The sequence below is a fragment of the Folsomia candida genome, unplaced genomic scaffold, assembly GCF_002217175.1.
Source record: "Folsomia candida strain VU population unplaced genomic scaffold, ASM221717v1 Fcan01_Sc008, whole genome shotgun sequence".
Lineage (NCBI taxonomy): Eukaryota > Metazoa > Arthropoda > Collembola > Entomobryomorpha > Isotomidae > Folsomia > Folsomia candida.
Window position 1 is genome coordinate 5315719 of NW_019091200.1, and position 221541 is coordinate 5537259.

General features: G+C 36.6%; 25 protein-coding genes and 4 long non-coding RNA genes across 44 annotated transcripts; 14 read left to right on the top strand and 15 right to left on the bottom strand.

The window, feature by feature from the left end:
- Window positions 1–11465: 11465 nt before the first annotated feature.
- LOC110853631 (ribosomal protein S6 kinase 2 beta) lies at window positions 11466–60150 on the bottom strand. Of its 3 annotated transcripts, none has more exons than XM_022101925.2 (21): window positions 59731–60150; window positions 56799–56934; window positions 56666–56709; window positions 56504–56539; window positions 41017–41229; window positions 40642–40723; window positions 32423–32508; window positions 32029–32103; window positions 26675–26781; window positions 21916–22024; window positions 21767–21835; window positions 19440–19605; window positions 19213–19368; window positions 18467–18696; window positions 14321–14391; window positions 14185–14233; window positions 13801–13890; window positions 13547–13705; window positions 13238–13476; window positions 12916–13171; window positions 11466–12848 (listed from the first exon to the last, which is right to left on the bottom strand). In XM_022101925.2, the coding sequence occupies exons 2-21, from the start codon at window positions 56818–56820 to the stop codon at window positions 12714–12716; spliced, it is 2394 nt and encodes a 797-aa protein (XP_021957617.1). In that variant the 5' UTR covers window positions 56821–56934; window positions 59731–60150; the 3' UTR covers window positions 11466–12713. The 3 variants fall into 3 exon arrangements, with proteins under 3 accessions (XP_021957617.1, XP_021957619.1, XP_021957618.1); XM_022101927.2 differs by lacking the exon at window positions 59731–60150 and adding an exon at window positions 57841–58999; XM_022101926.2 differs by lacking the exon at window positions 59731–60150 and adding an exon at window positions 57230–57464.
- LOC118436448 lies at window positions 14727–17283 on the bottom strand. Of its 3 annotated transcripts, none has more exons than XM_035854575.1 (4): window positions 16943–17283; window positions 16704–16878; window positions 16533–16642; window positions 14727–16441 (listed from the first exon to the last, which is right to left on the bottom strand). In XM_035854575.1, exons 2-4 carry the CDS (start codon window positions 16868–16870, stop codon window positions 15846–15848), a joined length of 873 nt encoding a protein of 290 aa, XP_035710468.1. In that variant the 5' UTR covers window positions 16871–16878; window positions 16943–17283; the 3' UTR covers window positions 14727–15845. The 3 variants fall into 3 exon arrangements, with proteins under 3 accessions (XP_035710468.1, XP_035710467.1, XP_035710466.1); XM_035854574.1 differs by having other exon boundaries at window positions 16704–17018; window positions 17150–17221; XM_035854573.1 differs by having other exon boundaries at window positions 16704–17283.
- Window positions 43273–44046, top strand: LOC118436449. Its single transcript, XR_004835457.1, has 2 exons — window positions 43273–43580; window positions 43657–44046. It is a non-coding gene; the product is annotated as an uncharacterized LOC118436449 (long non-coding RNA).
- A 475-nt stretch (window positions 60151–60625) lies between the features above and the next one.
- Window positions 60626–65413, top strand: LOC110853334. Of its 4 annotated transcripts, XM_035854570.1 has the most exons (12): window positions 60626–60841; window positions 60921–60955; window positions 61891–62393; window positions 62460–62608; window positions 62683–62917; window positions 63251–63334; window positions 63684–64007; window positions 64076–64263; window positions 64334–64389; window positions 64466–64614; window positions 64689–64890; window positions 64981–65413. In XM_035854570.1, exons 3-12 carry the CDS (start codon window positions 61912–61914, stop codon window positions 65116–65118), a joined length of 2007 nt encoding a protein of 668 aa, XP_035710463.1. In that variant the 5' UTR covers window positions 60626–60841; window positions 60921–60955; window positions 61891–61911; the 3' UTR covers window positions 65119–65413. The 4 variants fall into 4 exon arrangements, with proteins under 4 accessions (XP_035710463.1, XP_035710464.1, XP_035710465.1 ...); XM_035854571.1 differs by having other exon boundaries at window positions 60627–60955; window positions 63299–63334; XM_022101590.2 differs by lacking the exons at window positions 60626–60841; window positions 60921–60955 and adding an exon at window positions 61053–61527.
- A 6-nt stretch (window positions 65414–65419) lies between these two features.
- Window positions 65420–69722, bottom strand: LOC110853574. 3 transcript variants are annotated; one of them, XM_035854577.1, is made up of 8 exons: window positions 68574–69722; window positions 68452–68502; window positions 68226–68384; window positions 67912–68008; window positions 67759–67827; window positions 65915–67164; window positions 65662–65847; window positions 65420–65592 (listed from the first exon to the last, which is right to left on the bottom strand). In XM_035854577.1, the coding sequence occupies exons 1-6, from the start codon at window positions 68685–68687 to the stop codon at window positions 67106–67108; spliced, it is 549 nt and encodes a 182-aa protein (XP_035710470.1). In that variant the 5' UTR covers window positions 68688–69722; the 3' UTR covers window positions 65420–65592; window positions 65662–65847; window positions 65915–67105. The 3 variants fall into 3 exon arrangements, with proteins under 3 accessions (XP_035710470.1, XP_035710469.1, XP_021957552.1); XM_035854576.1 differs by having other exon boundaries at window positions 65695–65847; window positions 67750–67827; window positions 68574–69713; XM_022101860.2 differs by having other exon boundaries at window positions 67750–67827; window positions 68574–69713.
- Window positions 69723–70721: 999 nt separating this feature from the next.
- On the top strand, window positions 70722–71916 carry LOC110853513. Its single transcript, XM_022101788.2, has 3 exons — window positions 70722–71116; window positions 71195–71467; window positions 71528–71916. Exons 1-3 carry the CDS (start codon window positions 70973–70975, stop codon window positions 71702–71704), a joined length of 594 nt encoding a protein of 197 aa, XP_021957480.1. The 5' UTR covers window positions 70722–70972; the 3' UTR covers window positions 71705–71916.
- A 323-nt stretch (window positions 71917–72239) lies between these two features.
- Window positions 72240–77022, bottom strand: LOC110853113 (titin). Of its 2 annotated transcripts, none has more exons than XM_022101352.2 (9): window positions 76865–77022; window positions 76035–76727; window positions 75488–75960; window positions 75298–75403; window positions 73953–75227; window positions 73560–73866; window positions 73090–73474; window positions 72769–72994; window positions 72240–72697 (listed from the first exon to the last, which is right to left on the bottom strand). In XM_022101352.2, the coding sequence occupies exons 2-9, from the start codon at window positions 76645–76647 to the stop codon at window positions 72582–72584; spliced, it is 3501 nt and encodes a 1166-aa protein (XP_021957044.1). In that variant the 5' UTR covers window positions 76648–76727; window positions 76865–77022; the 3' UTR covers window positions 72240–72581. The 2 variants fall into 2 exon arrangements, with proteins under 2 accessions (XP_021957044.1, XP_021957043.1); XM_022101351.2 differs by having other exon boundaries at window positions 73953–75230.
- Window positions 77023–77159: 137 nt separating this feature from the next.
- LOC110852948 (U6 small nuclear RNA (adenine-(43)-N(6))-methyltransferase) lies at window positions 77160–80871 on the bottom strand. Its single transcript, XM_022101133.2, has 8 exons — window positions 80665–80871; window positions 80321–80573; window positions 80096–80236; window positions 79741–80020; window positions 77864–79616; window positions 77626–77769; window positions 77393–77479; window positions 77160–77310 (listed from the first exon to the last, which is right to left on the bottom strand). Exons 1-5 carry the CDS (start codon window positions 80749–80751, stop codon window positions 78950–78952), a joined length of 1428 nt encoding a protein of 475 aa, XP_021956825.1. The 5' UTR covers window positions 80752–80871; the 3' UTR covers window positions 77160–77310; window positions 77393–77479; window positions 77626–77769; window positions 77864–78949.
- Window positions 77242–77890, bottom strand: LOC110853453 (thioredoxin). The gene is made up of 4 exons (XM_022101722.2): window positions 77864–77890; window positions 77626–77769; window positions 77393–77479; window positions 77242–77310 (listed from the first exon to the last, which is right to left on the bottom strand). The coding sequence occupies exons 1-4, from the start codon at window positions 77888–77890 to the stop codon at window positions 77242–77244; spliced, it is 327 nt and encodes a 108-aa protein (XP_021957414.1).
- Window positions 80872–85705: 4834 nt separating the features above from the next.
- LOC110853021 (single-minded homolog 2) lies at window positions 85706–108978 on the top strand. 5 transcript variants are annotated; one of them, XM_035854289.1, is made up of 13 exons: window positions 85706–86187; window positions 92232–92490; window positions 99537–99643; window positions 102719–102808; window positions 105031–105058; window positions 105123–105200; window positions 105305–105390; window positions 106021–106229; window positions 106742–106819; window positions 106908–106936; window positions 107005–107152; window positions 107234–107955; window positions 108092–108978. In XM_035854289.1, exons 2-13 carry the CDS (start codon window positions 92316–92318, stop codon window positions 108475–108477), a joined length of 2136 nt encoding a protein of 711 aa, XP_035710182.1. In that variant the 5' UTR covers window positions 85706–86187; window positions 92232–92315; the 3' UTR covers window positions 108478–108978. The 5 variants fall into 5 exon arrangements, with proteins under 5 accessions (XP_035710182.1, XP_021956930.1, XP_035710183.1 ...); XM_022101238.2 differs by having other exon boundaries at window positions 99537–99613; XM_035854290.1 differs by lacking the exon at window positions 85706–86187 and adding an exon at window positions 92141–92156.
- A 1061-nt stretch (window positions 108979–110039) lies between these two features.
- Window positions 110040–113715, top strand: LOC110853279 (ATP-dependent RNA helicase vasa). Its single transcript, XM_022101531.1, has 13 exons — window positions 110040–110211; window positions 110381–110534; window positions 110615–110767; window positions 110884–110991; window positions 111076–111192; window positions 111276–111386; window positions 111458–111606; window positions 111690–111875; window positions 111965–112186; window positions 112275–112445; window positions 112522–112921; window positions 113012–113277; window positions 113381–113715. The coding sequence occupies exons 2-13, from the start codon at window positions 110408–110410 to the stop codon at window positions 113435–113437; spliced, it is 2067 nt and encodes a 688-aa protein (XP_021957223.1). The 5' UTR covers window positions 110040–110211; window positions 110381–110407; the 3' UTR covers window positions 113438–113715.
- Window positions 113716–114210: 495 nt separating this feature from the next.
- Window positions 114211–116355, bottom strand: LOC118436428. The gene is made up of 5 exons (XR_004835439.1): window positions 116255–116355; window positions 116045–116184; window positions 115642–115966; window positions 114416–115557; window positions 114211–114352 (listed from the first exon to the last, which is right to left on the bottom strand). It is a non-coding gene; the product is annotated as an uncharacterized LOC118436428 (long non-coding RNA).
- Window positions 116356–116827: 472 nt separating this feature from the next.
- Window positions 116828–119357, bottom strand: LOC110853623 (GDNF-inducible zinc finger protein 1). Of its 2 annotated transcripts, XM_022101911.2 has the most exons (5): window positions 117840–119357; window positions 117385–117444; window positions 117295–117314; window positions 117123–117226; window positions 116828–117060 (listed from the first exon to the last, which is right to left on the bottom strand). In XM_022101911.2, the coding sequence occupies exons 1-5, from the start codon at window positions 117880–117882 to the stop codon at window positions 116958–116960; spliced, it is 330 nt and encodes a 109-aa protein (XP_021957603.2). In that variant the 5' UTR covers window positions 117883–119357; the 3' UTR covers window positions 116828–116957. The 2 variants fall into 2 exon arrangements, with proteins under 2 accessions (XP_021957603.2, XP_035710598.1); XM_035854705.1 differs by lacking the exon at window positions 117385–117444 and having other exon boundaries at window positions 117840–119356.
- Window positions 119358–121136: 1779 nt separating this feature from the next.
- Window positions 121137–122352, top strand: LOC110853620. The gene is made up of 3 exons (XM_022101909.2): window positions 121137–121455; window positions 121528–121626; window positions 121693–122352. The coding sequence occupies exons 1-3, from the start codon at window positions 121266–121268 to the stop codon at window positions 121953–121955; spliced, it is 552 nt and encodes a 183-aa protein (XP_021957601.2). The 5' UTR covers window positions 121137–121265; the 3' UTR covers window positions 121956–122352.
- Window positions 122353–122495: 143 nt separating this feature from the next.
- LOC110852870 lies at window positions 122496–123520 on the top strand. Its single transcript, XM_022101013.2, has 4 exons — window positions 122496–122751; window positions 123028–123135; window positions 123233–123304; window positions 123368–123520. The coding sequence occupies exons 1-4, from the start codon at window positions 122545–122547 to the stop codon at window positions 123398–123400; spliced, it is 420 nt and encodes a 139-aa protein (XP_021956705.1). The 5' UTR covers window positions 122496–122544; the 3' UTR covers window positions 123401–123520.
- Window positions 123521–123749: 229 nt separating this feature from the next.
- LOC110852871 (DNA-directed RNA polymerase II subunit RPB1) lies at window positions 123750–124639 on the bottom strand. Its single transcript, XM_022101015.2, has 4 exons — window positions 124555–124639; window positions 124378–124483; window positions 124170–124297; window positions 123750–124085 (listed from the first exon to the last, which is right to left on the bottom strand). Exons 1-4 carry the CDS (start codon window positions 124561–124563, stop codon window positions 123903–123905), a joined length of 426 nt encoding a protein of 141 aa, XP_021956707.1. The 5' UTR covers window positions 124564–124639; the 3' UTR covers window positions 123750–123902.
- Window positions 124640–125294: 655 nt separating this feature from the next.
- LOC110853576 (polycystic kidney disease protein 1-like 3) lies at window positions 125295–128548 on the bottom strand. The gene is made up of 6 exons (XM_035854435.1): window positions 128196–128548; window positions 127102–128102; window positions 126865–127032; window positions 126614–126789; window positions 126245–126501; window positions 125295–126160 (listed from the first exon to the last, which is right to left on the bottom strand). The coding sequence occupies exons 1-4, from the start codon at window positions 128304–128306 to the stop codon at window positions 126645–126647; spliced, it is 1425 nt and encodes a 474-aa protein (XP_035710328.1). The 5' UTR covers window positions 128307–128548; the 3' UTR covers window positions 125295–126160; window positions 126245–126501; window positions 126614–126644.
- Window positions 128549–128955: 407 nt separating this feature from the next.
- On the top strand, window positions 128956–129656 carry LOC110852873 (probable ATP-dependent RNA helicase ddx17). The gene is made up of 2 exons (XM_022101016.2): window positions 128956–129079; window positions 129172–129656. The coding sequence occupies exons 1-2, from the start codon at window positions 129071–129073 to the stop codon at window positions 129565–129567; spliced, it is 405 nt and encodes a 134-aa protein (XP_021956708.1). The 5' UTR covers window positions 128956–129070; the 3' UTR covers window positions 129568–129656.
- Window positions 129657–129901: 245 nt separating this feature from the next.
- On the bottom strand, window positions 129902–131220 carry LOC110852874 (alpha-crystallin A chain). The gene is made up of 4 exons (XM_022101017.2): window positions 131062–131220; window positions 130749–130949; window positions 130570–130659; window positions 129902–130484 (listed from the first exon to the last, which is right to left on the bottom strand). Exons 2-4 carry the CDS (start codon window positions 130944–130946, stop codon window positions 130215–130217), a joined length of 558 nt encoding a protein of 185 aa, XP_021956709.1. The 5' UTR covers window positions 130947–130949; window positions 131062–131220; the 3' UTR covers window positions 129902–130214.
- A 9993-nt stretch (window positions 131221–141213) lies between these two features.
- LOC110852969 (glutenin, high molecular weight subunit DX5) lies at window positions 141214–154564 on the top strand. Its single transcript, XM_022101158.2, has 6 exons — window positions 141214–141529; window positions 148267–148468; window positions 148790–148811; window positions 151140–151726; window positions 152037–152444; window positions 152601–154564. Exons 1-6 carry the CDS (start codon window positions 141503–141505, stop codon window positions 154097–154099), a joined length of 2745 nt encoding a protein of 914 aa, XP_021956850.1. The 5' UTR covers window positions 141214–141502; the 3' UTR covers window positions 154100–154564.
- Window positions 144682–145909, bottom strand: LOC110852970 (H/ACA ribonucleoprotein complex subunit 2-like protein). The gene is made up of 3 exons (XM_022101159.2): window positions 145647–145909; window positions 145287–145359; window positions 144682–145210 (listed from the first exon to the last, which is right to left on the bottom strand). Exons 1-3 carry the CDS (start codon window positions 145774–145776, stop codon window positions 144967–144969), a joined length of 447 nt encoding a protein of 148 aa, XP_021956851.1. The 5' UTR covers window positions 145777–145909; the 3' UTR covers window positions 144682–144966.
- Window positions 154565–159956: 5392 nt separating the features above from the next.
- Window positions 159957–163750, top strand: LOC110853028 (esterase E4). The gene is made up of 14 exons (XM_035854466.1): window positions 159957–160212; window positions 160291–160385; window positions 160450–160607; window positions 160694–160837; window positions 160907–160973; window positions 161039–161120; window positions 161188–161330; window positions 161490–161546; window positions 161607–161789; window positions 161853–162008; window positions 162410–162745; window positions 163139–163268; window positions 163346–163504; window positions 163581–163750. The coding sequence occupies exons 1-13, from the start codon at window positions 160193–160195 to the stop codon at window positions 163494–163496; spliced, it is 1722 nt and encodes a 573-aa protein (XP_035710359.1). The 5' UTR covers window positions 159957–160192; the 3' UTR covers window positions 163497–163504; window positions 163581–163750.
- Window positions 163751–164287: 537 nt separating this feature from the next.
- On the top strand, window positions 164288–165234 carry LOC110853393. Its single transcript, XM_022101654.2, has 4 exons — window positions 164288–164458; window positions 164549–164625; window positions 164695–164815; window positions 164909–165234. The coding sequence occupies exons 1-4, from the start codon at window positions 164380–164382 to the stop codon at window positions 165133–165135; spliced, it is 504 nt and encodes a 167-aa protein (XP_021957346.1). The 5' UTR covers window positions 164288–164379; the 3' UTR covers window positions 165136–165234.
- Window positions 165235–169684: 4450 nt separating this feature from the next.
- On the top strand, window positions 169685–170853 carry LOC110853057. The gene is made up of 4 exons (XM_022101283.2): window positions 169685–169927; window positions 170022–170113; window positions 170207–170411; window positions 170476–170853. Exons 1-4 carry the CDS (start codon window positions 169892–169894, stop codon window positions 170614–170616), a joined length of 474 nt encoding a protein of 157 aa, XP_021956975.1. The 5' UTR covers window positions 169685–169891; the 3' UTR covers window positions 170617–170853.
- On the bottom strand, window positions 170745–174570 carry LOC110853056 (calpain-A). The gene is made up of 14 exons (XM_022101282.2): window positions 174338–174570; window positions 174136–174250; window positions 173491–173688; window positions 173327–173400; window positions 173133–173249; window positions 172928–173062; window positions 172384–172552; window positions 172062–172290; window positions 171933–171976; window positions 171702–171855; window positions 171394–171557; window positions 171141–171305; window positions 170991–171040; window positions 170745–170898 (listed from the first exon to the last, which is right to left on the bottom strand). The coding sequence occupies exons 1-14, from the start codon at window positions 174553–174555 to the stop codon at window positions 170889–170891; spliced, it is 1842 nt and encodes a 613-aa protein (XP_021956974.2). The 5' UTR covers window positions 174556–174570; the 3' UTR covers window positions 170745–170888.
- Window positions 174571–182684: 8114 nt separating this feature from the next.
- LOC118436439 lies at window positions 182685–184735 on the top strand. Its single transcript, XR_004835449.1, has 2 exons — window positions 182685–182837; window positions 184133–184735. It is a non-coding gene; the product is annotated as an uncharacterized LOC118436439 (long non-coding RNA).
- Window positions 184139–212463, bottom strand: LOC110853577 (suppressor of lurcher protein 1). The gene is made up of 15 exons (XM_035854554.1): window positions 210947–212463; window positions 205769–205967; window positions 197505–197749; window positions 195907–195985; window positions 195107–195175; window positions 194409–194468; window positions 191964–192060; window positions 191190–191325; window positions 189875–189919; window positions 187585–187915; window positions 185776–185969; window positions 185556–185607; window positions 185329–185484; window positions 184890–185248; window positions 184139–184394 (listed from the first exon to the last, which is right to left on the bottom strand). The coding sequence occupies exons 1-15, from the start codon at window positions 211050–211052 to the stop codon at window positions 184330–184332; spliced, it is 2193 nt and encodes a 730-aa protein (XP_035710447.1). The 5' UTR covers window positions 211053–212463; the 3' UTR covers window positions 184139–184329.
- An 837-nt stretch (window positions 212464–213300) lies between these two features.
- Window positions 213301–214574, top strand: LOC118436493. Its single transcript, XR_004835503.1, has 2 exons — window positions 213301–213366; window positions 213429–214574. It is a non-coding gene; the product is annotated as an uncharacterized LOC118436493 (long non-coding RNA).
- A 31-nt stretch (window positions 214575–214605) lies between these two features.
- On the bottom strand, window positions 214606–215844 carry LOC110853248 (trypsin-1). The gene is made up of 5 exons (XM_022101500.2): window positions 215600–215844; window positions 215411–215537; window positions 215163–215334; window positions 214938–215059; window positions 214606–214865 (listed from the first exon to the last, which is right to left on the bottom strand). Exons 1-5 carry the CDS (start codon window positions 215823–215825, stop codon window positions 214676–214678), a joined length of 837 nt encoding a protein of 278 aa, XP_021957192.1. The 5' UTR covers window positions 215826–215844; the 3' UTR covers window positions 214606–214675.
- Between the last annotated feature and the right edge of the window lie 5697 nt (window positions 215845–221541).

Sequence of the window (221541 nt, forward strand, 5' to 3'; positions counted from 1 at the left end):
TCATCAAAATCGGTTGAAAAATGACTGAGATATCGCAGATGGTCACTTTTTTGGGGTGGGTCAAATGCATACTTAGTAATTTTTTCGTTGTTAGGTATTTGCCTCACTAAGAATAATATAAAATAATCTGCCTGAAATCACCGTCTCATCTTGCCTCCTAGACTGCATCAGATCCTAGTCTCATCCTACCTCACTGAGCTTTCCCTTTTCCTGAGTCTCATCAGTTGCTCTGTCTCACTTTCCTCCATTAATTAGCTCAAATTTCTCGATCTTTCTCATTCTGCTCAAGACTCCGAGACTCTTTGCGGTGCTTCCGTACAGTGAATTATACGTAATATAACTGACATCTACTATCATTTATCTACTAATTTTCGTTCATACTCATAATTTGATAGATCAAAATACGCAACAACAACGATACAAAGATCACAATTTGCTTATTATTTAGAATATGACATAAAATTGGTATGCACAAACAAAGACCTCAATTGTTCAATTTCGAAATAATTCTGAAACCAATATTACTTCATTTTCATAAATAATTAATTTGAACACTATTGTATGAATTTGTGCTACTGCGACTGATGGCAGATCAGATCCATGATAAAAACGCAATTTGCGTACATATTGTCACGCACAGCACAGCTTTAAGTGAGTGTGTAAGGAGAGGGCGGACGAGGGTGAATCTGGAATATTTCAATATTAATGGTCAATGGGTATAAAATGTGACACTGATACACCCCACCATTCACGTGACAATTATTATTTCCGTGTCCAGAAAATGAATTAGGAATTGCATGCGTGCGTATAATACAAATTTGCAAAAAAAAATTCGTTTTTTAGAAAGCTTGAAATCTAAGGCACGCTTATGAAGTAAAGAACCATGAAGTTAGATTTTACTTTCTTTTTCACAATGCATACATACCTCATCCTCATCAATTATGTAATGGTTGGCGGCTGCATGAACCAAATCGGCTCATCCTCAGTTTGCTAAGCGTATTCATACAAAATTTTGCATACTGTCAACTGTGCTCACGGACACGATTAATCTATGCAACCCTTGTTATGCTATTATTTAGCAATCTATTTATCCGTCTATTTTCCCCGTACAAACACCTCATTTAAAAACAATCCCTTTGTGCACTTCTTGCACACTCCAGGAAAATATTGTCGTTAATTTATCCTCTATCCCGAACCAGACAGGCAAAAGTGATTGACAAGCACGAAATGCCAGGGTGGGAATGATAATCAGAATATTGCTTACAAATTGTACCTAACAAATAAAAAAGGAACCCCAAATGCTGGATGTTTTTTAACTGGCGACATTACAGAAAAACGCTATCTATTGAATCCTCTAACTGAACCCAGAACCAACGCCATGGTTCAAAATACGCGATTCAAATGATAGAAGCTCAAGCTTCGAGCACGATTGGATTTTAAATGCGTCGTTTATAATGTTAATAATGTTATACAAACAATTTATGTTTCCGAATATTTAATCAGTTGTAGTTTCATAATTGGAAATATTTCGGAGCAGTTGAACAATAAATTCATTACCTGCCTTGTCATGTGGCGATATTTTAATAATTTTTATGAATGCAAGTCAGGTTGCTACCTACAAACTGCCATGTTGATTGGTTTATTTTAGCTAATCTAAAAAACTTGCGCTATAATCTAAGGTTCTTTACATAAACATCTGCTCGTAACGTAACATCCCATACATTAAGAATTTTTTCAAAAACCAAGTATATTGAAGCATTTATTCAGCCTCAGGGTTCGGAAAACCCCGGGGTTTTTCTAGAAAAACCCAACCCCGCGGGTTTTTCCGGGGTTTTTGGGGTTTTTGTGGGTTTTTGGGTTTTTGTGGGTTTTTGTGGGTTTTTGTAGATTTTGGGGCAGGTTGAACCAAAATTCTTTAAATTATATATTAGATAAAAAGTAATTTAATATACGATTTTGACATGCAATTTTAAGCGTTATCATTGAGTTGGACTGTTAAATCGAAAATTCATATTTCGCATGCAAACTTGGAAATATGCAATAAAACTTGGAAATTCAAGTCGCACATGAAAATTCTCAAAATTTCATGATGAATCCGTCAATTTAATTAGCATTGATTTAAGTTGTAGTTTAAGGGATTTTGTTTCAATCTGTCCCAAAATCTTACAAAAACCCCGGAAAAACCCACAAAAACCCACAAAAACCCGCAAAAACCCCATTAAGCATTAGGGTTTTTCCGGAGATTTGATACCCCAAAAACCCACAAAAACCCCAAAAACCCCAACCCACAAAAACCCGGGGTAGCGAACCCTGGTTACAGGCAGATAGAGTTGGCAAATTATTCATTCGACGGTGTGGCATTTTATGGAGAAGGTACATTTGCAGGATAATCCTTCAGGCATGCTACGAATACATTTTCCCGAACTGCTGGATATTGGGTAGGGTACACTGGGTTTTGTTGACCTGGTTTTCCCAAAGTTTGATGTCTGTACTTGTAATCGACCGCTTCTTCGCAGCCCCTTTTCAGCCTTTCTTCTTTGCAACATTCTTCAGTTTCACACATTCGAGTTAAAATCATTTCACAGAAACGTAACCCGGAACAGTTCTTATTAGGTTTCACTGAACCCACTCCTCCCAACTCTGTGCAGATGTAGATAGCTTGAGGTTTACATGTATGATCATTGTTGACTGCTGCGATTTCGATTTCCTTGCCGCATATTTGCGCTGGCAATCCGTACTTCCACTCCTTCGGGCAGATGCAAGCCTTAAAGTAAATTACTGTAATTTTAAGAGGTCAAGGGACACGAGTAAATATAAGATATTTACCTGTAGTTTGGAAATATGGAGTATCCAGAAGAATAGAAACCACTTGGAATTAGATATAACCATTCTTATGCTTGTGTTTGGATAAATGTATTAGTAAAACGTGTGTGTGTAATGCTTGATTGTTCGACATTTGAATAGTCTGTGTCTGATGTAGTTTTATAAATCCTAATAGTTCGTGGCATATTCATACAATAATTAGTTCATTCAGTAATAAATATTGTTTATGTTCCTTTTTCATCCAATACTGTTATTTTTAGCCCGAACCAGGGCTTATGTAGCCCTGATGTCTGTCTGTCTGTCTGTCCGACGATAACTCTCTTTAAACTTATCCGATCGACTTGAAATTTTCCACACATCTAGACTATGCAAATACACAACTCGAGTTCGAGGATGGGTAACATCGGTCCAGCGGTTGACCGGTGGGGGTCATCGGAGTGGGTGGGGTATCATGCACCAAAATTTCAAAATTATAGTAGAAAGCTGAAATTTGGTACAGAGGATGCAAATGGGTCCTACTAGAAGAATATAAATTGAAATTGGAAGAATTTGTGTCTGGAGGGACCCTAAGGGGTGACCCCCACCGATTTTTGAAAATCGTCATAACGAGCAGAAATTTGGCATAGAGGATGTAAATGGATCCTAATAGAAGATTATGAATTAAAATTGGAAAAATTTTCATCTTGAGGGACCCAAGGGGGTGACCCATACTGATTTTTCAAAATCGTCACATCGAGCTGAAATTTGGGAGAGAGGTTGCTTATGGGGCTTAATTGAAGAATATGCATTGGAATTAGTAAAAATTTCATCTGGAAGAACCCTATTGGGGGACCCCCACCGATGTTCAGAAATTAACATAGAAAGCTGAAATTTGGACCAGAAATCCTTACTGATTTTTCACGAAATAATATGAAGTTAAATATGAACAAAAATTAACAGAGGGGTCATAAAGACGACCTCCACTGGGAAGTAGTCAAGACGAAGGGATAGTAAATATTTTAGAATTAGGAGTCTAGTAATACGAAGAATTGATGCAAGAATTAGTGCAAAATAGTAGCACATAATTTTATAGAGAACTAGTGACAAACATGGGTTTACTAATCACTCCTGGTTCGGGCTGAGCAAAGCTGTACTGATAGGTTTTATAGTTGAAGTAGATCTTCGTTTCTGTTATAAGGGGAGATCCATAAATTATGTCACGCAAAAATCGCGATTTTCTAGACACCCCTCCCCCCTTTAACATGCGTCACATAGGCAAGATATTGATAGAGCCTTAGACCCCCCCCTCCCCCCTCTCGCGTGACATCTAATTTATGGACCGTCCCTAATGTCCTCCTCTATGAGGTTAATTCAAGCCAAGAACTCTTGGTTTGCAAGACTTACAAATCGTTCTGATTTGTAAGTAATCAATTAAGACTGCTAAAAATTAAACATGTCAAATTTCCAAAACTGAATATTGGGAAGCATAATAACAGCTATTTTTATTGAAGTCTACTAGACAGTTATGACATTCAGATTTGAGCGAACTTTGGTAGTATGATGGACAAAAATTACTAAAAACATTTAATACGACGGTAAAGTTGTAGAGCAATTAGGAATGGGTTTATTGGCCTGTTTGACATTTTCTCAAACTACCGAAGGTACAAATTTTGTCAAAAACCCTATAGATAAATATGTACGTTTAACAATTCACATACGCATCAACATATTTTGCATCCACAAACCGAAATAAAATTGGAAAATTATCCCTTCCTTTCCTTCTCACTTTCGGCATTTGCAGCACGCTGCGAATACATTTTCGCGAACTGCAGGATATTGGGAAGGGTACACTGGGTTCTGTTGACCTGGTTTTCCCAAAGTTTGATGCCTGTACTTGTAGTCGACCGCCTCTTCACAGCCCCTTATCAGCCTTTCTTCTTTGCAACATTCTTCGGTTTTGCACATTCGAGTTAAAATCATTTCGCAGAATTTGTGTTTGGAACAGTCCTTTTCATTGGCAATTGTCCCCACTCGCCCCAACTGTGGGCAGTCGTAGATAGCTTGCGGTTTACATGTATGATCATTGTTGACTGCTGCGATTTCCTTGCCGCATATTTGCGCTGGAAATCCGTACTTCCATTCCTTCGGGCAGATGCAAGCCTTAAGGAAATTTAACTCAGAAATAATTTCTAGTCGTTAGGTGCTTCAAGGTGTATACAAGTACCTGAAGTATTTCAGTCTGTAGTACAAAGAAATATATAAACCAATTAGTTAACCCCATTTTCTCCCCAATGGATTCAACTATGCACAATTGAATATAAATGACTTGTATAATTCAAAAGTCATAGAGGTTGATACTACATATGTATGGCCATTCATTATTATTTACTGCCCTGTACGTCAGCATAATTTCCGACTTTTAATTACTTTACATATGTAACAATAATTTTTATAGATTTTATTGAATCCCGGTTCTTGCTACAACCAGTGCTGTCGCCATTCTATTCAAGCCATGAATTCAAAGACTTGCAAATCGTTCTCATTTTCAAGCAATCAATCAATGCTGCTTGCTGCTGCTATTCTAATAGCTATTATAATAGCAGCTACTATTACAATAGCTGCTATTATAATTTTAGAAGTTTGACATGTTTACATATGTGTAAACATGTCAAACTTCCAAAATTGAATATTGGGAAGCATAATAACAACTTTTCCAAAGTCTAGTTATTGCATTCAGATTTAAGCCAACAATATTTAATAATATTATACGTAATATGTACATACCAAAATTATTAATATGACAGTTAAAGAATGCCTACTGAAAGGACAAATTTTGTCAAAAACCCTATAAATAAATGTGTATGTATAAATACATACGTAAGCAGCAATTATTTTGCATTCACAAACTGAATAAAATTGGAAAATTATGCTTTCGTTTTGTACACTCTAAGGGCATTTTCAGGATAATCCTTCAGGCACGCTGCGAATACATTTTCGCGAACTGCTGGATATTGGGAAGGGCTGACTGGATTCTGTTGGCCTGGTTTTCCTAAAGTTCGATGCCTGTACTTATAATTGACGACGTCAATGCAGCCCCTTTCTCGTCTTTGGTCTTTGCAACATTCTTCAGTTCTACACATTCGACTGAAAATCATTTCGCAGAAGTAGTGATTGGAACAGTCCATTTCGGGGGGAATTGTCCCAACTCCTCCCAGTTCCGTGCAGTTGTAAACAGCTTGCGGTTTACATGTCTTGTCGCCGTTGATGGCGGTGATTTCTTTACCGCATATTTTTGCAGGCAATCCGTACTTCCATTCATTCGGACAAATGCAAGCCTTAAAGGAAATCAAAATAAATTCAAGTCGCTTAAGTAATTGATGACGTTTACTATTGATACAAGCCCTATTTGCAGTGGTACATGCTGCCGTTCGTAGATTCTCCCCACCTCTGCCCCTCTTTTGGGGGCTAGTGGTGAGATAACAGTCTCTTTCAGTTACTACCTCTAAAAATGCATGGGTAGCTCAGTTGTTTGACGATCCAGCCTTAAACCTTAGCTGCGTGGGTTCGATCCCCAGTCTACTCAATTTTATTTTTGATCATTTTTTTGAACTTTTTATTTCTATTATAGGTTATTATATATTGCTCAAGCAATTGCGAAAAACAAAAACAAGAAATCAAAAATTTTCAAATTTAAAAAGTGCAAAAAATGATCAAAAATAAAATTTAGTAGACTGGGGATCGAACCAACGCAGCTAAGGTTTAAGGCTGGATCGTCAAACAACTGAGCTATCCATGCATTTTTAGAGGTAGTAACTGAAAGAGACTGTTATCTCACCACTAGCCCCCAAAAGAGGGGCAGAGGTGGGGAGAATCTACGAACGGCAGCATGTACCACTGCAAATAGGGCTTGTATCAATAGTACCTGTATTGTGTCAATCTGTAGTATCCAGAAATACAGAAACCAATTAGTTAGTACCATTCTCGAGCTGGATAGATATCACATGAGGTCATTCGCAATTGAATTATATGACTCGCAAGTCGTAGAAGTTTATAGCATGTGCATATTGCCATTCATAAATAAATGTATTATTTATTGCCTTTTTGCACTTAACATACAACATGCTATCCGATTGATTTTGCTTTACGCGTCATATCATACATAATGTCCGACTGATTTTAATTACCTTCTGCAGCAATAAATCGTTTTGATAGGTATTATTGGATCTTGGTTCGTGTTGTAACCACCGCCAGCACTACTTTCATGACTATTCATTCAAGTCAAGAATTCAAAGATTTGCAAATCGTTTTAATTTTCAAGCAATCAATTAATGCTGTTTGCTGCTGCAACTAAATGTCAAATTTCCATAATTGAATATTAGGAAGCATAATAACAGCTTTTTTAAAGTCTAGTTATTGCATTCCAATTTGGGTCAACAACATTTAATAATATCATACGTGATATGTACATACAAAAATTATTAATATGCATGTATAAAGTTTTTGACCAGTTAAAGAACTTGTTTACTAGCCTACTGAAAGTAAGAATTTTGTCAAAAACCGTACAGAAAAATATCTGTACATATTTAAGAATTTATATACATATGTAGCGATTATTTTACAGTCACAAATCGAAATAAAATTGGAAAATTAATGTTTCGTTGCGTTTGAAGCATCACTTGGGACATTTTCAGGATAATCCTTCAGGCACGCTGCGAACACATTTTCCCGAACTGCTGGATATTGGGAAGGGCTGACTGGGTTAGGTTGACCTGGTTTTCCCAAAGTTTGATGCCTGTACTTATAATTGACGAGGTCAATGCAGCCCCTTTCTCGTCTTTGTTCTTTGCAACATTCTTCGCTTTCACACCCTCGATTCAATATCATTTCGCAGAAGTGGTGATTGGAACAGTCCATTTTCCAGGGAATTGTCCCCACTCCTCCCAGTTCTGCGCAGTTATAAACAGCTTGCGGTTTACATGTCTTGTCGCCGTTGATAGCAGTGATTTCTTTGCCGCATATTGTCGCTGGTATTCCGTACTTCCATTCATTCGGACAAGTGCAAGCCATAAAGGAAATCACAATTAGCTCAAGTCGCTTAAATTAATTAAAATTTCAATCAATCAATCAATCAATTAAACGCTTAATGACATTTACCTGTAGTATGTCAATCTGTAGTACCCAGAAATACAGAAACCAATTAGTTAATATCATTCCTCAGCTGGATAGGTATCACATATGTCGTTCACAATTGAATTATAGCTCGAAATTCGTCGAAGTTTAGGCCATGTGCATAATACAGTTCTTTAATAAGCATTATTGGTTGTCTTTTTTCTACACTTTAACATAACAGATATCTAATTGATTTTACGTACCTATTGTTCGCGTTATATTTAATATCCGACTGATTTTAATTATTTTCTGTAACAATCGATCATTTTATAGGTTTTATTGGATCCTCGTTCTTGCTGCAACCACCGGAATCGCAATTTTTATGACTGTTCATTCAAGCCAAGAATTCAAGGACAACCCAGTCGCTATACTCTTCAAGCCTTCCAGACTTCCAATTAAAAATGTCACATTTCCACAATTGACTATTGGGAAGCATAATAACATCCATGACCAATTTGTTAAACAATTATGGAGGTGACTTATTTTAATCGCAATATTTTTTTACTAAATCATAAATAAATCCATCTGCAAGCTCGCATTAGTAATTTTTGTATATTATGAAACTAGGCTTCAGAAAGAACGTCAAGATGCAATTGCAGTCATAAAGCTTAACGGGCTGGAATTGAATCAAGATCAAGCAACAAAGTCCCTAATTCTAATGAAAATGTTCTGCCAACCATGATTAAGAGGTTCCAACTGGCGTCCAACTGAAGATCCTCCTAACCCAAGCGACGGTCTCATGCTAAATTTTGACTTCGATAACATTAGATTACTGGATTTTGGCGAAGGCAATACTTTCGAGATGGGTTTAGCTGCAAAGATCATAGAGGTTTTCTTCAAATTCATGAAATGTATGTATATATGGTAGATAATTTAAGCATAATGTTATCAAATCCTGCCTTATAGGGGACCACCAAATGCACTGAAATGATGCTGGCTTGCACATTTAATTCAATTCAAGTGGATTGTTCTGAACTGTTTAAGGATATCTACACAGAATCTGGTCCTGCATGCAGCTTTAATTCCATGCCCTCCAACTTGTTGAGAAAGTATGCTTTCAATTTTACGCGAAAAATATTCAGCATTATTAATCATATTACTTCATTAGGCAACAAACATTCATTACCATGCTTGAGAAAATGCAACGGAACATTAGTGGAGCAGAAAACGACACATGGAAAGCCTGGAACGTGAAGAAAAATTTCCAAACCAATATTACTCGAGGAGGCAAGAAGATAGGGATTCCAGAATTTCAAGAGCAGGAAGGGGAGTGGTTTGGCTTTGAATTCGTCATAAAATATCCTAAACGTGGAAAATATTGTCGCCAGTCTGACTCCAGCAACTATCGGGTACCGAAAAAACTGTCGAAAGTATCTTTAGTACATAATCAGTTACTAATTTGTAATTTTTTAAGATGACGGTAAACTTCCCTCTTGATGAGCCCAACTTGCGAGATCATGGAAGGGACATCCCTCCAGGTTATAAGGTGATTAATGTCATTAAACCAAGGGTTATAATGGCAGAGGAGGATTCGCGACCTGCGCCACCAGTGAGTTATTTTTAGTCAACTGTCTCTTAAGTACATACATAAACACGTTCAATACTAATTTACCCTTTTCAAAACAGGAAAAGAGGGGCTGCTATTTCGCTACCGAAAGAAAGCTTGCATTCTACAATAGTTACACTGAAAGCAATTGTTGGAGGGAATGCACTGTCAATGCGACTTTAAAGAATTGTGGATGCAGCAGAGTGTACCATCCACGTGAATAAATTAAATACTTGTTTTTCTCATTCATACTAATTAATAACGTAATCATGAATTAATCTATTACATTATGACACTGTTTCAGGGAATTCTGATAACAGGATCTGTTCAACAAGAGATGATGAAATTTGTGCAAATGGCGTAGAATGTATGAATCTTAATTTTTATTTATAGTATAATGTAAAAAACAATTGTGATTGACTAATTAGTTTTTACTATTTCAGCCAACCGAAACGGCTCCAGAAATTGCAAATGCCTTCCAGGATACAACGAGATAACGTATGAAATGACCACGACACTAGTTCCATACCCAGAAAATGAGGTTCCTGAGCTGGTTCAAGACTTTCTTAAAGGGTAAAAACTTATGACCTGATTTTTGTTCCACTACAAAGTCCAATTCTAATTTTATGACTTTGACAGTGACGACGACACCCCAACATCAATTGTCATCACGTACATGGAAGCTGCCTCTGTTCTTGTAGTCACTTCAAAACATCGCTTCGACTGGTTTGAGCAACTTGGTAAGTAAAAAAAAATAAAAACTGTTTCTGCTTTCACTTCTTGCTTTCTCTCATAAAAATGTATCCACATCTTTCACCATTAAGGATTGCATGGGGGCAATTGGGGATTAACGAGTGGCCTGGGACTCTTGGACCTTGGAAGACTAATTTTCTCCGTGATTTATGTCTTTGTCATCACTGGCCTTGTTTCCTACGTGGCGAAATGTTGTTGGTGTTCACGGCCAGAAGAGAGTCATTCCAAAATGGCCGAGTTGTACATGACAGCAATGACACTCCCGATGGGTATCGCCATGCCTGACGCTGTTCGAGTAGGCCAACTAACCAACTATCCGAAAATGCCACAAATTGTCAAGGATTACATGGAAGACTTTGTAAAATCAAAGCAACCAGAACTGGAAGAAAGTGACGTTGATCACGAAAATGAGAATGGCATTGAAGTTATCACAGAGCAACCAACTTCATCCTCCCCCGAACGACCAAGCACTGCCCAAAGTGAGTCAAAATCACGAAAATTAGTTCGACCAAAATCAGCTCGAGCAATTGCAAAGTCAAAATTTCCATATTGGACGGTGGGGAATTTTTTGGAGTGGTTTCCCATTCGATATGGCATAAAAATTAAGCAGAGTCTGACAGATGATTTTGATGACGATAAAACTGGGCAATGCTGCTGCACTTCTTGCTTTCCTTGCTGTAATGCTAAAGATGAGGTGATTGTCCCCCTTGCTGAAGTTATTGTGGAGAAGGAAGCGGTGGAATTAGTCGATGAACCCGTCGCTGGGCCTAGTCGAGCTGTCGCCCCCGCGAACGCCAGCACTAATGGCACCGAACAGGAGGAAGCTTCTCAAAGCGACCCTGTCGTTCTGGAGGAAGAAGATTTTGAAGAAATGTGGCGACGGCTTTAAACTTATGCACGCTTATTTATCCAGCTTAAAGATGAGCCAATTCGCGAATTTATTTTGCATTTTTACGGTATTGATCTATGCTCTCTGCTAATATTACGCATTTTTAGTACAGCTCCAAGTGATACACGTGCGTTCAGATAAAAATTGACAATGCTTTGCTGCAACATTTAAAATTTAAATAATTTAACGCATGCCCAACTTGATCTCATTGTGAGATTTAGAATTTAACGGATGTAATTAATTTGCAGCGTAAAGCAAATATGCATATTATACAATCTAAAAAAATTACAAAATACGAAAACAAAATAAAAAAAATGCGTCTCTTTGCAATAAATTCTGTCCATAATATTTAGAGTAGTATGCAATTGCAGATAAGTAATGACTATCTAAATACCACTAAATATTCTATTTCCCCAGTTAGTTTACACTTAATTACCTAGAACTTACTTGCTAATTAAGTTATTAATAAGGAGAATTAGTGTCCTTTAATGAATTTAATTGCTGAAACGAAGATTGAATTAATTTCGCTAAGGAATTTTTCTTTTCTGGAATAGTTATACATCTTACTGAAATTACATATTATGTAATGAATCATGCAAATTGCCATCATGCTACATAATTAACTAATTGGCATCTCACACGAGTGAAAGAGGTAAATACATAGGTATATTTGGGGATTGTGTTTACATATTTATAATTTAATTTAAAATATAGTACGATATTTGTGCCACAAAAATATCACGGGATTTTTATTCCTATTTAAAAGAACTTAAAAAAATTAAAGTTTTCTCAAAATCGTACATAAAATAATTGCACAAGTACTTATGTAAGTCAGACATATATCCACCATTCATTTCTTTTACCATCATCACAATACATTCGTTTCCTTCTTCGCACTATTAGATATTTCATAAAATGTTTTCGGGAATGTTGGTTCCTTAATTATTGAGAGTAATCAATCTTATCTTAAGTACATAATTGATTGATTGACTTGACATCATGAAGAATTAGTATGCACATAGATAACAGCTACTCATTTACAGCCAATCTGTAATTTAGACTACCTACACACATTACTTTATTAAAAAGTGTAACGGCTACAAAAAAGAGGAATAAGACATCCTAATTATAAACGGCAGTCAATTAAAGCCTGAACTAAAAATTGGCAAGTACTTATTTAAGATAAGATATCAAGGTCCCAGATAACAAAGACTAATATCTAGATTGTTTCATTTCATGAATAATGGTAAGTACTTAAGTGTACATTATAGTTGAAGTTTCTGGATATAGTTTAGTTGTTAAAAGTGAGAAATTGAATTGATAAAATGACTATAACTACATAATATTATCTAAACTTAATTAGTGACATGAGAGGGACAATAATAATAGGAATGACAATGAGACAGACACAAAAATTTGCACTCCATCTGTAAAATACTCCCCACGAAATACTCATATGTACGTGACAACATTTGTGGAAATTGACGAGTCATCGACGTGTTATTGATTTACATATTTTTTATTTATATAGTTGTTTGACTATCGTTTACAGGATTACATTTCCGAGGAAGAGTGAGAATGAGGTCTTGAGCGTTGACGCCGTCTGGCCAACTCGGATTGAACGATGGGGCCCAACGGGGGGGCCTTCGGACTTTGCGACAGCGCAGAGTACGTGGCTTGGATGGCACTCTAAAATTTAAAAAACGAGAATTATTATGTATCTTTTTTGAAATTTTTGTAAAATATGCATATGTACCTTGAGTGACGAGGGATACTCGATCGGTAACGCTTGGGATGGCAGAGTACCACGATTCTTAAGCCAGAGGCAGTGAGCAATATCTTTCGCAAAGGGACGCTTCGCCGGGTCGACGTCCAACATTTTACGAACTATATTTTTCGCCGGGTCCGAAACATGATTCCAATTTGCAGACGTGATGTCTATCTCACCGTTACCAATGCGAGACAGGATCATGGCTGGGGGATCATTCGCTCCTGTGGCGAAGGGCGTTTTCCTACAAGAAAAAAAATATGTCATATTAAAACTATTTTCAACAAGTTATCTGCATATCGATTCATACCCTGACAACATTGTGTACAGAATGACACCCAGAGACCAAATATCACACGCCGCATCGTACCCCTGCTTCCGGAGGACTTCAGGCGCAACAAAGTTTGCCGTGTAGCATGGCGTCATCAACAAACCGTTCTCTGCGCGGAGTTGTTTCGCAAAACCAAAATCGCACACGCGAATCCCGTCAGGTTTTTGGGCCACGTCGGCATACACAATGTTTGCGGGTTGGAGGTCCCTGTGCACGACCTTGAGAAAAAAGTACAAACCCACAATTTAATAAATATTAAAATACTATTATATTTATGAGAATCATTACGCCATGTCGATGCAAGTATGCCACCGTGTCGACTAAAACTGCCATCACGTCGGCCGCTTCACGTTCCGAGAGTCTTTTGTGCGCCAAAATTTTATCGAGGAGTTCACCCCCTCGTAATAATTCAGTGACCAGATATACTTTGGTGGCATCTTCGTACACCTATTCATACGCGGATTCGAGAGAGAGAGAGAAATGTGAAATCAATATACACAATCTCGGGGAGGAATTTGATTAAATTTTCCTTCTTCACTTACGCTGTACAACGTGACGATATGGGGATGCTGACTATGACGGAGGAGAATATCGACTTCATCATGCCATTCGCGTGACCCTTTTGAGACGATCTGTATGCAACAGAATGGAATATTCAGAATGAGGAGAAAGTAGTTCAGTCAGAGCTTAAAATATAATGAACACAGCCGCCGCAAAACCAAACCACCACGAGGCATCATTTATTTATTCAAATTGGAATATGCCTTCCGTGGTAAGTACATATTCATACTTTTGGGACTAAAAAGTCCGCAACCAGACAGACGGATGCAGACTTGCAGTAGCAGAAGTAGATATGCGTACACTTTTTCAGACAAACTTTTGCAAAAATTGTTGCAAATTTAGTTTAGGTATTATTATGTACGTACCTTGACTGCATGTTCGACCCTAGAGCTCTTATGAACACAGCGGCGACAACTGCCCAAAGAAATATTGGGAATAAGAATAATTTTGATTTGAATGCGTAATCATGCAGAATTTCTGGAAAGATGTAACTTTACTCACGTTGCATAAGCACCTTTGGCAATTTCTTCCTTCATTTCGTAATCGTCTAGAATATTGCTGGTCCGTATAGCCTGGAAAAGGGTAAAAATAAGGCTCGTTTATCAAAACCAACGCCACAGTCAAGGTATCATATCCTGTCTGAAATATGTAGAATATGAAATCGCAACCAGAGAGAGAAAACTAAAACTAATCTGTCTGGCTTCCTTCTCCGAGTAAGAAAAGAACTCAATGTAAATACAAATCCTTTCCCATACATACATAAAAATGGCATGAATATAATAATTCATTCATTCATTTCATATCCCACATTGTGTGGCGAGACTGTCGGAAAAAGTAACTTTCATTCAACCCTCAGAAACATTTCAAAAGCGAAATTGAGAAGATTTCTTGACTGTGAAATTTTGAATTTTAATTGACACGCATGAAAATGAACCTCGTAAAATTATGCGTGTCATGAAATTTTGAATTTACAGGGAAGACGCATTGTCAGATTATGTCATGTGCCCTGACAAACAGTACAATTTCGAGATTGCTTGTCCCTAATAATTTACAAGGTTGCGAAAAAATGGGGCAATTTTCCATCTACGACAGAACAAGATTAGACTTTCAATTCCTTACGGATCTGAATATTTCTGGCGTGGGGGGGAACCCCACCATCTTAAACTCTCTTCTAGTACCTTCCCCGGGTCGTATTCTAAAAGTCAAGTATGAGTAAACTTGTGTCTAGGTATTCAAGTTCTTACAGTAGCATAGTTTTGAAATCGTAAAGCCCTTCAAGGGTACCTCCAGTTCAATTGAGGTATTTGGTTTCATCTTTGACTATTTTGAAGTGAAAAAAATCAGAGATATAACTGGCCAGTGGCTCTACAAGATTCTAAAACGACTTTTAATTGATCAACGTACGCTAAAAAAATCACCATATAAGTGAGATAAGTGGCCCACTCTGTACATATAATAATACCCTAATTATTATGACATGTAGTGACATACATATGTAAAACAATAGCCAATTTCCAGGGTTTGTTAGGTTCGACATTTTATTCAGTATTTTCATAGAAACAAATAGAGATGAATTTATTACACTAAATCATAATATCACAGTTCAATTTTTATCAATGTGATCAGCAACGATCCCAGGGTTTTTTTTGGTCCGTTTACTTGCGACTTATTGAGACTGCGCCTTTACAACCACCCCCACCCGGCTTCGGCCGGGTGGGGTTTTTTTTTGGTCCGTTTACTTGCGACTTATTGAGACTGCCCAAGTTTTTGCTAAATGGAAGACACAATAAAAGAGAATTAAATACAACATAAATCTAACGTTGCTCTTTGGAATATTTGGTGGCCCTTATAAGGGCCGTTGGGCCGGTTTTGGTAAGGTTATCTCCTTTCGTGAAATTGGACCAGTAAAGAGCTGGCCGTTTTTGGTAAGGTTATCTCCTTTCGTGAAATTGGACCAGTAAAGAGCTGGCCGTTTTTGGTAAGGTTATCTCCTTTCGTGACGGTTTGCTAGGACGTATTAAGTACTTCATGATATCCAAGCCAAATTCATGTAGCACCAATTGTGGTCCCCTTCCAGGTCAGGAAAGACGTCCTTCAGAATTCTGCCGAAGTATTTAATGTCCATTTCATGTTGTGGACAAGCTTGATACACCGTCTGCTTGAGTAACCTGTCCTTAACTTTCAGAGTATTTACAATCTTGATACTGTTTTTCATCCAGACACGAGCTTCAAGGACACGTTTCGTAGGTCTCACGCTTGCACCATCCTTGACTGTAGACCTTCCTGTAGACTTATTTGTGCGTTCCCAGGTTATCCACTCTTCTCTGGCTTCTTCCGACAAAGAATCCTGATCGATGTTCCAAGGGGTTGGTTGTTGCTGTCCATTATTGGAATCCCCCACATAATATTCGCTTTTAGATCCCCTGTAGTAAAGGTGATACCTTGCAATTGTCCCAACAAGGAATTTAGAGAAAGGGATTGCATTCTTGAATTCGTCCACAGATGGGAGTATAGGCTGTAGATGCACGTTAGTCCTTAATGCCTGCACTATATCCTCCGCGTAAGGTTTAAGTTTGATAAGGGAAGGCGCTGAACTCAATGAACACACGGAATCCAAAGCAGCTAAAAGTAAACCAACGTATCATAGGTAAATTGTCCGAACATTTTCAAACTTCGATTATACTGATGTTTATCATTGTGGATCAGTATTTACCTCTCAGTCCCATTCTAACAATTGTACCGCTGGCAACAGTGGACGACCTTAACGGCAAAACCTCGACATCAGAGGCCAGATAATCCATTTCACCAGATTGTAGAAAATATCTATGGAGAAGTAATACTTTATAGTCTTGACTGTTTACAACAATACAACTTCTGTGCTTACCTTATGGCGCAGTGATCATTAAGGTCGTCCTCAGATTTATACTCTCCGAGGTTTTCCGTCCTTACAAGTTGGGCACGATCTTCAGCCTTCACCGATGTAGTTGACATTCCAATAATGATATGGCCATTCAACCTCTTGCTCCTGTCACGAACAGGGGCCCAGTACATTTCGTGCCCTGGTAATAAAGTATGATGCATATTAAATTACTAATCCTTGTTCATTTATTTATTCTTAGTTACCAGCAACTTGTGCTTCTCCTTTAATATAAAAAAGTAATCCGTCCTCTTCGACTTTTAACTGCAACGGAAGATCAGACTGCAAAAAATAGTAAAATAAGGGTCATTGTGGATTATTTTAAATTTTATACCTAATTATTTAGCATATCAACAGTGAATATAAGCATAGGTCTATCAAGATTCGTAAGTTCTTTATCGGGGTTCACTTACTTCTATTTTCTTAAATTTGTTGATGCCGGTATCCGATCTCGCCCTCTTCTCGGATGTACTTGGTCGTGGGGAATTTTGTGACGACGACTGCGACGAGAACATCAATTCTCCCAACCCCCCTTGCAGTCCTTCCATTCTCAGCTGCTCATTCTGTCCCTCCGGTTCGGATGGGTTCAGTTTCCCGTTTCCCCGACCTGCTCCCCTTCCTCGAATCATATCTGCCCCCCTTCCCCGACTCGTTTCTGCCCCCCCTCCACGACTAATATCTGCCCCCCTCTCCCGAGTCACATATCGTGGGGTTTCGAAGTCGTCGTCCGAATCATTTGACTAAATATATAACAAATTGAACTTAACGATCTATACACACAATAATCATATTCTATAGTGTCATGATATGATAAACCGATTTTAGTGTGAATCGATTACTGGTGACACTCGATTAAAGACCAAACAAACAAACATATGTCCAAAAACCTTACCTGTTCCTCGTTTCCTGGTCTGAACTTGGACCCTCTTCCTAACCCCTCATGTTGCGAGTCCATTTTCCAAGTTCAACTTATAATGAAAGTTTAAATTTCACTTTACGCAACTAGTAAAAACGTCATATTAAAAAGTGATGTCTGCTCAGCTCGAGTTATGGTGGATGAGTGAGCATCAAGATGGGAATATCCTGCTCGCTCGCTCGGTCGTCAAGCGAGCGGGTTTTATCCACTCGCACAGTGCCCCACGTAATGGTGTGGAAATATTTATCAACACTGTAAACTTTAGTTTTTTATATGACAAGTTTTCCTTTCTTTGTGGACAAAATGATGGAAACCTACTAAGTTCCCAAATTATGCGAGCTACTGTTTAGCTTGAAAAAAGTATGCGAGAGCAGAATACATCAAAACATTTGTATTTGTTGCTTAAACACAGTTACAATTTATAGAAACATGCATATTCCCGTCGTTCAACAACAAATTGTGATGCTATTTCGAATTAGTTTGACAGACAGACGGCCAGGTGAAATACGAGCATTCCTAAAATTTGTTGACCTATTTACGTACTTGATTGCAATGACGGCCAATCTGCGTTGGCTATGCGAATATCTTAGACAGCAACATTAGCGCAAGCTAATAAAATTCGAATTGGTTCCCCCAAGGCTTTTACGTTGGAATACCTCAGACGATACTTGCCTTGATGATCCATTGAATTTATTTTATTTATGTATTTTTTTGTAAAAGTGTAGTTGTCAGAGGTATTATTTTGATGCATGATGAATTTGATCTCTTTCTACACACATACGCATTAAATTAATTACACAACTTGTTGGCGAACCTTCGAGTCCCAGCTCGGAATTTGGATTGGTACGCCGGTCTGGCGACACATTTCCGGCGTTGGTTTGTTATCCGCGACAGGATTGGAAGCTGGGAGACCGTCCGAATTGATGACGTTGGAATTCGGGAGCGGAGATGCATTCATATTGTCGTCTAGTAGGCACGAAGCGATGAAGCTGAAACCTCTGAATAATTCGTGTGCGTTTGCAGATGGTGGGACGCCAGGAGAATCTGTGTGAATCAAAGTGAGGATGAATTTATGTAGGTCGAATAATCTAATCAAACCGACGCGTCGGTCCTTCTTCATCTTTCATAATTAAATTGGGGATAATTAGTTTCCGGGCTTTGGGTTTGCTTATCGATCTATCATCTCATTACGGAGGAGATAAGTCGGTTAGCACCGTTTACTTGGTTTGTAAGGAATGGGAGGAAATGGGTTTCGGCCAATTTATGTTGCTGGATGGGAGATAGTGTGTGCAAAATCGTGTCACCTCGACACCGTTTTGCACAATTTGTGTTAACTTGGAATGTAAATTTAGTGAAGATCAAGTTTCCTTAAAGTGAAATCTGGGACTTTTGCATTGTTTATCGTCGGAAAAAAATATGTCGGAAAATTGCACTTTAATGTTTGCGAAAACAAAGTGCCCAGACCCACGCAAAAATTTGGCTCGTCCCAAAGTTTCACATTCCTTGCAATTTGTGCAGCCTCGCAAAAAAAACTTCTCCTGCATAATAAAGAAACCCTACCTTTCGGCGTTCTTGATGTAAACTCCGAGTCGAAATAGAACGCGTCATCGGCTCTCGAAACGGCCGGCTTGAATGGAGGGACCACTTCCTTCAAGACCAACTTTTCCCAGTCAATCCTCTCAAAGAAGCAGTGTGACTTGATTTCAGAAACGCCTCCTGCCAAATAAAGTGAAAGTTTGCAAGTTTGTTTTTCCTATAAATCGGTGCGTTTTATATTATTTTCTCACCCGCTCCCAGTCGGTTGGCTGGATTTCGTTTGAACAGGGCACGTAGGAGGGATTGCGCTTCGGGCGAGAGGAATTGTGGCATGCCTAGCTTAGCCTTTAAAATTTGCACCATCGTCTCCTTCCGGTTGGCTCCTTGGAAAGGCAGCGAACCCGTTAGCATTTCGTACTGGAAATATTTACAAGATGGTTAACTTATTAAAAGACTGGAAATATGTAACAAATTTTTTATGCGGTAGAAAAGTTCCACAATTTCGTGGTTTTTGATGCACTACGCCCCCACAAATCAGGGCACTCTACTGGTTGAAGTGTCCGTAAATAAGGGAACTTAATGTCCTCTCAGTAATGGTCTCTCCCACACAGGAAACATTAATCTGAGACGAGCAGGACAGGTTTAGACAAAGCGACGCAGTTAGAGACCTACGCATTGCTAAATTATATATTATTATCCAAGCCAGACAGACCACCCAACCTGCGAATTTGGTAAATATTAGCTTCTCCTAAGAAGCAGTCACATCCGCATCCTGGTTGACTCTAACTTTTCGTGTCTCCACTTTCTCCGCTACTTTCTCATTTCCGGTCGGGCGAGACTTTTAGATTCACTAAATCACGCCATGTTTTTCATAGTTTTGAGAAATTCATAAACTCAACGAAAAGAAGGTCATGTGGGATGAAAGGCTTTCACTTTCTTGGACAAAAACAAGCCTCCGTTTTTCTAAAGATTTTGCAACTAAAAGCATGTGTCGCTGGTTGGGAAATAATTAGTTTTTGCTTGAATTAAGCATTTATGATGTTTTAGCAAGTTTCTGGAAAGACTATGAACTTACTAAAACGCAGGTGAAAAAGGGATAAACTTTATTTAATTTGAGGCCCAGCAGTAGATTAAAGAACGTCCGGGAATGAATGGGAATGCGCGCTCTAGCGAGTATATTGACAAATCAATAAACCCGCGAACTATAATAATTTAAATTTCTGAAAGCCCACTTCATTAGGGTCAATTTGGTATATCACTCTTAAATTTCAAAAATGGATAAGGGTAGAAGAAGCTTGTTTGAAAGGGAGCTGTTAGCAAAACGAGTGATGGAGTTCTACAACACGACAGCCAACCGAGACTCCAAGGTGACCTGGAACTTTTTTAAGCAGGAAGGAATTCCAAGTTCAAATGTGTATTCCTACATAAAAAAGGTCAAGGATTCCGAAAATGTGCAATTCAAGAAGCCAGCTGGTCGTCCGGCGAAGCTAGCGACCACTCGAGTGAAAAATAGAATTGAAAAAATTTTCAAAACCAAGCCATCAACGTCAGTAGCTGTAGCTGCCAGGAAAGTCAAAATTTCCAAAAGCTACCTGGGGGAAATTAAGGTCCATAAATTAGGAATCAAAGCAAGGACCAAAAAACCTGCACCAAATTACAAGCCCGTACAAGAAAGTCGGATCAAGGATTGCTGTCAAAAATTGTTGAAGAAAATGCGTGGAAAAGTAGTGATCCTGGATGACGAAACGTATGTTCCGGTTGACCCTTCAAATCTTCCAGGGCGTCATTTTTTTCATAGCTCGGATCCCTCTGAAGTGGCTTATGAAGAAAAAGTACGAAAAAAGACAAATTTCCAAAGAAATATTGCATTTGGCAATGCATCTCCAGTCACGGACATGTATCAGACCCGGTAGTTCTCGAAGGGAATATCAATCAAGATATTTATCTGAAAAATTGCGTCAAGGCTGGATTGGAAGCATTTATTAATAGGTTTCACAAAAATGATAAAGTTTTGTTTTGGCCTGACCTCGCCACTTGTCACTATGCAAAGAAAGTGACCGAGTACCTCAGAAAGAAAAATATTGATTTCGTACCAAAAGATATCAACCCACCTAATGTACCCCAACTCCGCCCAATCGAAAAATTCTGGGCACGTTCTAAGTCAGTATACTCCCGGCTTCAAGATGTGCCTGACACCTTTCGAAAATTCAAAGGACGATGGAAGAAAATCACCTCGGAAGTGGCAAAAACTTCGGGAAAAAATTTAATGAAAAATCTTCGCAAGAAAATCGAACTAGTCGCCAACGGGGGTGTGGCGGCCTTAGCTATTAATTAAATTATGTAGGTACGTATTTGGTATTATACATATGCAAAAAGTTTAAAATTCCGATAACTCATTGTGATTTTATGACCACATTTTCAGACCATTCCCATTCATTCCCGGACGTTCTTTATTACGTAACGAGATATTAATCTTGTTAAGGGAGTGTTGCCTCCATTATTAATCCGACAAGAAAAGAAAAACAACAAAAACAGGCCAAAAATAGTCCTTTTTTAGCTGTGGTCTCGAAAAACTCACCATGAGCACCCCAAACGACCACCAGTCTGCTTGGTACGAGTGACCTTTACGGTTGACCACTTCGGGGGCCTGTAAATAACGCAATAAAAGACATTGTGTAACATTACATAGATCTAAATCGCATTTTTCGCCATTAATATTGTACGTACCATGTATTCCACCGTGCCGCAGAAGGAGTACGCCTTCTCGTCGTCGAGGGGTTGCTTGCTCAAGCCGAAATCGGTGAGAGATATATGTCCGTCCGAGTCCAGGAGGATGCTGTGAAAGAACGTAATAATTTTATTAGAAAATGCAGAATGAGAGTTCCAAAATCAGTGTAATAAATGAAGTTGGTTACAAAATTGTCACCGAGTATGGGTGACAATTTCCTAGCATCAGGCTCTACCGCTTTGGTAACTATTTGACATCAATTTGTGAAATTTTCTCGAACCTCTCTCTTGCGTTATTGTCGCGAAATTAATATTACCCTTTGGTAGCAGATCGTTACCAACTTATATAGTGTACATGATTATAAAAGTAGTGATAATTTCTCTACCAACTTCCATGAAATCACGAAAAGATGCAAGGAATAAGCAAAATGTTTCATATTTATAACCCAAATTAACTGCGAGAAAGTGGCAAAATAACGTCGCAGCATGATTTTATCCACCTTGGATCATATTGCGCTTATCGAGCCTAATTTGACGAAACACTGACGATGATGACGCATTAGAAATACTTCACTAACCCTTCCAACACATCAATTGAATTAATATCCATATCACAACAAGAAACAGGACACGAGTAACGATTACTTCTCATTTCCTAGAAAGTGAACATTAACTAATTATACGAGAGAAGAACAGTGAACGGATTTGTTGTTCCTACTGCTGGGAAAGGACAATTAAGTAAACGGAGGGATTTAGATAAAAGATGACATTTCTGGGTCGGATGGATTACTGCAGGGCTCAACCGACACAAAACCATAACTTTCTCCATGCACCGAAATACTTACTCGGTTTTATTTCCTAGTAATAAACTCCACTTCAAGGAATATGTTTTATTGTCCTTTAATTAGCCCCGTAATATTTTACGTACGTCTCCTTCAACTTAAGCCTCGACCATCTTTTCCTGAATGGCTCGGGTAATTAAACGAGTTGGAAATTAAGGGTGACAGTTTTGAAAAGTTTTCCGCAAGAGTTGGCATGAGTGGGGAGAATCTAAAATGTGGGTAGGATCATTAAGCGTGTGACAAATTTAGTACACATTTTGCACGGTTTTTGCAGTAATATAGGAGTAGACTTTTTTGGCGTGTTGAATAGCTAGTGATGTGCAAATTAGCAATTTTGAAAACTAAATTTAAAAGTATTTAAAACTATGTACTTAATATTTATGCTTGTAATTTTTATGAGTAAAATATTTTGTAATACTAAAACTCCATATATGTTATTTTTGTGATTATTGTTAACAAATCGTATTTTAGAAATGAATAACTATTTTTGATGATTTCATCGAGAATAGTTTTTCATATAAGAAAATTAAATTTGGATGGAAAAAGTTAACATTTTGCAAACTATAAAATAAGTTAAATTTAAAATTAATAAATGCTTAAATAAAATAAAAATTCTAATCTGAAATTTTTGGGAAAATCTTTTTGGTCAAGATAAATATGTATGTATATTACAATACATTTACATTTTTATACACTATTGAACAGCATCAGAAATTTGAAAACAACTTTGTCTCATAAAAATTCATTCATTTTCAAAATATACTTATTCGATTTCAGTAGTATTTTCAAGCTACGTCCAATCTTCCATTAATTTCAAAATAATCTTAACAACACAAATTTCCTATTTTAGGCTCCTAAATTGCGCAAAATGCCATAAATATCATCGCCCTCCACATCCACACACTCTTCAACTTCAAGTAGTCACCTTGAACTCCGCATTATTTTCGGTCATGCTTTTCTGCCCCGTCGTATTTTGATTCGACAACGGAACTCATCCTGACGTAAATTGCTCTGAATCGACTATATCCATCCATTTCCTTCCAGTTCAAAGGATAACAACTATGCCTGCCTGCGCGCTCGAGTTTCAACCCGAGGATAAATCTTTCCCTGTCAAACCACAATTGTGAAAGATCACAAGAGTTTCATCATGCAACTCAAAGTAACAGCATTTTGGGAAACTTCAAAAGATAAATATTCCCATATTTTGCATACCTATACAAAAGGCTTTGAATAATAGTAAATAATATCTAATAACCGACTCTGGAAACTATTTCCGCCATGAAGAACAAGAAGTTGAAAACAAACTGACATTAACATTAATATAATGCCCGCATTGCAGAAATAAATATATTATTTCAAAGTAGATGAAATGTAATAAAGTCAGAGTAACGCATACTTTATCGCATTAATTATACGGCCCGTTTATTGCAATTTTGCTGGCAAAATTTGAAGATATGTACGTTCGTTTCATGAATTCCTTTGTTGTTATATATGCGTGCTTGGCATTTGGCTGTGTAGCTGGTGGTGGTCGTTGTTATTGATGTTGCAAACTTTCCAGAGGATGAATCCCTACAGAGACATTTTAACAACTCACAGACTCAACTTTAAAGTCGTGACCGTGGACGTGGAGAAAGTATGTACTCGTACAGTTGTATGTGAGAGGATGGAATTTCGAGTTTTTGCATAAATTTATATCATCTCTTGCTCTCTAGTACTATCTACTCGAGAGTAAATATTGTGCACAATTTAGCCAGTTGCTTGAGAATAATGGAACAGCATTCTGATTCGGATTTCAAATACAGACAGGGTTTCGTTTTCCTCACTTTGTTGAAAGAAAAATGTGAAAAAGTGAACTTTCTCCATCTCCAGCAGAGTGGTTGTTCGTGAAGAAATGCGCTTGTTCCAATTTTCCTGTGTTTTCAGTTTTTGAAAATAATTGAACATTTTTATTGTATTCTGATCCTGATTACAAATAGAGTTTCGCTTTTCTCATTTTGTTGAACAAAAAAACGGGAAAAAGTGCACTTTCTTCATCTCCCACCGAGTAGTTGTTCGTGAAGAAATGCGCTTGTTCCAATTTTCCTGTGTTTTCAGTTTTTGAAAATAATTGAACATTTTTATAGTATTCTGATTCTGATTCTGATAGAGTTTCGTTTTTCTCACTCTGTTAAACAAACAAAAAACGACAAAAAGTGAACTTTCTCCATTTCCCACGGAGTAGTTCTTCTTCCTGGAAAAAGCATTTATTCCCGTTTTCCCCGTGCAATTCAGCTCTTATGCACTACCCGAAACCCTGCTTTCATTCATTCATTTTGAAGTGGATCAATTCCTGAATAAAAGAAAGGACCGTTGTCTTAAACATGACAATAAGAAGACGTGATCCTTTCGTTTGGATTGATGCTTGAGGATGTGTACTCAACTTTCAGGAAGGAAGGAAGTTGATACGACCAACAAGTCAGCATCACATGATTTTCCGCAGTTGAAAACTTTGTTTATTTATTCATGAAATGGAATATGCGGATGCGTGCTCTCTACTATTGTGCTGATTTCCAAGAGATTGTTTGGATTCCATGAAAGGATGGATATCTGATCGATTATTACCAAATTCAATTTATTTTTAGCATGATACAGCATCTTTTTTGTATAAAAATCTAGAAAATTTACAAATATATTGATCACATATTAGTCCGTGCAGTTTCCAGAATTTGGTAATGAGATGACTGGAAAAATTGGATTTGCAAACTTTCACATCAAACGAATTTGCGAAAGTATATTGCGAAAAAAAATGAAATTGTGGACATGAGAGAAACTCGTGGTGCCCTTCGTGTACGTAAATACACACGTAAAACATATATCATTATATGTATCGATTCTTAAAAAAAGAGGGAACGAAATTCGACACGCTCGAACAATCCAATGTTTGCCTTGCGAGAGAAGCTTTTACCACAAATTATCCGACAAGCGATGCGTTCAAAATCAGATTTCTCTCTGAAGTGCATCCCCCCCTCGAAATTAAGTGGAGAGTGAAATGAAATGTTCTTTTTTGTCAAGCTTTCAAAATAAATGGGATATTTCATCCGTTCAAATGAGCAAGGTTTGATGTGAGGTTGGACGACTTTGTATTTTTGATTGAAGTCAAGTCAATACGAGGTTCGTTCGTAAATAGCTCGTCATTAAGTGAAAGGGATCGTGTGCACTAATTGAATTTTGGAAGGAAGAAGGAAACCCGGCTAAATTTTGAATGTTATTACGAAACAACAAATATCTTTCTAAATTCGTTCCATAAGAGAGTTTATCAGGCCTTGGAAGTAATGAAGTTGGTCGGGTCGGGGTGTGTACTCGTATAATTAATGGCTTCCCTTTTAACACGACGATGACTCCGCGTCTGGTTGGCTTTATCGTTTTAACTGAAATTGACTCGTGATTTATTCCACAAAACGAAGCAAAATCCAAAAACCAGTGTTTCTTTCCAGCAGTTTTTTAGTGCTGGTGCATAAATCGGGCGAAATGTGGGGAGTAATATACCCAGACTCTGGGTCCCAGAGATGATTTCATTGTCTGATTGGGACGCCATGTAATCTTCTCCCAGACTAATTTTGTCCCAACAAAAACATTTAGGTAATTTTCATTCTTGCGGTTTCATCCTCCGTCGAAACACTGTCTCGTTCCCGATTCAGCCATACATTTCCCACCATTACTTATTAACCAACAACACGTATTACATAAATCATCAACCGCACGAAGAGTATGCTTTCCCCACCGCAAAAAGTAGATAATTAATACCACAGCGGGACACCAACCAGCACCACGGAAAAGTTGCGTAACGTAACGAAAGAAGCCAAACTAAACCAAACCAAACCACGAGACGAGGCGAGACGGGGTTACAAATCAAAATAATAATTTCGTTTTTCACTTACTTTTCCGGTTTGAGGTCACGGTAGATGATGCCGATGGAGTGGAGATGGTCTAGCGCGAGGGCGAGCTCTGCCAAGTAGAATTTGACATCCTCCTCGGTGAACATTATCTGCAAGAGACAAGCCGCAAACTCGTCATCATTTTCATTTCGACATCATTCATTATTCACTTTCACTCGGATACTTATTATCTTTCATCCTGTGGCATGCACGGCAATCTCGGGATGCACCGCAAAATTTGGCAAGGTTATTTGTCCCGATGAACTGAGAGGATGAGATGAAATGGGACCCAATAACCAACCACTTGCTTTCTCCGTCACATGTGAACATGATTAATTATATGGGATGAGTCCTTGCCTCGTGTTCGTGAGATGGGATTTGAGCTTGTCTACTATCTCGTGCGAACATGACCATGACGGAACGGAGGAGCGGAGCGTGGTATGGTGTGGTTTTAGTGAAATTATGGAACATAAGATAGCAAAATATGTATTGAGACCAGGGTTGCAAAATTAGTTTCACGTCTTTAGAAAATTTTGTAAAAAGATGGGGCTAAAATTCGAAATTTTATTTATGGAGGAATTTTATCTTCCTACTTGCGTATTTTTGTTACAAAACGTGTGTCATATTACGTGATTTTGAAGATTTTTGGCAACTAATATTTGTAATAAAGCTCACTAGAAAAAATAAAATTAATATCGTAAGAAATAAGTTGGAAGGCTGGTTTTGAATAATTAAAAAATGTAAGAGCTTGAGGACGCAAAATGTGTTAGCCAAAATAAATCGTATTAAATACAATAGGGGTTTACAATCGACTTATTTTGGTTTTCCCACAAATTATAAGTCATTTCTATAAATCAATTATAAGTGGGTTCTATTTGAATGCTCCACTTTTTGTTTAAATTTTATGTTGTATGCAATTCAGGCGACCGAATTGCATTAAACGTCAAAATCATTGCAAAAACAAACATAGTAGCTTTAAAAAGACCTAAAACTTCAACAATAGGTACAACCTTTGAATTCTTGCCTAATATATAAATTAGATGGTATTTATGAAGTGGAATGATTGAAAATTTAATCTTCACTCTCATTTGAACTCCCGATTTTAAATATTTCACTGCACTATCGTAATTAAACCAATTTCAATTATGCACCATTTGAAATAACTTGAATACGGATTAAAACTCGATTGAAAAATAATTTATTGAGCAGCAAGTGCCCTGCAGCAAATTTGAGTGATTGAAATTTCAACGGCAGCTGATGCTCAAAACAAGCGAAATAAGTGTCTTATTCCAGAAAAAAGTCAATCCAGGAGACTTATTTTCCGATCACTTATAAGTGAAATACCAGTTACTGCGCATGCTCGCGCAGTGTCACTTAAAAGTGGAAACGACTTATAAGTGGTCGGTACACTTATAAGTCAACATTTTGTAAACACCTAATATAAGATCATTTGCCCCCCAAAGGTCCCTCTACAAATATTTACGTCGACCCTGTCGTGACGCTATTTCGCCCACTTTCTCCAAAGAAAATCAATTCTTCACCAAAACAAAATCCATGAAATCCCACTTTCACCCATTTCACGGAAACCCTACGCAGTTTGTCCACTTTATTTTGCTGTGAGGATATAGAAGATACGGAAAGAGATGAATAATTATGAGTGGATGCTTCACTCTCTCCTCTTCAAGTTGACATTGACAATGAACGAGCAAATATTTAATTTGGTTTTAGTTTTCAGAGAGAATACTCTAAAACCGGTGGTGGTGGTAATTCTACACTCAGTCAGATGATGAAGGTCCAACTTTTCTATTCATCTCGCCTAATTCTATTTGCGCGTGGAGGGAAAGTCACAAAAATTAAACTCTCCCCGCAGCAGCCTGTCAGCCTTGAACTGGGGAAAGCTCTTTTCTATTTACTGGTCAAGGGGTGCGAAATATGAGCTTCACTGCAGAAAGAAAGTGAAATTATTCACGATTCAGATTAATTTCATCCCGGCGTGAAATATTCATTCTTTTCTGCACTCAGAAAGATTATTTGTACGTAATTCGACCCGGTTGTCAGTCACTTAGTAAATATTTCATCGAAAATTCAAGAAAACTCTGACAGGATTTAACTCGATGGATGCTTTTCCCTCCATTTTGTATTTTGACACTCGCTTCCCCTTGACTTTTATCAACCCGTATCAAAAATCTGGTTAGGTCGGGAAATCAAATAATCCTCGATGGATGGAGGAGAGGAAACCAGGCTCGATCAAGTGGTAGTCTCCGCTTGTGCAAATATCCGAATCCTATCATACTCACCAAACAACAGTTTTCAAGGCAGGGTTTCGAAGGATATGTTTACAAGGTTATTTTTTGGGAAAAGTAATTTTGAGGGGTTCAATTAACTAATTTTTATAAAATGCTAAAATTCTATTAGAAAAATGCATACACAAGTATTTCTTTCAAAATGCGTACTTTCTAATGTACGGAAATTAATTAAGTAAATAGCCAATTTGCAAGCCAAAGTGTTTTAATTTTTAAAAAATGTTGCACAATTCACCAAAACAAATGCAAAAATTTCAAGAATGGCGAAATTTCACCGACTTTCTCCCACTCTTCAACAGAAATTTGAAACAAAATTGTATAACCCCCAATTTTTCAGTTTCCCATATTTCCTTCAAACCCTGGTCTGTCATTCGAATTCCTGTCCTCATTGCGTCAAACCCTCGGAGAATTCAATCCTTCCCTGACGCAAACATAGTGCATGTACAAGGTGAAGGTGAAATCATCCCGGTACATCCAGCAGTCATAGCCGGAAACATGTCATCTTTCTCCTGCGTATGACACGGGCTGGCAGCAGAAGGGAGCGAATCCATTTAATTGAATCGAATTCCAATCCCAATCTTAGGCCGATCCTCCCAAAGTCAAGAAACTCATCAACTTGTCCAAATTGGAAAGTAAATTAAACTCGGAATTAATAACAACTTTCCTTGAATTAAGACACCATGATACCCAAACTAACTAACTAACTAACTCATCTCACGAATTTATGTAATGCCCAAAATAAATATGACGATGCGAATAACATTTCTAGGTGTGAAATTAAATTCGTAATAATTATCGACATCGCTGCTGACATCCTCGAGTACGTATGCTGTCTGAATTTCGTAGATAAATTAACGAGACAAGGCGTCACCGTCCTGTTGGTAAAGTGAAGTTGGAGGTGACCTTGTGGCCGCAGTGGCCGCGGAAGCGTGCAGGGGGCAGAGGGACAATGTCCCCACGGTTACTGCATGTCCGTATCATCTGCCCATGTTATATAAACCCGTCCCTCCCCTATCCTACAATGTTAATGTCCCCAGATGTCCCCTGATGTCGGCTTCCGCGACCACTGTTTGTGGGTAAAGATACCACTTGAGAGGGAGAGAGTCGAATCGTTATCATCAAGTTACATCGTATAAGTACGTACGTACAGGGTGAAAGTACAACGAGCAGAGTAAAACGTATATGTACATAAGTGCATATGTACACCCGTACGAGACAATTTTACTCAAACAAATGCAACCCGTTATCATCAATTTGCCCGGAAAGTGGCAAATATTGAGTTGCACAAGTATGTATGTGCAATCTTTTCCTGCCTTGTTGACAATAGAGAGACCGGCATGAAGGAAAGATAAAAAGGGTTAGTGTAGCATGAAATGGGAGAAAGTGGGATTTGTCTAAATTCTGTCTTTTAGTAGAAGAAAGTGGGACTTTGAGCTTTCAAATTTTGAAAAAAAGTTTCCCATTTATTTTTAAACCTTCCTTTCCCCAGAGAATCAACATGTGCACAACTTTGTCAAAGTAATTGGCATGATGGCCATGCTTCATCAGTTTGTAACGCATTTTGTTTGACGTTTTAAATACTTCTTCCAACTTGTATAACTTGCAAGAACAAAGAAACTGTCAAGTATCACTCGCCGTCTGTCAGGTTGACAATATTGGTTATAAATACGCATTGAACCACAAATTTGTCAGTGAAAGTTGACATTTGATTTTACTTATGTAAGAAGAAATCTTGAGAAATTGTTCACTAACTCGACAAACTTTGCCCAATTATGTAAGAAACGTTAATTGACAAGGTAATTATTTTTGTATTTACGATTACGTAATATGCAATCAGAGACTAGAGTTACTTACTTATTTTTGCGTGTGCCAGTTGCAAAAACCTTTGTGGCACTTGACGCTTTTTAGCCCGAACCAGGGTTTATGTAATTGTCATGTCCGTCTGTCTGTCTGTCTGTCTGTCTGTCCGTCTGTCTTTCGATAACTCTCGAACGAGTTGACCGATTGACTTGAAATTTTTACCATATGCATATTGGACAAAGTTAGGAAACGAGTTCGAAGATGGGTGACATTGGTCCAGTGGTTGACCGGTGGGGGTCATCGGAGTGGGTGGGGTATTATGCACCAAAATTTCAAAATCGTCATAGAGAGCTCAAATTTGGTACAAAGGTTGCTAATGGCCCGTAATGGAAGAATATGAAGTGAAATTGGTAAAATTTTAATCTAGAGGGACCCTATGGGGTGACCCCCACCGATTTTCAGAAATTAACATAGAAAGCTGAAATTTGGACCAGAGATCCATACTGCTTTTTCACGAAATAACATGAAGTTAAATATGAACAAAAATTAACCAGGGGGGCTATAGAGACGACCTCCACTAGGAAGTAGTCAAGGGAAGCCATAGTAAATATTTTTAGAATTTGGAGCCTAGTAATACGAAGGATTGATGGAAGAATTAGTGCAAAATAGTAGCACATAATTTCATAGAAAACTACGGACAAACATAGGTTTACTAATCATTCCTGGTTCGGGCTAAGCAAAGCTGTACTGATAGGTTTATCGTTATACTTTCTTTGCACGAAAAGTTGTAAACATTAATTTTACTAATGAGAATCCAATGACGAAAAGTAAAGTAAAAGTTTTTTTCTCCAAGTAGATTGCTTTTTCAACAAGTTCAGAATAGAACAGAGGATTTCCGAACTAGTTAAAATGCAAAGAGAGAGAACCCGACTAGAAAACGGGATGAGATTGAAGATACAAAATTGAAAGACACTTCCAAATCCTAAAGACCTAAATCATGTAATAAGCATGTAACTTTCACTATTTTTTTAAAAAATAGGTTGAATGAAACTTGCAAAATAGATAAATTCCCAAATTTATATATGCATCTGCTTATTAAAATATCGCTCATCTGATAACGCAGTAAGAAAAACAAAAATTCTTAAAAAGTATCGTGTTTTAAGAAACCTATTACCATTTACACAAAAATATTACATCCTTTCAAACGGGAAACCCGATTTGGGTAACAAAATATAAATAAAGTAACGAACTCACCTCTTTCGCCAAACGCGTGAAAAGATCGCCTCCACGGAGGAAATCGAGAATCAGGTAGAGTTTTCCTTCCGTTTGCTAAATATTAATAAACAGGAATAAAAATCAATGTCATTGCATTACTTTCAAGTCGGGTTAAATTTTCACGAAAAATGAAAATTAATAAACTTATTTAGATATCCATCGCTCATTCAAAAATGCAAATAGAGAATTCTACTTTCATTCAGAGTTCCATTGTCTCGTCTCTTTTTATTTCCAAAATTATTGACAAACTTGATACACATAGGTAGATGCAAATATTGAGCAAGTACTTTCTCCCAAATATGTACATACATGTCAGATGGAAAATTCTATTTAAAAAGTTACGATTGCGTAACAAAGAAGGGGAAAAACTTACAAAGGCGTAATGCAATCTCACGACGAACGGATGCTGTACTTCGGTCAGAATGTTCCGCTCCATCTTTGTCCTCACTCTGTCCCGAACTGTGAAATAAATAAGAACATAAAGCATTTAATATAATTCAGTTCCTCAATTGATAAATTAATAATACACAAATTGTTCTTTTAAATCCTATTAGAAACATGTTGGAAGTTTAATTGGCCTGAGTGCTGAGTGAGTTTAAGACTCGATAAATCCGAAAAAGAATGATTCCTGGCCTGGCAAAAAAGAAAAACCTGACTTTCTCCCACAAAATCTTATCCCAAATTACCCAACTTCCAGACATGATCCTCTCCAAACCATTTCTCTCTCCTCCCATCCTAAGATTTCTAATTTTCGATTTATTGCTTGGTGGGAATAGAAATGAAGAAATTATCTCGGCATATAAACAATTCACTGCAATCACCACCATTGCTGCTAAATAAACGCTCACGCTTTCACCAGTGCAGTCAGGAGAGAGAAATATCTGCCAAAAACTAAACAAAACCCGGTGAAGCTTATCTAACCAACGGGGAATTGATTTTTGGTTGGCCACGAATTCAAGTGGTACATACTATATCTACACACACAAGTAGGCTTTGTGCGGGCGGGTTGGATTTAGTTCATCATCAAGAACCGTTCAAGGAGAGGATGGTTAAGTAGTAATCTTGACATATCAGCAACTTCTTCTTATGTATGCGCCAAAGAATAATCGGATGATGACGATGATGATGATGCTCAACAGACCGGAACCACTTCACTCGTTCGTTACAATCTTCGTTACTCTTTTGTTGGCAGAAACATTATTCACCATCATCACCACCATTTATCATTACTCGACGAGGAAGGAATCAATACTTGCAATTTGCTCGACATTCTGATGTGATGCAAACGGTGGTGAAGGAACTGTGCTCGCGATAAGAGACCGCGTGACAGCGTCGTGATCAGATGAAAAGGGACAAAATTTCTACTTTGATGTTTTTAATATTTTGCATGCACAGGGAAAAAATACGGCAATCTTTGGGGTATAATTTTGATTGAATTTGTATTTATGTAGGATTTGAAGTATTTTGGAGCATAAATGACGTAAAAAAGTTGGTTGACCTTTTTCTGACTTTCTTTGATCTTTCTGGCCTTGATTTTGTATTAGTATGTATACACAATGTACCTAAATTATCAATTATCCAGGATGATTTCGTAAGATACGTATGTACTTATTTATTTGGCAAATCCCTTCAACAACAGAAGAGCCATCATTACGGGGAGATTGCAATTGAAGGATATTGTGTGCTACAGGCAAACTTGTATTTTCATAGACAAAGACGAACCAATTATGCAATTTGATTAAATAATGACACGAGAAGGCGAAATTATGCGAAATGTGTGGTTGTATGGATCAGAAACTGTCAGAAATTGGTGCACCACAAAAACAACGAACTTCTGCCACATCACTCACGTACTTACGTTGGAATAAGAATTATATATGTAGCAATTAATAAATAAGCGGTTTAGCTCAACCACCTGGAAATCCATTTAGATCTTCGCATGCACCACATACATGCTTACATAACAGGCACGAATACTTACAAAACGACATCCATCCAGCTTCACGGCATTACCTCGGATGAGTTTCGATTACCGTGATCACAGGATTATTTGATAATTCGAAACGTAGTCATTACTTAAATGCGGCTCCATTTAAGTAATACATTCGAGCATTGCATTGTCTTTCTTACCCTCATAAATTATGCAGCTGTATACTTTCTCCACGTACGTAAACATTGCCCGACCCGACTCCATCATTACCTAATGACATTAAACTGCACCGGCTGGAAGTTTTAATAGTGTGCGGAATAATTAATGGACATAATTACGCGGTAAGAAAGATACACATATTTACGTCAAAACAGTCACTATTGCAATTTTCTGACACTTAAATTCGCACGGAAATCAATATTAAGAATGAAACGCGAGAATGAAATTGCCTCGCGGAATATAATCCGACTGAAGACACCCGGCCAAAAAACAGAGGACTTCCTTTATACGGCTTATTATTACTGCTTTCACCTCCATCCGTGTAATGGGTGTGTCCCATTACACCAGTCCCATACGTACATCACATTACGCCAAAATAGCCGTGTTTGTCGATTTTAATGGGTTATAAGTACATAGTCTGTACACAGAGTGAAAGTCCTGAAAAGATGTAGCTTTCGCGTAACAACCATGAAAATGAGCTCATACTCACAGTCCATTTCACGTGTGTGGGTACATGCAAAATTTCCATCTCCGCGTATAATTCGACGTTCAACCTGCCAAATAAATGGGTAATAAAGATACACTTATTTTTTTCTACCTCCCATTTTATACGGAACACAGGGTAACATAACATCGTAACGGACAAAGTACGCCCGCGGGGACGAGTGTGTGTACGAAATGTTGTTCTGCAGTATAAACACGGCTCAGGAAAAAAAATAAGTAGGGAAACCTAATACAGGGCAGATAATGGACAGAGAAGAGAGGAAACTACTGGAAGGAAGGTTCGGGTTTCGGTTTATTTTTATGTTTTGGTATTTTGGGAATTTAAGCTGAAATCTGGTGTGAGAAAATTGCAAATATTTATACATCAGTTACACAACATCACAAGTTATTGCAAATGGACTGGCTTCATACGACGCAGAAACTACAATTTTCCCAGTATTTCCGAATTAAGAAATTTCAGGAACAAAAGTAATTTGACCTCACCTTATTACACTTTAGGAGGATAAGCCACGTGTATAAGTATACTATAAGAAGTATATCCGTATGATACTCTATATAAAAAATGACATAAAATCTGGCAAAGTTTTCAGAAAACTTGTCCCCATAAAAATCACGAGGTGCCACAATACTGCTTAACACAGGCGTTTCCTGTAATGTGTTTTTCTCCCATAATGATAAATAAAAGTCGTAAAAATATATCGCAGATAAAACAAAATCGATACGCCCCTGGAAGCCACGAGGCGACAGGTATTGATACGTACACGCAGTTATTGTTTATGCCTGCCTGCCTGCTTTCTCTTCGGGCGGGTGACGACTTTCGACACCCGAAGCCCTCGATGGATTCAACACCAAACAACACAACGAAGCTAATCAGGCGGAATAAGTAGAATGTGAATCTGTGCGATGCGATATGACGTGGGTGACGGGAAACGTGATATTATTATGGTTTCCTGACACCCTGAATGTCAACGGTATTTGTACACTGGAAATAATAAAGTGGTCATAAAACTGTCAACGAGGGCATGCATTTTATGCAGATATGGTGACAATGTGTTACTGTTTGGTAGTATTAATTGGTTATTTGCAAAGTAAAATTTGCTACCACAAAATTGGAATACATTTTCATGGGAGGTTCACAAATTCAAGTTCTGTTGAAATTATTGTTCCCGTTCGGTGGCAAATCATTACCAACGGGATAAAGCTGTATGTATATGTAGTACCCAAACATTTTTGTTACCAAATTACATACCCAGATTCGTAAATATATATTGGAAATATAAGCTGCCAAAGGAGGGGGAAGATATGCGCACGTAATTTAAGACCCAGGTCTAATGATTTCTTGTCGACTCATGTTACGTTACAAGATTGAGTAATTTTGCCAAAACCAAAATACACACATGCATAGACAACAAGTTGACAATGAAATTTTGATTTGTCAACAACAGACAGACTTGATATGCAAATTGTCTTTTGTTGTTGTGCGACAAAGTAAGCTTTACTTACTTATAAGCTCGAACTTTCCCTGGGTTGACGTCATTCTCTAATGTCGACTAATAAATAAGAGAGAAAATGATAAAATCTAGCCAAAACAGATACGCAATTCGAGTCAGACGAGTTGAGTTGCAAGAAAGTAAGCCTGCAGGCTAAAATTTACGAAACGCATAAGCTCGTAGAAGCTTATATGACTCGAAGAAAACGACTTGATAGATATGAAATGAAATGAAACGCTACTTTTTACGGGATCAGGAGAAAGTTCAGCACGAGACAAAAACTAACCGTCCAATTTGGAAGATGCACTTAAAATAATTATAGTAATTTGTAAAATATAATTCTTTTTTCTTATGCAACTCGACTTTTTATAATTACTGCGTTTTTTCAGTTTTTTTTAGTTTTTTTTACAGATATCATTACTAAAATGGACAGAGATACGAGAAACCTTGCGGATATATATCTTGCTCCCCTCAAGTATACTTTTTCCTCATTAATTTTTTACGCAGTCGTTCGTTCATTTCATTTCCTTCGTAATTACGGTAAAACACACTTCAAGGTCAAAGAAGCCAACAAATTCTTGGAGTGGAAAACATTTGGTGGAACAACAAAGCCATGTTTTCCCTGTTGATTCAAGCATGCATCATACATATAGATTGAAATAAGTGAAAACCCTCCTGCCCGCATTGACGAGAGGTTAGGTACGTACAACACGCGGTGCGTAATTAATAAGTAATTGCTCTCGTGGTTTACATCTTTATTACGACGAGGGAAATACATACGTACGGAATATGACTTTCTCTAGGAAAATGTATCAAACTCACAAAACTTTTACAGCAGGTCTCAATTTATGGTAATAAAATTCCCTTCCACTGTGCTACTCACGCCATCAGGTTATTCGTACATCCATGCATGAATAAGTAACCCGAATAATCGTAATTGTACGCAGAACTTCCTCTCATCCTCGCGATGGAAAGTAAGTAAGTGAAATTTCCATCCGGAACATGCCACCCAGCACAAATACGGAGATATGTACGACATTTAAATATAGTCAAAAACCGATGTAAAAAATCGTTCCTATTCGAACCGAGATCAAAAGAAAATCTCAATGTTAACTAGATCGACGAACAAAAAAAGTATGCCGCATCTCATCTTCAGCTTCAGCTTGGCAAAGTTTTTGTCCATGTCATTTGTTCAGGGTGAAAACTCTGTAAAACTTTTACCCGACCAATTTCATTCAAGTAAAGTTGTGAAACAGGCAGTGGGTGTTGGTGGGTGGTATCTATCTATTAGTTTGTTGGATATAAATGAATCGCTTATACTTGACAGAATTTACTTCCTGGAAAAACGAGGGAAATATAAAATATAAATATCTATATCTACGTATAACCAAGGAATAAACCGCAGTATACAGTTTCCTCCTCCGAAGTGAGATCGACGAGATTATGGACGCAACGCAACTAACTGTTGCCGAACAAAAAAGAGGAAGAAGAAGAAAGACTTTTTGGCAATGAGATCATTAATCATCGTGAGACAAAGGAAACTATGTGTACTGCTTCTCTCCCCGTCTTCCTATCCAATCTAGAGCAAGGCGTGATCTTCAGGATCTTATCGGGAGAGACAATTCTGAGAAGCGTGGTTGGTAACTATAATCCAAGGTCTCGAGTTTCTGACGTACATGAAAGTTCATGAACTTGTAGTTTCATTGCCGTGAATGTGCATGCATATTTCGGTCGAGTAGAAATTTTAAATTTTGTAAATTGGTAAGTTTTGTTTTTAATTTTATGTAAATTAATACTAATATTTTGAACTGATTAGATTGAATCTCACAAAGATAAAATATTATGGCACGCCATGATTAAGAAAAGTTAAATTAGATAAAAACTTTGTATGACATGAAAAATGCTGGAATTCTGGGAGAAAGTGGGCGATATACACCCGACACGTCACGGCGACACCCTTCCGCCCAGTTTGCCACATATCTGCATTTCGTGCCATAGTGTTGCCAAACCGAAAAGCACGCTAGATTTCGGCCTGCCTTATCTTCTTCCCAAGACTCTTCCCTCATCCTTTTCTCGCATCCAGAATTACAATTGCACATTCCATCCAGCAACACGTTGCGAAACCAAATTCAATTAAACTGACACGAACGAATATCGAGTGAATTGAATTTTGATGGAACGACGTCTCGATAACAGAAAATAACTACAGGACAACTGCAACAGCCAGCACACATTATTCCGAGAAAATGCCAAGCAGTTAAGTGAGAACACAATAAAAAAAGAGATACACACACAAAAAAAGGAAATTTGTGAAAGAGTGACATTTCTGACACAACTAGAATTGATGAATGGAGTGGAAATTGCCAAATTCGAGACGACACACAAAGAAGCATAACGAACCTCATCGATCAAGGAAGCCCAACAATCAACAATTGGCCAGAAAACCTTTGTCCCATTATTGTGAAGATCTGTCAAACCGCGATGCGACATGCATGGTCAAACCAACCAAGTAAACTGAGAAAGAGGAGGATCGATAAATAGTTGATGGTGCAGAAAGCACCATTTATTTATCTGTCTGCTGTCTTCTCTGGACTTATGTTATGTATGTGATGAATGCCACGTTTTGGACTGTTGACTCGAGAAAATAGGCAGGGTTTCTGGTTCTGGGTAGGTTTAAGAAATTTATTGAACTTGAGAGTTGTCTTAAGAATCGATTTCAGAAGATGGAAGAATTTTTAGGATGATCTATTTCTCGGGAAATTTCAAACTAGTCTCAATTTTATACTGGATTTCTAACCGTGCCGAAAAATGACTTAACATTTCGACGAATAGAATTTACGTAAAAAATTTCTTTTTCGAATTTAATTGTGGACTGACAATTTTTTATGGTTTTTTGTTATACCTGCATTCCAAAGATGGAATTGAGCAACTTCTATATTATAGTTTACTCATTCAAGATGACATGTCAGTCAAGTTAAGTCATGTTATAAAATTATCTATTAATAAATCTGTAAAAAAAATCCAAACTTTTAAAATTTCTATATTTTAGATAGAAATAATGCAAATCAAAACCTCCCAAAACCCCGAAAAACACCACGATGAATTTTCGGAATATGAAAACCCCCGAGTTTTTCCTACCCCTGTAGTCAAAAACTTGGCTTTTCATTCTCTCAAACCACTCCGGAAAACGGACAACTTTGCAACTCCGACTTGACGAAGCCTCAGTCATCTTCCTTTCAAAAGGAGACACTTAAAGTGGAGTGGACACGGAGAAAGTGGAATGAATAATAATAATGATAATGAAATACTCTGCCTCCAGTTCAAGAAGGGAAGGGAAACCATTTTAAAACGAAAAGAAATAAACTCGACTTCCCCGACTTTCTCTTCTTCCAAATAAAGCAAGAGGAAATTCCGTTTGGATAAATACAAGATCAAAAATGGTCCGTTTGCAAGCAAAGCACGAATTTCTCTGAATGTCGTTTTTGTTCAATTTGTTCTCAGAGAAAGTATGCGTGCATGAAGAGAAAGAACATCTGCCACGATGCTCCGAGAGAAATTGATCGTACGAATAAAAAATAGAACAAACAGGAATACATGGAAGACACACTCTAAATAATTTGGTGGTAGTAATGTGTTACCGAGTGGTGATTAAGTAGGGCAATAAGTTCACAGTTATCTACCATTAATTCATACATATTTGTTACACTGTTAAAAATGTGGTCACTCATCAATTCCGTGCTGGTATAAATTGGGGAATAACATGCTCCCGGATTGATAATAGTTGTTTCTGAGTGGTGAGTTTTCATTACCACACAATATTACTATACGGTAATGCCCATTATTACCGTGCCGGTGAAGTCACATATGTGTTCCGGTCGGTAATGATTCATTACCATTTTTCTACCATTCCTTTACAAATTATCATCAAAACGGTTTTAAATCTAGTAACAAATGATTACCAAAATTCGCAGTCTTTCATGCATTGCAACCGACGGGTAACAAATTGCTACCCAAATTATTTAGAGTGTCGAATAAAAAAAAAGTAAAAATTGCACCAGAATCTGTACAGCTTTTTAACCCAAATATGCGCATCCATAGAAGGACAGTAGTCAGTTGTGGATGGGAGTAATAAAAAACGAGCATAAATCACACATTCCTTTCCGAAGAAAACGAAATCACAGAAATAAATAAACTGTTGATCTCCCACTGCTCCAAGGACGTGCAATATTTCACCCTGAAAAAGCAGACGAGCTCTTATGCGAATATTTTTTTATCAAAAAGCTGGCCAGGAAATCGATTCAGCGTTATTATGAACATCATCGCTCTTAAAAAGAAGTCGTGAGTCACACGTTGTATTCACACAAGGGGAAAGAATTCCGTGCCTTTTCAACTTCCAACAATTTATGATGCAAATAAAAATTTGGTAAGTGCTGTACAATAAAAGCTTACCTTTCAGTGTCGCCTTTCTCAACACTTTCATGGCGTAGAGGGTTCCACCATCGTTTCCAACCACTTTTCGGACAAGGAACACCTGCAAAATGAGACTTATTTATCAAAATGATGGTATTTTTGGTAGATATGTAAAATTTAGGAACGAATTAATAATCAAAGAGCATGCGAAATTCTTTAATATTTTGTATTGTGCAAAAAACGTACTTTTTTTTAAATATGTACAATTTAATCTCATAAAAATATATTTTTCATGAAATTGCTAATAAAAACAGGGTTTCAAGATTTCAAGATTTTTGATCCGCAAATCAAAAATCTCTTAAATACCCGAAATTTCTCAAAATTACTCAAAATTTCAAAAAAATATCCACCTACCTTTCCGAACGAACCCTGCCCCAGTACTTTGAGCAGCTCGAATTGTGAAGGGTCCGCTTTTTCGTGACCTTCTCGTGTCACATCGTTGACCTCGATTTCTGCCTCGACCCCGTTCATGGGTTCTTCCGAGTCATCCGGCGTCCCTGCAGGGCTTCCCCGCTTGGAACCGTTGTTGTTAGCGTTGCTCTGACTCTGACTCGAGGTGGGGGAAGGCTGTCCACGAATTAACAGGTGGGCAAAATTAGCCAAGGTGCACAAACCACGGTTCTTCCAACCCTTATTTACTCCCATTTCGTTAATATTCACTTATTTGGTGTCTGGTTATCAAAAAGTGGTTCTCTTTTTTTTACGTAAAAAACGATCAGCACACTTATAGCTCAACTTTTTTTCTAGCATCAATGTCAATCTTTATCAAATTTGTCACTAAATTTCATCCGACAATCCAAAAAGAACGTTACACCATCATCCCATTTACCATGACATGTACACAAGTATTTCCACTATCAGGGTACAAATTCTCCACTTTGGTACGTCCAAGGTTAGATTTTACGATCTAATTTTTTCTGGCACATCTGCACTCTAATAACGATCCCGATATATTCCAGCACGTAGTAAATACTTACATAGATCTATACTTAATCTCGCTCGTGATCAATATCACGATAAATGGGGTAAACAATTCCACCATTGTTTTGTATCTATCTAGAAGGCACACACGAATCTAATACATAATCCGAAAACCTCAAGAGATCTCTGCCTCTTCTTGCTACATATCAGAATGTCGGGGATTTTAGCAGATTTATATTCCCAATCTCTTCATCATTCCGTCTCAGCGATTCTTCTTTCTTTTTCTCCTCAAGAAGACAGACACAGAAAAAAGTAAATAAATCCAAGAAAAAATCGAGAAAAAAAATAAATCCAATGCGGGTCTGTATCTGGACACACGAAGAAATAAAACTGATCCAATCTGCCAACAGTAGTGCTTGAAGAATAACTTGATTTCAGCTCCGTGAACTGGACTGAGGAGGAGACTTAATTGGATCTGGACTGGATATCGACCTAACTAACTAAATAACTAGGGTAGGAATTGAAGTAGGTTGTACGTGGAGGTTGTGACATACAATTATTATGCAAGTGAGTATTGCACAATTACTACTACCCGCATGGAAATAATATATAATTGTACCGGGCACTACGTCACCCGGGTTGGACAGTCACAAGGGATGAGGGATCTAATTCTAGACCTGTAGAAATGTGATCCTGTTGCTTTCGCTGAAACCTTATTAGCAACGAGACATGTCCACAGGACTTTCGGCGTAGGAAAATGCACTGCAAGAGAGAGATGTGCTCCTGCTGCTCTTAGAAGTAATGTCTACCACGGGATTTAATTTGCGGATTCGGATTTCCCATTTGTTCACACTAACTCTCGAACCCAAGAAGACGAAGAAAAACCAAACCACTCAATCTAAAAAGCCAGACGGGAAAGTTTGGCTGCTTTTACTTTCGCCTGGTTAAATTGACACGAGGAGAAAAAGTAAAAGTCTGTGAGAGACCAGGGTAAAGGTTAGAAGAAGAACAAAAAACTGGTTCTTTCTTTTTTAGTGGGACACGATTCTCGTTTTTTTTCTCTCTCTGCACTCGCACTCAGGAACAGATGTATATGCAGAGAATGTGGAATTGTCTTAAAAAAATCGGGGTAAAATGGACCACAAAATTGTACCCACGCCCGTGTCAAGCTACACACTAAAACCAAACCAGAGAACAATTTAATGAGATTATTTCACTCTTTTGCGGCTGGTCGTGTTTCTTCGCAGAGAACGTTTCTCTCTTTAATATTCTTTTCATCCAGAAACTTGGAATAATCCAACATGGGTTTCTTTTTTTTTTGTTTAAAGAGATGAAAGGTCGAGACAGGGTGAAAAGTTAACTTGACCCATTTTCCTCTCCTGCCAGATTTATTTTTTTTCTTCAAAACAATAGCGACCCACAAAACTATCAAGGAAGGATAAACCACAAGATAAGAGTTTCCAAACAGATGCACTTTTTTGAAGGTTATTATAACACAAGTTAGTTATACATAAACTGTTCTCGTTAAGGAAAAAATATATAATTTTTTCCTAATTTCATAGACTAAACAAAACACAGCTTAAACTCCAGATAAGAAGAACAATGGAATCGTCACTAGTCAAACAATGAACCCAAATCCAAACTTGCAACGTTTTTCAGCCAAGTCAATAACGGAATATTCCACACTGGTCAAGTTTTCTCACATGTAAAATCCTGGCTTAAAACGACCCAAGTAAAATAATGACTCACTAATCTTCTTCACAGCCCAAACTGCAACTAAACTAAACTCAAGATGCGATGCGATGCGGTGCGACGTGTGTATGGAATCCCAAGTGTCGATTGCTTTAAGAGTTGTTTTGACTTTGGTGAGCAAATCTTACGAGGAATTCTATATCATAAACAATTCTTAAGGCCAAGAAGATCTTAAAATCTCACCCACAACTGGGCATGCACGGTCGGGATGGATGGGTGCATGCCTATTTTGAGACAACAAAATAGTAATATCCCACACACAAGCATTCCTCTAAAAACTGCTTTATCTACATGATATTTTGTTATGATCTCCATTACCAGAATGGTTACGAGTTACGAAGAAAAACTCTGGTGAAGTTGAGAATTCTTGATGATTTTGTGGAAATTCGAGTACGACCTAAAAGTCTTGATGTGAGGAAAAATTCGGCAATTATGGACCGAGATCAATAGTATAATTGGTGCTTTTGTTGATAAGTGGGTAGTAATTAGAGGCACGGCATTACTCAAAAACTGAAATTTTTCAACAGTGCTAAAAACCAGGACAGGTTTGTGGTGGGTAAATGTTTGCCCACATTATGCAAATATCCAGCACAGCATATCAACAACATCATTTTTCTAATGGTAACAACTTGCTTGGAAAAATATTAATTTTTATGTTGAAGACAATGCAAAAAATAAAGTTTTGTGCAAATTATATTTGCAAAGCCATCACCATTTTCGCACTTGGGTTTAAATTGTTCGCGACAATTTTGCATTCTAATGTCAATCTCTCCAGATTTAACGAGAGCTCGTCCATTTTTTATTACTACACGAATACCTGGAAGTTTCCCATTATGTATTCTGCGTCAGACGGAACTGCCAGTCAAACCGGACCCCTGGTGGGTCGTGAATATCTCGCATTTTACTCTCCATCCATACGATTAAATATCCCTGGCAAGAAAGAATAGTGGCGTAAAAAATTGGAAATACCGACCAGCCAACCACTCGCATATACGTACACATTTATTTTATATGCACATAATGTACACTTGTACTGCATCAATCCGCCATAAACGGTATGATACGTGTAAAATGCCTCCTCAAAGTTAGAGGTAGTTAAGATTTAGCATACATAAGTCCAGATGAAGTATCCGCAAAAAAGTGCTCACTCGCAAAAAAATGGTTTGTCGTAAATTATTATAACAGCCACGAGGATGGATTGATTGCCAATAAGCAAGTTGGCAAGCGAGTTGTGTGTAGTTACGTCTTTTTAGTATCACGCAATCCATCAGATCAGCCAATCGGCCGTGACAATGAATTTCTTTCTAAGAGAGATGCGAATCAAGGTCCTTTACACGCCGATTGTGCAGAGGTTTATTTAAGCGTGGTCAGTATCATAACGTAACGAAACTGCATTTCAACCATGGCTAATGATTCTAGTCAACCTCAATTCCTGGTACGAATTTAGTGAAAAAGTCAACTGGCTAAAACTGCTTGTTGTCACTAAATATCTAAATCATGCAGGTCTCATTAGCTCGATTTTAGCTGGGGTTTTACCACAAAGGTGGATTTCTCATTGTTTTGTTATGATGGACGATTTAATGTAAAGTAAGGAAGTCGATGTTGGAAAAATTGGAAATTTAATTGCATTAAATTGTGTTCAGGATGATTCTAATTGAAGTTATGCTACTAAATAATTAGTAATTAGGTATTAATGATGACTCTAATTTTACAATACTTTTTTACATCGTCACCTTATTAACGAGTCATTTTACACGCGTAATAACGACACAATTGACAAAATGACGCAACCAAATCACAATTTACATGAGAATTGCAAAAAATTGACAAAACACGGAAGCATGGAAGGTATGATCTTTTGTCTTAATAAGCAACCGCACCCATCATGACACCCACCACCACGACCACCTAGTGCACGTACTAAAATGTGACATTTTTATCCACTCGTCGTAACCCACAAAAAATGCATAACATTACAAGACGACGACGACATAAGCATCATCTGACCTTATCAATTTGGATGATCAAAGAAATCGACCAAGCAATCGTCTCCACGTGAATATTTCCAACTGCCTACTCAATTATATACAAGTATTATTGTTACTTTTGTTACGATTTAGTGAAGAGCGAGTGCATTTCGTAAATTGTTTTGTCAAACGATGCGGGCACCATAGCCCCGGCCAATTAAGGACGTACTTGGTAAATGTATGAATATATACCAATAAATAGCTGGACTGGAAAAGGACCCAATAAATATTTGGGACATGAACAGGACACACTTTTGCTGACATCATTCCATTCAGATGAATCATTTCTAGTTGGTCAAGATACTGGTTTTCTTACTCAACACTGGAACAAATGCATACAAACCTATCTCTTCATACATACTGACGTACATAATTTAAACGTATACACAACTGGCCAAAGAACCCGGATGACTATGTCCAAAAGTATATACAAGACTTGTCGAAACTGCACGAATATTTAGATTAGCATATAACGACTAATTGTCTCATCAAAGTTAAGTAGCCCGTCATTATCATCTTGATGCTATCATCATCTCCTCCTATTCACCATTCCTCCATCAAATAATGGTTTGGTGTATAGCGTTACACCACAAAGACCAAGAGTTTGCCGCAGTTGTATCCATTTCTAAACAGGAATTAGGCAGAATTCTCTCCTCTCTTTATGCCAGAACAATGGCCGGATTTCCTTTCAGAAGATGCGGTTTGGTAACCCAATCGCCAAGAAAGGCAAGGATTGACGTACGTATTTTCGTCCAAGAATTATTCGCCAAGGGCGCAGAGATTCAGTTTTTCTGCAAATACGACACCCAAAAACTCTTGCTTTTATCACCATATTCCGTGTCATCACATAAATAGACACGCTTTATTCCGGCCGGACAAATTGAGGCTTTGCCTGATAAAATACCAACCCCAAGGTTAACCAAACAACTAATAGGTTCACGGCCAAAGTGGAAAAAGGCTTAATTTGTATGGCGAAATAATGTCACATACATTCTCCAATGAAACGGCATGTCTTGTGGAAAACCCCAAAGCAAACGGTGCCCACACCGGGTAAAGTTTACTCTTCGTGGGCGTTAAGGATTATTATTGTACATTTCACAAGATTCACACCCGGCCGCCCTAGTCAAACAAGTCGGAGAAATGAAAACCAGTTTGCTTCCCGATAACTGTTTTAAACAAGAACTTTTCGAAAGAAATAAGCGGAGGAGGCGTCGCTAATGCGTATTTTATTCCTCCCCAGCCAGCTGGACCGATTCCATCCACCGACCGACAAAGCCAAATCCGGTTCAATATACTCGCTACCCAAGGCAAACAAGAAGTGATGATGATCGTCATCATCAGCGAACGTTACCGTCAAAACAAATTACGGGGGAAGGAAACGGAAAGTTGGGGCGAGCCTAGCACAGGATTGGATTCCCGTCGAGAGAGAGTGAAAGTTAGCTCGTTTGTCGAGAAAAACAATACTTTCTTCTTTTCCCTTAAGTTATACAGAGTTTCGCAGATTTCCGTGGAACGTGGCCTCTTTGATCTCGAGAAACAAGGTGTCTTAACTATTCGAGTAGTTTGACTTGACAAGATTAGATATTTGAATTGGCTGTGTTTCGTTTCCAGAATTTTTTTTAGAAAATCCGGTTGAACAAGGCAACCAGCCAAGTCGATGGTTAAGAGGCAGGATTTTCCCTAAGGATTAATTGCGATGCACTGAAAAGCATGACCTTTTTTGACCCCATTATTTCCTACATGCATTAGGATAACCGGATAAAATACATGTCCTCGTTCACCTTGAAATATGTTCAGCCTCAACCAAACTCCAAGGTTGTTACTTTACTACACTCTTTTATTCACAAAGAGAAAGTACTTATACATAAATTACAATTCGAAACATTACCAACAAAGTCGTCCCTGAATCTAAAATTGTACAGGGCAGAATCTTATCTTCCAGATAAAAGGAATCTGTTGTCAAAGAATTTCCACAGTTTAAATCCCAGCCAACCATTCGACCCTACGTCTTAAAAAAAGATTAAAGATAAACTTGGATGCATTTCGGTTCAAGAGAAAGCATGATAAGAGAAGCACTCTCAATGCCCGAATTTAAAACGTGATGCGCACATACTCGTACGTACCCAACCAACTTTCTCTTACCTGCTTGAATGGAAACTGAAAGAGAATAATCTAAAACTGGACATGTTAAAAATTCAACGTTTCTAAACTCAATTTACTTTCTTGCAAGTTTCTTTCGTAAGAGGAAGAAATGTGATATTCGGCCACTCCAGCCCAGTTACGAACTTACTACTCATTCACCTACCTAAAGTGCGATCCTGCCCTAAAACAAAATAAGTACGTCCATAAGGAAGAAAGGTGTCGAAAGTTGGGGAAGAAGTTTGCTTTACAAATTTAACAAGACATACACGTGCCCATTGTGTTTCGCAACTCGTTTGTTTTCGATGGCCAAGGTTGACTAAAAATTTTTGAGGTGACTGTCATCCTAAATTCTGCTCACATCGGGGTTCAGCCAGCTCGTGAGAGAATATTGACGCGATCATGGAAAAGATACACGGAAAAGTTATGGAGTGATGATACTCGTGATGTGTACGAGAATGACTCGTGACGTTCAATAAAGAATAATAGTGCTTCAATTTCAATCCTTTTTGGGACAGGGTTTCGTTTTGAAATGGAGTTATTTTGTGGTATGAAAGTTTGTAAAAGGGTGTCGCCGCGACTAAATTTCACTCATTTTGTGCTACTTAGGGAGAAAATGGGAGGAAAAAATTATAAATTTTGTATCAATATTGTGTTAAACTTTTAATTTATATTTTTGAGATAAATAACGTCGCTAAAATTATTTTGATATAATTTTTGTTACATTCGATTATCACTAAATAGGTATGAAGGATGAGATTGTGGAATATAACTTTGCATTGCACATTTTCATAAAATTTTGAAATATGTATAAGAAACATTTCACAAATTGGTTTTCACACTTGGCACTTTAGTTTTATCATCAAATATGAACAGGATAGTATACTGAACAGTTAAACGCAGTGTTATCAATGCCTCTTTTCTCCTCTGTTGTATAATATAAGGAATGTGTACTAAAAGGCCTTTCCCAGGAAAACCACTTAACTTTACTCCTTTCGTATTGTTGATACAAGGTGCATGGCTCACTAAATAATCTCGTAATATTATCAAACCCCCCGACAGACGGACAGAAAAAATTCGTATCGTCGTCTCTTTTAACCTCACGGACGGCAAAGAGTAAAGTCTGGCTGAGTGGTGACCTCTCAAGTCGTGCAAATGGGCGTGGTGTCATCATTTTCATGTCTTTACTCATACAAATGGGAAATCGATCGGAAATGTAAGCCTTACCAGAAATCTTGAGGATTGGAAATTTCATGCCGTACAAAAGTACCACCTAAATCTACACCAGAGTCAGAAAGAGTGGAGAAAATACTAAAATGGGACATAAACCTGTATTCAAAAGGAGCCCAAAATGCAGTATGGTACGAAATTGACTCCCCTTTTCTACTCTTTCTCTCCAAATTTGAATGGATTGCCCAGCGAAAGAAACCCAGCTGGACAACAACAAAAGGAAATCTCAATCTCCCATCCAATCCATCAGATTTGGGGGAAGGAAGTCGTAAAGTAGCAGAAAACCTATCTAGGTTAGCGTCGTAATGTAAACATACACGAGTATTTTCGCGAGGAAACGACGTGTTGCAGTTTTATTATCAATCGCTCGAATCTCTGGTCCTCATCAAATTGTCCAAATATAGTTAAAATATAGTTGAAGTAAGTGGTTGTGAAAATTGAGACGTTTTTTTTGGTATCAAAATTTTAGAAATTTCGTCAAAATTTTGATTTAGAAATACTTTTTCTAAATTTACTACTTCGAAACCCACCCGACTAACGAAATATGAGCATATTGTATCGCTAACTGGCTGAATAAACCAGGAGGAATCATCTGAGACGCTTTTTCTACACCAAAATTTTTTAAACTTTCACCAAAATTGTGTTTTAAAAATACTTTGTCTAAATTTACTACTTCGAAACCCACACCACCGACAAGATACGAAGTACATTATAACTATCTCTAACTGTTAGAATAAACCAGGAGGAATCTCTTTTCGGAGGAATGTCCCTCCCGAGGAGAGAAAGCGCCAGAGAGGAATTTACTTTCACTTACTTATCTAAATGGGTCTCCCCATAAAATAAAAGGCGTCTTGCATGGCACGAAAACTAACTGAATTTTATACCGTACGTGACCTGGAGGACGAATACGCGACAAATTGTAAACATTAACTAACCAGCGAACAAGACTTGTTCTTTCTTAAAACCAGGCACGACACAGAAGCCTCGTTAGTGCATAATGTGTCCAAAATGAGACAAATTATGCATCCAGAGAGTAACTTTCTCCATGATGCATGCATATTAAGCCAGTCAGTGACACATGGTGTACAACCATTGTACACTGGGACAGGAAATCGAAAACGAAGCATGACGGCAATTTCCCCAGCCAATTAATACCTGTCTAAACCATGTACCATCCGTCCACACCCACACCTTCGCCGCAAAAGGTGGGTAACGACGAGAGGAAGCCAAAACCCGAAAGGAAAATTATATCGCTGGAAGCAATATAAAATGAATGTCAGGACACGTTTCACACAGGCCACAAGTTCCTTTCCACCATCGTCTTTTGGTGGTGGTGACCTACTTTGGAGCCAAAAGTGTACACTTTCACTGCTCCGTGATAACTTGTACTTTCTGGAAATAAGCGCATTACGGATGGTGGATAGATAACCGGGTGACCTGTTGTGTCGTAGATTCATGTGGGGCTAAAAGTTATAGGAAATCTTTAAACTTGCCTTTTGAATTTGCATACTGAACGTGCAGTTTTCCCAACGTATTGAAAATGGTAAAATTTCATCAAAATTTAAGGATTTCTTGTGTGAAAAAATTTCAATTTTCCGCATATTTAAGCTGCTTTCGTATTTCCTTGCTTATTTAGTTTCCACACTTTTTTTATTGCCACCACCACCAAGTTGAAAACTTAATGGAGTGAAAGTAAGTTAATAGCTTTTAAAAAAGGAGACAGTCCCATTCTGACTGAATTTATCGGCACAATTTCTCCCGCAATCACTAAAAGGATCTAAAACTTGGTAATAACTTAATGGTGTTGAAAAATCAATGCGTCTACAATTTCACATTTTTTATGTGCTGTGTACCAAATTTTACCAAATTTTGATTACAAACAATCGGAACGCGAACCATGTTTAGCCCAGATTATTTTGGCAGATGCGAAAAATTCAGTGTGTTATTGGCTCCACAAGTTTACGAATATGCCCGATTTTCTAGCGGAATTTGAATAAACGCACATATTCCGTTGGAAAACTAAGCGTTTTCGCGAACTTGTGGCGCCTAAGTTATGTACATTTGCGCAAGTACCGGACTAAAAGATGTTTCTAAAAAGTGGGTCTTTCAAACTGAGTTGGTCAAAAATAATCTGGGCTGAATATGGTTTGCGTCCCCGTTGTAAGTATGTCTAATTCAATGCCACGGTTGACTTTCTCTGCCTCAGAAATACATAAAATGAGAATCAAACAATCCGCTGTAATGTCAATACCTTCATTAAGATCCTACCCTCCGATAAAGGCGAACGAAACAATGCCAGCCAACACCCGCATTCAAATAAAGCCTTACGTTTCATTGTTTAATCACAAACAATAGAAAGTTCTCCTCCTCCCCAAGATTAATATTTACTTGGGCACCCAACAAACTCCACCAGGAAAATGTAAACTTGCACATCACTGGACTCAACTGGCAGGGAAATGAATGGCATCAAGATTCCAAATATTATAGAAAATATCTACCAAAATTAAGCTAAATTCGCATCACGAAGTAAACAACCCGTGAGCAAGACGGTTATGCAACAACGCCGGAAATTTACCAGTCCAAACTATAATGTCGGAACCGACAAGAAGAGATTAAAACGTCCATTCATCCAGAAACGTGGATAGAATTTAGAAATGTGTGTACGTATTTATAAATCAGATTTTCCAAGCCGGAACCTACTCTCTCACGGGAAAGTAACAATCAAACCGACGTGAAACATTGCTCCGATTAAACTCCCACTTTGGTAAAAGATATGAATTTTCGGGTATTAATTATATTTGCAATTTTCTCAGGTCACATGCAATAAGAGTGAAAATGCGGTAGGCGGAGTACTTATTTATTTTTGACTTGCAAATATTCCATTTTTTCTCCTTTACGTAAAGGACCGCGCTACAATTTATTCGTATATTTCTTTCTAAAGTTTTTTGTTGTACATAAAAAGCAAAGTCAAATAATTCCAGTCTCGTACATAAAATGTAAAAGAAAGAGAGTGGACTTTCACTGGAAAAAGTTGGAGTTTCCATTCCTCAAGGCATAAAAATTCCCTTGGTAAGTAAGTAAGTACGTAGTCTAGTGCAGTGGAACGGTAAGAATGGGACTCTGTCTGCTGGACAGGCTGACATGTGCCATCTGGTCGCAAATCCGACTTCAAGAAACATGTAGGTAGTAGGTACATACATATCTGGAGAAATCAGTCCCTGACAGTAAAAGGACAGGGTTTCGAAGAGATCGTCACATGGAGAAAGTGAGACTCTAGTACAAAATTTGGTACAAAAAATCATGAAATTTGTCAAAATGTTACTCAATTTTTTTCGTAACCTAAATTCCACCTATCCCAATTTTTCTGAAAATTTTGTGTTTATTATGACATTCACTCTTTTCAAATTAATTTCTCAGACTTTTAATTACACCAATTTGTAAAAATCACAATTAATGTAACGTATTTGTAAAGGTAAAAATTTCTAGGAGCAAAATAACACTAAAATCCTTAATTAAAAAGCTATGCGTGAAATTAACAAAATTTCCCGACGGCGACACCTTTTCGACCAATTTTTATCCTCCATTTCTTCCAATTTTTACCGAAGAAAAAAACTTTCCTAATCCAAAACTGAAACACTGCCTGCTGAGACTGTGTCACCGGAGTAGACTGGACTTTAAGCAGTGATGTGAACCTGGGGGAGAATAAAACAAAAAGAAAATCCATTTTCCCGTCTCCCAAAACTTTCATTTTCGCATAGTGGAAAGTTTACGGGAAGCAGATTTGTGTATATACATACGTATTTTGTGTGTGTATTATTAAGTGCAAGTTTAGAATTTTGTTACTCTCGTACATATTCCAACATCTGCCACCAACCAGCAAAGTACGGACGCAGGTAGGAAACTGTAACTGGAAAAGTGAACAAACACACGTAGACAGAAATGTGGAGAAAGCTTATTAATATCCATTCCAACAAGTTGCCACTTACACGTAATTCGTGCCAAAAGAGAGACAGTGAAAGTTGTCGAAAATTGCTAATTTGACTTGCTTACTTCCCAGAAGGCTGGAATTAAATTACCAACTCTAGATATTTTTGCTTGCACCCTTGCCGAACAATTTCTCCCAAAATGTTTGTGAATGTGAATTTCTGTCTCTCGGTTTTGTTTTTCCAAGACAAAATTAAAATTTCCCTTGCCTATTCTGACCAATAAAACTACTCGAGTATACCTTTAGCATAGTCCACTTTAAACTAATTTCATTGAGGATGCTACCTACCTACGTAGAACAAAAAGTGGCATTACCGTCTAAGAAAATAAACTTTTGGTACACTTTCTGTATCAGATTTTGGCTTCAAAACAACTAATTATACTTACATACCAAATGAGATTAATGAACCTGAAAGGAACAAAGTATCGTAACAAAATTTAATGGCTTAAGCTCCCTAATTAGACCAGAAGTACGTACGTATTCTCAACTCCTCTCAACTTGAATAAAGAAAAGAGCCTCTTCTAAACAGACGGAAATTAAGAATTGCAAAACACGGCATGCCAGCCAACGTGGTGAAAGTGATTTTGTGTTTTTACATAAAATACAAAGTTTCTTATACATCACGAAACCTAAGCCCTGCCTGCCCGACTATACGTAGAAGAAAATAAGCAAGTTCTTCTTCTTACGTAACAAGTAAGTATTTAGTTACTTTTGATACTAAACTAAGCCAGCAAATATTGTCTTCTATACTTATTTTCCTCCGAGTAAATATTCTCCAAGCCTTGGGAACTTTAATGGTCTCGAGGTTTCAAAAGATGCCATATTTTCCAGCCCTTTGAGACCCGACAAGATTACACATAATGAGCGTGCCGGTAGTTATAAATTTTATCGCGTTTTGATTACAGGCTCGATTTTATTGTGAATTCCGACAAGTAGCATGACACGAAACGACAACAATAATCCCATTACTTTTTACGAAGAATGGATATTGTGACGCCGGCAAAAAGTATTAAAAAAAAGGGCGACGACTTAACCTCAAGATTACGACTTTACGAAACTAATGCATCAATAGGTTGAAAAAAATAAATAGGTTTCACGTGTCGCTTGAAGAAGCAACAAGTCACATTTTATTACAGTTTACATACTTCGATATTCCTCCATGTCAGCATAAATAGGGGAGAAAAATTCAATAAATATTGATATTTAGGCTGCTTATCTAATCTCGACGGGTCGGTTATTACTTGGTATTTGGTCATGAAATAAAAACATATAATCAGTAACAGGAGAATTAATTATCAGCGAAATAAATATAATGCACGACGATGCGGCTCCATAAAGACGAGTGTTTTTTAAAGTGTTATGGCTGTCTGGATGTGGTGGCATTACACTCTTAGAAATCCATACTTTATATGACGTAAAATATAACCCGATATAACTTCCAAAGTGCCACTACCCCACTTATAGCGAATCGCTCTCTCTCGGCCACAAAGTAAGCCATTTTACCCTGTAACAATATTCACAGGGTAACTGAGCGCCCAATAGGGTAACGACCGTAACCCTAAATCGCGTTGATTATGACTTTACTTTCTTGCTTTGATGACCCCAGGAAAAGTTACTTAAGCGTAGTCGCAGTATTTAGTACTTTAATAATATATTTTATTTCACATTCAAATTACCCTTATTATGAACCACTAGTGAGGATATTTGTAAACGCTGGACCCTGTTAACTTAAGATAATTTTTTTCATGTTATACTAAAGGTTTAAAATTAGTTTTGCACTTAAAACAAAGATATACCAAGTTCTCACAAATTGTACAATGCATTCCAAAGCCGACCTAAAATGACCTAGAAAACCTGACAATTTTCTCCTGAAATTATTAACAGAGTCTCGTCCGTAATATCATCATCTGTTTAAAGACAATTAAAATAAAAATTAAACGCAATGTAAATTAAATTTGTGTATAAATTATGCAAATTTCTTACCCTTCAGCGTCCCCGTCCAAATTGTTGCAATAACCTCCTCGTTTCCTCCATTATTTGCTTATAAGTTAATAACTAACTAATTAATTAATTATCAATTTAACTAACCAGCACTGACTGGATGAGCTGCGAGTTGTAATGAGAGCGAGGGAAAAGTCAGCGTCTGGTTTGACCAAGAATATCCTAAATGGGGTTTGCTTACTCTAAATGGTATAATAGCTTACTTTATGGTTTAGAAAATAGTGGTTTTACTTCACATTTGGTGACTTTTGTCATTACTTCGAATGAAGTTAACCATTTTACTTCGAATCAAGTGAGGTTTACTTTAAAGCACATAACGTTCCATTTTACTTCATGAAAAGATATTGAATTTTCTAAGAGTGTACGAGGCAAAAAAGGAATTGTTTGCTAATTGCCTAAACTAAAAAATGTGTATGTACGACCCTGCATTTAACTTAAATGATTATCATATCGCGACGTATAATTGCTACGCAAACAAAATTCCTGTTCGAAAAGTGGAGTACGATCGTTGGCCTCGTTGAATGAGATGAAAGTGTAAAATATAATAATTAATGTTCATGTATGGATTATTTACGATTTGTTTACATATTATAAATACATATTATTATTATTTGTTTACATATTATTAGGTTACCAAACTGGCAAGTGTTCAAAGAAAAGGACCAGATCGACAGAGGAACGTTAATTTTAGCAAAAATTGAATGAGATAAATTTTATAAAAATGCTTGGGTTAGAAATGCCACCTGAATTAAATGTGTATTAAATTGTAAGTAATATTATTATAACGGGATTTATTGCGAATTTATTGCGACTTTATTGCGAATTTGACATATTTTGCTTAGAATATTTTTCTAAGCCTACCTAAAAAATTAGTTTGGAAAATTTTCTGTTAATATTCTCCATATTTTGCGAATATTAATGCACATATTGCTAATTTGATTTGAAAAAGTTTACGCAAATTATAATCCATCCTGTGCAAATATTATCCTGTGAAAGGTCGTGCAAAATGACAAATCTAGCCTCCGGACACGTGCATACTTAAAAAGTATATTTAGCTCGGCTTTAAATCTCCATCACATCGCAACCATTCCCTTTGATGTCAACTCTTTAACACTATTCATTTTTCTAGCTTTTCACAAATTTCGCAAAGTAAACATGTGAATGTGAGTAAGCAATTTCTGAGCAAGATGTAAAATAAGCTGCCAATCATGAATCACTCTAAATGCTGCAATCTGGCAAATTGGGAAATGCAAATAGTGCAAAAAAAACTAACGAGAAAAAATCTTGAATAGTCTAAAAAATTCCAAAAACCTGGGAAAAAATGAGATGATTTTTTTCTCCACCAAAAACACTTCATCTTCTCGAAGAGCACCAACTGTCATGTGCACCCTTTCACCGCACCATCTCATTTCATGATAAAACGTCATTATTCTCAGCTCAGGGTTAAGAAAATATGCACGAAAATCAACCTCTTTTCTTTTAAGAAGGTATATTCCAAGCCATCTTCCTTCACACATACGTGAATTCGAGAAATAAATGAAGATTGATCTCTGACGGGAAATAAATTAGAACATCAAGCTCCTCTTTGCTTCCAGACAGAAAGCATCATTGCAAAATAATTTTTTCGCAATTTTTTTCCGTAATTCCTTTCCATAATTTTTTCATCTATATATAAGTATTTTCCACTCATAAATTACTGAACCAGAACACCACAAGTGAATACCAACATCAAAGCAGAGGTAGAAATTCGCAATAAATAAAACGAAATATTTTTTTTTGCACTCACGTCGACATGTTCATCAACCAGCATCTCCTCCAATCCCTGCAAAAAAACGCATCAATAAACTGAACGCCATGAACGAAATGAAAGCCCAGCCAAAAGGACAGCAATTTGTGGTATGGACAGAAATAGCAATTTATTAAAGAAAATAAAATATGTAGTGGGTACCATTTGCGCCTCTGGTGGTCGCTTCGTATCTCCCCAAGGTACTCCTAATTGGTGGAATAATTAACATTTAAACATAATTAAGATTATATTTAAACTATTAGTAAATTAAAATTAAGATTTGCATTAACCGAACCTAGTTGATGAGCTAACGGCATCTTAATCCGGCTTAGCTTTCACTTTCTGTTAGCACAATGTGTAGTCTGGTTTGATTAAATTGTCGGCTTTTCGAGTCAATGGCACCACAACCACCACGGAATTAAGTGACACTTCTGCAAGAAAGTAAAAACAATTTGGTTCCAGTATAAGTTGACTATGCGCCCAAATGCGACACAATTTTAGATAAGGAGAAAATGCGTCCCGTTTTTCAATTAGGTCGGGATTGAAGAAACTTTAACCCGCAAAATAAATAAGTCAAGTTGATGATTAAATCGCTATTTCCTTCAGGAAAGTTGTAATTTTTATTTCTTTCGTGTCCGTATTTAGTCTATTTTTAGCAAAGATGAGATTTTTTCGGTATAAGAAAATGTGTATTCCTCCAAATCAACACGATTGAAATTTGCGCACCATAAATTAATTTGGATGACTGAATTAACTCCGTTAATTGAATTAGACGCTGGAATTATTGGGTGAAACAAACTTTCAGAAATTTTCGGATGGCGAGAAGTTTCCACTTTTATTAGCCCCAACTCGGAGAGAGAAAGTCTTTCCTGGTGTGAAGCTGGTCTCAGACTGACTCCGAGCTGGATAAATTCTCCAGTAAAACTCTGCCTGCTGGAGAAACTTTCTCTCCTTCCAGTCCAGAGTACATAATAAACCATGGAGAACACATCCATATGTAAAAACTGCACGACCAACCACAACCACTCTCATGCTGCATCCAGCCAGACCAGATAAGCAAACAGGGACCAGGTCCACTTTACTTGCACATTTGCCGTGCTAATGCTTTTTCTGTGGTTTTTTCTATATTCGGTGGAGCCGACTAAAACTAGAAGCAGTAAAATTTCGTCCTAACTCATTCTCCATTTCGCATCTCATTAGCGTATATTTTGGGAGAGGAATAATTACATGGTCGACTCTAACTACTAAATAAAAAATTATGGTGAAGGATGGATTTCCTACCACTTTTTAAAAATGGGAAATCAATTCTTTTCTTGATAAAAAAAAGTTTAACGTACCCTTGACAAGTCTGGAATATTGAAAAGTTAGGGACAAAATTGTAACTTTTTTTCTGGCCAAAATCTCCCCTCTCCTGGATTTGCTTTGCTTTCCCTTCACGTCGTCAAATCATCAACGTCAACATGGATGGAATTGCATAAAACGAGAGAGTCCTAAACTAAAGCTTTAAAAGAGCGACGACATTGGTGACAGGAACAATCTTCCCAATTTGTAGGACAGCTAGGAATCAAATCCTTTAAGGGATATACTTCTGTCGCCTCGTTTCGTGAAAAAAAGTGAGGAGGTGAAACTATGTACAAATCTCGTGTTCTTTGTTTTAACAAAAAAAAAAGAATATTTCAAACTAAACTGACACACTTTTGACAAAAAAACACTAAACTGACTTCAGTATTACGTAACAATTAACAATTAAGTAAATTCGCCCAGTTACAAAACCGGATTTGTCCTTTTTCGCAGAGATTTATTTATCCTCATCAAGTGACAGAATTTTGTACGCTTCGACAACTGTTTTTGCGTAACTGGGAAATATGTAACTAAACAAAAGTAAAAGTGTTGCAGGATGATATTATGCAGCACAAGCAGAAACAAAACTGGGAGCACAAATACATACGATTTCGCACAGCCCACAGTAGTCTTAACTTGTCTGGTGGGCAAAAATAAATCCGAAAATCGGTGTGACTCTGACTCTCTTTCTGTTCCGCAAGTCTGTCGTTCATTCGTTCGTGACCTCAATACTTCAACTCGGTCTCAGCAGTAGTTTTCCTTTACTAATTAGGCTACAAAACTTAAGAGCACAATTTGGAAAGCTGACACGACTCCGTGTCACTATTTAATGACACCCCACCCACAATCAGGCCTGATTTGTGACAACTTCTGGTAGTACACATCCGAAAAAAAATAAGGGCAAGCAAACCAAACTATAAGTACTAAGGTCTCTTTCAAGGTTATAACATGCACTATAGCACAGAATTTTAGTATTTAAGCACAACCCGCCCGCATGAGAACGATTAACAAACTGAGGATAATAATAATTAAGTTGGGTGCGTGTCGTTGTTAATTATTAGTCTCAAAAAATTTTATGATCTCAAATCATCAAATCTTGCCTGGTGCAGATTACTTACAGATACAAATTAAGGTGGAGACATTTACATTTTAGTTTTAATGGTAGTTCACGTAGGAATATTAACAAAGAAAAAAAGGTATTTGGTGGTGTAGTACATACATAAATTTGAAGGTCTCATTAGCATTTATCTCCAGAAAGATGCAATGTGTGTATGTACATTGACACTTACACACACATTCTACCCAGGGCAATATATGTAAGTAGTAAGTCAGGTTAGGTAGGTTATAGTGAAGCAAATATTTCAACAAGAAGTGTAGAGAACAGAGAGATTATTATATTAGGTAACTAACATTATTAAGTAAATAGTGTAAAAAAAGAAACTTGTAATAATTGTCATGTGTTATGCGATGTATGCATGTACGTGACTTGATATGGATGGATGGATGATAGTAATTTAATTCGTTTTCGTCACAGGGCAGGACAATTTTGCTTACATTGTGTAACAATTTGTACTGGAGAATTAGTTTATAAATTGATTTCTATTTTTGAAAACGGAAACCGTGTCGAATACGGAGATTCGATGGAGAGGCATGATTCTGATTAGAATTTGGTTTGGACTAAATTGGGCAGTGGGGTCTGGATAAAAACCCTTCAATTTGACATGATTTTACTATTTTTGTGTTCGAAGTGACCTTTCAAATTTCTCAAATTAGAAATTTCATATTTATAATTAAAAATTTCACATTTATTTTACTAGTCGGTTAGCTAACTTCGAAGCCAATTCAAAAAAATAAATATAATTTGCTTCAAAAAAATAAATTATTACCAGATGTGTATGCGCTCTACATGTAATTTCAATTTATATAACACAATTATGCAACAAATCTGTCACAAATTAATAATTACACTATTTATATCACAAAGAACGCTACACAATCTTTATAAAAATTCTGCAGCGATAAAATTCACTCTTATAGCACAACAAAAGAGACAATTTAATGAATGAAAAAGATTCAGCCACAAAGTCTGCCGTCTCAAAATCGCAACTGTATCGTGATAAATAACAACAATAGATTCGCTTCACTCAGGTGTTCAGAATCAAAGAACTGGTTTTTGCAATTTTTTTTGCAAACACACACACTGCTGACTGACTGACGGACGAGTAAACTTAACTAAACGAGGACTGGACCACCACAACAACAAGAGATTAAGAAGAAATTGTATGAGGCGGATCTCATCGTCACAGACAAACAGAAATAATAATGCAATGAATGGGATTGAGCATTAATGCATGTTCTTAAAGTACTTCAAGTACTTGATAGTTAACTTAACTTACTTACTATCTACTTGGCTGACTGGCTAAAAAGTATAAAAAAAGTAAACAGAAGACCAACATAAGTACTGAAATGATGCGATATTTTGATGATGATGTGATGGTTACATGTGATCTGCCTGCATCTGCTGGATTCTTCGGATGGATAGTTTGTTAACACGAGAAGGGAAGAATTTTGTATAAAAAATTCTTATTTTGCTCAGATTTGTCTCTTATCAAAAGTGTAACAAGTCATGCAGAATGTGATGTGATGGAATATTTTACAGCAATCATAAAAATGAATGAATGAATGAAATGGTATGAACTTGTGTTATTAAATAAATTCGGATTATCTAACTTTAACTTTAACCCTCGTGACGTGACAATATGAGATTAAATAAAATGCGTAGTAGTAAGTACGGGTTACATTTTAATGTGTATTTAATTTTAGTTATCTGGAGAGTTTGGGAATTTTGAGAATTTTTGTAATTAAATTTGATTTTGTTAAAACTTGTTGCATAATATACCCGTCTAGAGTCCAGTTTGGGAAGAGTATTTATGCACATAGGAAGATTTTTTAGAAGCATTTGGGTTTTTGTTGATCTGATCTCCTAAATATTTATAGGTAGTTTAGTGAAATTAATTACATTAAATCGAGTTAAATTAAATGTAATGTGAACTTTTTGTGATTACTTGTTTATAAGTTTTTAGAAAAGTGTGAATCAAGAATTGGACAACGGTAAGAATTGGGCATTTAGAAACGGTCGATGAATCTTGAGAAAATATATTTTTCCAACTCTTGAAAAAACATCTTTCTGGTGTCGTGGCTTGGCATAAGTCATGCATTTTTTAGTACTAATTCATTACATAACTTTTATGTAACGATTACGTATAATATTGTGATTCTGTCAGAGTCAGAAGTATTATGCAATCAGACTAAATCTGAATTTAAATCATCACATATTTCATGTTTAGATATGTAGCAAATATTAAAACTGTCCTCTGTCCTGTACTAAATAATTTTCGTTTTCCATAAACATTTATACTTTAGGGATATAAAATTCGGAACTCATTCATACAAACTCGGTCGACGAATACGAATTCTCGTTTATACGGAATTCGGATAAATGTGTCGGGTGAACACGACCAGTGAGTTTGAGTAGCAAAACAATAACACGGTTCACCTGATTTGGAAATTGCATTGCACGTGAAATTCTATTAGATTTTCATAATGTTTTGAAACATTAACTAAAATTGATTTTTACAATGTGTCTTAACTTTATAACAAATTTCTGTACTAATAAGTTTGAGGTATGCAACTTTTTTACGGAATAAATATAGTTCTTGTAAATTTGTAACTCTCTTGAGTGATTTATGTAATTACGCAGTCAATTAATTATAGTACGAAGCAAATTCTTTGTAAAGCAATCATGTAGTCTTATAAGGAACTGTTTCAATTAAGTTTTTTGGAAAAATCGAAAGTCATCATTGTTTGATGACTTTCGATTTTAACAATTTGTTACAGAAATACTATTGATTGATTAGTAATCAATGATTACCGATTCATAATTTGTAATTAAATGTTTCCAGACTTCATTTTTGTACACATTTTTGTCAACTGTTGATCTTATATTTTTCAATTACTAATTATTTGTTCTTGTTCTATTGTTCTAGTGACCACCTTTAGGTCCGAGGATGGTGGGGACGCGTGAACGCCAATCGATGGACCGGGCTCGCAAACGCCTCGAAGCCGTCAACTTTCTCACCAACATTTCTCGTGATGGGTCCTATTCCGACACGCCCTGGGGTCTCGAACACATTGCTGCCCGTGCCGCCGCCGCCGCTGCTGCTGCTCAAGTTACGACTACGCAACAACCACAACAATCGTCGACATCAACATCGTCCGGATGTCGCGACCAAGATGACGTGACGAGAGATCGAGATTACTTTGCTGGCGGTGGAGATGGTGCTATTCTGGTCCCCGTCGACGTCCACGCTACGACGGATAACGACGACGATGCCTTTTGGTCCGATGAAGAAACTAAAAGCCAACCAGGTCACGAGAGGCATTTTCGGGCAGAGTCGATCGTTGGCGTTGGAGGAGGCTCGCTGGAGGCGGTTGGCGAAGAAAATAATTACAATAATAATAGTGAGATAAGATCATCTGGAAGGCCGAGGTGAGAAATATTTGTTAACATTATTGTGGGGATTTGTTGAAATTATTTAGAATGCTTGTTTTCTAGAGCGCATACGACCCAAATTAGTGATGATATTCTAAGAAGGAGGAGGTCAAGTAGTGGGACTATGAATAAAGATATAGTTTCCAGTTTGCGACAATTGCAACATCATCAAAAACACGCACATTTCAGCAGTTCTGAGAGTGTCGACTTGGGTAAGTGTCTCAAGGATAAGTATTTTGAGGGTCTGTTATGAAACTTATGCTAATTTGTAATTTTGTTTTTACAGGCAAACCCCATAGGACGTCAAATACCAACGTTTCCGAGAGTGGATCGAGCAATCCTTCCGTGACGCCGAAACGCCCTCAAATGAGAGTCATTAATATGCGGTCGAATCCTCGACCAGCCATTCGAAATGGGGAAAGGCTCATCCTCGTTGTCAACAAGAGGACACCAGTCGTCATCTTCTCCACGTTGCCGTTCTCGGCGAAAACTCAGAGGCCGATAGTGCCGCCGACAACGAGGTATGTAATAAAATATTCACATAGTTTGATAGCATAATTCCTTAGTCTTTTTAATTTTGTAATTTATGTTCAGTTTGAGTTTTAGTGTATTTTAAAATCTCTCGTCTATAAAACGAATAAACGATCCGGATAAGTTGTTAGTGTCGTACATACTAAAAAAAAGTCTTGTGTTTTCAAGTAACAAGATTTGATGACATCATATTAACCGAATTCCCTGAAATAGTGATATTTAAATTTTTGCTGTGAGCGTGGTATTGTCTTACGCGTCTACTCTTTTAAAGAATTGCTTTGGAATTTTATTTTCATTTCCCCGTCCTCCGCTGTATCGTAAAGTGAGGACGGACAACCTGCTAATTCTACTTCTTGGTTTCCGAGAAAAAGGTCCAGGACTAGGACGTCATCCTCGTCTTTTGACAGGTTTAATTTACTTTTAGCTGGAAACAACTTACATGTAACTGTTCTCTCGGCTTCATTCAACCTGAATTTTCGATTTTGAGTCCTTTACTAAATCTAGCTCGTATGTATATATTTATGCCAATTTTTTTATAAATGAGCTATGATATCTACTTTACGACTCCACTTATTAAAATTGTGTCACTAACAATAACGCCTTCTAACTAAGATGCAGAATATCTTTTCATTATTTTATGTGTGTGTTACTAATTTATTTATGTTTGTATATCCGATCCTCAAATTGCGATCGATGGATAAGGATATTATTTGTAATTCAATATTTCCCTAGTTTAACATTATTTGTTCATTATAGGGCGGCCGCCGAAATCGCTGAAGCATTTGCCAAACGGACTCGGAACGCTTCTGGGAGTCGGCCTCTTTCAGGGATGGGAGGAGCAGGGTCCAGCGTCACGGGTGAAAATGAATCCACCTCGTTTCGCTTTGGAGACGAGGAAAAGAGTTACGGATATTTGTTGCAGCCATCAAAAGTGAACTTTAACGCGACAACTTCTCTAACCAACGTCGCCGTGAAAGGGGTGACTCCTCCCCACCGACAAAAGCTCATGGAAATGCACGGATTTCACAATATGAGATCGGATTCGATGGATGCGAACGCAAAGAAATTGTATTTTCAGAGGTGATTTTATAAGAAAATATTTTCTTGATATTAAGGCATTAATATTTAGATTGGTACTTTGTATGTAGATGTATTTCCTACGAAAGCTCGTTCCGATCACAGAAATTGCTTCAACAACAACAAGAGAAAAATGCGAATAACGGAATAAATCCGGAAATTGGAGAGAATATTACGAATATTGCAAATATATCGAATGCGATTCGAAATGCACAAAAATCACCGAACCCACCACCACTAGTGATTGACGAAACGGATGGTATTTGTTTAATAACGAATTGATAATTGAAATTAGAAATTAATTTGCATTTTGGTTTCTGGAAAACTAGATGATGCACCCGGTCTACAATATCATCCCGAATTGCTAGATGACCCTGAATTGCGGGTACATTATTAATTGCTAAGTATTCATACTAGTGATTAATTAATAATTATTAATGATCAATGTTATTAATTATTAGGCCGGTAAGCATCGAACCTTGCTCACCTTTCCATCTATTATGACCTCGGTAATAGAATATTGCAAAGCAACCGATCTCAAGAAAGAAATCAATGACAAATTCCGGGAACGATTCCCACAGATCGAACTTACTCTAAGTAAATTGCGAAGGTAGTTAAACATAGTATAATTACTAAATTTATCGTCTGCGGTGCAATTATACAATGAATTAATTTACATTGCAGTTTGAAAAGGGAAATGCGCAAAATATCGAAAGAATGTAACATCGACTTGTTAACAGTTGCTCAGGCGTACGTTTATTATGAGAAGCTTATACTTCTCTCCGTCGTGAATAAGAACAATCGAAAATTCATGGCAGGGGCTTGTCTCATCTTATCCGCAAAATTAAACGATATAAAAGGAGAACCATTGCGGAACTTTATTGAGGTCAGTTATTTAGTTGATTATGCGTAGTTCTTATTTAATTCGAATTATTTAAATAACAAAGTTTACTAATTATTTACCATTTTATTGTAGAGGATTGAGAATAACTTCCGCCTCGCTAAGGGAGACATCTTATCATACGAATTTGCTGCCCTTATCGCACTTGAGTTTGGCCTGCATCTCCCAACTTCTGAAGTTTCTTCGCATTATCAAAGACTGATGTACGAGTAATAATCATAAATTGATTCAGACAATTTGTTGTGCCCGAATTACATTGTTCTACTTAAGTTGAATATAATTAGGAATTCTTGTGTTCATGAATACTCACTTTGGAAATTTTGTCGAAGGATTATGAGAAATGTGTGAATTTACTACTTAAAACGATTTTTTCTACAAACATTTCTACATGTAAAGCTAAAGTTTATTCCGAAAACTAGACGCATTTATTTGTAATACAAATCCGAAATATTAGTATTATATGTATTATTCTAATTTAAGAGTGAAATAAAATATGGAAGTTTGAAATGAAACATGGTATAAATAAATACATTTTGAGATTACAAAACAAATTGAGACTGAAAGTGATGAAAAACATACACAACTGAATATAAATAGTAGTTGGGATAAATTAAAACTATAATTGTATGAGGCCACGTCGCCTCCTAGTTAAAGGTGGTGGGACGATTATCTGCGTGATGCATTCCTCTAGACAGTAAATTATTAATTAAAATTTCATGCAAAATTAACTTATAGATTTACAAATAGTTCATTAACCTTTAGGCGAAGCGTTCAAGATATCGCATTTACCAAAATAGCCTTTATTGAAGTTCAACGAATTATCCTCCTCTCCTTCCCCCATCGAATCCTCCCCAGCTAGGCATAAAATTCTCCAAAATTTTAAAAACGTTCGATTGAAATAGTTGTTGATTGCGGCGGAAATTTCGTTTCGAAATTGTCGACCTGACAAAAAAGCATGTAAATAATAATGAATACTGGAAAACATGGTACAATTTTTCACACAACTTACAATTATCCAGGTTCCCCGAGATGACAAAGATGACAAAAATTCCCAGGATTGGCTGAACCATGACTTTAATAAAGGTGCAGAGAATGACCAAAATGTAGGCGATGTAGCAAAAATAAAGAATTCCTTCCGGCATAATTGCTAATTTATGGAATCAACTCTTGGGGGATAAGAATATGTACGGAAAACAATCCGCAAACAAAATATGTCCAGGCACACTCGACAATTTTTTATTCATGAAAGAAACTTCTACAGATTTGACGGTACAATTTGTCTCTTATTTAATTCTTATCCTCTTAAGCTTAACACACTATACTTAAAGTTAAATGTGGACCAGTAGAGTTAATAGTGTGTGCATTTAGTAAGTACATATTATGCATTGTTTTTGAGTGGTGGAGAGACTTGATGTATGTATGTAACTACTTAACTAAGGTCATTCTAAACAAGTGGTGTCTTCTTATCGAGTGGAAAACTTATCTAATTATCATAATTATCGGGCATTGAACTTGGGCATCCAATTCACAAATATTTTACTTCCATAATGAATATACGAATCAGGTTATTCGGGTATAATACATATTTTTTTTTAAATTTTGATACTTATCTAAATACATTTTTTACCTGAATTGTTTAAATGCTTCTACATGGTCACGAAAAAGCGGTGTGTGTGTGAGTTCATACATTGTGAAAATGGACTTAATTATATAGTATATCATTATAAATCAGGTAGTTTGATTACCACGATATTTCACTTCGGGAAAAAAGAGACGTAAATTATTTTAAGGTCTCATATTATAGAACTGACATACAATAGTCAATTTTAGGTCAAAAATGGGGGGTCAAAAACCTACGTTTTCCCCAATTCGGGAATTTAAGAATTGTTTTCAACATAGATGAATTTACGCAAAATGCCATGAAAAAGTAAATAAAAATGCATACAAGTTTTTCAATGTGATAAGGAGAATTGATAAGAAATTTCCGACGGTGGAATCCACGGCGTGGACATCTAAAAATCGCCCTATATGTAGGTCAGTTCTATAATATGAGACCCTAAAATAATGTATATGTACCTCTTTCTTCCTAATATGAGACACCGTGGATTTTCATGATGCATTGCCCTACACTTACATGCATTATTAAGAACTATTTTTCAAAATTTCATTTTCTCATTTGTTTTTTTCAAAATCTGATAATTCATTCCTTGAAAGCGGTCTCATCCAGTGCGATCACTTGAACGGTTGTTGCAGGCGGGGCTAAAATTATAGATAAGGATAAGTCCAACTTGAAAGTGCCAGGAACAGTACTTTCGAGTTAATGGGAGCAAGGACTTAAGGAGGAAAGTCTCACTACCTGCTAATAATACCATTTGATGCCCTTTGGATATGTTGCAAGTAGTATGAATTAGTGTACTAAAATCCCAGATTGGTTTTATGCTACGGTCACATTTGAGCCCGCCACACCCACTCAAAGGAACCAAAAGCACGAAAGAAGCCCTGTTTTCACTCATTTAAACCTTCCCCATACATAAATTTAACTTTGCTCAGATTTTTAAAATGCATGCACCATTATGCTTTCCAATATCAAATTCAACTTTTTTGAGCACAAGTTTTTAAAATCCTAGCAAAGATGAATTTTTGGCGAGCGCTTAAAGGTTCTAATTTTCATGCTTTTGTCCCCTTTGAGTGGGTGGGGCGGGCGCAAATGGGGCCATGAAGTCAAACCACGTGGGGGTTATCGAAATCTGTTATTAGCAAATAGTCAAGCTTTCCTCCTAAGCCTTTGTGAAATCGAGGTTCACTTAAACTGAAATTTATTAATTGGGACTTTAATTCAAATACCTGATGCACCTCGCTCAATTCCATCCACAGATTTTTTCTTGCCAAGAAATTTGAAAAGGATCGAGGCCCCCATAGCGCCTGGAAATATCATATCAGTCAATGAATTAAATTCATTGAATTTATGCATAGTGTAAAAAATGAGACGTTGTAACAAATGAATACCTAGTGATCCGAGGGCTACAAGCCAGAAGAATATGGAGGGGATGTTTAGCGGACCAGCCTTTATCACGTATCGGATCACTTCGTCAAGGTCGCCGTCCTAAAATAATACAAATTCGGGAAACTATGAAAAATTCGCATTTACGTGTAGACAAAAATAAAATCTTAACTTAAAAGCTCAAACCCAATTTAAATACACTACAAGTACTCGCCTTATCACGTAAAAATTATAAAACTGATACACAGCGTTCTAAATTAAGTACTTAAGCTTAAACAAAATTGGTAACACATTTTATCAAGTTGTGACCCTTGCTTACCTCCTCAATCCAAAGTGCTGGCACGACTGGTTCTTCTGCAGAGTCGTATCCTCCACCGGCCATGATAACCTCAAAGTTTATCCGCCCACCGCCCAGGATTCCGTCCTCCTTGAACGTTGTTACGTTCGAAAGCTTACCCGTGATCGCCATAGACAAGGGCTAAATTAGCGATAAACTCCTCTTCGTAAATATTGCATTTTTCCAAAAATTAAAAAAAAATACTTACAACTTCCACCCAAGCGAGCAGGATTTCGTCCACGGGTGCCATTTTCAACGCCTAATTACAATCGATCAATTTTAACAGTGATGCATAACCATAATTAAAATGATTTATCATTCTCTTCTTACAATTGGGAGAAACAGTCCCACCATGACTTCCAGTCCACCAATCGCCATTACAACAATTGTGAGAAGCATCCCCACCCCGTAACCGATTAAGCCAAAACCGATCAATTTTCCCATTTTTATAAATTATTTCACACTTTATAAACCACACTAATTTCAATTTATGTATACGTCGATCCCTTTAACTTTACCCTGAATAGAAAATGGGCATTTTTTTCTTATAAAAAACCAGAACTAAACTTTTAAAGAAACCTGTCTCAATTTGCCTCCTCTTATTTATCCTTAAAATTACGTCGTTTGTCTTACACCTTGTATGTAACTACCGAAATTGACCAGGATAATAATTCCACTATAACTGCCTCCTTAGTCGTGGTCACATTTTCCCAGTCAGTGACAACCTTGTCCCATAAGAACAATAATGGACCACTTTCTTTCCACGTCCTCGACGCCGCCGCCGAGCAAATATCAGTCGATACCACCGAATCAGTACTCGGTATATGTGTAAATACACGTCACCTTAGTTTGTTTAATGTTCACAATAACAATTAATACTCTTCGACACACAAGTAATAATTAAACAATCGATTCGTCGTATCACTTTTTGACATCAAATAATATTTGTCTTCTCATGTCGACTAGTAGCGCATTTGTCCAGGGGGACGTACTACTGACCAGTATTTTAGTCTTGTGATGATGAGGCGACACACATACAAATAATATTATGGATTCACTCCCGAGTCGTCAGAATGTGTAATTATTGTCGCAATTAAGGACGCCACTGTGGGCGGAGTGGTGGAAATGACAATGACTTCCTCAGTAATTATTCACCACCACACGGACGAAATCCGTATCAAATATCAATTTTCTCCTCTGGAATATGGATATTTATTAGTTTGGAGGTTGACTATATGTACGCAAAGTTAAGTTTTATACTCGTCCTGCGTTTTATGATGATCAATAATGTGTGGACGGGACAAAAGGTAGTGGAGCTCATAAAATATTATTTTCGCACAAATATTAAATTCGCCATTGGACGAAGAACACCAAGCCAGCACTGAATGGATGGAACCACGGTTGATATCAGTCAGTTCTATCAGACTTAAGGTTAAATAGATCAGACCCGATTAACCAAGCAGGCAAGGTTGTTGAATAAATTAGAGTAAAATGTAGGTTAGCCAGGGAGGGGGAAGAAAGTTATGTATTTATTTTTTCCAAGTTTTAAGAATGGCTTGCAGTAAAATTGCGAGGTTTTGGAAAAGAATGAATAATTTGTCGAGAGGAATAAAATGTTGACGAGTTAATCAAAGTTCTTTCAACTTTTGCTTTCTACGTATCTACTTTCGGGAAATCGGATATTGTCAATTTTGAAGGAGGAATTGATGACACTATTTTGTTACGAAAAACAAAACACCGTCATTGCGAATTTATTGGGTATACATATATTTGCATGTTTTTTTTGCAAAAAAGTAAGTGCGCATGCAGGCATTTGACATGAATTTAAAGAGGTATTATTTTGGCATGCATTTTATACGCTGTAGTTTTACATAGTTTGTTGAACATGACATGACTTATCTTGGTCGGAAAAAGTGGACGGAAAATGGTGACTTGACATTTAAATGTTTTCCTATGGATGGCATTTACGTAAATCTTCTAACCATTCCGGACTATGGACTTACCTTGATTCCTGTTTTACGGGGAAGGACGAGTTTGCGAACATTTAGTTTGCCAAATATTATTGCGAAAATCCGACCAGCACATCCCTTAATACTTACTTGCCATCCCATACCTGCCAATAAATTTGAATATACATCCAATTCTACGAATCCGACGCTAAAAGTCATATTCCACGAAATGTATAGCCGCTCATTAAAAATTGATGGAAGAAGGTCGAACCAATTTAACGATTTATAGCTAAAACAAGAGGAGCAGGATGGACAGATTTTGCCCAAAATTATATACTATGCCATTCCATGTCCTGCATACGTACGTCTCTACCCCAATTTTATGCCTGTGTAAAATGGATGATGGATAGCGCTTAATATTTCATGATTTTCTGCCATATTCACAAATGCTGAAATGTCCATGCAGCCCATACGAATTATTATATTGGTATTACAGATATTACGTACATTTCGTGGGGCAGAAGAGGTAACCAATTGTCTTCGTCATTCTGCACTTATTGTCTTCCTGTTGTGGAAAGTCGTTGACGGTGTATCTGCTAAAATACCACCAGCCCTGACATCATGACTAGGTTGTGGTGACCTATCTATTACTTGGAAAAGACGCTAATTCTGGTCGTTGATAGATAAAGTTTATTTTTTTCTTGTCGTAAAACTTTTCACTTTTAAAAAGTATTTGTCAAGATATCAAGCACTGTTTCTTTGCAATTTCTTTGGTAAAATATGATGATGAAGAACCAAGATCTGATAAAGAATTTACTCATCGTCGGTTCCGCTGGGGCCTTCGTCATCTCCACGTTTCTCGCTACAGTCGTATTCGACAAAGTCAGTCCGAACAGTACTCTTCCCGATCAGGAAATTGAAATGGTGACCTACATAAACATAGTGCAATATTTTTTGTAAAAAATCACTTTTTATATGGGCAAACTCTTGTAATGTGAACAGGGCATGGCCGTCCAAGCCACCGACCAGCATATCGAAGTCTTCGTGGATGCCGTCATCCTACTCCAGACCTCCGTTGACATCAAGGACATCGTAAAAACGGACGAAAACGGAGAAAATGGAGAACCTGGTACGATTGTCGACCTATTTCCTGTCGGTGCAGCGGCTCATGGGCGTGGCCAGCTGGAATTTCGGATCAAAGCTATCACACGCGATCAGATGCCCAATTTGGCAAATAGGAGCCAAGCCACGGTACCAATGGCGTACATCAGAGAGGTAAATTGGCATACTTTAAAAAAAATAAGTATAAGTTTAATTCTTTCCCACTATTTTCAGGAAACTTTCAATGAATTGGTCAAGTCGACCATGAAGCTGGCCGCGGTGGGGATAAAGACGGCTGGATTGATGGCGTGGATGGGGGTCTTGATGGCAATCGGGTGTATAATTGCGGGTGCTGGATTGATTTATCTGGATAAGGCGAAAACACCAGTGGAAGCGTTGGATGATGACTAACGTCGTGCACGTACATAATTGGCTAAATAACTATTTGGCACTTATCCAAGTGCAAAATTTGATTACACAAATTTTATTTTATTGTTGGAATTAGAAAATTCATGTATTTTTGTCACACATCTATTTAGCATAAAGCAGTAAGTGTTTATATGTACCACTTGCAAACTGCAGAGAAAATTACAAATTAAAGTACGACAAAATTACTTATTATACTTTTAGCTTTTGTTTCTTAATTATTTACATCATTATGTATTTGCATAAGTATTTTAATTTATGAATTTCTGCTGGCACAACTAAAGATAAGCGTTTTTTTTTAAACGCTGGGATAACCCAATAAATAAAAACAACACGAAATTTCTTCAGAATCAGAGGACATACGTACATACGAAAAAAATTATTGCCAAATCATGAAAAACACGGGCCTGAAAATGAATTTAGAAAAATGCTCCCTAATTTTGCATAGGAAAGATTGAGTCAAAGAATCTTATGTTGACAAATAAATGCTTCCGAAATAAATTTTAAATCGTTATAATGATGACTTGTAATAATAATGATAATTTATTCTTTGAATTAGAAATGTATTTTATCATATATCGTACACCGTCAGTGTTATACCACTAAAAAGTGGAAAGCGCTTTACAAATTAAAGTACGACAAAAGTATAAATTATATATCTAGCCTGTCATTTCTTAATTATGTACTTCAATATTCTAATTAACGAATTCTGCTGGCATAATTAAGCGTATTTTTTTAAAGTATGGGAATAAGCGCATAATTAAATACAACACCAACTCTTAAAATCGGAGGACGTCGAAAAAATTTAACTAGTGAAATTATTGGCATTAAAAAGAATCTTTTCTAAGATAAATTCATGAGTTTAACGGCGAACGTTGAAAAGTCTGTAGCCAGGTTTGACATTGGGAAAGGGAAATCCGACCCCTTTTATTTTGCTAGCGTCCAATTGTTTGAATAAGAGGACAGGAATTTCAAGTTCTATGCAAAAAAGAGAATGCAAATTTTTATTACGTTATTTATTATGTATTGTCCTAGTTTTGATTGCTTACTATCATTCGCCCAAGCTGGGACCGATTTATTTTCCCGATGCTTCAACTCCTCGTCGAGATCTTCATACATCGTAATATCGTACGAGTTCCCTGGACCAGAGTCGACCGTTGAGTCGAGAAAACTAATGCTTGCGTTCATATTTCCAGGAGTTTTGAACAAGTCATCGGGCAACCCTCGTGTAGTATCGGATTTGTTGGGAGTACGCACATTAGAAAATGTGGACATCTATAGAATTTTTGAACATGAGAATATTTAAAAAAATCTGATATTGATAATAATCTGATAATAGTAATCAAATTTTGCAACCTAAACAAACTTACTGGTGGAGGATAATGTCCCATGATAGGCATCGATCTGCCAGTGCTAGTAGAAGGCTGCAGTCCTGGTTTCTGCTTTATATAAGACTTCATAGGTCCGCTGGCCTTGAATCCTCCAATGTTATCCAAAAGTCTGTTGTTCATCCCGGGAGGGGCGTTACCAAAGTTGAAGTTGTAATTGGATGAGGTGGGTGGGGGTGGTCCGTGCTGTTGGATTGGAACTTTTGGAGGAAGTTTGCTCATACCTATGACAGGCTTACTATTAACATTTCCCACGGCGGAGAAGGCCGGATTTGGCACAATGTTTTTTTTGACGGCGGCAGCTGCAGATAACTTTTCCTGCTCGAGCTTAATCTTGTCCGTTTTCTGTTTCCATTCCTCGTTTTTCCTGGAAATAGTCAACAAAATGGACATATATAGCAAACCAAATAGACTTGTAGGATTCATTAAATTGACATGTAACTGAGCCTCACTTTTTCTGGAATTCTTGTTTTTTCTTTAGGTTTTCCGCTCTATTGCGCTGAGCGTCTTCCTCCCTTTTCTTGATAATGTCCAATTTTTTGGCTGTTACAATTGCTGGCATGACTTTTTTGGGCTGTTGAAAAGAGGACACTGCTGATTTGAAGGAGGAGGAGGAAGAGGACGACGAGGACGACGTTGAAGTTTCCTTCTTCTTTTTATCAATTTTTGCTACAGATTCTGGCAGAAGGGATTTTGGATAGGCCGATGGCGTAGCAAACTCGGTGTCGTCTTCTTCCTCAAGAATGTCGAGAGTGGACGCTAAATTAAAATTTAATAGCATATTGCTTTAAAGTCAATTGTCATGTAAAATACGATAAGAAGACATATTTACTTGGGCAACTTACCTTGATGTCGACTGCTATTAAACTCTTGAAATTTTGGGACATGGTTTCCAAACGTAGATCCGCCTGGTATAGAAACCGTTTCATTTAGAGCTGTAAATTTTCCAAATCGTGATCCTGATTCAGGCAAGGTAACAGTTACATTAAGATTTGTAAATTTTCCTGAACTTGGCTCAGGTCCAATAGAGGATAAAGATACGGTTTCGTTTAAAGTTACGAATTTTTTGGATTTGTCTGGGACAATAGTGTCTGTGACGAAGGTGGCGTTCATAGGAGTGAGGATAGTTTCGTCTGGGGCGTAAAGCTTTCCAACATGAGATGGAGTCGGCGGTTTTGGTGGGGCGACTTCTACTTTCGGTTCGTCCTCTTCGTCAAGCATGATAGACTTTTCAAAGACATCGACAAAGACGTCTTCTTCGTCTTGTTCTTCCAGATCAACAGTCGAAGTAGTCGCAGCAGGAGCAGAAACGGGAAGCGGAGAAGCCAACCGAGCCGAACGCCGCATTTCCGACACGAGCACATTTTTCTCCGTGGGATCGTAAATAAACTTTTTAGATGGTTGAACCGGAATTGATTCTCTCTCTGCCTTGGCCGCAAAATCAAATGTGATATTATTCGAAAATTGTCTCCCCGAAGAAGAAGAGGTTTTGGTTTTTGGTGGTGCGGGAAGAAGATCCTCAGTAGCATCAGAGAATAAATCAACTGATTTGTTGAGCTGATCATCATCATCTTCATTCTGAAAATTAAGCTCATCTTCCGAATCCAGGAGGTTGGATTGGGCTCGGGCCCTTTTTACTGCAGGGTTGGCAGCAATGAAAGTTTGCTGGTTGGTGAGGGGAATGGATGAAGATTTTCCTGCTGTGGTCTCATTGGATGAGCCATAACTTGTTTTTGAATCAGGCACAGGCTGGGTCTTGCGAGACGAGCGGCGCAAAGGAATATTGTTTGGAGAGAGCGATTTTATCTTGAGGTCCTCGGTAAGTTGAAGCTTTTGTAACGTATTTGCAACATTTTCTACAGGAGGCGAAACCTCAATTTTTGGGGTGGGCTCATCATCGACAGATTCAGATTTTTCGGCCTCTTCTAATTCTGATTCTTCTTCTGATTCTGATTCTGATTCTTGTTCTGATTTTTCAAAAATTGCTGATTCTTGTTCGTCTTCAGATTCCTCACTTTCTTCAGACTCAAACATAGATTCACTTCCAGCATCATCACCCTCATCTTCATTTGCTATTGGAGGCTCTTCTTCTTTGACCTTAGTCTTTGCAGGTTTTTCAACTTCTTGAATTAAAGAATGGAAAAATCACATTAATTATTCTATGAATATAAATAATACTTCAGTACTCACCAACTTCTTTCGGCTTATCATCGATTTGTTGAGCTTGTTGTGCCTTCCTTGAGCGAAGTTCTCGGAGTGAAGTTTCAAAATTTTTCCGTATCTCCTCTCCCCTTTTCTATTTTTTAAGGAACATAAGCATTTTGATATTTAAGACAAATAATATACAGTTCTACAAAGTGCATATGCTGAGACTACTCACAGCAAAAATCTTTTGAGTTTTTTCATAATGCTGAAAGACTTCGATCATGTGACCTGCCGCCATTCTGCAGTTCGAGGCCAACGCTCCAGGGTCAACGTTGTCCAGCTCTCCGGGAAGGAAGGCACGTTTGGTGGTCGTGGCCGCCGCCGCGGTCACAGCCTTGTGGTCCGCATTCCTCGTTCTTAATTGTCTGCCGGGTTGCGACGTCGTCGTCGTCTCATCAACTTTGACAACCGGGGCTACTTTCTTAAGTTCTTCAACTACTTTGATCACGTTTTTAGTTCCCTCTCCCTCTTGAAACCTTCCCTTTCTTGACCGGAGTTGCTTCTTCTCAGGTTGTGGTGGTGGAAGTTGTTTCTTTTCTACTGTCGGGGTAGGCTCCTGTGCTGCTTGAGAAAGATTTTTGGCAGGAACTAGCTTCTGACGCAATGGACTGAGAGATACTGTGCACGTCATTTTCAATTTAGTGTTATCTGAAAAAATACAATAGAAGACAATACAGGTTAAAATGCAATACTAATTTGATTCAACTGCTACATTCACTCACCTTGACTAACAGTGCCCCCGCTACCTCTAGAACTATAAGTTTTTGAAGTTTGTGTAATCGCCGCCGCTTTAGTCGTCGTTGCCACTACGTTTTTCTTCTCTGGTTGCGGCTTCTTAATAACTGGTGGTGGTGGTCGAGGGGGCGGCATTTCGATGTCCTCTTCACTTGTAGAATCATCAAAGAGTCGCGGCTGTCTACCCGCAAATGCAGACGAAGGCACTCTACTTTTCGCTGTAGTTTTGACCTTTTTCTTATTATTCGGCACCACGGCCGTCGAGGTGGATGGGATCTTTAGTGATTTTGCCCTCTTTGTGGGGGGAGCACGGCTTGGCGTTGAATCTGCATCTTCGACGTTATCCACAACTTTGGGTTGATCCTTCTCCTTTAGAATTTTCTTTGACGTTGTCGACGTCATTACCTTATTACTAGTTGGTGGTAGGGGTGGTGGGACAAGGAACGGTTCTTGTTTTACATTTCGACCCTCTTCCTGTGTTGGTTCTTCCCCTTTTACTTGTGGTTTCTTAGCTGTCCTCTTTTGTCTGGGGGGAGCGGAAGAAGAGCTGGACGATTCCGCCTTGTTGGAACGAGCCTGAGACCTGGTCGAGACCGGCATCTTGACCGAAAGACTGGACCTTCAACTAAAGTTTTTTAACGAGTTAAGTCGGCCTTCAACTCAACCTTTAACTCAACCCTCTGCAATTAAGATAATGACAAAAATAAATGTGTTAATGAAAATTGGTTCCATATCAAATACAAAATAGAACTTCACTCTATTACAAATTGAAGGTTGTTAACTTTACAAGCGTGCTTGTAAACCAAAAACAACTTACCAAACTCCCAATTTAATAGCAACTTATCTCCAGCAGATAAGTTATAGTTAGTTAATTATCCGACTTCATCTGGGCTTCTTTCTTCCTCCGGGTTGATGCACGCAGTGGTGGTGGTGGTTGTTCCCTCTAAATTCCTAACGGACCCACCGTGGAAATCCTTTGTCTCCTTTGGCATGCAAAAGTCTCATGGAAGAACGAAATATGAGGAAAAATGAAATATTACAATTTCAAGAATTTTCACATCATCACATTTGAATTTATTACTGAATGGTTACAAAATTGTGTCCTTTTTTAGAATTTAGTTAATATTTAGAATTTTGGAAATGGTTTGAGTTTGTAAAGATGAATTTTATTTAGATGGCATTTTTTCCATATATTTAAACAGGCTTGTGCTTCTTGACCTTCTGTTCCAACTCGGAGGGGAGGGAATAATCCATTCGGTCGACCTATTGAGATTATTGTTAATTTAATTAATTAATCTTACTAAAGATAGTGGTGATGATAAATCGTTGATAATGTGTTATATACCTGAACACCGTCCTTAAGGAAGAGGAATGTTGGAAGTGAGTTGACCTTGTAAAGGTTAGAAATCTCACTATTTTTCTCAGCATCGACCTATTTGATTTGCATATAATTATATAATTATCATTAACTGTTAACTGTATTTGCATGAAATAGGAAGAAGTGAGGTTCGTGTTTTCATAACACTAGTCAAACTGATAGAATTTAGGCCGGTTTTCTAAATTTGACCTTAAACTGACCTTGATAAATGCGACGGTGGGATTTGCCGCAGCCAAGTCAGCCACTTTTTTCAGGCTGGATGCAGAAGCGTTGCACCAATGAGCCGTGAATTCGACAACGACCAAATTGCTGGCCGCTTCCTCCAACGCCTTGTCGAAATGAGGCTGTAATTGTAACGGAAAATCAAAACATGAAATAAGAAAAGTTAAAAAATTGATTATGTAACTGACATCTAATTTTTTTAACTCTGTGCCCTACCTTATTGTAAACGACGTTGATAACCATTTTGAAATTTGGATTTAAATAATTGGCAAATTCGGGAAATTGTGAAAAAGTGTTGTTATCTTGAGGAGAGACGAAAATGAACTGGTAATCAACTACTAAAAAGTGGTTCAGTTCTTAAAGCCTTTAACGTAAATAAAGTGTGGTCATAAAAGGAAGGAAGAAATGGGAATCTCGCCGTAAATGTCCATCCAACGCCCTTGGTCCACTCGTTCCTGTGTGGGACGAAAACTTGTGTAGTGAACTTATGGCAATGATGAGGTCATCCTTTGTAGTTATCTATATCCATTGCCAATTGTGTATTTGCAAATTCGCAAATGTGCTAATTACTCCCTCTAGGATTAAATGTAATTCTGCATATGCTACGAGATATGACTTTTTGTTAGGATTTTACGGTATGTTATTGTTGTGCATAACATTTTTTATTAATCTAATAGCCAAACGAACATTAATACTGCAAACTATAACCGCCAACGCATTACTTGCAAATTAAAACCGGTCGCAAAAAAAGTATCTAGAAAAATCCATATCCTCTAATGATGCAGTTAATCGCCTACGTGAAATAAATTGTAATCATCTAGCTAGTAACAAAATACCTTGAAATAAATCAAGTTCAAACTTAAAATATTAAAAAAATAGTATGCGTTTCAGAAGTGTGCAAAATTTCATGTCCTTATTGCAAAGATTTGAGAGAGATAGATTATATCTAGATTCCCCACAGAGAGTGAGTCATGTGAAGTTATGATGTTTACAAATATGGGTCGAATACAGAGTGTCCTACAACATATCTCCAAATATGGTCACACTTCAGACTAATTCTTATTCAATTAGTGTTAATAATGACATAGTACGAAGGTGTCAGGTGTCATTGAAGATCAACCAATCAACTAATAACATTATTCAATTGCATTTGACTAATTTAATGAGTTACTTAACTTACTTTATATAGGAACAGTAATGCAAGGTACAAAAATATAACTGAAAGTTACATAATTCTAAATATTTTAACGTATGACGCTTTGCTTAATTTTAATTTTCAGAGGTCACATGAGCTTTGTTCTTTTACACGTTCATTTGAAACACCGGACTGCTCGGATCCTTGGCATCCTTCCCGTACCGATTTTTAATATACTGCTGAATCTGATGAAGACCCTCTTTCCCCGCCGTACCATCTCTATAGCGCATTAATATCTTTGCCGAACCATCCTCCTCCCGCAGGAAATCTAGAAAACAGTGGAGCAGGATGGATTGCTGTGTCTCATTCGTGGCCGAAGTTGTCGATGATGAATCTGGTGATTTTAATGGATTTTCTTCCGACTTTTGTATTTTTTGTGGCGAGCCATCCTCCTCCATTTTCTGTCTCTCTAGCCTCCTCTTCCTCCTCTGGCCTGACCAAGTATTATGCATTGCTACCATCTCCAAAACGGGCCGCGCCACGTCGACGTCTTCCGAAGAGGATGGTAGCCAGTGGAGTGCGTGCAATTTTAAATCCTCGAGATAAGAGCGAATCAGCGTCTCGAAGTTGACCAGGGTGGAAAAATTTGGAAAGGTGGTGACCAAGTCGGGTTGAGGAGGGAGGAGGTTGACGGAGAATGACCATGCGATACCCCACCGCATAGTTTTTCCTTGCACGAACTCTGTCGTGGTGTAATTAGCAATGTTGTGGTGGCGGAGGTAGGAAATTACTTGTTTTAGATGACGTTTGAGGCCGAGCATAGTGGTGTAGATTCTGCAATTTAAGACATGATTGTCAATTAATAATTTATGATATAATTAATAATGAACAACTACAAAATCAAGACTCTGTATGATATTTTGTAAACTTGTGCGGGTAACTAAATTTAATCACTCACAATACTTTTCTCCTGTGCGCCAGCGACTCACGGATAAGACCTTGCACGAATTGAAGTTCGCCTCCCTCTGCAATTAACTCTGCCGCCTGACCACTTTTAGCCCCAGATGGAGAAGGCCGCAGGGGTTCATCTTTTGAAGAAAACCGTCCCTTCCGCACTGAATCTGTTTCTTCATCAGATCCGAAAAATGGTGGGTTGCACATCGTGAAAGAATAGTGGTTATCCGGCACTTGATTAAGGATTGGCGAGAGGATAGGTGAATTTGGTTTGGATGGGACAACTAATAAAATATAAAACAATCAGTTATTGAAATTATTGAAATATTTGAAGTTAATAATTCAGTTAAAACAATTACTTGTGACCAGATGAGACAATTTGTTCTTGTCGACATTCCTCTGGGCGATTTTGACATATTCCGAGTCCACTTCCGTCCCCGTCATCGCCCAAGAATTTTTTCTAGCAGCGAGTAAAGCATATACTGCTGTAGCACCCGTTCCTAATTAATTAATTAGTTACTCATTATACAGATTATTAAAAATTGGTTAATACCACTACGTATTGAACATATCTAAAGACTCACCAACATCAATTCCTCTCACGACCTCTTCTCCCCCCGTCGAACCTGGCGCCGTTGTTCCTTCGCAACTTTGTTTCGCCCCCTCCAACAAGTCCTCCAGCCACAGAATGTAATTAAGTCGTAGTGGAATCGTCGGGATAAGCACGTTTTCAGGGATATCAACTTCCACTCCGAAATCTTGTAATAGTAAGGCCCTCGATAAGGCTCGCAAGGCTGCCCCATCCTTAAAATTTATCTTTGGATTCCCACTCGCATCCTGTTGGTGAATCCAATACGTTACTCATAATTTGCAACAAAACAATAACAATTAAACTAGAATTATAATAATTACTCAAATTCAACTTTACCAGGGTAAGAAATGGTGCAAAAAAGTCATACTTTTTTGCCAAATCGGCAAAGTTGGGGCGTATTTTGTAAATATTTCTGGGGTGCATATTTAATTATGATCACCATTAAAAATAGTACTATTAGAAATTATATAATTCTGAAAAGAAACACAAAATACATCGTATCGTGTTGAAAAACAACGTATTTGCTGCTCGTTCCCGGTGGTGGTAGTATAAAATCTCAAGTTCAGCTTATTCACAGTTTCATAAGCCAAGCATACGCACTATACGCAGTGAAGTTTTATATTTCTGAAATTGCTAATTAAAATTCAAAATTTAAATCTGATGAGAAGCTGCGTTTAATGCAAAATTAAAATTTTTTGGGCATACATATGTAATAGTTTAAAATGGCAGTATACAAAAGTTTAATGAATAATGAATTTGACCTTTCATTATGCACTGAAACGTGTACATCAATTTATTATTTTATTGTGCAAGAAATTTTGAAATGGATTTCGAAACATGGACAATTTTTATGGAATTTTTCAAAATTTTGCGACAAACCCACCAAATTTTTTAAAATTAATAATTCATATGCATTCGTACATACATATACCTGGCGTCTAAGTACCGCATACAACGTCTGTGGTTCCGTTACCTTATGAGAAACTTAGCAAAATTAACTCTCTGCGATACAACTTATACTATGAAATAAAAACAAAAATTAAATCAAATCAAATCATTTTTATTTTTATTTATTTAGCAAATCCCGAATTTCTTTCAAACTTAAATTGAATTAAATTGCCTCTTAAATTGAATCTCACGAAAACATACGTCTTATTATCTGTCCTGCTCTTACGTGGTCCGGATAATATAACTCTCAATTTACATCCATAACCTCAAAAGTATAAATAAATCCTACATTTCGCATCGGTTATGTTCCACGAGAACTATACTTATTTCTCACATCTATTACACTTTCATGCCCCTCTGATACCCTCTCTTTCTACAAGGACACAAAATTACACACAATAATTATTTACAATTTAGTGTTACATTTTATGTAATCTCCTCCCTAAAATTCCAGGTGTAAATATATGATCAAGGAAATTTCATTCAAGTTTCTCAAATACATTACCTACCTGAGTCTCGGATAAGATAACTCTCTCTCAAAACAAGTTAATCCCCCTCATCAATTACACCTCTACATCATATTCATCACATTCAATAACAGCTTAGGCGATGGTAAATGGCCCCGTAATTTTCTTGACCCATTGTTAATCGCAACTACTTGTCAAGCGGATGTTGTGTCGTGCTGCTGTTATCTTAGGTAATGGTGCAGGTAACCTCGTCGTATCTGTCGGGAAAGGACGACCCGTATTTCTACATAATCTTCAACAGTCATTTTGAAAATCCTGACTTTTGACGAGTTTTTGGGATTATTAAAAGTCGGGTTAAAAGGGACAAGTACAAATGCATGATGCGTGATGGGACAAAAAGCACTCCGGTTTTAGGACTCAGGTTCATCACTGGTCCAGATTACGCGAAAGGTAATAAAATAATGGGGAGCAGAGGCATAATGAAATACACAAAAGTTTTGTGTAATTGTATGAAATCAAATAAATTTCGGGGTGGGTGTCATGTCATCTGCCACAATTTGAATAAATGGCTAGAATATTGCGATTGTATAACCGTTTCGAAATTAAGTAAGTATTTAGTTGACCGTCTCAAAATTTTGAGAATTTTCACACTTTATGATCCAATTTCTTTGTCCGTCTGAATCTTGTAATGCTGGAATTTTTATTTTTACAATCAACATCACACCTGATGATGATTCAAGTCCAAAAATATCCAAACTTTGCTCAATACATAGAAAAAGTGAGAAATTTTCAGATTAAAACGGTGCCTGGGATTTTCTCAAGTCAAGTGTGAATACATACATATGTCCAAATAAACAAGAAGAGGAAACCATTCTTACAAGAAATATGATACATTTTGACTGCACACAGGTGTTTTCTTTACAAAAAATTAAGAAATGCTTTCTTGGCCACCAGACAGTTCGGAACCTTCTGTAAGTACATATGCAAATCAATACATGAGACTGAAATCGAGCCCATGTTATGTTACCCGTCAATCAAATTGAGAGCCCGTAACCTAAAACTCTCTTAACTTTGAAGGGGTTGGATTTGGATCAAGTAATTTCAAGCACCATTTCACAACTTAATTCGAGAAAGAATTACATTTTAAATTGACGGACACCTGACCAGCAAAGAGAAACAGGATCACGAGATGCTGGACTGGATATTGCATAGGACAAATAAATACAGTAAATGGAGTCAAGTGCGTATTTACTTCTTTTAATCCTAATCTTACATGCTTGGTCTTAATCTTGGCAAAAGTCAAGTGGTTTTGGAGAGAGATTTTCATATCGAGGTGAGAGAAATGAACTGTTTTTACCATTATTTAGTTATTTACTATTATTATGATACAGTTTCTGAGAAATGCAGGATTGAGACGTGTGGGGAAATTGAGACCTTGTTGCATTAAAAAAGGCATCTGAATTCTAAGTAATTTACAACTTTGATGCCATGTTTTGAACCGGAACACTTGTTTGGCTCGTTAATTACGGCGAACTTGGAGTGAGTGTCACAATATGGATTTTATTGCCGTATCTTGTGGCACGGATACTTTTTTCATAAATGATGTGTACAAAGTTAGTAAGTTAGTCGCATTTTATAAGTACATTACAGATACTTTAACAACGCAACGTACGACAAAAAAATGACGACCCAACTGTCTCATATATATATTTGAAAGTTTTTTGTCTCTTCCTTTTCCTTTTGAGACAACGGGTTCCGAGCACTCACAGTTTTGCGATCGATCCGTATTGTGTTACGGTTATTTTCAGAGTGAGAAGTGTATGCAGTACAAATGACAAAGTTGGACAAAAGTAAAAGTATGTAAACAATAAAACACAATTCTTTGGGATGGATGGATAGACTGCTTGGCGACATCGGGCCCTTCTTTTTACTCGTCGCGTATTGTTGCAGATGGACGGATTGTAACGTTTTTTAAAGAATGCAACACATATAAACGTACAGATATGCTTAGATACTACATATGTATTCAAAGTTTGAAGAATTTCAAACCCATTCATGAATGGGCTTATGAACTTATGTAAAATAACTGCGCATGCATATGTAAAACGCCGGAATAGAAAAATGTAACATATATATAGTTATTTTAAAGGGTCTAGAGTTTATACACTTGTTTTGAGTAACTAACTAAATAATTTAATAAGATTCAAAACTGTAAAAATGTTCAAGTTGCAGAAGTCTTCAAAAACTTTTGGTCACTCCATCTTCATATTAACAATTAATAATTAAGTTGACGTTCTCAATTTCTCCTGTTTCTCTGCCCAAAAAACTTTGGCTGTTTTTGAAAATTCGTAGAACTGAAACCCCCACCCACTGAAATAACCCTTCAAAACTTTTAAAATAAAAGTCACCTTTCATCTCGTCCATTATATTGCAAATATGTATGTATTTTCCACCGTTTTTCATCCAGCATTGATTTCAAAATATGTACCACTTCTCGTGAAATTTGAAATAAAATATCAACATTACAAAACGTATTTGTCATGCAATTAATTACTTGCATAATTGGAGGGGTAATTTTAATGCTAATATATCTCAAGGAAAAGCTAATTAGCAATTATAATATATCAATTTTGATGTAAATTAGATGCCACTCTTCATGTAATTACTGAGACAAAGTTGCAGACAAATTGAATCGAGGATTGTTACATCGTGTCAAAATAGACTCGTTAATCTGGTATAATGTGGATTGAAAGAGTTAAATTGTCTAGTCCATTTTATCTTCCGACATGCAACATGCATTTGAGTGAGAATTAGACATACGAGAAGCTGCCAAAGTACACAAAGTTTAACACTTTTCAAACTACAAATTCTACGCATTCCGCACAGTTTCATTATATTAAATGTCCCATTTCAGAGAACGATTGGCATATTTAAAGGGAAAAAGATGTTCAAATTCATGAGAAAAATTTCTTACAGAGATTCGGACATCTGAATAAATGCATGTTTTTGTCGGCATGACTTCATAGTTTGGAGACATTTCTTGAGATCAGATTTTTTGGAAACCTTGAAAAATGGGAATAGAACAGGTAGAAGAATTTAGACAAAGTTTTAAAACTAAAGATTTCTAGGTTGATCTAGAAAACTGACAAAAATTTACAACTCAAATTGTAGAATGAAAATTCTACAAGTGAGAAACACAACTTTTAAAGGTGATAAAGCTTCAGAATCAAACGGTGATGTGCATAATAACTTGATGAAATTGCATGCATTAAACTCAAAGATAGATGAAAAACTGTAAAAATGGATTCCATTTCAATCCCCAACATTTTGATTCACAGACTTCCATGAACATACTAAATTACTGAATAGTTAATTAACAATCACAATCTGCGATTTTAAATTATAAATGTTTTTCATAATAAAGTTATTAATTGATCCAAACACAATTTGATGACTACGAATTAATACCTTGATGTAAAAGTAAAACGCCAAAATAAGAAAATCTACGAAGTTTATATTAATAAAATACGGAAAAAGGTGTTTGGTCGAAACAGTTGTTCATTTCATTTACACGAATTTTACCATTTCTGAACATCGCATTTCCTCCACAATTTCACAAATCACAACTTTTCCTCTCTTTTCCACGATCCCATTCCATTTCACAAGACCTCTTCTTCTCCAACTATTGCATAACTTTATTCCTTCTCACAATGCAACATTTCGTACCACACACAAAGCCGTACAATTTTCCCCTTGTTCCTTCTGTTCTTATCACAAAAAAGAGAAAGATTTCCTACTCTCTGGTTATGTTACGTGGGAGGAAGGCCGGTTTGTTCGGATTGTGGGCCGGCTAAAAGTTCAGGATTGGTTGTGCAGCCTGCCAAAGACTTTTGATTCTCTCCTCCCTCGAAGAGAGACCACTTTTCTCCTGGTATGAAACTACACGTATCATTATTACAAAACATACCACTCGACTAGCACCAACATAACAATAAAATCCACTCACTCTTACAAGCCAAGCCAGGAATGAAAGCACAAAGCTTACTCACAAAAATCTGCTACACGAGCGTGGAAATTATATACATCTTCTTACGTAACGGGACGAGACGTCACCTTGGTTGGATAAATAAATCTCATCGGGATGAAATAAAAATGGACAGTTTAAAATTTTTGGAAACTTAAATAAGTGAGATGAGTTTTTAAAATTTAAATATCTGTAAAAAAAATTGTGAATTGATACGTTAACTGTGAACAAGTTGGTGTCAATCAAATTGTGACAAAAAAGTGGATAATTATAGTGTAGAAAATAGAAATGGACAAATAATGGTGGTACGAAATATGTATTGACCAGAAATTTTGAAACTTTGAAGTTCCGTGATTACATAAAAATTTGGAAAAATAAAAAAACAAGTTTCATGGAAGATACTGCAAAATCGAGAGAAAGGTAACCGGAAGAATTTTTGATATTTTCGTAATATGAAAATAATTGTGACTAAAGTGAAAAATGAGACACGTTGCGGAAAACTTTCCACTATTTTGATGTTAATGACATGACACCGGATACAACTTGGCGAAAAATGATACTCATTTTATTTTTGCTATTTTTTTTACTGCGAAAACAAATTGTCCATGTACTCGTCAACCCTGCGAATCTCGGTTCATTCACTTGTTAATTTATGTAGCCGGACACTGCTGAATTTAGTGAGGTTGGTAATTAACTCATTCAAAGGATGAAATAAATATAGAAATATAACTCTTTTTAGTTGATATATTTGTGTCATAAAAATTCTTAAGGTTGGATCAAGGTTCGCGTTCATATAATTTTAAATGATGCGATATTTTGACACCAATAATGATGTTTCCCATAATTTTGATATTTTATTACCAACAAGATATATTAATTGGCGTATTTTACATTTAGTGTTTTTCTCGTTTGTTTTTGAAATTCTTGATTTGAATCAAAAGCTCGTTTTCATAATTTGACACGGCCTAAAATCCAGAGTAATCAAACCGCATCATACAAAAATACTTAACTTATAAATATGTACTTAACCCTAGAATGAAAAATATAAAGCGAAACAATCACAGAAATTAAAAGTAGAACGAACTACTCATAAATAAAATGTTGGTTTAGTTTGACTAAATAATCAGCATAGGAGAATAAGAAAAAGTCATAACTTCATTGAAATCCGATCCAAATTCATCTTACAAAGCACAATATTACCAACTTCTTATGTAAGAAGGGAGCTATACACATATTTTTCAGTTTATTTCCTGCCATGCAATTTTTTACGATTTTGTCAACTCTAAATTTTTTATGATGTTGCAAATGCATAAATGCAATTCTATTTTAGTCACAGTTTTGTCAAATGACAAAATACGATGGATATGTATTTATTGCATGGTAAGGAAAATGCAAGTCAGGTCAATAAGAGAGAAAGGTGAGATCGATAACCTAAAAAGTGAGATTCATTCATTCATTTTAGCTCTCCACACGTTTCGCGTAAAGTTTCATTGCTTAATTAGCTTATCATTTTGATAAGCAACAAGCTTTCATTAATTGAAGAATAATGACTTGTGTCGGGTTTACTTTGATCCGGTGTCTTTTTTTGCTGGACAATTAAGTTAGTGATCTTCATTCATAATTTGAATTATAATCTAGGATTTTTTTAGACCACTACTATTAATTCCAGTTTCATTAACATGTTTACTACGACGGTGCAATAGGAATCTATTTTTTGTTTGGGGAGGGTTTTGAACTTTTGAAGCATTTCAATGCATACAAGCAGTCAGGCAGGATGTATGTAGATTTGATAGAATCCTAAATAATTATAGAAATACTTAGCTCAAAATATTTAATTTCAAATTTTCGATGAAACTCAGTTTACCACTTTAATAAGAATTTAACAGTTGTAGCGTTCCTCAAACTGCTGAGAATTTTAGCAAAAGCGTAGTTGAGGTGTATGTACGGGTTAAATAGTTGCTGTCCATTTTATGTATTAGTTTGTGCACTTAAAAATGCGAACGTTATAAAATTTTAAAATTAAATTTCAATTGCTAAATAAATTGGCGTCTTTATTCTTTGCATTTGTAAAAGCTAGATCATTGATTATTGTAAATTACTTACAAGTCAATTTGAGATGTCGAAATATCAGTTGTGTTTTCGCTAATCCTAAGATTTTTCTTTCACATTGTTAGAAATCCAATTTTAACACTATTTCCTACAAATTTTACATTTTACTTTTTGCATATTTATACTTATGATCTATGTTAATTCAACTCGCAAAATTTTGTCAAATTATTGAATTACAGAGTGAAAGCACATTTTCTTGGGATAAAAAAAATTTTAAAACATAAAGCTGTTAAAATTGTATTTTATTTTGAGATGGATAACAATTACATTGTATTTTTATAATGTAAATGTAATGTATTTGTATACATACAGTCTGGTTCAAGTGCCGGGGGATTGGAACTTAGGACCTGGGAAACGTCACCCAAAAGTTCCGATTCCCTGGACTTTTTACTTATGCAAGTTACAGGGAAACGGAACCCACTTGTCGCAGGATTTAGCGGGCCTCGATTCCCCGGTACCCTATTAGACAAAAGTTACGATTCCCCGGAACCCAAGATTTTTCTTCTATTTTTCATAAATTGGATATATTTCCGAAAAAAAATTTTATTGTCTCAAATTAACCTCCCACCAATGAAGAACATTGGATAAAAAAATTAGAATTTTTTAAAGTGGCGTTTTTCCTAAAATCACAAATTTCTGACAAATTTGAGGAGCGGCAAGCTTAAAAAGGTCCGGGGAATCGTCACCCAACAATAATTTGTATATGAAAATCATTGTTAGGTGACGATTCCCCGGACCTTTTTAAGCGTGCCGCTCCTCACATTTGTCAGAAATTTGTGATTTTAGGAAAAACGCCACTTTAAAGAATTCTAATTTTTTTATCCAATGTTCTTCATTGGTGGGAGGTTAATTTGAGACAATAAAATTTTTTTTCGGAAATATATCCAATTTATGAAAAATGGAAGAAAAATCTTGGGTTCCGGGGAATCGTAACTTTTGTCTAATAGGGTACCGGGGAATCGAGGCCCGCTAAATCCTGCGACAAGTGGGTTCCGTTTCCCTGTAACTTGCATAAGTAAAAAGTCCAGGGAATCGGAACTTTTGGGTGACGTTTCCCAGGTCCTAAGTTCCAATCCCCCGGCACTTGAACCAGACTGACATATGTATATTAATATCATGAATTTATAACATAATACAAATTCTAATACAAATTCATGATTAATATAAACGCCATAAATAAAATTAATTGAATAAGTTGTTTATGATGCTGTATTTTAAAGATGGGATCGAAACTCTGCATAATTAATTAGGAAATTTTAAATTCGTATAGTTGATAATTTTTAAATAAGTACCAAAATTTTAGCAGTTTGATCTTAACCCGCGACTTTACGACGAATTTACCATTTTGTGAATGAGGTTATATTTAACAGAAAAGGCGAAAGGTCGGGTCATGTGGTTTTCAACTTTTTGTTCAAAAAATAAGAGTAAGCAACAATAATTTGCAAGGTTTCAAACCTGAATCCATTTGTTTTTATGTAATTAATTATGAGTTGCATAGTTAGATTCAACCGAATATCTTTTGTACGATATGAGACAAATTGATTAAATTAAAGACAAAAAATAATTTATCCATTGTACGAATTGTACTACCACACTATTTATATTGACATTCGTCATTTCATTCTTGAACGAAAGATTCGTAGCTTGCATAACATAAAAACTTACATGAAAAAAAGTCCAAACGAAGAAAAGACAAATCTGGCACGACATAATGTTGGCAAGGGTCAACTCATGTACCAACTGGTCAAGTTAACCTGCAGGTCAACCCTAATCTATTTCCCAGCCTTTTATTTACAAGAAATTAGTTCCGTTTCGTCCTTGTCTCATGTTAATGCGATGAGAAATATGTAATACAAAAATGTCTCATCCGTTTCAGCACAGCCAACCTGTAACCTGAAATATTGGTTTAATCTGTACAAATAAAATCCGAAATGGCACTTACTATTACTATTAGGAGAGACTGCATAGGAAAAAAATGTATGTAAAACTGATGTAATATCCAGGCAAGGACGGTGTGACTTTAAATATTTTATTCCAAATTCCTCCTGCTGCAACTTCATCTCTGTCAAATCGTGTTTCTTTTTCCCCGTCTGCCTGCATCTGCATCTGTCCAGCCAATATATCAAAACGCCTTAAAAGAATAGCAGCAAAGGACTGATTTCCTCTCGTAAATGTGCTGGGCAAAGTCTCAAATTCTCTCTCGAGAAAGCCTCCTCCGCTTACGCAATCCGATGCACTTTCAACGAAATTCATCACTTTACGTATTTTTAGTATTTTACAACCCCACATAAGAAATAAGTACGAGAAATTGTCCTCAACAAATCCGAAAAGTATGCAGGCTGGTAGTGGTTGACATTTATTTGCTTGTTCAGGATTCAGGAATTTGGGGAGAGAGAGAGGAAGATGACGAGCTAAATGGTTCCCACTACTTCAATAATTCGTTACGTTTCGACACAAAAATATAAACAGTTCCAAACTTGTTGGAAATTCGATGAGAGTAAATCAGTGTATTTTTTTAGAACCAAAATCCAAAGATTGGGACGAATCTTTAAGAAAATAAAGACACACATGACTCAAAATGTGGAAAAATTGAGACGTTTTAAAATCAGAAGTTTTCCCGACTTACAACATTTCCATATTTGTTACTTATCGGTGAGAATGATAAGTTTCTAAAGAAAAACTCGTAAAAAATAATGCACTGATAAATAAAAAGTGCCACGGTACAAAAAAGTTTCGTATTTAGAGATGAAATATTCTTGGAAATTTGACCTCGTCTCATTTTGTATGGTGGTCTATTACTGGTTTTTGGTTCCGGACTAATTATTATTATGGTTATGATATTGGCATAGTTTTCATTTCATTTCATTTGATTACTGTTCACGCTAGATATTCGGTTGCATTTTTTGCTCCATTTACGTACTTGACATTGATTTGGTCGGGCAGTGACCAGATAATGTAGAATTGTTACGATTATGCAATCACTTACGAAGGAACGATTACGACCGATTTGTAAATGGGTGTCTCATATTACCCAGTTCGCTGAGTGTGCATTCTTATCAGGAAAAAGGTAACTTGCTAAAGGCGAGCTTTATTTTTATGGAGAATTTTAATGTGATAAGTCAACGATCTGAAATATGCAACCTTATTCCACAAAGAAAATATGTAAGTCGCAAGCAAAGGAATGGAATAGATAATAAATTGTAAAATATTACAACGGGATTTCGTAGTTAGTTTTGCAACTGACGACTTTACCTATTAAAAAGTCATCTAAGAATCTAAATTAATTATTCTAAAATAAATAATTTGAAAAAAATCCTAATTGGCATTTAGGTATGCAGATAATCTAAAAATCTACATTAAAATGCAAATAATTCCTGTAAGTCAAAGAAAACAAGAATTTCATATCTTAATCTGCAATAAATATTTTGATAAAATTTGTATGCAGAATAATTTGCATTGTAAAGTCTAATGGCATAATTTGCATTATCTATTGCCTAAATTTCTCCAAAAACATTTGATTTCTGGTTTCAGCTTATATCATAAAATTACACAATTATTTTATTCCGATGGACGATCCCCCTTTGTCAATTGATCAATTATAAATATTTAATTAGCCTGGAGAAAATACAACTAAAAATCAGTAATACACCATCCCCCGCTAAAAAATCAATATTTTGCCCAATATGCATTCCCCATCTCATTCCTTCTGCTGGAATAATGTCACGATTCGAAAACTGCACTTGACTTTGGTCTCCTGCCTCCACCCACGCACGCATGGGAAAAGGCTTGAATGAAAAATGTGTCCGTTCCTGAAACGTAATGGAAATCACGTAAAGTGGGGCAAATCACGTCGCATTATATAAAAGCCATCCCTGAACTTGAGACCCTAACCCAACGCAACGAATAACCAACTAAATGTATAAATTGGGTGATTTGGATTGGACGTGAGTTCGTGATGATCGTAAATTGCAAAGATTTCCTTCATCTTTCTTTCTTTCTTTCTGGCCGTTGCCCTGCCGTACAACCAGTACGGCTACGAATCCTCAATGAATGCCACGCACAAACCACCACTTGGCACGTCCTCACGCAAAAAGTATTAAAAACTTGAGACACCCTGCGAACCACGTTCAACTAACAACGGACTTTATATAGTTTAAGATAAACATACAAATACAACGAGGGTAATAAATGCGTGGAAAAAGAGTGAGGATTTTTAAAAATTCGCACTTTCACCGATTTTTTTAGGGGGGGGAGAATGTTTCTCAGAAAAAAATGTGAAGGTCGAATTTGCAAAAAAAAAATTTACATAGAAAATAAACATAATTTTAACTAAAAAAAACATTGATTTTTTTCAGATCGTGAAAAACTGGTGGGGAAAGTCCAGCGAAGAAAGTAGTATTTTTTAGGGGGTGAAAGATCACCAAAAATCTGGCCAGAAAATGAAGGAGAAGAGCAAAACTGCAGCGCGAAGTCGGCGAGAGAAGGAAAACGCAGAATTTCTCGAACTCGCGAGACTCCTCCCACTTCCCGGCGCGATTACAAGTCAGCTCGATAAGGCGTCCGTCATCCGACTCACGACGTCGTATTTAAGGATGAGACACGTCTTTCCGGACGGTGAGCGATTCGAAATTTTGAAATTTTCTCATAATGTGAAGCCAGTAAGGATTTTTGGGAAGATATTATTTTTCAAAATATCACAGGTTGAATTTTGGAAAGTTTCCTATGAGTTGATGCCAGTAGAGATTTTTACAAAATATTATGTATCAGTATGAGAAATTGCTACATTTTTTAAAATTTAGATTTAAAAATTGATACACATTTTAAAACAAATTGCATTTCTTCCCTTCGTTCTCCTCATTAGTGAATAATTTCTGACTGAACGTTAATTATTATTATTCAACCGTTCTTCATAAGTAATCTCTCGCCCTCATTAAAGCCGAGAAGAGAGCGTGTCCACAAGCCCAATTACCAAGTGGTGACGATAACGAGGACGTGGACGTGATGTCGAGCGGGTGATGATAATGAATGCAATTTCATAAAAGTTGCGATACTTAAATGGTTGGTGTCATCTCTGATGCTATTCTTTCGCCGGGCGAATTGTCACCAGAAATTAAATCAAGTGAACTAAATCGGTACGGATTTTCCGGTTTGACGCGTTAACAACAAAGTCTTGGTGGTGGAAGAATGAAAATACGTAATTTTATAGTAGGGAGGGGATCGCAGTAGGGAAAAAATAAATAAAAAAACGTGATGAAAAGGACGGGTGTCACTCTGCAGGACGCGCGTTTCCTTTGTTTAGATAACTAAACTATATATCTACCAGAGATCATTTGGAGTGGTGTGAAATATAGAAGAAAATAATCCGGAAATTGATGCAAGGATTTAGTTATTTAAAAAATGGGTATACTTTTTTAGCAAAAAATATATGCATTATTGCATTTTTGCGACGCCGTAACAAAAAAACTTATGATGTTGAATTTATTAAAAATTGTAAACAGATTTAGTATTTGTAGGTGCATAACGTTGGACATTGCATGAAGTAGAAAATTTTAAAGTGTGGCTGACTGCTGCACCGAATTTCTAAGGACTTTCCTCCTCCTCTTTTACGTATTTACTACCCGGGTATTATCCACCACCACCGCTACTACTCGGGTGGTTTAGTTGGGAGAAAGTATAAGTGTGAGTTAGTCGGTTGAAGCAAAGTGTTTGGAGAGCGTTGGTCCAAAATAATTGGCACACTAGGAAATTGGCTTCGTTAGCAGAAATCACAAGACCCTCTGCCTCCCAGCCACCAAGTCAACCATGCACTACTTTTCGGGTCGTCCTTGCCTCGGAAACTTGTTAGAGGGACGAAATTCTCTACAAATGATGGGAGATTGTGACGATAAGCGAGTCGAAAATGGATGTCATTTTTGAAATCAGTACAAATTGTGGTGAAAAATTCTACACTTTGCAGACACATTAGTCTAAATTGTGTGAAAATTCAGGATTTTCATATTCCTACAAAATGTAACTTTTGTAAATCATCTCGTTTTTGACACGAATGAATTTTATTTTAAATTCCAAAGTTCTTACTGTAAACTCTCATTCAAAATATTGTGTAACTCAAAAATATGCAAAATTTCCGTCCCTTCCTTAACCCTTTCCTCACCCACGAAACAAAACCCAAATTCTTATTACGTATGTATCACCTTTTCGTCATCGTTTTAATTCCATACATCCGGCCCAACCCAATAAGCATACCAAACCAAACCACCACCTGTGTCGTTCTGTTCGTGTAAGTATATCTTAAAAATGAAATGTATCCTTTCCGTCCTTGTCGGCAAGTGCAAGTGTTCTTGGGTGAACAATTGTGTGCAATTCACAACAATCCACACACCTGAAAGGAAAAATATAAATATTAAAGTACATATAAAAAATCCGCATTAACACCAAAACTTAAATAGCAAACTTGGATTTATTACCAATTATGTACAAAAATGAGTAACAATTTTTATATGAAACTCTTAATGTTTGTAACCCAGTAATCTGTGTAGTTTTATAAAATTGCACACTTCAAACGAATAATGAGACACCCATGATTTGTTAGTGTTAGTAAGAGAAATAAATTTTGTATTCGTTTAATATTCGATTTTTAAAACAAAAAATTGTACTTTTGAAAATTGTAAATTTTTGAAAATGTGACAGTTATACACACTTTTTCTCCTCGTCACAAAATTTGTGCAAGTTTAACAACACAAATTTGATTTAAGTAATTTGAAACTCGCATAAAATTAAAATTAGGTCCGATTATGGCACCGATTTGCATTTGCATCCTAATTTTCCCTTCCTATTTTTATAAAATTTAGTAAACATTTGTAAATTTACGGACTTTACGAGTCTTGATTTGTCTCATATCTTCTCTGGAAGAAGAAGATGATGAATGATGGTGATAACATGACATGATTTATTTGTATCATCCTCGTTAAAAAATTTGTTGGGAAAGAAGAAGGGAAAGTGTTTTGTGGTCTTGGGTGTGATGGGAATATTAAAAAACGATATTTCATGCCTTGTTTGACCCGTGTTTCCTTTTCAACGAGTAAGACAAGTAAGACAAGCAGGGAGGCAACAAACCATAAAAATTATCCACTTACTTAATACCTACTACACATTCCCTTTCCTTCGGGTAACCTTCAGAAATAAAAATAAAATAAGCATCAACTTACAAACCAAAGAACTATACATAAAATCTGGTGAAACAGATTTCGTGAAATCTTAAAAATATAAAAATTGTAAATGTCGTAAAATCTTTACATAAATTTGAAAAAATGTGTAGATTATTTTTTATTTTTTATAGCTAAATTGACATAATTTGCGCATGTCGTGTACGGAAATATGATGCATTTCGGTGGAGAAGGGGGTAAAAAAGGGAGAATTACACGCTTTTTTTGGTAAAATCCACCCTCACAATTGTACACATTTGACCCTTAAGATTTTCTTATCTGAAAGAGATTCTGTTCCGCATCGATCTTATCAGAATATGTTAAGGTAACACTTGCATAACAAGGGATTCGTTCTCTTATTCTAATTCTTTATCTTTACCGAGACGATGGCAAGTCGTAGTAAAATATTTTCTTGGAATATGTCTGGCTATTTAGTGAATAGATTTTGTTTCGCGTTTTGAATTGCTCACATACATAAAACAGATTTGGCTAATAATAAAGTTAATCAAATTACACGGCTCGTTAGCATCGAAAGGATCGACGAGATGTAATCTGTTGGAAGAAAAATAAATAGTTTTGTGGTTCCTTTCTACCCACATTTGTTATGCGTTGTAGTTCAAATATGATAAGATTTTAGTAGCTTTTTTAAATTAACATAGTTCACGTAATTCTTAACACAATTTAAAGTATGCAAATGTTGCATAATTTCTCAAAATTTGCGTAATTTTGTGTAAAACATGGGGAAAATCATTTCTCAAAATACTCTCAAAGCCATCGAATTCTGTCCATTTTAAGTTTTTTACACCAAAAATTATATACCCACGCCCACTCTATTTTGCATTTTATTAAGTAAAACGTATCCCACAAATTTTCACTCCCACCATGTTTGGTTAGTATTTAGCAGAATAAATTGCAGTCCACCACTTGGGTCGGCGTGGAGGAGAAATAGTTTTGAGAGGGAGGAAGAATGTTCGACTTGTTTGTACAAACCGTAGTAAAGTGGACGTGGTGAGTCGATTTAAAGCTTTTTGTACAGTTTGGTTTTGGTTTTGTTGAAGCAGAGTATCGCTGGTTTTACTTTTACTTTGCTTCTCTTCGCTGCAGGTCCTCCGTGTTGGACAAGATTCAAAATAAATATGTAAGTGGTGCCCAAAGTAGTTAAGCCTTTCAAGTATTTCCTTTGTTTTTCTTGTGTTTCAAATATTATTCGCTTTTTTATTGGGGAAAAAAAGTTTGGAAATTTCCGCATTTCCGAATTTCCACCATGTGCGTCATTGATCACAGTTATACAATCTTGTTGCGTAGGCAGATGATGAAAATATGTATGTATGAAATTCAATTGAATAAAATGAAATCACGCCACGAGTGAAGAATGAAAAGAGCAGTTTTCATGGGTTGGTGTATGTACAGTACTTTCGTATAATACGGAAATGGGGTGGTTTGGTTTTTGGTGGTTGGGAAAAGCATTTCGTTGCTATTTGCTCAAAAGATCTGGGGGACAAAATCCTCCACTAATGGAACAGGATTTTTCTCCACTCCAACTAATTGAAATTTATCTCGGAGAGAATGGTTGGTGGAACAAATAAAATCGAGATACAAGATTTGATGAAGTTTGGCAAGAAAGAATTTGGAGAAATTTTTGTCGTGATTTTAAATTTTGCGTGATATTGTAAAAATTGAATCCAGAGAGTTGAATACTCTGCAGCATCTGATGTATTCCATCAGTTTCATAAATTTGTTGTATTTTTTTGCTCTTGGCGTGAAATTGGAGCATACGGAAAATTATTGTGATCTCGCCTCGATCTTTAACCTTAAGAAAGGAGGGAGATTATTTTAATAAGATAATGAAACATGAATGAGTCCCCGTTTTGATTTGAATATATTAAAATTATTATAAAGGCAAAACTTTTGTATTTATTTAGCGATAAGCAAGTACTTATCCTCAGTTAGTTAACGTTCTCTCTTTTCATGGAATAAAATTTCTTTATACTCTTTGTCCATAATAAATCAGTAGTCAGTCACTCACCACTCGGTTATGAAACTAATCTAAATATCTGCCATGCCAGGCAAAGAAAGGATCAAAAGTAATCAAGAGAATAATCTGTGGCGTTTTGGGTGTTCGTTTGTTCGTAATTCGGTTACATAATGAGTTTTGTTTGTGATTCTCTAGTTTCAAGTGTGTGAGGCAAAGGTTGAATAGAAGTTGATAAAGATTTTGAGCAACTTCTTGTATGTGTTTGATTTCCTGATTTTCCCAGTTTTGTTTTGTTGTATGTTTAAATAGATTAGATAATTTCAGTCCCTGCTTTATTTTTATGTATCGATTTGTTCATACATATGGATGTTTGCAGAATCTGTTGTTGTTTTGGTATTATGTGAAAATACGTAGCATTTTTTCTTTGAGCGTTTTACTTTAGCAATTTACAGTTAGTTAGCAAACGATGTATAGGTAAATTATTTAGAGTTTAGGAAAGTGTAGAAAACTATAAATTAAATATTGGATATTAATTTTTGGACGGTTTGTTTCTTCGAAGTGGATCCAAAATTATTTTTTTTACACTTATCAACTAATTTGATTCATCAAAAAATTTGTGGACGCAATAATTAATTTTGCTAATTTTTGCATAAATTGTTGCAAAGTGATCTTTATAATAATTTCGTTTCATTCACACATCGTGTGAAGAACGGAAGGGAAAAAAACAGCATGAAACCCTCTCTGTCTTCACCTTTATGAAAGAAACAAAAAGCAAAACCAGTCGAGCAAAGGAATTTGACAAGCACAATGTTTTATCAGATGCGATGCGATCAAATCAAAAGTAATGATTTTCTCACCTTTTGCTCAAAGTTGACACTTTGACACGTAAATAAATACTCACGGCAAATTGACCCATTCCCCTTTCATAAACATGTCATTCTCATTTGCAACAACTATTTGGATTGATTCTCCCCATTTTCGCTCGTTCTTTTCTCACTGCAATAAAAATAGATATCGTGACTTATCAAAAATCTCGAAAACGAAAACTGTTCCATACAATGAACTCAAGTTTGTCTGGATCAACATCACGAAATTTTTGCCAAACCCATGCACATTACACCAAATACACTCTAAATAAGCAATATGGTAACAAAATTGTCACCCAGTGCATGTAGACACTAAAAAACAATATCAAATTGGTAACAATAAGTGTCCATGAAATTCAACTTTCTTGAATCAATCTCTCACCACACGATACTAAATCTTGAACAATTAGGAAGTTAACAAATTGACAATTATGCTAACATATTATTTAGAGTGTACTTACAATTATATTTTATAACTTAATATGGTCATAAAATGCGTCCCTAGACATATTATGGCAGGACATACCAAATTGCATACATATTCATAAATACGTACTTGTTAACACTGCTGGACTGGGAACGACTTCTGCTTCTTTCCAGATAAATAAATTGAAACATGGTGAGAAAAGCTTCACTTTATCGCACCTTCCATCCAACCAGACCTCGTCCGAGATACATATTTACTATCCATCCATACACACAAACTTGGTCCTTTTATCGCCCCTTGCCATCCAATCCTTAGTAAAAAGAAGAAGCCAAGTCAAACAGTTGTGGAAGCAACATTGAATGAATAGATAGAAGCCATCTTTGAATCTTCCTTCCTATTGACGCACCCCACCGGAGGGTGAGTCTCCTAAATGTGTACACTGACTTGTAGTTGGTTGGTAGGAAAAGACGTGGAAAACTTTCAGTAGCTGAATCACAAGAACAAGTTTGAGGTCCGCATTTGTGTAGGCTTTTATTGTGTCATGTCATCATCATTGAAATAAATGTCTGCTCGATGTAAGAGGCAAGGGATGCACAATAAGTAACTCACAGCAGAAGACTAGAAATATTTTGGGTGATGTTTATTACGTGTTTACTGACTCGTATTTATGGAATTTTGGTTATATTTAGAATGAAACTTTGATTTAAAATGGATGCAAATTTGGTTTTTAAAAAATACTGGAATTTTGAATGCTGGCTGGATTTTCAGTTCAGATTTTTTTTAGAATGAAGCAGTTTCAAGCCAATCACAATTTTTATAGACGTATTTATTTATATCGTTAAATAAAACGTAGGTGGTTGTGGTGAAAGTAAATACTTATGACTTTGAAGTTTTAATCGTTATTAAAACTGGAAATTTTGATTATTCCAGAATTACTTACAATTACTTGTTAGATATTAATCGACGATTATCACATGATAAATGTGTTCATACGTTAATTTTAAAATGATAAAGTTTTTACTTAATTCATGACCAAATTACTAATAACGTACCTAACCCCGACAACTGGCTATTCTGCGAATACATATGTAAATGTATGTATAAATTCAGTGTTTGTATAGTGCAAATTAAATTGATAACTGATTCAATTAGTGTTTTCAACCTAACTTACTATGAAATTTATCTTCCAGGACTTGGTGACGCCTGGGGAGCTCTGCCACCGCCGAGAGAAAGCACAATTCGGGAACTTGGATCTCATCTTTTGCAGGTGAAATGCCCACCCTTCCCTATTTTGAAAGTGAGCAGATTATTATTTTTTTGCCCAGAATATCAAAAACCTACAGTGCAGACTCCATATAGCCCGAGTCCCTGACTCCGTGAGTCCTAGCTGTTTCTAAATTTTTCTCCGAATTGACCGACATAATATTACCACTTTGAACTTCCACAGCTATATTTGCTATCAAGAAGTGGTTTTTAGCCTTCGTACCAAATTTCAGATGGAAAAAATTAAACTTAAAAAATGGTATGGGTTACCCTCCAGGGTCACTCTGGTTAAAATTCGCTCACTTTTAACTTCATATCCTTTCATGAGAAGCCATTAGGTATGACCTTGCCGGATTTAATGTTTTTAAAGTAATTTCTAAAAATCGGTATGGGTCACCCCATAGGGTCGCTCCTGATAAGAATTTTACCAATTCCACGTCATATTCTTCTATTAAGACCCATTAGCAACCTCTCTACCAAATTTCAGCTTTTTATGACGATTTTGAAAAATCAGTATGGGTCATCCCATAGGGTCCCTCAAGATGAAAATTTTTCAAACTTAAAGTCATTTTTATCTATTAGGAGCCATTAGCAACCTCTGTACCCAATTTTAGCCTTCTACGACAATTTTGAAATTTGGTGCATAATACCCCACCCACTCCGATGACCCCCACCGGTCAACCACTTGACCGATTTCGCCCATCTTCGAACTCGTTTCCTAACTTTGTCCAATATGCATATGGTAAAAATTTCAAGTCAATCGGTTCAGCCGTTTTGGCTCTATCGTGCCGGACAGACGGACGGACATGACGGTTCCATAAGCCCTGACTCGGGCTAAAAACTGAATTATATTTTTGCTAAAAATTATTTTCATTTAATTCCGTTTAAAAAATATTCAATAGAAATTGAAATTTAAAAATCGTAAGTTTCGAAAAAAATGTCCTAGATTAGATGCTTATCTGATCGAATTTCGCTTTACCGTAATTTTTGCTGTGTTGTTTTTTTTGGCAGAAAATTCTGCATGCATGTAACGTTACTAACTATGCGAGTGCTTCGATAACTGATTATCTAACATTGTGGGTAGGAGGATTAGTCAATAAATGTTGATAATATTTGTCAATGAGCTTTATTGGATTAACACATGTGAATTGCGGGATTCGTCATCCCTTCCACTCTTTTTCGAGGGACGGAACAGACCACGGGAAAAATCCAGAGAAAGTGGAATTAGTTTCGTTTTCCCAACAAAATTGGTTTGGTTTCGGGTTACATTTGCATTACGATTGCTAAATCTATATCAACAAGGCCAGGCTTAAATTGCACTTGGTGTGATTGCGATTATTGCATAAATAAAGTTGCCGTCCAGTCCAGCGAGTGGATGGATCAGATCAATGCATGCCAGATTATTCTGAATTGGATGAAACCAAAATGGGGCTAAAATAAAAAGGATTACGACAAATTGAATTAGGTGGAAATTTCGATTATGCAATTTTATTCGTCATTCATGCCACAAATGCATAATTATTATGGGATTTGGGACTTTAGGATTGATTTTTTCCAGTTTCTTGAAGATTTTGTCGGATAGAAATGTAGCATCAAACTTTCGTTTACCTAATTAATTTCATTCTGCAATTCAATTTAATTTTTTAATAATATTCCTTAAAACATTCAATTTTTCGTATCGACGTTTACCTTCGCTTTCGAAAAATAATACCAACTATTTTTTGACATGTGTCATTTTTCCAAGTTTTTTTTACCACACACGCCCATCATTTTTATTTAGTAGATACAAATACATACAAATCATATCAGTCTCCTCAATCAAATGGGAGAAGAAATCGATCAAATACAAAAAAAGTTATCCAATTATTTACGCTTATAAGTAAAAGCCCAGCAAAAAGTTTATCCACTTGCTTACATCACAACAACAAGTTATTATTTTTATTGCTACGAGATATTCTTCTATTGTACTCCCATCCATTAGGTTGCATTACACAATTCACTGTATTGTATACATATATTGCACTTCTTAGTCTTCTTCCTCCTCCGACGACTAGAGAACAGAAGAAGAGAAGAAGAACCCCTCGTCGAAAACCAAACCAGAAAACGGATTTCTAAACTTACTTACTTCTACTTTATGGTGAACAGAGTTTACTTGGTTTGGTTGCTGGAACTGGAACGTGTCTTTGAATGCGAGAAGCTAATAAAAACCTTAATTAAATCAAATGTAAATCAGATCAAAACTTGACAAAATCAGAGAGAAGCATCGCGATGCTAGAATAATAAAAGGAGAGGCTCAAAAAGATAACTTCTTATACGGAGAAAAACATAAAGAGGAAGGATCATGTAGTTAATGCTTAACTTTGCCGTTAAATATTTCTGATTAAAGTACATAAATTTACGGTTAAAAAATCTGAAAGGCAAACTTATCGGAAAATTTTAGGGTCGTATTATGCCTTAGATTTGACGAAATTCAGTCTCACCTTGTTTACAAAGTGAGAAAATACATATCTACGTATGCATATAGCGATGTGATATATGTTTGTTTAGTGAATATAATACTGATGACGATGATGATTCAGATTCTTGATTATGATTTGATTTTGATGTTGTCATCTCGATAAATTTATGCCTTCTCACGCTCACCCTCCTTTCAGTTTCGGTGGACTGTCAACTTGCTTGAACAAGTTTTCGTTAGACTTTGTTGTACACAAGTTTTTAAAAATGCTTACTTGAGAAACCAGACATAACTGAAGTGAAGTTATCGGATTTCTAGCCAGAATTGGGAGGAAGGAAAAGTTTCATGAATTTGTTGTCTACTAGGAAAAATCAGATTTAATTAGATGAGCTGGCTGGTTAATAAAAAATAGAATAAAATAAAGGATCGACTAACGTTAAATATTGTAATCAATTATGACACAATTAGTCAGAGCTTGTCGATAAATAATAAGCGATGTAAATTCATGCATGCATTCCCTGGTGGTCTGATGATGGATAACGGAATACTAATAATTTGTGTGCATGTGTGAAATAAGAATTTGGGTGTAAAATTGTTAAAAATTAGTTTTTTATATACTAAATTTGGGAATTTGTTTGTGTATATGTTTTGCAGACGTTGGACGGATTCATATTCGTGGTGGCACCGGATGGGAAAATTATGTACATTTCAGAAACTGCTTCGGTTCATCTTGGACTATCTCAGGTGAGATTGAGAAACAAATTATGCGTTTTTAAAGAAAAGAAGAAATTGTAGCATTATATTTTACAACGTTTAAAAAAGTGTGTGTTTGTGTGATGACGACGTCGTAATTAATTTAGTTTAGTTTGAATCTTAGAATTTTAGTTAAATCTAGATTCATAATAGTTTGCCTAATTTTTAAAGACGCTTTGACAAATATGTATTTCCATTGATCTTATAATTCTGAAATTTTAAATAATTTATTTTCTTAAAATTTTATTATTTCCATTCAACAGTCCATCTTTTACTTTTGTCAATTATGTCATCGTTCACATCGTGCCTCTTGAATTTGTATATTTTCCTTGTCCACGCTTGACGATAAAATCCTTTAATCCTTCTGCTCATCTCATCTTAATCTTGAACAAATACAAAATCCTCCTCACTCATCGTCCAGCCAGCACGACACCTACTAAAACCACAATTATGTATAATACGACTACCACCAACCATGTTAGCTACCCACACACCTATCCAAACAACTTGAGACGACCAAATTCTCATTCAACTGATCCGCAATCTCTCTCCTTGGCAAATGATACATTACGATTTCACGCAGAAAAAGCACTCAAGTTATTAATGCCACTTACTTGCATCAAGTCTCAAGTAGTTATGATCTCCTCCTCGGATCCTCGGCTAATGAGGACGTCACGCCTCATGGAATCTAACTGAACCCTACGAATCCAGTTGAATGATTCATTTGTTTGTTTGTATAGCGAGATTAATTTAATGGCATGTCTGGATTCGTGTCGGGATTTGTAGATCCAACAACTTTTGCATGCAAATCATCATCACATAACATACACACGAATTAGACGCCTTGTCGCTAATTTGTTTGGGAAGGATTACTTAATCGACTCTGAGAGATGCCGACCGAGGGCTTGTTGTGCGTTTTTTGTGGTCTGGCATGGTCCATTTTTTGACCTAAATTAGGCCCAAATTTGTATAAATATTTAGTCTATGTCTCACTTTTTGGGGACATAAATATGCGATTTCGAGAACAAATTATAGCAAAATTATGAGTGTAGTATGTACCAAATGTGTGATTCTTGTTAGGAAAAAAAAGTCTGGTCGAGAGACAAATTACGTAAAAATGAGAGGAAGCCATATATATGTAAGATTTCCAGTTTAAGCCTCATAGTCTGTCGGGTATTAGTGTTATTAGAGAACCACTTATGAAAGTGGGAACCACTATTTAACCACTATTTTAAGGGTTTATTACACCCGGCCTGGGCCAGATAGATAATAATGGGAGACTGTTTGGTTGGTGGGGTTCGTGCTCAAAGTGCACATTTTTGGATTTACTTTAGGAGAGAAAAAGGATTGTCAAGTCGAAAGAAGAAGCGTTCCATCCACTACGACATCCTTTAAAAACTCTTTAAAACTCGTTAGTACTAAACTCTGGGAGAGTGAGGAGCACATTTTTGATAATAACAAAGTGCGTGGTGTCCGAGACTATGAGCGATTGGGTGGAAAAAATTCGGTATTTGTTTCTGAGAAATTGGCAATTAAGTAGTTGGTCGATTTTTTACATGAGACGCGTACAGTTTTCATTTCCTAGTCAGTGCTCATGATTTTTAGGCTATTTTTTTCATGGGACTAAATTTTCCAAAAGTTCCGTTAAGTCGCATCTGCCCCTCGTGATAAATAACTTTTAGTCTTTTCTATTGTAATTACCAGCGACATTTTTCACCTCGCAACGACCCATGATCTCATGACAAAGTGCTATTAAGTACGTAACAAAGAAGCTTTTGGTTGCCTGCCTCCTCCTCCTCCTAGAATGAACCAGGAAGCAATGTGGGGCTGAAAATGAAAAATATGTCCTTCTGCTTTACGGTCATATAACATGACAATAGTCCACAATTTAATAGATAGTTTTCATAACAACGACACCATGCACCTTGTTCATTTGACTAGTTCATAAGTTACATAGTACATGCGTTAGTTCGTAATGATGACAAATGAGTTTGAAACCTGACGCCCAATCGAAGGCCGGGATTAAACATATTCATTCATTCATTTATTATCTTCCATTACAACTTTTAAAAGTTAAGCAGATTAAAAGTACAATGCGAAATTTCAAAAATGGTGACAAATTGCGGATGTATAATAGATACAGAGATGAATTGTGAAACCGTATTTATGTATTCATCAATCATTTCATTAAAAGATCTGTTATCATTTTGCAGGTGGAGCTAACAGGGAATAGTATTTATGGTAATTTTTTAACATGGTAATTTAGTTTGGAAAATTATTTAATGTTTAATTTACAATTTTAAAGAGTATATTCATCCCATGGACCATGACGAGATGACCCGCATTCTCACCCTCCTTCAACCACTCCCTTCTATCATGCATGGTAAATCACTGACCAAAATTATCTTAAAAGCTATTTCAGATTTATCATGGTTAATAATTTTGTAAAAAATATATGTACCTAATTTTATAACGGTAAATTTTCAGAAATTGAAATCGAGAGAGCATTTTTCCTCAGGATGAAATGTGTCCTCGCTAAAAGAAATGCTGGCTTAACTACGGCTGGATATAAGGTGAGATTGGAATTACGAGCAGTTTTAGTGAAATTAATGGAAACATGGAGAAATTAGCTAGATTTTCACATGTATAACTAGTTTGTTTAAGTACACTTTTGTTGCTTTTTACAAAAAAATGGTAGAGTTTGGTCACGTGATTTTACAAAGTAGTCATATTTCTTCACTGAATTACATGTAGTTAAATAAATATTTAAAAATTCTTCATTTGAAAAAATAACGAAATATGGCATAATAAAAGCTATGTATGGTCGGAAATTAAATATTTAATGAAATCCGATCAGAGCCCAAAGTATCATTTTACATATGATACAATTTATAATTTAAGATGATTATATAAAATTTTAATTGTTAATATAAACTGTAAACATTATAATGGGACTTGTTAACTACCCGACACGTGACACTACTTCTGACACATTGTCGTTCGGCGTGTGCCAAACTAAACTAAACTAAAAAAAATCAGGGTCAGGAAATAAACGGGTGAAAGTCACGTCCAAAAGCAATTGCTCACTTAATCTCTCTCATGTGGAGAAAGACATGTCAGGAAGTTAAAGTGTTATGCAAATTGTTGAATAAAAAATCTGCTACATATTTATTTATTTACATCAATTTTTCTCCTCCAATAAGGTCATCCACTGCAGCGGCTACCTGAAACTGAAGCCCGTCGTGACCGGTGGGGACGGCGGTGGTGGGGACGGGATTGGTATTCAAAATTTGGGTCTCGTCGCTGTCGGCCATTCTTTGCCACCCTCGGCCGTAACGGAGATAAAAATGCACTCCAACATGTTCATGTTCCGAGCCTCGTCTGATCTCAAGCTCATCTTTTTGGATTCCAGGTATGGAAATGAAAAAAACACTGATTTGTTTTGTGCATGTGATTCGGACGAAATGGTGAATTTAAAAAATATCACTTTTCTTGATGGGGATGATGTTCAGCAGTAATTAAAATGTGTCTCTAAATCAATGTGTGACGGAGGACGGCGTTTGTTTACCGAGTCTCACATTGTGGATTGAAGTTTGTGGTGAGACGAGGGTGCAAATGCAAGTCTGAAGAGCGTTGAAGTTGCTGAGCGAATATAATATTATCGGAAAAGTTGGCGTGACGGGGACTTGAACACGTCTCATTTTGAAGAGATGTACACTACGATTTGTGACGAAGTTCTCTTCTTATGTAATAATCGATTAATGGACTTGGGCTTTTATTTTATGGGAGTTCAACAAAGAATTTAGAATGATAATGATTGCTATTCTGGGATGATGAAATTTTTGTCTCTGACATGACACAAAGTTTGGTTTGTGGACGTGATGTTTGACCCGTGGTAAAATTAGTTTTCGATATTTTTTACAGGGTCGCCGCTTTGACAGGGTACGAACCACAAGATTTAATCGAGAGAACGCTATATCACTACATTCATGGGAACGATGCGTAAGTTAATCTAATCAAATCGGCGTCATACGTAAATATGTAGTATACAATTCATTTAAACTATTTTGACTTTCTTTTGTATTTGTAGCCCTGCCATGGCGTATGCACATTGCGAATGTGAGACATATCCATTTAATTTAAAGTTTTGAAATTTATGAGAGAAATTTAATTTTTTTAAATTTCAGTGCTTGCAAAAGGCCAAGTGACCACGCGGTATTATCGTTTCTTAACTAAAAACGGAGGATGGGTGTGGATGCAATCGTACGCCACGATTGTGCACAACTCGCGGAGTTCGAGACCACATTGCGTCGTTAGTGTGAATTATGTCTTGAGGTTGGTCTGATTTATGGCGTAATTTGCATAACATATGTACACATGCAATAATTTGCACAATGCAAAAACTTTTTTTACCAGTGCTTGCGAAGCTCCCGATCTGGTGCTTTCCGTGGAACAACTTACCCTCGGTCAACCCCATCAGTGCCGCAGTGATGAAACATTACCCCCTCAACAACAACAACAGCAGCAACAACCCCCACTTACAACGACACCCACCTTGCTCACTTCCGGTCCTGGTGGCGGCATCACTTCCGGTGGTGGAGGAAAGATTAAACGAAGAACGAAAGCGAAAGCCGCCTCGTCGATCGTGGCGCCATACTCCGTCCCTGAATCGCTTTCTCCCAAGGAGGAATTTCACTCCGGAAATAATTCCCCTGGGGGATACGACGGAGGGTATTCGACGACAATCCCACCCCCAGCGTACCCCACGCCGCCGGGGTATTTGGACCAGTCGGCAGAGTTGTACTATTCTCACGGCCACAGCCAAGGACCGAATTATCATTATGCGATAAGCGATTATAATAATGATCCCACAGCGGGGCGTGCTTATAATCCGGCGTCGGATTATCCCCCAGATCCTGTCACACCCACGCCGACAGACTATAACAATGGGGTGGATAATAATGCGAATAATAACAATAATAATAACAATCATACCACGTGTAGCAGTCCGGATCCTTCTTTTTACTATTTTCGTGGTGGTGGTGGAAATTCAGGGTATTTGAACAATCATGGTCATCATCATCATCAAGGACCTCCCATATTGGAGCAGCAGCATAACCACTCCCACAATTTTCAAGGTGACAATAAAAACTATTCAGTGTTTCATAAACATTTTTGTGGGCGAAATTGCCATAAAATTTCGCCAAGATTTGTGAATGCAATCCATAATCCATATATTTTCTTATTTCATTCCCTAAATTTTCTAAATTCCAGGCCAAAATCATCACCCCCACGCCAACTTTCACTTTAACCACCAACCTCACCACACCCAAGGTGGCGTCCTCGAGTATGGAAGTCATCATCCACACCCGCATCACCAATCCTCCGTAATTTTTGAAAATGGTCACGGTCCACCCGATCGTCTCCTCAGTCTGAGTCACTTATCCGACAATACGAACGACTCCTCCGGATCGAGCAACAATTCAATGTGTGGCGACGGTGGGGTTGTTATTGGGACTACGACGACCACGACGACGACCATATTGGGACCCACTCCCCTCACCCACCCCGACACTTATCCAGGATACACCTCCGTCATAGTTGACCCCCACGGAAGCGTTAATCGTTTAACAGAGTACGACTATGTCAACTGCAGTTGATTAAGGAAGGAGTTTAAATGATAAGATATGATGATAAGTAAATAAATATGCATGCATAAGTGATAATAAATATTTCCCCCCGGTGAATTTATTAATTATTGAGTTTATAACAATTATACAAATTAATTGTTGTTGAACATTGTTAATAGATGAATTTGTTCCTAGAAAATCTCACTGTTGTTTGTTAAGTTTTGTTATTCATACATAGATAGTTCTTCTCTCTACCCACCGATAAGATAATCCATGGATAAGTCAAGTTTGTCATTGCATGCGTGTGCAAATATTTTTGTAAAATGTAAATCATCTCATCGTGTACAGTAGATGTGTGTAGATGAAGAAAGAGCTAGTGACGCTTTAAGTGTACGCTTATCTACAGGTAACTACACTTTACTGCAAGAAAAACTTGTGTCTAGTTACACCCTCAATATTTTTAAGTGTTATTCTCATGTAATAAAACGACAATTAATTAAACTAAATAAATTGAATGGACTAAAATTAAAAGTGTGAATTTCTTATGGCCTTTTTCCTGCTCCACTTTGGCATCATGTTGACCATTGCTCGTACCAGGATGGCGAAGAGGTTATCGTTGCAAAGAGGATAAGCCATTTCGCAGGATTCTTTGTTTTCAATCCCAGTAAGGATAGCGGATCGATAAGGGGAGGAGATTTGAGGCAACTTTTTACTGCAAAAATATACATCAAATTGGACGAGTTAATTCAAAATCTCACAACAAACCCATCATCTAATTTGAAATAAATAAATAGCAAGTCATTAAAATAATTGATCCCTTTAATTCTGCTCATTTTATCACTCTTCATCGTTATCTATTCATCAATTCATTGCCAAGTTCATGTTATCAAGTGTAAGCAGAATTGATAAAATTATTGGCAGGAAATTCCACGATTTGTATAAAAATTTGCATCTTTTTGTGCTCGAAGGAACAAGTCAGGACTTGTTCATTCAGCCGGCATATAGCGGATATACAGTTAAGTAATAGATATATCGTATGTAGTGTCTACTCCTAAAATAAGACGGCGCCGCTCGGTTCACTACCAAAAAAATGTGGATTTCCATTGCATTGAAAATGATGGATGGAATCTTCTAGAACAACGCAGGGTTCCCAACTTTCGGTTTATGAAATTTTACACCGTGTTTTATGCGTGTTAATCAGCAGAGGATGCATATAACTTATGATAAATATTCCATTCAGAATTATGAAAAGCACAAATATTACAATTTATACAATTAGACATTTTAGAATTATCTAATTTGACCCTTTAAAAAAATAAAGATGTGAATACAAAATATATTTTTTGAATGCAATTCATGCATTCTTCTTGAAAATATCTTTTTTTACCGGTTAAATTATATGATATTTATCTAATTCTGTGCAATTTACTGGTGAAGGGGCAATCCTAATATGAGTTTTCTTAATTTAACACCAAAAGTGCATGAAAAACCCTGTCAGGACGCTCATGCCTCTGGCGGAGGTTGGCTCCGGCTCGAAGAACGAGTGGCATTTCCCTCCTCTTTCTTTCTTTCTTCTCTCTGAAGTGGCGTGGGTCTTTGTCGTTCCTCTTCACTCGTCTGCCTTCCTTCGCTTTGAGTGGTCGATTTTTTCGTAGCGCTCTCACCAGTTTTAGGAAATTTTGCCAAATTTTTTTAAAATTATTTTACACACCTGATACACACCCCCAGTGTTGTGTCGGCTGCTTCCCCTGCATTTTGATAAAGGTAAGTGAACGTTTTTGGTAGAATTTCTATAATTTTAGTTTGTATCGAGATTTTTGCAGTTTTAGTTTGGTTGACGAATAATTATTGCGTTGTTCTACATTGAGTTGAATGTGGAGTAGAGGGGAATCTATATTTTTAGTAAAAAGTTTTATTTTGTGGTGGATTCTAGCTTTTGACGAACTAAACCAGCATTACAATGAGTGACGACGACTGGGATGAAGGGACCGTGTCTTCCGGCGTTCAAAATATGAATCTAGGAGGGGGTGGCGGCGATGGTTGGGGGTCCGAGTCGACGGGAGATAATAATGGAGGCGGCCGAATAGGTAAGGCTGAGATTTTTAACTTGATTAAATATTTATTTTGATGATATAACATTGTGGTTAATTTAATATTGTGTGTGTAGGTGGCCGTGGAGGCGGAAGAGGAAGAGGAGGAGGAGGTCGCGGTGGTGGTGGCGGTGGAGACCGAGACCGCACTGGGGAATGGGAATGCGCTTGTGGTGCAAGCAACTTTGCAAGCAGGCGTAGCTGTTATAAGTGTCAGGATCCGAAACCCGGTAAGTGAGAGTAATCTGCAACTAATGGCTCGTATACAGAGTCATTTATTGTCGTGGTGGTAGTTGAGTTGCAATTAATTAATAATTACTATACAATTATTTAATTATGATTACAGGTGGTGACGGAGGTGATGCTGCTGCAAGCGACGAATGGTCTTGCGCATGTGGAGCTAGCAATTTCGCCAGCCGGCGTAGTTGCTATAAGTGTAAGGAGGCAAAACCCGGTAAGCGAGAGAGTAATGTGTGGCTGGCTGGCTGGAACGGTGGATGATAATGCATGAAAAAACTTTGCTTTTGTGTGGGTTTAGGCTGCAGTGACGGCGGAGACAATCACAATCAACGCGAAGGGGACTGGATGTGTGTTTGTGGAGCAAATAACTTTGCCAACAGGCGACAATGTTACAAGTGCAGCGAAGCCAAACCCGGTTAGTAAAAATAAACAGATTTTCGTAGCCTTTTTTATTGAGGTTGCAACTATAAACTACTAATTACATAATCATGATTGCAGGTGGTGACGGCGGCGATGCTGGAGGCGACAAGGAAGAATGGCCTTGCGCATGTGGAACAAGCAATTTCGCCAGTCGGCGTATATGTTACAAGTGCAAGGAGCCGAAGCCAGGTAAATTTCATTTCACCATCATTAAATTTGCATTTCTAATATTTCAATACATGTTTTTATATGGCATCTAGGTTGTGAAAACGGTGAAAATCCAGACGAAAAGCCAAAGCCGTATGTTCCAGCACCCGAGTTGGAAGGGGCCGAAGCTTTCGATGACCGTAAACAATACTATGAAGGGTCTGGGATAAATTTTTCCAAGTACAACGATATCAAGTTCGATGTAAGGCTATAAATTTAGATTGAGATGATTTTTTTCAAATTTCGAATGTAAAAAAACTAAATAATGCATCTCGATTATTTTAGGTGACTGGTACCGATAAGGTAAAAAGCTATGTTACCTTCGCCGACATGAATCTCCGGGATCTCGTTAAGCAAAACATAGTAAAGGTTGGATATACTACTCCAACGCCCATTCAACGACATGCTTCGGCTCAATTTATGGCTGGACTTGACGTGATGGCTTGTGCTCAAACTGGATCTGGAAAGACGGTATGTACCACATGACTGTCACTCCACACGTTATTCGAATAATTGCATATTAGTGACACACCATTACTAATTTGTATAATTTTTATTAGGCGGCATTTTTGTTGCCAATCATCAATGTGTTGTTGAACAACCAAGGGGATCTCAATACGGACACGCATCCCGTAAAACCTGAGGCGTTGATTCTGGCTCCAACACGCGAGCTTGCAATTCAAATAAGTCGGGAATCTAGATTGTATTCGCAAGATTCTATTTTGCGAACTGTCGTTTGTTACGGAGGCACTGCGATTTTTGCCCAAAAGAGCCAGTTACAGGTAAGACTTGCTGACATTTTCTCATTATTCATTGCTTGATTTATCATTGAAAGTTTGTCTAATAAGTGTTATTTATTTTCAAACTTAGGCCGGGTGCAACATTATGGTCGCTACTCCTGGTCGCCTGCTTCAATTCGTCAACGAGGGTACTATTAGTTTGGCGAATGTCCAATTTTTTGTGCTGGATGAAGCTGATCGCATGTTGGATATGGGATTTATGACTGACGTGAAAAAGATTGTAGACACAATGCCTTCTGTTGTAAGTTTTCTTTTATCTCCCGACCAATCAATTATTACCAATTGTAATCTATTATATCTTAAAATAATACAATCAGGACGACCGTGTTAGTGGAATGTTCAGTGCTACCTTCCAGGACGGAGTACAGAAGGCTGCAGCTGAATTCTTAAAGAAGAATTACGTATTTATTACCATTGGAATTGTGGGCGGGGCTTGTTCGGACGTCGGTCAAGAATTTTTGCAAGTTGAAAGGTCCGAAAAAAGAGGAAAACTTTTGGAAATCCTCCGAGACTCGCCAGAAGGTGAAAAAGTGCTAGTATTTTGCAACAACAAGAAGGGGGCAGATTTTCTAGCGGCCAGTCTCAGCGCTCAAGGTGTCTCTACGACATCGATTCATGGGGACAGATTACAAAGTCAACGAGAACAGGCTCTACGAGAATTTACTCAGGGCAGAAAGAAGGTCCTCGTCGCAACTGCAGTAGCAGCTCGAGGTCTCGGTAAGTAAACCAGTTTGAATTTTGATGATAATTTTACTCATAATATAGTACTTTCTTGCATAATTAATTTGGTTATTTTATTATTTTTAGACATTCCTAAGGTATCTATCGTGGTGAACTACGATTTGCCTAATGAAATTGACGAGTACGTGCACCGCATCGGAAGAACTGGTCGCTTAGGTCACACCGGGCGAGCAATCAGTTTTTATGAGGACTCGCAAGATAACGCACTTGCTGCTTCGTTGGTGAGCATCTTGGAGGGAGCAGGACAAAATGTTCCCGAGTTCTTCAGTTCAGGCGGAGGTGGTTATGGTATCTCCAACGGAAATTCGGACATGCGTGATGGTTCTGAACGGGTAATTTTTTTTTACTAATTATATTAGTTTGTTGAGCTTCATATTAATTAATATTTAATGTACCAAACTTGTTAATTTATTTTTGACTCCTTCATACTTGCAGGGCTATTCAAAACCAGCGGCGGCGGCGAAATCCGAAGATGATGATGCTTGGGACTAGGAACACCTTTTCCTAATTCCAGAATATGTGACGATGAATTTTTTTTACTTCATGATTAACTAGTTAGTGTTGGTAGACACATATTATAATTGAATGTTTTTGATTGTTATTCAATGAATTGTTGTACGTGTTTGATTTTTACGCACAGTATTACGTTTCATTGGAATCTTAAATTTAGTATTGAAATGAAGTTACCTGTGGTATTTTGTTACTACTTGTTCACGTGGTTGAAAACGATAATAAAATGAAAACTCAATACTAATGGGGTCGAAAAGAAAGTATGTCATTTCCATTTAACTTTGCATTGTATAGCATTTTTTGCGAACTAAATGGCGAATAAAACACTTGGGCTTTTCATAAATACAATAATAGTTTTCATACAGTTTGTGCTGCATTTACATAAACACTTTAGAAAGATGTAGGCTTTTACCAAGTCTTAGCTCGTTTCGATACTATCCAAGTTGGAGACATACTTAGGACTGATAGCCAGGAAATAAAATAGATAGCAAATAATACCTTAAAAAATAAAATAAAATATGGCAAAAATCTTTTGCAAGCGAAATATGCGAACTATTGAAAATCCGATTGCTAATTAATTAAACTAACAATCATAAATTCCTCTTACGAAATTTGCTACATATTAAGATTTTCCAATTTTTCAAAATTTTCACATTTTAGTTTAGCACAGCATTTCTTATTCCACTAACCCTTATTTTTAAATTATAATAATTTTGTAATGCTCCCACTCATTTAAAAAACCTACTCACCTAAAAAATTTATATCCTTTCATGAACCATTCGGGAAGATTCCTTAGTCCATTGTGGGCACTACAAATGACCATTTTTCGACACTCGTCGTCTCTCAAGTCCTCCCCCAACCGACCAGAGAACACGTGCTCCTCAAAATCTCGAGGTGCTGAGTAAATAAATATTCTTACAATTTTTGTAACATAAATTTCAGTCACACACACAAACTTACGTAAAACCGTGGTTACATCTTGTCTCAAATTTCTTGGCTGATTGTAGTGATTATTATTTTCATCCCAAATTCTTTCTTTTCCATCCTGCTTGATTGGCCAGGTATCACCGAGCACATACTTTTCTGACGGGATGCCAAAAAAATATCCAAATGGTGACGTGATAACGCCAAAGAAGAGGATGTACAGCAGACTTCCGGTCGAAATGAGGGCAGAAATTGGACCAAAGTTTATCGGGCGGTTGAAAATATTGGCAATGTCGTACGGGATGGCGACTTGCATTCCCATATTTAAGGGTTGAACAAACTGGCCCTTCGGGACAACAGGGACGGAGGACATAAGCAATAAAATCACAACGGAAAATGTGGAAACTTTCATGTTTATGCAAGTTTTAGCGAAATTTTGAGAAATGATTTTTGAACACGATTTTGGAAGGATTTTGTGTGAGAAGTAAAAAATATATATATTAGATTTCTACTGTAATTAGTCTACCATTTAAGTGAATGTGCCGTTATAGCAAGAAGATTATTGAACTTGTCTCATCATTTTTTGAAGGGAGAGTGATTTTCTGTATGTATATTTGGTTAAATATAATTCTTCTAATGAGGTTTTTAATTAACTCCTTATTTCCTCAATTCCCTTTCAAGTTCAGGTTCAAATATGTACATGCGTTTCGTTTTCAATTTCATTTTAATTTTGGTACTCTAAAATACAGAACAAATTTCCACTTTTGCTCAAAAATGTTCTTCCCTGGAAGAAATATTCTCCTAACTTTATTCGTCGCCCTTCCTCCTCCCACTTTCTCCAAGACGAACCAGGAACCAGTAAATATCGGATTTATCTTCTCCCTTCCATGGGATGTGTCCAATACGGTGAGTACAATTACCAGATTATTGGATAACTCTGCATTAATTTTCATGAGAAATTTTGAGACGATGCTAGTAAATAAAATACCGAAATGTAAAACTTTGCGAGGTCGTCATACATATTTACACTTTTTAAGAGTTATTTTATTTTAATTGGCCAATTAAAATTAATGGAATAGCTCCGCGCACCGATCGCAGGACCCTTGTCGATCGCGCTGGCTGCCAGTCTCGCCCTCATTTGTTTCGCTGGACTAGCTTTTGCGCCGGTTTGGGTAATTCTAAATATTTCAAGTCGATTAAAATCCAAAGGATTTAATTTTCTTAAGTAAATAAAACTTTAAAACCAATTTCCTTTTACTTACAGTGGATTTTCGGCCTTCCTCCGAGGCGATACCATATGCATTCCGTCCCCACGGATGACGACCTCGTGGAAAGGAGAGGATTTGACCTTAACCTCAATCCTGACAACCTTTTCGACCAGGGGAACAATTACACCACATCAAGAAGCATCAACTATCCCGATTTTACGGAAAGTTTATTTTTATTTGTTCCTCCGTTTCGGGATGAATGTAGAAAATTGTTGGCTTGTCATTCACACGGGTTTTTATCATTTTTACCAAATTGGTTCGTCCGGACGTATCATTTTTTCAGGTAAAAGTGCATAACTTGTCTCTCCTTGTGAAAAATCTACGCGAATTTTGTCAAAATATGTGTTATTTATTTATTTATTATTTATTATTGCTAGTAATAAGCTGCTGAACATACCGACAGAATTTAAATCTGCAATAGTTGACGGGATGGAGGACCAAGGAAGTTGTATGACGCGATATAAAGACTGTGACCTTGACATTGTGACCCTGGCCAAGAGGACGCTCTTTTATAATATTCCAACCGGATGGAGAGAACTGTGGCAGTTGGAAATGATACAAGAGTAGCATCATGGAAATAAAAAATTAAGTTTTATATCTAATTTACTTTCTCCTTTATTGGACACCGATGTGCATTTTGTATCGCTTGCAACCACCAAACCACAACATATGTAAATATGTACATAGGAATATATGTGCTGTTAATTAATTTATTATACGCGTACATACATATGCACAATGATTATGAAGATGAATAATTGTACGCAGTTAGGCTCGATCGTTTTATGGGAATTAAGTTCATTAAACCATAGACAAAAGGTAAAACGTATGTATGTATGTACTCATCAGTGCAACTTATCTTCAATCGTATTAAAACAATGCACTTATCTACTGTGGATTTTGTTGTACTAAAGCTAATCATTGAATCTGCGCTCAAATCAAATTTGTGTCCTCCGCATAAAAATCTTGGCGTGAAACGAGAGCGGCCCCACACTTTTACCAGGAGCAGGGTATAATTTAGTGGAGAGTGGAGCACATGACGACTGACTGAGGAACAACGATGGATTTATGATTATGAACCTGCTTTTAACTCTTTTGTTTTAATGATGATGACGTGATACTACTGCGCACAAGCTTGAACTCTCATGAGGTCATTAACTTTTTAGTTAATACTGCATTATCATGTTTTACACGAAATTTTACAAATTCTTTTTATTTAACACCAATAATCCCAAATTAATCCCAAATTGCATAGTGTCATGAAGAAATTACTGTTTAAAATATCGAAGGAGGAGAAAGTTGGAGAAAGTTTATTCCTCAGAATTTTGGCGAGGAGGCGGCCCTAGAGCTCCCCTATTCCCCGGATGACAGCATTTCTCCATGTGCCGTTTCAAAGCAAAATTTATGGAGAGTCTGTTAATGAAGAATAGGTTTTTTTATGACGAATTTTAAAGAAATTAGCGAAACTATCATACTCTTTGCGACAGTTTGGGCATCTCGGCTTAGGAACCATCTTGTCATGCTTCTGTCTCACGTGGCGTTTCAAATTATCTTTTCTGGTGAAAGTTTCAGGACATAGCTACATACAGCATGATAGTTTTTAACCACATACTAAATATAATATTAAATTATCTGGTAAAAAAATACCTGGCAGGGATAACGACGTACTAAAATGTAAAAAAAATATAAATTTTGTTAGCGAATATGGGGGAAAATTTATATGTAATAGTTACTTACGACGCCGTTTAAACACTGGTAATCCACCCATTTTCAGTATTTTAGGGAAACAAGAAGCAACTTTATGGAAATTGAAAAATATGTTTTAAAATTCGATTTCAACGGGAAGCTCAAGTTGTGTTCAGTTAAGCTTTGTCTAAGGGTATGGTGAAAATGGACTTGTGGAGGTTTATATCTGCTGTTAAGTATGGGGAGGTTGATTATCAATCCTGATTGGCAATTCTTGGCATCCAACCCTTCATGGGCATTGGTATGGCTGCCATAATACATACTTATGGAAATATCCACAATACCCTACCATATTTTACAACGAACATCAAGTGCTAATTTGGGGGATAGTTTGATACTATATTAGGCAAAATGCGGAGGTTTTGCCATATTATATTTTGTATTTTTTCAATATCAATCCCTGATAAGATCGTGTACGTAAATACATAAGAGAAAAATATAAATACCATCATCAGCAACTTTCCCCTCAATCACATGATTCTGATGCATTAAAGCGTTTTCCTTGATTCATATTGACGATTAGAGGAATAGTTGATAGAGTTTCGGACTTGGAGGTCACTGAACATTGCAACGACACTGCAGTGAGTATAAAAATTGCTACTTCTGATGGCAACGGTCATGACGACGTCGTAGTGATGGGGAGGGGTGGAATGTGATAACCCATGATGACCGATAATATAATTGGCAACAATTTCAATAGTCTCGACGTTACTAATGAACTACGCACTTCGGTTGATTCGGACAAAGGCTGAAAATATGTACTACAATCATGAGCTGCGATTTACATTACATTCTGTACTTTGTACTTGTGAAATTGCTAAGTTTGCTAATTAAACAATTACGCAAACTTAATTGCTAAGTTTATACGTCAAAATAAAATAAAATGATAAATTGACTCGCCATTTTCATTTCTATTAAACATTTATTTATTTTAAAAACCTTAGATTTCTTGTTTTTTGGACAATTTTTTATGTAAGCACAGCACATTTATGAATGACGCATTCACTTTACGGAGCATTCTGTATGTATGTAAGATGTCACGAAAAGTTGAGATATTATCTATTGTCGAAGAAAGTGTTCGGGTTGGAGTTATTTGCATTTTTGATGACGATGAATGTGTCATCTTCTTCGGGTCATTATTTTTTGCTGAGACCTTGGTAACAAATATTTCTATTTTGGTTCATGCTCCGATGATTTCATCGTCCGTTCGAACTCTTATCAATTACTTGGTTTGGGAGATCATACAGATCATAGTCCATCACAATAAATATACATATTTCACTATAGAACCTCACTATGTGGCAATCACAAGTTGTGATTCACAATTGACGAAATGAACTTACACTAATGTACATAAAAATACAGAACCGAAAATGAACCTTTGTAGCTTATATAAAAGTACAAATTTTAATGTCACTGGTCTGCAATTTCTATTTCTTGTATTGACAAAATTTGAAACAAGTGTCACAGGTATTAGATAAATTTACACTATTTTCTTGAAGTATGTGCAACACCGAGAAAATTTCAAACTATAAAATAGCAAATGAAATATGTATTAAAATCGTATCAGTTCACTTCATACCATGACCACACGGATACACAAGTATGTCCATTCCTGAGCTGAAACAATAGAAAACTGTGCATCATTAATTTATCATCATTATGTAAATGGTTAATTGCTTCATTGGTTATCTACGTGCATTGAAGATTAATTTTATTAACTGAGGTCATTCTTCATTATCATCGGTGGAACTATAGCGTGGGAACGGGCCGAATCTCATTTCACTGAATCTCACTAATTATTGATTACCTCAACTTGCACAAGATTTATTCGCACACAGAGCTTGGATACTTACGGTGTGTACGTATTCCTGGAAAAGATAAGGGAATAACCGAGGTCGGAGAGCAAATCGTGAGAAATGTAAACACGCGAATGTACTGGTCATCGTGCATTATCTACATTTTAAAGAACTAGTTATCTTTCATCATTATTCATTTGCGGATGTGTTTATGGCATATGATTTTACTTCATTTGTCCGAAATTATATATAAATTGCAAATCTGGAAGGAATGAGTATTAAAATAAGTTGTATTCAACAAGTTCAATTTCGTTAAGACACAATTTGAACTGATTCCATGTATTATTTTATTAATGCAAAAGTCCAAAATTATGCCTATCTACATACATATTTCCTCTTGTAGTCAGATAATTGAGATAATCCGAACACCTAAACGTTTCTTGTATGCCGCAATACGTGAGTATGAATCCTAAATATTCGTATGTATATAATTTAATGTCATCTCATTTTGAATATAGGTACATACCTGAAAATGTTGCTGTTATGTGTTATAGTAATTGATGAGCGTTCAAGTAAATTGACGAGACTGCGAGGCGTTGCTTTGCTTTGCTGGAGGTTGTATTGCATATTTGTATTATTATACATAATCAGATTGATGCAGATTTAGTGAGTAAGCACGGAATAATTTGCAACCAAACGTCGGTTATCGGGGGAGAGATTTGCATGCGAGTTAATTTAGTGTATTATTATAAGGCACAAACATTCCAGGTTTACATTCCTCTATTCAAACCTAGTTTATGTAGATCGTCATTAGTACAGACAAAGAATGTTATTTATTAGTGGCGATAACAAGTTTATTCAAAATCCGAACTTTGTCCAGGAAATTGGTGACCACTGGCTAGTTGAAGTACCAAATATAAGCAAATATGTAAACGTTAACAGCGCATATTTTAAGCGTACATCATCATCAATTGTTCAGCTCATGAGAACATTTCATGAGGAAAAACATGAGATTATACAATTTTTCATGAAATTAATTATAATTCATGAGTTGCGAATTGTTCTTAACTGAAAACTTTTGATCAGCCGAATAATAAATCGTTGACCTCCACAAGGTAATGATTTGTTTTACAGTAAAGTCCACGTATGTATATCCGTCTGCAAACCCCGTGATGCTGTATCAACACTGCTTGATGATAAAACATGTCCAACTGCATAATTTAGCAATAAATCAAACTTGTGCAAATATCTCATCTCTTTGTTTCCCAGTTATATTTAATTATCTCCGTGGGAAGTTATTGAAGTTATCAGGGAGTTTAAACTATGCAGCTCACTTATCATCGATTCGTCACCTTAGCACTGACTTTGGCATCAGCTTGATCGAAGTTAATGCATTTTTGTCCCTCTGGAGAAATAAACGATGCATACATAACTAAAGTGTATGTTTCCGCCATTTTCATCAAAATCCATATTGTCAATCCAATATCTCAATCAGATTTTACATTTTAGATATCAAATGAACATTTTAACAATGTCGATAAGACAGATAACTTGATAAGCACATACATTACTTTTCTGTGAGAAATTCTCACAGATTCCGTTTCAACGATTCAAAGAATTAAATACCCGAAATCGAAATCCGATTTTACATTTTAGATATATGAATATTTGGACAATTCGATAAGGTAGATAACTTTGTGAATATGCTGTGAGAAATGATTTTAAATTCTTAAGATTCCTTTTCAACGATTCAAACAATTAAATACTAGAAATCGAAAGTGTCAAAAACCTATATACATAAATAGGTGCATTATGATAACACCTATATAAACATACACACAATTTATTTCTCTTCCTTGTATATACTCCAAAAGTTGACAAAAGTTACGAACTTTTTGATCCAGATAAATTATGCAAATTTTAGTAAAATCATTTCGTGGAAAAATGCACTTGCCAGAATTATTTCAACGATTTTAAATAATTCTACCACAACCTGTCTTGTTAGGTTGACCCTGCTTCACAAATCTTGTCCCATTGCAAACTTGGCGAATTATTTGTTAAACATTTCAAATTATGTTTACAAACACCCTGCAAAACTACAATGTACAATGTGTGGATACCCTATTTATCATATGTACCTACTTCTCCTCAATTTACAAATACAAAAATGTCTTAAGTATCAATCTGGTCCTAAAAATTGTATCCCACCGCATCCATTACAAAAACGCCATGAAATTGTTTGCCCAACTTTTCGCAGCAATTGGTAACTACTTCCGTATCACCTTTTACATACCCAAAAAAATTTAAAAAAGTACTCAATTCAAACCCATTACAGCGATCATCTCCATCGCACACGCCATGCCGGCACGCCTTGAAGAACAAGAAGGTTCCGAACTTGAGGAAGAATCCTCCTCCGAAAATTTAGAGAAACGGCGTCAGTCAGCAAAAACAAAGTTAAATATTCTCTCCCAAAATGTTCAAATGTCTCAATTTTCTACAGATTCGCACCACTACGATGACTATTATTCTGACGAAGAGGACGACTACTATTCAGGCGAGGAATATTCCGACGAATATTATTCCGAGGAAGAACGAGGCGAACAAGTCGGCACCGATTCCGGAGCCGAAACCGACGCAGGCGGCGAACAATCTGGACGTTTCATGCTGCAAAAGGTCGCCGGCTGGGGGGGCAATCCATACGCGACTTATTACACTGGCCAAAACGGAGGAATGTATCAAGGAATGGGTGGTTGGTGGGGATAAGAAGAAGGAAAAGTTTAGAATTAATTATCCCTCGATAACCAACAAACGCTTGATTGATAATCAATCAGTTATATAAAAAAGACAAGTCACACATAATAATGGAACCACAATAATATAATCATGACAATATTATCATCATCATTAATTTAATTGCTTATTTATTCAGTTATGCTAAAAAATTTCTATCCATCAATCAATATACCACTTTAAATAAGATTCTTCATGGGTTAAGGCAGGAGCGTTAATAAAATAAAATAAATGAGGTGCGTCTTCATAATTCGTAGTCAATTGGGAGAGAAGATGACTCGCCGTTATTAATTGATTGGGTATTGATTACGCAATAAAATGACTGACTAAATTCCATTGCTTTATGCGTGAAGTGATTGATTGATTAGCATAAATTCTATTGCATACAAAGATATTTTGCACATATGAAAGTTTGCGCATTCTTGGCTCACTAATTATAAATAAAAGTTGCATATGCATATGCACACACTTTGAAATGACCATGATCCAAAATTCATATAAATTCGAATCCCCACTGGGGACGAGGCATTTGTGCCAAGTTTTTGAAGGGACACGCGTCAAAATGACTTCCGTGCAGAGATTTAGACACATTTTTGTAGTGTTGGTGGCAACTGTGGTGTTTTTGTCGACGTTTTCGATCACTGAGGTAAACGGCGTGCTGGGCGCGGATCCCATGTCGCTAATGAGGATTGTGAGGGAACTCTGTGGTTCGAAAAAGGATGACGCGTTTGCGAATGGATTTTACGGGTGTTATAGTTTACTAGATGAGGTAAGGTTTTTAGATTATTTGAAAGAGTTTTTTTTAATTTGGAGAATTTTTGCCTATGAAGAACCTTGTAGTTTATATAAAACAGTATTTATTGTCTTAATTCGTGTTTGGCGTCGAAAAGAACAAAATATACCCAAAGTGTAACATAATTTCGTTTATGCAACTTTTGAAATGATTTTTTTAGATATTTTGCAGACTAATTGACAAACTAATTATTTTTTTTGAATTGTATGATTTCAATAAAATTGATAAACTGTTTGACAAAATGAATTTCAGAAGGAAAAGTGCATTTTTGACAACTGTCAAAAGAGTGTGTTTGGATGTACGCTCAGTACAGTGAAGAATATCGAGTATTCCTGCACCGTGCCTGATAAGTTGCCCGTGGTAAATATGTTCACTTATCAATTTAGTAAAATTTCCAAAGACCTATTACAAAACAAACTTAATTGAAAATTCTAATAATAATCTGAAAATTCTACAGTATATGGAATGCCTTATGAACCAGTTCAAAATGTGTGCCCGTGATATAGTGAAAGCTGTAACGACGATAAATGTGAGAGTTTGGTTAATTTACATATTAGAAGAAGAAATGATAACTAACTTATCTCATGTGCAGGTTTGTCAAGGGAGACTTTTAGGATTGGAATAGAGGGATTTTCTAGTGCGACGCTAACTAAGCTACAAAAATAGACTTAAACACGTAATTAGTGCAATTTGTAGTACGAAATGTCTTGTAATGTTGGGAAATAAAGGATGTACAAAAAAATGACACGATGCACAATTCTTTAAGCTGAAAATGCTTAATATCTAACGTATCATGTGCATATGCAATTAAAAAGTGCAAAAAATTCTATAGGAAACCACTCATCCCAAAAAAATTGCATTTGAACATAAATTTTTATTTTATCATTACCATCTCTCAACAAGGTTTCAAAAAATGTGACCAGCACATCAACCTCAACTACTTATAACATTTCCTCGCCTATATTTTTTTAGAATTTAGCTCATCAAAAAATCAATCCAAAAATCCAATCGATATCACAGCCTTGTCAAATTCTACGCTATCGTTTAAAAAAAATTAAAAATTCTATATATATTCTACTCCTTCACAATATCCGGTCGTGTCGTCGTGGGGTCCGATTTTTTAGAATTTAGTAGGAGGAAGAAGCAGCCTGGTAGGAGGAGGAGGAACCGCCATAGCTGGAACCACCCGAGGAGTAAGAGGATCCTCCTTGTTGGAAGTTGAGGACTTGGGGACCACTCTGTTCGGCAGCGGGCTGGGAGTAGGTCACAGATTGTCCGTTGTAGTGGACTTGTGGGGGGTGGAAGGTCAACTGTGAAAGAAAAATTGTATTATTTTTGAATTTGTATTTTTTTGGATAATTTTTCGAAAAAAATGTTCAGCAAAAATAAAGTACCTGAGGGGCGACATAGGTGACGGGTTGTGCGGTGTACACTTGTCCTGGGGCGGTGTAGGTCACTGAGGATGACCCGTAGTTGGCTTGTTGCTTCATGTTAGGGTTGGAGGAGGGTTGCATTTGTCCACCTGGAATTTTGATAAGTTTTCATGTTTTAATAACTGATACATTAATTTGCATAAAATGGTAATTTATGAGGATGACCTACCATATGAGTTTGAGCTCCCATAGGAAGATCCTCCATAGGAAGAAGAAGATCCACCATACGACATGGGGCTGGCGACGGCGCAGGCGACGAGGGCGGCAACAATCAACTGGAAATTTAGAGAAGAAATAGAAATTGAAAAATTGAGGAATTTTGAATAAATTTTGACCAAAGGATTACAAATTTCATGATGAAGGGTTGGTTGGTTGACGGATGGATTGGTTTGTTGATTTGATGAGATGGATGAGAACTGATGCTGAGACGAAGGGCTGGGTCCCTTTTTATACCTGGAGGATGGAAAATACGTGTAAACAATGGGCGAGAGATTTGCTTTCCATGATTGTGAGAGGATTGTTTAAGGAGACCCTGAAAAGTTGGATATCTCCGATATTTTTAGACCGAGAGGAGAAGAAATTGAAGGTAAAAGTGGAGAGAGATACGACATTTCAAGGACTGGTGGAGAAGAGCAGGGTACTTGATGACCTTCATTTATACGTACGTACTTAAACAAAGACGATTTTTATTTACTTGTTGACTACAAGAAGAGACGATTTATGAAGAGGAGCATATGGATTGCATACGTAATGACAAATTGTGTTCAAGTGAAGATGCAATGCATAATGTTGATTGTTGAGTTATCGTAGAGAACTTATGTGCATATTTATCTAGATAAGTGAGATTTGGTGCTTATTTGAGACAAATTTGCCACAGATTTATGATGCAACAATTATAGCGTTATTTAAGAATATTGCTAGAAATGGAAATTCAGGCAGAGATGCAGATGCACGCATTGTGTTTCGCCAAGTGTAAATTGTCAAAGATTTTATCATCATCAATTGCATGCTGATAAATTGATCCATTTTATTGATAAGTCCGAATGAAAACAAACAAACCATGCTTCATACATAGCTACATTTGTATCTCTATTTCTCACTTTATTTTAATAAATACCGAATTTTAATAAGAATTAATCCGTTCATTTGTACATTATTTCATTTAATTAAGTAATCAACCCGATTTAACAGTCAGCATCCTTCTCAGCCGATGAAGAAGAAGAGGAAGAAGTTGACGACGTCACAGATTTCGAAGACACTGGAGCAGTTACCTTGTAGATCGAATCTGAAGCTTGTGCTTGGTAGCTGGGCGCTGCTGCTGGTTGATATTGAGTGGGGGTGGTGGGGGCATAATTGCTACTGCTGGGGGTATAACTGCTACTACTCTGCACTGGGGAAGAGTACTGTGCAACGGGGGATGAATACGTCTGCTGCTGCTGTTGGTACTGCTGTGCCATCACATAATTTGGGGGTGAGTACGACCCCACAGGAGCCGTGTAGGTTATGCCGGACTTCGTGACGATAATCTTTGGGGGATGAAACGTGATCTCTGGTGGGATATAGGTCACGGGACGAGATTGATAGAGCTGGTTGGGAACTGCGTACGATTGGTGATGCGCGTAACTGGGTTGGGTTTGTTGATAAGGTCCGGATGGGGTGTAACTTTGGGCTGGTACCGCCTGGGCATAAGTCGGCATGGCAGGAACGTAAGTTTGGGCGGGTGCGTAAGTTTGGGTAGGTGCATAGCTTTGAACTTGACTTGACCCCACGGGACTGTACGAATAGCTCTGACGACTTTGTCCTGCCGTTGAGCGGGTCACCCTGCCAGGAAAAATCGGGGATACCCGTTTAACTTCGCCATAGCTGTAAAATGGGGGTGGGGCAGGGACGACTTCGACCGCGGCGGAGACCACGACCACCAGTGAGGCAAATCCCACCAGGAACTTCTGCACCTGAGAGGACAAAAAAAATAATGGCAAATTGATTAGATGACATGGTTATCTTTTTGATTTCGTCCTCCTTCCTTGTTCTCTTACCCGACTCATAATTTTCTTTTGTTTTAACCCTGTAATTGAACCCCACGAGAGCAGTTGAGATGTGATGTCAAGAGTCGACTTACAATTAGTGCCAACTCCAGGTGTGTGTAACCCTTTTATACGGTGGGAGGAAATTAGGTTAACTTAACGCACATGCATAAGTGAAGAAGAGTAAGATCCGGTTCCCAGTTTTGAGATATTTTCAACAAAATGAAAGTGAATTTAACGGGACTTAATGTTTCCTCTTTGTAATCCATCTGCGTGTACAAAGAAATGTGTCAAGCGATATGTGTAACAATAAATCACACGTGAAATTAATGATTCTCAATTTAATGGTTACAAAATTATGACTATGTGCTAAATACGTACAAAAATATATTGTAATTTGTATGTGAGTTCACTACTTGGGCTGCTTGTTATCACTGTAGGGTAAAGAATTTGCGTTCATTACGGCACCAAAATTTTTGCCGTATTTGAGACAAGCAACCGAGGAGGAAGGCGTTTCGTCAATTTTGGGGCGATATCCTCTCTCGTCGGCAGAATATCTGAATTTTTAGAAGATTTTTAGTTAGTAAATACCATAATTTAATTAGATTCTTATAAATTGAGTCAAGATTTACCTCAATGTGAACGTGATACACTCCGGGCTGGTCCACGTCACTTGGCCCGACTTGACATGGACCACACCCATTGTTGGTCCTTCTTTTTTGTCCTTAGTGTCATCGTGTAGTGGCACCACTTTTAAGTGACCTTCTTCCTTGGAATCGATCCCATTCTCAGATTTGAACCTGAAATATTGTGCAAGACGTGTACAGTAATCGCTTAATTTAGGCATTTAATTAAATAAAACTACTTACTCCACACTATAACCATCCTTGTTAATGACATGGTCAAACTTCTCAATCGCGATGACATCTCTGCTGTAATTTTTGTATGATGACGCGTACTCAGATCCGTACGAGGAATCAGAGTAAAGACCATAATTAATTTTGGTGGTGGTGGTAGTGGGAGTGGTCGTCGTAGTGGTGGTGGGGGTCGTGGTGGGAGGGGGAGTGGTGGTTGTGGTGGTGGTGGAAGCAGGAACGGGTGTGGTCGTGGAGATTACTTCCGGTTTTTGTTGGACGAGGGGGAGTTGCGTCGTGGTGGTTAGTACCGGAGTTGCTGGGCTTGTCTTTGATCCGGCATAATCTTCAATCTGTGGAGGTGATGTCACTGGTGGTTGGGTCAACGGGGTCGTTGTTATTCCTGGGGGTGCGATTTGATAAGCGGGTTGCATAACTGGTGATGAAATATACTGCTGCTGGATTTGTTGCATTATCGCGGCCTCCATTTCCGGCGAGAGAGGTTCCGCCTGCCAAGTAAATTGAGGTGGAGGAGGTTGTGGAAAGTGCTGATAATTTTGCTGACTGATTATTGGGAATTGAAATGATAGCGGTTGCTGTTGAGACTGAAATTGGAATTGTGGTTGAAGCTGTGGAGGAGGTGGTGTTTGTGGTTGGGCGGCCAAATTCATGGGCAAAGACGCATATTCAGGTATGATAAAGGGCGGTGTGAGGGTAATCATTCCTGGAATTTCGGGGGGATTATTATTATTTCCGCTAAACATCCAATGAGTTTCTCCTCCAAAATCTTGCAGATTTGCGGTTCTCGACGTGCGTTTTGTCTCTGCTGGAGGTAGCTGACCGTTAGATTGTTGTGGGGCAGATATTGGTCTGAATAGGGGCATGAATTGTGGGGGTGGGACGGGGAACGTGAATGTGGAAATTGGTGGGGACGATTCCTCCTCAAATGTGTCCATCCTATCTTGTGCTGGGGCCATTGATTCAGGGGACATGATGACGCCTTCGTCATGTTGATTCTGTTTGAAATTTAAAAATGAAAATTCAAAATTTTCTCTGTACTAAGAATTAGAAATGTATTTCAATTTTTAATTTTAATCTGAGATCGTTACCTGATTCTGATAAAACAGCGTCATTGGCTGTGGGTGAGATCCAACCTTCACCCATATGAAACAAACTAGTACCTCTATAAAGAGATACACTTTTATCACTCGTCCCCCCATTTTGTATAAAAAACTGTTAAAATTGTCACATTTATTTAAAAAATTTGTTTGCACAACGATTCCTGTTTAATGAGTCAGTTTGATAAAATGTATATCCACTGATCTATTCGCACCTCGTTAGTACTTCAAACTGCATTTTTTGCATTCGTTTTCTCACATTTTGGTCAAACATTATCATCCAGGGATGCAAAAATATGTACAACTGCATCTCATCCATGTTATCCACAATACTTACATTTTTACATTACAGAAATTGCATAGCACTGTCTAACAAATTGTATCATACCACAATTTAAAGCTCAACATAATTTAAGCAGAATTGATGACATGACATGACATGACAGCATGGACAACGAACATCAAGAAATCACACAGTGTACCCTTACATACTTAAATCTGGTACAACTCTTACTTTTGGAGGATCGAGCACAAGGCCAACCTTTAAAACCTAACTGGTTTAAATAGACCAACCCTTTGATCCAGACCAGACTCCCAGAGATTTCACTTTCCTTGAAGCAAACCTAAACCTAAAACCTAAAAATAAAATGCATACTGATTTAGGAAATATGAAAGTTTTCTATTTCCATCATTTCCTACTACTATTTACAAACAATACTAACTTAAAATGACCACTACCCCACCACACATGTTGCAAAGTCGTATAAAAAGGACCCCCAAAACTATTCAGGGCATCACTCACTCTCATCTCATCTTCCAATCCAATCCAGCTAATCTCATCCAGCCAACCCCCTCCGAAAATCATCATGAAACAAGTAAGATAACAATAACTCCCCGGAAAAACCCCGAAATTCCCGAATTTTAAAGTCTAAATTTTAATTTTTGCATTATTTTTTTCACTTTTCAGTTCGTCGTTCTCTGTGTCCTCGTCGCCAGCGCGATGGCGGTCCCCTCCAGCTACGGTGGTGGTTCTTCTTACGGAGGGTCCTCCTACTCTCAGGGGTCACCAGCCCAGGCCCAAACTTACAGCGGCCCCAACACCAACTACAACAGCCAACCGGTCTCCTACGTCACCCCCCAGGTTGCTTTCGTGCCCCCACAAATCACGTACACCCAGCCGGCCGTGACCTACTCCCAGCCCCAGACCATCTCCGTCCCACAGCCCAACTACCCAGCCGTCCAACAGACCTACAGCTCCAGCTCGTACGGAACTCCAGTCCAGATGGGTTACCAATCATCGGGTGGTTATGGAGGTTCCAGCTATGGTGGGTCCAGCTATGGTGGTTCCAGCTCAAGCTATTAAGCTGTGATAAGATAACGACATAACGACTCCATTTTTCTCATATTTCAAAAAATTCGATAAAGATGTGACGATACTTTGTAATTAGAACGAGAGAATATTTTTTTGTCAAAATTGTAAAATTTGGAAATTAATAAATTGATACAGTTGAAATTCTTGTGGTGGTGACTATTAGTTTTAGCATTTGATTAGCATTTTGCATTAGTCGTGCATCATCAAGTAAATAATAATCAAACACATTTTTCATACGATTTGAAGTCTATTTTTAATAGAAGAAAATTTTGATTAGCATTTTTCATTACTCATGAATCATAAAATAAATGCAATTCAAACGCAATTTTCACAAGATTTTAAAGTCTGTTTTTATTAGAAAGAAAATTTGCCAATTAGTGACAAAAATTAATATGAAAAATAACAGATTAGTTATCTCCAACTGGTGCACAGCATTTCAACTTTTTCCTTAACTGACATGTTAAGCTTACACGACTAATTATTGCTAGAGATAACTAGACCAGTGGAGACAGCTTAAATCAATAAATAATTAATTTAGATATTTAAATACTTTGACAAATTACAGAAAACAAAATCTTTGAAACTCATTTGACAGGAATTAAGTAATACATATGTATGTAGCACAAACGGTAACAAATTCAGTTCTTTTTCTCTCCACATCCGTCCCCTCCTGCTGCCGCCTTGTTGCAACCTTTCTTGGCGCAAGTGTTGGTGAGAGCTGGAACTCCAGTCTGGTTGATAGCGACGACTTTCTCCTTGCCTTCAGTGATCGCTTCCAGCCGTGGCACCGTGATGACCAGAACGCCATCCGAACTCAAGTTGCAGACCACTTTCTCCATCATCCCATTCTCTGGAAGAAGATAGCGACGCTTGAACTGGCGAGAGATGAACCCGTGAGGGTCCTCTTTCTGCAAAACAGAGAATATTACGTTAAAATTAAGAAATTTGCACAAAAATTAATGGCACAATTATTAATTATTAGTGATTACCCACCTCTTCATGCTTCCCCTCGACGACGACGTAGTTGTCCACCGTGGTCACTTGCACTTCTTCGGGTTTAAATTGATGAACATCCAACTTGACCTGACAAAGTTACAAAGATAAATTAGTCTCAAATTGAATAACAAAAATATTCCATACTTAATTTGACCAACAAACTTATGCCGACTTACCTCAAACTTGTCCTTCGTGCATTGAACCTCGGAGAATCCGCTTTGCTGTGGGGTGTGGAGTCGTCGCGGATGATCCAGGGCCCAGTTCGGATAAGCTATCGAAGGCAGGTCGTAATCCAAGAGCCCAGTTCCAAAGTTCTGGTTGAATAGACGGAAGGGGTGGTTGACGAAGGGGTCGTAAGATCGGATTGGAAACATTTTCTGCATAAAAAAAAAACGAGAAAATTTAGAAAATGAGATTTAGTTTTCAAAATTTCATACCAAACTTCACTATAAACTCAAATTTTTTGATACACGGGTATCCGCAACTTACCAGTTTTTAATCGGAGAGAGTATTCCCTGATGAATTGAAATGTAATTTCGTCGATTTTTGGAAACGTTCGTGACAAAGTTTTCAACACTTTTTTTAAGAAAGTCAAACTCGGACTGTGCTCGGTGCGTGAGAAAAGCCGGCTTTTATACCCACAACAGAGAAGAACGTAGGGTTCTCAATGGGCTTCGGGTTGGCCCGGACCGGACCGAAATCCGACGGTTCGGTCCCGGATTGGGCCATCCGCCAATCCGGACCGAAAGTTTCGGTCCGGTCCTCGGTCCGGTTTCGGATCAGCTTTTCAAGGACCGGACCGGACCGCCGGTTTTCGGTCCGCCCGAATATTTTGGCGCGCAAGGAAATTTTAATACTTTGACCTAGAATTTTTGAATTTTTTCAGCTAAACTCATGAATTTTCAGTATACGCAAATTCTATGTTACATATATTTCAAAAGTTCTCCACATGATCCATAAAAATTACGTTTTTTAGGTTTTAAAGTTCTTACGCTCCTTGAGTTTGGGAGGATTTTTTAAATTCCTACTCTTGCTCATGTATTTTAAAATTAAAAAAAGGAAATTGTAAATTGGTCCTGAGATTATGTGTCTAAAACACTGACCGATAGAACTTACGAGACCTCATCCGCTACATTTATCTATTTAAATCTGAAACATTTGGGATTCTGGTTGTATATACATACATGTATCATATATGTCTTATGCATAATTACATAATACATTTACGCATAATACGTGTATAAATCTCAATGCACTATTTATACATATACTATATGTGGTAATTATTATACTGTACTATGGGTCTTTATACTATAATGATATATTTTTCGGTCCGCCCGGATTGACCGGTCCGGTCCTGGTCCGGTCCCGGTCCGGTTCTGGGCCGAACGGAAATTTTTCGGTCCGGTTTCGGATTTGTGGTTTCGGGCCACGGTCCGGTTTCGGATCAGGGCTGATCCGGACCAATCCGGACCATTGAGAACTCTAGAAGAACGTGAAAGTTCTCGCATTTTCTGTCTGGAGAAGCAGGCAGACAGACAGAAAATTGAACGTGAACATGAGATCAATGTCATATACCCGGGTTTGCTGGGCTTTTCGAGAACATGCTTGCATTTAACCGTTAATAAACCGTGCCCTTTCCCAACATAGTGCGTATCAAAATACATGCCTTGAGTCACGTAGCCAAATAGCCAGAGATTTGCTGACTGAAAAACATTAAGTAAAAAATATTTTTAAAAATATTTTCCGTGTGTCATGTGGATTATGCGTTTGGTATCAATAATTTTTTTTCTCTAAATTTCGATAAGCCCGATAACATGCCAGCATGATAATCCACACATATGTGCGTTGCAATTAGAGTGAGAAAATTTTTTTTCCTTGTCAAAACTGTACAACTCCTTATCAAAAACTTAAATGGCCAATGCGTAAAATAAGTCACTTAACCCAGTGCAAAATCACTGTAATATTCATTAGATCATACATAGCGTGACAAAGTGAATTACATTACTGTAAAAAATAAAATGTCAAATAAAGAATTGAGCTCGTAAAAACCAAAACCTGACCAAAATTAAGAATTCAAGATTCCAAGATAATTTACGCTATTATGATTTGTAGCTCGTTTTTCTTTCAACACCATCCATGCACACGTAATAAAATACATACACAAATGTAATGTGAGGCATGTACCCCATTAATTAATTCCACTCAATATTCATACACTAAATACCTGGCACACAATTTTATTACATGACCACTACTAAACTCGTAAATATAAATATATAACTACCTAAAAAAAGTAAAAGTGCAAAATCGAGCCAATTATTATTAAGTTAGTTTCATTTTAATACACACCTTTTAGTTTTATTTCATGCTACCACTTTTGACATTTCTGCTTTTTTTCGTCGTCGTTTCAATCTAGCAAGGAAATGAATACTATGAATAATTATATTGATAAGAAAAATTGCACTTGGTTCAAGAAAAAAAGTCCGAGACAGAAAATAGATAAGGTAGATACATTGGCTAACGAAATTGTGGCGAAATTATCGCTATCTTTCAATAATTAGTGGAGAAGGGGACGACGAAAACGAAGATGACAATGATGCAAGAAGGGCAATGAAATAAATAAATAATTCAGAGCACAACGTATCGATTTCTTTGATTGCTTTTGACTTTATTTGCCAAGATTCTTGTACCTGAAGCATTTAAAGGTTAATTAATTAATGAAGACGACATAACAATCAAGAAGATGTGCATCTCTTGTGATCTACATAACAAATATGTGGTGAGATGAGTGGTAATAAAATCAGACCAGTTTTTCTAGTGGGGACGAATCAAATCGAGATGATGATAACACATGCTTATACACACTTCACATAGGTAAATGACAAATGTGACCAATTTCAATAATTGGTCTGTGTGATGAGGGCTCTTGAAATGGCGTGTCTTTTATGAAATTGGTTTACATTTATGGTCTAGTAAGTTATCTATTCTTAAGGGTTTAGTATTTAATGCACATTTTTTTCAGAAATATAAAAATCACTCGCTTTGTACATACTCTTACCCGAGGAATACCCGATGACGAATCTAAAAAGCCAGATTATTATGCAAACAACTGGGTAGTTCGATTATAGGTATTAAGACTGCTCAAATTCGGGATGACGACATGCTTTGTTTGAATACTTGCCATTTTGATACCATTAACACAAATGCATTGAAAACATGCGTTTTTACTGATAATCGCATGTAGATTCCGATAAAAATGGATTAAGTTTCATAAAAACTTCGATCACCTGCTTTTTACGTGTGAAATCTTGTAATAACAATTACTGGACTACTAAATATGTAAATACTTATTACTTAATACATACATAAATAGGTATAAAACTTAGCATATTGATTACACATTGTACACACAAGATGATTATGTGATCACTGTAAATTTGTTAGATTGGCCGTAAATAGGACGAAAGTTCACGGTTTGCTCGGTTGAAAAGGTTCATTTACTTATTTGTGCATTTTCTTGTTAAACGTTGTAGACCGGCTTAAATGGGCTACTCAAGGTTAACTAATCTATTTATCTATCCATCCATCCATCCCCCAATTTCAATCGATTCATGTAAATAAACAGTGCAGCAAAAAAAGCGAAAGTTGTGCAGTACTTATTATGTTTCAAGAAATTCCTTAATTAGCAAATTTACATGATGCGAATTCTTCTCGAAACGACTATGTCGTTAACCTGACTCAAATTTGCCCATTACATTGTCAGTCCTAATTACAATCAACACTTTTAACTAAATTTTATGGTTTTCATCCCAAATTCTGTAACAAAAAATGTGTCATCACGTCATACACAGATAATCACCGACGTGAACTTGCTCAATTTAAGTATTCGATAACAATGGAAAAATGTCACAATATACAAAAATATGTAACTCTCTGCTCAAATGACATTTAGTCAATTTGTGTTGCAAATAATAATCATGATCAGTCTCGTTTGTAAAATGTAACCAAAACCCAGTCACCACATGAAGCACGATATTGCACTCGACTACAAAACGGTAGCACTTTTATGTAAGTATGTATCCTTTCGAGGGAATAATGTTATTAAATTAATGTGAATAGTAATTTGTATATTACAAACGATAAATGTTATGACTAACGTTTTACAAAGTAGCGTTTATTTGTCAAATCGAATGTAATATTTACGGTAAGAATCTTACTCGCCAAAATTGTGTTTCTTGTAATTACTTCTTGTACTTTCTCATGCAAGTAATTGAAATATTTTAATTTTTGATTTAAATTTAATTTACTAATGAATAACTTGTTATTGGAAGTATGACATACTTAGAAGCATTTTTACTTGAAAAATTACAGGCGCATAAATTAGCACAAAAATCACACCAAAATTTTCCATATTATAGATAAGTTCCATGATTTTTTGCAAGAAATTGCAAACCTTTTATGCACGATTAAAGATAAGTTTTATATATATTTAGTAATCAAGACCACCTTACAAAATAACAAATTGTTCACATTTAATATCAAGTTTGCAATATTTTGCATGTAAAATCCTTGCTACTACAAAAATTCGATATCTTTCGACAGTAAGTATACGAACCCATGCAGTTTTTCGCCGGGAGGAAAGGTGTAATATTACAGCATTATTATGTGTATACAACACATTATCCAAGTCAAACTGCATTTTAAATGTCTTACTAAATTTTGCATTTTATTACTTACATCGCTCTAATAAATCTAGCAACAGAACAGAATAATCAACGATTGTCATCTACCGTCTTGGTTTTGTTTGTTGCGCACAGACTAAAACAATGTGAATGTGATAATAATAAAGTCGCCCAAATTATTATACGAAATTCAAAAGTGTTCTACTTTGAATGGTGCATATCTCTAATGTAATGTTGATGGGTGGCAAGTTAAAAAAACGAAATTTTAATGTTGAGCAACACCTTAACAAAAAACACAACCCAACAACACCATCATTAATGTCACTACCGGTGGTTTGGTGTGGTGTGGTGCCGTTGTGCATTTTATTTATGGCTTATCATCATCATATAAATATGTACATATGCACTAATCAAACCCCTGTTTCATAATATGTTGTGTATAACGAAACGTGAATGAATAATAAATTGAGGGGTTTCACGTCAAGATAAAAAAATCCAGAAAGTTGTTTCAAAATTTTTGGGCTGAATTTGATTTTACGTATTCCTAAATTATTTTAGGGCTCGTATAACATGTTGCAATTATTAAAGCGAAGAACAATTTTGCTTCTATTTTTTTTACACTAATTTGAATTCTTTGCAAATCAGGCTAATTTATTTTTATTGAATTTCATGTATTAAAGAGCTTGTTACAAATAGTGGGTGCGTGTACATGTGTACATTCTGCTATTTTAAAACCTATTCTTTTGCAGAATTTGCGCATTGTGTCACTAACTTCAGATAGATAAATGCAGTCAGGGAGACAAAAGTCGTGTTCTTGACAAGGCGACTCGACCCACGATTCTTTTTTGGTGCATGTTTCTTCTGTTACTTGTGATCTTTGCGTTGAGATTTATATCTCGACGAGGAGGGAGGAAAGATCATGTCATGTCGAATTATGCAATCCATCCGTCGTTCACTTGAGTCCATGGTTACTTAATTATTGACCGAGTTAAGTAAGTAAAGGATTTCTTGGTTTTTGTCGGCAATTTTTTTAGCACAAATAAATATTTGGGTAAAAATACCTATCTGTAGATTATAAATAAATTGCAATTTGCAATTTATATGCCGAAATTCCAGCTGGGTTGACTTTTACAAAAGCTTATGAAATAAAGTAGTGATTTATGATCCATTTTTTAAATAGCTAAATAAAAATGGTAATTTTGTGAAGGATGTTGGATAGAAGATTATTATTTTTCCGTGATTTTGGAGCGTATAGCAGTTGCATTTTTGCCTCTTGGGCTGGGTCCGTTTCACAAATTGTAAAACTAAATGCAAAATAAAATAGTAAAATTTTTTTAATAAGCAAATAACAATAAATATTTGGCACATTGTGGACATACTTTAATTTTGCATTTTTGCAAATATACAGACAACCTTGTTTTAACAAGTCTTAAGCCTGCGTGATATTTTATCTCCTCGCTCTATTGAGCGAGAAGAGCTCTCGCTATGCATTTCCTCTCTATACTACGCATGAGTCCAGAAGTCTGACCGTATTTTTCACTTTGAGAGTTTCAAAGTGCACGCAAAAATTTGAAATTTTCACAATATAATTATTAATAGTTTTGCAACAAATTACCATTCATCGATAAGCAATTGTGATTGTAGATTTATTTATATTAATCAATAATCTCAATATTACCTAAATTTGCACAAATATTGATTAATATAAATAAAACTACAATCACAATTGCTTATCGATGAATGGTAATTTGTTGCGAAACTAATGACAGCTATATTCTGAAAATTTCAAACTTATGCGTGTACATTGAAACCCGCAAAGTGAAAAATGATGTCAAAATTGTACTACTTTTTGAGATTAGTAGAGTATGTGTGGTGGGAAGCTGCCACCACACACTGGAAACCACTAAAAACATAAACAACTCCAGATGAGTTTTGCAGTTTTTTGCAAATAATTCAAAATTCCCACCGAAACTCGTGAACTTTTTACCCCGCCGAGTTCATCAGTTTCGCCACTATGTGATGGATAAGGATTTGTTTAACATGAAATATAGCCAATTCTTAATAAATTCGCGTTTTTAAACTCAATACTAATTTCACGACCTTGACTTGATAATTATTCGCAAACGAATAAATTATTAAATCCGCTAATTCTCATCATATTTTTGATTAGTATAAGGATTTCTCACACAGTGAAAAAAATATAAATGAATGATGCGGATATATTCAGGTACTTGCTTACCACCAGCAAATTCTCATATTGTAATGTAATTCTCATGTGGTAATGATGAGACAGGAACGATTTTCTTCTTAACTATGGGCGTGGGCGAGTTAGTTTTCGTGTTCTTTTAATAAAACTACCTACACATAGTCGCAACTTTTCTGCAAAAAATTGCCTCCTCCGGCAGGAAACTCGATCCAATCATCACTCATTTTTTTAAACGATAAATAAATCAAGATTCGATGGAATGAGATTGAATCGTGAAATATGTGCCTAATTTTTACGTGGAGGTTTCATTTATCAGCAGCAGCAATTAGTGGATTCATCTCATCCTTAGGTGAGCATGACTTGTGCAAATTGTTCGTACTTTGATTTGGATTTCGATGGAATCTTGTCAGTCGCGGATGTGTGATGAATCGAACACGAAAGTGCATGCAAATTATTTAACCATGTAATAATGAGATGGGGATAAACGCAACTAATTTTAATTTCGTCTTATCTCACGACGATGATGAACTGGCATGTGCGACATGATTATTCATAATTACTAGTGTTGTTTGCTGCACTTGATTGCACATTTCATTGCCAGAGTGAAGAGAAGATCAGTCCGATCAGAAAAAAAATGTATAGGAGGCTGAAAATGAAGCGATGATGAATTGTCAAGGTCTTCTCAATTATTTTAAAGAGAGGCAAATAACAATTTGAGAACAAGTAATCATCACGTAAGTTGGCAAAGTAAGTGAAAATTGATGTATTAGTTTTCTGATAATTGTGTATTGATGATTTTGTCTTATTTTGGTATGATTGGTTTCATATTTATAAAATAACATGGCTTGTTGAGCAGACCAAAATTACATACATAAATAAATCGAGTAAGTCAAATTTGACATATTAAAAGTAGTTCACAACACTATTTGTGAAATGTAATTAAGAACTTGATCACTTAAAATGACATATGTAAGAAATTAAAACCTGCAAACTATGCAATTATCTATTCATATTTGCAAGACTTTGTAAAAACAGTTTCGTACAGATGTGCAAACTTTAAATTAACCCTAATATTTAGCAAACCTGGTATACATACGTACATAAAGTTCGTTTTTTTATTTTCATGAGTAGAGTATTGTATCACATAAAGTTTAGATATTTAATTATAATTAATTATATGTAAATGCAATAGATTACCAAAAAATGTATGTTATTCCAAACTTGAACCTTCTCCACCTTGCAATTCGTCTCCATAATATATTACAAAAACCACATCTATATATTCTTGTTTTATTTATAGACAATAAGAACAATGTGATGTATTACATGGCAAAAAAGGACAATAAATGGCGATGTAACATAATCAGCACAAACAAAATAATTTGTAAACAAACTTTGGTGTAAAATCATGTATGACATAACACAAGTACATGTAACCAACAAAGCTACTCTGAAGAATGAATGACACATCGACAACTCAACCCTAGGTTTAATCATACAACAGATACATTGCCGACCTTCAATACCCAGCACCAACTTCTCTGCACAAAAGCCATGCCAAAAATTTATCCACCTACTTATTTCGAGTACGAATTTAATGTTATCAAATAAAAGTAAAACTTGGCTGTGTTTTACTATTATTTTGCGGTGTGGCGTGGTCATGATCATGTCGACTTGATAATAAATATGACCACATACGTGTGTACATACACAAATGACCACATTTATTGCATTTCATGAAATTAGCACATTTCCATTAACATTTTGAGGAATCCCGTCTAAGAAACTCACAATTGATGTCTCCCAGCGCATGCTTTCTGATTTAGACGAAATTAGTGCCAATCGATCACAAATTTAATTAATATGAAATTTAGAAGCGACACTTTCTGTCAAAGCTCAAATTTGGCAGAGATGTTTGCATCCAAACACGAAAAAATTCGCGCATATTTCGACAAGTTTTTCACTTTCAAAATTTACTACGCGTCTTCTCCTCTTCGAATGTAAATATCTCAGCCAAACCTGAGCATTGACAGATAGTATCTTTTGCAAATTTCGTATAAATTAAATTTATGATCGGTTGATACTAATTTGGTCAAAATCGAAGAGCATACGCTGGGAGACCTCTATTTTCAGTCAGATTTGTGTAGATCATTCTCATCTGCGAATTAAAGTGAGACGTGTCATTTTGTTCTGTCCGACTGTGCCCCCCGTCTCCCCACTCGGATACTAGAACCTGTCCTTGGAAAGACCTTACGTCTAGTAGGTATTTTATCAAATAAAATTTCACAAGAGAAGCAAGCTCTAAAGATTTTACACTTTCCAAACTTTGTACAAAATGTATAATGGTAATTAAATTTTATGAAATGTAAAAAACCATAATAAAAATTGTTTGTCTCTTTTAGTGCCATTTTCACACTACATTATTTTATTGTCTATTTCACATATCTACCATCCCATTTACACTTTTACTCTTCACTCAAATTATTACTCAAGAAGAAGAGGAGCCGATGGGAATGAGAGCTAATCTGAATTTTTCTCACACTCGCAATCTACCCAAGAATTAGCAATCCAATCTCAAAATATTGAGATAGATTTGGAGTGGATGATCACGATTTAAATTCGATTCGTTGGGAAATCAGTTTCAATTTCTAAATACTAGTTTGCATACGCTGATAAGATTTCCACAATTTCTTGCTTATCCATACAACAATTAGTGGTAAATAAATATGTTGTGCAAAATAATCTTTACTTGATGCACAATACGCATGAAAAATACGGTAGGCATGTAAATCCCAAGATGAAATGAAATGACACTACTTTTTTACGGAGATGCGGATGACTGATCTGAATCTGATCGGTTGAGGGTCAAGATTCTTCAATTTGTATGGGACAAAAATAACGCAAATTGAAGCAAGATATGGGACGAGGAATAATTTAATATTTACAAGGAAAGAAGGGAATACGTAAGCATTTGATAGTAAAAAGTCATAAACTGTCCCCCTTTTTATGTCAAAAGTACTCAAAGTCAGTAAACTAAATCAGGTACCTTTTTCAAGAAATGAAAACAGTCAAGCTGGTTACTCAACAGGATCTCTGCCCATTAAAACTGGAGTGTCATTGTCTCTCTTGACTTGACACCTGCCATTGTCTCGTCCCTCATTTAACCATTTGCAAAAAAAAACTCGTAAAAATAAGCAAGTAAATGTTCAGGTTCACAAAATTTTAGAAGAAAAAAAACAAGAACTATGCAAATCTCGTAAGAATTTCTACCTCTTTACTTAACATTACTTTATGTTGACGACGAGAACCTTAAAATACTAAAATTACGCTACAGGAACTTACAATTTACTACCTGGTAATTTTTTAGCACGCCGCTAATATTTACTCTAAACTGATAATATCATTGTTCTTGTTCCTTTTTTGACCAAATGTATATTACGATATTGACTCATTACGCGGATATGTGCATATGTATGACATATTTTTGCACATTTTTTGCACACATTTTTTAAATAGCGACAGGTATTTACTTACATACATATCAAGTCCTCCATGGGAAAAATGTCTGGCTGCATTGTGTTAAGACGTATTTACGATACGGATATGATGAATGAAGAAGGTGAAGAGTACAATAATAGCCAGTTACTTAAGTTATAGTTAGTTAGTTATAGTTCAGGTAAGTTCTTTCGCATTGTTGGAGATTGTTTGTGCCGTAATTTCCTAGTCGTCATCTCAATATCGCATGAAAAGCTGCAACGACCACGACCAAGTCTCCCTTTCCGTCCATTCCATTATTGTTGCATATTATCATCCCAGTGGCGACAGAGATCATTTCATTCTTGCTCTGCGGCTCGACAACTTGGTTTCACTAGTTTGGTGTCAGTCTCCGTGCTGGTCCATCGACACGATTTGGGGGACCATTAACTTTTTTTTACTCACATTAAAGAATTAATTAAGGAACGTTTTTGTGAAAATATATTTCGTGATTTCCAAGAAATTTGGAAATTTGGAAGTCATATTTACAAGAAGATTTTTCGACATGGAATTCAAAATGGCGACAGTTGGGGTAAGTAAACGTCATCCACATAGAGACATCAAGACACATCTGGAAATTTTACTTGCAATTATTAATATTTTGAATTTTCCAATAGTGTCTTTAAATCTTGACAATTTGATAATTTATATATCATAATTTGCTGAATTGCGAAACTGGGTCATTTTTCTACAATTTCGATTTTTAACGCATGAAAAACATACCACTTGTACGAGCCGTATTCACAAATATGGAATTGAATTGATTCTTCGTGACGGGATGAATTGCATAATATTTAATTCTTCCAAAAAACAGCATGAAAATTATAATGCCAAAAGTTAAACTTGACATTCACTCTTTCTGCAGTTACTTGCATACCACAACAGAGTACCATACAAAATAGTAAATCAATGGTACCACCAAGTCGAGCCAATTCTGTCAATTTTTAGAGATTTCAGTCGTAAAAAAGTGTGGCTAATTTCACATTCGACAGCCATAGGGCACTTACTTTACTTACTTAATATTGCCATAAATGTGTAGTATCTGCTAAGATCCAAACACTATCAATTATTATTACATTACTAATCTTTCCATATAAAGATTCCTTATACGATTTCATGAAACTATGTACATAAAAATCATGCATGAAATGAAATAATATGGACGATTTTCCAATTTCGTGTCATTTTATTTTGATTACACACAAAAACTGAGCTACATTACTTACATTCCAAATTACTAAATAAATGTCTCAGAGCGAGTTATATAAATATGTAATTCAAGAGGTGCATGAGTTGCATAATAATTATTTTAATGCTTGTGTTTGTGTTACATACATTTGTATTTTATCAAGTTTTAACCGTAAAAACTCGACAGACCAAGACTAACAATATGCATGCGCAGGTGACTCACAATAGCAACAATCTTACAAGATACACAATTACAGAATTATGTGTGCACATTCTTGTAGCCAAAGTTATCCCAGGATTATGAATGTGTATCATTATTTGTTTATTATATTGTGGCAGGTGGCATAATACGATTCTGCGAATGTACATATATGTCTATCTTGATATGATAAAGTGTTAGTGGCTAAAAATATGTATTTACTTTTCCTTTTCATATGTATGAATATACGTAACGCGGAATTAATTAAGCAACATACCTAAAGACAGAGTTAATTAATCCAATTTATAAATATAAGTAGACCCTCATTCCATAATTAGATTGAGTTATATAATTAAAATTAAGTAAGTCTTAATTTATCGAGTGCTAAACTAAGCTAAACTAGATTCCATTTCCGGATAGTAATTTGTTTATTTAGTGTGTGAAAAACATGCAAGAAAAAAATCATGTCAACTATTCGTACATAGTTTTATGCAAATTTCGTAAATTGTGCTATTTTTGTTGTTATTATACTATTTTCAACGCTAAGAAGGAAACGTAATCTATCACCTATACTCAAATTTTAGAATTCTAGAAATTTTTAAAATAACTTCAAACTTATTCATTTTGAGTTATTATAGAAGTTAAAAAGTAAATATGTAACACAAACTTTGCATAATTGTTTTAAAATGTTTCGATTAGTAGGCATATGCATACATACAAATATCATATATCATACTTATCTTAACTATAAGCTATTAGACTTATAGAAATCCTCTCAGATATACCTGCTTGACTCATATGAATATTTAAAATTTCTCAGATTTTCAAACCGACGTTTAATCTGAACATTTTTCAAAACATTTCGATTTAAATGCTGTGCAAAATTAGCACATTCAAACTTCAACGAACTTCAGTTAGTACAAATTGTCCAAGTAAATAATACTATCCAGAAATTCTTCCGCAGATCAAACCTCACAAATAATTATATTTTTTACCATGAAATCCTTCATTGTTCAATCTCATTAAGAAATTTCACACTTTTTCTCCCTTTAACAAACATTGATTCGATAAGCCAAACCACACGAGATAACTTAATCCAAGAATTCCTTTCGTTCCGTCTCAAATTGCAAATGAGAAAGGTTTTACCGGATTTTAACTCATTTACCAAAATGTTATGTAAGAAAGATGTGGTTGATTTTTTTTTGTACACCAAAACTGATTCCATTGTTTAATCTTTTCATTGTCTGGAGCGTTTTTTACATATTTTTTTCTTTCTTGGGAAGTACATACAAATCACCTGCTAAATAATTTTGATTTGGTTTCATGCCTTGGTTTGCATAGGAAGGTTTACTCTTCTTAATTTGCTGCGTGACCTTTAACAAAATAATTTCCACGAAAAATCCAACCGAGATTTGAGTCATCTTGAAATGGAAAAATTTAAAAGAAGGTCTCTTGTCAAGTTTGTGGAAAAAAGTCACACCGCAAATTCACGGCTAATTTACCTCCATTTACATGTAAAGGATAAGATAATACAGATTTTATTTCCTCTCCATCCATCCATCCACCATGGTTTATCTACGCAAGCAGCTTCAAGTGCAAGTAGTGCAATTAACTAATTGTCTTCTTGTGAGAGAGAAACGTCGTCGTTGTGAATGTGAATTGAGATTTAGAGGTGAGGTAATAGTAATAATAATGCCAAAGTACTGCGGAGTTGGGAGTCATTTTCATGCCATTATTTAGCAAATTGTATTATTTTTTGCGTAAAAGAACGAAGTACTTGGTTGTTTTCTTGGCTATAGTGTAGCTATTTTTATTTTATTTTATTTTATTTTAACACCACTCATCTAAACCAACAGAAAATTGAAATCTCTTCTTTGAATGAATAGACTTTACTTCGCAGTGTTCAAGGTTTTATATGCACGTCTCAAGTACGAGGCATGATTTATATATTTTATTTCATTCTTTTCTCAAGAATAAGAGAGAGATAATGCACAATTATATACACAAGTTTTGATAGTGAGTGTGTAAGTAAGTAATGTATGCAGGTGGTGCATGGTTGGCTGGTAAGGGTGGAAATGAATGAATTGAGTTAATTAAACTGCACTACCGGCTAATTGTGAGCTGAACCGTGGCTCTCTTAATGGGATGGGAAATCGAAGGTGATTCATAATTAAATTAGGGATGATGATGGTAATAACTGCTAAAAATTGTGAATTATTTTTTTGGGGAAGTGGAAATGCAAGTTCAAGGAAGGAAAATTATTAACAAGAAATAGAATCTTCCATTATATTGTATAATTTATGTAGCATGGAAAATTGTGATTATTTAGCCTTTTTTATTACTTACTACGTATTTGTAAATATAAAGTACGCTTTGATAATAGATATGCTAGAAGAAAAGGTAAATCTTTCTTAAAATCTCTCGCCCGTTCTTTAAACAAAGGTCGTCTTATTTCTATACTAATTTATGTAACTAATAAGTCATGTAATGCTATTATTAATTATTTTACGGAAAAATATATAAAAAACGATAGGAAGAATGAACCAATTAAAATTAAAGTTTAAAATCCGCTAGTATTACTACTACATTTCAACGGATGGTGGTGGAGGCAACATTTTTACTTCATGGAAACATTCATCGTATGCTTCTTGGTAATTTGCATGGGGTCTGATAAGCACGACAAGGGTGGACCTCTTGACGCCCATGGCAGTCCCGATATCACGCCCAGTTGGGACGTAGACATACGGGATAGCCTTATCTTCACACACTGCGGGTAAATGACAGATGATTTCGATGGGGGATGCACTTCCGGCAAAGACGGCGAGTCTGATCAAGGAATAAATAGATATTAATTACTTTTCTTTAAATACATAAATTGTCAGTTTGTTTATAACTGACTTACCCAGTTTCACCCTTTCGAATCCTACTCTGCACAAGCTTCAGTCCACTCCGAACATGGTATTTTTCCTTGTTAGCTGGAAGAAATGCAAGGTTAATTAATTGTTAACTAGGATTTTTTGGGAACATTTAACAACCAGTAATTGTACGTGAAGAAAAGTTAATTACTTTAGAAAATTGCTTCATGTGTTTAAATCTGAACTTTGTTACATGTAAATATGTATGCATTGCTCTCAAGTGTTTATTTCACACAAATATTAGGAAATTTAGAAAATTCGTGATATTACCAATTTAAAATGAGCATAATTTCAATTATAATTAACAATAATATTAAATTTTACACTTCAAATCTTATAAAACTCACCTTTCTTAATAAGTTTGAAGAGTTTCTTTGATAATTTTTTTGAAGCCATTGGTTTCGCAATGATTGATGCCCTCGCCACCTTGGTTTCATAGGGAAGGTCTTCTCTCGCCTCAACTTCCGTGTCACCCATCTTGTCTTTAAGTTAGATAACTCGTCGATAAGGAAAAGTAACGATAAGCACTAGAATTAATATAATTCAGAGCAGAGTGAGTAAAGTGAACAGTGCACGCGTGGAGATGATCCGGCTTGATACTCTACCCGCTGGCTCGGGGCAAGTGCAGATTGCTTACCATGCAAAATAATTGCAATCTCACAATTTGCGAAGATGAGAATTTAATTTGCAACAAACATTTTATTTATTATCAGATTGCATAGGAATGCAATTAAATTACGAGTGAGTATTTCAAATTAGACGTGTTATATTATTGTGATGATAACATTATTGAGAATTCAGGAACTTGGTGAAAGTCGTGAAAGATGATAATGATATGAGATGAGATAATTAATTAAGAAAATAATTAGTTAAAAGTAATTGAAGTTAGTTCATTAAAGTTAGAAAATAAAGCAGAATTTTAATCGTGTTTCAGTAATTCCAGGTTCTTTACTCTTTTCATGCAGAAATACCACTTTTTACCCACCACAACATTACCGATATTCAAAATTTTACGTTACGGAACTGAAATTATTCAATCCTTAGCTTCTACGCAATTTGTATTTTACTCTCTCCACAAAAAATTCCAAAACATGATTTTCCCCACAAAAAAATCATCTTCTTCATAGCCGTGTCATGATTTCTTCCTTGTCACTCCGCATTGTCACCCGCTTTTGTCATCACATTTTACTTACCAACCACCACATCCAGACTTCCTTCCTCCGGGGAATGCAGAGTTAAGGAACGGAAATGACACTTCCGACCCGACAAGAAAAGTTATCATACATATGGACGAAATTTTACGTAATTCTGCTAAAAACGCAAAATATGTTGTAAACGCATGATGTGACTTAATTAATATTTTGCGCGTAAAATCCCCATACCTTTCGCATAATTATCTTTTATTAGTCGGCCATGAAATTATTTTAATATTCGAAACGTTACGTTCTTGATGTTATTACGTGTCCCAATCTAGCCCTGGGTTTCGACTTGGCTTGGTTTTTGTAGGCAGGGGACAGGCGGAAACAAGTGCCTGCCAGGGATTTGTTGAGTCCCTTGACTCGGCTACATTTAGTGTCAACCCAATTGCACCATTTTTCTTCCAGAGAAGAACAAGTAGGAGAACATTTGCATTTTTATCGTGGTTTAGACTTGCATAGATTTCCAGAAGAAGGTTGACTTTTTTTTCGGAGGATTTATACCACGAGCAAAGTTCTTTGGGAGGAGAGAGAGAAAGTGAGAGAAAGTGGAGGAGAAATTTATGAATTTGTGCAAAAATCTGCATAGTCTTTCACAATTTGCAATTATTGTAATGTGACCCTAAATATTCTTCCATGTATGTAATTGACCTATTTGCAATTTTGTAAATGAAACTGGATCGTTTAATTTTGCAAACTTTTTAAATCTGGACTGAACTGCTAAAAATACTCAATCGTTAAAAAAAATTCACAAAAAATTACAACTCTTTAAATGAAACATGCTTTTACTATTCGCATGAATTTTGCAAAAAGAATAAACTCGGCTTCTTTACGACTCGAGCACGATTAAGGCTGTCTCGTAACTTTTGTTGGCAAGTAACATTCATTCATAATGTGGAGATAATAGGACTGGACGTAACTCTATTTTGTCTGTGTCTTCTCACTACAAGTACATCCCTGCATTTCGCATTGTTGGCCTGCAAAAAATAAAAATAAAACGTAGAGTCTGAGGACGAGGAATAAAATAAAAAACGGGTAAAACCGAGGATGGAGAATGAAGGGAATTGGGATTGGGACTTGTTCTCGAGAGGGGGAAAAGAACAAGAAAGGAACATGTCTCACTTTATTTCAGTTTAGTTTGGTTTATGCTTCTCCTAAATCTTGGAACTCGTCCGGGTTTCAAATCCATATCAGAGGATGAAAGCGTATTTTTCGTCGTGGTGTTGGTGCCAACATGCGAAATGAGGGACGCAGATTCGGAAGAATCATGCATGAATGTGTGGAAATTTAAAAGTGTATAACTTCAGAAGAATATATTTTGAAAAAAAATATTTTTAATATTTGTTAAAATGCGACACAGTCAGACGAGAAAGATTTAAATGGTTATGATATCGAATTTATGATTGAATTATCAACTCAATCTTGTCTAATTAAAATTTTATAAATTTCCTACCAAATAATATGTTTGGCGTTAGAACATATCAAAAACAAAATCTTATTTTCATCCATATGTATTTATCAAAATTTACGGTAATCAAATTCAACTCACCTATTTAACTTTCAAAAGAACCATCAAAATATTTCTAAATCAACTTTCTACTAATTTATGAAAAGTGTCTCTAGTAAAAAAATGTAAAATCCGACAGAACACACTAAAAAATATCTAGCTGCCCAATTTCCACTGCAACATTTACTTACGGAACGGATAAAGAAAATTAAACATAAATTTAGCACGTTAATAATTATTTTCAACTGATTTTACTCCACGCAGGTTATCTGCCTCACCTGTGCCCTCGCAATCAGCACAGTTGACGCCACCTCACAACGAGCCCTCAATTCTCTCCAGTCCTCCTCCCCCTCAAAAGGAAAACCTGCCCTCACCCCCCTCCAAGAAGCCGAGAATCCCAAACATGCCAAAATTATGAAGCAAATCAACAAAGTCAATGAAGACGGGAGCTACACTTTCGGATACGGTGAGAAAATAATGCACATTTATTAAACCAATTTAAATTAAGATACAAAATTCACTTCATTTAATATCTTTTTTTGAATGCGTAATATGACGCAGTAATTTTTAAAAAATAACGAAATCAAAATCAATGGTGACATAACTTTAACGCCGATTTGTAAATTTTGAGAAATTGTGGTTTTTTTTATCGAAATATAACTCAGATTGTATTTCGAAGTTTTTGAGATGTGTCTGAGGAGCCCCATAATAATAATATAATGAAACAATACATATTTAAATTAAAAAAAAACTATACTGATTTCCCTCTTATCTTATATTTTTACAGAAGCGGACGACGGATCTTTCAGGTTAGTCGTGCAACATCATCATCATCATCATAACTAAAATTATCCCTGTAAATTAAGACCCACTTAATTACTGAGTTATTAAATTACGACGAGCATTACACAATGTCTCGGTTTGTCATCCCATTACTTAACTAGCGTCTAAAGTGAAACGTACGTAGCTCCTTCCCTGCGTTACGCAATAACGTCTCAGGTAACCAGAGACAGTCGGTCTTTGAGAAGAAACTAATAATAAACTTGTGGCCGAGATGAAGCCGACGATGAAGGAGAGAGAGAGAGAGAGAGAGAGAGCAGATAACTTAATTAAATATCTCTTCCACTCGACTACTTCCTCAATTCGGATACTTTTGAGCGAAGTTTCTCACAAAATACACTTTATTCAGTCTCCACCAGTGCTAATAAGTATATCCAGCACTACCTGAAAAGTGCTTGGTTGGTGGATGATGATTCTCTGATGATAAGTCCTCATCCCGTGTGTAAGATAAGCTACCAGAGAGAGGAGAGAAAGTTGGTGGAGAGTGGCCCTGTTTGGATTGGACACTCATCCAGCATACTAAAGAAAGATGCGGAGCTCAGCCTCATAATTCTTTATTGGAGATTGGGATGGAATCCAGTCACTGCTGGACGAGGCTGACTTTCTCTTCTTACTTTGGATATTTGGACAAGGTCCACGCACAGGGTGGCGTTTCTTATAAGGTGGGAGAAATGCAGGGGAGAGAAATATAAGGAAATGTACAGATAGGGATTCATTTCGCACGTGGTATGCATTTCACATGTGGAATCAATTTAGCACGTGGTGGAGGTGTAAAAAATGAAAATTTCGTGAAAGTCAGTTTCATCAATTTTATGAATTATATCCTGTCACATCGCTGAATCTCCAATTTTCAGTTTGGTAATCTGCAACGCCGAATAATTTTTTGTTGAATAATTAACATTTTTAAACAAAAACTGAGATGTAAAAAACTTTATGTCGTAGTGCGTCTAAATTAAGAATGATAACCCATTCTTATCCATTTTGTTTATTTCCCCTCAATCTCGTCCTTGCCGAACACTATTACGTCCACTTATTGCTTTTCTCCTAGCTTACTTACATCACATTGCAAAAATGAAGATGAATCTTCCTAATTCTTCTTTAGACTCGGAGTCATACTGTTATTAATCACTACGAACGAAGCAAAGGATCCCCTGAATCCGAAATTGAATGAAATCTTGGACTTTTTTAATCGAATTTTGAGACACACCAAACCAATACAAGAAAAATAATAAGTTTTTATCATCTCTCTCACTCAATCGCTATTCAATTATTTCCGCTTTCTCCTCTCCCCAATAAAACCGATATCATTTTCATTTCTGGAAACTAATTGAACGTAATTCATCCCGAAAGAGGAGAAGAAAAGCCTTCATTAATTTTTCCCTTGGCCATTGTCCACCACTTTGAACGATAACATTTCCCTCGCCTCTAAGTCAGCAGATAAGTCGAGATTTTCAGTAATTTTAGAAAAATAAATGTCCCCTACCCCGAAAGTCGACACCTCATATCCCACTCTTAAAATAAGTAGGCAAGATAACTCCTTATCTTCACCTATACGTATACCGAGAGATGGGCCCGATAATCAATAAAATAAAATAAAAGGAATTGCTTTCTCCTCCAACACAACTGGGCTGGACTTTCCTCTGTGTCTGATATTTTGGACTGATTCCAATTTATTTTGTCTTCGCCACTTTCACCCAGTGAAAGTCTACCTCGTCCTTAATACATTATAATAATGGGACTTTCTCTCTCCCTCTCTCTGCTTGGCAGGGGGATCTGATCTCTTACATTTTCTGCAGTGGATGGTTTTGGCTTCATTTTACCAATTCGACCAGGGACAGAGAAAGTACTAGAAAGCAAATGCGGATCTGATAATCTGCAATATTTCCTACCAGGGCAAAGGTGAAGAACAACTACATCCTCGCCTGATACTTAAGGAAATTGGTCCCGTTTTTATACTTTTATACCAAATGAAAAGGTTTCAAGGTGGCCAGCCAGGGGAAAAAATATCAGACACCATCCATCTTCCGGGGAGACATGTTTACTTGATTTTTATTCAATTTTGTGGTCAAATGGGAACATAAACTACGTTTTGGCAAAACTGGGACATGTTTTCCTTCCTACCCTTTTTTTCAAGGATAGACACCGACAACATAAAGTTTAACGAGGGCGTAATAATAATCTCGTGAATAATTGATAACCTTCTTCTTGATGTTGAAATGATGACGGGGATTCGTCTACTGGGATGAATTTGTGGCATGATTTTAATTTTATGGCATGATTTTTTTCTCCTTCAACAGAGTCGAGACTCGATCAAAAGACGGAGTGGTGAAGGGAAAGTACGGCTATGTGGATGCCAACGGAGAATTGAAAGTTATGGAATACACGGCCGGAGAAAAGACGGATCGTCACGAGGACGAACCTCAAGTAGATGACGAAGCACCACGACAGGTCACACAGCCGCGATACGTTACTCGACAAAGTAAAGCCGCCCCGACAATTGTGCTCCCATCCGCGCTGCAATCCCGGATCGATCAGGCTTCCTCGGCGCAAACGACGTCGGACAAGGTGACCTCGCCACAGGAAGATGATGACGAGCAGGGGGACAAGAGTGAACAGGAAGATGATGAACCTGAGGGACAGAAGGATGTCAATAATGGGCAGTATTTTAGAGCAGTGACGCAAGGACCGCAGCCATCTGGGGCACCACCGAGTTTGGCAGGGACTCCGGGACCGAGATATGTTCCGTCGCATCAATTAGGAGGAGGTCAAGGTCAAGGGGGCCCACAGCAATTTAGCTATGCGCCACAGCAGCAACCGGGATTTTCGACGTTGCCGAAGCAGTATGCCGGACAGGGTCAGGGGTCACCACCACCGCAGTATCAGGGTAATTTATGAAGAGATGTTCAATCGTTATTTTTAAAAATTTAGAAGATAAAATTTCTGTAAACTTGTTGATACTTAACGCCGAAATAAGTTTTGACGTATAAAATTGATAGATTAATGATAATTACAGATATTTGAATTAGAAATATTGGCATATGTAAAACATTTCAGAGGATCTAATTCGTCCAAAATTTTCAAAATTCAGAACTATTTTAAAAAGCTTACATCGTTTTGTTCAAATTTTTTCTTACGGTAATATTAGAATGTTTGAAATTTTGAAATAAATACAATTTTACAAAATATGCTGACAGGATTCCCCCCAGGATACGGACCCCAGACTTACGTACCTCAACAAGGTCAAGGAGAATCTCCCCTCTCGGGACAATCTCTCCCATCTCTTTACGCAGGACAATTTGAGGACGACGACCGTTACCCGTACCCTCAGCAAGGCCAAGGTCATCCCAGTCTTCAAGGAGGAGGTGGTCGTTTTCCACCCGGATATTCCACCAGGCCTCAACAAGGCCGAGGAGATGGTTCCCCACCAAATGTGCAAATTCAGTTTAGAGGATCACCACCGGAAGATGATGAGAGACAAGGACAACAGCAATACTTCCCACAACAAGGACAAGCCCAATTTGCGCCACAACAAGAACAGGGACGTCAATATGTCGGATTTCCTCCGAGCAGACAACAGTCGTATGAGGGTGGCCGACAACTAGGTAAAGAATTTTCAAAAATTGACGTGTAAAAATTATGACAAAAGGTGAAATTTATTCCGAAAATGTCGACTGTATTTAAAAAATTTCAAAAGTTAATTTTATTAGATTTCCGACATTAAAAAAAAACTAATTCACAAAATTTCCACAATTTCGCAGGAGGTTCACCCTCTGACCGATACGTCCCAAACGTGGACCTCGACGGCTTCTCTGAAGACGCCGACGAAGACGGATTTGTCGACGACCATCCCAACTCCCTCTCCTCCAACAGCAAGGGAGGAGCCACCGCAGCCCAAGAGAAACAAGGCGTCGCCGTTAAAGCTGTTGGCGACGGGCGAGGTCAAACCCCTGCAGGCACGTATCGACCCCAGATCCTCGGACCACAAGGAATCCTTCAAGGTGGACAAGTAAATAACCGAGAACAACAATTCCAACAGCAACAACCAGGCCGTTCCCCATTTGGAGGTCAACAACAAGGTCAACTTCCTCCTCAACTAACGGACGATCAAATCCAACAACTTTTCGCCCAACAACAAGGTCCATACCCAGGTCAACAGCAACAATACCTTGGAGGCGGAGGAGGAGGTCAATTTCCCGGTGCATTCCCAGGAGGTCAATTCCAAGGTCAACAACAACCAGGTTTTCCTCAACAAGCATTCTTGAGACCAGGTCAGTCACCTCAGTCGCGGCCATCTCTCCAATCCCAACAAGGAGGCGGTTCCTTCCAACAAAACCCACTCCTCCAAGGTCAATACGTCCTCACGTCGCAACAAGGCGGTGATTCTGACGACTTTTCGGCCGGATTCCCACCTCAATTTCTTCCCCAAGGAGGAGGTCAACCAGGTCAAGGACTCCCACCACAATACTTCCAACAGCAACAACCACAATCTCAACAACGCCCCTTAACTAACCAAGCAGATCAATTTCAAGGTCAAGGTTTCCCCTCTTCTCAAGGTTCGCAAGGTCTCCCTCCACAATTCCAAGGGCAAGGATTCTCCTCTCAAGGCGGACTTCCACCCCAGTTCCAGGGCCAAAGTGGTCAAGCCGGAGGTCAAAATCAGGGCATTCAATCTTCCGGATTCCCATTCGATTTCAATCCCAGTTTCGGAAACCAGGGAGGATTCCAATCTCTCCCGCAAGGATTTCAACAGGGAAGTTTCGCCCCACCAGGATTCCAACAGGGTCCACCACCACAAGGTTTCGCAAGCCAATTCCAACAAGGAGGTCCAACCAGTGGGGATGGATTCTCTCCGCAAGGAGGAAGTCAAGGTCTCTCTCAGCAACAATTAGCCGCAATTTTGCAAGCTCAACAACAACAAGGCCTTGGAGGTCCGCAACAAGGAGGTCCTCAAGGATTCTCACCTCCACAAATTCAAGGCTTTGTTCCGGGCAGATTCCCCACACAGGGACAATATTTAGGCGGCGGTGGCGGTGGTGGTGCTGGGTTAGGCGGTGCCACAAGTGGTGGACCTACTTCCGGTCTCCAACAAAGTCCATCCTCCTCCGGACAAAGTGTCCAACTCGGTGGTGGAGTAGCGAGACCAGTCCAACCAGCTTCGTCTTCATCGTCATCGTCACCTTCGACTGGACTTTTTGGTGGCGAGGAGAGAAAACTTTCTTCCTCGACGAGCAGTAAGGGGGAAGCAAAGTCTAATTAGAGGTGTGCAAAATATTAATCTTTAGTTAATTAATAGGATAATTAATTAATTAAGAGACACATAATTAATTATTAGTTAAGTGTGTACTTCATAAATATCTTTACTCCATTTATTACCCAATATTTCCAGTCTAGCTTGAAAACTGTTCAGAATTTCTCTCCTCTCTTTTTTTGTAATGCAATATTTTGTACGATAGTTGTTGAGTTGATTTACAGTTTTAATTAAGAAGATGAATTGATCAATTGGGAATAATTGATCCCATTTCGGATAAGCGTGTGATGCTGTTAATCGACACTTATCTTATTTCTGCCTCTTTCTCCGTGTTTCCCTCCTCCATTCTCCCCAGACAATAATAACGGAGAGAGAGAGAGCGAGAGTGAAAGTAGGAGAAAGGATGCGCTAAATGTGAGGCAATAAAATAAAACAAAATAAAAACGGTACTAATAAAAATACGAGAATGAAATACTTTTGATTTTTGTGCATCGTTCCCATTCACAAATCATGGAGAGAAAAATAGTCACGATTTTTGCGAGATATTAATCATAATGTTAAATGAGGGAGTAAACTAATAAAAATGATTTATATTTAGAATGCAGTACATAAGTGTTGGCTTACATAAAAAATAAGAATTTCAGGAATTTGAAAGATTACAAAAATGTGTAAAATACTAGTTTACTATTTTTAAGTAAAAAAATAATTGCATTTTGGCCAAATTCGCAAAATTGTCACAAATCACTCCGGTCACTAAAGATTGCATCATTTGTACCTTAGTTGCAAAATGTTGCTGCATCGAAATCAAGTCCACAATCATATTTTCATACTCATTTCAACTTGCGAATCTTGATACATATCTTTGCCAATCCCATTTGAGCCAGAATTTTGCAATTTTACAAAATACCCATTAATAAATCATGATACAGACCTGTACGACCACCAAAAATTCGTATTTTTATCGCTTTCCCCAACATAATTACATCCATCCATCCATCCATCCATCCCACAGAATTTTTTTTCTAATTTACATACACCGAACCACCAATTCCCCAGGGTGGCCTTCCTTGTTCATCTCATCTTGATGTCCTCGTTCTCGTTGTCTTAACACAGTTTTGATCTCGAAGCCGACCGACACAATAGAAAAGTGCACTTTTCGTACCCGTCTTTTTACTGACTTTGCCTCTTTTATTTTCTCGAGCAGAATATGATGGTGTGTGTTGTGGTCGTTGCCATTATCGTTATACTTTCACTTTTTCCTCCCCCTCTCTCTTTGACCTAAGCCATTACATTCTATATTTCCACGACTGCAGAGATCCACTCGAGATTTCTGCTCCTTCACGACGTGAAGATCCACCGAGACAAAGATACTCTTCCCTTTCAGATTCTGTTTCCACTTACTTGGAAATTATCGTTTTCCCCATTTATGGCATTTCCTGCCTCAACTCAGTCAGCAGATATGGTCGAAAAGTGGCTCGGATAAAAAAAAACATGGTGAAAGTCATCTTGGGTTTCACACTGTAGAGTATGACATACTTATTTCTTTAAGGAAAAATTGGTCAGGAAAATATTTTCGAAATTTCTAAAAGTAAAACTGGACAGGGAAGATTATAGTTAATTATTATTTCTGCTGAAATCGTCCCTTTTCACTTTGCTCAATTATCTCCAGTCTCCATTTTATACGAGCAGTTAACAACGAACCATCTGCCGGGGCTACTTAACCCACTTATCTGACATTATCTCAGACTGCCGTGCATTATTGCGAATGAACATTAAGGGAATCAAGGATGCAGATACAGAAAGTAAAGTTTTCTCTGCTCTGTAATTGTTCATGTCGTTGTTTTCTGCGTGAATTGGGACGGAAGAATAAGGGACAAAACTTGCACAATGATTCAGGGACACCATTCTTGCTGTCGTGTGATATTCAAAATCTTATTGAAAACCCTGCTAACTTCGGACCTCGTACATACATAACTTGCCGTTTTTTTTGCGGAATATCCCCGCACATCACATAACATTTGTCAAGTGGGACATAATCCTAACTCAAAAAGCAAGGGCATGCAGGAGAGAATCCTTTTCACTTTCACCACCCAAGTCTCAAATATACGTAGTTTACTACGTTGCCCTTCTGCTCCCTGCCGAAAACTTGAGCGAAGAATGACTAGGTCGTCCGAGTCGTAAAAAATAGTAAAGAAATAAGAAAAGAAGAGCAATAATATAAATGTCATAGTCAGTCAGGGCACAATGGAATGAAATACAAGTTGTGTAGCACATCTTCATCTTGTCGTTTTTTGGCCATATGTATGGGACGTAATGTGTTATAGGTTCATGTCAAGATACAATTTACCTGCGATTTACACGCTGAAATTAAAATGCTTTACGACCCAGAGCTGAGGGAGTCAATTGGCCATGTTCAGGTTTAAATACTGTAATAAAATACACTCTAAAGGATAAGGTGATAAAATTTTTATATGAAATGATAGAACAGGATTTTCTTTTTATATGAAAGATTTAAAAATTGTTGAATTTATTGGTTTTGCCATATATTTTTATAAGTATATATTTTCTTCACAAGCGTAAAAATAAGATAGGAAATACACCTATGTAGTTTCTTTTATTAGTAGTGTTATTTTTTTTAAATTTTAAATTTCACATTGTGAATGGATTCTGTATTAGTGTATATTTATTAAAATTCATTCGAAAAAAATTAATTTCCAATTGGGTCTGAAGTGTGCAATATTAGAAATTAGCAGGAGTTTGAAGCCAATAGCCAATTTAATCTATTTTTTATTGTCATAAGTTTATTAGATTTTACGTAGGTTATGTTTTTCGAAATGGTAAATAAATATTAAATATTATTAAATATATTAAATATTAAATAGCAAGCAATGTCCATCCTATGGGCATTGTTTCAAAATTAAAGCCGAGTCCACGATCATCAAACTTGTACCTCTAAATAAAATTGTACTCACATCATATCGAATTTCATGAAAAATTATTCCAGCCAAATCCTCTGCAACATAATATCCACAATCCGTCAAAAAAATGCTAAAAAATGTGTTCCCAAATTATTTAGAGAACACCAAACAGCAATTGATTATGACCTAATAACACGGAAATGGGTCTCAATATTTGACTTGCCAAAGTGCTTTCTCCCCCATCTCAAATTTGTATTTCATTTCCCTCCTAAACTGCGACTTGACACGACATTAATTCAATTTCTTGATATGCCCGTGCCCAAAAAAGATATTGTTATTATTGGTATGGACGAAGAGGGGAAAGTCAATTAATTTCAGAGGGTTGACATTAATTTTGACATTATGGCGATGATAATTGCCTCTGATTTTTCCGATTAGGATTCGCTCCGTTTGTTTTTATGGCTGATTCACATGCAATCAAATCCACTACCACAGGAGGAAGAAAAACTGTCTCTTTTTAGGAGAAAGGGCCAAAAAATTTAATCCATTCGAAAGAAAGAGCTTTCTCCGCCGCACTTACGCTCTGTGCATGCCTGACATTACATACAGAATATTATCCACCCAGCCAGCCAGCCAGTGCGGATGCGATGGAGGAATAGGTCAGCCAAAAAATAATCGGGAAAGAAAGGAGGAATAAGATGGAAGAAAAAGGGGCAAGGGAATTGCGTAATGTGAGGCTGCAGGATTTGAATAAATTGTAAAAGTATTTTTTTTTTGGAAAAAGTTATTTTGTTGGATTTTGTATTTTTTGGAAAAAGTTATTTTGTTGGATTTTGGAGTCTTGTAAAATATTGTGGAGAGTTAGTCATATTTTATTAGTAAATAGGTTTGATTGGGAATATTGTGGGGACAATGTTTCAATTAGTAGTTAATTTTTTGTACAAGGCTTCAATGTGTGGTTGAGTATTCATGGTAAAATATTACTCAATTATACTAATTTATTCGTTGCATTACTTATAAAAACTTACAGTGCAGTCAGAGTCAGGATGAAAAAACTTTATAATTTTAGCGAACCGATTTTAACTAATTTGTTGTTAAAATACGTATCTCCACAAGGCTTGGATGAGTTTAAAGATAAGATCGGTTCGGATGACCCATCGGGCTAAAAATTGAGAAATAATAATTGGTGGATTAGTTTTAATCAAGTTTTAATCCTATTTTTCTTTAAAACAATTTGTACAATGATATTAAAAATAATATGTAAAATATCTATGGATCCGCACACCTAAAATGGTTCCCTTCTCCTGAAAAACAGCGAAAATAGAAAAACTTTTCCAAGTCTGCCGACATTCTCGAAACTAAACTGATTCATAGCCCCCAACTCAACTCCTAACCAGAATTTGGGTACAAAAAATCCAAATTCCAAGACAAATTTCATCCCTCAAAAATTCAACTATTTTAACTCATCACCCAAACCGAACCCGGTCCAAGTTAGGAAAACAAAACTGTTCCCAAAAACTATTGCCAAATTCTCCAAATTGTGAAAGTTGTGATGTATGCGATCAAAGTTGCAAATTTCTCGCGAAACTTGGTACATTGTGCATGCATAAATCAAAGATATATTGAGTCGGCATGCTTCACCAGCTACAGGCCGGGACTGCATTAGTAGACAAACTATTATGAAACCAAGCAGTGTTCCACACATGAAATAAAATTTCCCATAATTCCACAAACTGCATGAAATGCAACCAAAGTAAATTAATTAAACTATAAAGAATTGCAAACATGAATTGCATATATAAGAATGTTTTGCATTTAAATTACTCATCTATAATGTCCCACACTGCAAGAAACTGCAAGAAATGCACTTATTACACGAATTAAAAAAAATGCATTCATAAAATTGCAGTATTTGCAAAATAACTTGTTTTTTTATAAAAACATATCACATTTAATTTATACACATTACATTTATATCCTACTTATTTTCTGCATTTTGCACAAAAAAATATGTAACATTCCCGAATTTATTAATTATATCAGTTGCACATATTTTATTCAGAACTAAACAAAAAGAAATTAACAATAAAATTTCAAACTAATCCGTAGTGCATTAATTTTTGGAATTTCATGCGTTTCAAGTTTCAGGTAACTATTAGAGCACTACATTCTTTCTAACGTCGAACGAAGCAAAGATTGGTTCTAAATTTGGACCAATTTAGGTGTTTCACTCCTCAAGTGGAGCGAATTTAAGATTAGTATTTATTCGAAAGATTCAATCTCAGGTTCGGATTTCTACTTATTCGAGACAAAGCGTCTTGTGCATGTAACCTTTTAGAGAAAGAAAAGAAAAGAAAGTGTCAGAGTTTGTGTGAAAAAGAGAAAAAAATCTCAATCCGAGCTAAAGTTATATAAGAAAGCTTACCGGAGACGGTTATGAGTTTGTGGGGATGGTTTAAGAAATATGAGACCCGTCAATAAATCAATTATTGATTGGTTTGGTAGAAAATCCTGTCTGGAAAGAAATTTTCTGGGTGTTGTATAATCGTTTGTCAGTTTTTTAAAGAGGATAAAACGTACAGATTTACGATAAGGCGATATGAGAATAGTGATTTAAATGACATGATAATCATCGGAAATGGTCAAATCTGACAATGAGCAATATCTGTAATAGTCAAATGTTATGGATCTGCATAATAATTGAATTATAATAAGTTATCATAATTATCCCATTTATTTATACCTCAGTCACGCCGTAATGAAATGTGATTACTTATAAAAGTATAGAAATACATGTGTCAATATATTTTGTTGTGTCTAAAATCCCCAACATTTTGTTAATTACAATTATGTGACCAGAAAATCTTGTGACATAAAATTATCATGCAAATATTAGTCATATTTGTAATTAAATAATAATTCGCCATTGTTTCAACCACGAGTTGGACCCACCTCACAAGTTTTGTTTTTGTATCTGACCAGATCAATCATTTTTCATCTGGCCAGATAACGTTGTCACTTTATGTGATTTTTGGAATCATGTGGCTGGATTGAGTGACTTTGATATCTTGGTCATGTGCAGATTTGAACAGTTTCCTCATATAAATATCCATAAAATGAGCGAATTATCTGTAATTGTGACAAAAGGGAAAGCTTAACCAATTCAAACAAATATCCAGTAAAAATGGATCACGCCAATTCCAGGTTTTTCATACATTTTAGCCCCAAAATTATATAATTTTGTTTTGAAGTTGTTAAAAACTTTTAATTTTTATGGAGAAGATGCCGACGGTCATTTTTCATTCTCGGAGTCTCAATTTTCCTTGGGGTGCTCGTCTCCAGCTCGGAATCAAAGTCTGTCTTGACGAAAGGAGATTGTAATTTATTGTATTTAGCGTGTCTCTCAAATTTCGAAATTCATATAACAATATTGATCGTCAGACGGGATCATTCATAACAAAGATGAAAATGGAATCGTCCTAAAAATTCCGCAAGGACTGCTCAAGTGGAACGTTTCAGAAAGTCGGGAAGGTCGAACTTACTATTCGTTTTATAAGATCCCATACGCAAGCCCACCTCTAGCTCGACTTCGCTTTGAAGTGGGTCAATTTCACAAATTTTAAAATTATTTGTGTAATTCAAAAAATTATTTAAATTGAACCAAAATTTGCCAAATTTAAAATAGTCCCCACAACCGCCAGCTGGCTGGGATGGAGTTCGTTTTGAAACTGATGTAGCCCCGGAATGCATCCAGAAGTCGAAATATTCTCCCATCGATGAGTCCAAAGGGGAGGAGGACTGTCTTTATGTGAACATTTATACGCCAAAGGCATGCCAAAAATTTTATGCTTTCACCAATTAAGGATTATAAATAGGTTAAAATTATGCGCATATTTAGCTTCCCGGATTAAACGTGGCTCCAGACGCACCATTATTGCCAACATTGTTTTACATCCATGGAGGAGGTATAAAAGAGCAAATAATGTTATTAACTGTATGATAATAATTAATTGTTTTAAAAAATTGGCAGGTTTCGCCGATGGGAATGGAAGTCGATATGGGGCCAAGTATTTTATGGATGAAGACGCTGTAATGGTCACTTTTCAATATCGGTAGGAAACAGTATAATTAAGATTAGTAAGTCATAAATGGGTGATTAATTAATTAATTAATTTAAAGGCTGGGCGCATTAGGATTTCTAAGCTCGGAAACGGACGAGATTAAGGGAAATTTGGGACTGAAAGATCAAGTTCAAGGGTTAAAGTGGGTTCGAGATAACATCGAATTTTTTGGAGGAGATCCTTCCAGAGTGATGATTTATGGTGGGTGGAACTCATATGTAAATTTATGAGGGCATGAAATAGTTTAGAAAATGCATTTTTAAATAGTTTAAATAAAATGCATTGCAAAATGGACCTTGTTAGTCTCGAGTCGTAAAATTAATGTTTTTAGATTTCTGAATTTTTGAAAATTATTTTTAGGAAACTCTGCTGGTGGTTCATCTGTAAACTTGCTACTAGCCTCTCCAATGGCTTCGGGTAATTAATTGTGTACATATTTAACTGAAATCCCTGTCCTAATTGCTTCACATTTTTCAGGCCTATTTCACCGCGCCTTAACCCAAAGTGGACCTCCCTTCGGCCCTCTCGTTCAAACTGGGGAGGCTCAACTAAAGTCCTTCGCCGCTATAGTTCAAGCCGCAGGCTGCAACGGAACATCAGAATGGTTGGACTGTCTTCGAAGCAAGAGCGCATCGGATCTCCAAATAATTCGAGGGACTGGTAATTTTGTTAACCATATAACTCGTAATTTTGGTATTTTGTTAAATTTTAATTTTTTTACAGATGTCATTTTCGCCGCGACTGTCGAAACTGGTCATAACGATACAGAAAATAACTTTCTCCCAGACACGATGACTAATTTGTTCAAGGCCGGAAGGGTGAACAAAGTACCTTGGATGATCGGTGTGACCAATTCGGAATGGATTGGGGCTACTGCCAGTGAGTACTTTATATGTTTTTTTAAATTATGTGTAAATAACTTAATTAAGATTAATTAAGAACTATTAAATTAAGTTGTTGATAATGAACAGTGATTTAGTTACCAAATTCAAAATTAGTTAAGAATTTAAATGATTCTGTTCTTCCTATTTCTAGTGAAAGCTGGGAAATTTCATAAATTTTTTGACAATTTTTCCCAGGAATTTACATTGTTAAGCTTCCAAACGCAATTCAATTCATGATTCTGTAAATAATTTCGTACATTTACATATTTGCCAGTTTTAAACAGAATTTATGGTCACTATTGTACCAGATTTAGTTATTTATTTATAAGAAAGCGCAGTACTTTTGAGCTCAAGAACCTTGAAAAATACTGAATTGCATAATTTCTCATGCCCCAGTGTACTTGAAGGATCTCGCCCTAATTGAAAATCTGAACAACAACTTTCACCCCGTCCTGCAACAACTCCTTATGAATCCTTACGCCACGTCACCCATCGCCACCAACATTTCCGACGCCGCCAGAAGCTTCTACTTTGGCCAGAGTTTAGTCGGCAATGAAACTTTGCTCGAGTTTACGAACATGGTATCTGATCGGGACATTGTTCATCCGTGTGTCAGCATGGCGAGATGGATGGCTGCCATGGACGAGAAAGTTTTCCTCTATTACATGAGCAAGAAACCACAAAAGAGCTATGCCGACGGTGCTCTAATTGGTTATCCTCCGGGAGATTATGGTAAAAAAAATTCTTAAATTATTTATTTCGAAGGGCATGAAATTGGTGAAAATTCTACAAAATTACCGGTGCATCTCATTTTGATGGAAATATCCAAGCTGTCAAAATAATTGCATTCAATTTCATACGTATGAAAAATCAATTGCATATAATCAGGCATCCGTTGGAAATTTAAAATCCATTCACAAAATGGAAGTGAAGCTTAATTTTGTCGCATGTAGTCTTCAAGGTGCAAAAATTTGTAAATTTGATTCAAGAAATTTGTTACTTAATGATTTCGAGAAACTAAGTGGCCAACTTTCCCTGAGATTTTTGCGCATTTCGATCATGCTGTTGAAATGAAATGCTATTGAAATTCGAAAAATTTATCCCATTTCTTTCATAATTTAATAGGAGCATCCCACGCGGACGAATTACAGTATCTTTTCAACTATTACGGTTATCCGGAGTATCCCGTTGAATCAGAGTACTTTTCCGTTTCACGAAGCATGACAAAATTTTGGGTCGAGTTTGCAGCTACGGGGTAAAAACAGATGAATATTTAAATTTAGTATGAAATTTTAGTCCAAGCTGTTTTTATGCAATTAATTAATCATGCAGGAGTAATCCAGCCCCTGGATGGGAACCAATTAGTAGAGAGGGATCACTCTTCTGGTATGAATTGAACGATGTACCAGCCCCCACAATGGCAGTGATGGAACGAATGCAGTTTTGGAGTCAATTCAGTGATGAAGATCTTTGCTATAATTGATTTGATGAGTAACAAAATAAATTTAACAGAGTTTTTCTGAAACTTTTGAATTGTAATAATTAAAAAAGTAAAAATAATTTTCAGAATATGTATGATGTTAATGGTACATTAAAGTTTATTGCTGGTGACAAAACCATGCGAATACTGATGAAACTGAATTGGAGGACTTTATTAATTTATTGACATTACCGTAGGACTTATGTTCACATTAATGGATTATTATGATAAAAAATAAAATACTGTAAAAAATCATGCATGTATTGATTTACCCCATAAGTGTTTTATTTCATATGTATAAATAGTTCATCATTATCTTGTTAGTACGTAAAACTCTTCGATTACTTGCTCGGTCAACTACTTATTTTGCAGCAAAGGACTAATGGACACTTTAATACTTAATCCGACTTTATCACAACTTATTAATCGATCATACATAATCTTTCAAAGACACGTGAATAATTTATTTTTTCCATATTCTGCTAATGACGCTCCAAATCAATTAGTTGCATAGAAATGACGATATTGAACACTTTGATGTACATTGTTTACGCAGTAACCTGTCAATTTTAAAATTGGTGTGATTACTACTGCAGTTCTACATATACCTATACGTACATTCTCAAATTATTTGGCCTTAATCCATGTCCACGAATGGGAATGAATGGGACAGAATATAAGTACATACGTCAACATTTGCTTGATAAGATAACTAATTGCATGCGACAATCTAAAAATTGACATCAATACGTCGTCACTCAGGTAAAATTGGATTGGTATATAAACCTGGAGCAAAGGACGAAATTGCATATTCAACTTGTCTCATTCTTCCTAAACTCATATCTGAATATTAATTACATACATCGTCAAAATTGAATTTCTAAAAATGGCACTTTTGAAACTTGTACTTTGCTCTTTAGCCGTGGCCGTATTTTCAGCCTTTGCTGTCCATGCAGCAACATTGGGTAAGAAAAATTAAAAATAATGCATGTAAAATCGTTAAAAATATATGTACCATAATTTTTAATTCTTCAATGAATAACATTGTTTTACAGATCGCCAAATCGAGTATCCTGAAATGCGAGTCATCGGAACAATTGGGAACAAGACGTTTTACACGACCTTAAACACTGTAATTAAACTTTTCGTAAAATCAACGTCTTTTAAAAAAACTGTTTTTTAATAAATTGTATTTTTGTAGACTTTTGCAGTCAGGTGGGAAGCAGCCAGGCAAATTTGTCAAGCGTCGGGCATTCAATTTGCCATCTTCCAATCCGACGCTGAGTTTGATTTTGTTCGAGCTAACGTAGACCCCTCATCAAGTTAGTCACTATTTTGCTACTTAATTTGTATACTAATTATTTAGTAAATGGATGAAATTGAGCTTAACAATTCAACAATATTAAACATTTCAGAACTTTGGATTGACGCCAGCATGCGAGAAATGGAGACTCTGACCGGGAGGGCGGCATTCGTTTATGGCGACGGTTCCGACGTGTCGACGAAGAACGTCATGATCAACCCGTCAACTTGGGTGTGCCTCTACTTTTCTGCCGATGACCACATTTTCTCAGGAATGTGCGCCGAACCAAGAGGAGTCCTCTGCCATATGAATAACGCTAATGGAACCATTTCCCAATAATTTGTTGGTCCGTGCTATCTTAAATTCAGAATTATTTAAAACAATTTACGATCGGTTAATAAAATGGAGTTAATAAAATATGTAATCAGTTCTATGCAATTTATTTAAATCTGATAATGTTGCTTATTTATTCAGACTTAATCTTTTGCCTGTTTGTATGCGATAAAAATTTCATCTTATTTTACAAAACTTTCTCTACTTTCTCCATACATAACGTTATGTCATGCCTTATTCCTTTAAATCATTGTTTTGCTTGGTCGAAATCTTTGATTTTGAGTTTTTTTAAACCAAGTTAAACTTATCAAGTCGCGTGCTTATCGAGTTACAAGACCTTTTTGCGTTTAGAAATCTGAAGCAGAACTAGAACAAAGGAATCTGTAACCAATTTAATTTTTAAGTGTAACATCTCATTTTTCAATTGCGAGGTTAAAAACGTTTTTATGCAAACTTTGTATGCATTATATAAATTTTTTGAATGACTTTGAAGTACATATAGAATTTTAATAATATTTTGAATAAGCCGAAGAACCTAAAGATAACAGGAGGAAAAGAAATTTCAAGAAAAATAGCCACATGTTATACAGATAGCAGTAGCAGATACATTTGCTGATTTACAAAACTGACGAAACTTTAATTTTCACTTTTGACTTTTAAAAGCAATTGACCACGGTTATTTGTTATCAAAATTATTACATCTTTTCCCTCATCGATCCCAACCTTCAAACATGAATCCTATTCCATATTCCCAAAATATTTTCGACACTACTGCATCACGTCACATTTTACGTTCACCCTTTAAACGACATGTCGTTGCACTCCAGTTAAATAAATCACTCCACATTACATACATTTCGACCCCTTTCAGTGCTTTCACTCTTGTACATATGCATACAAGAATCAATGAATGAGAAACCGGTTTTCTCTCTCAGTCAGTACGAAGAGATGTTATCATGAGTAACACGGCCACCTCTTCCGCCCTCCCAGCATGGATAGTGCAGATAAGGGGGACATACCTAAGTGGTGAAAGGATACGTACATAATAATACTAATACCACCACAAGAAGTGTACATACGCAATATGTGTGCCCACCAGGACACCACCGACCAATTTTATTCTTTATTCAGCCACCATCCACCCTTCATTTTCGACATTATCACATTATAACAAAAGAAAGGACCAACTATCGAGAGCGAAAGTAACCAAGTCTTCTTTTGTTGGTGGTGAAAGTGTAAATAGAGCAGGAGGTAGTGAAAAGCGTACTATCTACACGTTATTGGGAACCCATCATCACTCACTCACTCACTAACCAAAGTGTGGAGAGACAGGGTTTTAAATGGGTGAATTTGGCGATTTTAAACCAGTTTCCTTCTAGATCTTTATCTGGAATGAGTTAATACATGAGATGTTTATAAATATATATTTATGTACAATAAATTCCTACAATTTATATTTTTCAAGTTGAATTATGTATTAAAGATAATTAGTAACAATTTCAAATGTCTATAATTACTACATGTAAATCTATGCAAAGTTTGTAATAATGTGGTCTATTTTTTAAGTGCGGAGCAATTAAAAAAAATAAATTTTCAGTAATTAAAATTTTTTGTCTAATGAAGAAATCCTTAATGAATATCGAAAGTTTCCAGCTATAATAAATATTTCAGGTTGAAAATGTCGATGGAACTAATTGATCCCTATTATTCAATATTTTCTCATTGTTTATAATTTTATAAACAATTTTAGTTTTAATTAAAATTTCACACAAATAACGGGTAAAAAGACATGCATATTTACGAAACCCTACCACCCCACGAGCCCAATACCTATTTACTTACTACAACTCTGTCCAACTTTATAGAGAAAGTTGCTCTCTTACTGACTCTCTTGTGCCCCTTTCACTTCCGGTCGTCTGGTTTCTCGTGAATGGATGTTACTGCAGTCATTCTCACACCTCGTAGCCCACCAAATATCAGTCTATGGACCCTGCTGCCCGACACTGAATGCCATAATAATATCTCAACCACAAATCTCGCTTAACAGCAAACATTACATAATAACAAACATTCCCATAACCTTCCGATTATATAATAATAAACAATAATACCACTTTTTGACTGCATTATTATTACGATTATTACAAACCTTTATTTCGTTACGCACTGCTACCTGTTGTGCAAAATAAACTAGAATTTGTTACATATTCCTATTCATTTACGTATTAGAATTGCTTTCTCCTTCCTGATGATGTAACTTTGATCGTTTTTTTTGCTACATTATTCACAAGTCATTTTCACTTTGTTGTCGAATATATCGTAGATTTTGTGTTATGTAACTTCCATTTGTGCATGTATCCCGATAATGAGATTTTTTTTCTCTTTCGCATGGCACGATTTCTTATAAAAAAAGACCTGGACAAAAAAGTGACATCCGCCAACCAACCAACCTGACCAAAAAAAGGAAAAGGCTGCTGACCAGCAAAGTTATTTCTTTCATCTTGGCGTATTACTTTAGTTTCTCGGCCAGAGAGCAAAAATGTCACAACAAGGACAAGAAACCAATGTTATAATTTCATGGCTCATAATTCCCGAAATTCTGCTCCGTTGCTCACCAAGAAATCTCATTTATTTTCCAATCTGGGGGAAATGTCTGCTCCCATTATGACATGTCCTACCTTAATTATTTGTTACAGGTGGATAACTCTTCTCGGTTATTCTTGGCAGAGTAAACGAGCCGCGGATTAACTTAATTACTTGAAAAGCAAGCAAAACGAGACGAAATTGGTATCGATCTTAAGTTACCTAATTTCTCCAAAATAATATTCCTTCAAAGCAGTGACACTGACATTTTTGGGTTTCAAATCAAATTGTAACTAATTATTTAGTATTAATAAGTTCGGTTTACAGATCAGAACCAAGAATTGTGCAGTGGTGTGTGTTACCAGTTGAACTTGGCGCTTGATAACCCACGTGTCTCACATTGTCCAAGCTAATGTCACCTAGCGGCAGTTGGGGCACTATGTTACATTTTTCGTTTCTAGAGGGCGTTTTTCGCTAAAGTGTCAAAACGTTGACGAACACGATAACAACGAAACACACCCTTTAGATCTGCCGAGACTTGATCAAATGAACGGGCACACCCCCTAAACTTGACACTTTACCTGTGACCTGGGCACACCCACTAGACTTGACATTTGACCTGTGACCTTGGCACACCCACTAGATTTGACCTGTGACCTTGGCACACCCACTAGATTTGACATTGGACCTATGACCTTGGAACACCCCCCTGGACTTGACATTTGACCTGCGACCTGCGTACAACCAATAAAGTTGACACTCAGAATTGTGGCTTGGGCACACCCACCATACTTGACCTGTGACCTGGGCACACCCGCTACACTTGACCTATGACTTGGGCACACCCACTACACTTGACATTTGACCTGTGACCTTGGCACACCCACTAGATTTGACATTTAACCTGTGACCTGGGCACATCCACTATACTTGACCTGTGACCTCTGTGCCCCACGGTATAGTTGACACTTGACCTGTGCCTTACTAATTTTAATTACCTACAAGCGCCACCTATCGGATGTTGGCTGTTTTTCAGCGCTAGAGGGCGGGCTTTTGCTTTAAGTGCCTAAACGTTCTTAAAACGTTAGAACAATGCCATACTTCAGAGTTGTGACCGAACGTTTTCCGTGATTAACCCCTAGAGTCCTGAAGAACGTTTTTCGTGGCCACCCCCTTTAGAGTCGTGACTGAACGTTTTTCGTGGCCACCCCCTTTAGAGTCGTGACTGAACGTTTTTCGTGGCCACCCCCTTTAGAGTCGTGACTGAACGTTTTCGTGGCCACCCCCTTTAGAGTCGTGAAGACCGTTTTTCGTGGGCACCCACTTTAGAGTCGTGACTGAACGGTTTTCGTGGCCACCCCCTTTAGAGTCGTGACCTAACGTTTTTCGTGGTAAACCCATAGAGTCGTGACCGGACGTTTTTCGTGGTAAACCCATAGAGTCGTGACTAAACGTTTTTCGTGGCCACCCCCTTTAGAGTCGTGAAGAACGTTTTTCGTCGGCACCCCCTTTAGAGTCGTGAAGAACGTTTTTCGTGGGCACCCCCATTTAGAGTCGTGACTGAACGGTTTTCGTGGCCACCCCCATTTAGAGTCGTGACTGAACGTTTTTCGTGGCCACCCCCTTCAAAGTCGTGAAGAACGTTTTTCGTGGGCACCCCCTTTAGAGTCGTGACTGAACGGTTTTCGTGGTCACACCCATAGGGTCTTGACTGACCGAATTTCGTGGTCACACCCATAGAGTCGTGACTGAACGTTTTTCGTGGCCACCCCCTTTAGAGTCGTGAAGAACGTTTTTCGTGGGCACCCCCTTTAGAGTCGTGAGGAACGTTTTTCGTGGTCACACCCATAGCGTCGTGACTGAACGTTTTTCGCAATAAAATAATAAAATCGTTGTGATTAGAGCCCGCATTGCGGGCTTAAGAGACTAGTATTCTGCTAAATGTGAAGTTGAGTCTCACCTCGCTCACCTTGCTTTTAGCTCACCCGGCAAACAACCCGGCTTGATTGATGACAGCGAGCGAACTGCTTTTTTTGATCTGGCAAATTATTTTTTAAATTTTAATATTTACAAGTTGTAAACTACAATTTTTATATCGAACAATTAAACTTAACAAACTAGTAGCACTAGCAGTCGTAGTTTTGATAATATTGTGTCATTTGACAAACACTGGGACAAAATGCAAGGCTCGATCCTCATTTTAGAAAAACAACCTGTAAGGCTTTAAAGATATACAAATTACAAAATATTTAATGGACCTGATAACTAGTTAAGTTTTGCCTCCTATTAATCAATTGAATTGATTACAGAACATTCCCTACGACTGTGCTGCAACGCTTCTCTACGCAAACTTGAGTTATAAGATTATTATTAGAGGAACAGTTTCAGAGGATCCGGCTCAGTAAGTTTAAAATTGTTTAGCAGAAGTAAAGCAAAGTAATACAAACAATTCATAAATTTGGAAATCTAAATTAAATTTCACCTTCAATTACAGATTCGCCATCGATATCAGGGATGACCAAGGGGCCATTCTTCTTCACGTTAATCCTCGTTGGACTGAACGTAGAATCATTATGAATGCGTGCAGCCCCATCAGGGGAGGGATTGGAGGGTGGGGTCTCCAAGAGTATGCTCCCATGAACATGCGCCGATCGGAACCATTCGAAATAACAATAAAGGATAAGGATGACTATTTTTGGGTAAGCTAACTGAGTAGATAATCAATAAAATACAATTTTAATAATTACCTTTGTCTATTTGTAGATTGTTGTGAACAATGAGATTGAAGTCTCCTTCAAGAAACGGCTCGTTCCCCTCAGCGCTCGTCGTCACATCAGTGTCAATAAAGTCGACCGTGATGACATCACTTTGAATTTCGTTCAGATGGACGAATTCCCAAAGTAGATGACTAGATCGCCTTCCGAACTTACTTAGACTTTTATTCTTGACGGATAATGTGATTCCTTTGGTAAAAGATAATGGATAATAGTTCAATTCTGTATAAACTATATGGACTCGTAAAGGTTCCTCAACTTTTCAATGTTAGTTAATTTATTCAAGAGGACGCAATTAAAAGTACAATGACTTATTTTTACACGAGAAGTGGATTTTTACATGTTAATAAAAAAATGTTAGTTATGAGTTGATTGGGTAAGTAGTTCGATGTTGGACGTAATTTAACCCTCCCTGAAATTTGAGTTATATATGAATTATTTGTACAGTTTTTGTTTTATAGTTTTAGCATATATTGATTATAATTTTGAGTTTAAGTAGCTTACATCATTTCACTCTGTCCTTCGGTAAAGACTCGAATAATAAATTCGCCCTCCTATTTTCCATAATTAAAATGTCTTTAGTTCTTTAATATTTTTAGATAAAATATCATCTGAAGGAAAATTTTATTTAAGGGAAAAAATTGAAAATCATACCTCATTAGGTTCAAAGGTCGAAGGGACGATGACATAGCGTCCAACGGGCAATCGGAAACGGCTGCAAACCTCTCTCAGATTAATAAAGGTGGGTGACCTTGCGACTGATGCGTTGTATTTGAAAAATTGCTGGGGGAGTGGAGTTTCTTGGTTGTCATCAGTTAGCTAAACATGTAAATTATAATAGGAACGTTATATTTCCCACGATATTACGAAGGATGACATTGCAGATATCAAAGAAATAGCAATTTACCCGATAAATTGCAAATCCAATCGTCAAACAATCAATGCCAGCTTTTCGTTGGGCTCGTCGATTTTTCTGCATCAGGGCGATAATCACGGTCGCCTTATCTTCGGGATCGTTCGCGTCGGGGTCTTCAAGGTCAATGATGTATTGAGGATTTTGGGGGAATGATTCTGCAATTTGGTTGACATAAATAAATGTGTTACTTAATTAGTTCGTTTTATATGCAACGATTGTGGAAAACTAGATTGATCAACTGATTTTTAGGCTAAATTTGTATGTTAATTATGATTAACCAAATGCTTAATTATTATTACCAATGTAATTCCTGCACCCTCCTGCCGTCGATCCATAGACCCACGCTCCTTCCAAGATGTTCATGTTCCATTTCGTTTTCCCAGCTTCTTCCTCCTCTAATGAATCTGGGCTGAGATTACAAATTTCGAGACGGTCGAAATAGTTCATAAAATCCTAAAGGGTAATACAAAAATGCTACAAATGGGTGTAACCTTGGGCAAGTGAAATCTGAAAAAATTAATTTTGCATACCTTGTAGGACATCCAAAATTCCCCATCGGCGTCGAAAGTCAGACCTATCAAGTTCAAGTTCAAGTAATCCTTTATTAACATGTCAACAAATAAGTATCAGTTAATATAAACTGTTTCCCATATGCAAACCTATTTCTTCCTTTGTCTCGTCATCAATGTACGACCACTCCTTAGAGCCGTCGCCCCACCCCCCTTTCCATTCGGCCTCATTCCCCCACGGATTCTTTATCCGAAGGAGAGGAACCTTCCCCCTAACTCGCGGAGTCTCAATGTCCAACAGCTTGACATCTGTGATCGAATAGGCATGACCTCTAATAAGACCCATCGAAGTTTCTGCCTCCGTTATCTTGGGGTCGGGCTAATTTTAGTAATAAATTCAACTTAATATATACGTGTAATTAAATGTTCATGGTATGGACCAAATTAGTTAATCGACAAGTAAAAATCGCACCTCGATTGAACACCCGAGAAAGCTGCTCCGTTCGAAAGCTTTTTGAATCATATCAAGCAGATTTTTTGGGGCCGTTTTCAAATCGTACATCTCCGTCACGCCACCAGTAAAGTCCTCCAATGCTTCGCAGGTTGTACCACCCTTAAGAGCTTCGTACGATCCGTGCAATCTGCATAAATGCATGCAAAAGATGTATTATGGATGATGATAACCAGTTTTAAGTTATCTTGGGTTCAATTTCAAAATCCGTGAAATTATTTGAGATAAATCCACAAAGTTTTCACTTGGTATTGATGATTGTGTGGAGTGTAAAAATTTTACGAGATATGATAAAAGACTAGTATAGATATTTAAAAATATGCCATCTTGTATGATACTATTGCGAGTTGCACAATTCAGGTAAAAAAATTGTGCAAAATACTTTTGCATAAAAGCACACTAAAAATTAGCATATTACAAAATATCATCTAGAAGAAACGAGATGCCACTAATCTATAAAGCTTTCTTAGGTGTCTAATTTGTTACAAGGAAAAACATCACTCACTTTGCATACGCTTTCTCCAGCAGAGCCGACCAAAATTCGTTGTTGTCCTCAGAATGGAGGAACATGAGACGCCCCCCTTTTGTGGGGAGTCGGTCATCCACTACGACATCAACCCAACGGCCGTATTGCCAAAATCTGTATTACCAAAATAGATGCGAAATGTAATTCCAGGTTTTAACGCGACATACGTATTTAAATAACTCACCGGAAATGGAAAATACCGGCATATCCTTCATCAAAAGAATTATCTTGTGGAACCACTTGGGCAAATATATGCTCATTTAAGGTCAAGTTCGCCAATGCAGCGAGTAACCAACAATCCCTAAATTTATAAAGTTCGTTAATTTGAAAAATTAAAGGTCAACTTAAAAAAATTGTTTTATGTAACTAAAAAGTTACCCGAGTTCTCCCTGCTTGACATCAAATCGCGATGCACCCTCGACAAAAAATGATGGTGGATCGGAACAAATTTCCTATGCGATATACATACATAAATAAGCATTAATTTTTTCAGAAAGTATGGTCAACATAATAATTGACATATTTCCACAATTTAGATTTACATGGGGTCTCAACCATTCAAAACTTCTCCTCCCCTCGGAAGAGAAGAACACGCTTGATTCTTCTGCAGGAAACTCGGGGTCCTCGAATAGGACCCCATCAGCCAAACATTGCGCCCGAATTTGTTCATAATCTTGAAATCCGGCCTCACCAGAGCCGTCGTACTGATCATAATCGACCCCAGGAACATGACCTCCACCCTGCAAAAATTTGTAAAGTGCAAAAAATGCCTAAACCACCAGCACGATAATTTCTTATTCGCCCAATATTGTATCCCCAACTAAGGAAGAGAGACTTGTACCTCTATCAGATTTTGGTACCCTCAGGATATTTTAAAGTACTCGGGTGAGTGTACTGCGTATCATATCCCAAGGGCATCAAAATGTGAGGGCGTGCGAGTCCTCCCTCGTCAGACAGAACTTTAGTCGTCTGAGAAAAAAAGTGCATGGAATGGAATAGATATACCGATACATACAGACATATGTACATACTTTCATAAAGATCAGTTTATGTCATGGTACAACGTAGGATAATTTTTCTTTTACAATTTAAAAACCCCTTATGCTTTAAGGTTAATTCACATTCCAAATGAATTTATGCAAGTGAAACTCATTTCATTAAAATTTACATGATATTAATTTACTCACCCGAACTATCGGCTTCACTTTCGCTGCTGCTTTGCCCCCACCATGAATTTTCCGTCCGCCGATAATCGTCTTGATAAAGTTGTCGATAAAGCTGCCATCTGAATTTCTTTCAGTTCTGGAATATGCAAAACCATGTAAATACATACATACTCTAAATCTCACTCACTCTAAAAATCCCATAAATAATTGCATACAAACAAACCTCGGACTATCATCTCCCATCCCATGCCCAATAATCTCCGCCAACTTGAGAATTGAAGGCAAATACTTCGCCACATTTCCGGGTAAATATCCTCCCATTTGACCTTGAACAGCATTCAGGATCGTGGTCAGCTGGCCGATTCCTCCTCCGCCGCCCGTCCCCGCACCACCCGCGCCACCACCGCTCAACAATCCAAGCACCCCCTTGACCAGATTCATGTCGATTTTCCCCCCACCAAAACCCCCCGAACTTTCACCCCCACCACTCCCCCCGGCCTCACCCGGGTTCAATTTCTTCTCAATCTGTCGCCCCAACTCGTTCAGACCTTCGTTCGCCAACGATTTGAAGAATCCCTTGAACGCCATGATGACTTCGTGTTAAGAGAATCTTCCAAGTAGCTTAACCAAAATTTCACTTGCACTACCAGCAACGAAGGTTAGTAAACTAATGAATAACTTGCACAAAATTTACTCACGATTTTTAGTCACCTCACGGCCACAACAATTCTTCTAGTATTTATGTAACCGTGCACAGTATTAAAACACAATATAGTACACAGTGGATGATTATGCCGAATTGTTCGTGCCGTATATGAACAAATAACAATAATAATAATATCCCTGACTCAGAAGAAGAAGAAGTGGTCAAAACAACACAAGTGTATCATGTAATACCAACAAGGTTAAAAACAAAACCACTTTGTGTGTTGTGTCTTATACGCTCCGGTCTTGTCAGCACGATGTTTGTATGCCGAGCTAAAGTTGCATCGTGAGCTACATACACAGAATGTAAATAGGTATATGATCTCATTCCTAGTATTGTAGAAGCCAGAAAACTACCAACTACGACTAGCCGATGTTGGTATGAAAATGCATGCAAAAAAAGGGTGTAGCAGTACTACGGATAGTGGGTGTGTGATGTAATAATCGGTCTCTGGCTGGGTTTCTGTAAGAGGGGAAAATGCAATCCAATGCAATGTTTGGTTTGGTTTGACTGGGGGTTTGCAGCACAATGATGATCATGAGATCATACAGATCTGTCTGCAAAATTCGGGTTATATAAAGATAAACGTGGCATGCATGGATTCTTGCATCTTTTTAAGCGATACTATGTATTTACTCTACGGCTGGTTGGTTTCTTTAATGTTTTGGTCCGACTCTGACGTTAAAATGGATATCTGGAGTAAGTTAGGAATTATATAAGTAAAATCTCGGAAACGTCGTAATCCTATTGAGATAAGTGTATATGAAGTCGTAATAGTAATCGTTATGTATGATAAGAAAGATGGTACTCTGAGATAAATTTTGTGTAATGACAAGTAATAAATTATTCTGTTTGTTTGTTTGGAGAATTGTTGTCAATTATTTATAACGTTTTGTCATCGGGACATGTATGGATGTGGAATTTTAATGAGGATAAATTCTTGGCGAGATTTGTAAGTAATTTTGGGTATGTATAAAGATGGCTTTGTTTTCAATATATGTTTTTCCCATTTGACAAAAAGAGTTGCATATGTATGATTTTATGTTGAGTATGCGAATTCAATTTTTTTATGATTCCAATTGCTGTCGAATTGATTTGTGTGAAACACTTTAAACGGATTTGAAATTCAATTAATGTTTTTGATGATCGTAAATCTATCGCAAATATTTATAAATAAGCACAAACAAGAATCCCAGGAGCTTTTTTACACTTGTAAATATGAGGCATAATTGTATTGTCTCATTGTTTATCAAAGTGTGAGTGGGTTTGATGGCAAGAAAAGTATGATCACTTCAGAGGTGATATACGTATATATTTATGTACATACTATTATGTATCTGTTCCATTCTATATTCCCAGACCAGACATAAGGTTCCAAAATTTGCTAAATTTCCGTTCTAAATATGATTTTCATACATGATTTGTACTACTTACATATTTCTTCTAAAAGACTTCAACCTACCATCGTCTCTTCCTCAAAACTAGTAGTCAAATTGGCATCTATATGCATAAATACGTGCAAAAAAAGAATAATTGCAAAATCATATACTTCCTACTCCCTAAAACCCTACATACACATACATCCCGTCAAATCAGCAACACGCCGTCCTCACCCCCACCCACCCACCAAGAGTGGTATCTTGTTGAAGCGAAACTAATCAAAAAATGGAATTTGCTATTCAAATGTGTGCAAATAAATTCTCTACTTCCTGGACAGGACGGAGGAGCGAGTTAGCCTTTAACTCAACTCTCCATTCTATCTGCTGCCTCTATCCATCTAAAAACTCTACAACCAAGTATTTCTAGCCAAACAAAATAAATGGGATTACATTTACATTTTATTTCTGCACATTCGACACAAACTGTACCAACCAAGCCAAGGCAGGTCGTTGTCGTCGTCGTCGTCATCTCGCCGTGTTGGATAAACAACGACGTAACAAGCCTCCGAACCTACGTACATACGTACGAGCGATGGATGGATATGAAATTGTACACAAACTGCTACAAATTACTGGCACGATTTAGCAGCAAGTTACTACATAAATTCGGTGAAAGAGATAGAGAAGGAAAAAGATAAAAGATCGATATGAGTAGCCGGCTCTCATCCACATCTGCTCGTCCGTCGTCCTAGAATTCGTCAAGGTTTGTGGAAATGGACCTGCTAAAAGTAAAACTGTATCAAATTACGAGAAACGCGAGAGAGAATGGAAATTTGAGAGATTGTATGAAAGGAAACCGTTACACGCGTTTTATTTTCAGAGAAAACACGGATGCGACGAGAACCCACCGTCATTCATGCGGGGAAAGTGAATGTAATGTGAGTGAGTGAGTGTGAGATATGCATTTGGGGAAAAGTGGGACGAGGAGAAAGTTTGACATGGTTTTGGATAGGGATTTAAAAAGTACAAGTTTTGCGTCGTTTAAGATTATTTGCGTTAATTTTAATAACTGTATTGTGTTAGGAGGTACATATTTCGCCAAACCTGAACATTGGCACATGGCATCTTTCGCAAATTTCATATCAATTGATTTACCCTAGTTTGATCCAAATCTGTGTACTTTGGGAGGCCTCCATTGTCAATAGAATTCATAGAATGTTACACACAAAATTCTTGTAATTTTACATTTTAAAATTTACATCACTATCTCTCTCCTCTAACGAGAATGGCATGACTTTGATCACAAATCCCTACAATAATTAAGTCCTGTTTGTCAATTATTCTCATCGAAATTAAATTTAGGACATACGAGTAAGATCCCTGTATTTAACCTCGAGTAAATAAATGGATATCGGACGTGGAGTTGGAAAATGAAAACGACAGGGACAAAGCCTTAATGGAGCCTGCCTTGCTTCAATTAGTCACTTGTCACTACTTTCTCTACAGTTCGTCCTCTTTTCCTTTACCCAGTTTCCATTCCACCCGACCTGCTACATATTGGACACGGTAAATAAAGAAAAGTGAAAGTAAATCGACCTCGCAGCCAGACTAGAGTTGAAAAGCGAACTGAGAACTAAACAAAGATTTCCAACGGAACTTTCCACCAACCAATGTTGTCCTCGGTCAGGTATATAAAACTGTTTTGAGAGGCGGAGCTGGGAGACTTATTTACGGCGAGAGATGTACATCTGTCGGTCGAGGCGAGATAAATGGTCATTTTATTTCGATGGATAAAACAAATCGAGTCTTAATTAGTGGTGTGGATGATTTTTTTTGGACTTTGTCCCCAATTTGTCAATATAAATTGAGTTACGGGAAGATTTAGCAAAATTTTTTTCAAGACAGGTTTATGTATTTTCCAACATTGCCATTTTTTATTCGAAATTTGCGATAAACAGCATTAGTCGTGTGGATGAATTTTTTTTGGACTTACCCTATTTGTCAATATAAATTGAGCTGAATACACGACGAAGGAAAAATTTCGCAACAATTTTTTCCAGACAGGTTTATTCCCTACATTGCAAATTTTTTACATTCGAAATTTGCGATAAACAGCACACCAGGGAAAATTCGGTCTCAGTGCAGTGGTGACAAAAGCAAATATATACGAAGCCCAATATTTTTTGCGTCCGCCGATCCGACGTTGCAAAACCGTTCCATCCATCGCTGAAAAAGGCAGACATTTCCATTCGTGTCATCCTCTGAAAAGGAGAAAGATCAGTAAAACTGCGACATGACATGACGTGTATCAAGGAGCAGATCAGTAGCAGCAGGGACAGTGCAGGCAGACATATAGAAATAAAGTTGGCGAAAGGGGAGAAAGTGAGACAAAAAAACCGGAACAGGTTTGAATGTTGCATGGCTTCGGACAAAAAATACTCGTAACATGAATGACGTGATGATGACACAATAATGACAAACTGTGCAAAAATGGTATCATGTTATTCTTGATGAAAATAAAGTGCAAATAACGTAAGTAGATAAATTCAATAGCTGCTACATTTTCTAAACAATGATTTAGAAAATGTTGTTTTCCGTCGCCTGATCACCTATGATTTTCTAAAAATAGTAAATCATTAAAATCATCATCGGCATTGAAATATTACAACGTGAATATTTACATAAATTAAATTAAACTTGCACATGCAAATGGTGGAATTTGATATATAGCTAGGTAGAAAGTTATAAAAACATAATTATTTTCAATTTACGATAAATACCGATAACCTAGTTAATTGGGTGAAATAATATTCCGCACCTAAATAAATCCCATAACCCAATCGATATCAATTTTAGCACATTTTATAAAAAATATATAAAATTATCATTTATAGTCTCAAAATTTCCATAAACTCCAACTTTCCCACCCACTCCTCCTCCACTACATATAGATATTTAGTTCCTGGAATATCAACTTTTCTTCATTGTTAAATTCCCCTCGAGATCCTTTTTGTGAGTTCATTTCCTTTCACAAGAATTTCACTCTATTTTATTCTATTTTTCTTTCCATCAGAAATTTTTACATTTTCTTCTCTCCCATGCAGTGACTTTACTTGAGTGGTCTGGTAGCCACATGACTTTCGCCATATAAGAAAATCTTACCTACTTGACTTTGACTTTCTTTTCTGCCTGGATTTCTCCCTTTGTTCTCCAACTTTTCGCCTTGATGTCTTTATCCATCATTTCATTTGTCAAGCTGGCTGTGAGTTGTGTGAACCGTTCAAAATAATTGATTCGCTTTGACTTTGACTTTAGTTTACTTTGCCCAATAAACCTTTTAAAGTAATAGTTTTCCCCTATTCGAATGGCAAAGAAGAAAGAAAAAATGTCGCCATTTCTTCCCAGAAAATATTGAGACGCTTGGATTTAAAAAAACTATTCCCAGGGTAAAAAAATGGTCATAGTTTTACTTCACCAACAAACATTGTTTGGATCGTGGGAAGGAAATGACCACTTGACTTCTGGTGTTTGGTCGTGACACGTGGTGACATTTGGTCTGGGCTTGAAGGTATTTTAGTTTAGTAGTGGGGAGCCAAGTCATTCGGAGAAATATTGTTTTTTCGACAAGTTTTTGATACGAGAAAGTTTGGGTTATTAGAGACAATTGACATGTATTGCGTAATATGGGTTGAAAAGGGCAAAGTAAAATGGATGAAATTTTGACACCTTTAATAAATATCGATGCCATAACATATTTACAGAAAGGAATTTATGACAGTTTTGGTATAGAAAATCCCTTCCTACTTAAGTGGCTCCTATTTTTTTGTTTATGCAAAATTTTATGGTAGATTAGTGTTGGAGGTGGATAATAAATAAATACAATTTTGCGATAATTTTTCATTCGTAAGAACTTTACCTGAAACTGAACACCGAGTCCAACCAATACCTAACAATCACTTGAATTTTTTTATATATCTCAAAAAATCCTAATTCGGCACTTTGCTCACCCAATTTTTGCAATATTTTATTCCCCCTCCGAATTAGACTATGACCTTGTCCGACACAAATTATAAACGATTCTAAACCAAAAAGAGGATCCATATCGTCAATGGAAGACATTATTCAGCCAAAACCCACCACGACATTTTAGCACTCATCCTCTACCCCAGACTCCTTTCCTTACCAAATTTCTACTTCATATGGGTTTGGCTTCATCCCATAAATAAAAGTTGTAGTTGTTGGAAGGAACAATCTTTCACATCCACATCCACCACTACCCGATCAAGATGAAAGTCCACTCTCCTTCCGGGAAATAAAGGCCTAAAGTGGGCTGCTGAACTAAATACGAGGATTTCATGCCATCCTGGACTGCAGAAAAGAAGCACTTATGCAGGGTTCTCAAAATGTGGGAGTGATTTTCAGAATTTCTACTTGGTAGTGCTTTTAATGTGATATTTTACATGTAGACATATGCATGTAGATGATAAATAGTACACTAAGAACATTGAAATTAGGTCTAATCAGAGACTGGCGGATTAAAGATATCGGGATTAAGGATTGAGATTGAGGATTAAATTTTAAAATCTTGGGATTGAGATTGAGGATTAGGGATTAATTTTAAAATTGTGGGATTAAGGATTGGGATTAGGGATTGAATTCAATCTGGGATTGGGATTAATTCGGGATTAAATTTTGGGTAGTTTTCTGGGATTGGGAATTAATTTAGTCCTGGATTAATTGTTTGCATTAAATTTCATTATGCCAGATTTTTAAATTAATTAAATGAATCTGAACTTCGGACCAAGAAATATTTTGAACATTTCACATGTAAAATTAGATCGTTTAGGAATAAAATTTTTAAATGGCAATTGAATATTTTTTGCACTAAAAATTATATACGGGAAAAATGCTAATTTTACTCTAGGTACTATTTTTAACGGAAAACTTTGACCAGAATTTGAGCAGTGCACTGACATTGCTCACACCAATGTTGAAAATTGTGCATTGAGGATACCACGTTATGAGTAGTTTTGCAAAATGATGTGCAGTATTTTTAAATATGTGATAAAAATGAACGAAATGCAATCAATTCTTGAAAAGGGAGCGATCTTAAGAGAAGTTAGCTTTTCGATTTTTCATTCATTGCAAATTTAATCCCATTTTAATCCCATTCTAATCCCACTTTAGGATTAAACTTGGCATAGAGGGATTGGGGATTAGGGATTAAGGATTAAAATTCTAGAACTTGGGATTAAAGATTGAGATTGAGGATTAATTAATCCCCAATCCTAATCTCAATCCCCAATCCTTAATCCGGGATTGACCAGTCTCTGGGTCTAATCAACAAAATCTTGCAAAAATGATGCACGACTGCATAATAAATATTACGCATAAACACAAATGCAGTAAAATACAAAAAAAAACTTATCAAATCGTTTCGTGCTATAGCACAAAAAACGCATTTGCACAATTTCACTTCATTAAACAAATACACAATTTGTTGTGAGAACCCTGTTTGGCACAACCCAATTTTATCCACGTCCACGTCGAGGTCCATTCAACCCAGAGAGAAGAAAATCCAAAGCAAGCAATATACTGGATCTTTCTGATCCACATCTTGCCCTACGTACGTACACGATACTACTTGGTTTTTGGCCAACCTAGATTTTTATACGGAAAAATCGAGCCAACGTAGGTACATATATGTAGGCATACATATATACCCAAGTTATGGAAATGTTTCGATAAAACTTATTCAAAACTGGGAACAAAACAAGTTTTAATGAAAGCAAAAAAAATTCCGGATCTTATTTTCCTTTGCGTGTTAACCACATCTAAATGAACAAGAGTGAAGAAGAAGAATGCATTCATTCAGAACTTTCTTTCCAGGAAGGAAAGCACTTTAGTCGATTGGCTTCAATCTTTCCATGATTTTCGGCATTTGGCCAAAAATCGAAATGTTTTGGGGGCGATGAAATGAAATAAAAATAGTATTTGCTTGAGGTTTCGTTCCGACAGTAATGCATCATCACCCCAATACATGCGTCATGATTGGACTAAATTCATGCAGAGAAAATCAAACTTTGTCTTAAAATCGTGTTAAACCGGGTCGAAGAGGAGAATTTCGTTTTGCGGTTGTTTGAACACATGACGCCACTCAAGTAAGTTTAATATTTGAATCCATAACGTGTCAAGGAACTTGATGTAGCCTTATTGTTCTGCTACTACTACTTGTTTCCATAAAGTGTGTACATACTGAGAGTGGCCGTCAAGTTTAACTCGACCAAACCTCATTTCATCTCACCTTACATACACTGACTTTGGCGAAATTCGCCTTGAACAACGGTCTTCTTCTTTCTCGGGTAGTGGTTTTTGGACGGAAATCTCCCCCGGCACTTATTCCTCGCCTCGTACCGGGTGCAACTCACTCACCTCGTTCTTCTTCTCCTTTCACCCGACTTCTTGAGAACAAGGACATGGACACGACTGGAGAAAATAGTGGAACATAAAGAGGCCATTTACAGCCATTACTACCACTAGTATTACAGAGTCAACCTACCAAGAAGTGAAGTCAAGCCACTTTACTGCATCTGAGAGGAGGAGGACGAGGACGAGAAATGCACCCAACTAAAGAACCCGTACGTAAGCAACGAGCTAAGTAAAACTGAATAAATTGGTGATGTCGCCAAAAAATATTGCAATAATTATTACAAACCTGCAGTTCCTTAAATTGCAATTTTACTGGAAAAAGATGCAATTTCCTTATGTAACCCAACCATTTAAAAGTCAAACCACAACCCGACCACAAATCTCACTTTTTTCCTAACAAGAAAATGTGACCCGTGTCGCTGCATGTACGAGACTTTCAATCGTGTTGGGTTTGACCCTTAATACGATCTTTCCATTTTCCACCACAGCTTTTTTTCCTGGTTTGGCCTCTCTCCTCTCGTTACACGGTTTTCTCGCTGGCATTCTTTCTTGATCTTTATTTTCAGTTAGTTAGACTCGACAGACCAGACCAGACCACAGAAGAGCCCTCACTACAATACGTAAGATTCGAATCTAGAAAACCTCACCCACCCTTTTGCTTCCTCCTTGTCGTGGGATTTGTTACAGTTTTTCTGTCCCTATTTCGTTATCCGGCTGAGTAAGCAAGGTCCCAAATTCAATCGCCATAAATTCAATAAACCGTCGCAAACGCGCATACGGAAGTAGCTTCAGACTACTTCACTCCAAGCACTCCCACGACATCGCGGGAACACTTGATTTTACTGTATTTCATCTATACATTCAATTTTTTCAAAAATCTCATTTTGCCCCGACCACACCCCCTAGTGACGAGGGGGTGTGGCACAACTCGGGAGCACTTTATTCTACTGTATTTCATCTATGCATTCAATTTTTTCAAAAATCTCATTTTGCCCCGACCACAGCCCCTGGCGCCCGGGGGGTGTGGCACAACGGGGGAACTCAAAATTTCACTCCATTTCATCCATAGATTCAATTGCACTAAAAATCTCATTTTGCCCCGACCACACCCCCTGGCGACCGGGGGTGTGGTCCGGTTGCACCCAAAAGTTGATAGGATCCTCCCCCTGGGGTATTATGTATGATGGCGAAAACCGATTTCGATTATCTTTATCCGTTCTCCCGTTATCCTGCTGACAGACAGACGGACAGACAGACAGACAGACAGACAGACAGACAGACAGACAGACAGACAAAGTCTTCACATAAAGTAGCTGAAGCTACTTAATAAAGAAGAAACTATCCCACCACTCTCCACTGCAGGCTCACAACTAACTTACATACGTAGAAAAGTGGGTTAGGTGTGTGTGTCCAGTAAGAAAAAAGCAACACGGTTTTCCAGAGAAAAAAGAAAACAGTTATGTATTTCACTATTTATTCATTTATTTATTTATTTCACTCATAGAAAATTATACATTCCTTAAAATGGAGTAAATATTTTTTAACTGTTCGAGTAAAGAAGAAAGGAGGTGAGTAAGTTTATTTCTCTAATTAAATCAAAATAAATACTTTTCAAACGTAAAAAAGTATATTTTTTCAGGTCAAAGGAATTCGTTCCAGTCCGATGGGAGAAAGTTTGTTTGGTTGGTAGCTTTTTCCATTTTATTGGGCTGGGAGACGGAAAAAGTAGAAGAGGAGTAGGAGTCGTTCAAGGAGTAGCTGCGGGCCTGCAGAGACAAGAGAACCGTTTTTAAAAACTTTTTAAACTTTTATAAACTACAAAGAGAGAAAGGTGCAGGTTGCGACGGGGGAGAAGAAAGAAGGAGTGAGTAAATTTGAAGGAATTTGCTGTTAGACAGCAGAGTGTAAATATTTGTAAGAATGGAAATTCAAGTGGGCAGAGGCAAAATGGTAGGTATGCCATATTTATGTATGGATGTTTGCATGTGTGTGTGAAGATTTGAGGGAATATTTTATTTTCCTAGACAAAAAATGACCTTATGGTTGTGTCTGTATGTCTGAGAATAATTGAAGGTCATTTTGCAGAATATATGAAATGTAAAAAAAATTGTTCGCAAAATTGTGCATAATTTGGATTACAAGGATAAATCAAGACTAGAGTTTACTACACGATCAATTAATCTTTAACGTTAGTCTCGTCGTCACGTTAATTTCGGACAAAATAATTATTGACTTTATAGCCACCAAATTTTTTTTCTCACCGGAAGTCATTCGCCCACCCGACCTCGTGTTTGTCACTCCACCCCCGCCTTTCCCAAACAATTCATCGTCTCCATTCCCCAAGTTGACCTCGTCCCCTGGGAGGATGAGACGGATGCTGGAATGGTCATGTGTAGCGATCAAGTCTTCTTTTGGTTGTGCCGTAAAGTGAAAACTGGCAAAAAATCCTCCCCCATCAAACTCGTCGTTTGACCGAAACGTTACGCGGAAGAAGTGGGCCTCACTGATGAGACGAAATGGTTTAGTGGACAAGCCGACGCCACACTTTCGTCCATATGACGTATCCACCGGCATGTAATTAGAGAATTCAAGGTAGTCCGATTTCGTCGATTCGTGACAACTAGAAACAACGTGTGACATGATGGCGTCATTTAAGAAATTAGAAATTAATGATGAAAGATTAAATGTTACAGCACTCACGGTCGTATCCCTTCGATATGAAAGTAGGAGAAAGTCAGGACAACATGGTGGTCATATGCTCCATAGAAGAAGTAGTGACATTCCGTGTCCCTTGGATAAATTCCGGGGTAATTTGGAGATGTGAAAGTTCCACTCGACACTTCGGTGGAATTGTACCTGTCATTATTAATAGTAATGTTACATAATATGCATGCATGTATTGTTATGTATATGTATATGTTATTTACATAAAACCACAGGGATAGTCGCGAAGTTGACGACCAGATGTTATACCATAGTCTGAAAAACAGTATGAAATATTGTGTTTAGTTAATCTGTATGAAATATTGTGTTTTGTTAATCTGGATGACCATGCTGATTTTCATAAGATCTTATTTTAATAGTAATGTACCATACCACCCGCTAATGGTATTTATGTAATCTGTACTAAATTTTAATATAGCTAACCTTCCAAAAAAGCGTAGTTGGCGTGAAACCCTCTCGAAAAATGGGCGTTGCTTGCCCCTTTGAACTCCAGCGTTAGTCTGTGCCCATTCGACATGATGGGTGGGGGTAACTTGTGACCGCAAAAGGTCACAACTTTCTCCAACTGACCATCCGAGTAGATCCAAACGGATAGCGTGTCCGCAGTGAGACATTTCCTGTTAAAGACAAAGAATAAATAAATTTCCAAAATTTTATGAAAAACCAAGTCCTTAGATTTTTTTTCCCAAACCCGTTCAATACTCAATACGGACATACTTGGAAATTGAGAAAGCGAGTCACAAGTATGTAGTTTAGTCTAGTGTAGTGAAATCATGATGTGACTTCACTACAGAAAATGTACAATTCGTGTCCTGTTTACAGAAGCAGATAAAATTCCGACAGATAAAATGCACACATACACTTCCACCACCACTATCGCATCGTCATCACATACATACACGGGAATCATGATGTCAAACGAATGCCTGCCTGTCACACCTGCAATGCACTCTGGATACGATTAGACTCAACTTTCCCCAAAGTTGAAGTAAGGAAGTTGCAAGGTCTGGATTTTTTTGGGCTCGATGTTTTAGACTCCATCAATACTTTTGGAGGAAATACATGCACTCAACTTTTGAAAAGAGATCAGCATCATCGACTTTTCGATTGGAAGGATGCATGAAGTGCCACTTTTAGTTCCGAGTGGGAAAAAATATTGAAATCTTTGAACAAATATCTCCCTCTACCACTTTTTCCGTAAAAAAAATTTATTTTCCAGGGCTCCATACATTCATAAATAACTAGGTTTTCTACTAACTCTTGAATTAAATATTTTTTAAATTGGCTAAAATCCCATTTATTTTAAAATAAAATAAAATCAGCTTTGTTCCCTAATTGACAAGCCAAGAGGAATCAGTCCTTCTCCCACAAATAATCAAATTCAGTGGGAAAACAATTATATTGAATTACATTCAACAACATCATTACGTGAAGAAGAATACGATGTGTAGACATCTTCGCTCCCTAATTCTCAACTTGCTGGTTACACAACGTAATCCCCAACCTGACAAGTACTTACGATTCTGTATTACCGTACACGTCCCAAACTTGGTTGCCAGTGTCGCAGCTAATTTCCTTTCATTAGGAAAACAGACACAACTCGGGATCGAGCTAGATGGACGAAAGGGAAGGTTATTTAGGAGCGGAAAAGCGATACAGAATGACAACCTCATCTCCGTGGTTTTGTTTGTGTAAGAACTCCCTAATTCACTCTATTTACTACTCTCACTCTGGGTTATAATGCACTTACTCGGTGACAAACTTTCTCCTTTGTGTATGCCCCACTTCAAAAACTTGTACATTATTGTTTTTAAAAAAGGGGTGAAAAAATCTATTAATTATTGCGAGCAGGAGAGAAGAGTGCATAATTTTGGGGACATTAAATATATACCCGAGGATCACTAACTTTCCCCACCTGGGAATTCAATTTGGGAAAAGTTGCATATTGCAATTCTCTTCAATTTAATATGCAAATAGGGTTTTTATGCAATTAATTAACTGATTACAAGAAATAATAGTGTTAATATGGACACAAATGATTAATTTGTTGGATATGTCTTAATTTTTGAATTTTTTGTTTGCTTGTTAATTACGATTTGTATAAGTTTAAGTCCCAAATTTGAATTTTCAAAGAATAATCCCACCAAGTAGTATTTATACATAGGTCTTGTTTATCCCTAGCATAGAATTTCTGTACCCATAACTTTTACAAAATTACATTAACTCACTCACCTCTTCTTCTTATCATTGATCCGAACCTCATTCACATATCGATGCACGGCCAACAAAGTCTGCGACTCTCCGCCGGGATAAGCACCATACGCGGTTTGATAGTTATACCCACCCGTACTACTGGTCGGCTCTGCTTCAGCATCAGGCCCACCCTTCTCGATGGGATGAAACAGACTAAAATCCGTAAATAGAATTTGCACTCGCTCCCTCCCATGACCAATGAAAAGGTAGCGACACTCCGTCTTGGGCGTGTAGTGGTGGGGATAATTCGGCGATGAAAATGATCCATTTCGCCCAGCATCACTCGAAATGACCTGGTTGCATTGAGGAACTGGAGAGAAAAATAAATTAAAAATTTATATACAAAAAGTGATGACATGACCAACTCACACTTAAAAATATGGTAGTAAAATTCCTCGTATTTCATCAGTAACAAGTACCATTTTCAACTTGCCAACAAACCATGACCCGTTCGTAATAAAAACGTATCACATAATTTTAAAACATGTCCATTTTTATGATAAAATTCTGCTATACCAATTCCTCCTCGTGCCCATTTTTACTTTCACTTTTTCAAATTTAATAAAACCTTAGGGCACAAGTGTTACACATTTTGACAAACAAAGCTCCTCAGCTTATCTCAGAAATTTACCTTCACAACTTTCTTGGCTTTTTCATATTTCATGAACACGACGAGTCAAATAAACAGCATCAACAACATCACTTTCACTTTCGTTACTTCATTTCATTTTCGAGTGGATGGTTTACTTTCGTTCGAGGGATGGTTTTGAGCATGTATCTCTGAGCAAGGTGGGGATGGGATGATGATTAAATTGTCTAAAAACTTTTGCTGAGTTTGCGAATATTTTTAAAGTGTAACGTGAAAAGAGGAGGAAGTAAAGTTATGGATGGAGGAGAAAGCTGTGGGTGAAAGCGAAAGTGAAAACTTCAAAGGGCATTACAAACAAGGAGAGGGTTTGAGTTGACGTGCTGGGCCCATGGGACGTAACATAGTTTGGATGGACATGCTCCATTTCATTCGGATACAGGGGGAAAAAAGTGGACTGCGTTTGATCCCACGTATTTATCGGCCGATAAGTTGAGAAAAAATGAGAAAAAAATTATTGACGGTGGAATATATGTGGCAAGTTTTTTGGATTTATTTTTTTTAATGAAATAATAATTTTATTGTAAATTTATTTCGTATTTTTTATCGAGAAGGGATGGTGTTAAAATTTAAAACAAAATTTGAAGTAAAAAATGTGCATGAGTCAAAATCTAAAAAAAAAGATTTTTTTAAATCGTTAAATCTCGGCAGAACTGGGGTAATCGTCAGAAACAAAATGTTAATATTCGAAGTAAAAATTGTAAGAAACTAAAAATTATGATAACTTTATAAAATTTTGAAATTTTTTCTCCTATTATTTTTTCAAATAGACAAAAGATTTCCAATTTGTAGTACATTTTCATCAAAAAGTTTACAAGCGTAAATAATCTTGAAGTATCATTTTAATAAACAAAAATTGTATAAAACCGTCATCGTCGTCAAACTCATGATATTTATAATTTGTCAAAAATTTTAACACCGACTTTTATACAAAATTATCTAACTTCTCCAAATTTTAACCAACAAATTTAAAAATTTTACTAAAATTTTACTATTTAAAATTATCAAAATTCCTCCCAAAAATTTACATGCGTACAAATTACCCTCCACAAAACCACTCACACCGTAAAATATGCGTTCCACCGAATTATATTAACGGGTCGCCCATGTGCAGGCATAAAGTCGCTCGCATGCATGTCCTTTGGTGAAAGTCGACATGTCCCCGACTTGAAATCTGCTACCAATTACCGCACGCTGGCCTGAAATTCCTTCCCAGGGGAAAACTCAACCAAGTATAAAATATTATGAAGACCAAACTAAACTAAGGAATGAATTGAATCAAGTCTTGGCTGAAACAATATCAAGTCTCGGGTCGTACCGTCGAGGAGGAATTTTCAGACCAAAGTTGTAAATCTCGTGATACTTTCGTACAATTTTGTTTGTCGCAAAATTTTGGAGGGTGACCATTCCCTGTTGTTCACACTGTTTTACGATGATATCGTGAGAATTTTGAAAGTCTAGATTAAAAAGTGTGCCGCGTAAAGGGAGAGTTATGATGGAACAAAAATTTATTTTAAAGGCGCCCGTAAAGAAAGCGAGTTCGTAAACTGGGTACATAAAAAATCAGAAATGACACGTATTTTTTAATAATATGGGACTGAAAAGTGAGACTGAATTGATTACCTAAGGTGGAGGCTTGTGGGAGGCCGTCTTGACCGTTGAGTACTTCTGAAAAAAAGACAAGGTACACATTTAGGTACGTAGTAAATAAAAATGGTGGTGTCGAGAAGATTGGAATTTGTGCTGAGTTATGGAATGAATTGGGTTTTGGGAAAATCATAAAATTTTTTACAAGTTGATCTTCTCGAAATGGAGAAATATATACAAAGGAGTGATGATTACATAAAATTGCAAATTCCTATCGTGGCACATATTTGGCAAATTCTAAATATTTGCAGATCTCGTATAAAATTATGGGCTGTGTTCTGCTAAATAATGAATACGTAACATAACATATTCTAGCCAGGAATGTTGTAATTGCATTCAAGTAAATTAAGGTTGCTTTAATTAGTTAGGCAAATATTGGGTACGTGCGCAGTAAAATCCTAATTTTCTGTGCTTTCCCTTCATTTAATTGACTCGAGGAAGCAGATATAAGAAACTAGCCGTAGTACAATCCAACAAACATTTAACACTGTCAATTAAAATTATGAATTCTATATTTTGAAGGGCCCATTTACGAATTGTAGTTCACTTTTCAAGTCTTTTGTAAAAAATACTACTGAAAAATGTTGCTTCTTCGGGAGTTATCTTTCCCATGGACGGACAGACGGATGGACAAAACGTTCCCACAGAGTAGCTCCTGCTACTTAATGATGCGGTTGTTGAATCTGATTTACATAAGACGTGCTAAGAAGAATGATAATTTTTCAATATGCTCAAGTAGGACAAGAAATTGGTCTTGGTGTACAAGCATCCGTTCAGATCTAAATACGTGCCCTGTAGCTTAATGTGGCCTAACACAATTAATCCGTTGAATTAAATGAATGCAAAGTAGATTAAGGAAATAAAGTAGTCAAGGTAAAAGAGAAAGTGGGGTGACTTTGTGATTTGATGAGGGAAATTCCGTTATATATTCTACTCTTGATTTTTTGAGGTGGTCATTGTCTAGAAAATTTAATCAAAATTGTCCAAAACAAACTCTAAACTAAGAAACTCGACATAAAATTATTTATCTCTTTAAAAAAATGTATTCTCAAAATTCAATAAAATTATTCTTGGCAGCAACACGTAGCACAAAATATACACACAAAAATTGTGTTATGTATATTTAAACATTTCTAAGTTATCCCTAAAAGCCTACTCACTCACTCAATCAACATCAATCACCTTGGCCATAATTAAGTAATAATAGTAAACAGTGTTGAAATTCAGACTAATTATGCCCTCCAAGTAAGTAATTATTAGCAAATAGAGTAGCATAGTCGTCATATCATACCTGGCGGAAGTCTCGTGTTGTCCAACGCACTGTCCAATTGCACCTGAACATATTGATATTTTGCACGAAATCCGGTCCCTGGAGAGTCCGAGTTTGCCAGAAATTCAACCTGCAGATGCGGACCGGACGAAAGGATCTATGCAGTCATCGTATATATGTATGCATTAATTATTTAGCATGACAAACCACCAAGTTGATATGCATATGCATATACATAAAAACGCAAACAGTGTTTCGTAGTGTAAAAAAATGTCGCAATTTGAAGACAGAGAGTAACATAGATACGTTAATTGCACATAGAACCTAGTTTCGTTGTTATTTAATTGTCATTTTAAGTAAAATTAAATGACTTGTTTAATTAAATGTCATTTTGTAGTATTCTGACGCCAGATCAAATTATTTGTAAAACTTTCAAACTTTTTTGTACTGTAGATTAAAATACTCTTTTTAATATTTTAGTAAAACATAAACAAGTTTGTAGGAAAGAATTTACTTATTTTTTTCATAAAACTGACTGTTTTTTTGATAATAGATAAGTTTCCCATGAAATCTAACCCAGTTTTGTTTACTTAATTTCCATTTGTTTTGGATTGTGACGACAGATAAAATTATTTGTAAATATTTAAAAATTTGTTGTACTGTAGATCGAGGCGAATCACACCAATGAAAAAGGTTGTAGAACTTTTTTCGCATAAAACTGACTGCTTTCTCTAACGAAACACTGGTTGCAAAAAAAACACGATTATCATCTCTCCTTCTCTTTCTCCCACCCACCTCGTAGTCCTTTTCCTCATTGCATATTAACGCGATAATTGGTGAGTTGGGATTTGATCCATCAATCACTCGAAGCACGTCCGTCTTGTTGAGGCAACTAAAATAGTGGAACCACAAAAGTCAAACACAATTTACTTCTTATCCCAAAAACCCACAATGTTTACCAAACCAACCAACCAACTCAAAATAACAATCCCAACCATAATTAAAATTTACTGCGGTAATTAATCCATCCTCATCATTCTGAAATTATGACTTTCTCCAACTTTCTCCTCTCCTCGCCTCTATTCCAGACTTTGCCAAATATTCGCAAGAATAAGGGGCAATTAACTTCACCAGCCCGGCGCAGCAAAATATGGGGATAAAATCCATCATAATAATTCAGCCGGGAATAATAGCTTGTCATTCAGGCTCACGATAAGAAAATGGCGGATTCGCCCATAACTAAAGTAAGTAACGTAATGTATTCCACTTTCTCACCCGCCGAGCGAAACAATATCTCATCCTTAGATATGCACAATCACGATCACGAAATCGACTTATCTTATTACCCGCGCATATTCAAAACCGGGACTAAAATTGAATAGGAGTTTGCATTTTATAAGTCGTCCTAGTCCTAGTAAAGTACTTTCTACCCGGCGAAATTCTGCACCCAGCTCGAAAACAGGGGCTGCGGAAGCGTGGGGACAGAGGGACAATGGTTATTCAATGTATCTTCCCATGTTATAAATCTCTCCCTCCCCTATCCTACAATGTTAATGTCCCCACACCTTCCGCGGCCACTGCTCGAAGGTAGAAGAAGAACCGAAACATTGAAGTGATTCCAACAATACGTAGACGAAAACGAGACTGTAATTCCATTAAGGTTGACAGTTAGGGTCGGGTGACAACTATAACGTAATCCGGGTTATTGTGCCCATTAGAGTGGAATTGTGCATGAGAAGAAGGAGAAAGTGGAAATATATACGAAGGAGGAGAACACTCGCCAAGAATTTGGAACAATGGGATGGCGATTTTCAGACTCAAAATCTCCCAACGTATCGTTCAAATTACCATTTATCCCGAATTCAAATCGTGACGAGTTTTGCGTCTTGCGAAATAAATAATAATCCTGAAGCTGGGTTACTTAATATTATATTAGATTTGTGTTTGGGCGACACAGAATGGCTTTCTCAGGCGGTAAATATTTGCTCCAATTCAATTTCTCATCTCATCCAGATTTATTTATTAATGACCCAATGAATTTCCTGAATGAATTAATTTCCTCGTGCTTCGCATAGCATAATACATATTTGAAGTTGGTAAACAAACTGGGTGAATGTACAAAGGAGAGGGAAAGAGAATGGCTCATCTCACAGTGTACAAGATTCAAATAATAATGTAATAATGGCCGTAATTCTTATTAGACTACATTCCTCGCTAGAATACAATATGTAGGGAGGGAAGGGTTCCAAAATGTCAGGAGGAGGAAATTTTTGGGTTTTTAAGTTAATTTCTGGCCTGATTTTGGGAACAGTTAGCAGACGGTGATAGTAAAATGTGGATCGTATGTATTTAAGGTAAGATTTAAGATAAAGATGGATTTTGATACTAAATATTAATTAAGAAAGCTCAATTAATTAAAAACCTTTGCAAGAAGTTGATTAAATTTTGTCAACTTGAATAAAAATTACTGTTTTTTTGTAATAACTTTTAATAAATTTAAATCTTAGGTAGACGCGAATGATTTCTATCCATTTTAACTAATTGTGCTCTATTTTAACTATAAAATTTTACATAATTTCCTTTATGTACATCTCTTCTGGGACGATATTTATACTCCAACCACGTTAACGAAACCCTACCAAAGTAAAATATGCATTGAAAGAAATTAAACCTAATAATTTTACGAACCCTATCAAACCCTCTTGGGTAAAGTACCTCCTCGAATTTTGGATGGAATCTTACTCTGCGAAGAGGAAGGAGAATCTCACAAAATTTATGAGGTTTCCTTCCTACTTTCTCTCCCTCTCTCGTCCCCATATATTTCGCATGCATGCACTCATTTCTACCCTACACGATACGACGTTATAATACACACTCCGTCATTATAAATAACAACTTGAATAAAATAAATGTGTGTATGTATATTTTCCGAAACGACCAAACCAAGAGACATTTCCCGACGTAATCATTATTGATAACACGACGGGAAAGTATGATAATGTAAAAAAAGTGGGTAAAATTCTAGGTGCACGAACTCTGTTAAATAATAATGTGGGTTAATCGGCTCAAGAATTTGATACATTTCTTTACTTGAAACTGTCTCCAGACTAGAGAATTTTATGGGTAAGCATCACATTTAAGATGGGATTATGGTTGGTTGACTGTAATATGATGGGCAGTTGGATGGCTGGAGTCTGGCTTAAAATTTGGGCATACTTTCTCCATAGAGAAAGCACTCACCTGTATTCTCCCGGTTGAAGAGAGATTGACTCAAAGACGATCCTCACTCGTTTGTGCAGGCTGGAAAGAAAAGTGGGACAGGTTTTGAATACAATTTGAGACAAAAATAGAGTTGTGATTGACGTTGATGGTTAAATATAAGGATTTTTAAGAACAGAACGAAGATTTACTGAATAAATTCATTAAATATCATTGTCTAAAAAGGGTAGAAATGTGTATCGCCAAAATAATCAAGGTTGTCACACCTTTAGGCCGTTTCATTCCTATTTTTATGACACTTCTCAGGTTGAAGATATACGAAATACAACTAAGAATTACTATCTATTGACTACTTTGTAACTTGTAGTCACCTGGAATGTATTTCTGTATTTTAGGTGACGGTATGTTCTGATCGAAATATTTACAGCTTAAAAAATAAAAATAAATTTGATGGCTTGCATACTCATCAATTTTTTAAATCAAATTTAATTCGGCAATTAAGTTAAAATCTAACACGAATTTTATACTTGTATCGATGACCATTAACAAGATGTCGAAATCTAAAAATTATACTACCCTTTAATAATTCTTGTAAATAATATTAATGCAGATATGATATCGCAAAATACGATATAACACAATTTAAGAAACTTTGCAAACAGTATTTTAATGAAAGTTAATGAATGATAAGTAAGTTCACATAACGTATTTTTGCATACCTGGCATAAAAAAAGTAGGCACATTTGATATTGTACGGGTACGTGGATGGGTAATGAGGTGAGAAGAACCTTGATAAAAAAGACAGCTTTTATTGATTCTTGTAAATAGCGATTTCTCAGGAGGGGAGCTTGCGAGGTTGATAATAACAGATCTTGATGCCCTTTGGATATGTGGTAGGGACCCATGAGTGAACTAAAACCCTGAAGTGGTTTGACTCCATGGCCCCATTTGCGCCCGCCACACCCACTCAAAAATGTCCAAAAAACGCTTTCACTCCAGTTTTCACTCATTCAAATCCACGCCAAAAATCCAATTTTACTCGGATTTTGAAATTTCTTTCACCATTACACTCCCAGATAGTTGCTTTCTGCAATCCAATATCAAACTCAATTTTTTCGAAATTTTTAGTATTTTTAAAAATTGCAATTCGGAATGAGGATTGTTGTAGTAATCAACAACGCAAATTATGCCTGCGAAATAGTCATCAGCAAAATTGAGTTTGATATTGGATTGCAGAAAGCAACTATCTGGGAGTGTAATGGTGAAAGAAATTTCAAAATCCGAGTAAAATTGGATTTTTGGCGTGGATTTGAGTGAGTGAAAACTGGAGTGAAAGCGTTTTTTGGGCATTTTTGAGTGGGTGTGGCGGGCGCAGATGGGGCCATGGAGTCAAACCACTTCAGGGTTATAGTACACTCATGGGTCCCTACCACATATCCAAAGGGCATCAAGATCTGTTATTATCAACCTCGCAAGCTCCCCTCCTCAGAAGAATAAGAACCCGGATAATAAAACTTACCGGCCTTCCTCCTCCGAACCTACGAACTGAAAATCACACTTTGTTCCTGTCATCAGTCTTCCGGTTGATGTGAATTGACCTGGAAAATACAAAATACATACAAATGATATGTAACTTTGGAATTGGGCAGTAATAAATTCAGATCAATTTCCAGTAGCGTAAATAATACATTATAAAAATTATATATTTGTGATTTTCATGAGCATTTTTCATGAGTATTTTGAAGAGTTATTAAGGTACGATCATCCTTTATTCATGAAATATTTATGTGTCATAATTTGAAAATAAGGAGCAAAATGAACATCCTGATGGAAGATTTTTTAGTCTGTTGATCAAATTTTTTTGCTTGGCCGACATTGCAGTTTACGCTTCGATTGTCAATAAATCAAAAATATGATCCGAAACCGTTCAATGCTTATCTGCTTTTTAAAACAATGTGCTATAAAATCTATAATTTATTTAAACGAACCTTCCTCCCTTACTTTCTCCTCCTCTGCTACCAAAAATACATACAATTTGTACCCAAAAAAAAACGAAAAAATTCAAATTTCCAATACAATCGGATTGATCAATCCCCTGAAACTTGTCGCATCGTCGAATTATCCCAACCAAGTCGACAGAACTATGCGCACTTTCATAAATCACACGGACTCCTTCCTTTCGTTCGAAAACCCTTTTCGAGCTCACTTTACATCATTACATCAGTTCAGTTACATCCCCTGCGAGAAAAACACCAGCTGTCACAGCTTCTCGTTTCCTTTAACCCGAATATGTAGCTGCTGCGGCTTTGAGAAGATTGAATTGTCGTCATTTCACATCACGGTCATCTCAATCCCTTTCCGATTCCGAGTCGCCCACAATTTTTTTATTTCATTTCATTTTACAAATCCACCGAGGAAAGTAAAATCAGAAAAAATGTAACGAAATGTAATGGACTTGGTCGATTCATTTTATTTTCACTTGGGAAAACACCAGGCTCACCCCAGAGTTCATTTCCGTTTGGTGGACGGACGACGACAGAATAACGGTATACGTATAAGGAGGAATAAATCCCACTAAACAGACGTACATGAGGAGCGGTAGTGCTATATGCAAAGATTTCGGACACGAGGGACGGACGGACAGGACATTGAGGTAAAGTAGCCCCCGCTTCTTAGTAAAGGGCAGGATGGGAAAGAAGGATTCCGAGGAATTGATCCGACCAAGTGTCAGCTCAGCATTTTTTAAATCAGGGGAAAGATTGATGAGAGAAAGTGAGTCATGCTCATTGTACGTGTCGGAGTGAAAGTCGGTTCCTACAAAGTAGTCTTAATCGCTTCCATGCTAAAACTAGGTGAAAGTGGGACAAGGTTTAGTTTTGTTTGGTCAAAAACTTAACAATAGGGAAAGGATATGACCGGCATTATAATATAAATTTTACCAAAAATTACAAATCTGGCGTTTTGATGTACCCATAAACAAAATAATTTAACACAAATCGATAACTTTTTCCGACATGATAATTACAATTTTATCATCAAGTTTGGGAATATGGACGAAAGGAAAATTTCAAAAAAAAAATCTGATCTGGCATTTAAATAATTTTGGATTTTCCTTACTCGAATTGAGGAAGCGATACCGCCCCGAGAACGAGTACTGGTGTAGCTCTTGTGATTGAGGGTGTGGTGCCAGGTTTGGGCCAGAATGAAATTGGATGATAAAGTGTCTCGATGACGAATGATACGAGAGATTTGTGGCACTCCCACAAAGCAGCGTCGTCCAGGGCGTGTTCTCATTGACCCCGACGCTCCCAGTTGAACGAACCTCGTCCACATGGATGAACATCTTGAGGTAGTCGACGCACCTGCGGGGAAGAAATTTAAGAAATTAATTTTTAAAACTTGCACATTTATTCCTGAAAGATTTAAATTATATTTCGCATTTAGGTATACAATTTTAGCAAAATTATAATCGTTTTAAATTTATACGCAAAATAATTATTGTCATGATATTATATATCAAAAGTGAGAGGCGATGATGGTTTTTGAATAATCTGTATGTGCTTTTGCCTATGTCTAGGCATAACTTTTTACTCAAAATCATGATTATTTCATACCTCATATTTACCTAAAAAATGCAAATGCAGAAATGCATAAATTTTCCAACTTCCAAATCCGTGCATTAAAGTTGCACAAATTTTATACACTTAAACTCCGAAAATTCTCCTGTAAATAATTATTCGTCTTTATTTTAATCAGTCTTTCAACAACTGAATAATCGTTTTCATCATAATTTCAATTCATAATTTATTTCTCTGTAATTAGAAAATACAAATAGTATTAGAAATATACATAGTTGAAAAAAATAGTTCCCCTATTTTATCCTGGTAAATTTATTTCTTCCCTTACTGAAAATACTGCCTAAAACTTTAACTTACAAACTACCCCAAAATAACGATCCCTCTTTAATTACTGCATTAATACTGAAAACAACCGTCTTGCCTTTATTTAAACGACTAAAACTAGTAAAAAACAATGGACTTCTAATGTCCCTCGATGCGTCCCAGATCACAAAAAAAACGAGAAGAAAGCCAGCAACCCTCGAGCCCTGTTTCTTATCCATACATATCAAGTTACATTCAGACTCATCTGTCCAAGTGGTTTTTTAGTCCTTTTTTCCAGTAAATGAACCCTTATCCCGTAACATGTTCACTTTGTCCAACTCCACTCCAATCATGCATGCATATGTTCGCTGTAATGCTCGTGTGTTCATGCGTGTCTCCAATTTCTTTCTTCCCCGTCCTTACTCGTTTGGAGAAGAATAAGAGATGGAGAAAGTCATCAAGATGTGGATTGAGTAGGCCTTCGAGACTCGGAGAGTAAGTGTATGACCAACTTTTAGATATTCCCGACTCGATGGCATTACAAGGCATATAGCGATCCTATAATAATCGTAATCGTGCTACCAAGTGCAAATTGCGGGCAATTTCACAAATCTACTTCTCCAAACCAGAACGAGAATGGGATCTGTTCATTCATAAAATGAAGACAGCGATGATAAAAGGAAGACCAGAAGGGAATTTGAGAGGAGGACGGGACGTTTTGCTTGGTCGAAGGTGGATATTGTCAGATTGGTGGAAAGAGGAAAATCAATTTTTGGTTAGGAAAAGGTGCATCAATCTTTTAGTTTGTGAACAAGTCTGTTTATTGCATGTGTTAATTGACGGATTGTTGAGGAAAATATTTAACTTATGTATGTTATTATTACACCGTTATTATGTAAATATTGTGATATTTTAAAATTCAGTTGTAAATACATATGAATTTTTCTTCTGAATTTGGTCATGCACATATATTTCCGGTGTCCAGTGTTGAAGCAAATATTTCACTAGGTTTACTTATCAAGTTTACATAATAATCATTAAAAATGGTGGTTTGGTACAATTAACTAATTTAATTTCGATGATAACCAACATGATGCAAACTTTCACAATAATTTGCAAAATTGATATACTAGTAGATTTGACCTGATTTGACCTTTGTATATCATATATACAAACAAAGTACATGGAACTAATCTTTTAATCAATTTTGTACCAGTTTTACATACAAATACACTTTTGACGTCGAACTGCACCTCTAATCAGTTAAACTTTACTCATTCTACACACGCAAAAAGTAGTGAACCAATACACCGATTTTAACTTTGTATCAATTTCACATTTCTCATGTTACAAATTCCTCATTTAACTCCTATTCTCATTTGCATCCCCAATTAGATATTCCACCCAATTCCCACTCTAGCCATCCCATTCGTTCCTCCACCTGAAAAACTATGACAAACTAACCCAACCCCACTGTTAACTTAGCTGTAGTTTCATTGTCACACAAAAACTTTTTTTCTTGATTCCGAGATGATTTCACCAGTCAAAAACGGACCATATTTCGTCAACCAGCAAACCACACGACCGACCAACTTTACGGGAAAGTTTGCCCGAGAAATCAAGCAAGCTGCTAACTACGATGAAGTGGTTGAAACTTTGGTTTGGTTTCATGTCCTCGTTTAATAACGTTTCTCATCCATCTCTCGTTTTATTTTATTGCTCGCACAGAACAAACTACGAGACGAACACGAAACACAAGAACATTTACAGAGATATCAAAGTTACGATAGGAACAGACGTGGCTGTGGACGTGACAAAGATTTAAAAGTTTTCCCAAAACTTGTCCGTCTCACAAGACAAGAAATATTCTTGGAATAATTTGCATATAATTTTTCCAAATATGTACGAACCCTCCGAGTTTAAAATATTAATCGTCAAAAAGATTCTTAAAATTTGTTACGTAAGCTTTCGTTCTTATCGTATGTTCACTCGCGATAAAAATTTGTCAAAATTTTGAAAAGTTGATAAAAAGTTTTTTCCTCCTCCTTAAATGGTGAAGATGACACTGGAATATTTTTAAGAGAGGAAAAGTTAATAACGGAAAGTAAAAGTGGAAACGTCCACAAGTATTTAGCATAATTTGCATAATTTTTTATTCTTTTCTACTCTCACTATTCCATACACGCTGAAATCGCCGTGTTGGGCTTACTTCTTCATCTTTCATCTTTATACGTCTCTCTTTTAGCCTAATTTGTTTCACTCGTGGGAAATGTGTGTGGGTGTGGGAAGGAAGAGTTGAGAATGAAGGAAATATTTTAAGGATGGGGAGTCAACTTCTTCATTTTAATTCACTAGCGAAAATCCTCACAATGCTTTTCTACGCCACAAAATTAAAAGTTTTGAGTAGTACGAGACCAAAAAGGATGAGAGTATGTTAAATTAGAGTAGTGTTTCGTTTTTCGAGTTTTTCGAGAAAAATATAGTGTAAAATACAAACGGAAAATTCCTACTGGTTCATATGCAGAATTTCTCCTGAGATATATATACAAATTTAGTTATATCAATTTAATGCAATTTTTTTCGAAATCATTTAACTCACTGCCTGAAATGGAATAGGTACTGATAAAATTTTTGATTTCTTAAAGCCAAAACGCTTTTTTCAAATTACTGAATAAATTATTATTGCTAACCAAGACGCCCGGGACAACCAATCTACATTTATGAAAATTTAAATTAAAAATTTGTATTTTCTTGACTTCGTATAGTAAAGTCATACAAGTACACAAAATTTAAACAAAATTTAAACAAAATTTAAACAAAATTTAAACAAAATTTACAACAAATCACACATTAAACCCACTTTCATCACATTCCCCAACCTCTCCTGAACCCTGGCTCAGCAAGGCCGTCACACAGTTATGCATACTACATTCTCCCTCAAATTTCTCCCAAATATAACTTTCTTAAAAATTAATGCCCCCCTTAAACTATAATTCATCTCAATAAAAAAAACATACTAAAAAATACTACTTATACTTATACATACTCTCATTATTATTTTTACTCGCCCCATTTTTGGCCATCCTCCTAACTACCATGAACTTACATAACCCCACCACCAACCAAAACACATACACCGACTCCATTAAAACCCCTTCGCGATACTTTCTCCATTCAAAAATATACGGAAATGTAATCACCCAAAAATAATAATAAGGATAATCGGACTTTCTTCTTTCCCTTCTTTGCAAAGTTTTGGAGAAAAGCCCAGTAAATAAAGAGCCTGACAAGTAAATTGATACAAATGTGGCTCGCTTGGCTGAGTCAACATTTCCTTGAGCAGGGAGAAAACTTTGCCTGTCTGGTTGCGACGTTGTACAAGAAATACTAATTCGTTCCGAGAGAGAAGTACAAGAAAAAAAGTGAAATTTTCCCCCAAAAACTGGAGTGCTTTGCGTGGTGGTGCAAATTAATAATAAATTATTTTCCATAAGTATTTTTCCCCAATTTTTTTTAGGAAAAAAATCATGTCATTAGGTAGTAGTAACAAGTGGAAAATGGGACATATTTTTCTAACCTTCTTAACAAGGGAGCAGTAATGATGGGACAAAATGTGACGAGAAGCATGAAGAAGGCTGGCTGACATTTTCTCTGGAGCATTGTAAGTACACACGAAATCCTTAAAGATCCCTGATGCCATTAGGATTTTATTACTCCATTTTTTGTAACTTTTGCAACTCTTGTGTTCCTCTGGGTTGAGACGAAGGACGAGAGAGAAGAGTCAGCCAAGGAGAACGAGATAATTGCAGGGGATACGTAAGAGACGCGTGCAGTGGAACAAGGATTCAGTCACGAGAGATCCAATACAGCAGCTTTTACCGACAGGGAGAAAGCAGCAGAAGCAGTGTTACGAACGAAGATGGAGGCGGGATGCATGAAATGGGAGAAAGTGGTTTCCTACAGTTTTTTAAGGGGATGTTTTGGTTAGCTTGTAATTAGATTTGGTTTACTTTGACACACAAAATTAGGACGTAGTTTGGATTTAAATTAAATTTTACACCACAAACGGACAGGAAAAGCATTATTAAATTTTTTTCTATTTTAGTTATTGACCTACTCAGCTTATGTAATACCTGTTTTTTTTGGATTTCTATTTTTTACATAGTGAGGAATTATGCCAGAAAAATTCACACATTTCGTTTCACTGCCCACCGAAAATCAATTTACGAATAAAAGTTCTTCATTTTTTTAGAGAAATTAACCACACTTGATTTATTTAGAATAATACATGCACCACGATACTTATTTATGTAACTTGGTTGCCTCTTTATTTCTTTGTTCTCAACTGCATCCCATCCCACACATGTAAGTACACACATGTATCAGTTAAAACTCTCAAGAACAACAACATATCCAGTCGTCTTCTCTAAATAAATCGTGAACTTTAACAACGCGAAAGAGTTGAAAGCTGAGAAAATGTTAACAAAAGCCAGAACAAAGAACGAAACATTTCTTCTTCTTCTTCTTCTTCTTCTTATACTCATCCTCTTATTTTATTGAAAAACATGTTTCTTCTTCTTCTTCTTTCCGAGCACAAAAGTCTTTTTAGTGCCAAAGCTAAATCCAACGCAGAGCTGTGAAACGTTCCACCCTTTTATTCCATTGTATTGATTCTATTCGGGTGAAAGTAACCAAATCCGAGATAAATTACGTGTGTTCTTTCTTGTATATTTCTAGGACAGAGGAGAGCAAAAATGCTGTCCCGAGTCAAATCTGGTGTGACTGAGACATTAAGCCGAGTATAAGACCAAGGTGTAAAGGAGCAGAGAGAGAGACGGGATAAAACAATAAAATCAAACAACGAGACGCCAAAAAGCGAGAGAAAGTAAAAGAAAATGGCATCTCGAAGAGAGAATATTGTGTGGTGCGTGGTGCTTAAGAGGGAAATGAAAGTTGTTGGCAATTTTTGCGCTAAAAGAACAAATTGAGACATATTTTTGGCAATATTGCGAATTGTGTGAGTAACTTCAAAAATAGGAAGGAATATAAAGATTTGTGAATTATGTATGTACAAATGTTAGTGCAAATGTTTTTAATAATAAATTTCTGCAGAAATTGAGCCATTTTAGAAAAATATGAAGAAAAATTCGTCTTATTTTTGTAGAATGCAGCAAACTTCATGGTCATGTTTTTTTGGTACAGACGAGGACGACTGACAAAATTGATACGAAATTGTGGCAGTTTCATTAGAAATTATGCACAAAAACAATCCTCATTTAGAAATCTGTTTAAAAAATGTGACTTTTAAAGAAACTTTTATTTTTCAAGCTGCCTAAGTAATTCATTTGCTTTGTAGAACTTTCTCCCCTAAGGAAAAACCATTCATTTTCTGGATAAAGAATTACCAGTTTTTACCAGTTCCACTCCTCCCTTAATTTTTTGTGCATTAGCCAGCCTACAACAAAACAAACAAATGCAAAGACAAAGCAAGAAAAGAATTAGGGTATTCACGTCAAAATTTAGAAAACTTGAAATTTCGAAGTTTTTGTTTGTTTTATACATTCGTCTTTGTGATCAAAATAAATAAAATAATGATATTATTACAAAATTATGCAATTTTGCAAAAAAAAATCCTAACAGCTTCCATCTACTTAGATTGGCAACCTTGGTCGTAACTTTATTCGAAGGATGCTGTTAATGTGACCTTCCCAAGCAACCTCAATGCGAATTTACTGCGAATCCCAATGCAAGTTTATGCAATTTTTGTGCATAAAAAGTTGTAATCATTAATTTGTACAAGATTCGTGCAAAATTTGTATCAATTTTTGTGCTGCTAATAAATTAGCACAAGAAATCCACGAAACTATCACAAGTTAATTAGTAGCAAATCATTACAAAGGAACAAGTGAATATTTAGTGCGTATTTGTTAGCACTAAATTTTCATGAGATTTCTTGCACCAAATTCATGCATAATTAGTACCTGGGAAATTGTACAAACTCAAAATGCAGTAAACAGGTGCCAGCATATTCACACAAAATTTGTACCGATTATTCTGCAATAATTTAGTACTAAATTAGTATCATTTCTCTATTCGTGATTTAATAAGCAAACCTCAAGTCAGTTATTCTTTTTGCCATGCCGTGACATCAACTCCATCATCTCTTCTCCATTTTTAATTTCCAACCAAAAAATTTGTTTCGATAGTTATGGTCGAAAATCAAAATCCTATTTCGGCTAAAAGTTCGTATTCCTCGAGTTTGAAGACGACAAATGAGTGGAGATTGTGCCGTCTACGTGGATTTCAAAAGATTGGACGACTCATGGCATGTGATATGTCGAAAAATACGGTAATTACATATATACATATTGTTGTTGGCTACTTTTGCATTAATATATATTCGGGTTATTTATGTAAATATACGTTTTGCTTAATTTATAGATTCATACGTTGGGAACACATACAAGGAATAAACCTATCGACTCATGTGATAACGGCAAACGGGATCGCCCTAAATTATCAGCAAAAGAGCCTGAGGTGAATAATGAGGCATTTCTCATTTTAATTTAGTCTTTATTTATACGCCGTAAGTACGTATTCTACCGATTAATTTCGATAAATATTTGTGTATCCCAATTTGCAATTATATATTAATTAGTTAAGTATTTGGAGATACCTAATATTATTGTAGAAATATGTACAACAGATGAATGTGTAATAAATAAATAATAATTGAAATGTGAGTAATACGTGTAAATGAATTTGTATTAATTTCATGCGTACCATTAGCACACAATTAGTAATAGATTCGCACTAAATTCGCACTAAACTCTCACCTCATTAATGCATGTCAATCATCACCAAATTTACACAAAATTCGTACGCATTTGTTTGTGTTAATTTTGTGCATATTTGGTACAAGTAAACTTGCAGTGATAAATTATTGGTATGAATTTTGCAAATGCGACTTGTACAAAATAAGCACAAGTCGGCTTCACATTTTAACGGAAAATATGCATTAATCCAGTTGTACAAATTTGGTACAATATTTGCAGATTTTGGTTGCTTGGGTTCAATTCATCATGTTTGGAAATTTGGTTTGAAACTTGTCTTAACCAAAAAGTCAAATTTCAGAAACTTTTCAGAGTTCTAAACTTCATCACTACTCTAATCTGATTTTAACCTTGTGTACTAAAAAAATATATATGCACGTATCTAGTATATGCACGAGATGCATGTATCTCATATTTTTTCAATTTGGAATATTTCGCCCAATTTATAGTTGGGTGTCACAATCATCCTAAAATTTTACAGTTTCCGAAAATCATTTCAAATATAAAAATTTCCGAAGTTTGTGGAAACCATAAACCTTGATGCCTTCCTTGCATGCATTTTTAACTTTCCGTAACTAAACCTGTTATAATTTTGGTTAGTATATTTATCCTCAAAATATATTTTCTTGAATGTAAAAAATATAAAATTTCTCAAAATTTTACTCACCCGTTGTGCTGTGGATAGTTGACCTGTCTCTGAGGGAGGTTGACCTTGTCGAGGTGAAGGTGAATGATGAAACCCGGCGGGGCTGAGAAGGAATAGAGGAGACAGCGGACGTTCGCCGGGTAGCCGGATGGGTAGTCGGGGCTCATAAAAACCCCCCACTCCTTCCCCCACGTACTCGTGTAGCGGACACACTCGCATCCTACGAGAGAAAGAAAGACAAACAAGTCCCCAGGGCGTTACAGATTTGTGATTTTACATTTACAAGATACATAAAACTACAAAAACGATGCGACGACGGTATGAAGAACATGCGGGATAAATAATGTGGTAGCAATGTGAGACTCGGCGGCGATGTATGTATGCATGCTTCATTTTACCAATTCGGTAGAAAGTTGTTACCACGAAATGCACAGTTTTTACCAGAATGGTAGCAAACAATTATCAAGATCGTATAATTACATGATCTGCTAAATATGTTCTTACACTTCTTACCAAGGCGATGTACATATTGAATGTGCTTTTATGGTCCAAAATAATGGTATCAATGGCTTTAAATACATGCTTAAAAAAATATGTATGCACATAATTTCAGAGATTTCAGAAATTTCTCCCATTACTTATCCGCGAAACGATCATAAGTATACATGATGGCTTCCTACAAATAAGGAAACTTACAAAAAATACACCAAAATAGCACCAACAACGACACTGCACACCCACCCAAGTACAACTCAAGTTCGAAACATATCGAGAAACCGGACGGATGAAAGTATTTTATTTTGTGCCATTTCTCTGGAATGTGACGACGACTCGAACTCGAAGAATTTCTGAAACCAGCCCATGAAGAAAAATGCATGCAAATAGAAACATTTACATAAATTAGGCATTTCGCCCTTATTTGCCTCCCTTTACTTTTACTTTCTCCACATTTTTTCCCAGGCTCAAACTTTCATAGAGGAGATAGAGTTGCAACTTTTATTTTATTTTATGGCAAAGGCAAATAAATTTGCAATGTGGGAAGAAATTGCACCAGAAAAGTTGCATAGTTTGAAGATTTTCCAATTGAAATGTTCGATTTTAATGGGGAAAATTGCAAATTAAGATAAATTGGGTATGCACAAATACATAAAACTTGTAGGTTTATCCTTTTTCTGAGGAGTTTTAAAATGGCAGATAAAAATCGCACTCAAACAAATGACTTTGTGCTCAGAAACATGCAATCATTCATAAGTAGGTACACACACGCACGATACGCAAGAGCGAGTAACAAGGAAATGAAAAATCCAAATCTGGGGAAAATAGGGATGAGTGAATTCGCCGCAGAAATGAAAGTTGTCGTCTCCTTGTATTTCCAGAGAAATTCGAATAGCTACGAGAACAAGGGAATTTAGAAAATAGGGTTTCTTTCAGTTGCACAAAAACTTGAGGAAGGAAATGGAAGTATAAGATTTTACAAAAAAAAACTACAAGGAAGGAAATGTATGAAATTGGATGACAAGTTGAGTTTCAAGGGTTTTCTCTCAGACTAAACTCCAAATTTCTAAAATATACGAAATAAAGCTCATGATAAGCATTTTATGCATTTCGTGCATACACATCGTTTCAAAATATATGTAAAGAATTCATTTTGTTGCAGTGATTTTTAACTTAAAAAAATTAAATTAAAAAAATGTAACTTTGCAAAGTTTCAGTTTTCAAATTTTCGAAATACTTACAAAAACATACAATGTATCATAAATATGTATATATGTAGCTCACCCATATGTGCTTCATCCATGAAAAAATTGTTAAAACTAAACCCTGTTCGCTAACCAGGACGCTAGTTGAAGACAGAATTTGAATACAATTTCCTTCTGTTTTTTGCTCCCAAGGAAAAAGTAGCAATCAGTCGGCTTTTCGTTCTTCTTCGTTTATTTTATTTGTTTTTGGACTCGTCTTCTTCCTCTCGACTTTCCATTTTAGTGTGAAAGATAAGATGCATGTCAGTCAGTCAGGAGATGAGAAAGCATCACAAAATCTTTATTTCCTCAGGCGCCCAAATATCATCCAGCCTGACCAGAAAGTGCGGAGAGAAAGGGAGAGTGAACTTAAAATGAGAATCTTACTTACTTAACGAACTCAAAATGGGAAGGAACTTCCCATTTTGAGGCCAGGGATAAGATGAGAGATAAAAAAAGGGATGGTAAATTACCTGCCGGTCGTAATGGCGAAGGATAAGAAATCACAATAACAGAGACTGAATGACAATGAGCAGAGGGCAAAAGGGCCATTTATGATTATTTTGATTGCTTTCTCCTTAAGGGCAAAGATAAATATAATCGCGTGTAAATTAGAGTAAAACAAAAGTTTTTTTGTGTCAATATTAAAATTTTTGGAAATGAAAAGTTAATTTCGTTTTTAATTTGTTTTGCACGGAAATTGGAAATATTAATTTTTCAGAGTGCCACATTATCTATTTTAAGTTTTGGGTATGAAAAAATAAAATGTTCGACTATCGGCGTTTAAATAAACCATTTTTTCAAAAATACTTTTAATGTAACAAAGTTTACCAAATGTTTAATCACAAAAACAATTTTAAACAGTTAAAAAAATCGTAATCCACAAAAAATACAAATTTTGAACCCTTTTTCAAAAAATAATTTCCACACCTTCCTTAACCCCACATCATTCTAATATCACCCTCATTATTACGCCCTCAATAGTGAAATACCTCCCAATAATATTTTACTACCACCTTTTTGAACCCTCCATTTCCTCAGGATGTCGCAGAATTCTAATGAGAATCGTCTCATCGACCTGTCCTCTCGCAAACCAACTGTGTCACCAGAACCCTTCACGTCCTCAAAATCCATCCCGTCGAACATAAATCATGGCTCGAATTCAAATCATTTCTCCTCAATTTTAACCACTTTCATTTCATATCAAATATCCAGATGTCATGGTAAATTTTCCAGATGCGACGGCCACGATGACGATCTTACGTACGGCACATGTGGCATTTCTGTCCTGATAATCCCATACAGCATTTCGTCCTAAATGAGAACAAGTCTTTTGCGTCTGGTGAACTAAAACAATGAAAATAATATAATTCCGCCGCGGGGGAGCACAATTCACACAATTCATGTCACTCATCAACATGAATGAATGCATGCCAAACCATTAACTAACTGTGTGTGCATAGGCAGCAGGGAAGAATACGTATTATTTGGTGTGCGGTTCTCACACATGAATAGCTGTCTACTTTCACCGGCACAGGGTTTCGACAGGGTGGGAGGAATTGGTGAAATTTGGCGTTTCATTAAGGTTTTTATGGGAAATTTAATTCGTAAAAATTACTAATAATCAAGGAAAGCTATACATTCTAACTATTGAAATATATAGAAAATCGATATACTCATCCTCCGGACTCAATATTCTTCAGAAATCTTTATAAATTAATAAATACTGGATGCGTATGAAATAAAGTTTTCGACGTTTAAATTATGCAATCAAAAAATTAAGATTAAATTATGCACCTACATATTTATAACGAGGTTTTAAAGAAATACAAATATTTAATAACTGCTTAATAACAGTCGACGTCTGAGTAATTTCTTAATTTCATAAAACCTTACACACCCAAAAAATACACAATTCATAAATCCTTAAAACTCCCTCATACCAAATTTTCCCCACAATTTCACCCACTTTTTCCCACCTTATGAAAACTGTTCCGGAAACAGAAAACCCTGCTTAAAGACATCCCATCATGGATACGTCGGTCCGCTTGTCGATTCATCTGACTGACTGGAATTCCTCTCTCCTGCTGAATTTCCTGAATTCTTCATGAATCCTGAATTCGTCGAGGTGGCGATTGGTGATTGGGTGGTGATGAATAATCGCCATATATACCAAACCAAATCCATCCATAGAAAAGCGAATGAACAATACGACCTGAACTCTGCCCTGGACTGAACTCTGCCCGGAAACCAAACCAACCGTCTCTCTTAATATTTGGAATTTGAAATGCGATTTATCTTCGCGAGGCGTCTTTAGCCGTAACCGCGAACCGTGGTTACTTTGAAGTTTGGCATTTCTGGTTACTTATGAATTTACAGCACGAATCTCTCAACCTCATTTACGATTTGTGGAATGAAAACAACAGAAATTACACAGTAATCAAAATCATCGTTCCACAATTTTATTACAAGTCGTTCCAATTTCATGTTAAAACTCTGTTTCGTCATTTGATAGCAATCTTCCATTTCACATATTAAATTTTACCCATACAAAGAACATAAAGTTTCTCACAATCTCGTAATCTACACCCACCTGAAATTGGGCATTGTTCTACATGCATGTCGCCATTATTGTTATCATCTTATCGGCGAAATGATCAAATTACAAACAAGGCAACAAAACAAGCAAATTCTAACCTGCTCAAGTTACCCTGCCTGCCTGGTCGGAAACAATGTTGAAATTAAGCCAGGGTCGATTTCAATTAGAATTCTGCCCGAAGGGGTGACTGGCATATAATGCAGACTTGTATGTTTTGCTAACACAGGGTGAAAGTCAAGCCATTAATTTGTATGAGTGATGTTATGTGATCATGTGAAACAAAGCGTACAAGGGGGAAAATTGTAAGCCTCATCAGGATCTGTGGAAAATTTAGGCTGGTAAAGAAGCATACATAGCAGGACGTGATGGGAGGCCGGATAAGAATAACAAATGGTGATGAGTATCATTCCGTGGTGGGATAAGGCTAATAAATTGATGGAGCTGTCTCTGTTTTGTGGGTTGGGGAGAAAGTGAAAGTTGACGGGGAGTGGAAAAACTTGAACAGTTTTTAAATGTAGGTTGGTAGGTTAGCTCTTGTTTTGTATGTGGGCTAATTATTTGTAGAGGAAATTTAGATTCGGGAATTTTGTGCAATTTTAAATTTCCGGTAATATTTAATTAAACGTGTCTAAAGTAAATTTCGTAGCAAAGTATGTATCGAAGTATACTCCTAATTCATGAGATTTTTCATAACCTACGGAGTTCATTAATTCCGATCTTCCCAATTTAAAAAAATATGCAAAAAATCAATTTCCACTTACACCGCCGTCCTCAAGCAAAAACAAATAATAACTAAAACCCCCCCAACTTTCCCCCCAATTAATTAATCCCATCCCCTCCCTTCCCTCCCAACTTACTCACCTGGATTGACCGCACTTTTCGTCGGTAGTTCGACCAGCAGATGAAGTATCACAACCAACAACCAGGCCGTATTGGTTCCCTCCTCTCTCCAAAATACGCACCACATTACACTGCTACTTCCCTCCCAAGAAGGAAGTGAAAGCACCTCCTCTCACTTGAAGAATTTTGGTCAAATTCCTTAAATTGTTAGTCCTCCTCCTTCGAGATGATGAAGAATCACAACAACAAACCAGCACCCGACAACCAGAAACCACATTGAAGACAAAGTTAGCACACTACATCCCTCTCCTCCTTGAGATGAAAGATGGTACAATTTCCGCCCTAATTTTCATCTCATTTTCCAACTTCTCTCGAAACGAAATGAAATTGAAACACATCAACAAAACTTGACTCGCAAGAAGCAAGGTAGCAGCAAGAAGAACATTATCATTTTACAGAATTAGATTACATTTTCTGCATCGCAAAATGAGCCGAGTTCAAATGTCAGTAGGCTTTTCTTTAGTCAAATATCTCAACAAATCCCTCTCCTCTCACTCACTCAGTCTTCTTGACGTTCGTATGCACATCACTGTGTGTAAATTGCTTTGTAAATTGACACTCATTCACTCAAGACAACAAAGGAAATCCAAGTGTACGTTAACAATATGCAGATGAGATGAAAGGGACGAGAATTCGGTGTGTGCTTTCACCTTTCAAAAATTCACTTAGGATTTTTTTTACACGAGTACGAAAACACTCGAGATATTTTAAACTTGTAAAATATGTACGTAGTACTATTGTCTAAAATTAAGTTAATTTATGTCCAAAATTGACCCAATTTCTTAACCCCGATTAACTCTGCACGCTCCATTGGGATGAAATGGGATGAAAGTGTGAAATGGTTTTGGTTTCGTGGTTTCTTGAAGAACCACCTTTTTCCTTAAGAAATTAGAAAATCAGAATATCCACAAAAGTGGGAAGAGGAAGTAGCACACTTGAAAAGTTGCGAGTGGACTTGACTTAAATCGCTGGCAGTACTTTCACTGGATGTACATTTGTCCGTAGATTTTGGTGAAAGTGAAAGTAAAATTGAGACGACTCGAGTTTTTGGTCTTCGTTAGTTGCACACGGTTTTTCTTCTCCTCTTGACTTTCACTTTGGGTTCGTTTAGTGAATTCGCGAGGAGTGAGATGAAAGTCGTTTGTTTAACTTTGTGAATAAATAGAGACAAGTTGTGCAGTGGGGGAAGGAGAGATTATATTGAGCAAGAATGTATGTACGTACGAGGTGCTGATAAGTGTTTGTTCGTCACACTTTAAACTTTTTATTTTAGATTGGTTTACTTTCTTTTTTTCAGAGATAAAGTCTTGTTTAGTTAATTTTTTTCTTTTCTTTGAATAGGTGACGTACAGTTAAATGTAGTTGTGCGTATGTGTAATGCTCCTCGGCCAAGATGAGACTTGGGTGTAAGTTCGAGGGCTATTTTGGGGAGAAGAGTTTGAGTGAGAGCAGAACACTGCGAGCAGAACAGAATTCGGTGAAAGCGGAACAAAAACTGAACCTGGGGATAGAACCGGTGTGGGTTTTGGTGAAAGATTTTTGCCTTTGGAAGATTGAGAGAAAGGTTGAGTTAAATGGGAGATGAATTGAACGTGTGAATGTATGTATGTTGAGCGTATTTTAATATTGTGGCTTTTTTGGAATTACGTGTTGCGTATATTTTAATCATTTCGTGATAATTTGTCAATAAGTTTGAGCAGATATTAAGGTCAATTGAAATAAAAATTAGTATTTTATCCAACCGTTTTTTTCGAAAATGCAAGAAATACTACTTTTCAATTGTTTGGAATTCATTGCAATTCATACAGATATCGGTATATGTCTTATACGGTATTTTTGAGGTGAATATTTGTTCTATTTCGCTAACTACGCATTTCCAGGGGCCTAATTTTAACACACACGCGCTTGATTGTTATTTTGTAAATGCGCAAAAATCAAATATATAAGTTTAATTTATATAAAAAATCTAGCCGGACAGGTTTTTTATCTCTTTACTTTCGTTTGGTGATTCATTTTACGATGGCCAACGTATGATAACAAATTAAAAAGTCAAGTTTTTTGTACTGCTTGCTACGAAATTTTCCATAAAATTAATTGAGTACGTGCGATGCGTTACTTTGAACCCTAACTGAGGATGAACTGAAGCTAATATTGAACTTCTTTGTTTTTGTTATTTCTGCCAAATTCTGCCTACTCAAGAGCACACGAGTTTTTGGCTTCTGTGACGCATGCATACTTTTGTACCAGGCAGCCCAGAATTTTAGCGAAGATGGTCATATATAAATCCCTGCAACATGTCAGTTACCATTCAGTGTAAAATTCCTGCTTAATGCTTTCTTGCTTTTAAGAATTTGTAAAATTCAAAGGAAATATTGTATCGAGTAAGTTATTTTTCGTTAATTCAAACAAAAAACAATTTAATTAATGTATTTTAATTATACAGAGAGATGAAGTTTATCACGGTTTGCAGCATTTTCGTCGCAATTATTGTCTTTATTACTACCGTTTCGGCCACTTCAAACCAGGATGACTATGACGGAGTCGTTCCGGCTGTTAATCCTGATCCGAAATTTGTCGTCCAATTTGTACCCAAGGATAAAGATAGAACTTCTCATCCAAGAATAACCCGACAATTTCAGCAATATTGCTACAAGTGCAACCGATGTACCAGATATTGTAATCGTGGTGGTGGATGCTGTTAAAAAATATTTTGTTCAATTTTATTCCTATTCATGTAATTCCCACTAATTTTTTTGCTAACCAATCAAACAAAGATTACATAAATTTGCAAACATATTTATTTTCGGTACTGATTTGATAACCAAAATTATTAATCGCCAACTCTCCCAATTATCTATAACGATATTTTGTTAATTGAATATACTTTGCCCGGATTATTGCCATATTCTACTCTACACCCCTCCGGCAAACTTTCTCCCATTTACGTAACTTATTTATTTACTTTGCGTAATAATAATTTGTCTATCAGCCACAAAACGGGAGGAGGTTTTGTAGGTTTTTGGGGTCGGGTGTTGGTGTGTTATGTGAGGATTTGGTCGTTCTTTTGAGCAAATTTCTATTACACTTGCCACAAGGGAGACAGAAAGAGAGAGAGAAAGCAGGAGGCTTTTTAATCTGTGAATAGTAGATGCATTATTCATCATTAGTGTACAATTAGGGATAACTAACTCCCATCATGGCAAAAAGGGAAGAACAACATCATCCCGAGCATCGAGAAACTGCATGCGTGCGGTTCTTCTTCTTCTCTCTTTGAGATCTATGTAAATATGTAATAATCATGACGGGTTTGCATTTAGTCGTCTTAGGTAAGTATGAAATGAAGGAAATCCTACCGGATTTAGAACTCGGCTTAAGTCAGGGTTCGTAAAACAGGGGAGCATTTTAAGAAATTTCATTTAAAATATAGGGTGCGTTTGTGTTTTAAGATAATAATATATTTTGCTAATAAAAATCTACGTACAAATGTAAAATTCTGGAGGATTTTGTAGAAATAATGTTTTCGACTTGTCACCTGTACGATTTTAAAATTATGATGGAAATCCTAAGTTTGGTAAAGGCGCACAAAAAACAAATAAAAATATGTTCATATAAAGCTCAGCTTAAATTGGTTAAGAATCTCATTTCTTAATATTTTGTAGTAGCTTTTATGTCATTTTAATTAAGAATAAATTAATTAGCATTGATATTTTGAGTAATCCAATCCCTGAACGACGCGACAGCAATGTAAACTCCTGGTTCGTTAGGATAAGCACACGACCCGGCCCCCAAGCCACCCCACGACACGAGTCCGCACACATTTAAACTCGTAGTTCCATCCTCCTTTGTTTCATTACACATTAAAGCCCCGCCGCTGTCTCCACTGTAAAAATAATTCATGTAATTATGTAGATTCTAAAAAAATTAAGATAATTAATGATTCTTTAAAACTTACTTGCAACTATCCTTTTCTCCTTCAAGATATCCAGCGCAAATATTATGGTCAAAAATTGGATATTCATCATCTGGATAAACTGACCTGCATACTTCCAATGGAATCAGAGGGACGTCAACTTTCTGGAATAATAGCATTGAAATAATGATTAATTAATTGAATTAATTGCAATTAATTGTAATTAATTATTCATAATTGCTGTCTTAATTGAAAATACACACTTACCATTAGCACATCGGGAAGAGGCCCCCCGTACGACAACCTCCCCCAACCTGCCACCACCATGACCCCCTCCGCCGTAAAATTTGCAGGTGCCAATGGTGCCGGCTGAACTTTGTCGTTGAAAACGAGCGGTGTACTCAGCTTCATGAGAGCAATGTCATTTTCCAGGACAAGACTAGAAATAGAAATATACTGCTTAAATATTTTCAGAATTTGTACATATTTTATTACAGATTAATTAATCCACTTACTCGTCATATCCCTCATGAACAATGACCAAAGACACCCAAGAACGCTGCTCATTGCCTTCTGGCTGGGTTAAGTTGTGTTCTCCAGCGACCACCATGTATCCGGCAGGTGACGACTGGGCACAATGAGCTGAATAAAAAAATTTGTTCAGATTATGAATGCCATGAAATCGTAAAATCTTGTAGTCTAACCTGCCGTGACAATCCACTCATTATTAACAATGGAACCTCCGCAACTGTGGGAGGCCCGTTGGAGGGAGATGCTCCAAGGAAACTCGTACGGAACTGCCTCCACGCCACCGACAATTAGCGGTGCAACGCTGAGATCGTAGTGGATACGTTTTCCTTCCGATAAGCAGACCAAGGCTGCAAGCGAAATTAGAATTTTGTAAAACATTTTGACGGAAATGTTGCCCATGAACAAGTTTTAATAGAAATGGCTGACATTGACAAAGTGCATGAGATTTTATATAAATATCTGTACTTACCTTTTTACATATTCTGTAAAATGGCTAATCCATCAATTTGTTATTTGTAATTTCCAGCAGATAATGTTTCATCGAAATTACCCAGCTATTGTCATCATCACTTTATGAATTCATTTAGTGTGACAAGGTTGCATCGATCAATCAATTGGGTGAAATGGTGTGTGGGTAAGGCAAGCCTTTGGGGATTTACGTATCATTAATCTGATTCGTGTGTGTCATCTGGATTATAAAATATCTCGTAATTATGTATAACATGTAACTTTATTTCATGCAAAGTTGTGTATGTACATAAATAAGATGTACATAAGATGTAATTGATGTTCATAAACGGTCAAATTTTCAATGACTTTTCGCTCATAAATTACAATTTCCTACAGAAATGTATAGTACTACAGTATGTGAAGTTTAATGTGAACTTTTTCGCTAATATCTATACATCACAAGCTGATAAGATTAGAATGAGTTCTGATTAATATCAATATGTAAACAGTTTGTGCAATGTTTGTATTTCCAATTTGTAGCAATTATTACTTTCCTATACTCTAAATAGAAATCGTTTTTAAAAGCTCGCAAAAATAATTCTTTGATCGTACAATATTGCATATACTGCATAATATGCATGCACTTTGTTATGCAACGAACAAATTAATCCTTCCTTCTCGTTCCGGTTTCATCATTTTCTTTCCTATCGTTTTCACGGAGATGGGAAAGTGGCCATTGGGGAAACGAGGAGAGGAATTAGTGGTTATATAAGGATTAAGCCTGACTCAGCTAAACATTTATGTACCTACGACCAGGTTCATCTCCTTTCCTTGAACCTGGTCTTTTCTTAATAAAATAATCACAAAGCTAACTCGGACCGAGATTAAGAATAATTTCCATTTCTTGAAAATCGCCCCACTTTTTAAAATCAATTTATTAAAAATTACCTAATTGAATAAAATATCGCTTTCTCTCACTTTCACTTTGCCACCATCTGGAAAATTGTCACATTTTCTATTTTATCGTCAATTCCTCACTATCTGTAAAATTTACGAGTTTCTCCACATGTGCAAAAATCATTGCCAAAATCTATAAAAGAGTGACCATCGTGTAGTGATTTATGGCAAGAGAACGAAAACTCTGAAAAGTTTGGGTGCGTTCGTTCTAAAAATTGAAGGTTTTGGCCCTGGCGAGAATTTGAGATTACATTGTTTTTTGGGTGGGTCACCCTTTCCTCGGAGGAAAAGAAGAGTGGAATAGATGATGTTCGTGACCATTCCAATTCAATATTTGAATAATGTCCTGGCAGCGACGAGAGGGGAGATGGTCTCATAAATAATCCTTCCTAAGACAAATATCAACATCTGCGAGGCCACGATATTGATATCAGACACGAGACTATTCGTTTTCTGAGGGAAATTTCTGACATTTTTTTGCTACATACTCGTTGAGATGAACATGCTAGGCGAAACCAATAGTAATAAAAAGTATCAACTTTTTCCGTTTAAGGAAATTTCCCGGAAACTTAACCTGACAATTTAAATTGTCTCATCCACTTTCACCACTCAACTAATTAGTCCGGGTATAAAGAGGCCAGGCAGGTTGTCTAATCATCTCTGACACTGAAATGGGGCGTAATTTGCGTGTTATAAAATTATTAATTTTACTTTCTTTCATTAATTCGTGTCACATTTTTATCCTAATTTTCCCCCAAAATTTAATTATGGCTATCAACCCCCCCACCTCCACCCACTCACTCATGTTAATGGAAGGCCACCAAAAAAAGGCAATATTGTCGACAATTCCAGACTGGAATTTCCAGTCTTAATATATAGCATGTGTATCGTAATGTGTATTTACGCCCACCCGAATTGTGTGTCACATGTTGTTGTCCCTTGTCACTTTGGATTAATTCAGTTGACCAAGTTTGCGTATCCCCCTCCTGCCGTGAAATGCCAACCACAACAGAGCAAATTTGACCATGCGGAAAAATCCAAGCCCACAAATCTCGACCCATCAAAAGTAACTAAAGTATGCGATGAGATGGGTGGAAAGAAAGCAGGACGATGGGCGAGACTGCTTTCACTCGATCGTAGCCAGACCATGGCGAGAAAACAGGGTTATTTTGGGCGTTCTATTAATGAGAAAGTAAAATCAAGCAAAGATTGCAATATAGTAAAATCAAAGTTTTATTGGGATACAATTATGTATACAATTAACTCCGTGGTTAAAATAGGGACGGATTTAATTGGGTAGACTTTTTTGTTTGCAACTTTTTGTTTTGTCTTTGCAAATGCTAATTGGATTTATTTTATGGTCGCCTCTTCTCTCTTGTCACTTAGGTGTTTCTAATTTGAGGTGTAAAAAGAAAGAGAAAAGTTTGAAAGAAAGTTAACCAAGATGAATTAAATTGCGCGACTTTCTGCTCAGGTGAATGATTCGAGCTGGACTTTGGGACCTGGTAGGTTAATTATCCGTTTAATGGAGGTTAGAGTTGTACAATGATCAGAGCATGGAAATACATGTCAAGAAAAACGCGTACATACATTTTACAATTTATTTAATTCAATTATTAAATTGCTTATTAATCCTCCCTGCAGGAAAAAAAACTTCCTATATATTTTACAAACATACAAAAAACCCATCGCTTTGAGGATCAGGATGTGATTGTATCCACGTTTTTCATGAACAGTGGAAATTCTGCTAAAAACTGAAAAAATATAATTGCAGTATAGATTTGCAAAAAAAATACATGTAAAAGCTCGTAAAAATTCCTAAAAACTGCAAAAATTGCATATTTAATTTTAAAACCCTTACATACGTGGAAAGTTACACAAATAAATATGTACTCCTCTTTGTTTTACGATACGATCCTCGACGTAATCACTCCCATTCCTAATAGCATTGCAGTGGTGAAGTAGAGCATCGTATCGTAAATAAATGGACTGTATTTACAACAACCTGCCCCACATTTAAATTTAAATGAAAAGCTTTCCATTTCCGAATCAACTTTTTTTTCCTTCCTCCTTTCCCCAAACCTATCAGATCTCGAAGCAAAGTGGAACTAGACTAATGACATTGCGCTGCACTTTCAACTAATAAAAGTTCCCAAAGTAAGTAAAAACTTTTACGGATAACTTACAAACAAAGACAGCCATCAAGAGGGGAAGTAAGTACGAATGTAAACGAAAGTAAAAGTAAAAGCAAAAAAAAACGGAATCGATCCCACTTTTTTACGAGACCACATCTAAAAGTCAAGTCAAACTGGGAGGGGGCTAATCAATTTGAAAACTCTTTCCAACTCGTTATTTTATTTCTTTTGCAATTAAACCATTTTACAGCGTTCTTTTATCTTTGGTGAAAAATGACATGTTTCCAATTTCAAAGTTTTGTGGTGGTGAGCCACATTTCGGTTGAGCCAGCCAGTCACCCTGAAGGGTTGTGGTGTGCGTTTGGTATCATATCTGGGACAGAATAAATCAACTCTCGCTCTCGGAAATCTGTTCTTCTTCCTTCCGAAGGGGAATCACAATCCGTTCCATGCAAAATTGTGTGATCCATCCATTTCATCTCGTTGAGTGGGCAGTGTTTCGAAACGAATTCGGTGTAGTTGCTGTTTGGGAGAAATTCAGGGAAAATTGGAGGATGAAGGTGCCCAATTTTGCACACTTTCTCCCAGTCAGAACTTGATCTGGGAGAAAGTGCTCCAAATTAAATACCTGGCCCACTTTGTGCATTCGGAAAAACGGATAAAGTTGCTTAGTTAGTTTATTCACAGTTTCTGTTAAGACGGCGATAATTTTAACACCAAATATCAAAGTATATGTAAAAAAGCCTGCTTATCTTAAATTAATCTTACTTATTAAAACATAAATTAATTTTCAATTTGTGTAGTAAAGTCATTCAAAAAAGTTTAATTTCAATTTAAACATCTTCTTGTCGTCAATTTCTTTTGCCTGAGGATGACGAGGAAATAGTCACGATGACATAACTATTTCCTTAATTTCCACCATAACCCATGCTTCCTTTGTTACTCTGTAATCCTGAATCTGCAGGAAACCCATTTCATTTTTACATTTCCGTAATTCCGCCCATGCGAACGGAACCCTGGTTAGAAGTACTAGTGGAGGGAACATGGTACATGGCACGATAGGTGACTGCCAACAAGATTATCTCCTCAAATACATACTTCCTAGTTTCGCTTTTCTGCAGTGTTTGAAATCATCTAAAAATAATGACAGAATTGGATCTTGCAGATTACACAGGAATCATAATGTAAATTAAAACACGACTTTCCTTTCAGATACGAGTGTCCAGTTGGATCTGGTAATAAAATCAGACCAGGAAACTTCATCCGTCCATCTCGATATCCAGCCAACTACCAAAAAGTGAGGTCTTAAACTCGTGGTGAAAGTAGAAATGCTCGTATTTCCTAATTCCTCTGGGTCTCTCTTTGGAGTTTGGACTATCTTATTTTTTTCGCGTACTTTCTCCTCCTCATTCTTCACTTGCCCGATGATGAGTGGACGGCTAATGGACACACGTCCAATTTTGTGGTACATGTCGTAATAAAAGACTAATAAGAACTATCATGGAGAACGAAAAGTGGTCACTTTTTTCATTCAAAGATCAGCCAGCGGGTAGGTATCCGAGTAGAATCTAATTCAATTTGCGACCTGCGAGGTCCCGACACGTCGCAAAAAGTCGCCAAAAGGATAAAGATCGTCTGTCGGATGGATGGTTCGTGTCGAAAAAAAATGTACAAGTTACAAATCCAGATGGTCAATCTGGACACGAGATGAGAAAATTGGTGGAAATTTGATTTGCAAAAGTTGGGAATTTTTTCTAGAATATTGGAAATTTATTTAACATACTCGCACGTTTTACAGGAAATGGTGTGATAAGAAGGTTAATTTTCAAAGCAAAAAAAAATCGCCTGGATGAATATGAATATTTCTGAGAGATTTTGTTTACCACAAAAAATAAGAATGCCCAAACTTTGAATAATACGTTAGCTTTCCCTTCCTGTCACGTCACTTTCTCCAAGGGCATCCAAATCTCACACTAAACCAGCCACGAGGAGGAGATTCTCAAGTCAAAGTCGAAACTTTTTCAATAAAATGAAGTAGTTTTTTGTCAAGCGTGCATAAGCCACACATCAAAAGGGGACAAACATCCCATCCTTCTAAATCATCTCAACTTTTGTTGACACAAACCAATACGGCGAGATCTACATGAAGTGATAAACATGTTTTTCTCACAAAAAAAGTAAAGTGACGAATATTGACTGTGTGCAAGCCATGTCAAGATTTATTGAAGAATGCGGTGGGTGCTTCATAAATACGTAAATGACGTTTGATATTGGGGGAAAAATTCTGACCAAGAAAATTGTAGAAGAATGTGGTGAAAAATTGAGGTTCAGTTTTGCCATGCTGTGTGTATTGATCTGTTGATTTGAATGCGAATATTCAGCGTATGGATAAATTTAGTAGTGACTTTCGAACGTAACAAATTTGTAGACGTCAAATTTCGTATGCGTTTAAGTAGGACTCGATGTCATCCACATTTTTAATCATATCTCGGCTATGGGAATTTATTTTAAAATTCTGGGGATAAATTTGTCGTCAGTAAGTCGATTAATAGAATAGCGGTGAGCTTTTAAGC

Excerpts from the sequence above, each read along its gene's own strand:
- LOC118436448 (XM_035854573.1), bottom strand. The coding sequence starts at position 16,900 with ATGCATCATACTTTATTACCAGGGCACGAAATGTACTGGGCCCCTGTT. Across the intron at positions 16,643-16,703 it reads AATGATCACTGCGCCATAAG|ATATTTTCTACAATCTGGTG; the intron begins GTAAGCACAGAA and ends ACTTCTCCATAG. Across the intron at positions 16,442-16,532 it reads TGTTAGAATGGGACTGAGAG|CTGCTTTGGATTCCGTGTGT; the intron begins GTAAATACTGAT and ends GTTTACTTTTAG.
- LOC110853631 (XM_022101925.2), bottom strand. The coding sequence starts at position 56,820 with ATGCCGTTAGCTCATCAACTAG. Across the intron at positions 22,025-26,674 it reads CGTGACCTCAAACCGGAAAA|CATCCTCCTGGACTCGGACG; the intron begins GTAAGTGAAAAA and ends GTTCTTTCACAG. Across the intron at positions 13,706-13,800 it reads ATATCGTCACGTTGTACAGC|GTGTACGAAGATGCCACCAA; the intron begins GTAAGTGAAGAA and ends GCGTATGAATAG.
- LOC110853334 (XM_035854570.1), top strand. The coding sequence starts at position 61,912 with ATGGTGGGGACGCGTGAACGCCAATCGATGGACCGGGCTCGCAAACGC. Across the intron at positions 63,335-63,683 it reads TCATCCTCGTCTTTTGACAG|GGCGGCCGCCGAAATCGCTG; the intron begins GTTTAATTTACT and ends TGTTCATTATAG. Across the intron at positions 64,891-64,980 it reads CATTGCGGAACTTTATTGAG|AGGATTGAGAATAACTTCCG; the intron begins GTCAGTTATTTA and ends ATTTTATTGTAG.
- LOC110853574 (XM_035854576.1), bottom strand. The coding sequence starts at position 68,687 with ATGGGAAAATTGATCGGTTTTGGCTTAATCGGTTACGGGGTGGGGATG. Across the intron at positions 68,503-68,573 it reads TGGGACTGTTTCTCCCAATT|GCGTTGAAAATGGCACCCGT; the intron begins GTAAGAAGAGAA and ends GATTGTAATTAG. Across the intron at positions 68,009-68,225 it reads CAGCACTTTGGATTGAGGAG|GACGGCGACCTTGACGAAGT; the intron begins GTAAGCAAGGGT and ends GTATTATTTTAG.
- LOC110853513 (XM_022101788.2), top strand. The coding sequence starts at position 70,973 with ATGATGATGAAGAACCAAGATCTGATAAAGAATTTACTCATCGTCGGT. Across the intron at positions 71,117-71,194 it reads CCGATCAGGAAATTGAAATG|GGCATGGCCGTCCAAGCCAC; the intron begins GTGACCTACATA and ends TAATGTGAACAG. Across the intron at positions 71,468-71,527 it reads CAATGGCGTACATCAGAGAG|GAAACTTTCAATGAATTGGT; the intron begins GTAAATTGGCAT and ends CACTATTTTCAG.
- LOC110853113 (XM_022101351.2), bottom strand. The coding sequence starts at position 76,647 with ATGCCGGTCTCGACCAGGTCTCAGGCTCGTTCCAACAAGGCGGAATCG. Across the intron at positions 75,961-76,034 it reads CGGGGGCACTGTTAGTCAAG|ATAACACTAAATTGAAAATG; the intron begins GTGAGTGAATGT and ends GTATTTTTTCAG. Across the intron at positions 75,404-75,487 it reads AAACTCAAAAGATTTTTGCT|AAAAGGGGAGAGGAGATACG; the intron begins GTGAGTAGTCTC and ends CTTAAAAAATAG.
- LOC110853453 (XM_022101722.2), bottom strand. The coding sequence starts at position 77,890 with ATGGTTATCAACGTCGTTTACAATAAG. Across the intron at positions 77,770-77,863 it reads TCAACGTCGTTTACAATAAG|CCTCATTTCGACAAGGCGTT; the intron begins GTAGGGCACAGA and ends TTACAATTACAG. Across the intron at positions 77,480-77,625 it reads CCACCGTCGCATTTATCAAG|GTCGATGCTGAGAAAAATAG; the intron begins GTCAGTTTAAGG and ends CAAATCAAATAG.
- LOC110852948 (XM_022101133.2), bottom strand. The coding sequence starts at position 80,751 with ATGCACCCCAGAAATATTTACAAAATACGCCCCAACTTTGCCGATTTG. Across the intron at positions 80,574-80,664 it reads TTGCACCATTTCTTACCCTG|GATGCGAGTGGGAATCCAAA; the intron begins GTAAAGTTGAAT and ends ATTCACCAACAG. Across the intron at positions 80,021-80,095 it reads ATTGTCTCATCTGGTCACAA|TTGTCCCATCCAAACCAAAT; the intron begins GTAATTGTTTTA and ends ATATTTTATTAG.
- LOC110853021 (XM_035854289.1), top strand. The coding sequence starts at position 92,316 with ATGAAGGAGAAGAGCAAAACTGCAGCGCGAAGTCGGCGAGAGAAGGAA. Across the intron at positions 105,059-105,122 it reads AACAGGGAATAGTATTTATG|AGTATATTCATCCCATGGAC; the intron begins GTAATTTTTTAA and ends ACAATTTTAAAG. Across the intron at positions 105,201-105,304 it reads ACTCCCTTCTATCATGCATG|AAATTGAAATCGAGAGAGCA; the intron begins GTAAATCACTGA and ends GTAAATTTTCAG.
- LOC110853279 (XM_022101531.1), top strand. The coding sequence starts at position 110,408 with ATGAGTGACGACGACTGGGATGAAGGGACCGTGTCTTCCGGCGTTCAA. Across the intron at positions 111,193-111,275 it reads GTGCAGCGAAGCCAAACCCG|GTGGTGACGGCGGCGATGCT; the intron begins GTTAGTAAAAAT and ends TCATGATTGCAG. Across the intron at positions 111,607-111,689 it reads ACAACGATATCAAGTTCGAT|GTGACTGGTACCGATAAGGT; the intron begins GTAAGGCTATAA and ends CGATTATTTTAG.
- LOC110853623 (XM_022101911.2), bottom strand. The coding sequence starts at position 117,882 with ATGCATCAGAATCATGTGATTGAGGGGAAAGTTGCTGATGATG. Across the intron at positions 117,227-117,294 it reads TACGTCGTTATCCCTGCCAG|CTATGTCCTGAAACTTTCAC; the intron begins GTATTTTTTTAC and ends TGCTGTATGTAG. Across the intron at positions 117,061-117,122 it reads TGCCCAAACTGTCGCAAAGA|ACTCTCCATAAATTTTGCTT; the intron begins GTATGATAGTTT and ends CTTCATTAACAG.
- LOC110853620 (XM_022101909.2), top strand. The coding sequence starts at position 121,266 with ATGTTTACAAACACCCTGCAAAACTACAATGTACAATGTGTGGATACC. Across the intron at positions 121,456-121,527 it reads CCAACTTTTCGCAGCAATTG|CGATCATCTCCATCGCACAC; the intron begins GTAACTACTTCC and ends AACCCATTACAG. Across the intron at positions 121,627-121,692 it reads CGAAAATTTAGAGAAACGGC|ATTCGCACCACTACGATGAC; the intron begins GTCAGTCAGCAA and ends AATTTTCTACAG.
- LOC110852870 (XM_022101013.2), top strand. The coding sequence starts at position 122,545 with ATGACTTCCGTGCAGAGATTTAGACACATTTTTGTAGTGTTGGTGGCA. Across the intron at positions 122,752-123,027 it reads GTTATAGTTTACTAGATGAG|AAGGAAAAGTGCATTTTTGA; the intron begins GTAAGGTTTTTA and ends AATGAATTTCAG. Across the intron at positions 123,305-123,367 it reads AAGCTGTAACGACGATAAAT|GTTTGTCAAGGGAGACTTTT; the intron begins GTGAGAGTTTGG and ends TCTCATGTGCAG.
- LOC110852871 (XM_022101015.2), bottom strand. Across the intron at positions 124,298-124,377 it reads TGGGAGCTCAAACTCATATG|GTGGACAAATGCAACCCTCC; the intron begins GTAGGTCATCCT and ends TCAAAATTCCAG. Across the intron at positions 124,086-124,169 it reads TCACCTATGTCGCCCCTCAG|TTGACCTTCCACCCCCCACA; the intron begins GTACTTTATTTT and ends TTTCTTTCACAG.
- LOC110853576 (XM_035854435.1), bottom strand. The coding sequence starts at position 128,306 with ATGGGGGGACGAGTGATAAAAGTGTATCTCTTTATAGAGGTACTAGTT. Across the intron at positions 128,103-128,195 it reads CGCTGTTTTATCAGAATCAG|AATCAACATGACGAAGGCGT; the intron begins GTAACGATCTCA and ends AATTTCAAACAG. Across the intron at positions 127,033-127,101 it reads AAGGATGGTTATAGTGTGGA|GTTCAAATCTGAGAATGGGA; the intron begins GTAAGTAGTTTT and ends ACAATATTTCAG.
- LOC110852874 (XM_022101017.2), bottom strand. The coding sequence starts at position 130,946 with ATGTTTCCAATCCGATCTTACGACCCCTTCGTCAACCACCCCTTCCGT. Across the intron at positions 130,660-130,748 it reads GCACGAAGGACAAGTTTGAG|GTCAAGTTGGATGTTCATCA; the intron begins GTAAGTCGGCAT and ends TAACTTTGTCAG. Across the intron at positions 130,485-130,569 it reads TCGAGGGGAAGCATGAAGAG|AAAGAGGACCCTCACGGGTT; the intron begins GTGGGTAATCAC and ends TCTGTTTTGCAG.
- LOC110852969 (XM_022101158.2), top strand. The coding sequence starts at position 141,503 with ATGGAATTCAAAATGGCGACAGTTGGG. Across the intron at positions 151,727-152,036 it reads ACCACCACCGCAGTATCAGG|GATTCCCCCCAGGATACGGA; the intron begins GTAATTTATGAA and ends ATATGCTGACAG. Across the intron at positions 152,445-152,600 it reads TGAGGGTGGCCGACAACTAG|GAGGTTCACCCTCTGACCGA; the intron begins GTAAAGAATTTT and ends ACAATTTCGCAG.
- LOC110852970 (XM_022101159.2), bottom strand. The coding sequence starts at position 145,776 with ATGGGTGACACGGAAGTTGAGGCGAGAGAAGACCTTCCCTATGAAACC. Across the intron at positions 145,360-145,646 it reads CTTCAAACTTATTAAGAAAG|CTAACAAGGAAAAATACCAT; the intron begins GTGAGTTTTATA and ends CATTTCTTCCAG. Across the intron at positions 145,211-145,286 it reads ATTCGAAAGGGTGAAACTGG|ACTCGCCGTCTTTGCCGGAA; the intron begins GTAAGTCAGTTA and ends TTCCTTGATCAG.
- LOC110853028 (XM_035854466.1), top strand. The coding sequence starts at position 160,193 with ATGGATCACGCCAATTCCAG. Across the intron at positions 160,386-160,449 it reads TGTCTTGACGAAAGGAGATT|ACGGGATCATTCATAACAAA; the intron begins GTAATTTATTGT and ends ATTGATCGTCAG. Across the intron at positions 161,790-161,852 it reads CCAAATAATTCGAGGGACTG|ATGTCATTTTCGCCGCGACT; the intron begins GTAATTTTGTTA and ends ATTTTTTTACAG.
- LOC110853393 (XM_022101654.2), top strand. The coding sequence starts at position 164,380 with ATGGCACTTTTGAAACTTGTACTTTGCTCTTTAGCCGTGGCCGTATTT. Across the intron at positions 164,626-164,694 it reads TTTACACGACCTTAAACACT|ACTTTTGCAGTCAGGTGGGA; the intron begins GTAATTAAACTT and ends GTATTTTTGTAG. Across the intron at positions 164,816-164,908 it reads TAACGTAGACCCCTCATCAA|AACTTTGGATTGACGCCAGC; the intron begins GTTAGTCACTAT and ends TAAACATTTCAG.
- LOC110853057 (XM_022101283.2), top strand. The coding sequence starts at position 169,892 with ATGCAAGGCTCGATCCTCATTTTAGAAAAACAACCT. Across the intron at positions 170,114-170,206 it reads GTTTCAGAGGATCCGGCTCA|ATTCGCCATCGATATCAGGG; the intron begins GTAAGTTTAAAA and ends CTTCAATTACAG. Across the intron at positions 170,412-170,475 it reads ATAAGGATGACTATTTTTGG|ATTGTTGTGAACAATGAGAT; the intron begins GTAAGCTAACTG and ends GTCTATTTGTAG.
- LOC110853056 (XM_022101282.2), bottom strand. The coding sequence starts at position 174,555 with ATGAATCTGGTCAAGGGGGTGCTTGGATTGTTGAGCGGTGGTGGCGCG. Across the intron at positions 172,553-172,927 it reads CTGGAGAAAGCGTATGCAAA|ATTGCACGGATCGTACGAAG; the intron begins GTGAGTGATGTT and ends GCATTTATGCAG. Across the intron at positions 171,558-171,701 it reads AGGGTGCAGGAATTACATTG|AATCATTCCCCCAAAATCCT; the intron begins GTAATAATAATT and ends ACCAAATTGCAG.
- LOC110853577 (XM_035854554.1), bottom strand. The coding sequence starts at position 211,052 with ATGTGGTGCGTATTTTGGAGAGAGGAGGGAACCAATACGGCCTGGTTG. Across the intron at positions 192,061-194,408 it reads CTTCAACCGGGAGAATACAG|TTGCCTCAACAAGACGGACG; the intron begins GTGAGTGCTTTC and ends CCACTATTTTAG. Across the intron at positions 189,920-191,189 it reads CAACACGAGACTTCCGCCAG|AAGTACTCAACGGTCAAGAC; the intron begins GTATGATATGAC and ends TCTTTTTTTCAG.
- LOC110853248 (XM_022101500.2), bottom strand. The coding sequence starts at position 215,825 with ATGGGCAACATTTCCGTCAAAATGTTTTACAAAATTCTAATTTCGCTT. Across the intron at positions 215,060-215,162 it reads CTCTTCCCGATGTGCTAATG|AAAGTTGACGTCCCTCTGAT; the intron begins GTAAGTGTGTAT and ends CTATTATTCCAG. Across the intron at positions 214,866-214,937 it reads GGAGAAAAGGATAGTTGCAA|TGGAGACAGCGGCGGGGCTT; the intron begins GTAAGTTTTAAA and ends TTATTTTTACAG.